Here is a 288,358-nt window from a genome sequence, read left to right on the forward strand (position 1 = left end):
CTCCGCCATGGCCCATTCCAGCAGCGTGAAGGTCGAGTCCGTGGCGGCGGCCAGCATGTCCAGGATGATGCCCTTGATGCTGCCCGTGTCCAGCTCTTCCGCGTCCAGCATCAGGTCCACGAAGTCTCCCTCCTCCTCGGTGGCCGCTCCCGCGCGGCGGCGCTCGCGGTGGTCCGCGATGACCCGCTCCAGCAGCCCGTCCATCTCCTCGAAGACGCGCCTCGTCTTCTTCTCCAGCCCCGTCACGACGTCCACCCATCGCAGCCACGGCACCGTCTCTCCCATGGGCACCGTGCCCAGGAGCTCCTCGATCTCGGCGAACACCTTCCTCAACCTCGCGCCGCCGCCGCCGCCTCCTTCAACCCCGTAGTCCGTGTCCCCGAACGTGCATCGCGAGATGACCGTGTTAGAGTAAACGATGAGGTTGTCGCTGAGGTTCACGACGGCGCCGGCGTGTCGGCGGACCCGGTCGACGAGCGCGGCGGCCTCCTGCGCGCGGACGCGGCCCAGGGACGCGACGCGCCGCGCGTTGAGCATGTGGGTGACGCAGACGCGGCGCGCCTGGCGCCAGTGCTCGCCGTAGGGCGCGAAGCCGATGCCGCCGGTGCCGTAGTAGAAGCGGTCGACCATGAGGAGCCTGGGGCGGCTGGCGAAGTCGAGGTCGCGGGTCCTCATGGCCTCCTCCGCCGCGGCCGCGGAGCACGCCACCACGGTGGGCACGCACCCGAGCCGCAGGTGCATGACCGGGCCGTAGGTCGCGGCCAGAGCCCGGAGGCTCCGGTGCGGCAGGCTCCCGAGCAGGTGGAGGTGGCCGATGACCGGCCGGCTGGGCGGCGATGGAGGCAGCCGCAGCTCGCCCTGCCTGCCGGCACTGCGGCTGTGCTTCGAGGAGGAGACGAGGACGGTGACGGCGAGGAGGAAGGCGAGGGCGGTGAGGGCATAGGGGGAGTTGAACAGAGCAGAAACCATCTGTGCAGCCATTCTCGACGGCCGGCCGGCAAACTCGACGGAGGGGAGATTGATGGATTTGACTTGAACCACGGCGGCATCGAGATTGCTTATATAGAAGATCGAGAATGGAGAAGTAGTCTCCAAGTCTCTGTCGCAAGCTTAGGCCCTACGGTACGGTACGTGCATGCATGCAGCTAAGAAAGGCATGCAGTAACTCGCTCTCTCACTAAAAAGGAAAACATTAATGAGGCATGTATCAAGTCCATGCTTTTGGTTTTGAGGTGAAAACTTGATTTGGGTCGAATCGTACCGTGGTTCATTTTTTATTAGCATCCGTCATGTGATTAACGTTCATTTTTAGTGAATCCTCGGAGCTATCTCCAACCGGTGCACAAAAATTTCAACGTTTTAAAATAATTTTAGCGTGTCACTATAGCATTTTTAGAGCATCTCCAACAACCGCGCTAAATAAGCGCCGCGTCGCAAATTTGTTCTTTTTAGCACGCTTGCAATCGATGTAGGGGCTCCAGCGGATGCGCAATAAGCGCACGGCATATAGAGTTGGGCGCGCGGTCCGAATCACCATCGCGCGCTGTGTATTTGATACGCCCGCTTCCGCGCGCCGCACACTCGAGCGCTCGCGCCGCACTCTCTCCGCCACGGCACCTTCATCCCGCCCGTGCTGCCGCCAGCGAATTGACCCGATGAACGCCCGCGTCGGCACCCGCCTAACCCCTTCCTACACCCGCGACCCCTCCGCCGCCGCCGCAAACCCTTGCGCGGGCCGCTTTGGCTTCGCCTCTGCCGAATCTTCTACAAGCACCGGCATCGCGCGCGGCCTTTTCATGCCGCCACGAATGACCTCGGCGGCGGGTGGCGTCGCGCCGGCTGCTCACGTGCGCTGCATTTTAGCGCGTCTACTGGAGCTACGCGCACGCTAAAGTTTACAGCGGTCGCTGGAGCTAGCGCACCCCGTTGCTCCAAAACAGACAATCGACGCGCTGCAAACGCATTTTTAGCGCGCCACGCGTTGGGCGGCTGTTGGAGATGCTCTTAGTGTGCCGGACCCAAAAATGTGCGTCTAAAAGAACACGCAGTGTAAAATGTGAAGCGCGCGCAATTCGACGCCTCAAATTTGCAGCACGCTATAGTGTTTTTCAGCGCGCCCAACCTTTTTTTACATGCACACTGTTTTACAGCTTCTGCTGGAGCTGTCCGGCGCCCAAAAACCCAGAATTTTAGCGCGCGGCACAGTTTTTGGGCGCCTGTTGGAGATGCTCTCACGCTAATAGCGCCCATGCGAACTACTACTAGGGTTTTAGAGGTAGTTTGCGATGTTGCTATGGTTTTTGTTTGAAAGTTATCAAATTTGATCGTTCATCATATGAAGTGCTGAACTCATTCTTTCCAGTAAAATGAATTAGATAGCTCCCTGATTTCTGGGAACTTGTTAACTGAGTGTCATATTTGAATGTGTAAACTGAATTTGCTGCTGTTGTGACCTTCTTTAACTGAATGTCCTGCATCTTTTACACTGTCATAACTGAATTTGTGTTGCAGTTTTGTTAAAAGAATTATCTGAATTGTATGTACACTCAACCTTCTGAATTTTTTACACTGTCACAAGTCAGAACTGAATGTTCTGAATTTGTGGAAACGCAGGAACGCAGTGGTGTTCTGGGACGTGGTTCAGCCCCTGTCTGCTGTGAGAAAAGCGTGCCAGGACGACGCGGTCCTCTGGCGTAGTCGCTTCGGCCCCGACCAGCGCGGGCATGTCGACATTTGGTTGCCACCTGTCCCTGCTGCTGTATATGTCTCTCTCTCTCTAGTTCTATGTATATGCCCCTGTCCCTGCTGCTGTAACTGACGGCTAAACTCCGTTGTCACCTGATATTTCGTAATACAGATTCAGGTGAAAAATCAAAAAAAAAAATGTTCTGAATTTTTGGACACTACCACAACTGAATGTTCTGAGTTTTTGACACTCTCATAACTGAAGTGTATACTTAATGATCTTAGTTTTTTACACAGTGTTTTAACCGAAAGTACATAATTTGTTGGACAATTGAACTTAAAGCACTAGTTGTTGTGACCTAAAAATTCTGAATGGGGCTAGAACGAGACAAGCAACACAGTTCATTCCAGCAGAGGAAGTGCGTATTACCCAGAATGCACCTCAATTCAATGATTTTCCTGATGATTTCCTATTTCCGTGAATGAACTAGCTCAACATGCACCTTAGTTCATGAACGAACTCATGCTTTTGTTAAGCACAAAGGCCAAGTGTTGTTAAGAGTTAAGACAACTCATGTAGTGAACCTGTTTTCATTTGGTCTCTATACATGACCTGAACTACATGACCAAGTGATGTAGAGACAAGTCTGTAATGAACTAGATGATCATCTACTTACTTATCTCTTTTCTGTTTATTTTTAGTATCATTGCCCAGAGAAATCACTATGTCCTGCACTGAACATTTGTACGCTGGTCTGGCCATGCCTATCGCTGGTCCGGCCGCTGCGGCGCATGAGATGATCCTCTACTTACTTGCTCTTTTCTGTTTATTTTTGGTCTTATTATTACCCAGAGAAATCACTATGTCTTGCACTGAACACTTGTTATTATCGGCCACGCCCATCGCTGCTCTGGCCGCAGCGGCGCATGATGCAATAATAGAACAATTTTGTAGAGCAACAGCACTAATAGCTCATCATATTAGAACAATACGGTGGTTTGACCAGCGATGAACCGTACGCGCAAGTGTCTGGACCTAAAGTCTGTATTTTGCAACTTTGTGACTAATTTGAACATGACGCACAAGTTTATGAACTAATGGCGTATTTACCTCTAAAAAATTCGCCGCATGCCCCTTCGGTACCGCTTTCCTTTTAAAAAAATCGATCTTTTTCACAGGCTCGGTTACCATGTGTCAGCAGCTGTAGCAGAGTCATCCTTAAAAAAAATTTAATGATGACCAATAAACCTAAAACATTTTGACAGTTTCAAGACATACAAGTTTTACGATGGTTGGAAAAAATAGAGTAGTCCATCCAAAGCATGGTTGTAAAATAGGAGGTACCAACTAAAAATTACTGATAATTAGTATCAAAATAGATAGGGCCAGTACAGAAAACAGGTGAGACCAATACCCAATAATATACATTTTTCACTAAAATGTACTCCCTCTGACTCAAAATAAATGTCGTTGATTTAGTACATATTTGTACTAAAGTTGTACTCCCTATTTTAGAAAGTAGGGAGCGGAGTCATCCTTAAAAATATTTTAATGATGACCAATAAACATAAAACATTTTGACAGTTTCAAGACATACAAGTTTTACCATGTGTCAACCCTAAACCCAACCTGTTTAGCTTCACTTCCTTTTGATGTCGACACAAGTTCTTTTTTTTTTTGCGGGGGTTCCCAGATTAAATTTTTATGTTTATTGCTTTTACAATTTTATTACTACAGTTTAAGGCACAAATCAATCAAATATTGGGATAACCAATGAGATCATTAGAAATAAAAAAAGACGGATATAGACTTTTTCACATAAACTAAAAAAAATGGAAGTTTACTAACCCTTCCTTGCCGTGTTGTTGCTGATGTTGATACCTGTCGTTTTTGGCCGCCTGTTGTGATTCCTAGCATAGGGGTCGCCTACAGGAGCCATTATAGGGCCGGCCTAATAACCATGTGGCCACGTCATACTGATGTCACTCATGTTTTTTTCCTCCTTCCGTGTTTCTTCATATTTGTTTTACTATTTCTTATATTTAGAAATAACACTTTACAAGAATTTTTAAAAAATGTTAATCATGCATTTAAAAATGTTAAATGTGTGTAGAAAATTATTTCTTATGTTTATAAAAATGTACAACGTGAAGAAAAAAGTAGTAATGTTAATCATGCATACCCAAAATGTAGTCATGTATACGAAAAATATTAGTCATGTGTACGAAAATTTCTTGTGACATTTTTTGAATTCATGATTTTTTAAATGTGATTTTTTTCTGAATTTGTCATAGTTTTTATATTGACAATTTTCATTATTCATGAACAGTTTTTGGAATTTGAGAGTAATTTTTGAAAATCGTGAATAAGTTTTGTTACTCGTGAACAAGTGTTTAATTAATTTTTAAAAAACAAATCTGTGAACATTTTTTGTATTCATGAACAATTCTTGAATTCACAAGCATTTATTTGAAATCACAAGCATTTTTCGAATTCGTGAGAATTTTATAAATCATATTTTTTTTCTTTCCAAAAAAATAATGTATTCATGAATTTTTTGAATCCATGATTTTTTAATTTAGAAATAAGTTTTAATAAAAAACCGAAATTAAAGAACCTGCGGAGAAAACTGACATGCAAAGGCCTCACCAACTTTTTGGCATGCTGTGTTGGCAGGGCAAGCTCTGGCGAGAACCAAACAGGCCCTATGTTGGTCGTCGAATAGGGCGGAATCCTATTTAGCGCTTAACGTGCCAGTTTCTTGGTTGGGTGTATACCTTGTTGGGCCGGACTATATGCCCTCTGATAGTTCTGGTTTTACGAATCCAGTAGAAGCTTCCGGTTCATGTTATTGGTACAATTTTCTCCTGGAATTTTTCTACCTGTTTCCGTGTGATTTCCCCCTTTTTATTTTTCTTTTTCTTTCTCCTTTTATTTTTAAAAACAATATTTCCAAATTTGTGAATATTTCAAAATTCTTGACATATGTTTCAAATTCGCAAACATTTTAGAATCCGTGAACATTTTCTTCAGAATTCATGAACTTTTTTCAAACTACCTCAAAATGAGTGTTGTTTGAATTTATCAATCCTTTGTGTTCCCACCCATATCAGAAGAAAACTTTCCCATGGAGTCATGATCACTTTCTCTACTCATGTGTAATAGTTCCAATAGAACTACTTCCACATGCTCAGGATGTCAGGTTTCAATTTTCATTGGAGTACTAGATGATTCGCTTTTACTTGCTAAAAACATCTCCATCCTAGCATTTTCGCGAGAGAACAAGATTCAGATTATAATCCACCATATCAAGAGAAACTTCTAAACCCACCCCTATTAAACTTGCCATATCTAACAACTTAACATTGTCAGGATGTAAATCAAAAACCTCTGAAAACATACCTTTTGAGCATCCCAAGTTTTTTGGCTCTAACCATAGACATGGCCCTGTCCAACATAGGTATGGCATCCATGTTCTTGGACGCAATCCTTCCGCTATATCGTTGGCCACCCAAATCTCTCCTTTACTGTTATCTGCTTGAATACTAGTCATGTCATTCTGATCATCATAAGTTTAGCCCCCAAACTAAGAGTCTGAGATCCTTCTCCTTCATCCTCTGGATCAACTACAGAAATATATACTCCTTCATTGTTAATATTCCCAGAAGCCCCCCCCCCTCCATTAACAGAAAAAGAGTCAGATACATCATCCTTTACACTTTTTTGAGCTGCCAAGTTCTTTGATTTATACAAAAGCTGATATGCCTCATCTTGTTCTTTCAGGCATCAATTGTTTGCCCAAAGCCAACTTATTACTTGTACTAGCACAAATGTGGCTAGCTACCACCTTATCACAATTGGTTTTAGGTCTTTTTGGATCTCTGCCAGCCTCTTCCTCATGCTGAAAATCCATACAATCTTCATAACCTTGAGATAATTAATCCTCACTCTTAAAACATCCCTCATCAGCAACCATTTCAAGTTCAAAGAAAATTATAAACCAGAAGATTTAGAGTAGTAAGCTTAGTCCATCTTGGTATTTTCTGATGATCCACCACAGCCACCTTTAACCTGACCAAGCCAGATTCCTACATAGTCACCACATCCACTTCCTGTGTGTAACCAATCATAGAACAAATATCATTAAGTCCATGAATTGTTTTCATTGTCTTGTGCACTCCTTTAGCTTTTACCTATACCACAACTAGCTTCCCCATAGCCAATGAATCATGATTTCGCAACTTAACATTCACCATGCCATTCCCCCTTTCAAAGGAACCCAATCATACACAACATTCTCACTAAGCCTAGCAGCCGATGGAAAGTTGACCAAAAGGGTAACATCTAAGAGCTCCTTGGCCTTCCAATTCCATCTCTAGGGCTAGGCTTCTAACAAGCATGTCAGGATCACACTCCTCTGGCAGCCAGAGTATCTTCCTGACTCTTCATTGAAGGACTCAAGTCTATTGCATGTTATGCAACAAAACAACCCAAGACCTTCCCCTCCAAAACTAACTAGCGTGGCCACACTTTTTTGTGTGTAGTCAGGCACATAAATCATAAATATGTGTCTCTTTTATGTCATTCACACACTTCACTTTCACATCACAACCTTTTGGTCCATGGTCCTTAACCCCATTTATATGGAAGATAATTTTATCACTCACAGGTACCTTTCCTATAGACACCTAAGGAACCGCAGGACCTCCTACCGAGGTTGCGCCAACAGAATTTTCCTTTGAATATTGAGCATCCACATCACTAGTGCCTCCCCTTCCCTGTGTGTTGCTCCACTAGCCGTAGATAGCACTGAATTCACCACCCGTGTCTTCCGTTGATATGCTACAACTAAGGGAGGGAAATTATTGCTCTACATAGGGGGTATGTGCAGGTATTGGATCACCCCCGATTCCCACCATCAAAACTCCATTCACCGATATTAGCATCCCTGTGCAGGTACTAGTTAATCTGGTAGTTATTCCCTTGATAATTCCTGTGCGGATGCGTGAAAGAAAATTGATGATTCTGATCGAACTACCCCTGCTGGAAAATGCAATCAAAATTCAAATTCCCTTTCCCTTCACTCCCCCAATCACCTCAACCTCCACCCCAAGCCCAGAACCGAAATGATCTCCCATGGATACACCCGAACTACCGGGCCCCTAGTATCGGCAGTGGAACAACACTAGAGATGAGAGACGATAAAACCTAGTTGCGAACTAGGGTAGGGGTTGGTTAAATACTAGGCCTCCTAAACCCAAACCACCCAAAGGCCTCTTTGTCTCTTTCCAAAACAAGTCCCAACCTCCCCTTATCCCAGTGCGACTCAAAGTGCGAATTGAAACAAAAAGAAGTATCCCCCAAAAAAAACATCATCTCCTAAATCTCCAAAATTTTGTGTTGGCTATCGAGTGGCGAGTAGCGCCCCGTCCAGAACAGCAACTATCAGACGTCAAACTCGTCCATCCTGTCCCATGGGCAACCAAAGTGGATCAAGGCCAACACCAACTTCCACTCGTTTTCCTGAACAATTTAAAACCTTGGACTAGTGTTACTAACTGAATTAGAACAGGAAAATGAAACAGGAGCAGATTTGCAACTTGGAGCAGTGTTCACATACCTAAAATCCGGCGGCATCAACTTCGCGGGAATTTGAGCACCCTTGCGTTTCAGATAGCTCGCAAATAGCATCCAACTTCGATATCTGCTTCTTCACCTTGTTTTCCCCAGCTTGCTTTTGAGCACGATCCAACGCGCCCCCAAAGGTAACCAAAATAAGAGTTTCAACACTCCTAATCCTGGTCAACACCAAAGCAAACATCGTCTTCATCCAATTGCCGCGGCGCCCAAAATTAGCCACCTGGTCGAACAGCATCAAGGGATTCCGGTGCATCTCCACCTCCACACCCACAAAAACTTGCAAAATGCAGCACCCTAGTGCCCTTTTTCTGGGGAACATTAAAGGAAACACCTGGCTTCTTCCTGCGAGTAAATGGCGGGCCAACTCCGATGAGAGTTGAGATGTGAAATCGCCTCAATCCCTTGCTTGTTCTAGCAACCGATAAGTTAGGGGATCCACATGTTCTAGAAGAGACGGAACACTTGTTGGATACAACCCCATGATGCATTCTCATCTCGCTTTGTGATGCAGATCCTCCAATTTTGCCTCTGGCTCCGCCCAGAGAATTAAACCCACTGACAGCGAAGGAGGGTACCGCTCTCTGAATTTGTTCCCTCGAAGTAAATCCGCTTCGCCAGATTCTCTCGCTCTTAATTCGCTCGAGCTCGACAAACCTACCTCTCTCATCTGGATCTCAAGATTGGGTCTTCCCTCGTCGCCTGCAACACATCCTTCCACTCCGCACAAACTGGTCCACGAGAAGGCGTCATCGCGAAGTCTCGCAACCCTCTCCAACCACAACTGCTCTCTTGTCGCCTCCAACACCTCCTGCGACATTGAGGAAATCCGCCGCAACATCTCCGGGGATGCCATCGCGAGGCAGCGCTCCAACTCCTGCCAGGCGAGGCGGGAAATGTTCTACCATCGATCCGCGCTGGGACCTCATATGACCGCTCATACGACCGGGCATACTCGTGTGATAGGCTGTCTTTGGCTCTGGAGGCGCTGAAGGAGCTCCTACCTTGGTCCCTTTGCTTCATTCTTTTTTGATAGTTGATTACACTACAAGGATTCGGGTCTATTGCAATAAAATTGTTCGTTGCAATACATACTGATTTGTGGCGATAAGTACTTATTGCCACGAAACAGCATTTGTTGGCAGCCGTTGCGACTTGACGCATGGTAATAGGTTATTGCCACAAAAAAGCAACTGTGGCAATAAAGTATGCTATTGCAACAGCCATGTGGGGAGTCGCCACATGTTTTCCCGTGGCAACACTCATCTGATGCCACAATTTATTTTGTGGAGATAGCTTTAATGCAACATGTAATGAATCATGGCGACTAATAGCTCGTGGCGATAGACATTTGTGGCAACAACGACCCTCGTTTCGTGGTGCATACTGTTCTGTGGCAATAGTCAATTGTGGCAATAAACTATGGCAACAATCCTTGTTTTCATGGCATTAGGCATTTTGCCACGAACCGCTACACTTGTGGCATTAAATTATGGCAACAAATATTCCAGTCGTCGTAACAGGAAATTGCAACAAACTAGTTTTGGCGGTGATAAATAGGTATCACAACAGGTGAAATGTTTGTAGCGAGAAACTATTGCGACAATTTAAATTTTCGTGGAGCTAACAAGTGGCAACCGAAAGTGGGTTGCGGCAACAGCCTATTGCAACCTAAAAAAATACAAGCATTCAATTACAATATTCAAAATCATACATATAACATGTAGATTCATAAAATTCATAATTCTGATAGCAAATATCCATCAAAGGAAACTCAAATGTAATTTAGCCATCCTAATCAACTGCCAAGACTAAATTGTTCGTGCTCTAGAGTCCACTCGAGCTAGTTCTTTGGATCCTGCAATCAAGAAATTAAAAAATAGTTCTAGTTAATGAGTCCAACATAACATACGCCATACAATTATTCCAGCCCCATTGTTAAAAGGAACTGTCGCCAGACTAGGGGATCAAAACAGTTTTACAAGTGTAAATGTCTAAAGCATAAGCACAAGTACATGTACTAAAATCTTTCACTATTGATTTAAGTTGTGGCTCAATCTATAGTTTCAGTTAAGTTCATGTCCCTAGTTAGCACACTCATTTTTTTAAGTTGTGACTCGATGCAGCAACAATGCATGGTGAAAGAGAAGACGCAGCTAGCTAATTATGAAGGCCAATCACATGCTCACTTGAAAGTGGACCATGAGTTTCAGGTTCTTTGTTTTCAACATCTTAAACGTGCTTTGTCCTAAAAACGAAAAGAACAATTATAGGTGCGGTAACCACTGTCAATTGCTTTGGATTCATGCAAAAAAAGTCTGGGCAAACATAGAACCACGCCTCATGGTGAAAAGTAAACATATTGCATGTCAAAAGACAAAGTTGTACTAGAGGAGCGTCAATTAATTTGGATTGGAGGAGCAGATATAATGTTACCTTGAACTTATCTGCAGAACCAGCTTCTGCATAAGCCTCAGCAGCTTTGGAGGCAGGTTCTTGTAGACCAAGGACTGGGCAACGAGGGTCGTCAGCACCTGCATCGTAATCGATAAATGAAGCTCCAGCCGCAAGAAAAATGCTGAATTAACATTAATTTTTAAACGAAGGGTTAACAACGGTTCTGGCTCAACCATAAAATCATAAAACAAAAATATATACTGAAGACTGGAAGCCCAGCCCTGACAAGAGCTCATTGAACTCATAAAAGAGAAGTGAGATACTTTTTAATATGTTGGGTCGTGCAATAACTATTGGACGAAGCAGAAGCACTCAATAAGAAATATGATTGGTTTTACCATTTAGGAGGAGTGGACATGGTGCAATCAGAGGAACTAAGTAGGGAGCATCAAACTGTTAGCCATAGAAGGTGCTATCTTGTCCCAAACCTGGTAAAAATATGTCAATACACGATCGTCAAACATTTACAATGGAACAATCAGAAATAAATGTCAAATAAATCAGATAGTCACCTTTTTCACAACCTCTGCATCTATTTCACTCTTCCCTGAATCAATTCTTGCTTCTACAGGAAAGACAAAACAACATAGATACTTATATGTAAATGTTCTGAACTGATACAATATATTCAGCTGTGATCTATATTTTTCAATGGTGTGTGCCCAATCTTAAAGAGGATGCATGGTATCTAACCTTCAAATAAATGCTTAATGCTATCAACTCTAGCTTGCCACATGTCATTATCTACTGCCCATTGAAATTCCTGTAGCCACCACAAAGAGCAGTGCTTTACTTACATGGGACAAATCACAAAACTATGTGCACCCATAAATTACTGTTGTGTGTACCTGAACACCAATTATTGGAAGAACAACATTGTACCGTGTATCCACAAAAGCAGCAAAGCATGCATGCATTCCTGTATTCAGCTCCAAATAAAAAAGATAAATTTTCTAAAAGTGAAGTCTATGTATTAATTCAGTATCATGATGCAATCATGATCTATAATACCTCCGAGTGATTAACCAGCAATCCCTATCCTAGAGGTATCGACATCGTCCCTTGCACTAACATAATCTCCAAGCTTTATCAAGTCCCACACCTGCACATGTTCCTCACTCAGTATCGCAAAAAAAAACAGGCACAACATGTTTTGAAGTATGATATACCAGGTCATACCATAGAAGACAATCATAAGGAGAGAACCAGACCAAAAGAATAAATCCAGAATTCAACTGAAGTGCCAACCCAGATAGTGTAGTTATGGCACCAGTACAGCTGGACTAACACCAAAAACAATGGTAATCCAGAGCTAATACTTAATCAGAAATAATTCCAATGCAATCCCTTGTTAACCTTCCCAAGCTGCCTCCGCAAGGCCGCTCTGTAACTCATCAAGATATCACCACCACTATGTGCTAGCTTTGCTTCCTTTCGTAGGATTCAAGAATAGATTCACATACATCTCTCATCATTTTAAGTGCAGCTGGCTTATCAGTCACATTATTAAAGCCTAACTTCTCAATGAGCTGCTACAAAGACAACACGCCGGCAATAGCAGATATTCTTCATACCATTGTTGCTTCACAAATAAAATAAATATTGGTACTTTTTGGTTTGATTAGTACTCATACGCATACAGTTGCAGAATTATGTAGAGCAGACGTGAATACTAACATCTCATATTGAACTCCTCGTGGCCTTCTAGCTCTGGGTGTCACCATCACGATCACCCATCGTCTTCATCATCCGACATCTTCACAATAAAATCAGAGTAAGAAACATTGTAGTCATGAACTACATTATGCGAAATTATCAAAAACAAGAGATACTACATTAGCAGTGCATGGCTCCTCCATGGCCGCCCGGAGGAGGGGAGCCAGGCGACGCCCGCTGGCTCGACTTCGCCCAAACGTAGACGCCGCCAAGGGAGGGCGCACTGGCCGGGGTTCGCGGTAGGCAGCACGGGGAGCGGGGCGCTGCCGAGGGATGTCGCCCTGTGACGCAGTGGACGAGGCGAGCGGGCGGCGCGCTCGCGAGTATCCCGCAACGGACGAGGGGCGGCGGCCGTGGGCCGGGGTCTCCGGCAGCGGGCGAGGGCGACGGCCTCTGACAGCGGGCGGGGTCGCGCGGGTGTCGGGCAGCCGACGGGGCGTGCGGCGGAGAGCGGGCATGGCCGAGGACACGGAGACGCGGCCCGCATCGGAGGGTCCGGAGGAGAGGGAGGAGGGCGAGATCAAGGACGACGACTCCTCGTCGGCGGCACCGCGCGGCTCGCTGGGCAAACGCCGCATCCGCTGGACGACGCTAGGATTTCTGGACGTTCTAGGATGGGAGGAGATCGGGAGAAAGAACAACCTGAACCAGGGACGAGAGCTCCAGATCTAATCGCCGGTGAAGACGCGTGTGATTTGGTTTAGAATAGTAATCGTGGGTCGTTAGGAAGGGTCTTTAGCGGCAAGATAAATACTCTAATTTTTTGGTGGGAACACAAAATATTGGCGCAAACTACAGTAAACCAAAATTATGTGGTGGGAAAATAATTTTTTTGGAGGGAATGTTTAGAATAATGAAATAAGTTGGAAAAAATAATATTTCAAAGCAATATGAGATATATATATGTTGCTAAATCGTCTCACGATCGTCATCTTCCCTCCGAACTAGATCACGAGATTCCTGATGAAATCATCCCACGTCCGTCATCTTCCCTAAGTCCGGCGGTAGGCGGCATGCGGGAAGCCCGCATCCATGGCCGATGGAGAGGCTTGAGCTCGTGGGCGAAGGTCGGGTAGAGGGACAACGGAACTGCTTGGTCAGCACCGAGGATGGAGGAAGCGGGCGACGGGAGCCATGGCCGACCAGGAGCGGCGTGCAAGGTCAGAGGGGCGGCTCGCCAACCGGGGCTTGCCGCCCGGGTCAGGACGGCACGAGCTGCAGCCTGGTAGGGGTGGCCATCGCGCGAAAGTAGGGTCGCGACCGGTGCTAGCGCGTTGTCGCTGGACAACCCGGTTGTAGGTACAACCAGGTTTGCACTACAATTTCAAGAATCATCAGCAAAAACTTGGCTAGTTTTGAACTACAACTCACAGAAACCTCATGTGGCCCTCGCTTTAAAACTACTAGGTAATACTCTTTCCTTGGAACACAAGTACAAATGGGATGGGTTGGTGAGACGGTCGATCTATATCAGTCTCGATCTCACATTTTGATCTTGAGATGGGGTGATCTCAACATCTTTCATCTTACCGAATAGTCCATGGAGGGTTCCTCCGCGCCAGAGTAGGTCCAACATAATCATATCATTTTTGTTTCAACGAAAAACATAAAAATTCAACTATGTATATTAACAACCAATCCAATTTCGTTTTGAGATCTGTTGTGTTAGCAACGTGTTGTTTCATCATGGATCTACAATTGTGTATCTTTGTTTACTCCCTAGTTGCCATGACAAAATTGAAACTTGGGATATATGTCAAATATTTGTGCCCTTGCCCGTCAGATCCGTCCTGCATCGGATACACGCACGAGGGGGTGAAGGGGCCTTGGCGACGCTGCCGCTGGCCCGGCTTCACCCGGTCACGCCCTCTGGCAGCGATAGGGGAGGGGAGGAGCAGACGGCAGGGCGCTGGGAGGTCTCTAGGGATCCCTCTCGTCGTCGTCCGCAGCTCACGCCACCTGGTGCTTGGGACCACGGATCCGGTGAGATAGCCACCGCTACCAAGACCCAGCACACCCCACCACCGGAGGCCACATCCGTGTCATCCACCTCCCAACGTAGCCGCTAGGAAGCCAGATCGCGCTGTCGCGACCCACCGCATCGCGACGCCCTTACCCGTCAGATCCGTCCGGCATCGGATCCATCCACGAGGGGGTGAAGGAGCCCTGCCGCCGACGTCCTTGTTGGAATATCATGGTTTAGTTGCTATATCCACTTCTACTCGTATAATTGATGCTACTGTTGTAGTTTAATTTAAAAAAAAATCATCAAATTTGAAAAGAGTTCTTCAAATTTTTAAAAAAATTAATCAATTTAAAAAAGTTCATTTATTTCGAAAAAATTTCATTCGTTTTTGAAAAAAGTTCATCAAATTTTTAAAAAGGTTCATTTTTTTAAAAGTTCACAAATTAGAAAAAAAATCATCAATTCTGAAAAAATCTTCACGAATTTGAGTAAAAGTTGATGGATTTCAAAAAAAAAGATTCATCAGTTTTAAAAAAAGTTCATAAATTTGAAAGGAATCCGCACATTTAGGAAAAATGATAAAGAAAGAAAAAAACAGAAATACAGAATAAAAACGGCAGGAGAAAAAACACGAAATAACAGAACAAATAAAAGAAGTAAAAAAAAGCATGTATATCACAACCGATGGGATAGCCTAGTGGTTTGTGTTCTTTTCTTTTGTACGGAGATATCATCGGATCGATCTTGTCAGCTGCACTTTTTCGTGAGTTTGACGAAAAGAAATACAAAATTATACAACTATGACCGGATTGATCCTGTCAGCTGCACTTTTTTTGTGATTTTGATGAAAAGAAATACAAACTTATACAAAATTATAATACAAAAAAAACAGATACAAAAAAACGCAGCGGACCAAAGTATACAAACATATACGTCTGCTATTTCAAACAAACGACGCAATGGAGCAAAGGCAAGTTGAGGAACGGGCGCACTCTGCGCTTCTGCGCTGGGCCGGCCCATGTAAGGTGAGCCCTTCCTCGAGCGCAGTTAACTGCTCGGTCGGTCCCCCCTCGACGGTTGACTTTTCCAAAAAAAGAAAAAAAGAGAGAAAAAACCGGAAAAAGATAAAAAATAGTGATTTTAAAAAGTTCACGGTTTTTTTAAAAAAAATGTTCACGAAACTGAAAAAAAGTTCACCAATTTTGAAAAATGTTCATCGAAATAGAAAAAATTTATCAAATTTGAAAAAAATGTCATCTAATTTTTTTAAAAAAAATCAATTATTTCCAAAAAAAGTTCATTGAATTTTAAATAAAGTTCATCAATTTGGAAAAAAGTTCACAGAAAATGAAAAAAGTTCATTATGTTTAAGAAATGTTCGTTCTTTTTTGGAAAAATAAACAACAATATGAAATAAAAGAAAAAGGAAATAAAAACCAAACTAAACTAAACCAGAAAGAATTAAAAAAACCCGGCTTCAGCGAACTGAATAAAGAATAAGACGTCCAAAACGGGGAATACGGCGCACAAGCAGTGAAGTACTCCAATTGGTTGCGCAGGTAGTGGCGGAAGAAAGAGAAGTCTCGAGTTCGAATCTTCATGTCGTACCTTTTTGGAAATTAACTGAAAATGACATAAACATGTAAAAATGGGCTGGCCCATGAAGGAGCGACGGGTGTGCGCCTATGACTGTAATGGGCGACGTTTAGGGAATGCCGGTTCTTGCGCGTTTTTCAATCCCTTTTATTTTACCGAAGTTTTGCAATTAACTTATGGTATAAAAGAATATATATGCCTTCCGTAAGTACTAAGAACTAACTCATGTAGTGGCGTAGTGGTCAGAGTGCTTGAGCAGTAAGCGGCCTCTCCAGGTTCAAATCCCGGCAGGAGCACTTGCCTTCGTTTTTTGTAAATTTTCTTCTTTGGGAAGACTCCTTTTTGGCAAATAGGGGATATACATGTTATTAAATAGTAAAAACTAAGGTTTTTTTTCCATAAAAGAACATGCCATGTTAGCACCTAACAGGCGGGCCCCAATGGTCAGATACATCATCAATACGCTGTTATACGCAGTTTGGATCATTTCGTAACAGACTGCCCCAGACATGATACTGATATGTAAAAATTACAAAAAGTGGTACCAATTTGCACGTACTGCCCCAGTTGTGATACTTCCATGCAATTAACTCATTTTCGATTTCCATATGACAAGTCCCTGTTTTGGCAGAAAACACTCTAGTTTTAAAATGGCAACAACTTGACCATTTCAAATCCAAATTTAACAAATTAAATATATATTCCTATCAAGAAAGTGTGTCCTATCCATTCATAAACTTTTTCCGTTGTTTTGATTAATTGAAATTGGTGCGATTAAAATAATTACTCCTTAAAGCTTGCAAAAATCATAGCTTAATATCTATAAATTTGAATAATATATGTTTTCACTGTTTTACTTGTAACTAATGCAACGGCACACTGATGTTGCAATATATTTCCGAATATTACCAAAAATAGTTATTCTGTTGAAATACCTGGTCTCCATTACACCAAATTTTCTTCTTTGGGAAGACTCTTTTTTGGCAAATAGGGGATATACATGTTATTAAATAGTAAAAACTAAGGGTTTTTTTTCGTAAAAGAACATGCCATGTTAGCACCTAACAAGCGGGCCCCAATGGTCAGATACATCATCAATACGCTGTTATACACAGTTTAGATCATTTCGTAACAGACTGCCCCAGACATGATACTGATACGTAAAAATTACAAAAAGTGGTACCAATCTGCACGTACTGCCCAGTTGTGATACTTCCATGCAATTAACTCACTAAGAACTAACTCATGTAGTGATGCAGCGGTCAGAGTGCTTGAGCCGTAAGCGACCTCTCCAGGTTCGAATCTCGGCAGGAGCACTTGCGTTTGGTTTTTGTAAATTTTCTTCTTTGGGAAGACTCTTTTTTGGCAAATAGGGGATATACATGTTATTAAATAGTAAAAACTAAGGTTTTTTTTGTAAAAGAACATGCCATGTTAGCACCTAACAAGCGGGCCCCAATGGTCAGATACATCATCAATACGCTGTTATACGCAGTTTAGATCATTTCGTAACAGACTGCCCCAGACATGATACTGACACATAAAAATTACAAAAAGTGGTACCAATCTGCATGTACTGCCCCAGTTGTGATACTTCCATTCAATTAACTCACTAAGAACTAACTCATGTAGTGGCGCAGCGGTCAGAGTGCTTGAGCCGTAAGCGGCCTCTCCAGGTTCAAATCCCGGCAGGAGTACTTGCGTTTGGTTTTTGTAAATTTTCTTCTTTGGGAAGACTCTTTTTTGACAAATAGGGGATATACATATTATTAAATAGTAAAAACTAAGGTTTTTTTTTCCGTAAAAGAACATGCCATGTTAGCACCTAACAGGCGGGCCCCAATGGTCAGATACATCACCAATACGCTGTTATACGCAATTTAGATCATTTCATAACAGACTGCCCCAAACATGATACTGACACGTAAAAATTACAAAAAATGGTACCAATCTGCACGTACTGCCCCAGTTGTGATACTTCCATGCAATTAACTCATTTTCGATTTCCATATGACAAGTCCCTGTTTCGGCAGAAAACACCCTAGTTTTAAAATGGCAACAACTTGACCATTTCAAATCCAAATTTAACAAATTAAATATATATTCCTATCAAGAAGGTGTGTCCTATCCATTCATAAACTTTTTCCATTGTTTTGATTAATTGAAATTGGTGCAATTAAAATAATTACTCCTTAAAGCTTGCAAAAATCATAGCTTAATATCTATAAATTTGAATAATATATTTTCACTGTTTTACTTGTAACTAATGCAACGGCACACTGATGTTGCAATATATTTCTGAATATTACCACAAATAGTTATTCTGTTGAAATACCTCGTCTCCATTACACCAAATTTTTTTCTTTGGAAAGACTCTTTTGGCAAATAGGGGATATACATGTTATCAAATAGTAAAAACTAAGGGGTTTTTTCGTAAAAGAACATGCCATGTTAGCACCTAATAGGCGGGCCCCTGTGGTCAGATACATCATCAATACGCTGTTATACACAGTTTAGATCATTTCGTAACAGACTGCCCCAGACATGATACTGACACGTAAAAATTACAAAAAGTAGTACCAATCTGCACGTACTGCCCCAGTTGTGATACTTTCATGCAATTAACTCACTAAGAACTAACTCATGTAGTGGCGCAGCGGTTAGAGTGCTTGAGCCGTAAGCGGCCTCTCCAGGTTCAAATCCCGGCAGGAGTACTTGCGTTTGGTTTTTGTAAATTTTCTTCTTTGGGAAAACTCTTTTTTGGCAAATAGGGGATATACATGTTATTAAATAGTAAAAACTAAGGGTTTTTTTCGTAAAAGAACATGCCATGTTAGCACCTAACAGGCGGGCCCCAATGGTCAGATACATCATCAATACGCTGTTATACGCAGTTTAGATCATTTCGTAACAGAGTGCCCCAAACATGATACTGACACGTAAAAATTACAAAAAGTGGTACCAATCTGCACGTACTGCCCCAGTTGTTATACTTCCATGCAATTAACTCATTTTCGATTTCCATATGACAAGTCCCTGTTTTGGTAGAAAACACCCTAGTTTTAAAATGGCAACAACTTGGCCATTTCAAATCCAAATTTAACAAATTAAATATATATTCCTATCAAGAAAGAGTCTCCTATCCATTTATAAACTTTTTCCATTGTTTTGATTAATTGAAATTGATGCAATTAAAATAATTACTCCTTAAAGGTTGCAAAAATCATAACTTATTATCTATAAATTTGAATAATATATTCTTTCACTGTTTTACTTGTAACTAATGCAATGGCACACTGATGTTGCAATATATTTCCGAATATTACCACAAATAGTTATTCTGTTGAAATACCTGGTCTCCATTACAACAAATTGGCTGCCTCGCGCAACGGAATTTGTTTGTCGCAATATCTCTACCATATTGCAATGCCGATGTAGTTTGTTGCAATAGTTAGCCACTTTTTGCAACAATATTTGTAACTAATGCAACTTTACACCGATGTTGCAATATCTTTTCGAATATTGCCACAAATAGTTATTCTGTTGAAATACCTAGTCTCTATTACAACAAAATGACTGCCCTCACGCAACGAAATTTGTTTGTCGCAATACCGCTACCATATTGCAACGCCGATACAGTTTGTTGCAATATGAGGCTAGTATTGCAACAAAGTTACTATTTATCGCGACGAAACTAAGTTACGGCAATATGTGCCGCCTATTACCACAACCGGAGAACTTGTGGTAATATTGCGCTTCATTGCAACAAAACATAGTTGTAGCAATAAATTTTGTTGCAATAGACTGGAATCCTTGTAGTGTTATCACATTAAATAACATGATTCCACCACCATTTTCTGGGATTCCTTACATAAAACTTTATTTGCTCCAAAAGACATCACGTGCGGAATACGGACAAAAAGTAATGCACGAACATGGTAAAATTCCACAAAGCCGAGCATGTAGGCATAAAACAACTATCAAAATCAGCACATAAATTGGAATCATCGGACTCAAAAGTGCGAATTGAAATGAAAAGATTAAAAAACAACATCTCCCGAATCTCCATCTTTTCGTGTCAGCGAATGAGTGGCGAGCGGTGGCCCGTCCAGTCCGACCACTGTCGGACGTCGAACTCGTCCATCTTGTCCCATGGCAACCAAATTGGATTAGGGCCAACCCCTACTTCCACTAGTTTTCCTCGAAGAATTTGAAACCATGCACTAGTGTTACTGACTGAATTAGAGTAGGGCAACGAAATAGGGGCAGATCCGTGACCTGGAGCAACGCTCACATACCTAAAATCCAGTGGCATCAACTTCGCAGGAATTTGAGCACGTTTGCATCTCAGATAGCTCACAACAACATCCAGCTTTGATCTCTGTCTCTTCACCTTGTTTTTCCCAGCTTGCTTTTGAGCACGATCCAATGCATCCCCAAAGGTAACCAAAAAAGGGGTTTAACACTCCTGATCCTCCTCACCATTAGAACAAACATCATCTTCATCCAATTGCTGCGGCACCCAAAATCAGCCACCTGGTCAAACAACATCAAGGGATTCCAGTGCATCTCCACCTCCACGCCCACCAAGACTTGAAATGGAGGAATCCAGCACCCTAGCTTTGCGATGCGGATCCTCTGATTTCGCCCTCCTTGCTCCGCCCAAAGGATGAAACCTACAAGCGGTGAAGGAGGGGACGGCAGCATCCTTGCACTCTCTCATTCCGTGCCCTCGAAGTAGATCCGCCTCGCCAGATTCTCTTGCTCTCGATATGCTTGTGTGCAACAGAGCTGTGCATACCTATCCCATCCAGATCTCGAGATCCGGTCTTCCTCTGTCGCCTGCAGCGCGGCCTTCCACTCTCGCACGCACAGGTCCACGAGAAGGCGTCATCGCGAAGTCGCACATCCCTCTCCAACCACCGTCGCTCTCTCGTCGCCTCCAACACCTCCTGCGGCATCGAGCAAATCGGCCGCAGCATCTCCGGGAACGCCTCGTAGACGAAGGGGAGCGGCGTCTCGAGGCGCCTCCAACTCCTGTCGCGCGAGGGGGGGATGTTGGACCCACGGATCCATGCCGGCGAGGAAGCATATCGGTGGAGGAAGCGGCGGCGGGAGCGGCGATGATGCGGGGATGGGAGGTCGCGGGAGCATTGGTAGACCCGACTGACTAGAAGCCCGAAACACAAACCGGCAAGTTAGGCAAATTATAAGATTTATTTATACTAATTTCAGAAAATAGAAGGATGTCAATATTCATGCACAAGCTCATTCCACCCACATATAGCAAGGTGAAAACACTCTGCATGCTTCCTGCGCATCTGACCAGGGCACGCCCACACGTCACCTAGACCACCCGATGACCAAATCGGACGGCTTGGCAGGGTGGGTACGTAGTAAGAGTGAATCTGGGAATATGGTATAACCGCGGACGTGTTGTTTAGCAACTAGTAATGCCCTTGCCAATATTCTTAATGACCGTCCCACTGTATCCATGCTAGCTTTTCTTGCCAACGCAGCTTTTATGCATGCATGCTGGCGTGCTTTAATTTGGCCCCTGTTTTAGCCCTCGTTGATCATCATCCGTTCATGCTATTAGTAACCAATAATGTTCCTGCCAAATGGTGCTGGATGACAACCGGAGCCATTGTTATCTCGTGTTAATGTGCATCCTCTTTTAGCCCGTCGATCGCCCGTGGAACCAAGAAATACGAGTGCACTTTCGTCTCGATTACCTCCACGTGATCCATTCGTTGTGCTGCTGCAGGAGAAAGAGTGACAGAGAATCCGAACCATCTCTTGTGAATCGCTGGCCGGTCGGTAGCATGACTTCGCCGCCGGCGCCTGGGAGGTCGGAGCACGCCGGCGGTGGCGGCCAGTTCCACGTGCTCAACTCCAGCAGCGGCGGCGGCTCTGACGCTGGGCAGCCCAACGGCGCGGCGTATCGGCAGCAGCTGCCTTCTCCACGGGCCGCTGCACCCGCCAACGGCGCGGCGTACCGGCAGCTGCCGTCTCCACGAGCCGCCTCTCCTGCCAACGCCGTCGCGCAAGGTAACGGCGTGACGGCGTATCGGCAGCTCCCGTCTCCGCGAGCCGCCGCTCCAGTGAACGGCACGACGGCGTTTCGGCAGCTTCCGTCTCCGCGAGCCGCCGCTCCGGCGAAAGGCGTCGCACAAGCGAACGGCGCGGCGGTGCATCGGCAGGTTCCGTCTCTGCGAGCCGCCGCTCCGGCGAAAGGCGTCGCGCAAGCCAGCGGCCGGCAGCTTCCGTCTCCGCGAGCCGCCGCTCCAGCGAACGGCGCCGCACAAGCAAACGGCGCGACGGCGTATCGGCAGCTTCCGTCCCCGCGAGCCACCGCTCCAGCGAACGGCGTCGCGCAAGGGAACGGCATGGCGGCGTATCGGCAGCTGCCGTCTCCGCGAGCGACCGCCCCGACGAACAGCGCGACGGCGTATCGGCAGGTGCCGTCTCCGCGGGCCGACGCCTCGGCATTGTGGCGTTCGACGCCGGTGCGCGCCATGACCACCTACGGCCCTCCGGCCACCGGTGCCGCCCCGCCGGTGCCCATAGCCATGCGGGCTCCGTCCACGCAGTCGATGCCGTCGCCGCACCTGCTGCAGCAGCTCATGGTCTTGGCGGGGTGGGGCGCTTCTTCCAGACCGCCGTGGCTGCAGAGCTACGTGCAGGGCACGCCGCCGCCGTTCTCCACCTCAGGGAGAGGCCGTGGGATGCAACAACCTTTTGCGTCTTCACGGATACCACGGATACCGGGGGCTAGCGCCAGCGGCACCGCCGTAACCGTGCAGAGAGACGCCGGCGGCGATCATCTTCCCAAGGATACTGGCGCTGGCCGCGGCAAACCCGCGAGCGAGAGGTCGCTCCAGATCGTCCCTGCTGACGATGGTGCCGGGCCCAGCAAGAACGTGACGCCGGTCGCCGGCGGCAACGGCGATACCGCCGTGGCGCTTCTGGGCCCTGTGCTTGCTATTCCGTCCACCGGCGTCGTCCGCAAAGGGAAGGCCGCCGCTAAATCGCCGAACGGACGCCTACGGAAGCCGCGCGCGCCCAAGGGGAGCAGCACTCTGGCGGGACCCAAGAAGGTCCCCGGCAGGAAACCCGCCGCCGACAAACCGGCGCCCACGAACCCCGGCGCCCAAGGCAACGACCAGCCCAAGACCGTCTCGCCTCCAAGCAGCGGCAGGAAGAGGAGGAACGCCGCCCCGGCCGCGGCCTCGCCATCGCCGACGCCGAGCAGCGCCACACGGTGCAGCCTCGTCGCCAGGATGAACGACAGCAACAGCACGCCCGGCACGACGGCGGCGGCGCCAGAAAAGAAGCACACAGTCCTGACATGGCTGATCGACGCCGGCGTGCTTCAGGAGAAAGAGCAGATCTTCTACGTGCCGGGGCCGGAGGACAAGGCGAGCATCAACGCGAAGGTCGTGTCCGGCGCGGTGACCAGAACGGGTATCAAGTGCAGCTGCTGCGACGGCGCGGCGGCGATGGCGCTGCCGGCCTTCGCGTCGCACGCCGGCTCCGCGGACGGGCCCGCGGCGCCGTGGGAGAGGCTGCTGCTGATGTCCGGCAAGCCGCTGCTGCTGTGCTTGCGGGAGGCGTGGGATCTGGAGCGCGTGAAGATCTTCCGCGCCGAGGAGGAGGCGCGGGCGGCGCTGGAGCAGGACCGGGAGCGGAGCGCGCAGGCGAAGAAGCGGTCGCTGCTGCAGCTCTCCAAGCAGGGGAGGAAGGGAGGAGCCCGCGCCCTCGCCGTCGACGGCGGCGGCGACCGGAGCGACGACGCGTGCGGCGTGTGCGCGGACGGCGGGCAGCTGCTGTGCTGCGACAGCTGCCCGTCCACCTTCCACCCGGAGTGCGTCGGCGTGCAGGTCCCCGACGGCTCCTGGGCCTGCCACTACTGCCGCTGCTTCCTCTGCTCCGCCAGCGACGGCGCCCCGTCCACCTGCCACCAGTGCGCCCGCAAGTGTAAGCAGTCCGCCATGGTCACCGCCATGATCATCTCTCATACTGACGAAAATTGCTGACTGACAACGCCGCTGCATGCACGCATGCAGATCACAACCACTGCCGCACGTCGCTGTTCGCCGGGCACGAGATCGGGCCCTTCTGCAGCGAATCCTGCAACAAGGTGGAAACAGCCGCTGAAACATACACTTTTGCTTTCAGCAATACTCTTATAGTACCACTACTACTGCCACAGTGAGTGACATTGACAGAGAGTGTGGGCTTTATGATTTCAGATTGCCGCGAAGCTGACCGAGATGGCGGGGGTGACGAACACCGCCGATGAAGACGGTTACTCCTGGTCCCTGTTGAAGATCCAGAAGGACACCGGGGACTCCGCCGACGTTCTCGAGTGCAACGCGAAGTTGGCTGTGGCTCTCGGCGTGTTGGATGAGTGCTTCAACCCTGTCAAGGACCGGCGCACCGGCATCGACATGCTGCACCAGGCCGTCTACAGCCTCGGGTAAGCTCAAGCTCTCTCTCTCTCACAGTGTCACTCCAGGCAGGCAAATGAATATTCATCCGGGGGTGGCACTGCTGTCTGAAGAAAACTTAGATTGGTTGCTTCAGAGTGGCCTGTTATCTGAAGATCAGACTCAACTCTGATCTGTTTCTGATGATGATGGTGTTTGTTGGGCATGTAGGTCCGAGTTCAAGCGCCTGAGCTATGAAGGTTTCTACACCATGGTGCTGGAGAAGGACACAGAAATAATCTCGGTGGCCCTCTTAAGGTATCCTTCGCTGCACCTATGTACATTAGAGATTTTTTTGAGGCAAAAAAAAGATACAGTGATTGTAAGTAGTTTATAGATATAATTTATGATTTCAAGATGTGTACTATACATTTTTCCGAAAGAACAAAAGATGAAAATATATTAAAGATTTTTTTTTGGAGGCAAAAAAGTAAACAGATACAATTTCTTAAAATGTTACAAACATATTTTATATTTTATGAATTGTACGATTTTTAAATTACACAAACTTTTTTTACCTGGTATAATATTTTTCAAAAATGTCACATACTTTTTGTTAAACGCATGAACCAATTTTTTAATGCTATACTTTTTTTAAAAATCACAGTACAAAAAATGAACACCACATATTTTTAAATTCTCAGTGAACCATTTTCTGGAAATTATGTATATTAAGTTATTTATAAATGTTATATGTATTCACTTTTTTTGGAAAATATATTAAAAAGATCAAAAGCAGTACATTTAGGGCATCCTTGAGGCGAGGCTCGCTTGTGTCTCAACACAGCTGCGCACGCACATGTATGGTGATGTCCACATAGTGTTGGGCTTTTGCGTGTAAGCAAGGGTGGGTGTTTGTTCCCAACTGATGATGGAGGCAAATGTGTGGTTTGTACAAGTGTCCAATAAGAGAACGGTGCATAGCTCAGTTGGTAAGGCGCGGGAGTTCGCAGCCAGCCCATCAGTGTTCGAGTGTCGGCTCATGTGCTTGGTGCTCACGGAGTTTTCCTCTATGAGAAAATGCCAACATGCTAGTCTAGACCGGGTTGGTCTTGTTTTTTTTTAACAAGTGTCCAATAATCCTGCAATTCAACATAAAATAAAAAAATAGCTGGAGTATTTTTTAGCCTGCATGACATAAATAGAAATGACCACACACAAATATATGTGTAAGCAATATTTTGGTCATATCCAAGGTAGCCATGTCCACATCACCAACCAACCTTTTTCCTTCCATTTTTCAATTTTTTATAACGTATTCCCCAACCAAATCTATAATTTCCCATAAAACAAAATGTAGAAAACATTTGGCTAGCCAAATGAGTGTCAAGTAGATGACAAGACAATGATACTACTCTTAATTTGCTTGAGCGTGTTAGCTGCATGTACTGCAACTTTGGAGGCTGATGGAATTTGATGTGAATAGTGTATATATATTTATGAAGCAGGAATGAGACATTAGGTTTCTGTGATATCCTAGCCTTTTTAAGCTTCCAATCTAGTACTACATAGCATCCAAAACCAAAAAATCTATGCATCCAAAACCAATAAGTTTGTCTCTTAATTTACTTTGCAGATTCCATGGCAACAAACTCGTAGAGATGCCGTTCGCGGGCACGCTGCCGCACTACCGGAGGCAGGGGATGATGGGCCGCCTCGTCAAGGCCGTCGAGCAGGTGGTTCACAGATCAACAATTGTTTCTCCAGCGGGGATCTTGTAAATTTTGATCTGACGCATGCGCATCACTTGTGTTGCCAGGTGCTGGCGACGGTGCAGGTGGAGAAGCTGGTGATTCCGGCGGTGACCGAGGTGGTCGAGACATGGAAGAGGTCCTTCGGTTTCGCGCCCATGGAGCCGCGGCTGAGGGAGGAGACCAAGAGGCTCAGCATGGTCGTCGTCACCGGAACCGTCATGCTGCAGAAGCACATTGCCAGGCAGCAGACTGCACACGGCGACGAGGAGAACCAGGCGCCGCCGATGACCGAGGACGAGCTGGCGTTCCTGGAGATGAGCTGGCCGCTCTCCAGTTTCACCGACCTCGTGGCCGGGATTGCGTTCCCGCCGCCGTCTGGTGTCGACCCGCTGGCCACCGCCGTGAGGGGGCTAGGTATGGGTGCCCCGGGGACGGGCGGCCGGCGGTCCTGCGGCGGCGAGGCAGTGGGCTCGAGCGTGTTCCAGATGCCTAGCTATGCGCCTGCTGCGCACGGCGCCAGTCTACGCCTCGGCATGAACAAATAATCATGCCGGTGTTCGTGCAATGACGAGGAGACTTCTGAAGATTCTTTGCGCCTTTCTTTATTTGATTTGAGTATTGAAATTTATAGCTACATGTTGTTTGTTTCGAAAAGGCGAAAATTTTACCGATTACTCTGAAATTTGGGCATTTGGACTGACCACCCTTGAAGTTTTGACATTTGGAACTTATTTACATCAATATATGCTTATCTTGGACATGGTTTGGGAATTCCAGTTTATGTTATAAGGGGATATATATTGCTTTTCTTTTTAACAGCACGGCTTGTGGAATTTTTTCTGGGGAACTTCTGAATCTTTGTCGTACGTCATTTACAGTATAGTAGTTTCCAGATGATGCATAATAAGGCTCCTAGGCTAGATGGATTTCCCTTCTAACTTTGCCAACAGTATTGGCATTTATTACCTCTGGACGCTGGGGGTTCAGTAACGGAGTATGTAATAACTGATAAAGTCGTTGCATCAGTTCAAACTGCATTTACTAAAGGTAGGTTTTGCTAAGGCATCCTTCGTTGCACTATTTTGTTGTACATTTTCCAATAAAAAGTGCATTGTATATTTTTTCTAAAGAATGTGCTTTGCCTTTCCTGTAGGGGCCTGAAAACTTAGTTATCTTGTGGGTGTTCGAAACTTTTAGTTGCATCATTTGTAATAATTCTGCTGCGGCTACTTCTGACTGGAGCCAAGAGCTGTAAATTGTATGCTTTGGTTGCCTTTGCTTTTTCAATAAAAAGTTGGGGCAGGGGGGCAACTCCTTTCGTTTCAAAAAAAAAGTGCTGTACACATTATTTTTGAGGAAAAACAATACTGTCCACATACAGTAACTTCAAGTTGAGATGGGCCTCGTGGTTTAGCTGAGTTTCCTTCCTGTGTACAGGATTTGGGTTGTGCATCTTTGGCTACGTGACTTCCATTAGCAGAGATTAGTATAGTACTCTCTGTCTCAAATTACTTGTCACTCAAATTATAGTTCTACATACATACATACATTTCTATTCATTTTCGCAACAAGTAATTTGGTACGGTGGGAGTAGTTTCCATATGAACCGTAATGGGGCTGCTAGGCTAGATGGCTTTTTCGTAGAATTTTAGAAACTCTATTGGCATTTTGTTGGTGATGATATCTTATTCATGTTTAATGAATTTTATCACGAGAGGAAATAATCGACTACAATAACCGTCCGATCCTGAAAAGGCACTCACGTCACTCTCTACGGAGGGCGGCACAAACGGCCCCAACCACTGTTGCCCAGTCCATTCCCTCCTCTCACCGGACATGGCCGCTGCCAGATGAAGACATCGGGCGAAGCCTGCCTCGGCGAACGGCGGTGGTAGAGCAACCCCCTTCTCGTGTGGCCTGTCGCCCTCGCCGACATAGCATACTCACAAAACGATAGCTAAAGCCGGGGCGACGGATCTAGTGGCGACCTTCCTCGGCGGCAGGCGAGGAGGTTCAGCGTGATAGTTCAAGGGGCGGCCCGACATGCGAGAAATTTGAGCTCGGTGCCCGGTTCTGGTGGTCATGTCGGCAGCTCGTCATGCTCAGAGCACGGTTAATAATATAGCCGGCCGGTGGCTATAACATGTTGCCATGTCATCTATATATAGTCAAGGTAATAGTCAACATGTATAGTAGTGAGCTACAAGAAAGTACTACTTTTTTATCATATGATCCACCATACACTCTCACATAGCTTCTTGGAACCCGTGCTACAGCCGACTGTAAATCTATAACCCGCTTATCTTCTCTCACCCAACTCAACAAAGATATAGTATTTTAAGTCTTACAGCCCGCCTACATCACCTTATTATACTTGCTCTCATGAGACGACATCCATCTGATGTGGCGGCAGACGCTTGGCTGCTTGGCTGTAGCGCTCGGAATTGGGGCGGCGGCCCCTGTTTGCATCCCGGGACATGAGGCGCGCTAGGCTCTCTGCTCGGAGGTGAACCACGGCGGTGAGGTGTTGGACTTCCGCGAGCGCGGTGGCCGGCCAGCAGCGCTACGGTGCACGGCTTGCTGGTGGTGATCCAGATCCGGCCAGCCAAGTCGGGAGTAATGCACGCTATGCTCCAGCGACCTCCTATGGCCCCACGATGGTGGTGGTCACCACAAGATCTTCAGGAGTGTTCATCTCTCAAGATCTAGTGGTTGACTTCAGCGGTGAGATGCAAATTATGGTCGGCGACTTGACGCGGAGGAATGGTTGTGCAACGACGACGGTTGCATTGCATGTAGATGTTGGGATCATAGAAGTGGTGGCAGCAACACTTGAGTGAGTTCGATGGTAATGCTACTCGAGCACCCGATCACGAGCTCCGGTGTGGAAGTCTAGGCCTAACCCGAGCTGGTTATACTTCGTAATGGCAATGTTTTTTTAAATCGTTATTTTATTGAAGGCATTGCTCGGATACACTCGAATTGATTCTTCAGGGTGAAAACCAAGATTCTGGCTTAATGGTTGGATCCGGTGATGATGGCGTTTGAGTGTCACTTCCTTATTGAAGCAATTGCTATTAAAAGAACCTCCTCGTATGTGCGGTTTCATGAGATGGTTTGTGGGGATATGATCATTGTTGTAGTTTCCCGATCGCGGATCTAATCGCTTTGGATTTTTCTTCTTTTCTCACCTACTCATAGCTTTCGTCTTATATGACCTTTTCATTTGCCGGCATGCCTTTTATGTTCATGCATTGGTGTTGGCTGTGTGCATTCTAACTATTCGGAGATTGTGTGTGCTCTTTGGGTTGTATCCTCTCGATGCTCTTTTTTAGACAATAAAACTCACCCTTTGTCCTAAAACTGGGATTTCTCACTGTAATTATGGTGTTTTAACTTTGTAACCCTTTTTTGCAAGCATTTTAACATTCAAACTCATGATCATACTACTACCACTGACATTGGCGCTGACAGTTTGGACTTGCTTATTTTAGATTATAGCGAAGCCGTCAGAGATGGCGGGAGAGATGAACAGTGTCGCCAAATACAACTATTCATGTCCTATGCTTAAGGTTGAGGACACCAGGAACCCTGTAGAGGTGTTAGAGTGCAATACGAAGCTGGCGGTGGCACTGGGCGTGCTGGATGAGTGTTTCAACCCTGTCAAGGACCTGAGCATAGGCATCGACATGCTCCACCGGGTCGTTTACGGGCCTCGGGTATGTTAAGCCAAAGCACTCTCTGTCAGGCAAAGGAACAAGCCTCAGAGTAACACTGCAATCTAAAGATCAGGATCAATCTATATTGTTTTCAACTTTCTATGTGTTTAGCATGATGTTGTTGATAAGATCGGAGTTCAAGCGGCTGAGCTACGAAGGGTTCTACACCATGGTGTTGGAGGACCCGGAGATCATCTCGGTGTCCCTGCTAAGGTATCCTTTGCTGCACTACTGTATTGTATATTTCCCCATAAAGTGTGATATACATTTCGTAGAAAAAGAGGGAAGCACATTACAATTACAACGATTTCAAGTCGAGATGGGCCTCATTTGTGGTTTAGTTGGGGCTCAGAGTGACACTGCTATCTCTACATCAGAATCAATTTCTATTGTTTTCGACAAATTTATTTTGTGATCAGTTGTGTTGGAAGCTAACTAGGAATAAAGAATTTACGGTCAAATCCATGTATTTGAATGTTATTAATTCTAGCTCTATTCCTAATTCGAAACATGTTTGGCACGTCAAAGTACCCTTGAGAGTTAAAGTGTTTATGTGGTTTGTACACAAACAAGTCATTTTAACTAAGGATAACTTGATAAAGCGCAATTGACAGGGTTCCACTCGATGTAGTTTTTGTGATCGGGATGAAACCATCAAACACCTCTTTCATCATTGTCCCTTGGCAAAAATACTTTGGCAGTCAGTTCATATACTCCTCCGAATAATATTAACATGTTATTTGGGACGTGGCTTGATGGGGTTGAGCCCCAAACAGCGAGACACATTCGTGTAGGAGTTTGTGCTTTATTATGGGCTATCTGGAATTGCAGAAATGATTTGGTTTTTAACAGAACAACAAATACTCATTTTTTACAGGTTATCTTCCGAGCCACTGCGTTTAACCGTATGTGGTCGCTACTCACTCTGATGGAGGCCAGGGAGCGTTTGGTTACTGGATCTGGTAGCACAGGTTATTTTCAACCGGTTTGGATGGCGGTCATGTAATAGAATAGGCAATTAGTTTTCCTATCTTTGTTCTGCTAGCCGGTTGTGGCTTCATCTTTTGTTTTTTAGCTCTGTGTGAACACATTTTGTTTTTCCTTTTTTGAGACTTTGAGACCTCTGTCAAACTTTTTGCTTGATAATAAAGGTGGCTGTATGCATCGCTCTGATGCAGAGGCCAGAGATATCCCCTTTTGAGAAGAAAATGATGTTGAGAAGATAGAAGTTCAAGCGGCTGAGCTACGAAGGATTCTACACCAAGGTGTTGGAGGACCGGGAGATCGTCTCTGTGTCCCTGCTAAGGTATCCTTCACTGCACTAGGTTTTTTAGAAATGGAGGAGGGCCCCTGGCCTTTGCATTTGGACAATGCATGCAACCACTTTATTAATTATTTACACAAGACTTTACAAAGTCATACAACAGTAAGACTAAAGCTACTGTTTATGCAACATCTGTCGCTACTCCTATCCAGTTAATGTAGGGATGCTGATAGTCTGGGCCTAATACCAAACAGACCTTACAGCCAAACCTAACATCTAAGACCTGAGGTCCCAATCAGGACGCCTGCCGCCTGCCGGGTATGGGGCATCCACCAGTCCGGTGCACTCCTCAACCAAGACGCCTGCCGTGTATAAGGCCGCCGCAGCCACCTGCCACCAATCCATCTTCAGTGTCGTATTGTTGCATCTACCTTGTCCGGTCTAGCTGCCGTCGACGCCACCACGACGCCAGACATCGCCACCATCCTGCGCTCGTCCATCATCACACGCCCACCGGCGAGACCCCGCTGCTCCATGCCGCTGAGACCCGGCCGTTGTCGACGTGCCAGATGCCACGCCGCTCCTCCGATGCGGAACACCATCTTCTGCCACTGGTCCCACCCCCTCCGCCTGCAGTTCCTCAAACGGAGCACCCCAAACACCCCAGGCGCCGCCTCCAAGAAGGGTATGACACACGCAGTGCCGCCGCCCAATCTAAGGAGATTTAGGGTTTTCGCCCGGGCATGGGGTCGGGGCGGAGGGCAGGGACCTCGACTGCGCCTGCAAGTAGGAGAACGGCGACCCTGGTCGTCTCCACCGTCGGGATGAACGAGTCATCCAGAGTTTCCTCCGGTCCGATGTCACCTCTACCAGTCCCCGCGAACGCACGGAGACCGACGACCGCGATCGTAAGCCACCAAGTGCAGCGGGAGAGAGCCTGCAGCGCGGAGGAGATCCACCGGCGACTCACCGCCCATGCAGTCAAGACGCTGTCCATCCACCACCCCGCGAACGTCGCCAGCCGAGGGCGCCATCGCCATGCCTAACGGGGTCGCCGCCCCCGATCCAGGTTCCTCCACAAAGGCCGGAGTGGTGAGATCTGCCGTGAGCGACGAGATCCGGCACCGCGGCGCCGACGCCATCGCCCAAGCCCGCCGTTGACTTATCCCGCCGCTGCCGGGAGCCCGCACGCTGCGGGAGTCCCACACCCATGGATTTGGGCACCCATGCTCCGCCGCTAGTCCGCCGCCTCCGGGATCCGCCACACCGTCGGGAGGGCCGCACCCCGCAGACCAGGACGCCCGCGCCGCCACGGATCCGGGAATGGGAGGAGAGACCCTGCCGCTGCCGTTGCACGCACTGGCTTTGCCCAGCACCGACCATCGGCAGCGGCAGAAGGGAAGAAGGGCGTTAGAGGGACTAGGCGGCGGCGGCGGAGCCCTCCCGAGTCACCCGCGCGGGCTAGTGTATTGTACATTTCCGCATAAAAAGTGTACTACACATTTCTTAGTAAAAGTGGGAAGCACAGTATAAGTACAGTGATTTCAAGTCAAGATGGGCCCCGTTTGTGGTCTAGCTGGGGCTCAGAGTGACACTGCTATCTGAAGATCAAAATCAATTTCTATTTTTTTGACCAATTTATTACGTATTTAGTATGATATTGTTGAGAAGATAGGAGTTCAAGCGGCTGAGCTATGAAGGGTTCTACACCATGGTGCTGGAGAAGGACCCTGAAGATGGTCTCGGTGGCCCTGCTAAGGTATTGTACATTTCCTCATAAAAAAAGTGTATTATGCATTTCTTAGAAAAAGAGGAAAGCACAGTACAAGTATAGTGATTTCAAGTCGAGATGGGCCTCGTTTGTGTTTTAGCTGGGGCTCAGAGTGACTCTGTAATCTAAAGATCAGAATCAATTTCTATTTTTTTCGACAAATTTCCGATGTGTTTTGTCTGTTGTTCTTGAGAAGAACGAAGTTCAAGCGGCTGAGGTACGAAGGGTTCTACAACATGCTGATGGAGAAGGACCCGAAGATCGTCTCGGTGTCAGGCCCGGCCCTGAGGGGGGGGGGGGAGGGGGGGGGGGGGCGGGGCAGGGGGGCGACCGCCCTGGGCCCCCCAAATCCAGGGGGCCCCTCCGATCAGGACGCAGTTCAGATCTGTGCATGTAGCAACGAACTGACGACGCAGCCTCCCAGGTAGCCAACGAAGACTACGCGATTATTACGTCGTTCTATTTACTTCCTTGCGATCACAGGGGCCAAGTAGCGAACAGAACCCACGCTGAGTTATTGGGCCTGGCCCGGCGCGTGGTGAAGGTAGCGCACAATGCCCTAGTCGATCTAAAAAAGCGCCCTAGTCCCCTTTTTCAATCGTCGTGGATGCCCACCGCCGACACCAAACTTCAGTCCGCAATCGTGGGAGAGCCATCGCCGCCGATGCCACGACGCACGGTGATGTAGGAGGACCACGCCGGTTTACTCGTCATCCTGCTTTGGTAAGGATCGTTTTCCATGCTTTTATCGAATCTTGTGCGGTTTGTATGGATTATAAGATTGCTCCCTTTCGTTGCTCCAGATGGAAAAATAGTCACCATGAGTAGGATTTTCTTTTGGCATTCAAACTTAGGAATTATGTGGAAAATTAGGACCATGGAATGATGTCTACTGAAGCGGGATTAACCACTGAAGGTGCGTCCGAATCTTTATCAACTCATCTACCTGTTTTATTAAATCGGTGAACAATGTATAGTTTTGTAGTGATGCCGCAAAAGCTTTATCTCAAAGGCATTCCGGTGGTTCCTAACCTGTAGAAGATTTGGACTTTTATCTCGAGAATCAAAGTTCACAGAATATATTGCTTTTGGATCTGCAGATGATATCAAGTAATATACTAGATCTTCTGTTAAACTGTCTTCTCACATAGTTTATGAAACTTAACTCATTATTTGTATTATCTCTAGGGCTTAGAAGATGGTTCTAATGCTTCATCAACGAACAAAAATCTTATGAAGGAGGACATATATACGGAGATTTGGATGTGATGAACTGATGATGATGACCGAGGTATGATGCATTATGCGATAAATATTGTCCTACTGGAAGTAGCATGTGCATCTTTCAAATAGCTATATATTTAGGAAAACCATGTGTGATTTCTAAATGTCCCAAGAGAAGTTAAATGGTTTGGTGACGTTATGCATTTGGAAAAAAAAAATTAATGACACTGATACTGATACCTTCATCGACCAATTCATCTAGGAATGTAAGAAATTTCTTTAAGGTAAAATATTAATTATTTGATTTTGAATAGATTTTAAGTGTTTAGTGATAGCATTTCACATATACATATGTTGAATATTGTTTTGATGTTTATATCAAGGGGCCCCAGTTTCTAGTCTTGCCCCGGGCCACGGAAATCTCAGGACTGGCCCTGTCTCGGTGGCCCTGCTAATTAAGGTATCCTTCGCTGCACTAGTGTATTGTACATTTCCCCATAAAAAGTGCACTATAGATTTCTTACAAAAAGAGGGAAGCACAGTTCACATGATTTCAAGTCAATATGGGCCTCGTTTGTGGTTTAGTTGGGTTTCCTTTCTATACAAAAATGGGTATGGGTGGGCCTCGCATTTATATGATAATGTCCACCTGAGTGTATTTAATTACTTATTCCCAAACAACCTTCTTTCCTCCCTTTTTATTTACTAGCAAAAGAGCCCGTGCGTTGCAATGGGAGAGAAAACATAACACACGCTCTTAACTCAACAACCATCACTCAAGACCACAATAGGTCCATCTCCTTTATTTTTGTGAGGCATCATATTTGTGTTGCCGCTTATCCTCCTTCTCACCCTCGCCGGCGATGGCCTCGGTGTTCATACAAAACAACAAAAAAATGTGTGTTGAATATGGTTAATCCTAAAGCGTCTCTCTCTCCCTCTCTCCTTCCCCCCCCTCTCTCTCTGTGTCTCTCTCTCTCTCGCTTTCTCTCACTCCCGCGATGAGAAATCTGTTGTTTTCCCCTGCGAAATCATGTGTAGTTATCCGTGTTTTCTTTTCCCTATATGATTATAGTGGGGTGTTTATTTGCAATCTGGATCACCGCCGGTATGAAAAAAACAAATCTTGCGCTATAAATTATAAGTTTGCTTCTATAAAAATATTTTAAAAATATTTAACAAGTAAAATTAACATCATATTTAGATTCCACACATTTTTCTAATAAAATTTCATATATAATATGTCGAAATCGAAGTTACGATTTAAAAGATACAGATAATTTAGAAAATCATTTCGTTTGACTCAAATATATTCCAAAATAATATTTAAAAATACTTAACAGGTAAAAATAATCTCATATTCATATTCTATATATTTTTCTATTCAAATTTCATATATAACATGTTCATATCGGAGTTACGGTTTAAAAGATATGGATGATTTTAAAAAGCATTTGTTTGACTTAAATATGATCCGCGGATGATTTGCCTAAAACATCAGGGGGGCTTTCGAAAAATGTAAAATAACGGTTCGGGTGCGACTTAAATCCGGACGACGGGTTGATTTCAAGAAAAGATAGGGACTTTTATGTAAAATACGAAAATAACGATTCTTTTTAACTTAAAACAGGACCGCGGGTTGAATTCTCTGAAATAAAGGGACTTTTCTGGAAAATGCCATGACAGACGAAAGAAACCCAATTTGCTTTATTATTATAGGTAAAGATTAATAATCTATTCCCCAACCAAATCTTAAACTTCCATTTTTTAAATTTTGAGGTAAATGTGGAAAACATTTGGATAGCCAATAGGGTCTCAGAGTTGATAATAAGACAGTGATACTATTAATTGGCTCATGCATTTTTCAGTACTTTTTTTGTTGTATTTTAGCAGTACTTATTGCAATTTTGGAGGGGGCGTGCATGAGAGATTCTGTTTTGACATTTAATATCCTTAAGTATTTAGGCTTGCAAACTAATATCGAGCATACAAAAGAAACAATATATACAAATGAATAGGCTAAAACACATATGTCTTTGATTTATGTTAAAAGGTTCCATGCCAACAAACTAGCGGAGATGCCATTCGCGGGCACAATGCCGCTCTACCAGAGGCATCGGATGATGGGCCGCCTCATCAAGGACATTGAGCAGGGAGTTCAGAGATTGAGAGAACAACAATTCTTTCCAATGCGGGTATAGAGATCGCTTGTAAACATGCGCATCACTTGTGTTGCCAGGTGTTAACGTTGATGCAGGTGGAGAAGCTGGTGATCCCGGCGGTGGCCGAGGTGGTCGACACATGGAAGAGGTCCTTTGGCATCACGCCCATGGAGCCACAATTGAGGGAGGAGCCCAAGAGGATCAACATGGTTGTCGTCACTGGCACCATCCTACTACAGAAACACATCACCGAGCAACAGAGCGCACGCGGAGAAGAGGAGAGTCAGGCGTCGCCGACGACCGAGGACGAGCTGGCATTCTTGTAAATGAGTTGGTCGTTCACCTGTTTCACCGACCTCATGGTAGGGATCATGTTCCCAAGGCTGTTTGGTGTTGACCCAATGGTTGCCGCCGTGAGGGGGTCCAGGTGTCAATATCCCAGGGACTAGTGGTATGAGGTACTGCGGCGGCGAGATGCGGGCTTGAGCGTGTTCCAGATCACTAGCTACGCTATAGCCGCACATGATGGCAACCTCCGGCTCGGCCTTAACAAATGATCATGTTGGTGTTGCACCAACGACGACGTGATTTCTTGGGATTGTTTTGTGCATTTCTTTATTTGAGTATCAAAATAGCTCCATGTTGTTCATATAAAAATGCAGATAATGGATCAATTACTCTAAAAAATTCACATTTTGGGCTAATCACTCTTAAAAAAATTGACACTTGAAACTTGTTTACATCAATACGGCCATGGTTTCCAATTTATGTTATCCGGGGGTCTATAGGCCTTTTTGAATGAGAAGAAATCGATTGTTTGTGCTTAGTGACTCTTGGCATGGTAGGAACCTTGCATGTACTTTTTTTAACATGATGGGCTTTTAAATCATTGGCGTACGCAATTTACATTAGAGGAGATTAGTAATGTAGTTACCAGATGAAGCATAATAAAGCTCCTAGGATAGATTAATAGATGGCCTTCCCACAGAGTTTTACCAACACTATTGGCATTTAGTTGGTGATAATCTTGTATTCATGATTTTTATCATGCTAGACCGGGCCTGCTCGTTTTAATTATGGTGTTTTAACTTTGTTACCCCTTTTTGCAGGATTTTTTGTTACTCAAAAGTGTTGGTGTTGGTACCATTCAATTGTATATGCTTATTTGTTTTTAACGTATTATTTACCTTTTTATGAAATTCGCTAATAATAGAAAAGTGCACTTCCTTCGCCGCACTAGTGTAGTGTACATTTCCCCATTAAAAAGTGCACTATACATTTCTTAGAAAAAGAGGGAAGTACGGTTCAAGTACAGTGATTTCAAGTCAATATGGGCCTCATTTGTGGTTTAGTTGGGTTTCCTTCCTATACAAGACCGGGTGGGCCTGGCATTTATATGATGATAACCACTTGAGTGTATCTGTTCCCAAGCGGCCTTCTTTCCCAACATTTTTATTTATTAATAACCTATTCCCTGGCCAAATCTTCAATTTACATTTCTTTAAATTTTGAGGTAAAATGTGGAAAACATTTGGCTAGCCAATAGGGTCTCATTTAGTGGATAACAAGACAGTGGTACTATTAATTGGCTCAAGCATTTTAGCAGTACTTTTTTGTAATTGTATTTTGGTAGTACTTATTGCAATTTTGGAGGGGGCGTGCATGAGACATTCGGTTTCAACATTTAATATCCTAGAGTTTTTAGGCTTGCAAACTAATATCGGGCATACAGAACAAAACAATGTATACAAATGAATAGGCTCAAACACATGTCTTTGATTTATGTTAAAGGTTCCACGACAACAAAAGGGCGTAGATGCCATTCAGGGGCATAATGCCGCAATACCAAAGGCAGCAGATGATGTGCCGCCTCGTCAAGGACGTCGAGCAGGTAGTTTAGAGATTGAGAGAACAATAATTTCTTTCCAATGCGGGTCTATAGATCGCTTGTAAACATGAGCATCACTTGCGTTGCCAGGTGTTAGTGTTGATGCAGGTGGAGAAGCTGGTGATCTCGGCGGTGGCCGAGGTGGTCGACACGTGCAAGAGGCCCTTTGGCTTTACCCCCATGGAGTCGCAACTTAGGGAGGAGCCCAAGTGGATCAACATGGTAGTCGTCACCGACACCATCCTACTAGAAACACATTGTCGAGCAGTAGAGTGCACGTGGAGAAGAGGAGAGTTAGGCGCCGTCGATGACCGAGGACGAGCTGGCATTCTTGTAAATGAGTCGGTCGTTCACCAGTTTCACCGACCTCGTGGTTGGGATCACGTTCCTAAGGCTGTTTGGTGCTGACCCGATGGCTGCTGTCATGAGGGGTCTGGGTATCAGGGAATGTATCTGGCGCACCAGGGCAATTGATGCTACCGGTGCACCGGACTCCATTGCACACTCAAAAATGTTCGAAAAAATTCGGACCAAAATTTAGTGCATTGACACAATATCAGTGTAAGTTGTCACAAAAATTCAAATCAAAATTCAAAACATTGCCCGAGATACAAAAATGACAAATTTGACACTGAATAGTACATAACACAAGTTGGGCTTTAGTTTTGGCCCATTAGCACATTGATGTAAAATTTGTCATTTTTGTATCTCGAGCAATGTTTCGAATTTTGATTTGAATTTTTGTGACAACTTATACTGATGTTGTGTCAATGCACTAAATTTTGGTCCGGATTTTTTTCGAACATTTTTGAGTGTGCAATGGAGTCCGGTGCACCGGTAGCATCAATTGCCCCGGTGCACCAGATACGTTCCCCTGGGTGTCAATATCCCAGGGACTAGCGGTCCAAGGTACTGCATTAATTAAAAAATCCAGACTTTAACTTATGGTGAAGTATTTATCTCTACTATTAAAGGGGAGTTGGTACATAGTTTTGTATCCTCCTCGATTACCTTCGATCCCTCGTCCCAGCTCCAACTGTCATCATTTTTTTCCATCACCTTCGCTTCGTAAATCCTTACCTACTTCAGTTGTATTCTCTTGGACCGATTTTTCTGATGTATGTGCTCCTCCTGCATGATGAAGCATTTTCGCCAACTCACTCATTTTCATGCACACGCCCATCAGGTCCACGGTGTGGTTAGGAGGGGAATATACTATTAAAGGGGAGTTGGTACATCATTCCGTACTCTTCCGAGTTGCCTTAGATCCCTTGTCCAACCTACTCTCTTCACCTATTTTTTCCATCACCTCCGCTTCATACATCCTCCCCTCCTTCTGGTTTTTCCTCCCGAACTGATTTTTTCTAATGTACTCAACATATCACTCACTGGATGATCTTGCAATCAGAAGGAGGGACACTTGGGCACAAATTCTATCTGAAACTAAACTAAAAATCTCTTTAAATTTTATGAATAAATGAATTGCTGGATTGGGACCATAATGCTTACAATGTTAAATCTTTTTAGAACAGTATTTGCTATGTTCCAAATTCTTTACAGGAGTGAGAGTTTTAGAGCTCGGACATCAGTGATCTCTTAATCACGTTCACACATTGGGGCATTGTGATATGGACCATAACTACTTTGAGGGAAACACAAACGTATAGATATACCATATACAAACAATTATAGGGCGGTGTGGCCATACCATTTAATGACTAAACCGCATGTGAGCCTCTTTTGTTCTACCTGCTCTGTCCTCCCTCCCTCTCCCCCAATGCTCGGCTATTTTGTGCTTCAACGGCAGCCGACGTCTTGCACGTGTGCACAACACTGCGAGCAGCTAGCCGTTTATGTGTTGATCCATGTTCTTTGTGAGACCGCATGTTCATGTTCTGTAATAGGGGATGTTCTTGTTCACCTGAGAAAAAACTATAATTTGTGAGACCGCAAATTATAGCCGTTTATTTTCCTCATTGGATAAGGAAAATCAAGAGAAAAATCGAATTCACAGCGCATGCACATATGTTTATCTGTTCATGCAACAAGATCATTCATGAGCCAAAATTTAGTTAAATTTGAAGTGGTAGAATCTGTGTGAGGATTGTGGGGCCAATATTTATATTACGTTTGCTAGGAAAAAACTATCCAAATTGTGATTTTTCTTCATATGATCATATTGAAAATCTGACAATAAGTGTTGAAATGATCCATCTGGAAAAATTTCTAAATTATTAATGTTTTATTTTTTGCTTCTTGATGTTGAAAATAATGGGCAAAACTATGAAGATAGTTGTAGTAGACCTGTATCAGCCCATTCTAGAAAAATCACAGCCCGTTGGTTAACTAATTTAGGAAGACACTCACACTAATTGTAAATATTCAAGCATTCTAAGTAAGAGAGTTATGTTTGTTAATTGCAATACTAGTTTGTCTATACAAACATTTCGTATCTTAGCACCAACTGGTGTTGTGGTGTGCAAAATCAATCTTGGAATTTCTAAATCGCCGGCTTAGACCCAAACTCTAAAAATGGGAAGAATTTATGCATGTCAACATTTAATCACCAGGTGTGTGCAGGGGCCTACCCAGGAAGCCTATGGATAATAAATGCACTGACAAGCTATGGCAACTCACTAAAAGGTAATCAAAACTACGAATCATAATACACCAAAGAATATTTTTCTAAGTAGGACATCTAAATGCTAAGGTGTGGCCCGATAAATAGCACACTAGTGTTCGAGCTCCAAAAGGAGTTTTCCATATTTACAATGTCTTACAAATAGGTATAAGACTTTCATCTTTCCTCTTTTAAGAAGCAGAGACTCGTGAGATTTTTATTTAGACTAAAATTTTCTACTTGTTTATAATTAAAATGTATCATTTTGATATATAACCGTAACCTTTATAGTTTTATACTATACTTAACAACTAAACAATGGTACGACTAATATATTAAAATTCGATTTTATTATACAATTTTAACTTTGACAATGGAAACTGTAATTTTACGAAATTTGAAATATCTAGTACAAGGAGTATGAATTTGTTGTTTTATTTCTGAGATATTTCCTATTTTCTGGTTTAATAAATATTTTATAAATTAGAGCCAAATGGAGAAGAACAAAAGTCAAAGTCTTCATGCATTAGTTCATGTCACTTCGATGAGTTACAAATACATGTTGGTGTTTGTGTCTATTTTAGTTTCCTTAAATATCATGGCATAGAGCTGCAATATTAAATGAGTTTTTTGGAATGCAGTCTTGACTTCCTTATGTGCAAATAAATAAAAGGGGCAATTATCTACAAACTAAATAGAAAATTCTAGAATATGAATAATATTTATGAGTGGCTTGTCCTGAAATTGGTGCATTACTTGTTTATTGTGTCTTGCATGCGAAATACATATTTGGACCAACACTCAACTAACATTTCTGCATACTTTGCACTTGGTATTGAATGAGCATTATTCATCTCACTCACCGCAAATGCTTCTAATTTTTCTTCGTTTGGTGTGTAGCCTGCATAAAAAAGCATTTGAACTTCAATTCGAACACCATTTGAACTTCATTTCGAACACCATTTGAACTTAATTAAACATAATTAAACATAAACTCAATGACTAAATTCCAAGTTCATCAGCACATTGCTAAACATAATTAAGCATACCACTAAACATGACATTAATTTTTCACTACTTTATCGTGTACTTTTTATGGAACTCGAAATAGTCGAACAACCATTTGTGCTCTTCCATAGGGCTTATGTTGATCGTCCCTGGTACCGGTTGCCTGCCTTTGAAACCAGAGGATCTTGTACATATAATTTGGCTCATTGTGACCGTTGAAAACTTGTGCCCGATGGGGCCCGATTGGGTTGTGATGGCCTGACTTATTAGGGATGATAGACTACTCATATCAATAAGGAATTCCTTCTTTTCCGGTAGCTCATTCGGACAGAACTCCAAAGTTAAGCGTGTTCAGCTTGGAGTAGTGTCAGGATGGGTAACCGACCGGGAAGTTGCTCCCAGGTGCGCATGAGTGAGGACAAAGTGCGCAGAAAAGATTAGTATTGATCTGTGGGGCCAGTCTAGATCCCGCCAGGAGTAACGATTTATCCCAAAAATGATGAATAGAGGCTTCCTCTGCTATGTCTTGGGTAAACGTATGAAATCTTGGCGGTGCAGTACATCGTGGTTGTGTCGTACTCATCCGGAGCACGTCAATCACTGTGTCCCTAGGGTGTAGTCAACAAATTTTTTGTGATGCAAGATTGATTGGCATTATGCAACTCCCGTCGATGAGTCAGGTCCAAGGTAGCGCAGCCATCGGTATCGTATACGTATTAGTCGATCCAAGATACAGAAAGTAGACGGACTGTATAGGGGTAGGAGGTCGCCACACCCGATGTGGGCCTGGTTTCCCAACAAATCGCACATGAGAGCAGCATCCGGGGATCGATCCCGGATTATCTTCGTGGTTGGTAGCGTCATTAACCACTCTGCCGCGATTAGTTCATGGTCAACTAGGACGCACAATCTAATTGAGGGAAAACGGCTGATCTTTTTACTGGAATCTTCCAGGGATGAAAAATGGTTTCCTTCCCAGGTGATTTTCTACTATTTGCATTACTTTGTTCTTCTTTTTTTCCTTCGCCAATTGTACTTTTATCTTTTTACTTTTTAATTCTGGTTTTCCGGTATTCTGACTGATCTTTTCCTTTTTCTGTTCTTTTTATTTATTTATTTTTTATAAAATGTTCAGGTTGCATTTTAAAAATGGTTAGTTTGTATTATATTTTAAAAAGTTCACCATACATTGAAAAAAATTCAATGTACAAGAAAACTGTTCATCATACTTAAAAAATTGTTCGGTGTGTGTATTTGAGAAAACATTCATCGTATATTAAAAACTGTTCATTGTTATTTGAAAAGTTGTTCACTTTGTATATTTGAAAAATGTTCACTGTACATAGAAAAAGGTTCATTGTATATTAAAAAGTTTATCATATATAAGAACTGTGTAGTTGAAAATATGTTCACCATCTTTTAAGAAAATTTCCAGTGTTTATTCAAAATAATATTCACCGTATATAAAAAGTGCCCTTGAAAATTGTTCATTAAAAAGAAAAGGTTTAAAAGAACTATTTAATAGGAAAATCAGAAGAAAAAAACCTGAAGGATAAAAAGAAAATAAATTAGAAAACAAGAAAGAAAAGGAAAAAAACATGAATAGTAATAGGCTACAGGAGGTAGCGAGTCTAGCGACCGCTGTCGTACATTTGCGAGCCATGGCAGCACGCTGTAGGCGACCCTCCTTTTAGCACTCGCAATAAGCGGTGTATAGCAGCATTTAAGATGCTGATCCTGGACGGTATGGATCATGTTGGTGCTTCTTTTGGGCCCATATCAATGGTCATGTTGATGACCTGTGATGAGAGCAACTAATTGAGAAGTACTCCTTCGGGAGCCTCCGTAAGCGTCACTTGCGGTGGGTTAGAAACGCGTCACTTGGCGCATTCTCAGCCACCGCGTGTCGCGCTCTAAGCCCTTCCTTTGGATTTATTTTTTATTTTTCAGTATGCGTTTTGGGCATTTAGATGATTTGTCTTGGGTCTTTTCGGTTTTTCTGTTTTTCCCCGATTTTTCTTAGGATTTGGAGGAAACAAATTTTGGAAAAACGATTTTTTTCCCGAGAAGACGCGTTGTTTCCTTCCGTGAGAGACCCATATATACTTCTCATGGAGGTACGGACTTGTTTCCGCGAGAGCGAGAGACACTGTCGTGCCTCTTTGAAAGGGAAAAACACGATTTTTTTGTCTCACCCGAAAGGCACAAATTTACTTCTTGTGGAAGACTCTCGGAAAGGAGAAAAACGAGTTTTCTTTTTTTCGTTTCGTGACAAGCACCAATTTACATCTTGTGGAGGCACGAATTTGTATCCGCGAGAGGCACGGTCAAAGGGAAAAGGCACTTTTTTTGTTCCACGAGAGGCACAGATTTACTTCTTGTGGAGGCACATATTTGCTTCAGTGAGAGGCATGGTCATGCCTCTCGAAAAGGAAAAAAAATGCATTTTTGTTTTTTTTCTTCGGCAAGAGGCACAAGTTTAATTCTCGTTGAGGCGCGGATTTTCTCCGCGAGAGGCACGGTCATGCCTATCGAAATGAAAAAAAAATGTGTTTTATTTTTTTGTTTCACGAGAGGTACGGATTTACTTCTCGTGGAAGTACGAATTTGCTTCCGCGAGAGCCATGGTCGTGCCTCTTAAAAAGAGAAAAAACATAATTTTTTTTCATTTCATGAGAGGCAAGGATTTACTTGTCGTGGAGGCACGAATTTGTTTTGGCGAGAGGCACTGTGCCTCTCAAAAAGGGAAAAGCACATGCATCTTCAGAAAGGAAAAAACCGTGTGCCCAGTTTAGGTTTTTTTTGTCCAATTTTTTTCTTAAAAAATAAGTTCATGGAAACCGGAGTAGGATTTATATCATAGCTTGCCATAGAACTAGTTAAGGTTTTCGACGATGTAAAAGTTCTCAAAAATACTGAGAACAACACATCTATAATATAACATCATCTAATAGAGCGACTAAAAAAATAGTATTATATGTGTCCTAGGATTAAAACAAATGGTTCAGTATATATTTTATGTTGTAGTGAGCTGAAAATATTGTCTTTTTACCGAGGACACATAAATGCATATTTTCACAATCTCTTCGTAGGGTCATCCTATTACATTAGAGTGATGCTCCACTATTTATTTCACATTTTTTTATAACTTTTAAACCAGTTAAAGCTTAGCGAGTCTAAACAAATTATGTGGTAAGCTATGATAGACATATTTTTACCTGTGGAAACCTATTAACATGTGATCTAGTTTTAAATATCTCGGCGCGAGAGATCCAACGATGAAAACGGTTTGAGATTTATACGGACGTCTTAAGAAATAAAAACGTTTTGAATAAACGAATCTAGGAAAAGGGAGAAAACTCACATGTTGCGACAAGTGATGCGCATGCAGAGCGCCACTTGACACAACCTAGCGAGGTGGGAGTGATCTTTGAAGGAGTATTCCTGAATTAATGATTTCGGCATGTGTAACGCATTTGGTGACCAGTCATGGCCCACAAATATCAACTCAACATGTACCCTTCCCGTGCGCATGTCCTTTGTATACGTCGGGCCATACTGTTTTTTCCCATAGGTTTTGGGAAAGTTCTACAACCTTTCCTAAAATGGTTTTTTTTGGTTTTTTCTATGTTTTCTCTTTTGGTTTTTTCTTTCTTTTGGCTTTTTCTTTTTGTTTTTCTTTTCAGTTTCATTTATTTTACATTTTCTTCTCATTTTATTATTCTTTTATTTTATATTTTCCTTTTTCCTTTTTTTTGATTTTTTGGACATCTTTCAAATCATGAATATTGTTTGCAATGATGAACATTTTACAAATAAGCAAAAAAAATTGAAAATTGAGAACTTTTTTAATATTCTCGAACATTTTCCAAATTAATGAACATTTCTAAATATCCACTATTGGTTTTACGTCAAGCAATACGTATTACATGACGGAGAATTCCATTCTCGTCATGATCGATCCACATCCTACCATAGTGCCCAGAGAACCTGCTTCTAGATGATTCTATAGTGATCCACCGGAATAGGCCTCGGGTGACGCCTCCCTAGTCACAAAGAGTTGTCTCAAAAAAAAACAAAGAGTTGTCTTAATATTGTGAACATTTTTCTAAATTTTGGAAAATTTTGTTTTTACTCACATTTTTTACTCTTAAAGAATTATTATTGAATGCACGTAAATTTTTTAAATTCATTAACATTTTTCAAATCGGTGAAGATTTTTTAACATCATGAATTTTATTTGAAATTTGGGAACAATGTTGGAAATTCAAGATCATTTTTTATTGTGTTAAAATATTTTAAAAAATTCATGAAACTTTTTATGAATGAACATTTAAAAAAAATAAAAGTTTTTTAATCTGCGACATTTCTGCAAAATCATGAACAGTTTTTTGAACTTCCTGACCATTTTTGCTTTGTTAATTTTTTAAATTTTTGCTCATTTTTCTGTATTTGTGGACATTTTATGATTTCTTGAACATTTTTATATGAATCTGCAATTTTTTAAATTTAGAATTTTTTAAGAAGGAAAACAGAAATGAAAAAAAGGGGGAAATGAAATGAAAATTTTAGTGGACGTCCCACCCTGCACATGCGCCGGCCCAAATGGGCGTGCAGGGGGGACGGAGTGCGCGCTAACTCATTCGCCAGTGCCTAGCACGCCAAATAGGAGGTCCATTTTGACCCGTGCGATGCAGTTTTGATCCGTTTGTTTGCCTGCCATGCATCAAAATCTTGGCCCAAGCGTTTAAAACACCTTCAGGGCTGGCTAAGAAGGAACGTTTTGAGTCGAGCGATTCAGCCTGAGCAATGCAATCGAGCTAACATGGATGGGTCCCCTGGTGCCTTTATGTGCGAGCTTGTGCAGACTAGGTGCAGCCTATAATTCAGTTTGTAGGTGTTCTGCTCTAATCTCCTCCTTAATATCTTTCATCTTTTTTTGAAGCACTAATTGTAGAACAATTGTTCTACGGTAATTTTCATTAATTAAAAATATTTACAAAGGATACAAGAGATGCTCCTAAGGAGCTCAACCTACTCCAAATTTTTCTAACATTAAGACAAAAATAAACAACTGTTCAGGGTGTCATTCTAGATGATCCCTAACCCACTTTTGCAAAGTGCCCAAATGCTTTGCTTTTATTCTGTCAGCCACCAGTAGCAAATCCTCTTTTAGCCTGAATTTCCAGCACCGCACACTGTGCGCTTCTTTCCTGAATATTTCCCCATTCCTTTGACACCATGTGGCCCAACATGCTTGAATAATGATCTCCATTGCAATACTTTTTGGAAGTAATTGATAAAGGAGTTGGATATCATCTGAAGTAGATATTCCTAATTGCTTCCTTGGTAACACACTATGCCAACAGCTCTGAGAAAATTCACAATCCCAAAATAGGTGTCTGAGGGTCTCTTCGGTTTTATCATTGCATAAAACACATTCATAGCATTCCAGATGAAAGCTCTTTCTATTGATCAAATTTCTTGTGTTAACTCTGTCATGAAGCAACAGCCAAAAGAAGATTTTGTGCCTGAGTCTACATGCATTCTTCCATAGCCATTTATATATCTCCTGCTTGTCAGATTTTGGTATCAGACTGTGGTACATTGAAATGGAAGAGTATTTGTCCTTCTGGCCTTTACCCAACCATCGATCATTGACTTGGTTGTGTGCATTAATTTGGATGATATCCTGTAGAGTTGTGAATTGATCATAGGCATGTGAGGACATTGGTGTGTAGAACCAATCTGAAGGATCCCGTTGATGTGTCCAATCGGCAACTGTAATATGTTCCTTCAAAGCATAGGAGTGTAGCTCAGGGAATTTTTCTTTTAGAGGTTGATCTAACCATTTGTCAGTCCATAAAAGCACCGAGCTTCCATTCCCGATTTTGCAAATAGCATTTTATTTGTATTCCTGTAGAAGTTTGAGATGACACTTCCACCAGTATGAGCCCTCTAATTTGTCTCTTGGGGCTGAGTCTGAGTAATAAGTTTCCCAAATCAGGTTTACCCAAGGTAAAGGCTGCTTATTTAGGAATTTTTGAATGTTCTTCATAATCAGAGCTTTGTTGTGTGTTGTCACATCCAAAATACCTAGTCCACCTTGACTTTTTGGCCTACAAACTTTGTCCCATGCTATCAAAGCAGGTCCTGCAATTATTTGTCCAAACTTTCTCCACAAAAATGCCCTCAGGTACTTGTTGATATGAGAGGAAATAGAAGCAAGCAGTGGCAGTGTACTCATAAAGAAGATTGGCAAGGCAGAGAATATTGACTTGATAAGCAAGAGCTTCCCATCATAAGAAATCATGGTTGAGCATCCAATCAGTCTCCTCTCTATTTGTTGGCATATGGGTGTGAAATCCTCAGCCCTCAACCTGTTTGCACTAAGAGGTAGCCCTAGGTATGTGAAAGGAAAGCTTCCTTGTTTGCAGCCTATTTTGTTCAGTATAAGTTGAACCAGAGATGTCTCCACATTGATAGGGATCATGACTGACTTATGGAAGTTGATTTTTAGGCCTGTGTGAGCTGAGAAATGTTTTAGAAGATTGCCCACTTGCTGAATTTGTTTGAGATTTGCTGGTAGCATCAGAATTGTATCATCTGCATACTAAATTACTGGAAAATCTTGATTGGGGTATGAAGGCAGTGGGTGTTGAATGAGACCTTCTGCCATTGCTTTATTTAATATAGTTTGTAGGAAGTCAGCAGCTAGAACAAATAGAAGAGGGGAATATGGATCTCCCTGTCTCACACCCCTCTTGCAGTGAAATTGCTTCCCAGGCACCCCATTTAGCATAACTGAGGAGTAACCTGAGCTGAGTATCATCTTGGTCCACTTTATCCACTTTTGTCCAAATCCTCTAGCTTTCAAGATGTCCATCATTGTCTCATGTTCAATCATGTCAAAAGCCTTCTCAAAATCAAGTTTTAGAAGGATCATTGGCTTCTTAGATTGCTGGCATTGGTGAATGAATTCAAAGGCCGAGGCAAGACAATCTTGAATAGACCTGTTTTTGATGAAACCATATTGGTTTGTACGAACTAGCTGCAGAATGATTTTTTGAAGACTGTTGGCCATCAATTTTGTAATGATTTTAATTGAGAAATTAAGCAAGGAAATTAGCCTGAAGTCTCCTGGTGTCCGAGGATTGTTTTTTTTGGAACCAGAGTGATTTAGGATCCATTGATGGGCTGGAGATCTATAGCTCCTAAGTAGAAATCATTGATTAGCTCATAGAAATCCTCAGCAATAGAGCTCCAACATGCTTTTATAAATGCCCCATTAAATCCATCAGGTCTTGGTACTTTGCCAGTAGGGAATTCATTGATCACTTCATCAATTTCTTTTTTTTTGTGAATGGAGCTTCCAGAGCTTCCAGATTTAGATTGTTTGGCAGTAACTCCTCTAAGTTAAAGAAACTACTGACAGGGTTGGAAGTTCCCATTCTGTTTTTGAAAGCTCTCCATAAAATAGCTTCTTTGGCCTGATGTCAGTGTGCTCTGCTTGGTTTTCATCCAAGAGGGATTTGATGCTATTATTTCTGTACTTAATGGTGGCCTTGGCTTGGAAAAAGTCTGTGTTCTCATCTCCAAATTCGATCCATCTAATTGTTGCTCTTTGTTTCCAGTAAGTGTTCTGGTAAGACAATAAGTTTTTCAAGTGCTGCTTAATAATATTTCTCCCATTCATTTCTTCAGTGGATAAAGCCCTAAATTCTTCCAGAATGTCAAAGAGTAGAATTAGCTGGTTGGAGTTTTTAACCAGCAGGGCTAATTGTGAAATGCTTTTTGACCAAATCTTTAATCCCTTCCTCAGCCTCTTGAATTTAGCAGTAATCTTCTTAGCACTTGTGCTAGCCTGAACTGGTTGTTCCCAAATATTCTTGACTGTTTCTTGGAAACCTGGGACTTTTAACTAGAAATTTTCAAATCTGGAAATAGTTGCTTTGGGGATACTTGTTCCAATTTGGATAACACATGGGACATGATCAGAAATTGGTTTAGCCAAACTATAGGCACTGGTATTTGGGTAGTTGAGAGTCCAAGATTCTGAAGAAAAGCACCAGTCCATTTTTTTCCAAGAGGGGGGCTTGTTGCATATTGCTCCAAGCAGAGCTCCTACCTTTAAGTGGGATTTCCACCAGTCCCAGATTATTGATTGCATCATGGAAGTTCACCATATCTTGAATATCTCCCCTGGTCTACTTCTATTATTGGGATATCTAATGTAGTTAAAATCCCCAACCACCAACCAGTCCCAGTCAGAGGGCATATCAATATTTTGAAACCACTCAAGGAATTCAGTTCTTTTCTCAGTGTGACATTGGTAGGACTAGGGTTCCTACCAGGCCTTCAGCGTAGGTTATATGGACAAGGAGGAGGGCGGCGAGGGCTGGAGCAGGCGCCGTCGCGGCTAGGGTTGGGTGCGGCGGCGGCTAGGGTTCCGGCTCCTTGGGGAGCCGGGCAACAGAAGATTATGATATCTTTATTGCTTAATATCAAACGGTGTCTTACAACTAGTATTTATAACTTTAGCCTAAGATAACTTGTGGGCCAAGCCCCTAATACTAATGTCCGGTGGGCCTCTTCCTGGTATAGACCAAACCGGTCATAACATCTCTCCCCGCCTGCGCAAACAGCTCGTCCTCGAGCTGAAAGTCTGGATAGTATTGGCGGAATTCCCCACGCTGCTACCAAGTAGCCTCCTCCTCCGGAAGGCTCGCCCACTAAACAAGGACGAACCACACGCCACGACGGAGCTGTGCCTGCAACACCTTTGCCGGCTCTGGAAGAATGCGACCATCGGCAGTTGGAGGAAGCGCCGGAGGAGCCGCCGGTGGCTCACCACGGAAAGGCTTAAGCAGCCCCACATGGAAGACGTCGTGGATGCGAGCGCGGGCTGGAAGCTGAAGACGATAGGCCACCTTCCCAATGCGCTCCAAGATAGGGAAGGGCCCGGCATAGTGAGGGCCGAGCTTGCGCTTCGCGCGCGGGTCAAGTGACCGTGTAGAGCGGTGGAGAAGACGCAGCCACACCCAGTCACCCACCGCGAACTCCGCCTCGCGATGATGATCATTGTAGTAGTGCTTGGCCAGCTGCTCGGCCTGAAGGAGACGCTGACGGACCTCAGCAAGCATCTCGTCACGGGTGCGGATAAGGTCACCCACAACCTCCGTCCGAGCCGTCTCCGGGTCCACCGGTAGTATAGGCGGGGGTGGTCGACCATAGACCACCTCAAACGGCGTAGCGCGCAGGGCAGAGTGATAGGAGGTGTTGTAGCAGTACTCCGCCCAAGAGAGCCAGTCCACCCAAGCGCGAGGCCGATCACCTGTCACACAACACAAATACATGGCAATGACCTTGTTAACCACCTCGGACTGACCGTCCGTCTGAGGATGGAACGCCGTACTCAGGCGGAGCTGGACACCCGCCATCCTGAAGAGGTCACGCCAGACATGGCCCGTGAACACTGGGTCCCGATCACTGACGATCGAAGCAGGGAACCCGTGTAGGCGGACAATGTCGTCGAAGAAGGCCCGGGCCACGGATGCCGCCGTGTACGGATAGCCGAGCGCGATGAAGTGGGCGTACTTGGAGAAGCGGTCGACCACCGTGAGGATGACCGACTTGCCGCCCACCTTGGGAAGGCCCTCGATGAATTCCATGGATATATCCGCCCAGACCTGAGATGACACCTCCAAGGGCTGAAGTAACCTAGCCGGCCTCAGGGTCTCTGTCTTGTTGCGCTGGCATGTCTGAGAAGACCGAACCCAGTCACGGACCAGGGCGCGATCGCCAGGGATGTAGAAGTCGGCGCGAAGACGATGGAGGGTTTTCTGCACACCCTCATGACCCGCCGAGTGGGCGAGCTGTAACACCTGGTGACGGAGATCATCATGCGCCGGAACAAAGATCCGACGCCCATGGAGAAGTAGTCCGCCAGAGAAGCGCCAAGGCTCCTCCAGGTCGCCGGCCGTGAGCTGCTGTTGAAGAAGGACGGCGTCGTCGGCCATCGCAGTTGCGCGGCAAATGTCGGCGAAGAGACTGAATGTCGGCCCGGAGCGGATGCACAGGACCGCCCCGGCGGACTCGTCGGCGGAGGGAGCGAGGTCGGAGTCGCGACGGGACAGCGCGTCGGCCATGGTGTTAAGGCGGCCCGGACGATACTCGACGGAGAAGTCAAAGCCGAAGAGCTTGCTGATCCACTAGTGCTGTGGCACAGTCGACAGCCGTTGGTCCAGCAAGAACTTCAGGCTGTAGTGGTCCGTGCAAATGCGGAAGGACCATCCCCACAAGTACGGCCGCCAATGACGAATGGCCTGTACAAGGCCAATGAGCTCCCGCTCGTATGCCGCCAGCTTAAGATGGCGTGGAGCGAAAGGCCGGCTGAAGAAGGCGAGGGGCCCATCGCCCTGATGAAGCACGACACCGAAACCGGCGCCCGAGGCGTCACAGCCCACCACGAACGGGCGGTCGAAGTCGGGCATCTGGAGGACGGGGCCCGTTGTGAGGGCCCGCTTGAGGGCCTCGAACGCCGTCGTCGCCTCGTCGTCCCAGGCGAAAGCGTCACGGCAAAGCAACCGCGTGAGGGGCGCCGCGATGAGCCCGAACCCCCGGATAAATTTCTGGTAGTAGCCAACGAGGCCGAGGAACCCGCGGAGAGCCCGCGGCGAGTGAGGCGTCGGCCATGCGGAGACGGCCGCCACCTTGTCGGCGTCCATAGCCACCCCGTCAGCCGAGATGACATGGCCGAGGTAGGCGACGGTAGGTGTCCCGAACGAGCACTTCGAATCTTAAGGTGGAGGTGGTGCGCCCGAAGCTCGTTGAAGACGATGGCGACGTGCTGGAGGTGCTCGGCCCAGGTGGCGCTGTAGATAAGAATGTCATCAAAGAAAACAAGTACAAACCGCCGTAAGTAGGGCCGGAGGACGTCGTTCATCAGGGCCTGGAAAGTCGCTGGGGCGTTGGCGAGGCCGAAGGGCATCACCAAGAACTCGAAGTGGCCATGGTGGGTGCGAAACGCCGTCTTGGCAATGTCGTCTGGATGCATGGTGAAGAAGCGCGCCCCATGGAGCTAATCCAAGAGCTCGTCGACCACCGAGATAGGGAACTTGCCCTTGAGCGTGAGCGTGTTCAGGGCGCGGTAGTCGATGCAGAAACGCCATGTGTCGTCCGACTTGTGGACAAGAAGCACCGGTGCGGTGAAGGGTGACGTGGAGATCCGGATGATGCACGCGGCGAGCATAAGGGCACACTGTCGCTCCAACTCATCCTTCTGCAGCTGAGGGTAGCGGTAGGGCCGAACCGCCACGGGAGGGGTGCCCGGCATGAGGTGAATATGATGGTCGTACTCCCGGGCGGGCGGAAGACCCCGTGGCTCATCAAAGAGGTCAGAAGGGAATCCAGCAGGGGTTGCTCGGCCTCCGAGGACGCGGCGACCAGCTGGAGGTGTGGCACGGCCGGCGCAGCGCCTCCAAGGCCGTCCCACCGGATGCGGCGGCCCAGCCGCTAGAACGTCATCGTGAGCGTGTCGAAGTCCCACAGGATGGGACCGAGGGTCCGGAGAAAATCCACCCCGAGGATGAAGTCGAAGCAGCCGAGGTCGATCCCTGCACAGGTAATGGAGAAGTGTTCGCCACCGATGGAGATGGGAACGTCGCGGGCGAGCCCATGACACCGGAGGCGATCGCCGTTCGCCACCGTGATCCGCATGCGCTCCCTGCCCGTCGTCGGAAGGGCTAGCCGACGCATGGTCGCCTCGGGCAGGAAGTTATGGGTGGAGCCAGTATCCAGCAGGGCCACTAGCCACTCGCCATGGATCGTCACCGGCAGCAGCAAGGTCCGCTCGCCACGGATGCCGGCGAGGGCATGGAGGGAGACGACGCACGCCGTCGCCGTGGAATCCGCGGGCGTGTCCGCGACCGCCTCGGGTGGTGGTGGCGCGTCGGTCGAGTCATCCGCCTCGGTGTAGTCGACCGTCTCCAAGTAAAATAGGCGGGGGCAGACATGGGTCGATGTGTAGGGCTCATCGCAGTTGAAGCAGAGGCCCTAACGGCGCAGCTCCTGCTGCTCGGCCGGTGACAACCGACGGAAGGTCCGTGTGGTGGCTGATGTCTACTACACAACCTTCTTCTTGTAGACGTTGTTGGGCCTCCAGGTGCAGAGGTTTGTAGGACAGTAGCAAATTTCCCTCAAGTGGATGACCTAAGGTTTATCAATCCGTAGGAGGCGTAGGATGAAGATGGTCTCTCTAAAGCAACCCTGCAACCAAATAACAAAGAGTCTCTTGTGTCCCCAACACACCCAATAGAATGGTAAGTTGTATAGGTGCACTAGTTCGGCGAAGAGATGGTGATACAAGTGCAATATGGATAGTAGATAATAGTTTTTGTAATCTGAAATTATAAAAACAGCAAGGTAGCAAGTGATAAAAGTGAGGGTAAACGGTATTGCAATGCGTGGAAACAAGGCCTAGGTTCATACTTTCACTAGTGTAAGTCCTCTCAACAATACTAACATAATTGGATCACATAACTATCCCTCAACATGCAACAAAAAGTCACTCCAAAGTCACTAATAGCGGAGAACGAACGAAGAGATTATGGTAGGGTACGAAACCACCTCAAAGTAATTCTTTCCAATCAATCCGTTGGGCTATTCCTATAGGTGTCACAAACAGCCCTAGAGTTCGTACTAGAATAACACCTTAAGACACAAATCAACCAAAACCCTAATGTCACCTAGATACTCCAATGTCACCTCAAGTATCCGTGGGTATGATTATACGATATGCATCACACAATCTCAATTCATCTATTCAACCAACACATAGAACCTCATAGAGTGCCCCAAAGATCTACCGGAGAATCACGACGAAAACGTGTGCCAACCCCTATGCATAGGTTCATGAACCCCACAAGTTGGTCACCTTAACATACATCAAGTGGCACGCGGTATCCCATTGTCACCACAGATATCCACGGCAAGACATACATCAAGTCTTCTCAAGTCTTTAAAGACTCAATCCGATAAGATTACTTCAAAGGGGAAACTCGATCCATTACAAGAGAGTAGGGGGAAGAAACATCATAGGATCCAAATATAATAGCAAAGCTCGCGATACATCAAGATCGTATCATCTCAAGAACATGAGAGAGAGAGATCAAACACATAGCTACTGGTGCATACCCTTAGCCCCGAGGGAGAACTACTCCCTCCTCGTCATGGACAGCGCCGGGATGATGAAGATGGCCACCGGTGAGGGATCCCCTCTCCGGCAGGGTGCCGGAACAGGGTCCCGATTGACTTTTGGTGGCTACGGAGGCTTCTGGCGGCGGAACTCCCGATCTATCTTGTGTTCTGGAAGTTTTAGGTCACGTAGGTATATATGGGTGCAGGAGGTACGTCAGGGGAGCCACGAGGGCCCCACAAGACAAGGGGGCGCGCCCTAGGGGGGGCGCCCCCCACCCTCGTGAGCACTTCGTTCCTTCCTTGACGTGGGGTCCAAGTCCAGCAGGTGTGTTTCCTTCCAAAAATAACTTCTCTAGTTGATTTCGTTCCGTTTCGACTCCGTCTGATATTCCTTTTCTTCGAAACACTGAAATAGGCATAAAACAGCAAATCTGGGCTGGGCCTCCGGTTAATAGGTTAGTCCCAAAAATAATATAAAAGTGGATATTAAAGCCCAATATTGCCAAAACAGTAGATAATATAGCATGGAGCAATCAAAAATTATAGATATGTTGGAGACGTATTAAGCATCCCCAAGCTTAATTCCTGCTCGTCCTCGAGTAGGTAAACGATAAAAAAGATAATTTTTGATGTGGAATGCTAGTTGGCATAATTTCAATGTAATTCTTCTTACTTGTGATATGAATATTCAGATCCATAAGATTCAAGACAAAAGTTTAGTATTGACATAAAAATAATAATACTTCAAGCATACTAATAAAGCAATTATGTCTTCTCAAAATATCATGGCCAAAGAAAGTTATCCCTACAAAATCATATAGTCTGGCTATGCTCCATCTTCACCACACAACATATTTAAATCATGCACAACCCCGATGACAAGCCAAGCAATTGTTTCATACTTTTAATGTTCTCAAACTTTTTCAAACTTCACGCAATACATGAGTGTGAGCCATGGACATAGCACTATAGGTGGAATCGAATGGTGGTTGTGGAGAAGACAAAAAGGGAGAAGATAGTCTCACATCAACTAGGCGTATCAACGGGCTATGGAGATGCCCATCAATAGATATCAATGTGAGTGAGTAGGGATTGCCATGCAACAGATGCACTAGAGCTATAAGTATATGAAAGCTCAACAAAAGAAACTAGTGGGTGTGCATCCAACTTGCTCACTCACGAAGACCTAGGGCATTTTGAGGAAGCCCATCATTGGAATATACAAGCCAAGTTCTATAATGGAAGATTCCCACTAGTATATGAAAGTGACAACATAGGAGACTCTCTATCATGAAGATCATGGTGCTACTTTGAAGCACAAGTGTGGTAAAAGGATAGTAGCATTGCCCCTTCTCTCTTTTTCTCTCGTTTTTTATTTTTATTTTTTTATTTGGGCCTTCTCTTTTTTTATGGCCTCTTTTCTCTTTTTTTATTTGGGCTTCTTTGGCCTCTTTTATTTATTTATTTATTTATTTATTTTCGTCCGGAGTCTCATCCCGACTTGTGGGGGAATCATAGTATCCATCATCCTTTCCTCACTGGGACAATGCTCTAATAATGATGATCATCACACTTTTATTTACTTACAACTCAAGAATTACAACTCGATACTTAGAACAAGATATGACTCTATATGAATGCCTCCGGCGGTGTACCGGGATATGCAATGACTCATGAGTGACATGTATGAAAGAATTATGAATTGTGGCTTTGCCACAAATACGATGTGAACTACATGATCATGCTAAGCAATATGACAATGATGAAGCGTGTCATAATAATGGAACGGTGGAAAGTTGCATGGCAATATATCTCGGAATGGCTATGGAAATGCCATAATAGGTAGGTATGGTGGCTATTTTGAGGAAGGTATATGGTGGGTGTATGATACCGGCGAAAGGTGCGCGGTATTAGAGAGGCTAGCAATGGTGGAAGGGTGAGAGTGCGTATAATCCATGGACTCAACACTAGTCATAAAGAACTCACATACTTATTGCAAAAATCTATTAGTTATCAAAACAAAGTACTACGCGCATGCTCCTAGGGGGATAGATTGGTAGGAAAATACCATCGCTCGTCCCCGACCGCCACACATAAGGAAGGCAACCAATAAATAAATCATGCTTCGACTTCATCACATAACGGTTCACCATACGTGCATGCTACGGGAATCACCAACTTTAACACAAGTATTTCTCAAATTCACAACTACTCAACTAGCATGACTCTAATATCACCATCTCCAAATCTCAGAACAATCATCAAGTATCAGACTTCTCTTAGTATTCAACACACTCATAAGAGAATTTTATTATTAATCTTGTATACCTAGCATATTAGGATTTTAAGAAAATTACCATGCTATTTAAGACTCTCAAAATAATCTAAGTGAAGCATGACAGTTCATCTATTTCTTCAAAATAAAACTATGACCATGCTCTAAAAGATATAAGTGAAGCACTAGAGCAAATGACAAACTACTCCGAAAGATATAAGTGAAGATCAATGAGTAGTCGAATAATTATGCAACTATGTGAAGGCTCTCTAACATTTAATAATTTCAGATCTTGGTATTTTATTCAAATAGCAAGCAAAGCAAAATAAAATGACATTATAAGAATAGCAAACATCATGTGAAGAAGCAAAAACTTAGGATCAACCGATACTAACCGATAGTTGTTGAAGAAGAAAGGTGGGATGCCAACCGAGGCATCCCCAAGCTTAGATGCTTGAGACTTCTTGAAATACTATCTTGGGATGCCTTGGGCATCCCCAAGCTTGAGCTTTTGTGTCTCCTTAATTCCTCTCATATCACGGTCTCCCTAAATCACAAAAGTTTCATCCACACAAAACTCAACAAGGACTAGTGAGATAAGTTAGTATAAACCATTGCAAAAACCTTATCATACTCTACTGTAGCAAATCACTAAAATTATTATTCAACATAGCATACTAAATGCCTCTGCATATTTGATACGTCTCCAACGTATCTATAATTTTTGATTGCTCCATGCTATATTATCTACTGTTTTGGACAATATTGGGCTTTATTATCCACTTTTATATTACTTTTGGGACTAACCTATTAACCGGAGGCCCAGCCCAGATTTGTTGTTTTATGCCTATTTCAGTGTTTTGAAGAAAAGGAATATCAGACGGAGTCGAAACGAACGAAATCAACTGGAGAAGTTATTTTTGGAAGGAAACACACCTGATGGACTTGGACCCCACGTCAGAAGATACGGGAGCTGCCCACGAGGGTGGGGGCGCGCCCACCCCCCTAGGGCGCGCCCCCTGCCTCGTGGGCCCCCCGTGGCTCCCCTGACGTGCTTCTTGTGCCTATATAACTCCATATACCCTAAAACTTCCAAAACGCAAGATAGATCGGGAGTTCCGCCGCCAGAAGCCTCCGTAGCCACCAAAAACCAATCTAGACCCGTTACGGCACCCTGCCGGAGGGGGCAATCCTTCTCCGGTGGCCATCTTCATCATCCCGGCGCTCTCCATGACGAGGAGGGAGTAGTTCTCCCTCGGGGCTGAGGGTATGTACCGGTAGCTATGTGTTTAATCTCTCTCTCTCTCTCTCTCTCTCGTGTTCTTGAGATGATACGATCTTGATGTTTCTTCCCCCCTCTTCTCTCTTGTAATGAATCGAGTTTCCCCTTTTGAAGTAATCTTATCAGATTGAGTCTTTAAAGACTTGAGAACACTTGATGTATGTCTTGCCGTGGATATCTGTGGTGACAATGGGATACCACGTGCCACTTGATGTATGTTAAGGTGACCAACTTGCGGGTTCCGCCCATGAACCTATGCATAGGGGTTGGCACACGTTTTCATCGTGATTCTCCGGTAGATCGTTGGGGCACTCTTTGAGGTCCTTTGTGTTGGTTGAATAGATGAATCTGAGATTGTGTGATGCATATCGTATAATCATACCCACGGATACTTGAGGTGACATTGGAGTATCTAGGTGACATTAGGGTTTTGGTTGATTTGTATCTTAAGGTGTTATTCTAGTACGAACTCTAGGGCTGTTTGTGACACTTATAGGAATAGCCCACCGGATTGATTGGAAATAATAACTTTGAGGTGGTTTCGTACCCTACCATAATCTCTTCGTTTGTTCTCCGCTATTAGTGACTTTGGAGTGACTCTTAGTTGCATGTTGAGGGATAGTTATGTGATCCAATTATGTTAGTATTGTTGAGGGAACTTACACTAGTGAAAGTATGAACCCTAGGCCTTGTTTCAACACATTGCAATACCGTTTACGCTCACTTTTATCACTTGCTACCTTGCTGTTTTTATTATTTCAGATTACAAAAACTATTATCTACTATCCATATTGCACTTGTATCACCATCTCTTCGCCGAACTAGTGCACCTATACAATTTACCATTGTATTGGGTGTGTTGGGGACACAAGAGACTCTTTGTTATTTGGTTGCAGGGTTGCTTGAGAGAGACCATCTTCATCCTACGCCTCCTACGGATTGATAAACCTTAGGTCATCCACTTGAGGGAAATTTGCTATTGTCCTACAAACCTCTGCACTTGGAGGCCCAACAACGTCTACAAGAAGAAGGTTGTGTAGTAGACATCAAGCTCTTTTCTGGCGCCGTTGCCGGGGAGGTGAGTGCTTGAAGGTATATCTTTAGATCTTGCAATCGAGTCTTTTTGTTTCTTGTTTTATCACTAGTTTAGTTTATAAAAGAAAATTACAAAAAATGGAATTAAGTTTGTCTCATACGCTTCACCTTTTTAATATCTTTCGTGAGTATGATGGAAAGGATAATTGTGCTCAAGTGCTAGAAGAAGAAATCTATAAAATGTTTGGCACTAAATATTTGAATAATGAGCATGATTGCAATGTTGTTAGTACGAATTCTTTGAATATCCATGATGCTAATGATGATTGCACTAGTTGTGATGAAAATGCCTCCTATAAACATGCCAATTTTTGCGGAGTAGATTGGGTTTGTAAGTACACACCAAATAGGGAAGATAGATATTGCAAGAGGCATAAATGTTTAGAAACTAAATTGTTGCAAGAAAGTCTTGATGAGAGTGCTGAAAATTTAAAATATCTTTACCGTACTTGTGAACTTTGTAATGAATATGGTCATTTAAATATCAAATGCAAATTGTTTCATGACCGAATCGTGTCCAAAAATTGTGATGACTTGATTTCCCTTGCGCATTATAATGAACTAAGTTTGCTTTTGGGTTATGAAGAATTGAAACGTCAAACTAAGCATATTCCAGAATATAACCTTGAGAAATTCCTTGATATTGATCTAGAGAAGGTTTATATGTATTGTGCGGTGAATTGCATTGAAAATCCTTATATTGCAAATTACATAAATAAAAGAAAACAAATAGAGGATGAAGAGAATACTAACGAAAGGGAAGAGAATTCTCAATATCCTCCTATTATTTCTTATGATGAATCAGGTAACGAGGAGGAGCCTCCTATTCAACCAATCTCATTAATAAGGAGCTCCAAAAAGAGAATTGAATCCACGTATGATGTGGTGAGGAAGAAGAAAAGAAAAAGGAAGAGAGGTAAAAAGATATCTCTCCCAAATAATGCTGCTCCTATCACTATTGTGCCTCATGAAAATATAATTGTGGAAGATAATGATACTTCTTATGATCTTGAAAATCTTTTTGGCACTTGCTTGGAAGAATATAATAATTGCTATACTATTGGTGCTATCCATGCTATTAATGATGAGAGTGATTATGCTTATGATACGAAAAGGCCCAAGCTTGGGGAAGCTATGTTTGATGAGGATGACATATTTGAGAATATATTTTCTGCAATTAATGTTTGTCCCAAGCTTGGGGCTGCTACGCTTAATGAAGATTATATTTTTAGTCTACCAAATTTTGATATGCAAACTCATAATGATAATAACATGCCTCCTACTTATGATAATTATTGTGATGATACATATGCTATAAAAAGTAGTGAGGATTATATTTATAAAACTTGTCATGATTATGGTTATCCCTTTTCTGAACATTACTCTTTTAATGTGGAAACAATTTATAATATTCAAGTCTCTTATGATACTCCCACTATCCGGAAAGAGAAGAATTTTGCTTATGTGGAGAGTAATAAATTTTCTATGCTTGTCGATCATGAAAAGAATGCTTTAGGTGCTGGTTATATTGTTTAATTCATTCATGATGCTACTGAAAATTATTATGAGGGAGGAATATATGCTTGTAGGAATTGCAATAATATCAAGTTTCCTCTCTATGTGCTTAAAGTTTTGAAGTTATGCTTGTTTTACCTTCCTATGCAAGTTTATTCTTGTTCCCACAAGTTGTTTTCTCACAAAACCCCTATGCATAGGAAGTGGTTAGACTTAAATTTTCTAGTCATATTCTTCATGATGCTCTCTTTATGTTTCGATTCTTATCCTTTATGTGAGCATCATTGAAATCATCATGCCTAGCTAGGGGCGTTAAACGATAGCGCTTGTTGGGAGGCAACCCAATTTTATTCTTGTTCCTTGCTCTTTGTTCCTGTTTATTAATTAATAATTCATCTAGACTCTGTTTAGATGTGGTTATATGCTTTTAATTAGTGTTTGTGCCAAGTAGAACCTTTGGGAAGACTTGGGGATAGTCTTGTTGATCATGCTGTAAAAAACAGAAACTTTAGCGCTCACGAGAACTGCTGCCATTTTTATTTGGAAAGTGATATTTAGTTAATTATTTTTTCAGATGATTAATAGATAAATTCCTCAGGTCCAGAAATTTATTTGAGAATTTTATGAGTTCCAGAAGTATACGTTTGATCCAGATTACTATAGACTATTCTGTTTTTGACAGATTCTATTTTTCATGTGTTGTTTACTTATTTTGATGAATCTATGGATAGTAAAATAGTTTATAAACCATAGATAAGTTGGAATACAGTAGGTTTAACACCAATATAAATAAATAATGAATTCATTACAGTACCTTGAAGTGGTGATTTATTTTCTTATACTAATGGAGCTTACGAGTTTTCTGTTAAGTTTTGTGTTGTGAAGTTTTCAAGTTTTGGGTAAGGATTCGATGGACCATGGAATAAGGAGTGGCAAGAGCCTAAGATTGGGGATGCCCAAGGCACCCAAGTTAATATTCAAGGATATCCAAGAGCCTAAGCTTGGGGATGCCCCGGAAGGCATCCCCTCTTTCGTCTTCGTTCATTGGTAACTTTACTTGGAGCTATATTTTTATTCGCCACATGATATGTGTTTTGCTTGGAGCGTCAATTTATTTTGTTAGGATTTGCTTTCTGTTATTTAGAACAATGTTTTGCATCTTTTATTTCAATAAAAGTGGCATTGATAGTCTTTACTATGCCTATGTTACAAGTATACATGTCGCTGTTTGAAAACAGAAAGTTTACCGCTGTTGCAATAATTCCCTAGAAAAGTCAGAATGTGATAAAATTTTGAAACCTTTTGCATATTAAGATCTGATAAATTTACTACAGTGGGAATTTTCTTTCATAATTTTTGGCGCTAGGGAAGTATGGATGTTGCAGCATTCTTTACAAACTATCCTGTTTAGGCAGATTGCTGTTATGTTTGCATTGTTTGCATATGTTTGCTTCTTTAATGATTCTATTTGAGGATATTACTATTAAATATGCAGAGGCATTTAGTATTCAATGTTGAATAATAATTTTAGGGATTTGCTACAGTAGAGTATGATAAGGTTTTGGCAATGGTTTATACTAACTTATCTCACGAGTCCTTGTTGAGTTTTGTGTGGATGAAACTTCTGAGATTTAAGGACACCGTGATATGAGAGGAATTAAGGAGACACAAAAGCTCAAGCTTGGGGATGCCCAAGGCACCCCAAGATAATATTTCAAGAAGTCTCAAGCGTCTAAGCTTGGGGATGCCCCTATTGGCATCCCACCTTTCTTCTTCAACAACTATCAGTTAGTACCGGTTGATCCTAAGTTTTTGCTTCTTCACATGATGTTTGCTATTCTTAGAATGTCATTTTCTTTTGCTTTGCTTGATGTTTGAATAAAATACCAAGATCTGAAATTATTAAATGTTAGAGAGTCTTCACATAGTTGCATAATTATTCGACTACTCATTGATCTTCACTTATATCTTTCGGAGTAGTTTGTCATTTGCTCTAGTGCTTCACTTATATCTTTTAGAGCATGGTGGTAGTTTTATTTTGAAGAAATAGATGAACTCTCGTGCTTCACTTAGATTATTTTGAGAGTCTTAAATAGCATGGTAATTTTCTTAAAATCCTAATATGCTAGGTATTCAAGAATAATAAAATTCTCTTATGAGTGTGTTGAATACTATGAGAAGTTTGATACTTGATAATTGTTTTGAGATATGGAGATGGTGATATTAGAGTCATGCTAGTTGAGTGGTTATGAATTTGAGAAATACTTGTGTTGAAGTTTGTGATTCCCGTAGCATGCACGTATGGTGAACCGTTATGTAATGAAGTCGGAGCATGATTTATTTATTGATTATCTTCCTTATGAGTGGCGGTCGGGGACGAGCGATGGTATTTTCCTACCAATCTATCCCCCTAGGAGCATGCGCGTAGTACTTTGTTTCGATAACTAATAGATTTTTGCAATAAGTATGTGGGTTCTTTATGACTAATGTTGAGTCCATGGATTATACGCACTCTCACCGTTCCACCATTGCTAGCCTCTCTAGTACCGCGCAACTTTCCCCGGTACTATAAACCCACCATATACCATCCTCAAAACAGCCACCATCCTACCTATTATGGCATTTCCATAGCCATTCCGAGATATATTGCCATGCAACTTTCCACCGTTCCAGTAATTATGACACACTCCATCATTGTCATATTGCTTAGCATGATCATGTAGTTGACATTGTATTTGTGGCAAAGCCACCCTTCATAATTCTTTCATACTTGTCACTCTTGATTCATTGCACATCCCGGTACACCGCCAGAGGCATTCATATAGAGTCATATCTTTGTTCTTGTATCGAGTTGTATCATTGAGTTGTAAATAAATAGAAGTGTGATGATCATCATTCAATAGAGCATTGTCCCAAAAAAGAAAAAAGAGAAAGGCCATAAAAAAGAAAGGTCAAATAAAAATATATAAAAAGGGGCAATGCTACTATCCTTTTTCCACACTTGTGCTTCAAAGTAGCACCATGTTCTTCATATAGCGAGTCTCATATATTGTGCTTCAAAGTAGCACCATGTTCTTCATATAGAGTCTCTTGTTTTGTCATTTTCATATACTAGTGGGAATCTTTCATTATAGAACCTGGCTTGTATATTCCAATGATGGGCTTCCTCAAAATGCCCTAGGTCTTCGTGAGCAAGCGAGTTGGATGCACACCCACTAGTTTCTTTTGTTGAGCTTTCATATACTTATAGCTCTAGTGCATCCGTTGCCTGGCAATCCCTACTCACTCACATTGATATCTATTGATGGGCATCTCCATAGCCCGTTGATACGCCTAGTTTATGTGAGACTATCTTTTCCCTCTTTGTCTTGTCCACAACCACCATTCTATTCCACCTATAGTGCTATGTCCATGGCTCACGCTCATGTATTGCGTGAAGATTGAAAAAGTTTGAGAACATCAAGAGTATGAAACAATTGCTTGGCTTGTCATCGGGGTTGTGCATGATTTAAATATTTTGTGTGGTGAAGATGGAGCATAGCCAGACTATATGATTTTGTAGGGATAGCTCTCTTTGGCCATGTTATTTTGAGAAGACATAATTGCTTAGTTAGTATGCTTGAAGTATTATTATTTCTATGTCAATATGAACTTTTGTCTTGAATCTTATGGATCTGAATATTCTTGCCACAATTAAGAAGAATCACATTGAAATTATGCCAACTAGCATTCCACATCAAAAATTATCTTTTTATCATTTACCTACTCGAGGACGAGCAGGAATTAAGCTTGGGGATGCTTGATACGTCTCCAACGTATCTATAATTTTTGATTGCTCCATGCTATATTATCTACTGTTTTGGGCAATATTGGGCTTTATTATCCACTTTTATATTACTTTTGGGACTAACCTATTAACCGGAGGCCCAGCCCAGATTTGCTGTTTATGCCTATTTCAGTGTTTTGAAGAAAAGGAATATCAGACGGAGTCGAAACGGAATGAAATCAACTGGAGAAGTTATTTTTGGAAGGAAACGCACTTGATGGACTTGGACCTCACGTTAGAAGATACGGGAGCTGCCCACAAGGGTGGGGGGCGCGCCCACTCCCCTAGGGCGCGCCCCCTGCCTTGTGGGGCCCCCGTGGCTCCCCTGATGTGTTTCTTGTGCCTATATAACTCCATATACCCTAAAACTTCCAAAACGCAAGATAGATCGGGAGTTCCGCCGCCAGAAGCCTCCGTAGCCACCAAAAACCAATCTAGACCCGTTCCGGCACCCTGCCGGAGGGGGCAATCCTTCTCCGGTGGCCATCTTCATCATCCCGGCACTCTCCATGACGAGGAGGGAGTAGTTCTCGCTCGGGGCTGAGGGTATGTACCAGTAGCTATGTGTTTGATCTCTCTCTCTCTCGTGTTCTTGAGATGATACGATCTTGATGTATCACGAGCTTTGCTATTATATTTGGATCCTATGATGTTTCTTCCCCCCTCTTCTCTCTTGTAATGAATCGAGTTTCCCCTTTTGAAGTAATCTTATCGGATTGAGTCTTTAAAGACTTGAGAACACTTGATGTATGTCTTGCCGTGGATATCTGTTGTGACAATGGGATACCACGTGCCACTTGATGTATGTTAAGGTGACCAACTTGCGGGTTCCGCCCATGAACCTATGCATAGGGGTTGGCACACGTTTCCGTCGTGATTCTCCGGTAGATCTTTGGGGCACTCTTTGAGGTCCTTTGTGTTGGTTGAATAGATGAATCTGAGATTGTGTGATGCATATCGTATAATCATACCCATGGATACTTGAGGTGACATTGGAGTATCTAGGTGACATTAGGGTTTTGGTTGATTTGTATCTTAAGGTGTTATTCTAGTACGAACTCTAGGGCTGTTTGTGACACTTATAGGAATAGCCCACCGGATTGATTGGAAAAAATAACTTTGAGCTGGTTTCGTACCCTACCATAATCTCTTCATTTGTTCTCCGCTATTAGTGACTTTGGAGTGACTCTTTGTTGCATGTTGAGGGATAGTTATGTGATCCAATTATGTTAATATTGTTGAGGAAACTTACACTAGTGAAAGTATGAACCCTAGGCCTTGTTTCAACACATCGCAATACCGTTTACGCTCACTTTTATCACTTGCTACCTTGCTGTTTTTATTATTTCAGATTACAAAAACTATTATCTACTATCCATATTGCACTTGTATCACCATCTCTTCGCCGAACTAGTGCACCTATACAATTTACCATTGTATTGGGTGTGTTGGGGACACAAGAGACTCTTTGTTATTTGGTTGCAGGGTTGCTTGAGAGAGACCATCTTCATCCTACACCTCCTACGGATTGATAAACCTTAGGTCATCCACTTGAGGGAAATTTGCTACTGTCCTACAAACCTCTGCATTTGGAGGCCCAACAACGTCTACAAGAAGAAGGTTGTTTAGTAGACATTAATATTTAATAGTCCTATCCTCAAATAGAATCATTAAAGAAGCAAACATATGCAAACAATGCAAACATAACAGTAATCTGCCTAAACAGGATAGTCTGTAAAGAATGCTGCAACATCCATACTTCCCTAGCTCCAAAAATTATGAAAGAAAATTCCCACTGTAGTAAATTTATCAGAGCTTAATATGCAAAAGGTTTCAACATTTTATCATATTCTGACTTTTCTAGGGAATTATTGCAACAGCGGTAAACTTTCTGTTTTCAAACAGCAACATGTATACTTGTAACATAGGCATAGTAAAGGCTATCAATGCCACTTTTATTGAAATAAAAGATGCAAAACATTATTCTAAATAACAGCAAGCAAATCCTAACAAAACAAATTGACGCTCCAAGCAAAACACATATCATGTGGTGAATAAAAATATAGCTCCAAGTAAAGTTACCGATGAACGAAGACGAAAGAGGGGATGCCTTCCGGGGCATCCCCAAGCTTAGGCTCTTGGTTGTCCTTGACTATTACCTTGGGGTGCCTTGGTAATACCCAAGCTTAGGCTCTTGCGACTCCTTATTCCATAATCCATCGAATCCTTACCCAAAACTTGAAAATTTCACAACACAAAACTTAACAGAAAACTCGTAAGCTCCGTTAGTATAAGAAAGTAAATCACCACTTCGAGGTACTGTATGAAATAATTCTTTATTTATATTGGTGTTAAACCTACTGTATTCCAACTTCTATATGGTTTATAAACTATTTTACTAGCCATAGATTCATCAAAATAAGTAAACAACACATGAAAAACAGAATCTGTCAAAAACAGAACAGTCTGTAGTAATCTGAATCAAACGTATCCTTCTGGAACTCATAAAATTCTCAAATAAATTGCTGGACATGAGGATTTTGTCTATTAATCATCTGCAAAAATAATTAACTAAATAGCACTCTCCAAATAAAAATGGAAGCAATTCTCGTGAGCGCTAAAGTTTCTGTTTTTGACAGCATGATCAACAAGACTTTCCCCAAGTCTTCCCAAAGGTTCTACTTGGTACAAACACTAATTAAAAGCATAAAACCACATCTAAACAGAGGCTAGATGAATTATTTATTACTAAACAGGAACAAAAAGCAAGGTACAAAAATAAAATTGGGTTGCCTCCCAACAAGCGCTATCGTTTAACGCCCCTAGCTAGGCATGATGATTTCAATGATGCTCACAGAAAAGATAAGAATTGTAACATAAAGAGAGCATCATGAAGAATATGACTAGCACTTTTAAGTCTAACATGCTTCCTATGCATAGGGATTTTGTGAGCAAACAACTTATGGGAGCAATAATCAACTAGCATAGGAAAGGAAAACAAGCATAACTTTAAAACTTTAAGCACATAGAGAGGAAACTTGATATTATTGCAATTCCTACAAGCATATGTTCCTCCCTCATAATAATTTTCAGTAGCATCATGAATGAATTCAACAATATAACTATCACATAAAGCATTCTTTTCATGATCTACAAGCATAGAAATTTTACTACTCTCCACATAAGCAAATTTCTTCTCATGAATAATAGTGGGAGCAAACTCAACAAAATAACTATCATGAGATTGAAAATTAAGATCAAGATGACAAGTTTCATGGTTATCATTATTCTTTAAAGCATACGTGTCATCACAATAATCATCATAGATAGGAGGCATGCTTGAAGGAAATATGCCCTAGAGTCAATAATAAAGTTATTATTTATTTCCTTATATCATGATAAATGTTTATTATTCATGCTAGAATTGTATTAACTGGAAACATAATACATGTGTGAATACATAGACAAACAGAGTGTCACTAGTATGCCTCTACTTGACTAGCTCGTTAATCAAAGATGGTTATGTTTCCTAACCATGGACAAAGAGTTGTTATTTGATTAATGGGATCACATCATTAGATGAATGATCTGATTGACATGACCCATTCCATTAGCTTAGCACCCAATCGTTTAGTATGTTGCTATTGCTTTCTTCATGACTTATACATGTTCCTATAACTATGAGATTATGCAACTCCCGTTTACCGGAGGAACACTTTGGGTACTACCAAACGTCACAACGTAACTGGGTGATTATAAAGGAGTACTAAAGGTGTCTCCAAAGGTACATGTTGGGTTGGCGTATTTCGAGATTAGAATTTGTCACTCCGATTGTCGGAGAGGTATCTCTGGGCCCTCTCGGTAATGCACATCACTTAAGCCTTGCAAGCATTGCAACTAATGAGTTAGTTGCGGGATGATGTATTACGGAACGAGTAAAGAGACTTGCCGGTAACGAGATTGAACTAGGTATTGGATACCGACGATCGAATCTCAGGCAAGTAACATACCGATGACAAAGGGAACAACGTATGTTATTATGCGGTCTGACCGATAAAGATCTTCGTAGAATATGTAGGAGCCAATATGGGCATCCAGGTCCCGCTATTGGTTAGTGACCGCAGACGTGTCTCGGTCATGTCTACATTGTTCTCGAACCGTAGGGTCCGCACGCTTAAGGTTTCGATGACAGTTATATTATGAGTTTATGAGTTTTGATGTACCGAAGGAGTTTGGAGTCCCGGATGAGATCGGGGACATGACGAGGAGTCTCGAAATGGTCGAGACGTAAAGATCGATATATTGGACGACTATATTCGGACATCGGAAAGGTTCCGAGTGATTCGGGTATTTTTTGGAGTACCGGGTAGTTACGGGAGAAGTAATGGGCCTTGATGGGCTTTAGTGGGAAGAGGAAAAAGGCTGCTGCGCCCCCCTCCCCTCTAGTCCGAATTGGACTAGGGAAAAGGGGGCCGGCCACCTTTCCTACTCCTCCACTTCCTTCTCCCTTCCTCCCCTCTTGGTGGACTCCTACTAGGACTTACACCTGGCGCGCCTCTCCTAGGGCCGGCCTCCTCCCCCTAGCTCCTTTATATACGGAGGCAGGGGGCACCTCTAGACACACAAGTTGATCCACGTGATCGTTCCTTAGCCGTGTGTGGTGCCCCCTGCCACCATATTCCACCTCGGTCATATTGTAGTGGTGCTTAGGCGAAGCCCTGCGACAGTAGAACATCAAGATCGCCACCATGCCGTCGTGCTGGCGGAACTCCTCCCCGAAGCTTTGCTGGATCAGAGCCCGGGGATCGTCATCGAGCTGTACGTGTGCTAAGAACTCGGAGGTGCCGGAGTAACGGTGCTTGGATCGGTCGGATCGGGAAGACGTACGACTACTTCCTCTACGTTGTGTGATCGCTTCCGCAGTCGGTCTGCGTGGGTACGTAGACAACACTCTCCCCTCTCGTTGCTGTGCATCACCATGATCTTGCGTGTGCGTAGGAATTTTTTTGAAATTACTACGTTCCTCAACAATGCTTTCATCATAATAAAATTGCTCATCAAAGCTCGGGGGACAAAAGATATCACCTTCATCAAACATAGCTTCCCCAAGCTTGTGGCTTTGCATATCATTAGCATCATGGATATTCAAGGAATTCATACTAACAACATTGCAATCATGCTCATCATTCAAATATTTAGTGCCAAACATTTTGTAGATTTCTTCTTCTAGCACTTGAGCACAATTATCCTTTCCATCATACTCACGAAAGATATTAAAAAGGTGAAGCGTATGAGACAAACTCAATTCCATTTTTTATAGTTTTCTTTTATAAACTAAACTAGTGATAAAACAAGAAACTAAAAGACTCGATTGCAAGATCTAAAGATATACCTTCAAGCACTCACCTCCCGGCAACGGTGCCAGAAAAGAGCTTGATGTCTACTACACAACCTTCTTCTTGTAGACGTTGTTGGGCCTCCAAGTGCAGAGGTTTGTAGGACAGTAGCAAATTTCCCTCAAGTGGATGACCTAAGGTTTATCAATCCGCAGGAGGCGTAGGATGAAGATGGTCTCTCTCAAGCAGCCCTGCAACCAAATAACAAAGAGTCTCTTGTGTCCCCAACACACCCAATACAATGGTAAGTTGTATAGTTGCACTAGTTTGGCGAAGAGATGGTGATACAAGTGCAATATGGATAGTAGATAATAGTTTTTGTAATCTGAAATTATAAAAACATCAAGGTAGCAAGTGATAAAAGTGAGCGTAAACGGTATTGCAATGCGTGGAAACAAGGCCTAGGGTTCATACTTTCACTAGTGTAAGTCCTCTCAACAATACTAACATAATTGGATCACATAACTATCCCTCAACATGCAACAAAGAGTCACTCCAAAGTCACTAATAGCAGAGAACGAATGAAGAGATCATGGTAGGGTACGAAACCACCTCAAAGTTATTCTTTCCAATCAATCCGTTGGGCTATTCCTATAGGTGTCACAAACAGCCCTAGAGTTCGTACTAGAATAACATTAAGACACAAATCAACCAAAACCCTAATGTCACCTAGATACTCCAATGTCACCTCAAGTATCCGTGGGTATGATTATACGATATGCATGAAACAATCTCAATTCATCTATTCAACCAACACATAGAACCTCATAGAGTGCCCCAAAGATCTACCGGAGAATCACGACGAAAACGTGTGCCAACCCCTATGCATAGGTTCATGAACCCGCAAGTTGGTCACCTTAACATACATCAAGTGGCACGCGGTATCCCATTGTCACCACAGATATCCACGACAAGACATACATCAAGTGTTCTCAAGTCTTTAAAGACTCAATCCGATAAGATTACTTCAAAGGGGAAACTCGATTCATTACAAGAGAGTAGAGGGGGGAAGAAACATCATAGGATCCAAATATAATAGCAAAGCTCGCGATACATCAAGATCGTATCATCTCAAGAACACGAGAGAGAGAGAGATCAAACACATAGCTACTGGTACATACCCTCAGCCCCGAGGGAGAACTACTCCCTCCTCGTCATGGAGAGCGCCGGGATGATAAAGATGGCCACCGGCGAGGGATCCCCCCTCCGGCAGGGTGCCGGAACAGGGTCCCGGTTGACTTTTGGTGGCTACGAAGGCTTCTGGCGGTGGAACTCCTGATCTATCTTGCGTTCTGGAAGTTTTAGGTCATGTAGGTATATATGGGTGCAGGAGGTACATCAGGGGAGCCACGAGGGGCCCATGAGACAGGGGGACGCGCCCTAGGGGGGCGCGCCCCCCACCCTCGTGAGCACCTCGTTCCTTCCTTGACGTGGGGTCCAAGTCCATCAGGTGTGTTTCCTTCCAAAAATAACTTCTCCAGTTGATTTCGTTCCGTTTCGACTCCGTGTGATATTCCTTTTCTTCGAAACACTGAAATATGCATAAAACAGCAAATCTGGGCTGGGCCTCCGGTTAATAGGTTAGTCCCAAAAATAATATAAAAGTGGATATTAAAGCCCAATATTGCCCAAAACAGTAGATAATATAGCATGGAGCAATCAAAAATTATAGATACGTTGGAGACGTATCAGTGGCCGGGGGTGCGGCCGGCGCGGCTGGAGGAGGCCGGCCCGGTGCTGGAGGAGTCGGCGCTAGTCGACTGGGTTGGCCGCCGCCCCGTCTGGATGGTTGCTGTAGTGCCTGGGCCCGCTGCTCGAAAGCCCGGGCGTAGTACATGGCCGTCTGGAGGTCGGGGGGATCCCGAAGCTCGACGTCCACGCGAATATGGTCCGGCAGACCGCCCACAAATAACTCGGCGCGCTGAATCCTGGAGACGTTCGGTGCGTGGCACGCCAGGGCCTGGAAGCGGTCGGCGTAGTCCTGCACCATGGATGTGAAAGGTAAGCGGTCGAGGGCCGCCAGTCGGCTCCCGCGGATAGGAGGCCCGAATCGGAGGAGATAGAGCTCCCGGAAGCGCTCCCATGGTGGCATGCCGCCCTCGTCCTGCTCGAGGGCGTAGTACCAGGTCTGCGCCGCGCCTCGGAGATGATAGGACGCGAGCCAGGTACGGTCCGAAGCGAGCGTCCGCTGCCCATGAAAGTACTGCTCGTACTGGTTGAGCCAGTTGAGAGGGTCCTCCGTGCCCTCGTAAGTGGCGAAGTCCAGTTTGGCGAACCGAGGGGGTGTCGGACCGCCGTGCCCGGGGGCTGCTGCAGTCGGCGGCAACGTGTGTGCTGGGTCGGGGATCTCCGGGCCGTAGTTCACCGAGCCGGAGGGATGGTCAAACAAAAGGGAGGACGTCGGGTGTTCCGGCGCCGTGGTGTACACCGGGCCCGGAGACGAGCCGACCGCCCATGCAGGAATTGGCGATGGCGATGGCGGAAACTGCACCTGATGCAGGGGCCGACCAGTGGGCCTAGGCGCGGGTGGTGGTGCTGTTGGCGGTGGCGGCGCCTGGTGGTGCTGTGGTTCCGCAGCCAGCGTCGAGGTGGCCGGCGGGGGCGCCTGTAGAAACTGATGGGGAGGGCCCCCCAACGGTGCGGTGGTGGCCGGCCACGCTGGCCAAGGGGACCCCGTGGACGGGTAGTGCTGCAGCAGCAGCGGCGGCGGGGGCGCCCCTTCGTAGGGCGGCTGGAAGGCCGGGGCGGGCCACTAGAGCGGCGGCGGCCCGTAGGTGGCGGTGGCGGCGCTCGGCGGCGGGGGCTGGTTCCCGGCGAGATAGAGGTTGATGCCCTTGACCGCCTGGATGAGCTCCCGAAGGGTGCCCGACACCTCCTCGGTGGTGGTCGGCGCTGGCGGGTGGCGGTCCCGGACGTGATCGCCAGCATCGGCGCGGAAGGGGCTGGCGGTAGCGTAGGTGGGGCGGTGGTGTTTGGCAGCGGCGGCGGTGATGGAGGAAGCGACATGATCGGTCTGGTGTCTCTGGATACCAAATTGGTAGGACTAGGGTTCCTACCAGGCCTTCGGCGTAGGTTATATGGACAAGGAGGAGGGGGACGAGGGCTGGAGCGGGCGCGCCGGCAAGCGGGCGTCGTCGCGGCTAGGGTTGGGTGCGGCGGCGGCTAGGGTTCCGGCTCCTTGGGGAGCCGGGCAACAGAAGATTATGATATCTTTATTGCTTAATCTCAAACGGTGTCTTACAACTAGTATTTATAACTTTAGCCTAAGATAACTTGCCTAAGATAACTTGTGGGCCAAGCCCCTAATACTAATGCCCGGTGGGCCTCTTCCTGGTATAGACCAAACCGGTCATAACAGACATGGTCCATAAATGTTGGTTAGGATCCATTTGTTCCCATTACAGTTTGTGGAAAATTCAATTGACAGTGCAAAGGAATTCTGTAACATCATATGCCCTTCAAAAAAATTGTCATTCCAAGCCACCAATAAACCACCTAATGCTCCCACAGAAGGCAAATATTCGAATTTATTTAATCTTTTGGGCATTGCATTTCTAAGAAAAGCCGAGTCTATTGTTTGTCTCTTTGTCTCTTGTAGACAGACAATGTCACATTGTGACTCTTCAATCTTGTTATTAAGCGCTAACCATTTATGTTTATCTCCCATCCCTCTGATATTCCAATTCAGGATTTTCCATTGTCTATTCATTGCATACATTGAGTTAACCATAATACTTGGCTGATTGTGGCCTTACTTGCTTGGAAATATGACAACATAGTACCCACATTAAGGTAGCAATCAGTTTTACATGCCAAAGGACCATACCCAAAAGAAAATTGATACTTAATAGATTCACATTTCCCATTACCACCAGAAAGGTCTAAACTTATTATCTTCCACCCAAGAGACCCAAAATATTACAGTTGCATTTGACTAGCTGTTCCATAGCCTTCGAGTTCACTTCTTCCCTCCTTCAGCTTCCTTCTCCTTGCTAGCCTCCTTGGACTCCTTTCTTTTATTGGGCTTGCTCTTCAGGATCTCTTCAGTGGTGTCCTTCTGTGGCACCTTGCAGAAGGACATGTTTATATTCTTGACAATTTTCCCATCAATAACAGGAGGATCAACATTACATGATATGCAATTTTTATTTACACATGTGCCTCTCTTAAATCCTTTTTGCAGATCATAAATTCTTAAGCTCCTCCTTACCTCTGTTTCACCAGTGGCCCTTTTCCCTTCCTCTTCTTGTTCACATGTAGAGCATTGGTTGTGGATGCCAGGTTTCCTCCCTCCTCCTGTTCACAATGAGTCATGCAGTTACTCTAAGGAGTAGAGAAATTCACAATGCCATTATGTGAGGAATTTTCTTGTAGGGCAGTGTTGATAAGACAACTCGGCATAGAAATTGAAGTACATTTCTCAGGAACAACAAAAGGTATTAAAACTTTATTTTATGTCCCCATAACTATGATATTCCACATTTGTGAAGAGAGGAAATCCTTGGCCCAATCAAATCTCTCTGGAGATAATAATGCCATTATGATAAAATTCACCCAATCAAAGGGCACATTTGTTACCTTGCAATTGGGTTCTGAAGGTGCAAAGTGTGACTTCCACAAACTCAATCCTTGCGAACCCAGAGCTTCCATGTCCTCAGTCCCAAGAGTTAGGTCTCCTGAAACCATTAGTTGCAGGACAGGATCATTAACTTCATGAGAGGAAGAAATTTGCGGATCTAGTATTTCCCTTTTCCCTCAAAACTAGGGGGGAGGGAGCTAGAGGAAGATTCAGAGATGTAAGAGGAGCTTTGTGCTGAACCTGAATCCCTATGTGGTGAAGCCGCTTGCACATTTGCCAGTTGTGCATCAGAGTAGAGCAAAAGCTCCTTTTCCAGAACAGAGGCCTCATTGAGAGCCCTAAACTCTCCAGATTGAGAGACAATCATAGTACCCTCCTCCACCACTTTCTCTTTAGTAGGTAGAGCCACAGAGATAGCCATACCAGTCTGAGTATTTGCTAGTGATTCCTTCATAGACTATGAAGCTGGGAGGAGAAGCTCGGCTGACATGAGACTTAAGTTGAAAAAGTTTCTGTCCACCTCTTCCTGGGAGAGCTAACATTTTTAAAAAGAGCAGTATCCAAGGCTCTATCAGGACTGGGAATGGCAGCAACCATCTCATGAAGTTCATGGACTGTAAATCTTTAATTTCACGATAATATTTGGAGATTTTTTGGACGAATTTCGGCAAAATCTTTACACCCGACCGACAATTTGAAATTTTCTTTCACGACTAGCTTCATCTCACCGTTTTCACGTGACTTCGTATTGCACTTTCTTCGTTTGTCGGTCGTAGACAAGTAGATCTACATTTCTCTAGTGGACTATACCAAATACATATGTGTGGTGTTCTTTTAATGACACTCCTTAATCTTCTTCACCTAGACCCTTCTAACCTACACTGCGGTGCTTCGATTCAACATAAGTTGCACACAAAAAAGATGTGCAACGACATTGTGGCTTCATTCAGACGATCAGTTTGTAGGTTCGTTGACTATATATGTTCAAATTCATGTTCGTGTTTGGAGTTATTTTGGATGAATTTTGTCAAACTCGTCGTGCACGGTCAATCATTTGAAATTTCTTTTGATCAGTAGCTTCATCTCATTGTTTCACACGACTCTTGTATTGTACGTTTTCTATTTCGATGGTTGTAGACGAGTATATGTATATCTCCCTATTGTGTTGTAATAAGGTATTCATCTGATGGTTTAGACGAAATCCGGAGTGGACTCTTTCCATTCGTACTGATCATCGTCAACCTTGCAACATGGACGGCATGTCATGCCCGGCACCACCGCCGGCTTTGTTCCCCTCGGCCTCCTCGCATGCGGCCTACTTCACTAATGCCACCATCGCACACAAACTGCACTTCTCCTCCTTGCCCTCTGCCTTGGCGCCCTCCTCCCCATCCCTTCTCGCGGACTTCCCCATAATGGCAGCACTAGGAACTAGTTCCCCGTGCCTATGACTCCATGCTCATCATGTCTAATACGGCGCCGCGACCATCGTTCACCCCAGTTGTCGAGGCACTCTAATGTAACTCTATGTGTCATGTATAACCGTTAACTCTTAATCATATTCACTTTATGCAACCAAAGACCATGTAGCGCATTAACCCAGCCAACACAAGCCACCAAAAGCCAGTTTATAAATTGCTTCTCTAAGGCCTTGTACAATGCTAGGTGCTTACAAAAATAAACTGGGTTTTTTCTGAAGCACCATTGCCTATTTTTACATAAGAGACACATAATTAAGTATCTACACTTTACAAATAAGCACGGGTGCTTGAAGAAATATCGGTTTATTTCTCTAAGCACCCCGCCTAAGCGTCTTGCATTGTACGAGGCCTAATGTAGCCAAACTGTATGTGGTCTACCAAACTGCATGCAAAACGTGATTTTTACCATGTATTTACTCAGTAAGGCCTAACTAAGTCACAGACACAAAGAGGAAAAAAGGGTAAAACCTACCAAACATGACCCTGTAGAAGTAGTACCTCCATCCGGTTTATTGATCTCATTTGTATTTTTTGTTCAATTTTGACCATCGATTTGACTAACTATATATATGTTATGTCACAAAACTTGTATTGTTAGATTCAATTAGAAAAGGTCCCCGATGATGCTATTTTGTGGTATGTATCTTATTTTTTGTTAGTTATTAAATCAAATGCCAAAGGTTAACAAAAAAACAAGAGAAACCAGTAAAGCCACTATCTGCATGTCGTGGTTTTGCACCGTGAAACAACAGTTGCGCCATCATCCGCATCTATCTGCATGTGTCCCATCCCCTCTCCGGGCCGGGCGGTGCATATATCCGGCCAGCTGCTGCTGGGTGCCCCTGCTTTGTCCACCACGAGACGCCACTGCGCACATACGCGTTCTGTGGGAAAGGATGGTTCGCCTTGAGCCAGGCAGCCAGCCAGCGTCACACCCCTTTCCATCCATGGAGAGATATCCGAGTGGAGAAGATGCTTGCTCCACCACGCGCCCACAGCTTGGCTGATGGCACATGGATCCCTCGGAAAATCAAGGTGGGCGCACGGGTTCCACTTGTTTCTCTTCAGCCTCTCTGTATGTAATACCACGTTAGCTTGAAAGAGTACAGTTCAATATTGACACCGTTTTTTTAGTACTTCCTTCGTTTCAAAATAAGTGTTTTAACCTAATATAACTTTGTTAATAGTGCGATAAAATTGAGACACTTATTTTGGGACTTGGCGAGTCTGTGTTTTGCGAGGAATGGGACGCATTGCACAAAGGAAAAAAGAAGACTGTCGGCAGCGACGCCACTCAAAGTTGACATGCATGCACGGATAGAGCAGAGGGAGTGGAGTAACTCCACTCCGCATGCAGCGGCTAGCCACGCGCTAGCTGTGAAATTAAAGTCCGCCAAAGAATTGGAGCCCCGTAATTACTCGCCGTCCCGTTCCTGCTCCGTAAAAAAAGGAAAGATGAACTGTCTGTATGTAGTATTAATCTGCATGCATGTCCATCCATCCACTCCTGCCTCCGGAAACAAGGAGGGGAAAGAAAGAATTAGTACTGACTAGCCAATCCTATCATGCACGCCTTGCTTCAACAGCCGCTGCTTTCTGCTGCTGCTGATGCGCGAAAGAACCCAAAGAAAATTGTCGAATCTATGACACACAGGGAACGAGCGGCGCATCGCCGGCTAACTAACTGGCCTCGCCGTGCTCCGGCTGGTCTGCTTGCTCTCCATCGTGCGGCGGCGAGGCCGGCGGCGTGTAGAACGGCGTCTCGGGCTCGGCGCCGTACTGGCTCTCCACGTCGCCCTCCGTCTCCGACGCCTCCTCGATGGTGTAGAGCGCGCGCGACCCGGGGCCGCCGAACCAGCGCTCGCGCCACGCCGCCACACCCTCCTCCTCGTGCCCCGCCTGCTCCGCCGCCGCCGCCGGGACCGCGAACTGTTCCAGCTGAACCTCTCCCTCCGCCTGGGCGGCGTCGTCCGTTGACGGGGACGGAGACGCGGACGCGGAGGCCGCCGGCTCGACGCGGGAGCGGCGGCACCAGACGCGCAGGGCGTGGAGCGCCCGCCGCAGCCGCTCGACGCGGCGCTCCTTCCTGCTGGCGTTGGCACCGGCGCCGGGCTGCTCCGAGACGGGCAGCGGCCGCGTGGCGCCGCCGCTCCAGCGCCGGCAGCAGATCACGACGGGGAGCAGGAGCGCCGCGGCGAGGAGGACCACGAGCTCCGCGAACACGAGGCGCCTCATGGATCAGCCCACAGCCAGCCTCTTGCTGGTGGTACCAGGACTAGGAGTGGAGTGAACTGCTGGGGGTTCTGCTGGTACTAGACGGCAATGGAGTATGTGAGCCAGGGAAAGAAAGTTTTTGTCTTTTGTCTTTGAGAGCGGCCTCGCTTCGCTTTGACTGGACTGGACTGGACTGCACTGGGGAGGAAGAGAGAGAAGAGGTTTGGCTTTGGGTGGTGGAGGCTTTGGCTTTGGGTGGGGGCTTTAAAGGCTTTGGCTTTAAGTCGAATGTTCACCGGCGGTGGTTGGTCAGGTGGAGTCACTGCTGCTTTTGCCGTGCTGCTTTCAGGTGGCCACCCCTGAACCCCAGGGGCATTCTGGGGATTTCCTTCAACTGCTTTCTTTTGTGATTTTTCTTTTATGGACTATGAGCTGGAGCCTATGAGGCTACATCAACAAGTAGCAAAAAAGCGTAAATACACCCGTATGCATCGAATGCAAACAATCTTACATAGAAGACCCCCATAAAACAAAATAAAGTAAACATAAGGGTCTACAGAGGTTGTGTGTATCATGGTTACCACATATCATTGTGACTAGAGATGGACGACAAGGCACAAATGACCATTTTCCCGAGAACTCGAAATTCCTCATCACCCAAAGACTTTATGAGGTGCAGTAGCCACACACCTATTTTGGAGGACATACTCATATACCAGATCTAACCCGCCATCGAAATAACACAGCCTAGGGGGCGTCTCGTGCTTCTCTAGCCCTGGATTTGAGACTGTTAATAGACACCACTGTCGAGGACAACACCTAGTTCTTCCCAACATACACACACGTGTAAATACCACAAATCAGTCCAGAGATCATCTAAACGGCATCACGTCGTGATACCATTAACGTTTACTTGAGGGGCAATTTTGGTTTTTCCACTTGCTGCTTTCTTTGGCAATTCTTTACGAAGTACGAGCTGGAGCATACGAGGCTACATAAAGGAGTAGCGGAAGTGCGTAAATACGCCTACATGCGTCCGTTACAGACAATCTTACACAAAAGTCCTCAAAAAAAATAAGCATAAGGGTCTACAGTGATCTCTGTGTCTACCACGATTACTGTGCCGTCGTCACGCCTAAAGATGGATGACACGACACGGATGGACATCTTCCTGATAACTCGAAAAGCCTAGTCACCCAATGGCTTTATCACGTGGACTAGCCACACACCCATCTTGCGGGGCATACTCATATACAAGATTGAAGTGATCATCGAAATAATACACCCCAGCAACGCCTCATGCTTCTCTAGCCCTGGATACGGAACTGAAACATACACTCACATCTAAACATCGCAAACCACTCCTCCGGAACTGAAACATACACTCACATCTAAACATCGCAAACCACTCCTCTAGAGCTCTTCTAAAGGTCACCACATCACAAGCGCTCCTCCATTATACCGTTAACGTTAACTCGCTGGCAGTTTTTGGTTCTGCACCTACTGCTTTCTTTGAAATTCTTTCATCGGGTATGAGCTAGAGGGTAAGAGGCTACATCAAGATGTAGCAGAAGAGTGTGTAAATATGTGTGTATACAGCCGGTAGAAACAACCTTTAGACAAGCAACCGTTGTACATGCTAGGCTTACCAGGTTTAGGGTGTTTCGTGATGTGACAAGCAACCATTGTAAATTGCCAAAATCGTGTACGAATTCGAGCTCTTGCACCGACGAGATGAACCTAGTCATGCCCTTCGCACCGCCTAGGACCCACTAGTGTGTCGAATCCATCGAACTCGAAGGCCAGCGCCGCCATCCCCATATTCTCTGTCAAAACCCCTGCGAGCCATTTAAACCCTAGATCCATCGTCATCTAGTCTAGATCCAACAACTATGATCATATCACTTACTCACTGAATCACTATACACGTGGGTCGTTGATCTCAGATATGACGATCCACAACAAACCACTTAAACGAATTGGTAACGACCAATCAGAAGCCACCACGTGTCCCCCATTTTAACTTAAATTCTTATAGCCGATTTAATCTTTGTAACATTTGCTAAAAAGCCCCTCGAACTTTTAACCTTTATAAATTTTTATCCATAACTCCAATTGAGTTGATTCTTTTTGCATACTGATCTCTTCATGGGGAGCACTATTCACCATAGCCACTTATTTTACTTTTGCACATAAGTCTACATGAAAGTGGATCTTCTTGCATGTTAATCCTTATGATGCAATCTTCCAAATAGGACCTTTAGTTCCACAAATATAACATTTAAAATTTTATTTAACCAAAATTTGGCTGCATATCATAAACTACTGCCATGGCAGTCTTTTTGAATCACTCATTCAAATGAGTATATTATATTTTGCTTTCAGTTCCAAAGGACCACAAGAATCTATTAGAACCTTATCACCTAAGTTTGAAACTTTTCGAATACAAATTCGAACCTTATTGGACCTAGAATCCAAACCATAATTCCAAATCAGATTAATATTTTTTTAATTGGTTCATATAATGACCTCAACCTATTTGAACCATCTCGAAGCCAAACCTAACATATCATCTTTAAATATTTCAAATTTGAATCCAAACCTTGTTTGAATTACAAATTTCAAACCCAATTGAATATCAATTGAATATAAATTTCAAATCCTTTTCTATAGTGATTCATTTGTGAAACCCAAACCATTCAAACCTTTTGAATTTGGTAAGGTCATTCAAAATCAAATTTGAATACGAACTTGGTGGATCATAGTTCATAAACCACACACCGGGTTGCAATGATTCCTTTTGCATATTAAATCCATTGCAAATGAAAACCCAAACTCTATGAATCCAATAATTAAACCCTACCTACACAAAGGCCTAAGCGTTGACCTAATGACATTGACATTGACATTGAATTGAATTCAATCCTCAATCCACTACAACTTGAAATGCAGTTTTCCTACCAAACGATCCTATTTGCATGCGAACTCTTAAGTGATATGCAAACCATTGATCAACTTGTATGGTGTTTCTGAAACAACGTTCACCCTATTCCACACCAAAGTGAAAAGCTTGTGAAGCCATAGTTTTTCTCTATTGACTTTTAGGAGTTGGTTCTTACACCTATCACCTCATAACCCTATGAAGAGCTAAACCACACACCCAACTTAGTTATGTCATTTGATTATTTGTATGGTATGTTGTTTTATGTGAACTCTTTTTATGATAGATTGTTCGAACACCAGAAAGTAGCAATACCAGGAATGCAGAACCTTTGATCATATCAACTACTATTTTCTTGCATGTAGGAATTTTGATAGGAGTACATGTCAGAAATATTTATTGTACTATGCTAATTAAAACCCATAGAATAGCCATATGATCTTACCTTGCTCCTTGCCGCCAACATGAAGACTTTGCTTAGCTTGTTATGAAACAACGGGGTGGGAACACACAAGTTATCAGAGGTTGATATGTATTGATTACTACTTAATGCCAACTTAATTAATGACTCAACTGAGCCGATTGGCATCGATTGGGACTACGATAGTTTGTAGGCTAGGACCGCCACCCAGAGCAAACAGATTGCACAGGTTTCAGTTAAGTAGCTTCCATGTGTAACCACGTCTTATTATGGGCTCTGTCTTGACTAAGTAAGTTGCGGGGAACCTCGTCCGGGTAGAGCAGCTGATTTAGTAGTTGGCAAGTTGGTACTTGTTTGCGAAGTTGGCATAGGCTACTGCCTCTGAAAGTTCTCGTCGTGGTCTGCATGGCTACTCTACATTTGAGTACAGTGGAAAAAGGTTTTGATTGGGTCTTGTGGGTAAAGTACACAAACTTATTGAGACTGAAAAAATCGATCTTGATTAGCCGTGTCCATGGTTATGAATAATTTTGAGCAACTTGGTCACGAGCTGCCTAGAAGATCTCCTCGGCTTAAATTTCTCAACTAACTTTTTGGGTTCAACATGGGAACATGACCTCTCTTGGTGCATTAGTGGGAGGACCTCATTGAGATTGTGCTTTCAGGTCTAGGGTTGTTGATGCAATATGCCCAGTATAATTGAGTAGATCCACCTATTACAAAGATAGGATAAAATCTATAGTGCCTTCCACAAAGAACTCAAGCCTCCACTTATCCCAAAAGCATGAATAGTATATTGTACTTACTGGTGAAACTTGCCAATACATTCAATGTATTGCCCCTTGTGACCGCAATGTATCATATTGCAGGACTTATGCATGATGAGTAAGGATTATGAATTAGGGATACAATGACATGTGACATCATGAACTGTGGGTGCTAGCAATTGACTCATGGGCTGGCATAGAAAGCACATAGATTCAAGTCTTTATCAGGGACCGGGTTGTCACAATGACGGACAATGCATACGGCCATTTTCTCAGGAACTCCTTTTTTTATGAGTAATATTTTTTTCTCAAGAACTCGAAACCATTGTTTCCCAAAGGCTTTAGGAGGTGCTGTAGTGATGCATCCATTTTGAAGGACATACTCGGGGAATTCTTAATTAGATAGTAGAGTACTCCCGCCGTTGCCAGTATAGGTGAGGCGCTGAGCTGAGTGCAGAACTGGAGATATTATTGTACGTAGTCCTTCCCACTTCCCGGCCAGCTTTAACGAAATCTACGGTGCAAGCAAAGCAAAAGGAAGGACCCGTCTTTAAACAACGGCCGGCGTTGAGGGGCAGTACGGTCATCTAAGCGGGCATAGGTGTTCCCTGTCGCTGGCGAACCCTGGCCCACCGGACATGGCCCCGGCTGTCACTGTAGAGTGGTAGATGAGATTGTACGCTCGTATATATGTACTGTACGTATTGGTACGCCGGAGGAGGTTGATATGGCGCACGCGGTAAAGTCTTTTGTGACCCATGTGTGACTGCCTGCCTGCCTCGAGATCCGGCGACGGCGCAAAGGCATCTCCGTGGATGCCCGATAATTCTACACTTATGGGCAAGCTGACACGGAAAGCACCTACGGACTACTTCTCACCAATCTTTTTCTCCCCTTGATTTCCAGCACGGGTCCCACCCCCTCCTTATTTCCAATCAAGGTTTCACACTTCAGTCCGTAACTTCAATCTGTAAAAATCCATCCGTAAGTGTAGCATTTCTTGTGCATGCCACTGCCAGAGAGTGAGCTTCACTTCCGTTACTACTACTCCAGTCCGGCAATGGCACATGCACATCTCCGTGCATGCATGCACGTCGCATATAATTTTTGCGTCGTGTAACAGAGAGAAAAAGCATGAATCTGGGGCTGTTGTGCGCTGGTAAGTGGTACTTTGATGCTCTTCATCCCCTTGTTAGAACCACATGCATGCATGGCCGTGGCATGTTAATTCGATGCTGCCTTATTGGCACCGCCTGACCCAGTACGCACCATTAGGAAGAGGCTGAACTAACTTCCACAGTACTTAGATCCAGCTCAACGTACTGCCAGTACTGCTAAAGCTCCCTCATGCATTGCATTGCATGCATCTCTTGGGTTTGATTGCCGTGTGATATCCAGCTCTTCAATAAAACACACAGTTCGGTACAAGGAAAGTACACAAGCCTGCCTCCTGGTTACATGAACACGAGTACAACTCATGATAGCAATAAAATCATTTCGAATTGTCCCTCCCTTATAAAACACGTTGAAAGCTTTGTTGGGGCTGGCTAGGCGACCACATCGCAGCCAATCCTCCATTACACCGTTAACGTTAATTAGGGGGCAGTACCTTTTGGTTTTTCCACCAGCTGCTTTTTCAGGCAATTCTTTTAGGGCTCATTTGGTTAGGGCATCTCCAGCCGTTCGGCCCCCAGGGCGCCTAAATAGAGTGGCCTGGGGGCATGCCGGCGCTAGTTCGGCCCCTGAGGGCGACCTAGCTCCCAGTCACGCCCCCAAGCGCCGGTCCCAGGATGCGGGAAATTTAAACTTGGTCGTTCCCGTTCTCAAAAGACGCCAAAAATCCGGCGATCGGACGTACTCTGGCGTTATAAAAAACAGAGCGCCGCACGCCGCAAGTTCGCGTGCGCAATGATTCACTCGGCGGGTTCGGCTCCAGGCGTTGGCGGAGTCGGCGTGCGCGGGCTCGGCAGTGTCGGAGCTGCTTCGGTGCTGGGCTGTGTCGGCGCGGCTTCGGCACTGCTGGGCGGCGATGTAGAGGCGTCGTTCGGGCTGGCGTCCGTGTGGTCGTGGGCGCGGGAGCTTGCTTCGTCGGCGTCGTCGGCGTTGCCGTCTACATCTGGTTCAGGATGAGGCCGCGCTCCGCCATGTACCACGCCCTGAGCTGCTCGTCGTTGCTCTGGAGCATGTCCGCCCCGCCCATCAGAAAAGCCATATCGGTGTTCCTCTTCTTCGCGGCGACGTTCGTCCGGAGCAGGTCGAGCTTGATGGCGCTGTTCTTCATCAGCGACGACCACCGCGCCTCGATCTTCTCTTCACGTAGGACGACCCGGGCCTGGGCGTCGGCGAGGCAATGCTCGATGGACTCCTGCACTCGCGCGGTTGCCGTGTCGGCGTTTTTCCCCTTCTTTGCCAATTTGTGGCCGTCCGGCCGCCCCTCTGACGCGTCCGGAGTCGTCGCGTCCAGCTTGTATGTCTCCTTGGCCTTATCGAGGGTACGTCGGACTTCCGCCCACTTCTCGCACTTGTCAATGCGCTTGTAGACGTGGAGGTGCTTGAAGTCGGCGTTTTGGTTGTCGCGCCGATACGTGATGAACATACGCAGCAGCTGCGCGGAGGAACAAACAGCGGCGGGCGTTGACGACAAAGAGATGCGGGCGAACGGCGTGCGTACCTGATCCTCAACGCTGGCGCCGCTCTCCGGGCGAGCCGCGACCTCCTCGACGATTCCATGCCATTTGTTGCACGCCAACTGGATACGCCCCCAATGGTTCGCCATCGCCTTGGAGCCGCGCTGCATGTAGACGCCTTTGAAGTACGGGTCGACGAGCTTCCGCTCGTCGAACTCGGCCTTGATGCGGTCCCAGTACGTCTCGAAGCTCTGTTTCATGCCGGTGGTCGGGTCGAGGCAGACGACTTTCCATGCTTCGGCGAGGCATTCCTCCTCCTTGGATGTCCACTTGATGCGCGCTTCGCCTGTCCTAGCCGCCCGCTTCTTCTTCTGGCGCCCCTTCGTCGGATCAGGAGCTGGCTCCTCCTCCTCCTCGTCCTCGTCCTCGTCCTCCTCCTCGGATTCCTGCGCTTCGTGCGCGTCCTCGCCGTAGACGTAGCCGAGTTCGGCCTCCATGTCGCCGCTGAGATCCACTACCTCGTCCTGGGTTGCGAACCCGGGAGACGCGGCGGCCGCGGTCGATCCTGTCGCGATGATGTCGTCCATGTCGGCTCCTGTGTCGTCCGTGTCGCCGAGGTGCGAGAAGGGCAGCGGCCCACGGCGGAGATGGGGCGTCGGTGTGGTCGCGTAGGCGGCGGGCGGCGAGTAGTTGTATGAAGGGTACTGCACGCCGACGAAGGCGGGCGAGGGTGTGCGCGTCGCGGGGTGGCCATGGGGGAAGGTCACGTTTGGGTTGAACCCCCCGTGTGCGTCGCCGTCGGCGTAGCCGGGCGACGACGATCCCCATGGAGATCCGACACCTTGCTGTCCCCAGGGCGCGTACTGGGCGTGGCTGACGACGGGTGGATTCATCATCCCCGCGTGGTCGACCGATGAGGAAGACGCCGCCGCACGCGCCGTGTTGTCGCGGGCCTTCTTGGCAATGGCCCTGTTCCGCCGGTCGGTGGTGACTGCGTCGTGTCGCTGAACTTCCACCCTCCACTCGGCGTTCGACATGCCCGGTGACTTCGATGGTGGCGCCCTCGGCTTCCTCTGCTTCGGCTGGGCCATGGTGCCAGTCGTGGTTGCCGCCGCGCGCGGCATGTCGTACTTCTTCGGCGGCATGGCGGCGACTGGAAGGCGAGGTGGAGGGGGTTTGGCGGGAGAAAGGGAGGGAATGGCGGGAAGAAGGCGAGCGAGCGGAGGAGATGCGAGGGAAAAGCGTCAAGAAGCGGCGGGAAAAGGCCCTCGGGTCGCCGCCAGGGCGGGCCCACGCGCCTTTTTCGCTTGTGCCGGCTCCCCAAGCGCCCCCAGGACGCCGGGTTCGGTCTGGATCCGCCGGCACCAGTTTTGACCTGAACCGACGAAAAACGGGTTTCTGAGAGTACGATTGAACCGTTTTTTTTACGCCGGCGCGACAAAATCACCTAAGAAGAACCTGTTGGGGACGCGGCTGAAGATGCCCTTACAGGGGATCCTCATAGGATCCATGCCTCTTCCCTGGGTGGAGAAGCCACGGGCTTAATCAATCCTGAAAAGCCCACCGCTGTATTTGGGGACCCACAAAATCGGGCCACCCCCCGCCTTCCACTGTCTTTCCTCGGGCGAGACTTCCATGCCTCGAGAGGCTGGGGAGGAAACACCCGCTTGCTCCAGCAAAAAAAGTGGCGATGGAGCTGGAAGCCACTCCCCATCCATCCTCCCTCCAGCGCTTCACATCTACGCTTCGTCCCTCCGGCGGCTGTGATAGAATTTTTCCGGGGAATCTCATGTGCACGTGAAAATTATCTCTAGGGGCTTATGGCCCTGGGCTTTCTTCCCCTTGCTACCAAACAATGCCTTATGGAGTATGAACTGAAGCGTATGAGGCTACATCAAGTAGTAGTGGAAGAGTGTAAATACAGGCGTATACATCCGATACAGACAATATAATATAGAAGACCTCGGAACACGAAATAAGATAAGCATACATGTCTACAACAACCTTTGTGTATATCATAGTTATGGGCCATCACACATAGAAATGGACGACATGACTTAGATGGCCATCTTCTTGAGAACTCAGAAGGCCTCGTCCCCGAAGGCCTTAGGAGGTTTAGTAGACACACTTATTTTCGAGAACATACTCATATACTAGATTAAGGTCGTCGCCGAAATAACATCTCATGCTTCTCTAGCCCTTGATCTGAGACCGCCGATAGGCGTCATCACCAAGAAATACACACAGGCTCAACTGACGCACATGTAAACACTGCAAACCACTCATAGAGATCCTCTAAAGGACACCAGCATGTGGCAACCACTCCTCCATTATACTATTTGTTATAATAAATCCGAGGTGCTTCATCAGTTTACCGAAGACCGAACAATCACACGAAACACGACACCAAGATTTGTTAACAAAGTTCACCATCATGACTGCATTCCCAGGCCTGACTACGGGCGCTCCTCCCCATGATACGGCTACAATACCGCACCCCGGCCATCTGGGCGCCGGCAAACTCCGCCGGCTCCCCCGCGTTCCCGTGCTATTATGTTGGCATAGGTTACATCGTGTGTCTACCCCGATATATATGAGAGGCCTGTGATATAAGTATCCTATTAGGACATAACTTCTACCTTGTCTACACACAATCCAAAACCAAGTTCAACTGTAACCTACCTTGTACAATAATATTCGACACTACTCTAACAAACTCCACCTTGGCGAATATTCTTCTCCATCTTGAATTCATCCATGCGTCGAACCTCCATATACATTAGACTTGAGATACACTATGAGCACCGCCGCTACTCTCAGACTCCATGTGACTCCACCTGCAACTATACTCCCTTCTCGTCTTCTTAGCAGTCAACGCTCGAGCAAAATTAAGTTCCTCGTTACTCTACCTTGTGCTCCCAACTTTCGAAGTATCCGTCCAACGCCATCACACACCGATCGCTCTCTGTGTGAAAGTGAACAACTCACATATTGGACGCCACATATAAGAGTTACCCGAACTCCACGTCATCGCTCTCCTTGACACTTTGTCTGAAACTTGAAGGAATTTCACCGCCGCCCTGTGTCACCCTGAGTCAAATTCGCAGTTGTCTCATCCTTTTTCCCGGATAGTCTTTGATATGTCCCATAGCTATAGCACTCCGCCTCCTTCTATACTTGTCATCCGCACTTTGCCATGTGTACTGAACACCACAGAATATACGACCATGTACTCTCTCAGCTTTTGACAATTTTATATTTTCCGCCACTTTCTCAGATTCTTCATGATCAACTCCTGTCCATCAACCGCACCGATAATCCCAGTCACCAACTTGAATCTGGTACTCGTAAACACTGCTTCAGCACCCCCTGCACACTTTGTCTAACAACATATCTGACCACCGGTGCCCTGGCCTGTCGCTGTGTCCCATGCTTACCACACGCCTCGCCGCTATCACCGCGTCGAGCCTCTGCTGTCCTAGTCGAGTCTCCCGGGTAGCTAGCCCCCACTGCCTCAACCCCCACTGCAGAGAACCACCGATCATCATCGACCGATGTCGAGTATCACGCCTCCATCAGACCACTGGTGCCCAGTCCGAGCCACGCGTCTCTCGCTATCTCGCTGAAATAGGCTTCGACTCTCTGTTAACTTACGCCGTAGCCCCTCCATCAGCTCAGAGTGAAATCATCCATCAGACTCCAACTTCACCTTCAACCTGACTCCATGGTGGTTGTACGTGCCACCCCTGCGCCCTGTCGACTCCAAACTTTCATGTGCACTGTCTTGAATCAACCCTGCACAATAGTCTGTCGAAGCCGCACAAGCCCTCAGGCCTGCACCACGCGTTTCCATGCCCCAGAAGTCGGCCACCATCAGCATCACGCTCCTATGTCGTCGTCGCTGAAATCACCACCGTCTTCTGCTTTTGACCAACATCCATGTCGATCCATCAGACTGTCCAGTCCGACCCAGCCGAATTATCTGACTGCAACCATGCTTCACCCTGGATCGTGTTCGTCTCGCACAACTATGCATTGCCTTGACGCCCTGTGTCTGCATGATCCTGTCACGGCATGCTCCAGACTCCTCAGTGCCTTATTCGCACATCGCCAACCTCGCCACCTGCACCATAGATCCTCACGCTACCATCCATATACACAACCTGTGTACAAAGAAATAAAGCCCAAAAATCCACCACATGAGCCTTCCTGTATACACTTATCCGTGAAGATCAATAAAATAAACTCCCAACTCCACGTGTGTTCCTGTAGGCTGTAGGTCTAGCTTTTCTCTTCTTCCGATGGATAGCACCAGTCTCCGTTGCGTAGCTCTTTTTCAAACAAATCACATGTCGTTGCATCCTTCGGCTCAATAGTAACCACACCGTAGCACCGATCCGCTTCTGCCGCAACCTTGCCTGCACACGCCCGTGCCTGAGCCGCACCAGGCGTTTGCCTTGCACCCAAGCATCCGTGGCACCAGCACAGCCTGCTGCCTTGTACTCAGCCTGATCGGTCTCCACGCAATTGGCAGCCACCGCGCCATCCGCAACTCTCCAGCAGCACACCAGCCCGGCTGGGCCTTGCCACCCTCCTAGGCCGCACCAGGCCACCACGCCGTGATCCAATCTCGATCCAACTCGTCGAGTCCTCTAGAACACGCCGCCGCCACTAGTTACCAAATCTTGATCCAATTTCGCTCCTGGCAGATTGATAACAGACAACATTATTTGTGCCTATGAGTGTCTTCACTTTATGAAGAGGAGTAAATCAAAATCCAACAACTATTGTGCTCTAAAGCTAGACATGATGAAGGCTTATGACAGACTCGAGTGGCCTTATCTTCGAGCTATTATGTTAAAGTTGGGTTTCAGCCGGCAATGGGTAGACACAGTGATGAGCATGATCAGTTCAGTTTCTTTCTCCGTACAGTTCAATGGTGAGAAGCTTGAGAGTTTTATACCATCTCGGGGTATTCGACAGGGAGATCCAATCTCCCACTATCTTTTCTTGATTGCAGCAGAGGGCCTTTCGTGCCTCCTAAAAACCAGTTCTCAATCGTCAGCACTTGGCGGGATCAAGGTGGCTCCAACAGCTCCGGTTGTAAACCACCTCCTGTTTGCGGACGATAGCCTGTTGCTCTTCAAGTCAAGTGTGGAGGGGGCAGTGGCAGTATCAAACCTGTTGGAAACGTACTCCAATGCCTCGGGGCAGCGAGTTAACCGTGAGAAATCCTCCATTTACTTCAGCAAGGGCTGCCCTCAAGTATTAAGAGATAACATCAAAAACCCTCCCCCTATTCGACAGTTCTGGTGGGGAAGTAAGAGGGGAAAGAGAAAGCCAAGCTGGGTTGGGTGGGATGTCATGACAAGACCAAAACATATGGGCGGACTCGGCTTCCGTGATATGGAGATTTTTAACTTGGCTTTATTGGCAAGACAGGCCTGGAGAGTAATGGACAACCCTAACTCCCTCAGTGCTAGAATTCTGAAAGCGGTGTATTTCCCTAATGCTACACTGTTGGAGGCTGAACTAGGAGGTCGACCGTCTCAGATTTGGAGGGCAGTGTTAGATGGGAGAGATATGCTCAGACTGGGAATCATCCGGCGAATTGGGAACGGAAAGACAACTGAGATATGGCAACATAATTGGCTCCCAAGGCAGGGGATGATGCGACCTATCACTTCCTTGATGCAGAACCCTCCCAGATTTGTCTCGCAGCTTATTACACCGGCTACGGCCGCTTGGAACGAACCTTTGGTTCGGTCAGTCTTCTTGCCAATTGATGCAGAGGCAATTTTGCGTATCCCGTTATGCACAAGAAATATCAATGATTTCTGGGCGTGGAGCGGAGAGACAAGGGGCATATTTTCTGTCAAGTCAGCATATAGAATTATACTAAACACCAAGCTTACCAGAGAAGGCTGGATTGAAGAGACGGCGGGTACTTCGGGATCGGAACGGAATAGTAACGATTGGGCTACCTTATGGAAGGCAGATATTCCTCCGAAAATTAAGCAATTCCTATGGAGGCTAGCGAGGAGTTCAATACCCACTGCAGATGTTCTCGAGCACCGGCACATGTTTGATTCTGATGCATGCAGGGTATGTGGGTCTCATGACTCCTGGCGACATACCATGCTGGATTGAACAATGGCCCGCTGTGTTTGGTCTCTAGCTGATGAGGAACTAGTCCAGGTGATGAGCCAACACATCATCAGTAATCCGCGGGACTGGTTGTTTGCTATGAATGAAGCGCTGTCGGCGGATATGTTTATGCGCATGGCTGTAACAATCTGGGCCATATGGAGCGCAAAGAGGAAAGTTGTGTACGAGGACATCCATCAGAGCCTGCTGTCCACCCACTTATTCATACAATCATACCTGGCAGATCTGCAGACTTTGAGGAAGCCAATGCGGGTGGGAGGCAGCACTAATGTACAACGACCAAGTCACTGGATCGCCCCCCGGGCTAACATGATGAAAATCAACGTAGATGCGGCTGTGGCCGGGAGACTGGGAGTGGGAGCAGTCAGAGCCATTGCCAGAGATGAGGGGGGAGCTTTTCTGGGCGCCTCAACGTTTGGCTTCAAATCTATCTCTGATCCTACCACTCTCGAAGCACTTGCGGTTCAAGAATCTTTGGACTTGGTAGATGACCTGCATCTCCGCTCTATTCAGGTGGCAACGGATTGCAGGACCGTGGCTGATGATATCGAGCATCAAAGTGGAGGGGTTTATGGCGCAATTATTCATGAAATACTAGAACACTCTCGTAGTTTTTCTTTTTGTGTTTTCTCTCATGAGTATAGGAGCTCGAATGTCGAGGCTCACAATTTAGCGAAGCATGCTTTAAAGCTCGGAGAGGGCCGCCATGTTTGGTTAGGCCACCCCGGAAACCTCTCTTTCGTCCCTGTAACTTTGGTGACGGATCAATAAAAGCTTCGTGAATTGTCTCAAAAAAAAAGTTACCAAACCGAGTCGACCGATCCGATCGGCTCCGATGCGCTGGCTCCACGTATGTTACGCCGCCTCTGTAAACTGATCTTAATCCTTGCCTGCTTCTGATTGCTTCTGACACGAGCAGAACTCCCGTCGTTCCATCGATCTTTCCCGGTCGCACTGCTCGACCACCGATCAATTCAGCGAATTCTGCTCCACCTCTCGATCAACAATCCACAGCCTCCTCGTAACTTTGCTCATGATACCACTTGTTAGAATAAATTCGAGGCACTCTGTCGATCTACCAAGGACCAAACAATCACACGAGGCACAACACCGAGATTTGTTAACGAGATTTACCATCATGGCTACATCTCCGGGGCCTGACTACGGGCGCTCCTCCCCATGATACGGCTACAATACCGCACCCCGGCCGCCCGGGCGCCGGCACACGCCGCCGGCTCCCCCGCGTGCCCGTGCTATTATGTTGGCATATGTTACATCGTGTGTCTACCCCTGATATATATGAGAGGCCTGGGATACAAGTGTCCTATTAGGACACAACTCCTACCCTGTTTACACACAATCCAAAACCAAGTTCAACTGTAACCTACCTTGTACAATAATATTCGACACAACTCTAACACTATTAACGTTAACTCGACGGCTAGTTTTTGGTTTTCCACCTATCGCTTTTTTTGGCAATTCTTTCATGGAGTATGAGCTGAAACTTACGAAGCTACATCAAGATGTGACAAAAGAGTGTGTAAATACGTGTGTGTACGTACATCTGCTACAAACAACCTTAGACAAAAGGCCATTGTACTTGCTAGGCTCACCAGGTGTCGCCGTGCGAGAGAAAATTCCTAGAGATGATGAACGATGCATACGAGCATTTTCTTGAGAACTCGAACCCATTGACGCCCAAAGGCTTTACGAGGTGCTTTAGACACACAACCATTTTGGAGGACACACTTATGTACAAGATGGAAGTCGTCATTGAAAGAGTACGCGCTAGCAAATCGTCATAGTCAGGGATTGGAAGACACACACACACAATGCTTCCAGCACCAGAGCGAGCCCATCAAAACAAAGTCAGTGTGAAAATAGCTGGAAGCGCATGCTCAATGCAGGGGCGCGTTGCGTGTTAATAAAGGGCCAAGAGGCCGGCGGCTTACAGGAGGTTAGGGTTTAGGTTAGGTGTGGATTGATCTCCAAGCTAACTACAGGATCATATCTCAACAACCTAACCTATCCTAACAGATTACAACACACACGCCACGCCCTAGCTAATAGAACAATTACAATATTTAACACTCCCCCTCAATCACAACTATCTAAGTTGAGATTGCGTCTAAAAACCTCCAGCTGCCGCAATGATAGTGGTTTAGTGAAAACATCCGCTACTTGATCACCAGTGGGAACAAACCGAATGTCCAGAAGCTTATTGGCAACCCTCTCACGAACAAAGTGATAATCAATCTCAATGTGCTTTGTCCTAGCATGAAAAACTGGGTTGGCAGAGAGATAAGTAGCACCAAGATTATCACACCAAAGAGAAGCTGCAGATGGGTGACAAATGCCTAACTCTGTTAACAGATTCTGTACCCAAATGATCTCAGCAGTAGCATTTGCTAAGGCCTTGTACTCAGCTTCAGTACTTGATCTAGACACAGTAGCTTGCTTGCGTGCACTCCAGGAAATCAAGTTACCACCAAAAAACACTGCAAAGCCTCCGGTAGATCTCCGGTCATCAGGACAACCTGCCCAGTCTGCATCTGAAAAGGCACTAACAAGCGTAGAATTTGACTTAGCAAGTTTGAGACCATGACTCTTGGTTGCCTGGAGGTACCTCGGAATTCTTTTTACATCTGTCCAATGAGTACTAGTGGGAGCATGCAGGAACTGACAAACTTTGTTAACTGAGAGAAAAATATCTGGCCTAGTTAAAGTTAAGTACTGCAAAGCTCCTACAACACTCCTGTACCTGGTGGAGTCCTCAGCTCCAAGCTTCGAACCATCATAAAGAGACAACTTCTCTGAGGTAGACAAAGGAGTTGGAGAAGGCTTGTAGCCTTTCATGCCCACTCGCTTAAGGATATCTTGGACATATTTTTCTTGAGACAGAACAATTCCACTAGCAACACGCTTTACCTCAATCCCAAGGAAAAAATGAAGACTGCCCAAATCCTTGAGCGCAAAATCCATGCGCAGATCCTTAAGGAGTGCATCGACTGCTCTAGTGGAGGAGCTGGTGACAATAATATCATCGACGTAAATAAGCATAAAGATAGTTATTCCATGTCGATGGTAAAAGAACAGTGAAGTGTCTCCCTTGGAGGCAGAAAACCCAAGAGACTGCAACTTGGAATACAAACGATAGTACCAAGCTCGAGGTGCTTGTTTCAAGCCATAAATTGCTTTATCAAGCTTGCAGACATGTCGTGGCAAAACGGAACTTTCATACCCAGGAGGCTGCTTCATAAACACTTCTTCTTTCAGAACACCATGCAAAAATGCGTTCTTAACATCTAGTTGTCGCATGCACCAATTTTGAGATACTGCAACTGAAAGAATTAACCTGATAGTAGCAGCTTTGACCACGGGGCTAAAGGTGTCCTCATAATCAATTCCGTACCTTTGCTTGAAACCTTTGACAACAAGACGTGCCTTATACCTGTCAATGGTGCCATCAGATTTCCGCTTGACCTTGTACACCCATTTGCAGTCAATGACATTCCTCCCCCTAACTAGAGGCACCAGGCGCCACATGTTATTCTCAATAAGAGCAGAAAATTCTTCATCCATGGCTTGTCTCCACTTGGGATCTCCCAGAGCATCTTGCAACATCTTCGATTCTCCTGTGGCACAGAAAGAGCCCCAACGAACACACCCATCATTATAAACCTTGGGTTTAGCAATACCACTTTGCGGCCGAGTACGGGGACAGGCGGGAGGAGGTGGAGTTGGCCGAGCGTGCTGGAGCTGAAGACGGTTGGGCGTAGATGAGACAGCTGAGTCGGAAGAGGCAGACACGGGCGCAGAAGATCCTGAATCCGCTGCCTGTAGAGAAGCAGACGGATCCGGTGTGGCAGCCGATGACGAACTGCCACTTGGCAGTTCCGGAGTGGGCGCTGGGCGGGAGGGAATCCGCGCCGCACCGGTTTCTGGGCTTCCAGCCCCACCGCCACCACGTGGGCCTCGTCCAGCCGACCCGCCGGGAGACTGCGCGTCGTCCCACGTGAGAGACAGCGCGGGGGTCGGCCCGCCAGGGGACAACGCCTCGGTGCGCCCGCCTGGTCCGCCTGGCCGCCCGCCTGGCCCGCCTGACCGCGCAGATCCCGGTGCGGATTCGCCTGCCGCGTCAGAGGGAGCTGATCCCGCGGTGGATTCACCTGGAATCGCTGCGGCAACAGATCCTGAGAGATCCTGTGGATCTTCTGTGGAGCTTCCTGTTGGCTGCATAAAATCATACGAGTTTTCACCAAAAAATGCAATATTTTCTTGCTCTGTTTCCTGCACACTTTCAGCTGGGTTAGTGGCATTAGGCATAGGCATATGATCAGCAGTAAAATCAACTCCCCCTTGACCAAAGCCAGGAGACGGTAAGAGGTGAGATGGCAAGAGTAGTAACTCCTTGCGAAGTTGGGCGCCGGCGTTGGAGTGGAGTTTGGCGAAAGGGAAAACTTGCTCATCAAAGACAACATCACGGGAAACATAGACACGGCCAGAAGCAATATCGAGGCACTTATAACCCTTGTGAAGAGTACTGTATCCTAAAAACGCACATTGCTTGGACCGAAACTCGAGTTTGTGTTTATTGAAAGGACGCAAGTTAGGCCACACAGCACAACCAAAGATGCGGAGAAAAGAATAGTTGGGTTTAGTGCCGAATAATTTTTCTAGTGGAGATTGGTTCTTGATAACTCTACTAGGTATGCGATTAATGAGATAGACTGCCGTGAGGAACGCTTCATCCCAAAATTTGAGCGGCATGAAAGCATGAGCAAGTAGAGAGAGACCAACTTCCACTATGTGTCTATGTTTTCGCTCCGCGGAGCCATTCTGTTGATGAGCATGTGGGCAAGAAACATGGTGTGTGATGCCAATGCGTTCAAAAAAGGAGTTCAACCGTTGGTACTCCCCACCCCAATCGGTTTGCATGGCAATAATCTTGCGACCAAAGAGACGTTCAACATGAGTTTGGAAGAGACGAAATTTCTCAAAGACATCAGATTTATTTTTGAGCAAATATATCCAGCTAAACTTGCTGAAATCATAAATAAAACTGACATGGTATTTCTGTCTTCCTACAGAGACGGGTCCAGGACCCCAAACATCTGAAAAAACAAGCTCTAAAGGAGCTGTAGACTCACTAGTTGAACGAGAATACGGTAGCTGATGGCTCTTGGCCATCTGACATGCATCACACACCAGAAGATGATCTTGTTTATTGGAGACAGGAAGATTGAAGTCACGGAGAATCTTTTGGACTACCGGAAGAGCGGGATGCCCTAGGCGCTTGTGCCACCGTGAGGTGGATGGCTTGACGGCAGCAAGGACTTGACGTTGAGGGGCACTTTGCCGTCCGGTCACGGAGAATAAACCCCATCTATTCTTGTTTTGCAGAATTGTTTTCCGGGTAGCCTGATCCTTAACAAGAAAGAATTCCGGGTGAAGTTCAATAAAGACATCATTATCACGCATAAGATTATAGGCAGAAAGAAGGCTTTGATCGACACTAGGAGCATGGAGAATATTTTTCAAGTGCAAGGAACCGGAGGGAGTAGATAGTACTGAATGACCGATATGCTCTATATCCATACCTTGACCACTAGCCGTGTGGATTTGGTCGGTGCCAGTGTAGCTGGACAGCTAGCTTCTCTAGTTCGCCTGTGACATGGTCTGTGGCACCAGTATCCAGATACCAGTTAGTATCCACGCCATAGGAGTGGGCAGAATGAGCAGCGCGAGAGTTGCCGCCCCCGCCGCCGCCACCGCGCCCACCATTGCCGCGTCCACCACCACCGCCACTGCCAGCAGGGTTGCGGACATTGTTGTTGAAGCTTTTGTCGAACCATTTCTTGCAGCGCCACGCACCGTGGCCCTCTTCCTTGCAGATTTGGCAGCGTTCACGGTCACCGCGATCACCTCCCTGTTGATGCGGCGCACCACCTCCGCCACCATGCCCTGAGTTGTCGGAGTAGTTGCCGCCACCGTAACCACCGCATCCGCCGCCCTGACCGCCGCGTCCGCCGCCATAACCGCCCCGACCACCCTTTGCAGCTAGGTTGGCAGAGTGATGAGCGGTGTAGGCAGCGTGCTGGGCAGCGATCCGGGCCTCCGCAGACAGCAGGAGCGAAAAGAGTTCGCTGAGACCGATCGGCCGATCGGTGGCAGCGCGCGTGGAGATGGAGGTGACAAAACCGTTGTAGTCGGGCTCGTGCATGAGTCCCTCGAGGATGTGCGAGACGACGTCGTCCTCGTCCAGGGGCTTTCCTGCAGCAGCGAGTTCGTCCGCCAGTCCCTTCATCTTCGTGAAGTAAGCGGAAGCAGAGAGATCACCCTTGCGGGCGTTGCCGATGGCCAAGCGGAGCTGGATCTGGCGCGCCCTGGACTGCGCGGAGAAGCTTTCTACCAGAGCTTGCCAGACGCCCGCGGCCGTGGTGTGGTTGGACACCTGCATGAGCACTTCGCGAGACAACGATGCAAGCAGAAAAGTAAGCACCTGTTGGTCTTAAGTCACCCAGATCGCATGCTCTGGATTGGGTATCTCAATGGTCTCCTTCTTCCCGTTGGTTTCCTTCTCGGTGACGATGACGGCAGCGGGTTCCTTGGTCGAGCCATCAAGGTAACCCATCATCGCCGCGTCCTTGACGTGCGGGAGGACTTGAACCTTCCACACCAGGAAGTTGTCGCGCGTCAGCTTCTCGGTGATGGTGTGGCCGAGCGAAGCAAGCGAAGGCATGGCCATGGTGAGGGAGGAGGAGGAAGATGACATAACCTAGATGAGATGGAAGAACTAGGCTCTGTATACCATGTGAAAATAGCTGGAAGCGCATGCTCAATGCAGGGGCGCGTTGCGTGTTAATAAAGGGCCAAGAGGCCGGCGGCTTACAGAGGGTTAGGATTTAGGTTAGGTGTGGATTGATCTCCAAGCTAACTATAGGATCATATCTCAACAACTTAACCTATCCTAACAGATTACAACATACACGCCACGCTCTAGCTAACAGAACAATTACAATGTTTAACAGTCAGAGTAGCCAGAAGGACTTATTATGACGCTCTAACATCTTTGCTTCCTTGCTATCCTCATTGACAGCTTGACCCCGCCTGTCAGCGTGGATCCATGGTCAGCCACACCTCGAGAGCCCGTGGACGAAGCACCTAAGGTGGACTTGCACGACGCTGTGTAGGATGGCATGTCCTGGCATGGCGTTGAAATCGTCTATGCGTTGCCATCACCTACTAGCTACTCACTCCATATCACATATAATCTTCAGTTTGGATATTGACACGGTCTTCAAGATTTACCTTCGACCACAAGTTTTAATCTAGAATGTACTTATAGCTAGTTCAAGAAATTTACTGTGCCGTGGATATACTTTTTGAGACAGCTTTAAGCATATAATTTACTAATTGTCAATCTAAATGTTTCAGAGAATATTTATAGTTCACATTTTAAAGTTCAACATAAAAATATTCTAAATGACATAGGTTTGTGGTAAGTATGTGTGATGTGAAACCAACCTATGGTTGGTTGGTTGTACCCCAGCCCACCAGGGATTAAACCGCAGGTTGACACTTTTTTTTGAGTAAACCTCAGGTTTGACAATTGTGTGTCAAATAAATGCGGAATGTTCTTTTAGCGGGGAGCGGGCAAGCGGCATTCTGTCTATGGTCAGGTGACTCGCCGGTTTAGCCATTCAAAGGTGCTCATAAAAATAAAATGTTCATGCATGCATTTATCAGGATGAGTGTATGTGTGTGAATATGAATGCCTACATTTATATTGTGGTACTAAAAATAATAGAGGAAGGAACTATCATCCTTGGACCCCACAAAAAAGAATAACCAATTGAGCACGGTCTTAAATAACTCCTTCTGTTTCATATTCAACACCACTTTCTATTTGTATGTCTAACTTTGATCATTAATATTGTCTATAAAATATGAGTTATGTGCCACAAAAGTATGTCATTGGATGCACTTTTTTAAAAAACTTTCTGATGATATAGTTTTGATGACATATAACCCATATTTTGTTGACCAAAATTATAAATCAAAGCTTGACACAAAAAATAAAGTGAGCCTATATACAAAAACGGAGGGAGTATGAGGTATCATCGCACGTGGTGCATGGAGTTCTTCATCCACCAGCCATGGGGATTAACTGGACAAAAAGTTGTTTTTGCAACAGCATCACAGTCGATCGTTGGCATGACCGTGGTGCGAAAAGCATTGATATCTAACTAGAGTGATAGCTACTTTCTCTGTTTCAAAATAAGTGTCGTGAACTAAAATCACAACAATTATTTTGAAATAGTGGAGTGCATTGTTGGTCTCTAAACTATTTCACGGGTGCCATGTAGGTCCTCAAGCTATGAAAATCAGCATCTAGGACCTCGAATTGCAGTAAGTGTGTCATTCAGGTCAAAAATATGTCCGCCCTCGCCTGACGAGCCAGCTAACGCCTTTGATCCGTGACACGTCGGATAAGGGCCCCGCAAGGTAACGGCCGGTGACAGAAATATGCACATGAATTCAAATAAATTCCAGGGAATGATAAATGCACTTCAGTCCAAATAAATTCAAATTCTTGTTTTCAAAAAATGTTTTTGACAAAGGAAAAAATGTTCAAGACTTTAAAAAAATGTTTGCGAATGATAATTTTGAAAATGTGTTCACAAACCACAAATTAAGGAACATTTAAAGTCGCGAACGATAAATTTGAAAACGTTACTAATATTTTTAAAGTTGTGAACAATTTTCACTATTCACAAACATTTTTTGAGATATTGAACTTTAAATTAATGAACATTTTGTAATTCATAAACATATTATCAAATTCATGAACATTCTTTTAACTCCAAACGTTTTTGGAAAACTGTGAACATTTTAAAATTCATGATAAATTAAAAAATCACAATTTTAAAAAAATTAATGAACATTTATGAAATTTGTGTATTTTTTTTCAAATTCATAATCCACGAACATTTGTTTTTTCATATTTGCAAAGATTTTTTGTGGTTCGTGAACATATTTTGAAATTAACATTCGTGAATAATATTGGTGGTTTGCAAACATATAAATTATTTTCTTTTAACATTTATCGTTCGCAAAGGGAAGGACCCATCTTTAACAAAAGGGGAAGCACAGTTTGTGTCCTCAATTCTTGCTATCTCTTGCAAGAGTGACACTCCATGGCCCGGAGCGAGGGGTCGCCTCAACGGCAAGTCGACCCCATTCGGAGATGGTTCAATGTCTTTGATGCTACGAGGTCCGATGGTTTCTCGAGGAGGCGTGGTTTCAGTCTTGTTGAGTAGTTTAAGTCATCTATTTTTAAGTGCATTGTCTCCTATTTTCATGCATGGTGTTGGGCTAGTGGCATCTATGACACTGGCTTGAGTGCCTTTTGTTTTACCTGCTTGTCTGAAGATTTTCTCACCACTTTTTTATGCGACGTTACAAATTAATATAATCCACCTTTTATGAAAAAAAAACAGAATGTCGGGCCATTCATTTATTCAGCCCAAGGTAAGGACTAACGTCAAAGAAAAAGAAAGGCCCATCATCTAAAAAGAGTAAAAGAAAGGCCCAAGATAAGGAGTAGCCCATCCACCCACCTCCTGGTGGTCGCCCGTCCCATTGGCGCATCTCGCCCCCGTTCGGCGGCGGCGGCGGCGGCGTAGATCCGGCGTGGCGTTGCGCCCCCGTTCCTCGCCCCTCGTCGCTCCGCAGCGCCCGCGCTCCCCAAGGCCGCAGCACGCGAGCGGCGCGGCCTTCGTTGGTTATTGAAGAAACAACACTCCGTAAGTTATTTTGGCTTCCCGTTTCATGAGATTTGTTCGCACAGATTGTTCAATTCTGTCGGCTATCAGATTGCCCCATGTATCGTGATTGTACCGTTCAATTCTGTATAAGTTACTGAAGAACCAGTATCGTGATTTGTATAGTTCAATTCTGTCGGCTATCAGATTGCCCCAGAGCCCCGTGAGGACTAATGGGATTTTTTTGTGACAATAGGAGATTATAATACTGTATGTTCTACAGAGTACTCTGTAGTTGTAGTTAATCTTAATGCTGTTCGCCTGCTTTTTACATCCAGTTGCTTAACTGAATCCAGTTTAGTAGTACTACTCTGTTATTCTCTAGCTCTGCAGCGCTAATTTCGCAGAATTAATCTTTTCCTAGCTACCATGTTGACCAAAGTCTTGTACTTTTTTTTTGAAACTGTCACTGGGGGAGACTCCCCACCTGAATATATTTCGAAAAGTAATAGTTCAGACAAGATGAGAGGTGAAAAAATCCCGCCACAATCCGGCGTGGATTTTTTGATCCGCCTTTTTAAGGCGGTGAGACCATAGAGTGAGGTCAGAGATAATAGCCCTAATTACATCATATGGAGAAGGGGACAAGTCCCTAAAGGTTTTGGTGTTGCGAGCATCCCAAATTTTCCATAATATGAGTAGCAGTATAAAAGGCCAGACTGACTGAGGTAGGCCGTGCTGAACCGGCGCATTCCACAAGTCAGACAGGGAGTGACGGGGCAGCAGCCCAATGGCAGCCCAAATGGAGGCAGCCATCGGACATGTGAAGAAGTGGTGAGCACGGTCTTCTGGCGCGGCGTTACAACACGGGCACGACGGAGAGTCGATGATGGTCTTGCGATGTAGATTTGCCCGCGTGTTTAACCTGTCCAGATAGAATAGCCAGCCAAACACCCGAACCCTAGTAGGATCACGAGAGTCCGAGATGTGGGTAAGAGATGGATCCGATAGCTAGGACTCAAGAGCAGCGTAGGCGCCATTAGTGGAAAAAGCGGCGCCGTTAAGCAAGGACCTGTCGTCGGGTACTCCTGTAACGCACACTCCCTGCAACAAAGATCTCAAGGAAGCAAGTTCATTGGTAGCGGTTAAGGTTAGCATTGTAGTTAATTTTGGAACTAGAATGACATAACTGCTAAATCTGCATTTTGTGCTTGCAGCATGGGACATGGTTGCTCTTTGAGATCACAAATTAGGGTATTGTAACACATGTCAAATGATAATCAAGCCTTTCAGCTTACCAACTCAGTAGTCAAGTTTAGTTCTTTCTGTTCATACAAACATACCGGACTTGCTTCGCTAAACTGATATCTCTTGCTGATTTCTTATTTATTTTTTGTTATGAAGAAGCAACTTAGGGCGCTGTTTAATTTTTGCATGTATTGTAGTTTCAGTGATATGTGGTAGACTACACGCTAATTTAGGCTCCCTGTCTTCTGGAATTGCTAGGCCGTTCTGAAGAAATGAGTGCGTGTAAGAAGGCCAGGGCGGAAGCTACATATGTTGTGAGTTCAGACAGACTTAGCAGTCTACCTCCAGAGTTAAAGGGCGACATCCTTTCCCGTCTGAATGTCAAAGAAGCGGTTAAGACTAGCACCTTATCAAGTACTTGGAGGGATGCATGGACTAATATGCCAAAAATATTTCTGCGCGATGGAAATTTTGCAAGAACCAAGTTCGTCACATTAGTTGATATGGTGCTATCACTCCACAACGGAACTGTAGATATGTTTGACATTTCAGGTAGCAAAACTTACCATGATGAGTTCGGTAGGTGGATGCGCATGCTTTCTAGGAGATCACCAAGATCAGTTACAATCAGGTTGAACTCAGGGCCAGGGTATAGGATTCCTTCATGTCTATTTTCTATCGGCGATTTGAGGGTTCTGCACCTGCAAAACTGCGTCATCAGCTTGCCCCGGGTATTCCAAGGTTTCAAGAGATTAACTCACCTGGACTTGAAAAATTTCTCCTCCACAGACATGGACATCCAAAATCTGGTCTCCTTCTGCCCCGTACTGAGTTGTTTGAAACTAGCTTCTTTTGAGGGCATCAACTATCTAAACGTTCAAGCTCCTAAACTGAAACGTCTTCATGTTTTTGGGGACTTTGAAGACATTAATTTAGATGCCCCTAATTTGGAGGTGGCCATTCTCTCTCTTGCTCATGAAGCTAAAGCACATCAATCTGTTCCAATTGCGCATGACATGGAAAGCCATGTCAAGAAGTCATTGGGAGACCTAAGTGGCATCAAAACACTTGGAATTAGTGGCATTTTCATGAAGGTAAGCTATTATTAGCTCCACCATTGCTATGGCCTTCTTCTGCATCCCGAGTTCCTGACTAATCTCTGTTGCCACTTCTTTAATTTATTGTTGCAGTATATATCAAAATGGTGCATACTTACAAAGTTCCCTGCCGTATTTCATCGCCTCGAGCATATTTATCTTGTGATATGCTTTTGGGACCAGAGGCAAGTCTTGGCCACTTGTTCGCTGTTTCAGAATGCCCCTAACTTAAAGAAGCTTGACATGTGGGTAAGTCTGCCTCCAGTAAATCCTCTCCCTCCCTCAGTTATCCAATCCATGTTCATTCTTGTATTTATGTCACCTAATAACTTGTGAAAAAAAAATTCAGGATCACTCTTCGAGCACATTGGATCAGGATCAGGCGAGCATTCAAGAGCTTACCATGCAAGTGCAACTGGATCATCTCGTAACAGCCAGTGTGAAAGATTTCAGGGGCCTGGACTGCGAAGTCAATTTCCTGGCAAAGCTACTGAGTTGGGCGCCGGCTCTGGAAGAAGTGAAGATAGAATGGACGGGCAAAACAGAGTGCAGCATGGTTCTTGCCAAGCTATTAGCTCTGCCAAGGGTGTCTCCCAGGGCCAAGGTCATTGTTACTTTTTTATAAGCATGCATCCCTGCAGTCTACAGAGCATCCCCCATCACTTTGCCGGTTTAATTTGCAGCCAAGTAGAACTATTTCAGCTTTTTTTATGCCAAGACTAGATGGTGGTTATTTATGTGTGCATTTGACACAATTCATCAGGCAGAGGGAGTACTTAATGTGCTACTATTAGCAAATGTTTTCCTTTCTTGAGCCGGAGACACACAAGCCGCTGTTGCCCTTCCTCAACTGCGCCAGTTCAGCTAGTCCTTTTTTGTCCCTTTGTTCTGCGTATCGTAAATTCCTGCTTATAGCAAATGAGACAAATATATCTTTCCAATTCCGGGGTGCTCCGCATTGCGTGTACCAATTCATGAAACCCCCCAGCCCCTGAAAATTGAATGTCCATTGGTAGTCCAATTCATGAGTATTCAGTATTTGCCGAAAGATTATGTGCGTATTTTTTTGAGGGGTTTATTTTTTTTGAGGAGTTTATGTGCGTATATCTTTTAGGAGATTATGTGCGATATATGGTATATAACATGAGAAAAAGGAAAAGCGGCCGCTATTTATTCAGCATTCAGCCCAATATAACCCACCTACCCTGACACCACATGGCCGAGTGGCCCAATGTGTCCCCAGGGTTTCCAAGCGCGGCGGCTCAAGCATCCGGCGTGGCGTCACGGCGGCATCTGCGCTCCGGCTCGGTCTGCAGGCCGTGTTGGGCAGCGCCCGCCCGCAAGCCCAAGCCTGCAACTCCATAGCGTCGCCTTCCCGTTCTTTGTCGCTCCTGCAGCAACTCCGTATGCTCGGTTTGCTGCCAGTTTATAGTATTACTGTAACTGCATAACCTGATATGGTTAAGTTCATGAGCCCCGTGAGGATTAATTAATGACTAGCAACCGAGGCTTGTTTCGATTCTTGTTGATCTTACTGCTGTTCACATACTTGTTTAGATTCAGTTGCTTAACTGAATCCAGTTTAGTACTACTCTGTTACCTACTCCCTTAGTCCTGAATTACTTGTCTTATACGGATGCCGTATCTAAACACGTTTTAGTATTTTTTATTCTCTAGCACTGCAGTGCTAATTTCTCAGAATTAACATTTTCCTAACTAGCACGTTGATTTGGCACACATAAAGTTTGTTAACTGTCGGTTGAAATCTAATCTTGTAATTATTATTGCCACACATAATCGTTGATTCAACTAGTGGCATGATTTTAAGCTAGTACATGTCAATCATGCTTATAGTTAATGTTGGAATAATCAAGCTTTTCAGTTCACCAACTCCAGTAGTTGAGTTCAGTTCTGTGAATGGAAACACACTAGACTTGTCTCCCTAAACTCCCATCTCTCAGTTGTAGTTTATTTTGTTTTTCTATGAACAAGCAACTTAGCAAACCATTTACTTTTTGCATGTATTGTATTTTCAGTAATATGTGGTAGAATCGATGTTTTGGAAATGAATTAATTCCATTTTTACCCCCATGATTCACCCTTTTGACAGATTTTACCCATTTTTGAGAAAATCCTCAATTTATACCCCCATTTATCACCTTTGTGGCACATTTTACCCCCTTGTGACAGAATTGACCCCCAATTTGTTGCTGATTTGACATGCCACGTAGGCGGTTCAGTACCGTCATGCTACGATTGCCAATACCATTATGCTCGCTCAGGTTAAGTACTTCATTAAATCACCACGTGCAATCCAGGGCAGGTTGCTTGTAGCAGCAATACCCTTAATAGTATCCCATGTTTTGTACCTTTCTGGAATTTGTTCCTCACCATAAACAAGAGTTACACACCACAGTTCAGGACCAACACCATCTATCTTAGCATCTATGTGATACTGGGAATAACTTAAAACTTTGAGCTTTATTAGATTGTTCCAAAAGAGACCAAGTCCACGACTCCTACCAGAGCTACTAACTGCAAAACTGCAATGAAAATCAAAAGAAGGCTGGCTATTCAAGCATTCAGTCAGACTAGCCTACCACGCCTCCCTACTCATACATGGCCCAGTGGCCCAGTCTCTCCTCAAGCCCAATTCTGAAGCCACTACGAAATTGGAACCCTATCCTTTAAAAGGAAAAAAGAGAGGAAATTGGAACCCTAACCACGGCACGGCAGCAGGGCCCGGCCGGCGGCGCTCCTGCGTACGCATCCGGCCTGGCGTCGCGGCGACGTCCTCGCCCTTCTGTCCTCAGCGCTCCATCTTGGCGGTAGGCCGTGCTTGGCGGTGTCCAAGGCCCCACCAGGCGAGCGGCGTCATCTCCTCCCGTTATTCAGCGCTCCTGCAGCAACTGAGCGCGAGCGTCGTTGAGCCACATCGAACACCAAGAAGAGACATTGGAGTAAGTTGATTTGGCTTCCTATTTCATGAGTCGAACAATTTCAAGTTTTTTTATCAGTTGTATGAATCTATGCCCAAACCTGTGCTACATCTGTTGTACAATTAGTTGTACTGCATATGGTGTTATAATGTTGTTCAGATGCTTGTTTAGATTTGTTGCTTAACTTAATCCAGTTTATTACTACTATATTATTTACATTGTATTTTTCTATCTCTAACATCTAAAGTGACAATCTCGTTGGATTAATCTTTTCCTAGCTAGCATGTTGATTTGGTAAGAAAATTAGTTAATTGTCGGTTGGACCTTAGTATAGTGCATAGTATGCCAGACATAATCGTTGATCAAATTAGGACAGTCGTGACTGAGTAACCATGACTATAAGCTATTGCATCCCGATCATACTTATATTTAATGTTGGAATAATCAAGTTTTTCAGCCTACCTACACCAGTAGTCGAGTTCAGTTCTGTTAATAGAAACATGCCGGCTTGACTTGTTTCAAGAAACTCCCATCTTTTGACTGTTGCTTATTTTTTGTTTTGCCTTGAATAGGCAACTTACGCAGTGCACCATTTAATATTTGTATGTAGTGATATGTGGTAGAATCCTCGCTTATTTAGGCACCCCGTCTTTTGGAAATGCTACAACAGTTTTATCTGGATTCTGAAGCAATGAGTACCTGCAAAAAGACCAGGGCAGAAGCTACATCTGTTGTGAGTTCAGACAGACTGAGCAGTCTACCTCCAAAGATAAAGGGCAACGTCCTCTCCCATTTGGATGTCAGAGAAGCGGTTGGCACTAGCACCTTATCAAGTACTTGGAGGGATGCATGGACAGATATGCCAAAAATATCTTTGCGCGATAGAAATTTTATGCGAACCAGGTTCGTTACGTTGGTCGATATGGTGCTAGCACTCCAAAAGGGAACCATAGAAGAGTTTGATATATCAGGTAAAAAAAGTTACCATGATGAGCTCGCTAGGTGGATGCTCATGCTGTCAAGGAGATCACCAAGGTCAGTTACAATCAAGTTGAACTCAGGACCAAGGTATAAGATTTCCTCATGCCTCTTTTCTATCGGTGATTTGAAGTTTCTGCAACTGGAAAACTGCATCATCAGCTTGCCCCGAGCATTCCAAGGTTTCAAGAGCCTAACTTACCTGAGCCTAAACATTTTTTCATCCACAGACAGGGATATCCAAAATCTGATCTCGTTCTGCCCCGTCTTGACTGATTTGATATTAACTTCTTTTGTGGGCATCAACCGACTAAACATTCAAGCTCCTAAGCTAGAATATCTTAATGTATATGGGGACTTTGAAGACATTAATTTGGAGGCCCCTAATCTGAAGGTGGCCATTCTCTATCTAGGTCACCAAGCTAAACTATATCAGTCTGTTCCAATTGGGTATGACAAGGAAAACCATGTCAAGAAGTCATTGGGAAGCCTAAGTGAGATCAAGACACTTGGAATTACTGGCAGTTTCATGAAGGTGAGCTATTATTAGCTCCAGCATTGCTATGGTATTCTTCTGCCTTCTGACTAATCTGTGTTGACATTGTTTTCTTGTTCCAGTATCTATCAAAAGGGTGCATACTCACGAAGCTCCCAGTTGTGTTTACTCGCCTTGAGGATATTTATCTTACGATATGCTTTTGGGACCAGAGGCAAGTCTTGACCGCTTATTCATTATTTCAGAATGCTCCTAACTTGAAGAAGCTTGCGGTGTGGGTACGTATGCCAGCAAATCCTCTCCCTCCCTCACTCACCCAATCCATGTTTGTTGTGTTTGCGGCCCCTAATGAGTCATGTTTTTTTTTTTTTTGCAGAGTTACGCTTCGAGCACATGCGATCAGGATCAGGCGAGGATTCTAGAGCATACCCTGCAAATGCAAATGGACCATCTCGTAATGGCCTGTGTTGAATGTTTCCGGGGTCTTGACTACAAAGTCGATTTCGTGGCAAAGCTACCGAGTTGGGCACCTGATCTTGAAGAAGTGAAGATAGAATGGAAGGGTCAAACAGATTGCAGCATTGTTCTTGCCAAGCTATTAGCTCTGCCGAGGGTGTCTCCCAGGGCCAAGGTCATTGTTACATTTTGTTAAGAATGCTCCCCCATCGCTTTGCCGATGTAATTTGCTGCTGAGTTCATGTGAATGTACCAGCTTCGGCTAGTTGGTGGTTATATGTGTGCATCTAATGCAAATCATCAGGTAGAGGTTGTGTGTGTTGTCGAGGACATTGTGTGGGAGTATTTAATGTGCCACCAGCATGTGTTTTCCATATGAAACATTTGAGGAAGTTTTCCATATAAAACACTATCGTCTTGTGTTTTTGCAAGCAGTATTTACATGTTTACCAATGCAATCCCCGTGGTACAAATATGTGGTTATAGCGAAACAAATCATGTGATCAGGTGAAAAAACATCTGTGCCTGCTTGCCAGACAAAGCACCCAGATCAAAGGAGCAGCGGATTCTATCTACAGCCAGTCACCGAACATCAGTTGAGGTACGCTGTGACTATACCATGAATTTTGCTCTTGATTCCCCATGGGAGTAGTTAGATTGGGTACATCTGGTTGTAATATTTATACAGTCATAAATCAGAGATCTGGACATACTCTGCTCTTGGTTGCAGCAGCTTGTACTTGGCTCCAGTGATCTTAACATGCTCACGAGGCAACATCTACACTGAAATTCTGAGGCTCCAGCACCCAGATCTGATGGAAGGAATTATGGTGGCCACTGCCACTGGGGTGCTGAATTCCCTCCTCAGGAAGCTCGCGGAACTGATGAGTGACGAGTACAAGCTGCAGAAAGCTGTGAGGAGCAAAATCAGCTCACTGAAACTCGGCTGAGCAGCATCAATGCTTTTCTCAGGAAGTTGTCTGACAGGGAGGAATGGAGAGACCAGGTGAGAGAGATGCCCTATGAAATCGAGGACTGCATCGATAACTAGTTAACTACATGGACAAGCTCGACCATGAGCTGGATAAAGTAGGGTGGTATCATGGGCTTCATCCCCAAGAGCATCGGCAAGGTGAAAAATATTGGAGCTATCCATGGGATCTCTGGTCAGCTTGAGCAACTCAAACTCAAGTCGTGGAGACAAGCGAGCGATAGAAGAGGCTGTTGTGGGATGATGCGGCCAATTCTGGTGTCTCAAGAAAACAATTGACCCTAGAATGCCCACTCTGTATGCCGAGGCTACTGATCTTGTTGGTATTGTTGGTAGAAGGGATGAGCTCATTTAGTTGGTGGCTGACCTAGAGGAGAAACAGGTTCGAGAGAGAAGTCTCTAATGAAAACTATGGCCTCCAGGTCTTACTTTTATATCATATATAAAAATCAAAAATACCTTGCTGCAATTTATTTACTTTTTATTTGTTTTGCAATTTATTTATCTACCACTACAAGATTTGATCCTTACAGGTAACGAGTTCAAGGGGATTGACATCCTTGTTGCTCGCGTTGGGTGCAACTAATTGATTTTGTGTGTGCAGGTACTGTTCACAAGGCTTTGCGTGATTATCCTACTGAATTAATACCTTAGTTTTATTGAGCGGAATATTTATCTTTACTATGCTGCATCTCTTCTCATCTTCGGAAAAATCCCAATGCAGCTCACAAGTAGCACGTATCATCAAAGTTTGAATTCACTCGTCCGGATCTAAAACTTCATCAACACATATGGATGGAGGAAATATGAAACTCTAACTTGGGTATTTCGTATACCCCAGGCAAGGCTAATGTAATGGCCTATGCCTTGAGTCTCAAAGTCACATTGCAGCAACCTCATGGTACAACAAGGACAACCCCTTCTTCATTAAGAACTATGGAAGTTGAACCTCCATATTGTTGTCCGAGTTTCTCTCAATACCCTGGTTGTTGAACCAAATCTCGTGGGCGACATAAAGAGAATTCAGAAGTTTGACTCTGAAGTCTCTAAGATTAAGCGCTATCTCACAGGAGAAAAGCCCTCATTCTTCATCATTAATGATGATGAAACCTTGTACTTCAAAGGTCGCTTAGTGGTTCCCAGAGGAGATAACCTTGACATGAACCAGGATGTCATGAAAGAAGCTCATGACACACCTCTGTCTATTCATGCGGGTAGTACCAAGATGTACCAAGACATTCACCAGAGATTCTGGTGGTCCAACATGAAGCAAGACATTGCTCGCTATGTTGCTGAATGTGACGTTTGCCGTCGTGTCAAAGCAGAACATCAACAACCTGCTGGAACTCTGCAACCTCTTGCTATTCCTGAATGGAAATGGGACAATGTTGAGATGGACTTCATCACTAGATTTCCCAAATTGCAGAAGGGTCATGATGTTATTATTGTCGTCATTGATCGACTTTCCAAGGTTGCTCACTTTCTAGCCGTCAAGAAAATCATCACTGGTAGTCAGCTGGCAATTCTATATGTTTTCATAATTGTTTCACTCCACGGTATTCTGTTGGTAATCAGTTCATACCGTGGCAGCCTTTTCACTTCAAGAATCTTGTGAAGTTTCCAGGAAGCTATGAGAACTCATCTGACCTTTAGCACTGCTTTCACCCTCAGTCCTAGGGTTAAGTTGAACGAGTCAACCAAATTCTTGAGGACATGCTTCGAGCTTGTGTCATTTCCTTTGGCAAGAAATGTGAGGAATCTCTCCCCTATGCTGAATTCTCATACAAAATAGCTATCAAGCTAGTCTGTAGATGGCACCCTTCAAAGTATTGTATGGACAAAAGTATCGAACTCCTCTGAATTGGTCAAAAACTAGGGAGTGGCCACTCTTCGGTCCGGATATTATCCAACATGACGAAGAACAAGTCCGCGTTATTCGCAAGAATCCAAAGACTGCTCAGTATCGTCAAAAGAGTCCGTACGACCATCATCACCAAGAAATGGTCTATCAATCTAGTGAAAAGACTTATCTTTGGGTCACACCGATGACAGGTGCTCACTGTTTTGGAATCAAGGGCAAGCTAGCTCCTCGCTACATTGGTCCTTTCCCAATTCTCGGAAGATGTGGAAAAGTGGCATATCAATTGGAACAGTCGTTGAACCTTTCTCAGGTTCATGATGTCTTCCATGTGTCACAGCTCCGCCGCTGCTTGAAGGATCCTACCTGAGTAGTGGATAATGAAGTACTTGAATTGTAAATAGACCTCTCTTATAAAGAGCATCCGGTCTGCATTCTTGATCAAGTTGAATGTCACACCCGTCAAAAGGCAATCAAGTTCCTAAAAGTTCAGTGGTCTAACCATTTTGTAGATGAAGCCACTTGGGAATGCGAGGATGAAAGTGCAACTATCCCTGGGTGGTTTTGGTAATTCCTAACAACATATAGCTCATTGAGCTAACATTATTCCAAGATTAATATTTCAGGAAAAGCTCAATGAATGGCATGGCATGGATGAGGAAAGTGGATCCCTCAAAATTCTAAGGACAAAAAGTTTGGCTCAAGCTTGAAGCTCAAGACTCTACATTTTATATTTTAGTGATCCAAGATCACATTGAGTCTATAGGAAAAGCCAATACTATCAAGGAGGGATGAGGTGTTGCTTAATGGCTTGCTTGCTCAAAATGCTTAGTGATATGCTCCAAAACCCTCAACTACCTTCCCACATCCATATATGACCTAAACCAAAAGTCAAAATCGGCCCCACCGATTCTTTCTATCCGGCGCCACCGAGTTTCAAATGTCATAGCCACTGCCACAAACCCTAGGCAAATCGGTCTCACCGATAGGGATCTCGGTCTCACCGAGATGGGATTGTAATCTCTCTGTTTCCCTTCGTAACGTTTTGGTCTTATCGAGATGAGCGATCGGTCCCACCGAGATTGCAACGTAAACTCCCTGTTTCCCTTTTGTAACATTTCGGTCTCATCAAGATGAGCGAATCGGTCCCACCGAGTTTACCTGACCAACTCTCTGGTTAGCTTATTACCAAAATCGGTCCCACCAATTTTGTGTAATCGGTCACACCGAGATTACGTTATGCCCTAACCCTAACCATATCGGTCCTACCGAGTTGCATCTCAGTCCCACCGAAAATCCTAACGGTCACTAGGTTTGCTGAATCGGTCCCACCGAGTTTGGCAAATTGTGTGTAACGGTTAGATTTTGTGTGGAGGCTATATATACCCCTCCACCCACTCTTCATTCGTGGAGAGAGCCATCAGAACATACCTACACTTCCAATACACATTTTTTGAGAGAGAACCACCTACACTTGTGTTGAGGTCAAGATATTCCATTCCAACCATATGAATCTTGATCTCTAGCCTTCCCAAGTTGCTTTCCACTCAAATCTTCTTTCCACCAAATCCAAATCCTGTGAGAGAGAGTTGAGTGTTGGGGAGACTATCATTTGAAGCACAAGACCAAGGAGTTCATCATCAACACACCATTTGTTACTTCTTGGAGAGTGGTGTCTCCTAGATTGGCTAGGTGTCACTTGGGAGCCTCCGACAAGATTGTGGAGTTGAACCAAGGAGTTTGTAAGGGCAAGGAGATCGCCTACTTCGTGAAGATCTACCGCTAGTGAGGCAAGTCCTTCGTGGGCGACGACCGTGATGGAATAGACAAGGTTGCTTCTTCATGGAGCCTTCGTGGGTGGAGCCCTCCGTGGACTTGCGCAACCGTTACCCTCCGTGGGTTGAAGTCTCCATCAACGTGGATGTACGATAGCACCACCTATCGGAACCACGACAAAAACATCCGTGTCTCCAATTGCGTTTGATTCCTCCAAACCCTTCCCTTTACATTCTTGCAAGTTGCATGCTTTACTTTCCGCTGCTCATATACTCTTTTGCATGCTTGCTTGAATTATATGGAGATTGCTTGACTTGTGCTAAGATAGCTAAAATCTGCCAAGAACTAAAATTGGGAAAAGGCTAGATTTTTATTTGGTCAAGTAGTCTAATCACCCCCCTCTAGACATACTTTCGATCCTACAAGTGGTATCAAAGCTTTGGTCTCCATTTGCTTTGATTTCCATAGCTTTTGGTGGTCATAGCCTTGGTTTCACAACCTAGGAGAGTATGGCGTCTAGCGAGGGAAATTATCACCGTAGAGGTCCTTACTTTGATGGTACTAATTTTGCTAGTTGGAAGCATAAGATGAAAATGCATATTCTTGGACATAACCCCGCCGTTTGGGCTATTGTGTGTGTTGGCTTGCAAGGTGAATTCTTTGATGGGAGAGAACCGAATCATGAAGCTACCGCGGATGAGTTGAAAATGCTACAATACAACGCTCAACCTTGTGATATCCTCTTCAACGGATTGTGCCCCGAAGAATTCAACAAAATCAGCCGTCTTGAGAATGCAAAGGAAATTTGGGATACTTTGATTGATATGCACGAAGGTACCGACTCCGTCAAGGAATCCAAATTTGATGTGATTCAAAGTCAAATTGACAAGTTCAAAATGAAGGATGGTGAAGGTGTCGCTGAAATGTACTCTAGGCTTGCTCTTATCACAAATGAGATTGCCGGCTTAGGGAGTGAAGAGATGACAGATAGATTCATCATCAAGAAGATCCTAAGAGCCTTGGATGGATAATATGATACCGTGTGCACATTGATCCAAATGATGCCCAATTACAAAGATCTCAAGCCAACGGAAGTCATCGGAAGAATTGTTGCTCATGAGATGTCACTCAAGGATAAAGAGGAACTTCACAACAAATCAAGTGGTGCTTACAAAGCCTCATGTGAAGCCCCCACATCATCGAGTGAGAAACAAACCTTCAATGAAGAATTGAGCTTAATGGTGAAGAACTTCAACAAGTTCTACAAGAGTAGAAGCAAAGAGAGAAGCTCCAAATCAAGGTCCTACAATGACAAAAGATCTTCTAGTCGAGAGCGAAACTGCTACAATTGTGGAAGGCCCGGACACTATTCTAATGAGTGTACGACCCCCTACAAGAGAAGAGAAGATTCTCCGAAGAGAAGAAGTAGAAGAGAAGAATCACCATCTAGAGAAAGAAGGAGTAGAGATGATCGTTATGAACGAAGACCCTCACGGAGAAGCAAGGATTCGGAAAGAAAGGACAAGTCATCAAGGAGCTACACAAAACGAAGACATCAAGCTCATGTTGGTGAATGGGTATCCGGCTCCAACTCCGACAACCACTCCGAGAGAAGCTATCACTCCGACTCCGGATATACTCAAGATGAAGGTGTTGCCGGTCTAGCACTTGTGACAACCAACTCCTACGACATATTTGACTCACCAAATGAAGGAGTTGGAACATGCTTCATGGCTAAAGGCCCAAAGGTATCACACCCCGAGTATGTTGATTTCAATAGTGATGAAGATGACTTGTTAGGTGATGATGATTTACTTGTTGACAACTCTAGTGATGAATACTATGATGAAACATCAATTAATCATGCCAATCAAGATAAAACGAATGACAATGATAAGGAGAAGATTGAGTCTCTAACTAAAGAACTAAACACTCTTAAGTTAGCTCATGAAACTATCTTAGGAGATCATCGAGAACTTTTAAGGACTCATGAGAAATTGCGCTTTGAAAAGCTCAACCTTGAGCAAGAGCATGAGTTCTTAAAAGCAATCAATGATGATCTTCGTAAGAAAAGTTATTCTTACATTGCCAAGCGTTTACTCTTATCCACTTACATGACTCAAGTCAAGTCTAGTAACAAGAACAAGAAAGATTCTTCCTCTAGTAGTAACAATAATCATGCTAAATCCAATATTGTTGCTTCTAGTAGTTCTCTTGATTCCACTAATGATTCTCTTAGCCAAGTTACACTTGAGCAAGAAAATAGCTTATTGAAGGGAATTATAGAGAAAGGTGTTTACAAGAGCCTTGCCGGAAGTAAGCAATTCAAGGAAATTGTACGCAAGCAAGGAAGGCACCGGAAGAATCAAGGTGTTGGTTTTGAACGAAAGTTCAATGCCAATAGAGTTGAGTGGGAAGAAGATCAATACCCCAAGATGAAGTTTGTTCCTCAACAAGAGAAGTATGATCCTACTTCTCTCAAAGGGACACAAGCTCAAGATGATCTTCCACCACAAGACCACACGCAAAAAGGCAAGGACAAGCTTCAAGAGGAAATTGATGCATTTGAAGAAGCTCCTAAGGCCTTGGTCAAGTGGGTTCCCAAGACTACTTCAAGTTCCACTTCATCAAGTACAACTACAACACCGAGGATTCCCATCAAGATGGCGTGGATCCCGAAGAAGAAGAGCTAGAGAGTTCTTGAGGGTGACTCCGCCAACATACTTCACTCTTATCATCTTGGCAAGAACAAGTGCAATCAACTTCCACATCTTGCACTAGTTCAAGGAGTCACAAACCCTCTTGTTTGTAAGACAAGGGACAAGGTAACCTAAAAGCTTTCATAGACATCATCTTATGTGTGCATCACTCTATGTCTATGGATATCCTTGTTTGTTCCTTGTGGGACTAACCCGTGTAGGTATTGAAAGTGCAACTCACTCCAATGGATAGCTCCAAATGATCTACATCAACATTGAGCATCCACATCTTCAACATCTACATGAAGTCATCATCGACAAAACCCAAGGTTAGTTCATCCCTCTTAGGGGGGATCTCACATCTAGGGGGAGCTTTACTCTAATAATTGAGCTAAAGCAACTCTAATGGTGTGAACACAACAATGCTTTATGTAAAAGTGGTAACCCCACTTGTGCTTAAACGATGAGTATGACCTATGATCAAATGTTCTCATTTGACTCCTAAGTCAATATACTCATATATAGATGACCTAGTCATCGCAAATTGTTTGATAGATGCTAGAATTGGTTGTGCATGCTTTGCCACATATTTCAATTGCCATTTAATTGTGTGAGCATGTTGATCGCATATTTTACTCATTCGAGGACATCCACTTGTTGTTTTGATTGATTGTTTTTCTTTTCTTTTGCCAAGTGGATGGACAAGAATGCCTAAGAACCCTCTCTAGCTATCTATGCTTTTCTCGTCTCAAACTCTATTCATGCTACATCACAAAATTTGATCAAGTCAGATTTGAACCACTCTTTGTGAGGAGCACTCGGAGTCCCCGATTTGTCATAGACTTAAACTTCCAAAACTTCTTTGTGCTTTTCGGTCTGACCGATTCCTCCATTTCGGTCATACCGAGATCACTAAGTCGATCTAGGTTTTCAATCTCGGTGCAACCGATTTGAACCTTTCGGTCACACCGAGTTTCAGTAACTGCTTGCAGTTATGAATCTCGGTGCCACCGAGTTGTTCCACTCGGTCACACCGACAGGGTCGGGTTATATATACTCACGGGCAAAATTTTGGAAATTTCTATGAAACCCCTTCGCCCGCGCATAGCTCGCTCTGCCTCCTGGGTCTCCGGATCGTCCTCCTCGTCGCGAGCTGCCTCCTGTCGCTGGTCTCCGCCGCCGTCAACGGAATTCTTCCCCGCCGTTGCCGCCGTAGCGAGTTCATCGCCGAACTAGGGTATGGACTCGATCACAGTGCTATCCCCGTCCGATTCCTAGCACATTGTGTTCATTATGATTCTTACCACGATTAAAACGATCTTATCCAGTCAAAACACTCCATAGATTAGAGTTGATTTGAAAATTTAGGGTTAGGTTTCTGCCGAAACCATCTCGGACCATCCAAGTTGTGGAACTCGGTACCACCGATTCGGCTCAGGCCATTGCACATGTAATTTTCGGTCTGACCGAGAATTGCAAATTGGTGTGACCGAGTTCAAGACTTTGTGAAACCCTAGCAGTCTCGGTGCCACCGAACTGTGACTCGGTCTGACCGAGTTCACTAGTTTAGGTTCCAACAGCTGGTTCGGTATCACCAAGTTTACAAATTGGTTGATCCGAAATGCTTTCTGTGGAAAACTAAAACTAAGTTTTTGACTTATTCTTTTAGAAAAACCTCTCCATTTTGTGATGCTCATCCACTCTATCTCATCTATATCTATTCACAGGGTCTGCTGTCAGTGTTTGCAATATGTCTGATCAGAGTGATAGCCAGAACAGGTCAGAGGAGCAGGTTCACCTGAGTGAGGGCACTAGTCCCTCTAGCAGTTCAGATGATGGTAGCAGGTGCACCCCAAGCAACTTGCCCAAAGCTGCCACCAGAACAAGGAAGAAGAAAACTTCAGAGTCTGAGGATGGAGACTATGTGGCCACTGAGGATGATGCCACATCAAAGAAGAAAGTGGTTAAGAAGGAATATAGCACTGCTGCTGCCACCAAGCCAGGCATGAAGCAAAAGGTTCCTGCAAAGAGAATTCCAATGTCTAAGGCCAGAGCATCTACTCAAGTCCCTTTGGGATCTGAACCCAAAGAGGCTGCTGCAGAAGGGAAGAAGAGGAAGGAGAGAATCAAAAACACCACTGCTAGAGTGCTTGGGAGATCCTCAATCATGAGAGATTCTAAAGAGGAAGAGGAAGAAGAGGTTGCTGCACCAGCACCCAAGGCACAAAAGCTTATGGGTGATGCTATCAAGTCAGGGGCTGCTTCATCAAAGCCCAAAGAAGCACCCAAATCAGCCTCCAAGCCCAAGAGTGCACCTAAGAGGAATACCAGGAGTATACCAGCTGCTGAGAAGAACAAGGCCCCAGTGCCTGAAGTTGCTGCTGATGAAGATGATGAAGGACAAGTCCCGAGGAAGCTCAAACCCAAGATTCCAGACCACAATGATGCTCATCCTGTGGCTGAGAACATGAAGATCAGGAGAGACTCATGACTGAGGAAATGGAGAGAGACAGACCCATATGCTACAAGAAGAAGAACTGCTGTTGATTACAGGTTCCATACAAAGGAACAACAGGACTTCTATGAGACAGTGTTGTTGGACAAGAAGCCTATAGTATGTGAAATGAGGTGGGTCGACTGGAAGTATATCAAGGAAAATGAGGAACACTATCCTGGTGTGTTTGACAGCTTCAGTGCTTGTGGAGTTGCAGACTTTGTTGGGCAGAAGCTCACAAAGTGGAATGAGGAGCTCATAATGCAATTCTACTCCACAACACACTTCTATCCAGATGGCAGGATAGTATGGATGTCTGAAGGTACAAGGTACCACTCAACTATTGAGGAATGGGCAAATCTGATCAATGCTCCTAAGGAAGAAGAAGAAGACTTGGATGTCTATGCCAAGAAGAAGATGTATCACAACTCTATGGCAAACATGTACAAGGAGATTCCTGAAGAAGATCTTGAGACTCACCAGTTTGGGTCAGTAAAATACTTGCTGTCAGGGCTGCCTACAATCAATTGGATCCTTAGGCACACTCTCTTGCCCAAGTCTGGTGATCACAGAATGATCAGAGGCCATGCAATTAACTTGCTACATATATTTGATGTGCCACAGAAGTTCAAGGTCATGAGCCTTATAGTTGAGACTATCAAGAGGACTGCAGCTGACCAGAAAAGAAGTTGTGGATATGCCCCACAGATCCAGGAGTTGATAAACTCAAAGATGGGCACAGGCACATACTTGTTGGATAAGGAACACTTGCCTATCTATCCTGACTTTGAGGACAATCAAGTTGTGATGAATGAGAATGAACCATCATCAGTACGAGCTCAAGAGAAGAAGGAGAAAGCAAGGAAAGAGAAGGCTGCCAAGATGCCAACTCAAGAGGAGGCATCTGAGTACTTTTTGAAAAGCAAGCAGGACAAGCTTGGTTATTTGGTAGCATCAACTCTGAGGATTGAGAAGGGACTGGCCACCCTGACTCAAAACCAGGAAAGCTTGGAAAGAATCGTGGAACAAAAATTCTATGATTTAGATGTCAAAGTAACTGAGATTCAGTCAGTTGTGGAGCAGCTACAAGATGATATGCAGTAGAGGAAGGGCAAGACAACCAATGACGCATTTGCCAGAGTGCCTCGAGCTCAGAGGTCTGCTGCAGTGCCCATACCAGACACTGGAGCCACTTCATCTGCACCAGCTATAGCTCCAGCGCAACCAGCTCCAGCACCAACTCCATCAGCTCCATCTACTTCGACTGAAGCCTTCGTCCTTGGCGTTCTCCGGACACCACCACCTGAAGACCAAGCCCGAGAGACGTTTTAGTGCTATGCATTTTCTATGAACTTTTTGGTAACTTGTTTCCAAAGGGGGAGAAAAATGTATAGATCATAGGCTTCGAGAGAGAGCGTTGCTTTTTATTCTCTCTTGCTTTGGTGGTTGAACTTTGTTTGTCTTTTGATTGCTTGAGATACTATGCTATTATCTGTGAGACATTGATGATCATGTGGTTGATCATAAGCTACACATATGCTTGTTAGATGATATTATCTTACTTATCCTTATATGATCATTCACTTTGCTTGGTGATGAGTGCATGTATTTAATTCTTATCATTTTGAGCGCTCCGCCAAGATGTATGTGACATGGAAGAGTAACCCATGATCCTAACTCATTGTGCATTTGCAGTCCAAAGCAGATCTTAAGATATGCACAAATTTAGGGGGAGCTCTTGCTTTTCACATACTTCTCAAAGCGACAATATCTTTCACTCTTATTATCATTTGTCGAAGCTTTGATCTATATGTTGTCATCAACTACCAAAAAGGGGGAGATTGAAAGTGCAACCATCCCTGGGTGGTTTTGGTAATTCCTAACAACATATAGCTCATTGAGCTAACATTATTCCAAGATTAATATTTCAGGAAAAGCTCAATGAATGGCATGGCATGGATGAGGAAAGTGGATCCCTCAAAATTCTAAGGACAAAAAGTTTGGCTCAAGCTTGAAGCTCAAGACTCTACATTTTATATTTTAGTGATCCAAGATCACATTGAGTCTATAGGAAAAGCCAATACTATCAAGGAGGGATGAGGTGTTGCTTAATGGCTTGCTTGCTCAAAATGCTTAGTGATATGCTCCAAAACCCTCAACTACCTTCCCACATCCACATATGACCTACACCAAAAGTCAAACTCGGCCCCACCGATTCTTTCTATCCGGCGCCACCGAGTTTCAAATGTCATAGCCACTGCCACAAACCCTAGGCAAATTGGTCTCACCGATAGGGATCTCGGTCTCACCGAGATGGGATTGTAATCTCTCTGTTTCCCTTCGTAACGTTTTGGTCTTACCAAGATGAGCGATCGGTCCCACCGAGATTGCAATGTAAACTCTCTGTTTCCCTTTTGTAACATTTCGGTCTCACCGAGATGAGCGAATCGGTCCCACCGAGTTTACCTGACCAACTCTCTGGTTAGCTTATTACCAAAATCAGTCCCACCAATTTTGTGTAATCGGTCACACCAAGATTACGTTATGCCCTAACCCTAACCCTAACCATATCGGTCCTACCGAGTTGCATCTCAGTCCCACCGAAAATCCTAACGGTCACTAGGTTTGCTGAATTGGTCCGACCGAGTTTAACCATTCGGTCCCACCGAGTTTGGCAAATGGTGTGTAACGGTTAGATTTTGTGTGGAGGCTATATATACCCCTCCACCCACTCTTCATTCATGGAGAGAGCCATCAGAACATACCTACACTTCCAATACACATTTTTTGAGAGAGAACCACCTACACTTGTGTTGAGGTCAAGATATTCCATTCCAACCATATGAATCTTGATCTCTAGCCTTCCCAAGTTGCTTTCCACTCAAATCTTCTTTCCACCAAATCCAAATCCTGTGAGAGAGAGTTGAGTGTTGGGGAGACTATCATTTGAAGCAGAAGAGCAAGAAGTTCATCATCAACACACCATTTGTTACTTCTTGGAGAGTGGTGTCTCCTAGATTGGCTAGGTGTCACTTGGGAGCCTCCGACAAGATTGTGGAGTTGAACCAAGGAGTTTGTAAGGGCAAGGAGATCGCCTACTTCGTGAAGATCTACCGCTAGTGAGGCAAGTCCTTCGTGGGCGACGACCGTGATGGAATAGACAAGGTTGCTTCTTCGTGGAGCCTTCGTGGGTGGAGCCCTCCGTGGACTTGCGCAACCGTTACCCTCCGTGGGTTGAAGTCTCCATCAACGTGGATGTACGATAGCACCACCTATCGGAACCACGACAAAAACATCCGTGTCTCCAATTGCGTTTGATTCCTCCAAACCCTTCCCTTTACATTCTTACAAGTTGCATGCTTTACTTTCCGCTGCTCATATACTCTTTTGCATGCTTGCTTGAATTATATGGAGATTGCTTGACTTGTGCTAAGATAGCTAAAATCTGCCAAGAACTAAAATTGGGAAAAGGCTAGATTTTTATTTGGTCAAGTAGTCTAATCACCCCCCTCTAGACATACTTTCGATCCTACAAGTGGTATCAGAGCTTTGGTCTCCATTTGCTTTGATTTCCATAGCTTTTGGTGGTCATAGCCTTGGTTTCACAACCTAGGAGAGTATGGCGTCTAGCGAGGGAAATTATCACCGTAGAGGTCCTTACTTTGATGGTACTAATTTTGCTAGTTGGAAGCATAAGATGAAAATGCATATTCTTGGACATAACCCCGCCGTTTGGGCTATTGTGTGTGTTGGCTTGCAAGGTGAATTCTTTGATGGGAGAGAACCGAATCATGAAGCTACCGCGGATGAGTTGAAAATGCTACAATACAACGCTCAACCTTGTGATATCCTCTTCAACGGATTGTGCCCCGAAGAATTCAACAAAATCAGCCGTCTTGAGAATGCAAAGGAAATTTGGGATACTTTGATTGATATGCACGAAGGTACCGACTCCGTCAAGGAATCCAAATTTGATGTGATTCAAAGTCAACTTGACAAGTTCAAAATGAAGGATGGTGAAGGTGTCGCTGAAATATACTCTAGGCTTGCTCTTATCACAAATGAGATTGCCGGCTTAGGGAGTGAAGAGATGACAGATAGATTCATCATCAAGAAGATCCTAAGAGCCTTGGATGGAAAATATGATACCATGTGCACATTGATCCAAATGATGCCCAATTACAAAGATCTCAAGCCAACGGAAGTCATCGGAAGAATTGTTGCTCATGAGATGTCACTCAAGGATAAAGAGGAACTTCACAACAAATCAAGTGGTGCTTACAAAGCCTCATGTGAAGCCCCCACATCATCGAGTGAGAAACAAACCTTCAATGAAGAATTGAGCTTAATGGTGAAGAACTTCAACAAGTTCTACAAGAGTAGAAGCAAAGAGAGAAGCTCCAAATCAAGGTCCTACAATGACAAAAGATCTTCTAGTCGAGAGCGAAACTGCTACAATTGTGGAAGGCCCGGACACTATTCTAATGAGTGTACGACCCCCTACAAGAGAAGAGAAGATTCTCTGAAGAGAAGAAGTAGAAGAGAAGAATCACCATCTAGAGAAAGAAGGAGTAGAGATGATCGTTATGAACGAAGACCCTCACGGAGAAGCAAGGATTCGGAAAGAAAGGACAAGTCATCAAGGAGCTACACAAAACGAAGACATCAAGCTCATGTTGGTGAATGGGTATCCGGCTCCAACTCCGACAACCACTCCGAGAGAAGCTATCACTCCGACTCCGGATATACTCAAGATGAAGGTGTTGCCGGTCTAGCACTTGTGACAACCAACTCCTACGACATATTTGACTCACCAAATGAAGGAGTTGGAACATGCTTCATGGCTAAAGGCCCAAAGGTATCACACCCCGAGTATGTTGATTTCAATAGTGATGAAGATGACTTGTTAGGTGATGATGATTTACTTGTTGACAACTCTAGTGATGAATACTATGATGAAACATCAATTAATCATGCTAATCAAGATAAAACGAATGACAATGATAAGGAGAAGATTGAGTCTCTAACTAAAGAACTAAACACTCTTAAGTTAGCTCATGAAACTATCTTAGGAGATCATCGAGAACTTTTAAGGACTCATGAGAAATTGCGCCTTGAAAAGCTCAACCTTGAGCAAGAGCATGAGTTCTTAAAAGCAATCAATGATGATCTTCGTAAGAAAAGTTATTCTTACATTGCCAAGCGTTTACTCTTATCCACTTACATGACTCAAGTCAAGTCTAGTAACAAGAACAAGAAAGATTCTTCCTCTAGTAGTAACAATAATCATACTAAATCCAATATTGTTGCTTCTAGTAGTTCTCTTGATTCCACTAATGATTCTCTTAGCCAAGTTACACTTGAGCAAGAAAATAGCTTATTGAAGGGAATTATAGAGAAAGGTGTTTACAAGAGCCTTGCCGGAAGTAAGCAATTCAAGGAAATTGTACGCAAGCAAGGAAGGCACCGGAAGAATCAAGGTGTTGGTTTTGAACGAAAGTTCAATGCCAATAGAGTTGAGTGGGAAGAAGATCAATACCCCAAGACGAAGTTTGTTCCTCAACAAGAGAAGTATGATCCTACTTCTCTCAAAGGGACACAAGCTCAAGATGATCTTCCACCACAAGACCACACGCAAAAAGGCAAGGACAAGCTTCAAGAGGAAATTGATGCATTTGAAGAAGCTCCTAAGGCCTTGGTCAAGTGGGTTCCCAAGACTACTTCAAGTTCCACTTCATCAAGTACAACTACAACACCGAGGATTCCCATCAAGATGGCGTGGATCCCGAAGAAGAAGGGCTAGAGAGTTCTTGAGGGTGACTCCGCCAACATACTTCACTCTTATCATCTTGGCAAGAACAAGTGCAATCAACTTCCACATCTTGCACTAGTTCAAGGAGTCACAAACCCTCTTGTTTGTAAGACAAGGGACAAGGTAACCTAAAAGCTTTCATAGACATCATCTTATGTGTGCATCACTCTATGTCTATGGATATCCTTGTTTGTTCCTTGTGGGACTAACCTGTGTAGGTATTGAAAGTGCAACTCACTCCAATGGATAGCTCCAAATGATCTACATCAACATTGAGCATCCACATCTTCAACATCTACATGAAGTCATTATCGACAAAACCCAAGGTTAGTTTATCCCTCTTAGGGGGGATATCACATCTAGGGGGAGCTTTACTCTAATAATTGAGCTAAAGCAACTCTAATGGTGTGAACACAACAATGCTTTATGTAAAAGTGCTAACCCCACTTGTGCTTAAACGATGAGTATGACCTATGATCAAATGTTCTCATTTGACTCCTAAGTCAATATACTCATATATAGATGACCTAGTCATCGCAAATTGTTTGATAGATGCTAGTATTGGTTGTGCATGCTTTGCCACATATTTCAATTGCCATTTAATTGTGTGAGCATGTTGATCGCATATTTTACTCATTCGAGGACATCCACTTGTTGTTTTGATTGATTGTTTTTCTTTTCTTTTGCCAAGTGGATGGACAAGAATGCCTAAGAACCCTCTCTAGCTATCTATGCTTTTCTCGTCTCAAACTCTATTCATGCTACATCACAAAATTTGATCAAGTCAGATTCGAACCACTCTGTGTGAGGAGCACTCGGAGTCCCCGATTTGTCATAGACTTAAACTTCAAACTTCTTTGTGCTTTTCGGTCTGACCGATTCCTCCATTTCGGTCATGCCGAGATCACTAAGTCGGTCTAGGTTTTCAATCTCGGTGCAACCGATTTGAACCTTTCGGTCACACCGAGTTTCAGTAACTGCTTGCAGTTATGAATCTCGGTGCCACCGAGTTGTTCCACTCGGTCACACCGACAGGGTCGGGTTATATATACTCACGGGCAAAATTTTGGAAATTTCTACGAAACCCCTTCGCCCGCGCATAGCTCGCTCTGCCTCCTGGGTCTCCGGATCGTCCTCCTCGTCGCCAGCTGCCTCCTGTCGCTGGTCTCTGCCGCCGTCAACGGAATTCTTCCCCGCCGTTGCCGCCGTAGCGAGTTCATCACCGAACTAGGGTATGGACTCGATCACAGTGCTATCCCCGTCCGATTCCTAGCACATTGTGTTCATTATGATTCTTACCACGATTAAAACGATCTTATCCAGTCAAAACACTCCGTAGATTAGAGTTGATTTGAAAATTTAGGGTTAGGTTTCCGCCGAAACCATCTCGGACCATCCGAGTTGTGGAACTCGGTACCACCGATTCGGCTCAGGCCATTGCACATGTAATTTTCGGTCTGATCGAGAATTGCAAATCGGTGTGACCGAGTTCAAGACTTTGTGAAACCCTAGCAGTCTCGGTGCCACCGAACTGTGACTCGGTCTGACCGAGTTCACTAGTTTAGGTTCCAACAGCTGGTTCGGTATCACCCAGTTTACAAATCGGTTGATCCGAAATGCTTTCTGTGGAAAACTAAAACTAAGTTTTTGACTCATTCTTTTGCAAAAACCTCTCCATTTTGTGATGCTCATCCACTCTATCTCATCTATATCTATTCACAGGGTCTGCTGTCAGTGTTTGCAATATGTCTGATCAGAGTGATAGCCAGAACAGGTCAGAGGAGCAGGTTCACCTGAGTGAGGGCACTAGTCCCTCTAGCAGTTCAGATGATGGTAGCAGGAGCACCCCAAGCAACTTGCCCAAAGCTGCCACCAGAACAAGGAAGAAGAAAACTTCAGAGTCTGAGGATGAAGACTATGTGGCCACTGAGGATGATGCCACATCAAAGAAGAAAGTGGTTAAGAAGGAATATAGCACTGCTGCTGCCACCAAGCCAGGCATGAAGCAAAAGGTTCCTGCAAAGAGAATTCCAATGTCTAAGGCCAGAGCATCTACTCAAGTCCCTTTGGGATCTGAACCCAAAGAGGCTGCTGCAGAAGGGAAGAAGAGGAAGGAGAGAATCAAAAACACCACTGCTAGAGTGCTTGGGAGATCCTCAATCATGAGAGATTCTGAAGAGGAAGAGGAAGAAGAGGTTGCTGCACCAGCACCCAAGGCACAAAAGCTTATGGGTGATGCTATCAAGTCAGGGGCTGCTTCATCAAAGCCCAAAGAAGCACCCAAAGCAGCCTCCAAGCCCAAGAGTGCACCTAAGAGGAATACCAGGAGTATACCAGCTGCTGAGAAGAACAAGGCCCCAGTGCCTGAAGTTGCTGCTGATGAAGATGATGAAGGACAAGTCCCGAGGAAGCTCAAACCCAAGATTCCAGACCACAATGATGCTCATCCTGTGGCTGAGAACATGAAGATCAGGAGAGACTCATGACTGAGGAAATGGAGAGAGACAGACCCATATGCTACAAGAAGAAGAACTGCTGTTGATTACAGGTTCCATACAAAGGAACAACAGGACTTCTATGAGACAGTGTTGTTGGAAAAGAAGCCTATAGTATGTGAAATGAGGTGGGTCGACTGGAAGTATATCAAGGAAAATGAGGAACACTATCCTGGTGTGTTTGACAGCTTCAGTGCTTGTGGAGTTGCAGACTTTGTTGGGCAGAAGCTCACAAAGTGGAATGAGGAGCTCATAATGCAATTCTACTCCACAACACACTTCTATCCAGATGGCAGGATAGTATGGATGTCTGAAGGTACAAGGTACCACTCAACTATTGAGGAATGGGCAAATCTGATCAATGCTCCTACGGAAGAAGAAGAAGAAGACTTGGATGTCTATGCCAAGAAGAAGATGGATCACAACTCTATGGCAAACATGTACAAGGAGATTCCTGAAGAAGATCTTGAGACTCACCAGTTTGGGTCAGTAAAATACTTGCTGTCAGGGCTGCCTACAATCAATTGGATCCTTAGGCACACTCTCTTGCCCAAGTATGGTGATCACAGAATGATCAGAGGCCATGCAATTAACTTGCTACATATATTTGATGTGCCACAGAAGTTCAAGGTCATGAGCCTTATAGTTGAGACTATCAAGAGGACTACAGCTGACCAGAAAAGAAGTTGTGGATATGCCCCACAGATCTAGGAGTTGATAAACTCAAAGATGGGCACAGGCACATACTTGTTGGATAAGGAACACTTGCCTATCTATCCTGACTTTGAGGACAATCAAGTTGTGATGAATGAGAATGAACCATCATCAGTACGAGCTCAAGAGAAGAAGGAGAAAGCAAGGAAAGAGAAGGCTGCCAAGATGCCAACTCAAGAGGAGGCATCTGAGTACTTTTTGAAAAGCAAGTAGGACAAGCTTGGTTATTTGATAGCATCAACTCCTGCGCTGTAGACCGCTGCCCCCCTTTGGTGTCTAAGCCGTAGACCGCTGCCCTGTGCTTCAGTTGCCGTGGCTAGAGCTCGCTCCTGAGTGCGCCCACCCGCGCCGTGCTGTGCTTTTGACGTGCCCTCTCTCCGTACCGCACGCGCTCGCTCCTGCTACTGGCATGCCACGCCCTGCCGTTTCCCCATGCCGTGCGCACCCTTGGTGGCCGCCGTCGGCTCCCGTGTGGGCTCCTGGACGTGAGCACATGCACACTATGGTGGTCTTGTGCCACTACCCACGGGCCCTGCCCGGTTTAATTAGGCCTAAAACCGGTTATTGTCAACCCCCCTGTTCAATAACCCTTTAAATAAATCATGTGCCTATGACATGCGCCCCCCTTCTAATTAGCCTAATTTAATTAATCGGCTAAACTAACAGTCAATGACATGTGGGACCCATTGAATAGTAACCACTATTGACCGATTAACTATTGATTCGGTCATCTGGGCCCTTTGGACCTACCTGTCATCCATCGTGGCTAGTCCGTGGTGGCTACACATAGAAATTATTGTTTTAATTCGAATTAATAATAATTTTGGAAATGCAATAAACTTTAGAAATTCATAGAAAATAAACCGTAACCCGGATGAAAATAATTTATATATGAAAAATGATCAGAAAAGTATAACAAATGTGAGTATGCCATTCACATATCTGTCACACCCATATAACATACAAAAATTGAACTTTTGCATCCAAGTCAATACAGACAATGATACTTGAGTTCCGACATCTCCCGATGTTAAAGACAGGTCAGCCCCAAGGGTACGCGCGAGTGATCCTCTTAGTCGGATAGGCAGGGTAGGAAGAGACCATCCAGTGAGAGGCGGGCCTGGCCCCTAGTTGGTTGAGTCCGCGAGCTAGTAATAATACACTAACGGATTTGGGTATTTGATCTGAGTTGGCCACTGGCTTATACACACTAACCACCATGTGGGATAATGGCTTATGGGGCCCACGGCGTCGTACATTCTCCAGAAAGCTCTTTTAGATGTCCAATTCAGAGATGCAATGCGGAGACCAACAGATATCCTCCGATCAGGTGAAGTTGGACCACCCTCGCGACGTGTTGGAGTACTTAGGGCTGAGCGCCAGAACTACCCCTTTGCGCTTAGGATTAAGACCGGCGGGGACCTCTTTGCACTATTAGGGAAAAGCCTAGCAGTAGCGCGAGGGGCCGCGCTACTGATACAACGCTACAGCTAACAGATAGCAGTAGCACGGGTCAACCCTCGCTACTGCTAATAGTTGTAGCGCATAACCTTAGGTAGCACTACTGCTAAGTGCACACTGCTGCTATGTACATGCCCCTCGCTACTGCTAATATTTTTTTTCTTCTTCTACATTTTTCTTTTGTATTTGTACATGTTTTATACAATCTCTAGCATATCATACACATACAAAATCTAATCACATCATACACATATAAATAGTCTCATCAAATCATGTCATCATCATAATCATCGTCCAACACAAAAGGATGTCTCTCGCCATCATCTCGAAATAGCGATACAAGTCTTGAATACTCGCAACTACATCGTCATCCATCTAAACAATGATATATAAGAGAAGAGCTATCATTATGACTGAGAGAGGAACTATGCAGTACATGAGGCGGCTGTTATGATTCCTCTCTTGCGCTAACATGAACTCAAGTAACTCGCTTCTGCTTCATGTCTGCTATCGAACCCTTTATGGCTGGCGCACGCGAACCGCTCGAGTTGGGCCTGATGATACGTCTCCAACGTATATATAATTTTTGATTGCTCCATGCTATATTATCTACTGTTTTGGACAATATTGGGCTTTATTATCCACTTTTATATTATTTTTGGGACTAACCTATTAACCGGAGGCCCAACCCAGAATTGCTGTTTTTTGCCTATTTTAGTGTTTCAAAGAAAAGGAATATCAAACGGAGTCGAAACGGAATGAAACCAACTAGAGAAGTTATTTTTGGAAGGAAAGCTACCGGAAAAACTTGGAGTGCACGTCAGGAAAGGAACGACGGACCCACGAGGCAGGGGGGCGTGCCCACCCCCCCTAGGGCGCGCCCTCCACCCTCGTGGGCCCCTCGTGGCTCCCCTGACGTACTTCTTCCTCCCATATATACCCATATACCCTAAAAACTTCGGGGAGCACATTAGATCGGTAGTTCCGCCGCCAGAAGCCTCCGTTGCCACCGAAAGCCAATCTAGACCCGTTCCGGCACCCTGCCGGAGGGGGAAACCCCTCTCCGGTGGCCATCTTCATCATCCCGGTGCTCTCCATGACAAGGAGGGAGTAGTTCTCCCTCGGGGCTGAGGGTATGTACCCGTAGCTATGTGTTTGATCTCTCTCTCTCTCTCTCTCGTGTTCTTGAGTTGGTACGATCTTGATGTATCGCGAGCTTTGCTATTATAGTTGGATCTTATGATGTTTTCTTCCCCCTCTACTCTCTTGTAATGAATTGAGTTTCCCCTTTGAAGTTATCTTATCGGATCGAGTCTTTAAAGATTTGAGAATACTTGATGTATGTCTTGCCATGCGTATCTGTGGTGACAATGGGATACCACGTGATTCACTTGATGTATGTTTTGGTGATCAACTTGCGGGTTCCACCCATGAACCTATGCATAGGGGTTGGCACACGTTTTCGTCGTGATTCTCCGGTAGAAACTTTGTGGAACTCTTTGAGGTTCTATGTGTTGGTTGAATAGATGAATCTAAGATTGTGTGATGCATATCGTATAATCATACCCACGGATACTTGAGGTGACATTGGAGTATCTAGGTGACATTAGGGTTTTGGTTGATTTGTGTCTTAAGGTGTTATTCTAGTACGAACTCTAGGGCTGTTTGTGACACTTATAGGAATAGCCCAACAGATTGATTGGAAAGAATAACTTTGAGGTGGTTTCATACCCTACCATAATCTCTTCGTTTGTTCTCCGCTATTAGTGACTTTGGAGTGACTCTTTGTTGCATGTTGAGGGATAGTTATGTGATCCAATTATGTTATTATTGTTGAGAGGACTTGCACTAGTGAAAGTATGAACCCTAGGCCTTGTTTCAACACATTGCAATACCGTTTACGCTCACTTTTATCATTAGTTACCTTGCTGTTTTTATATTTTCAGATTACAAAAGCTTTATCTAGTATCCATATACCACTTGTATCACCATCTCTTTGCCGAACTAGTGCACCTATACAATTTACCATTGTATTGGGTGTGTTGGGGACATAAGAGACTATTTGTTATTTGGTTGCAGGGTTGCTTGAGAGAGACCATCTTCATCCTACGCCTCCTACGGATTGATAAACCTTAGGTCATCCACTTGAGGGAAATTTGCTACTGTCCTACAAACCTCTGCACTTGGAGGCCCAACAACGTCTACAAGAAGAAGGTTGTGTAGTAGACATCAAGCTCTTTTCTGGCGCCGTTGCCGGGGAGGTGAGTGCTTGAAGGTATATCTTTAGATCTTGCAATCGAGTCTTTTAGTTTCTTGTTTTATCACTAGTTTAGTTTATAAAAGAAAACTAAAAAATGGAATTGAGTTTTTCTCATACGCTTCACCTTTTTAATATCTTTCGTAAGTATGATGGAAAGGATAATTGTGCTCAAGTGCTAGAAGAAGAAATCTATAAGATGTTTGGCACTAAATATGTGAATGATGAGCATGATTGCAATGTTCTTAGTATGAATTATTTGAATATCCATAATACTAATGATGATTGCACTAGTTATGATGAAAATGTCTCCTATAAATATGTCAATTTTTGTGGAGTGCATTGGGTTTGTAAGTACACACCAAATAGGGAAGATAGATATTGCAAGAGGCATAAGTACTTAGAAACTGAATTGTTGCAAGAAAGTCTTGATGATTGTGCTGAAAAATTCAATATTTTCCGCGCCCTTTGTGATCTTTGCAATGAACATGGTCATTTAAATCTCCAATGAAAATTTTTTCATGACCGAATCGTATCCAAAAATTGTGATAATTTGATTACCTTGAGCATCATAAAGAGCTTAGTCTTCTTTTGGGGTATGAGGAAATGAAACGTATAACTAGGGTATTCCAAAGTTTAATCTTGATAGATTTCTTGATTTTGATCTAGAGAAAATTTATATGTATTGTGCGGTGAATTGTATTGAAAATCCTTATATTGCCAATTACATAAAGAAAAGAAAGCAAATAGAAGATGAAGAGAATACTAATGAAAGGGAAGAGACTTCCCAATATCCTTCTATTATTTCTTATGATGAATCAGGTAATGAGGAGGAGCCTCCTATTCAACCAATCTCATTAATAAGGAGCTCCAAAAAGAGGATTGAACCCACACATGATGTGTTGAAGAAGAAGAAAAGAAAAAGGAAGAGAGGTAAAAAGATATCTCCCCCAAATAATGCTGCTCGTATTACTATTGTGCCTCATGAAAATATAATTGTGGAAGATAATGATACTTGTTATGATCTTGAAAATCTTTTTGGCACTTGCTTGGAAGAATATGATAATTGCTATACTATTGGTGCTATCCATACTTGCTTGGAAGAATATGATAATTGCTATACTATTGGTGCTATCCATACTATGGATGATGAAAGTGATTATGCTTATGATACGAAAAGGCCCAAGCTTGGGGATGCTATGTTTGATGAGGATGACATATTTGAAAATATATTTGCTGAAATTAATGTTTGTCCCAAGCTTGGGGATGCTACATTTAATGAAGATGATATTTTTAGTCTCCCAAGTTTTGATATGCAAATTTATAATGATGATAGCATGCCTCCTACTTATGATGATTATTGTGATGATAATTATGCTATAAAGAGTAGTGATTATATTTATAAAACTTGCCGTGATTATGGTTACCCCTTTTATGAATAGTACTCTTTTAATGTGGAAACAATTTATAGTATTCAAGTCTCTTATGATACTCCCACTATCCCGAATGAGAAGAATTTTGCTTATGTGGAGAGTAATAAAATTTCTATGCTTGTAGATCATGAAAATAATGCTTTAGGTGCTGGTTATATTGTTGAATTCATTCATGATACTACTGAAAATTATTCTGAGGGAGGAACATATTCTTGTAGGAATTGCAATAATATCAAGTTTCCTCTCTATGTGCTTAAAATTTTGAAGTTATCCTTGTTTTACCTTCCTATGCAAGTTGATTCTTGTTCCCACAAGTTGTTTGCTCACAAAATCCCTATGCATAGGAAGTATGTTAGACTTAAATGTGCTAGTCATATTCTTCATGATGCTCTCTTTATGTTTCAATTCTTATCCTTTATATGAGCATCATTGAAATCATCATGCCTAGCTAGGGGCGTTAAACGATAGCGCTTGTTGGGAGGCAACCCAATTTTATTCTTGTTCCTTGCTTTTTGTTCCTGTTTAGTAATAAATAATTCAACTAGCCTCTGTTTAGATGTGGTTTTATGCTTTTAATTAGTGTTTGTGCCAAGTAGAACCTTTGGGAAGACTTGGGGGAAGTCTTGTTGATCATGCTGTAAAAAACAGAAACTTTAGCGCTCACGAGAATTGCTGCCATTTTTATTTGGAGAGTGATATTTAGTTAATTTTTTTAGATGATTAACAGATAAATTCCCCAGGTCCATCAATTTATTTGAGAATTTTATGAGTTCCAGAAGTATACGTTTGATTCACATTACTACAGACTGTTCTGTTTTTGACAGATTCTGTTTTTCATGTGTTGTTTACTTATTTTGATGAATCTATGGCTAGTAAAATAGTTTATAAACCATAGAGAAGTTGGAATACAGTAGTTTTAACACCAATATAAATAAATAATAATTTAATTACAGTACATTGAAGTGGTGATTTAATTTCTTATACTAACGGAGCTTACGAGTTCTCTGTTAAGTTTTGTGTTGTGAAGTTTTCAAGTTTTGGGTAAAGATTCGATGGACTATGGAATAAGGAGTGGGAAGAGCCTAAGATTGGGGATGCCCAAGGAACCCTAAGGCAATATTCAAGGAAAACCAAAAGCCTAAGCTTGGGGATGCCCCGGAAGGCATCCCCTCTTTCGTCTTCATTCATCGGTAACTTTACTTGGAGCTATATTTTTATTCGCCACATGATATGTGTTTTGCTTGGAGCATCATTTTATTTCATTATGTTTTGCTTTCTATTTGAATAAAATACCAAGAGCTGAAAATCTTAAATGTTAGAGTGTCTTCACATAGTTGCATAATTATTTGACTACTCATTGATCTTCACTTATATCTTTCAGAGTAGTTTGTTGGTTGCTCTAGTGCTTCACTTATATCTTTTTAGAGCACGGTGGTGGTATTATAGAAATAGATGAACTCTCATGCTTCACTTATATCATTTCGAGAGTTTTAAATAGCATGGTAATTTGCTTAAATAATCCTAATATGCTAGGCATCCAAGAATAGTAAAAACTTTCATATAGAGTATTGAATACTAGGAGAAGTTTGATGCTTGATGATTGTTTTGAGATATGGAGATGGTGATATTAGAGTCATGCTAGTTGAGTAGTTGTGAATTTCAGAAATACTTGTGTTGAAGTTTGTGATTCCCGTAGCATGCACGTATGGTGAACCGTTATGTGATGAAGTCGGAGCATGATTTATTTATTGATTGTCCTCCTTATGAGTGGCGGTCAGGGACGAGCGATGGTCTTTTCCTACCAATCTATCCCCCTAGGAGCATGCGCGTAGTACTTTGTTTCGATAACTAATAGATTTTTGCAATAAGTATGTGAGTTCTTTATGACTAATGTTGAGTCCATGGATTATACGTACTCTCACCCTTCCACCATTGCTAGCCTCTCCAGTACTGTGCAACTTTCGCCGGTACCATAAACCCACCATATACCTTCCTCAAAACAGCCACCATACCTACCTACTATGGCACTTCCATAGCCATTCCGAGATATATTGCCATGCAACTTTCCACCGTTCCATTATTATGACACCCTTCATCATTGTCATATTGCTTTGCATGATCTTGTAGTTGACATCGTATTTGTGGCAAAGCCACCGTTCATAATTCTTCCATACATGTCACTCTTGAGTCATTGCACATCCCGGTACACCACCGGAGGCATTCATATAGAGTCATATTTTGTTCTGAGAATCGAGTTGTAATTCATGAGTTGTAAGTAAATAAAAGTGTGATGATCATCATTATTAGAGCATTGTCCCAGTGAGGAAAGGATGATGGAGACTATGATTCCCCCATAAGTCAGGATGAGACTCCGGACGAAAAAAAAGAGAAAAAAAAGAGGCCATAAAAAAAGAGAAAAGGCCCAAATAAAAATAATAATAAAAAAATGAAAATGAGAGAAGAAGAGATAAGGGGAAATGCTACTATCCTTTTACCACACTTGTGCTTCAAAGTAGCACCATGATCTTCATGATAGAGAGTCTCCTATGTTGTCACTTTCATATACTAGTGGGAATCTTTCATTATAGAACTTGGCTTGTATATTCCACTGATGGGCTTCCTCAAAATGCCCTAGGTCTTCGTGAGCAAGCGAGTTGGATGCACACCCACTAGTTTCTTTTGTTGAGCTTTTATACACTTATAGCTCTAGTGCATCCGTTGCATGGCAATCCCTACTCACTCACATTGATATCTATTGATGGGCATTTCCATAGCCCGTTGATACGCCTAGTTGATGTGAGACTATCTTCTCCTTTTTGTCTTCTCCACAACCACCATTCTATTCCACCTATAGTGCTATGTCCATGGCTCACGCTCATGTATTGCGTGAAGATTGAAAAAGTTTGAGAACATTAAAAGTATGAAACAATTGCTTGGCTTGTCATCGGGGTTGTGCATGATTTAAATATCTTGTGTGGTGAAGATGGAGCATAGCCAGACTATATGATTTTGTAGGGATAGCTTTCTTTGGCCATGTTATTTTAAGAAGACATGATTGCTTTGTTAGTATGCTTGAAGTATTATTATTTTTATGTCAATATGGACTTTTATCTTGAATCTTATGGATCTGAATATTCATGCCACAATTAAGAAGAATTACATTGAAATTATGCCAAGTAGCACTCCGCATCAAAAATTCTGTTTTTATCATTTACCTACCCGAGGACGAGCAAGAATTAAGCTTGGGGATGCTTGATACGTCTCCAACGTATCTATAATTTTTGATTGCTCCATGCTATATTATCTACTGTTCTGGACAATATTGGGCTTTATTATCCACTTTTATATTATTTTTGGGACTAACCTATTAACCAGAGGCCCAGCCCAGAATTGCTGTTTTTTTGCCTATTTCAGTGTTTCGAAGAAAAGAAATATCAAACGGAGTCGAAACAGAATGGAACCAACTGGAGAAGTTATTTTTGGACGGAAAGCTACCGGAAAAACTTGGAGTGCACGTCAGGAAAGGAACAAGGGAGCCATGAGGCAGGGGGGCGCGCCCACCCCCTAGGGCGCGCCCTCCACCCTCGTGGGCCCCTCGTGGCTCCCCTAACGTACTTCTTCCTCTCATATATACCCATATACCCTAAAAACTTCGGGGAGCACAATAGATCGGGAGTTCCACCGCCAGAAGCCTCCGTAGCCACCGAAAGCCAATCTAGACCTGTTCCAGCACCCTGCCGGAGGGGGCAACCCCTCTCCGGTGGCCATCTTCATCATCCCAGTGCTCTCCATGACGAGGAGGGAGTAGTTCTCCCTCGGGGCTGAGGGTATGTACCCGTAGCTATGTGTTTGATCTCTCTCTATCTCTCTCTCGTGTTCTTGAGGTGGTACGATCTTGATGTATCACGAGCTTTGCTATTATAGTTGGATCTTATGATGTTTTCTTCCCCCTCTACTCTCTTGTAATGAATTGAGTTTCCCCTTTGAAGTTATCTTATCGGATTGAGTCTTTAAAGATTTGAGAATACTTGATGTATGTCTTGCCATGCGTATCTGTGGTGACAATGGGATACCACGTGATTCACTTGATGTATGTTTTGGTGATCAACTTGCGGGTTCCGCCCATGAACCTATGCATAGGGGTTGGCACACGTTTTCGTCGTGATTCCCCGGTAGAAACTTTGGGGCACTCTTTGAGGTTCTATGTGTTGGTTGAATAGATGAATCTGAGATTGTGTGATGCATATCGTATAATCATACCCACGGATACTTGAGGTGACATTGGAGTATCTAGGTGACATTAGGGTTTTGGTTGATTTGTGTCTTAAGGTGTTATTCTAGTATGAACTCTAGGGCTGTTTGTGACACTTATAGGAATAGCCCAACTGATTGATTGGAAAGAATAACTTTGAGGTGGTTTCATACCCTACCATAATCTCTTCGTTTGTTCTCCGCTATTAGTGACTTTGGAGTGACTCTTTGTTGCATGTTGAGGGATAGTTATGTGATCCAATTATGTTATTATTGTTGAGAGGACTTGCACTAGTGAAAGTATGAACCCTAGGCCTTGTTTCAACACATTGCAATACCGTTTACGCTCACTTTTATCATTAGTTACCTTGCTGTTTTTATATTTTCAGATTACAAAAACCTTTATCTACTATCCATATACCACTTGTATCACCATCTCTTCGCCGAACTAGTGCACCTATACAATTTACCATTGTATTGGGTGTGTTGGGGACACAAGAGACTCTTTGTTATTTGGTTGCAGGGTTGCTTGAGAGAGATCATCCTACGCCTCCTACGGATTGATAAACCTTAGGTCATCCACTTGAGGGAAATTTGCTACTGTCCTACAAACCTCTGCACTTGGAGGCCCAACAATGTCTACAAGAAGAAGGTTGTGTAGTAGACATCACATGACACTCGGGACACTTGTCATACACTCCCGGAACTTTCCCTATGTACACGACATAGCACTTCTTCGCCATGAAGGATCTATGTATCTGTTAGAGATGTATATCACATGTACCTTTAGAAAAGGATAGAACTTGAAGAAAAATATAGAATTTGCATATCACATGTCCTTTTCTGTTTGAAACCTAGCTAGGGTTCATACTAACTAGTGTTAATCAGTTCTATTTTATATTTAAATAGCAACAATTGCTTTAACTAAAAAAAATTAAATACCTAGAATTCATTTAACAGAAACACCTAAACCCTATAATTAACATAACTAAACACCTAAAATACATAATCCTAGAATTCAGTTAACTAAACACCTAAACTACAGTTAACTAAAACACCTAAACCCTAAAATTAACTTAACTAATATTACACTAAAACACCTAAACACCTAAACTATAGTTAATTACAGTTAACACCTAAACTACAGTTAACTAGAACAACTAATTGAACTATAGTCAACTAAAATGCCTAAACTCCTAAACTACACTTAACCCTAGAGAGGAGAGGCAGGGGCTTACAGCGGGGAGGTGGAGGTCGGGGGAGACGACAACGGGGAGATAGGTCGGTGCAGATGGCGACGAGGCGGTGACGAGGCACCGGAGGGCGGGGCGATGTCGAGGAGGGTAGGGGCTCCGACGGACAGGAGGCTGTGGCGAGAGGGCAGGGGCTCCAGCGAGCACAGGGCTCCGGCTCCGGCGGGGGCAGGGCTCCGGCGACGCTCGAGGCTGGGGCGTGGCGAGGGCAGGGCGATGCAGGGCGACGGTGTGGCGTCAGAGGAGAGGGAGAATGGAGAATAGGGAATGGGATGGAGGAAGAAAAGGATAAAGTATGCGCGGGGTTATGTCAAAATAGCAGTAGCGTGGTTCTGTAACTGGCGCTATAGATATCTTAGGGAGAGAGGATGTGGGAGCTAGGGGAAAGTGAAAGGAAGAGAGGATGGGGCAGGGGGAGGGAGAGGGGGAGGAAAGGTGGTGGGTGCGCTTTAGCAGTAGTGTGGGAATGGAAAATGCGTTGCTGCTAAAAAAGTAGCAGTAGCGTGTTCCTAGAAGACGCGCTACTGCTAAGTGGGGCCCGCCATGTGGCAAAGTTCAAACTTAGCAGTAGCGCCCTACCCTAAAAACTCGCTACTACTATATACTTAGGAGCAGCACGTGTTTTGGAAGCGCACTACTACTATACCTAGCCTGTCGGCAATGGTGTAGCAATTATAGTAGTAGCGCGTTTTACTTTAGCCGCAGTACTGCTATGTGGATAGCAGTAGCACCCTTGATGACCACGCGCTACTGTTAATTTGCAGTAGCATCTAGTTTTAACCAGCGCTATTGATAAGATTCTATGTATAAGGTTTTCCCTAGTAGTGTTCGAGAGCCTGGGTAGGACTACGGCGTTTCGATTATCCGAGGCCTGGCGTTATCCGGAAGAGTGTGTCCGGATAGGGTAATCGAGCATGTTGGGCTATGTGGTGCACCCCTGCAGGGAATAAAAATCTATTCGGATAGCCGTGTCCATGGTAACATGCCGCTTGGATATATGAGAGTATCCCGATCTTATACAACTTGATCCAGTTACTTGATGAAATACTTTACTTAATAAATATGGGATGCCCGCGGGTCTTTTCTCGCAGGGAGACGAGGAAGGATCTCAGGCCATTGTCTTCTTGTGTTCATTACTAGTTGGTATCGTATACGCTCATACTCCTTCCTTTGCCACAAGATGATATGCCTATCTTCTTTTGCTACAAGATTATGGCACTTGTGTATACACAGAGATTTCTCCCTCCAGTTCTGACATTTTTGCAGTATAGTCCATCAAGATAACCCCCTTCTTTGATACCGATGCATACTTAGCATAGTTCTTATGTAAGTCTTACGAGTACTTCGGATAGGTACTCACCATTGCTTTGTACCCCTTTTCTTCTACCTGGTTGCTGCAATAAGGCGATGGAGCCCAGGAGCCAGTGGATTACGAGCTTGGCAACTATGTGGAGTTCGACATCGAGGAGTAGTTCAGAGGTCACAGGGAGGAGGCCTGCGCCTTTTGAATATAGTATCGTCTCTTAGCCTTCTTGAGGCACCCTTGTAATTTTCTGTAGTCATACTTAACTCTTGATGTAATATCAGGTCTTATGTGTCTTGTAAAATAAAGATTTATGTTTAAATTTGAGTCATAAGGTTGTGTTGTGGTATTATACCGTGAGTCACTGATCTTGCTCGTGCATGCACTACTAGGGAAAAGCCTAGCAGCAGCGCGGGTTTTCGGCCGTTTAGTAGCGCGGGGGCCGGCGCTACTAATAAGGCGCTACGGCTAACGTATAGCAGTAACGCTGGTCCACCCGCACTACTGCTACACAAGTGTTGCAGCAGCGCGCTTAAAGGAACCTCACTGCTGCTAATAGCTATAGCGCGCTTCCCCTATGCGCGCTACTGCTACAACCACGCTGCCGCTAACTTTTCTCCACTCGCTACTGCTAATTTTAGTAGTTTTTTGTTTTTTCGGCATATTTGTTTTGTATTTGAACAGGCTTTATAGAAGAATCTTTAGCACATACAAATGTCATCATGATACACATACAAATGCCTGCGAGACCACAAATGTAATCATAGCATATACATACAAATAGTCTCGTCATAATCATCATCCAACACAAAGTGGTATCTTGTCATCATCTCAAAAATAGCGATACATGCAAGTCTCGAATACTTGCAACTACAACGTCATCCATCTAAACAAAGGTATACGCAAGAAGAGCTATCACTATGAGTGAGAGCGGAAATATGCAGTACATGAGATGGCGGTTACGAGTCCTCTCTCTGAAGGAAATATGCCCTAGAGGCAATAATAAAGTTATTATTTATTTACTTATTCCATGATAAATGTTTATTATTCATGCTAGAATTGTATTAACCGGAAACATAATACATGTGTGAATACATAGACAAACAGAGTGTCACTAGTATGCCTCTACTTGACTAGCTCGTTAATCAAAGATGGTTATGTTTCCTAACCATGAACAAAGAGTTGTTATTTGATTAACGAGGTCACATCATTAGTTGAATGATCTGATTGACATGACCCATTCCATTAGCTTAGCACCCGATCGTTTAGTATGTTGCTATTGCTTTCTTCATGACTTATACATGTTCCTATAACTATGAGATTATGCAACTCCCGTTTACCGGAGGAACACTTTGGGTACTACCAAACGTCACAACGTAACTGCGTGATTATAAAGGAGTACTACAGGTGTCTCCAAAGGTACATGTTGGGTTCGCGTATTTCGAGATTAGGTTTTGTCACTCCGATTGTCGGAGAGGTATCTCTGGGCCCTCTCGGTAATGCACATCACTTAAGCCTTGCAAGCATTGTAACTAAATGAGCTAGTTGCGGGATGATGTATTACAGAACGAGTAAAGAGACTTGCCGGTAATAAGATTGAACTAGGTATTGGATACCGACGATCGAATCTCGGGCAAGTAACATACCGATGACAAAGGGAACAACGTATGTTGTTATGCGGTCTGACCGATAAAGATCTTCGTAGAATATGTAGGAGCCAATATGGGCATCCAGGTCCCGCTATTGGTTATTGACCGGAGACATGTCTCGGTCATGTCTACATTGTTCTCGAACCCGTAGGGTCCGTACGCTTAAGGTTACGATGACAGTTATATTATGAGTTTATGCATTTTGATGTGCCGAAGTTAGTTCGGAGTCCCGGATGTGATCACGGACATGACGAGGAGTCTCGAAATGGTCGAGACATAAAGATTGATATATTGGAAGCCTATGTTTGGATATCGGAAGTGTTCCGGGTGAAATCGGGATTTTACCGGAGTACCGGGAGGTTACCGGAACCCCCCGGGAACCATATGGGCCTTAGTGGAAAGGAGAAAGGGGCAGCCCAAGGTGGGCTGCGCACCTCCCCCCTCCCCTAGTCCTATTAGGACTCGGAGAGGTGGCCGGCCCCCTCTCTCTCTTCCCCCCCGAGGAATCCTATTCCAACTAGGATTGGGGGGGGGGAATCCTACTCCCGGAGGGAGTAGGACTCTCCTGGCGCGCCCCTTGTGGCCGGCCATCCTCCCCCCTTTGGTCCTTTATATACTAAGGTAGAGGCACCCTAGAACACACAAGTTGATCCACGTGATCTATTCCTTAGCCGTGTGCGGCGCCCCCAGCCACCATAGTTCTTGATAATACTGTAGCGGAGTTTAGGCGAAGCCCTGCTGCTGTAGTACATCAAGATCGTCACCACGCCGTCGTGCTGACGGAACTCTTCCCCGACACTTTGCTGGATCGGAGTCCGGGGATTGTCATCGAGCTGAACGTGTGCTCGAACTCGGAGGTGCCGTAGTTTCGGTGCTTGATCGGTTGGATCGTGAAGACGTACGACTACTTCCTCTACGTTGTGTCAATGCTTCCGCAGTCGGTCTGCGTGGGTACGTAGACAACACTCACCCCTCTCGTTGCTATGCATCACCATGATCTTGCGTGTGCGTAGGAAATTTGTGAAATTACTACGAAACCCAACAGTGGCATCCGAGCCTAGGTTTTATGGTTTGATGTTATATGCACGAGTAGAACACAAGTGAGTTGTGGGCGATATAAGTCATACTGCCTACCAGCATGTCATACTTTGGTTCGGCGGTATTGTTGGATGAAGCGGCCCGGACCGACAATACGTGTACGCTTACGCGACACCGGTTTCCCCAACGTGCTTTGCACATAGGTGACTTGCGAGTGACAGTTTCTCCAACTTTAGTTGAACCAAGTGTGGCTACGCCCGGCCCTTGCGAAGGTTAAAACGGAGTCTATTTGACAAACTATCGTTGTGGTTTTGATGCGTAGGTAAGATTGGTTCTTGCTTAAGCCCGTAGCAGCCACGTAAAACTTGCAACAACAAAGTAGAGGACGTCTAACTTGTTTTTGCAGGGCATGTTGTGATGTGATATGGTCAAAACATGATGAGATATAAGTTGTTGTATGAGATGATCATGTTTTGTTGAAGTTATAGGCAACTGGCAAAAGCCTTATGGTTGTCTCTTTATTGCATAAGATGCAAGCGCCAAATAATTGCTTGACTTTATCGCTATGCGATAGCAATAGTTGCAAGAGCAATAGTTGGCGAGACGACCATGTGACGACATATTGATATAGATCAAGATGATGGAGATCATGGTGTCATGCCGGTGACGATATAGATCATGACAGTACTTTGGAGATGGAGATCAAAGAAGCAAGATGATGATGGCCATATCATGTCACATATTTTGATTGCATGTGATGTTTATCTTTTTATACATCTTATCTTGCTTTGATTGACGGTAGCATTATAAGATGATCTCTCACAAAATTATCAAGAAGTGTTCTCCCTGAGTATGCACCGTTGCCAAAGTTCGTCGTGCCCAGACACCACGTGATGATCGGGTGTGATAAGCTCTATGTCCATCTACAACGGGTGCAAGCCAGTTTTGCACACGCAGAATACTCAGGTTAAACTTGACGAGGCTAGCATATGCAGATATGGCCTCGGAACACGGAGACCGAAAGGTCGAGCGTGAATCATATAGTAGATATGATCAACATAATGATGTTCACCATTGAAAACTACTCCATCTCACTTGATGATCGGTTATGGTTTAGTTGATTTGGATCATGTAATCACTTAGAGGATTAGAGGGATGTCTATCTAAGTGGGAGTTCTTAAGTAATATGATTAATTGAACTTAAATTTATCATGAACTTAGTCCTGGTAGTATTTTGCAAATTATGTTGTAGATCAATAGCTCGCGTTGTTGTTTCCCTGTGTTTATTTTGATATGTTCCTAGAGAAAATTGTGTTGAAAGATGTTAGTAGCAATGATGCGGATTGGATCCGTGATCTGAGGTTTATCCTCATTGCTGCACAGAATAATTATGTCCTTGATGCACCGCTAGGTGAAGGACCTATTGCAGGAGCAGATGCAGACGTTATGAACGTTTGGCTAGCTCAACATGATGACTACTTGATAGTTTAGTGCACCATGCTTAATGGCTTAGAATCGGGACTTCAAAGACGTTTTGAACGTCATGGAGCATATGAGATGTTCCAGGAATTGAAGTTAATATTTCAAGGAAATACCCGAGCTGAGAGATATGAAGTCTCCAACAAGTTCTATAGCTAAAAGATGGAGGAGAATCGCTCAACTAGTGAGCATGTGCTCAGATTGTCTGAGTACTACAATCGCTTGAATCAAGTGGGAGTTAATCTTCCAGATAAGATAGTGATTGACAGAATTCTCTAGTCACCATCACCAAGTTAGTAGAACTTCGTGGTGAACTATAGTATGCAAGGGATGACGAAAATGAATCCCGAGCTTTTCATGATGATGAAATCGATGAAAATAGAAATCAAGAAAGAGCATCAAGTGTTGATGGTTGACAAGATCACTAGTTTCAAGAAAATGGGAAAGGGACGAAGGGGAACTTCAAGAAGAACGGCAAGCAAGTTGCTGCTCAAGTGAAGAAACCCAAGTCTGATCCTAAGCCTGAGACTAAGTGCTTCTACTGCAAAAGGGACTGGTCACTGGAAGCGGAACTACCCCAAGTGATTGGCAGATAAGAAGGATGGCAAAGTAAACATAAGTATATTTGATATACATGTTATTGATGTGTACTTTACTAGTGTTTATAGCAACCCCTCAGTATTTGATACTAGTTCAGTTGCTAAGATTAGTAACTCGAAACGGGAGTTGCAGAATAAACAGAGACTAGTTAAGGGTGAAGTGACGATGTGTGTTGGAAGTGGTTCCAAGATTGATATGATCATCATCGCACACTCCCTATAAATTCGGGATTAGTGTTGAACCTAAATAAGTGTTATTTGGTGTTTACGTTGAGCATGAATATGATTTGATCATGTTTATTGTAATACGGTTATTCATTTAAGTAAGAGAATAAATTGTTGTTCTGCTGACATGAATAAAACCTTATATGGTTACACACCCAATGAAAATAGTTCGTTGGATCTCGATCGTAGTGATACACATAATCATAATATTGAAACCAAAAGATGCAAAGTTAATAATGATAGTGCAACTTATTTGTGGCACTGCCGTTTAGGTCATATTGGTGTAAAGCGCATGAAGAAACTCCATGCTGATGGGTTTTGGAATCACTTGATTATGAAACAGTTGATGCTTGCGAACCATGCCTCATGGGCAAGATGACTAAGACTCTGTTCTTCAGAACAATGGAGCAAGCAACAGATTTGTTGGAAATCATACATACTGATGTATGTGGTCCGATGAATATTGAGGCTCGCGACAGGTATCATTATTTTCTTATCTTCACAGATGATTTGAGCAGGTATGAGTATATCTACTTGATGAAACATAAGTCTGAAACATTTGAAAAGTTCAAAGAATTTCAGAGTGAAGTGAAAAATCATCGTAACAAAAAAAAAGTTTCTACGATTTGATCGTAGAGAAGAGTATTTGAGTTACGAGTTTGGCCTTCAGTTAAAAACAATGTGAAATAGTTTCACAAATTCATGCCACCTGGAACACTACAGCATAATGGTGTGTCCGAACGTCATAACCGTACTTTATTGGATATAGTGCAATCTATGATGTTTCTTACTGATTTACCACTATCGTTTTGGGGTTATGCATTAAAGACAGCTGCATTCACGTTTAAAAGGGCACCATCTAAGTCCGTTGAGACGACACCATCTGAACTGTGGTTTGGCAAGAAACCAAAGTTGTCGTTTCTTAAAGTTTGGGATTGTGATGCTTATATGAAAAGGTTTCATCCTGATAAGCTCAAAACCAAATCGGAGAAATATGTCTTCATAGGATACCCAAAGGAAACAGTTGGGTACACCTTCTATCACAGATCCGAAGGCAAGACATTCGTTGCTAAGAATGGATCCTTTCTAGAGAAGGAGTTTCTCTCGAAAGAAGTGATTGGGAGGAAAGTAGAACTTGATAAGGTAATTGTACCTTCTCCCTTATTGTAAAGTAGTTCATCACAGAAATCTGTTCCTGTGACACCTACACCAGTTAGTGAGGAAGCTAATGATGATGATCATGAAACTTCAGAACAAGATACTACTGAACCTCGTAGATCAACCAGAGTAAGATCCGCGCCAGAGTGGTACGGTAATCCTGTTCTGGAAGTCATGCTACTAGATCATGATGAACCTACGAACTATGAAGAAGCGATGGTGAGCCCAGATTCCGCAAAGTGGCTTGAAGCCATGAAATCTGAGATATGATCCATGTATGAGAACAAAGTATGGACTTTGGTTGACTTGCCCGATGATCGGCAAGCCATAGAAAATAAATGGATCTTCAAGAGGAAGACGGCCGCTGATAGTAGTGTTACTATCTACAAAGCTAGAATTGTCACAAAAGTTTTTCGACAAGTTCAAGGTGTTGACTACGATGAGAAATTCTCACTCGTATCTATGCTTAAGTCTGTCCGAATCATGTTAGCAATTGCCGCATTTTATGAAATCAGGCAAATGGATAAACAAAACTGCATTCCTTAATAGATTTATTAAAGAAGAGTTGTATATGATACAACCAGAAGGTTTTGTCAATCCTAAAGGTGCTAACAAAATATGCAAGCTCCAGCGATCCATCTATGGACTGGTGCAAGCATCTCGGAGTTGGAATATACACTTTGATAAGATGATCAAAGCATATAGTTTTATACAGACTTGCGATGAAGCCTGTATTTACAAGAAAGTGAGTGGGAGCACTACAACATTTCTGATAAATATATGTGAATGACATATTGTTGATCGGAAATAATGTAGAATTATTCTGTAAAGCATAAAGGAGTGTTTGAAAGGAGTTTTTCAAAGAAAGACTTCGGTGAAGCTGCTTACATATTGAGCATCAAGATCTATAGAGATAGATCAAGACGCTTAATAAGTTTTTTCAATAAGTACATACCTTGACAGGATTTTGAAGTAGTTCAAAATGGAGCAGTCAAAGAAAGAGTTCTTGCCTGTATTACAAGGTGTGAAGTTGAGTAAGACTCAAAGCCCGACCACGGCAGAAGATAGAAAGAGAATGAAAGTCATTCCATATGCCTCAGCCATAGGTTCTATAAAGTATGCCATGCTGTGTACCAGATCTATTGTATACCCTACACTGTGTTAAGCAAGGGAGTACAATAGTGATCTAAGAGTAGATCACCGGACAGCAGTCAAAATTATCCTTAGTGGAATAAGGAAATATTTCTCAATTATGGAGGTGAACAAAAAGGGTTCGTCGTAAAAGGTTACGTCGATGCAAGTTTTGACACAGATCTGGATGACTCTAAGTCTCGATCTAGATACATATTGAAAGTGGGAGCAATGAGCTAGAGTAGCTTCGTGCAGAGCATTGTTGACATAGAAATTCACAAAATACTTACGGATCTGAATGTGACAGACCCGTTGACTAAAATTATCTCACAAGCAAAACATGATCACACCTTAGTACTCTTTGGGTGTTAATCACATAGCGATGTGAACTAGATTACTGACTCTAGTAAACCCTTTGGGTGTTGATCACATATCGATGTGAACTATGGGTGTTAATCACATGGTGATGTGAACTATTGCTGTTAAATCACATGGCGATGTGAACTAGATTATTGACTCTAGTGCAAGTGGGAGACTGAAGGAAATATGCCCTAGAGGCAATAATAAAGTTATTATTTATTTCCTTATTCCATGATAAATGTTTATTATTCATGCTAGAATTGTATTAACCGGAAACATAATACATGTGTGAATACATAGACAAACAGAGTGTCACTAGTATGCCTCTACTTGACTAGCTCGTTAATCAAAGATGGTTATGTTTCCTAACCATGAACAAAGAGTTTTTATTTGATTAACGAGGTCACATCATTAGTTGAATGATCTGATTGTCATGACCCATTCCATTAGCTTAGCACCCGATCGTTTAGTATGTTGCTATTGCTTTCTTCATGACTTATACATGTTCCTATAACTATGAGATTATGCAACTCCCGTTTACCGGAGGAACACTTTGGGTACTACCAAACGTCACAACGTAACTGGGTGATTATAAAGGAGTACTACAGGTGTCTCCAAAGGTACATGTTGGGTTGGCGTATTTCAAGATTAGGTTTTGTCACTCCGATTGTCGGAGAGGTATCTCTGGGCCCTCTCGGTAATGCACATCACTTAAGCCTTGCAAGCATTGTAACTAAATGAGTTAGTTGCAGGATGATGTATTACAGAACGAGTAAAGAGACTTGCCGGTAACGAGATTGAACTAGGTATTGGATACCGACGATCGAATCTCGGGCAAGTAACATACCGATGACAAAGGGAACAACGTATGTTGTTATGCGGTCTGACCGATAAAGATCTTCGTAGAATATGTAGGAGCCAATATGGGCATCCAGGTCCCGCTATTGGTTATTGACCGGAGACATGTCTCGGTCATGTCTACATTGTTCTCGAACCCGTAGGGTCCGCACGCTTAAGGTTACGATGACAGTTATATTATGAGTTTATGCATTTTGATGTACCGAAGTTAGTTCGGAGTCCCAGATGTGATCACGGACATGACGAGGAGTCTCGAAATGGTCGAGACATAAAGATTGATATATTGGAAGCCTATGTTTGGATATCGGAAGTGTTCCGGGTGAAATCGGGATTTTACCGGAGTACCGGGAGGTTACCGGAACCCCCCGGGAACCATATGGGCCTTAGTGGGCTTTAGTGGAAAGGAGAAAGGGGCAGCCCAAGGTGGGCTGCGCACCTCCCCCCTCCCCTAGTCCTATTAGGACTAGGAGAGGTGGCCGGCCCCCTCTCTCTCTTCCCCCCGAGGAATCCTATTCCAACTAGGATTGGGGGGGGGAATCCTACTCCCGGAGGGAGTAGGACTCTCCTGGCGCGCCCCTTGTGGCCAGCCAGCCTCCCCCCTTTGGTCCTTTATATACTAAGGTAGAGGCACCCTAGAACACACAAGTTGATCCACGTGATCTATTCCTTAGCCGTGTGCGGCGCCCCCAGCCACCATAGTCCTCGATAATACTGTAGCGGAGTTTAGGCGAAGCCCTGCTGCTGTAGTACATCAAGATCGTCACCACGCCGTCGTGCTGACGGAACTCTTCCCCGACACTTTGCTGGATCGGAGTCCGGGGATTGTCATCAAGCTGAACGTGTGCTCGAACTCGGAGGTGCCGTAGTTTCGGTGCTTGATCGGTTAGATCGTGAAGACGTACGACTACTTCCTCTACGTTGTGTCAACGCTTCCGCAGTCGGTCTGCGTGGGTACGTAGACAACACTCACCCCTCTCGTTGCTATGCATCACCATGATCTTGCGTGTGCGTAGGAAATTTTTGAAATTACTACGAAACCCAACAGTGGCATCCGAGCCTAGGTTTTATGGTTTGATGTTATATGCACGAGTAGAACACAAGTGAGTTGTGTGCGATATAAGTCATACTGCCTACCAGCATGTCATACTTTGGTTCGGCGGTATTGTTGGATGAAGCGGCCCGGACCGACAATACGTGTACGCTTACGCGAGACCGGTTTCCCCGACGTGCTTTTCACATAGGTGACTTATGGGTGACAGTTTCTCCAACTTTAGTTGAACCAAGTGTGGCTACGCCCGGTCCTTGCGAAGGTTAAAACGGAGTCTATTTGACAAACTATCGTTGTGGTTTTGATGCGTAGGTAAGATTGGTTCTTGCTTAAGCCCGTAGCAGCCACGTAAAACTTGCAACAACAAAGTAGAGGACGTCTAACTTGTTTTTGCAGGGCATGTTGTGATGTGATATGGTCAAAACGTGATGAGATATAAGTTGTTGTATGAGATGATCATGTTTTGTTGAAGTTATCGGCAACTGGCAAAAGCCTTATGGTTGTCTCTTTATTGCATAAGATGCAAGCGCCAAATAATTGCTTGACTTTATCGCTATGCGATAGCAATAGTTGCAAGAGCAATAGTTGGCGAGACGACCATGTGACGACATATTGATATAGATCAAGATGATGGAGATCATGGTGTCATGCCGGTGACGATATAGATCATGACAGTACTTTGGAGATGGAGATCAAAGAAGCAAGATGATGATGGCCATATCATGTCACATATTTTGATTGCATGTGATGTTTATCTTTTTATACATCTTATCTTGCTTTGATTGATGGTAGCATTATAAGATGATCTCTCACAAAATTATCAAGAAGTGTTCTCCCTGAGTATGCACCGTTGCCAAAGTTCGTCGTGCCCAGACACCACGTGATGATCGGATGTGATAAGCTCTACGTCCATCTACAACGGGTGCAAGCCAGTTTTGCACACGCAGAATACTCAGGTTAAACTTGACGAGCCTAGCATATGCAGATATGGCCTCGGAACACGGAGACCGAAAGGTCGAGCGTGAATCATATAGTAGATATGATCAACATAATGATGTTCACCATTGAAAACTACTCCATCTCACTTGATGATCGGTTATGGTTTAGTTGATTTGGATCACGTAATCACTTAGAGGATTAGAGGGATGTCTATCTAAGTGGGAGTTCTTAAGTAATATGATTAATTGAACTTAAATTTATCATGAACTTAGTCCTGGTAGTATTTTGCAAATTATGTTGTAGATCAATAGCTCGCGTTGTTGTTTCCCTGTGTTTATTTTGATATGTTCCTAGAGAAAATTGTGTTGAAAGATGTTAGTAGCAATGATGCGGATTGGATCCGTGATCTGAGGTTTATCCTCATTGCTGCACAGAATAATTATGTCCTTGATGCACCGCTAGGTGAAGGACCTATTGCAGGAGCAGATGCAGACGTTATGAACGTTTGGCTAGCTCAACATGATGACTACTTGATAGTTTAGTGCACCATGCTTAATGGCTTAGAATCGGGACTTCAAAGACGTTTTGAACGTCATGGAGCATATGAGATGTTCCAGGAATTGAAGTTAATATTTCAAGGAAATACCCGAGCTGAGAGATATGAAGTCTCCAACAATTTCTATAGCTAAAAGATGGAGGAGAATCGCTCAACTAGTGAGCATGTGCTCAGATTGTCTGAGTACTACAATCGCTTGAATCAAGTGGGAGTTAATCTTCCAGATAAGATAGTGATTGACAGAATTCTCTAGTCACCATCACCAAGTTAGTAGAACTTCGTGGTGAACTATAGTATGCAAGGGATGACGAAAACGAATCCCGAGCTTTTCATGATGATGAAATCGATGAAAATAGAAATCAAGAAAGAGCATCAAGTGTTGATGGTTGACAAGATCACTAGTTTCAAGAAAATGGCAAAGGGACGAAGGGGAACTTCAAGAAGAACGGCAAGCAAGTTGCTGCTCAAGTGAAGAAACCCAAGTCTGATCCTAAGCCTGAGACTAAGTGCTTCTACTGCAAAAGGGACTGGTCACTGGAAGCGGAACTACCCCAAGTGATTGGCAGATAAGAAGGATGGCAAAGTAAACATAAGTATATTTGATATACATGTTATTGATGTGTACTTTACTAGTGTTTATAGCAACCCCTCAGTATTTGATACTAGTTCAGTTGCTAAGATTAGTAACTCGAAACGGGAGTTGCAGAATAAACAGAGACTAGTTAAGGGTGAAGTGACGATGTGTGTTGGAAGTGGTTCCAAGATTGATATGATCATCATCGCACACTCCCTATAAATTCGGGATTAGTGTTGAACCTAAATAAGTGTTATTTGGTGTTTACGTTGAGCATGAATATGATTTGATCATGTTTATTGTAATACGGTTATTCATTTAAGTAAGAGAATAAATTGTTGTTCTGCTGACATGAATAAAACCTTATATGGTTACACACCCAATGAAAATAGTTCGTTGGATCTCGATCGTAGTGATACACATAATCATAATATTGAAACCAAAAGATGCAAAGTTAATAATGATAGTGCAACTTATTTGTGGCACTGCCGTTTAGGTCGTATTGGTGTAAAGCGCATGAAGAAACTCCATGCTGATGGGTTTTGGAATCACTTGATTATGAAACAGTTGATGCTTGCGAACCATGCCTCATGGGCAAGATGACTAAGACTCTGTTCTTCAGAACAATGGAGCAAGCAACAGATTTGTTGGAAATCATACATACTGATGTATGTGGTCCGATGAATATTGAGGCTCGCGACAGGTATCATTATTTTCTTATCTTCACAGATGATTTGAGCAGGTATGAGTATATCTACTTGATGAAACATAAGTCTGAAACATTTGAAAAGTTCAAAGAATTTCAGAGTGAAGTGAAAAATCATCGTAACAAAAAAAAAGTTTCTACGATTTGATCGTAGAGAAGAGTATTTGAGTTACGAGTTTGGCCTTCAGTTAAAAACAATGTGAAATAGTTTCACAAATTCATGCCACCTGGAACACTACAGCATAATGGTGTGTCCGAACGTCATAACCGTACTTTATTGGATATAGTGCAATCTATGATGTTTCTTACTGATTTACCACTATCGTTTTGGGGTTATGCATTAAAGACAGCTGCATTCACGTTTAAAAGGGCACCATCTAAGTCCGTTGAGACGACACCATCTGAACTGTGGTTTGGCAAGAAACCAAAGTTGTCGTTTCTTAAAGTTTGGGATTGTGATGCTTATATGAAAAGGTTTCATCCTGATAAGCTCAAAACCAAATCGGAGAAATATGTCTTCATAGGATACCCAAAGGAAACAGTTGGGTACACCTTCTATCACAGATCCGAAGGCAAGACATTCGTTGCTAAGAATGGATCCTTTCTAGAGAAGGAGTTTCTCTCGAAAGAAGTGATTGGGAGGAAAGTAGAACTTGATAAGGTAATTGTACCTTCTCCCTTATTGTAAAGTAGTTCATCACAGAAATCTGTTCCTGTGACACCTACACCAGTTAGTGAGGAAGCTAATGATGATGATCATGAAACTTCAGAACAAGATACTACTGAACCTCGTAGATCAACCAGAGTAAGATCCGCGCCAGAGTGGTACGGTAATCCTGTTCTGGAAGTCATGCTACTAGATCATGATGAACCTACGAACTATGAAGAAGCGATGGTGAGCCCAGATTCCGCAAAGTGGCTTGAAGCCATGAAATCTGAGATATGATCCATGTATGAGAACAAAGTATGGACTTTGGTTGACTTGCCCGATGATCGGCAAGCCATAGAAAATAAATGGATCTTCAAGAGGAAGACGGCCGCTGATAGTAGTGTTACTATCTACAAAGCTAGAATTGTCACAAAAGTTTTTCGACAAGTTCAAGGTGTTGACTACGATGAGAAATTCTCACTCGTATCTATGCTTAAGTCTGTCCGAATCATGTTAGCAATTGCCGCATTTTATGAAATCAGGCAAATGGATAAACAAAACTGCATTCCTTAATAGATTTATTAAAGAAGAGTTGTATATGATACAACCAGAAGGTTTTGTCAATCCTAAAGGTGCTAACAAAATATGCAAGCTCCAGCGATCCATCTATGGACTGGTGCAAGCATCTCGGAGTTGGAATATACACTTTGATAAGATGATCAAAGCATATAGTTTTATACAGACTTGCGATGAAGCCTGTATTTACAAGAAAGTGAGTGGGAGCACTACAACATTTCTGATAAATATATGTGAATGACATATTGTTGATCGGAAATAATGTAGAATTATTCTGTAAAGCATAAAGGAGTGTTTGAAAGGAGTTTTTCAAAGAAAGACTTCGGTGAAGCTGCTTACATATTGAGCATCAAGATCTATAGAGATAGATCAAGACGCTTAATAAGTTTTTTCAATAAGTACATACCTTGACAGGATTTTGAAGTAGTTCAAAATGGAGCAGTCAAAGAAAGAGTTCTTGCCTGTATTACAAGGTGTGAAGTTGAGTAAGACTCAAAGCCCGACCACGGCAGAAGATAGAAAGAGAATGAAAGTCATTCCATATGCCTCAGCCATAGGTTCTATAAAGTATGCCATGCTGTGTACCAGATCTATTGTATACCCTACACTGTGTTAAGCAAGGGAGTACAATAGTGATCTAAGAGTAGATCACCGGACAGCAGTCAAAATTATCCTTAGTGGAATAAGGAAATATTTCTCAATTATGGAGGTGAACAAAAAGGGTTCGTCGTAAAAGGTTACGTCGATGCAAGTTTTGACACAGATCTGGATGACTCTAAGTCTCGATCTAGATACATATTGAAAGTGGGAGCAATGAGCTAGAGTAGCTTCGTGCAGAGCATTGTTGACATAGAAATTCACAAAATACTTACGGATCTGAATGTGACAGACCCGTTGACTAAAATTATCTCACAAGCAAAACATGATCACACCTTAGTACTCTTTGGGTGTTAATCACATAGCGATGTGAACTAGATTACTGACTCTAGTAAACCCTTTGGGTGTTGATCACATATCGATGTGAACTATGGGTGTTAATCACATGGTGATGTGAACTATTGCTGTTAAATCACATGGCGATGTGAACTAGATTATTGACTCTAGTGCAAGTGGGAGACTGAAGGAAATATGCCCTAGAGGCAATAATAAAGTTATTATTTATTTCCTTATTCCATGATAAATGTTTATTATTCATGCTAGAATTGTATTAACCGGAAACATAATACATGTGTGAATACATAGACAAACAGAGTGTCACTAGTATGCCTCTACTTGACTAGCTCGTTAATCAAAGATGGTTATGTTTCCTAACCATGAACAAAGAGTTTTTATTTGATTAACGAGGTCACATCATTAGTTGAATGATCTGATTGTCATGACCCATTCCATTAGCTTAGCACCCGATCGTTTAGTATGTTGCTATTGCTTTCTTCATGACTTATACATGTTCCTATAACTATGAGATTATGCAACTCCCGTTTACCGGAGGAACACTTTGGGTACTACCAAACGTCACAACGTAACTGGGTGATTATAAAGGAGTACTACAGGTGTCTCCAAAGGTACATGTTGGGTTGGCGTATTTCAAGATTAGGTTTTGTCACTCCGATTGTCGGAGAGGTATCTCTGGGCCCTCTCGGTAATGCACATCACTTAAGCCTTGCAAGCATTGTAACTAAATGAGTTAGTTGCAGGATGATGTATTACAGAACGAGTAAAGAGACTTGCCGGTAACGAGATTGAACTAGGTATTGGATACCGACGATCGAATCTCGGGCAAGTAACATACCGATGACAAAGGGAACAACGTATGTTGTTATGCGGTCTGACCGATAAAGATCTTCGTAGAATATGTAGGAGCCAATATGGGCATCCAGGTCCCGCTATTGGTTATTAACCGGAGACATGTCTCGGTCATGTCTACATTGTTCTCGAACCCGTAGGGTCCGCACGCTTAAGGTTACGATGACAGTTATATTATGAGTTTATGCATTTTGATGTACCGAAGTTAGTTCGGAGTCCCAGATGTGATCACGGACATGACGAGGAGTCTCGAAATGGTCGAGACATAAAGATTGATATATTGGAAGCCTATGTTTGGATATCGGAAGTGTTCCGGGTGAAATCGGGATTTTACCGGAGTACCGGGAGGTTACCGGAACCCCCCGGGAACCATATGGGCCTTAGTGGGCTTTAGTGGAAAGGAGAAAGGGGCAGCCCAAGGTGGGCTGCGCACCTCCCCCCTCCCCTAGTCCTATTAGGACTAGGAGAGGTGGCCGGCCCCCTCTCTCTCTTCCCCCCGAGGAATCCTATTCCAACTAGGATTGGGGGGGGGGGGAATCCTACTCCCGGAGGGAGTAGGACTCTCCTCGCGCGCCCCTTGTGGCCAGCCAGCCTCCCCCCTTTGGTCCTTTATATACTAAGGTAGAGGCACCCTAGAACACACAAGTTGATCCACGTGATCTATTCCTTAGCCGTGTGCGGCGCCCCCAGCCACCATAGTCCTCGATAATACTGTAGCGGAGTTTAGGCGAAGCCCTGCTGCTGTAGTACATCAAGATCGTCACCACGCCGTCGTGCTGACGGAACTCTTCCCCGACACTTTGCTGGATCGGAGTCCGGGGATTGTCATCAAGCTGAACGTGTGCTCGAACTCGGAGGTGCCGTAGTTTCGGTGCTTGATCGGTTAGATCGTGAAGACGTACGACTACTTCCTCTACGTTGTGTCAACGCTTCCGCAGTCGGTCTGCGTGGGTACGTAGACAACACTCACCCCTCTCGTTGCTATGCATCACCATGATCTTGCGTGTGCGTAGGAAATTTTTGAAATTACTACGAAACCCAACAGTGGCATCCGAGCCTAGGTTTTATGGTTTGATGTTATATGCACGAGTAGAACACAAGTGAGTTGTGTGCGATATAAGTCATACTGCCTACCAGCATGTCATACTTTGGTTCGGCGGTATTGTTGGATGAAGCGGCCCGGACCGACAATACGTGTACGCTTACGCGAGACCGGTTTCCCCGACGTGCTTTTCACATAGGTGACTTATGGGTGACAGTTTCTCCAACTTTAGTTGAACCAAGTGTGGCTACGCCCGGTCCTTGCGAAGGTTAAAACGGAGTCTATTTGACAAACTATCGTTGTGGTTTTGATGCGTAGGTAAGATTGGTTCTTGCTTAAGCCCGTAGCAGCCACGTAAAACTTGCAACAACAAAGTAGAGGACGTCTAACTTGTTTTTGCAGGGCATGTTGTGATGTGATATGGTCAAAACGTGATGAGATATAAGTTGTTGTATGAGATGATCATGTTTTGTTGAAGTTATCGGCAACTGGCAAAAGCCTTATGGTTGTCTCTTTATTGCATAAGATGCAAGCGCCAAATAATTGCTTGACTTTATCGCTATGCGATAGCAATAGTTGCAAGAGCAATAGTTGGCGAGACGACCATGTGACGACATATTGATATAGATCAAGATGATGGAGATCATGGTGTCATGCCGGTGACGATATAGATCATGACAGTACTTTGGAGATGGAGATCAAAGAAGCAAGATGATGATGGCCATATCATGTCACATATTTTGATTGCATGTGATGTTTATCTTTTTATACATCTTATCTTGCTTTGATTGATGGTAGCATTATAAGATGATCTCTCACAAAATTATCAAGAAGTGTTCTCCCTGAGTATGCACCGTTGCCAAAGTTCGTCGTGCCCAGACACCACGTGATGATCGGATGTGATAAGCTCTACGTCCATCTACAACGGGTGCAAGCCAGTTTTGCACACGCAGAATACTCAGGTTAAACTTGACGAGCCTAGCATATGCAGATATGGCCTCGGAACACGGAGACCGAAAGGTCGAGCGTGAATCATATAGTAGATATGATCAACATAATGATGTTCACCATTGAAAACTACTCCATCTCACTTGATGATCGGTTATGGTTTAGTTGATTTGGATCACGTAATCACTTAGAGGATTAGAGGGATGTCTATCTAAGTGGGAGTTCTTAAGTAATATGATTAATTGAACTTAAATTTATCATGAACTTAGTCCTGGTAGTATTTTGCAAATTATGTTGTAGATCAATAGCTCGCGTTGTTGTTTCCCTGTGTTTATTTTGATATGTTCCTAGAGAAAATTGTGTTGAAAGATGTTAGTAGCAATGATGCGGATTGGATCCGTGATCTGAGGTTTATCCTCATTGCTGCACAGAATAATTATGTCCTTGATGCACCGCTAGGTGAAGGACCTATTGCAGGAGCAGATGCAGACGTTATGAACGTTTGGCTAGCTCAACATGATGACTACTTGATAGTTTAGTGCACCATGCTTAATGGCTTAGAATCGGGACTTCAAAGACGTTTTGAACGTCATGGAGCATATGAGATGTTCCAGGAATTGAAGTTAATATTTCAAGGAAATACCCGAGCTGAGAGATATGAAGTCTCCAACAATTTCTATAGCTAAAAGATGGAGGAGAATCGCTCAACTAGTGAGCATGTGCTCAGATTGTCTGAGTACTACAATCGCTTGAATCAAGTGGGAGTTAATCTTCCAGATAAGATAGTGATTGACAGAATTCTCTAGTCACCATCACCAAGTTAGTAGAACTTCGTGGTGAACTATAGTATGCAAGGGATGACGAAAACGAATCCCGAGCTTTTCATGATGATGAAATCGATGAAAATAGAAATCAAGAAAGAGCATCAAGTGTTGATGGTTGACAAGATCACTAGTTTCAAGAAAATGGCAAAGGGACGAAGGGGAACTTCAAGAAGAACGGCAAGCAAGTTGCTGCTCAAGTGAAGAAACCCAAGTCTGATCCTAAGCCTGAGACTAAGTGCTTCTACTGCAAAAGGGACTGGTCACTGGAAGCGGAACTACCCCAAGTGATTGGCAGATAAGAAGGATGGCAAAGTAAACATAAGTATATTTGATATACATGTTATTGATGTGTACTTTACTAGTGTTTATAGCAACCCCTCAGTATTTGATACTAGTTCAGTTGCTAAGATTAGTAACTCGAAACGGGAGTTGCAGAATAAACAGAGACTAGTTAAGGGTGAAGTGACGATGTGTGTTGGAAGTGGTTCCAAGATTGATATGATCATCATCGCACACTCCCTATAAATTCGGGATTAGTGTTGAACCTAAATAAGTGTTATTTGGTGTTTACGTTGAGCATGAATATGATTTGATCATGTTTATTGTAATACGGTTATTCATTTAAGTAAGAGAATAAATTGTTGTTCTGCTGACATGAATAAAACCTTATATGGTTACACACCCAATGAAAATAGTTCGTTGGATCTCGATCGTAGTGATACACATAATCATAATATTGAAACCAAAAGATGCAAAGTTAATAATGATAGTGCAACTTATTTGTGGCACTGCCGTTTAGGTCGTATTGGTGTAAAGCGCATGAAGAAACTCCATGCTGATGGGTTTTGGAATCACTTGATTATGAAACAGTTGATGCTTGCGAACCATGCCTCATGGGCAAGATGACTAAGACTCTGTTCTTCAGAACAATGGAGCAAGCAACAGATTTGTTGGAAATCATACATACTGATGTATGTGGTCCGATGAATATTGAGGCTCGCGACAGGTATCATTATTTTCTTATCTTCACAGATGATTTGAGCAGGTATGAGTATATCTACTTGATGAAACATAAGTCTGAAACATTTGAAAAGTTCAAAGAATTTCAGAGTGAAGTGAAAAATCATCGTAACAAAAAAAAAGTTTCTACGATTTGATCGTAGAGAAGAGTATTTGAGTTACGAGTTTGGCCTTCAGTTAAAAACAATGTGAAATAGTTTCACAAATTCATGCCACCTGGAACACTACAGCATAATGGTGTGTCCGAACGTCATAACCGTACTTTATTGGATATAGTGCAATCTATGATGTTTCTTACTGATTTACCACTATCGTTTTGGGGTTATGCATTAAAGACAGCTGCATTCACGTTTAAAAGGGCACCATCTAAGTCCGTTGAGACGACACCATCTGAACTGTGGTTTGGCAAGAAACCAAAGTTGTCGTTTCTTAAAGTTTGGGATTGTGATGCTTATATGAAAAGGTTTCATCCTGATAAGCTCAAAACCAAATCGGAGAAATATGTCTTCATAGGATACCCAAAGGAAACAGTTGGGTACACCTTCTATCACAGATCCGAAGGCAAGACATTCGTTGCTAAGAATGGATCCTTTCTAGAGAAGGAGTTTCTCTCGAAAGAAGTGATTGGGAGGAAAGTAGAACTTGATAAGGTAATTGTACCTTCTCCCTTATTGTAAAGTAGTTCATCACAGAAATCTGTTCCTGTGACACCTACACCAGTTAGTGAGGAAGCTAATGATGATGATCATGAAACTTCAGAACAAGATACTACTGAACCTCGTAGATCAACCAGAGTAAGATCCGCGCCAGAGTGGTACGGTAATCCTGTTCTGGAAGTCATGCTACTAGATCATGATGAACCTACGAACTATGAAGAAGCGATGGTGAGCCCAGATTCCGCAAAGTGGCTTGAAGCCATGAAATCTGAGATATGATCCATGTATGAGAACAAAGTATGGACTTTGGTTGACTTGCCCGATGATCGGCAAGCCATAGAAAATAAATGGATCTTCAAGAGGAAGACGGCCGCTGATAGTAGTGTTACTATCTACAAAGCTAGAATTGTCACAAAAGTTTTTCGACAAGTTCAAGGTGTTGACTACGATGAGAAATTCTCACTCGTATCTATGCTTAAGTCTGTCCGAATCATGTTAGCAATTGCCGCATTTTATGAAATCAGGCAAATGGATAAACAAAACTGCATTCCTTAATAGATTTATTAAAGAAGAGTTGTATATGATACAACCAGAAGGTTTTGTCAATCCTAAAGGTGCTAACAAAATATGCAAGCTCCAGCGATCCATCTATGGACTGGTGCAAGCATCTCGGAGTTGGAATATACACTTTGATAAGATGATCAAAGCATATAGTTTTATACAGACTTGCGATGAAGCCTGTATTTACAAGAAAGTGAGTGGGAGCACTACAACATTTCTGATAAATATATGTGAATGACATATTGTTGATCGGAAATAATGTAGAATTATTCTGTAAAGCATAAAGGAGTGTTTGAAAGGAGTTTTTCAAAGAAAGACTTCGGTGAAGCTGCTTACATATTGAGCATCAAGATCTATAGAGATAGATCAAGACGCTTAATAAGTTTTTTCAATAAGTACATACCTTGACAGGATTTTGAAGTAGTTCAAAATGGAGCAGTCAAAGAAAGAGTTCTTGCCTGTATTACAAGGTGTGAAGTTGAGTAAGACTCAAAGCCCGACCACGGCAGAAGATAGAAAGAGAATGAAAGTCATTCCATATGCCTCAGCCATAGGTTCTATAAAGTATGCCATGCTGTGTACCAGATCTATTGTATACCCTACACTGTGTTAAGCAAGGGAGTACAATAGTGATCTAAGAGTAGATCACCGGACAGCAGTCAAAATTATCCTTAGTGGAATAAGGAAATATTTCTCAATTATGGAGGTGAACAAAAAGGGTTCGTCGTAAAAGGTTACGTCGATGCAAGTTTTGACACAGATCTGGATGACTCTAAGTCTCGATCTAGATACATATTGAAAGTGGGAGCAATGAGCTAGAGTAGCTTCGTGCAGAGCATTGTTGACATAGAAATTCACAAAATACTTACGGATCTGAATGTGACAGACCCGTTGACTAAAATTATCTCACAAGCAAAACATGATCACACCTTAGTACTCTTTGGGTGTTAATCACATAGCGATGTGAACTAGATTACTGACTCTAGTAAACCCTTTGGGTGTTGATCACATATCGATGTGAACTATGGGTGTTAATCACATGGTGATGTGAACTATTGCTGTTAAATCACATGGCGATGTGAACTAGATTATTGACTCTAGTGCAAGTGGGAGACTGAAGGAAATATGCCCTAGAGGCAATAATAAAGTTATTATTTATTTCCTTATTCCATGATAAATGTTTATTATTCATGCTAGAATTGTATTAACCGGAAACATAATACATGTGTGAATACATAGACAAACAGAGTGTCACTAGTATGCCTCTACTTGACTAGCTCGTTAATCAAAGATGGTTATGTTTCCTAACCATGAACAAAGAGTTTTTATTTGATTAACGAGGTCACATCATTAGTTGAATGATCTGATTGTCATGACCCATTCCATTAGCTTAGCACCCGATCGTTTAGTATGTTGCTATTGCTTTCTTCATGACTTATACATGTTCCTATAACTATGAGATTATGCAACTCCCGTTTACCGGAGGAACACTTTGGGTACTACCAAACGTCACAACGTAACTGGGTGATTATAAAGGAGTACTACAGGTGTCTCCAAAGGTACATGTTGGGTTGGCGTATTTCAAGATTAGGTTTTGTCACTCCGATTGTCGGAGAGGTATCTCTGGGCCCTCTCGGTAATGCACATCACTTAAGCCTTGCAAGCATTGTAACTAAATGAGTTAGTTGCAGGATGATGTATTACAGAACGAGTAAAGAGACTTGCTGGTAACGAGATTGAACCCGGTATTGGATACCGACGATCGAATCTCGGGCAAGTAACATACCGATGACAAAGGGAACAACGTATGTTGTTATGCGGTCTGACCGATAAAGATCTTCGTAGAATATGTAGGAGCCAATATGGGCATCCAGGTCCCGCTATTGGTTATTGACCGGAGACATGTCTCGGTCATGTCTACATTGTTCTTGAACCCGTAGGGTCCGCACGCTTAAGGTTACGATGACAGTTATATTATGAGTTTATGCATTTTGATGTACCGAAGTTAGTTCGGAGTCCCAGATGTGATCATGGACATGACGAGGAGTCTCGAAATGGTCGAGACATAAAGATTGATATATTGGAAGCCTATGTTTGGATATCAGAAGTGTTTCGGGTGAAATCGGGATTTTACCGGAGTACCGGGAGGTTACCGGAACCCCCCGGGAACCATATGGGCCTTAGTGGGCTTTAGTGGAAAGGAGAAAGGGGCAGCCCAAGGTGGGCTGCGCACCTCCCCCCTCCCCTAGTCCTATTAGGACTAGGAGAGGTGGCCGGCCCCCTCTCTCTCTTCCCCCCGAGGAATCCTATTCCAACTAGGATTGGGGGGGGGGAATCCTACTCCCGGAGGGAGTAGGACTCTCCTGGCGCGCCCCTTGTGGCCAGCCAGCCTCCCCCCTTTGGTCCTTTATATACTAAGGTAGAGGCACCCTAGAACACACAAGTTGATCCACGTGATCTATTCCTTAGCCGTGTGCGGCGCCCCCAGCCACCATAGTCCTCGATAATACTGTAGCGGAGTTTAGGCGAAGCCCTGCTGCTGTAGTACATCAAGATCGTCACCACGCCGTCGTGCTGACGGAACTCTTCCCCGACACTTTGCTGGATCGGAGTCCGGGGATTGTCATCGAGCTGAACGTGTGCTCGAACTCGGAGGTGCCGTAGTTTCGGTGATTGATCGGTTGGATCGTGAAGACGTACGACTACTTCCTCTACGTTGTGTCAATGCTTCCGCAGTCGGTCTGCGTGGGTACGTAGAAAACACTCACCCCTCTCGTTTCTATGCATCACCATGATCTTGCGTGTGCGTAGGAAATTTTTGAAATTACTACGAAACCCAACACTCTCGCGCTAGCGTGAACCTCAAGTAACTAGCCTCTCCTTTTTGTCTGCTTTTGAAGCCTTTATGGCTGGCGTCCGATAACCCATTCACTTGCGCCTGACACTCATGCCACTCGTTGTACACCCCCGAAACCTTCCCTTTGTACACGACATAGCAGTTCCATCTCGCCATCAAGAAACTAGGTACCTGTTAGAGATGCATGTTCATGAAGAGGATGTACAATCATATATATGCAACAAAATATACTAGAGAACACCAAAAAATAAATGGTTAGCAACTAGATGCAACATACAGTACGCAAATTAATTAACTATAGGTACGCAGGTCATCGTACGAAAACTAACAAAGTAGCATTACACAAGTTTGGCAGGGATCGTGGACATCACAAAGTTGCATCGCTACAAATAGTATACAAGTTCAACCGACACATATCATCATCATCGGCATCATAAATCACTAGAAGTTCCATCCTTCCATATCATCGAGGATGGACCCTAGCTTCTTGAACGGCGTGAGGTCTAGACGTTGCATGCCTATGCGAGTTCGGACGTCAGCTCGCGATATAGGGCCGTGGTGGAACATCCCCTTCTCATCGACGACTTCTTTCACGATGATCGTCGCAATGTCGCTTTGGATGCAAAAGAAGTCATCTCTAAGTTTATAATCCGCTTCTCCATGAGATTCTAGCCACTTGTGGATATGATCATCATTTCTGCTTCTCATGCGAAGCTTTTGGTGATCCGTGTTGAACTGAATCATGAGATGGAGGATGTACAATCCATCCTTCTTGCTTGGTTTTGGGACTTGGATGCAGGAGAAGTTAGTTTTATGCGCGAAACCCATCTTCTTGTTCCTTTGTTTCCTGATCTGCATGTGGCCACCTCTAAAGCTGAAGCCTTGGAGAGCATCATCTAGAATATTCATTATGTGGGTGTAGTCTTTTTTATCGTAGTCTCTGGAAGGGTCAAAATACACGGCGTGGGAGACTTGCGGATAAAGAATGATAAGGACGGCACGCCCGTTGCTGCGGGGAAAAGACACCTCAAATTATTCCCCATAGAGAGAGAGATGGAATGATTAAAATGTATGGAAGGGTTGTTCAAAACTGACTTACTTTGGATGATAAGGCACGAGGACAATTTCCCGGTCCTTATTCTGTACCATGAAGTTTTGGAGGTAGTCCCTAGCAGTTTCACGCTCAAAGTCGCCGAGACTCAAGAAAGACTCGTGCATGTAGTACGGATCCGCCACACAGATTTGCGAGACTTCTTCACTGTTCATGACAGAGCTCATATGTAGCGCAAAAAGGTGGACGATTGTAAAATCGAGCCGCCTTGTCAGAAACATCTCAAAGATATGGTCAAACCGCAGGAAGAACACCTCCGCAGGCCGTGTCTCGACGTAGCACTTCCCCTCAGGCACACAAGCCGCGTATGTTGGATATCCTGGATCCTTTGAGGCTAGTAGGCTTTTCTCAGTCGACAACACATGGTCTTGCAGTCTCCTGAGATCTCCTGATAGTGCCTCCAGCAGTTTCGGCGGTAGCATCGGCTCGCCCGTGAGATGGAACATGGCCGCACCTTTCATGGGTACACGCTCTTCAGAATGCATCGTTTGGCTGCTATGTGCTCTGGCTTGTTTGGAGGCAGCTATCTTCCCCGATCTCTTTCTCTCCTTTTTCTTGGGCACACCTTCTAGACCCTTCCTTAACCCCTGCCTTTTACCGAGGTAGCCACGACTTCTGAGGCGATGATTCCCCGTGTTCCTTTGCTGAAGGCTCTTGAATTTCGCAGCCTTAGCCTTGGCGTCCTTGGTAGTGCAAGTGTCCTTGAACTTTTCCAACTCCTCTTCCGTAAGTGTCGGATTTTCCTCCAGAATCATGGACAGGGGTTCCTCAGCCTCAATAGCTTGTTTCACCCTCGATTTCCAGGAGGCCAAATCATTGCTGAACATGCCCATGGTGTGATTGTTAATCTTTTTCATCTTCGGATCATCCCACGGTTGTTCTATGTTATCATCCCGATCGGGGAACTTGAATCTCTTGTGCAACTTCGTTAGGAGCAACTGCGTCAAATGTTCTTTACTCCTTAAGTCATCGTCATTGATGCTCGCGCATTCCCGTGGGATGCATCCTACTTGGTTCCCATAGCACTTGCGAGGTTCTTCCGGCTCTAACGGCTCAAACTTGCCAGGTGCCATCTTTGTGATCACAAGTCGTCCAATCCCTAGTTTGTTAGGTTTTCGTATCCTCTGCTTCTTATGCCTCTTTTAGGTACCGGCATCGGCGCCGGTATCTTCCCCGGCGATACCTTCCCCACCGGTCTCAGCGCCGCCATCGGTGCCGGCGCCGTCGGTGTCGGTGTCGGCGTCAGTACCATCATTGAGGAGGACCTGCAAACCTTGCTTAGCAGTCAAAAAGTCGAGGTAGTCTTGTTCACCCTCATAATCCATCTCGTCTGCATCTTGGTCAGAAGGCCCAGTTTCTTCGTTGTTCGACATGTTTCCTATGATTAACTGTCCTCATTTATTTCTAAAAGTATGAATAAATGTGAAATGAGATAAAAAAGAAATCTATGTGCCAGCACTTGATATGCCAACTATGTAGCACAAATCATGCCTTTATTCACGGGAAATTTCGGCATGACCTTTGCTAAAAAATGGACATATCGAGCGCCTGAAATTCACCGGAACGGAAATGAATCAACATTCCAGCGTAACATAGGCAACTCAGATCATTTACCAAAACATGACATGTCCGAGGTGATGCTTCCCCGTGTTCCTTTGCTGAAGGCTCTTGAATTTCGCAGCCTTAGCCTTGGCGTCCTCGGTAGCGCAAGTGTCCTTGGACTTTTCGAACTCCTCTTCCGTAAGTGTCGGATTTTCCTCCAGAATCTTGGACAGGGGTTCCTCAGCCTCAATAGCTCGTTTCACCCTTGATTTCCAGGAGGCCAAATCATTGATGAACATGCCCATGGCGTGATTGTTAATCTTTTTCATCTTCAGATCATCCCACGGTTGTTCTATGTTATCATCCCGATCGGGGAACTTGAATCTCTTGTGCAACTTTGTTAGGAGCAACTGCGTCAAATGTTCTTTACTCCTTAAGTCATCGTCATTGATGCTCGCGCATTCCCGTAGGATGCATCCTACTTGGTTCCCATAGCACTTGCGAGGTTCTTCCAGCTCTAACGGCTCAAACTTGCCAGGTGCCATCTTTGTGATCACAAGTCATCCAATCCCTAGTTTGTTAGGTTTTCGTATCCTCTGCTTCTTATGCCTCTTTTCGGTACCGGCATCGGCGCCGGTATCTTCCCCGGCGGTACCTTCCCCACCGGTCACGGCGCCGCCATCGGTGCCGGCGCCGTCAGTGTCGGTGTCGGCATCAGTACCATCATCGAGGCAGACCTGCAAACCTTGCTTAGCAGTCAAAAAGTCGAGGTAGTCTTGTTCACCCTCATAATCCATCTCGTCTGCATCTTGGTCAGAAGGCCCAGTTTCTTCATTGTTCGACATGTTTCCTATGATTAAGTGTCCTCATTTATTTCTAAAAGTATGAATAAATGAGAAATGAGATAAAAAAGAAATCTATGTGCCAGCACTCGATATGCCAACTATGTAGCACAAATCATGCCTTTATTCACGGGAAATTTCGGCATGACCTTTGCTAAAAAATGGACATATCGAGCGCCTGAAATTCACCGGAACGGAAATGAATCAGCATTCCAGTGTAACATAGGCAACTCGGATCATTTACCAAAACATGACATGTCCAAAACATGACATATGCACATATCACATATCCAGTTCAAATTTGCATATAAATTCAGCAAATTTTGAAACCTATCTAAATTCATAACTAAATAGATAACCTAATTAACATAACTAAAACCTAAGTAAATTAACCCTAGCTAGCAGAGAGAGAGAGGGGGGGGGTGGTTTACAAAGGGTGCAGGGCGAGGAGGCAGGCCCGACGACCACCGAGGTTGGGAGGGAAGGAAGTAGAGGAGGGAGGCGAGGGCCGACGGGTCGGGGGCGAGAACCGGCGCCGGGGGCGAGCGCGCCGGGGTCGGGGGCGGTGGGGTCGGGGGCGAGCGCGCCAGGGTCGGGGGCGAGCGCGCCGAGGTCGGGGGCGGGCGCGGCGGTGCGACGGGGCCGGGGAAGAGAGAGTTGGGATTTGGGGGAAAAGAGGCGGGATGAAGCAGCGAGAGGGAGAATTTTGGGTTAAGTGGACGTAGCAGTAGCGCGTTTACATGAAACGCGCTACTAATATTACGAGCAGCTATAGCGATTTTCTGCAGAAACCGCTACTGCTACCTTGACTAGCTGTAGCTCTTTTTCACTAAAGCGCTACTGCTATAACCAGTTTCCCTTTTTTATTTTCCTTAGCATAATAGGAACATATATATTACATCATTGGACCCTTGCATAATAATGGCTAAGTGTGTATACAAAATAGGAATATATATATATATATTACATCATTGGACCCATGCATAATAATGGCTAATTAAGTGTGTATACAAAATAGGAACATATATTTCCATTTTGCAAAAGCATGAAATATTAATCGCACCTCTATCTCGAGATCGAGCACACGGTGGAGATGATGATGTAGGGAGGTCAAAAGTGCACAAAGCTCTTCTTGACAAAGAAAGATCTAGTTAGGGGGCAAATAGGTCACTTAACTAAATGCTACATCTACCTAGCTAGCTAATTTGGGAGGAGACAACTTCAACTAGTGGAGGGGGGAGGAAAAAGAGAAAGGAGATGAATTAATGGAGGTGGTGTAGTTATAGCTAGGAGTAATGAAGAGAGAGAAAGGTAGGTAGAAGAGGGAGAGTAATGGGGGGAGAAGTATTGAGGAAGAAGAAGAGTGAGAGAGGGAGGATGTGGGAGGTTGGGGAAAGGGAGGAGAGGAGATGGGGAGGGGAGGTGGAAAAGGTGGTGGGTGCTGCGTCTTAGCAGTAGCGCGGGAGAGAAAGCGCGCTGCTGCTAAGAGCGTAGCAACAGCGCGCTTTCCTGTCATGCGCTACTGCTAAACGGGCCAACCCCGTGCACAATTTCAAAATTAGCAGCAGCGAGGTGACAAAAAAGCGCGCAACTACTATGGCATTAGTAGCAGCGCTCTCCCTGGCGCCGCGCTACTGGTAAACTTATGTCATTGTGTACTGTCGGTGGATTTTTGTAGCAGCGCGGTTTAAGCGTCACGCGCTACTGCTAAGTTTGCACCAGTAGTGAGCTTTCCATAGCCGCGCTGCTACTACTTAGCAGCAGCACCTGTTTTCATGCCGCGCTGCTGCTAAGATTGTGTGTATAAGGTTTTCCCTAGTAGTGATGCTGCGTGGATGTTTAGTGCACGGTTGACTTTGGGGGCGTCACAGTCGACCATATTGCCCAACCCAAGTCTCGGGGGGTAGTGCATTGATGATTCAATGCAGAAAACCAAAGTGCAATATGGTTTCTAAGGAGATTATGATCCTAAAGTCGGTTGGCCGCACCCGACCCGAGTCTTGGGGGATACTACACACTGCGTTTCTATTCCTAATGTATGCTGCCGAGCAAGGACTTGATCCTTAGGCCAATTTCGTGAATCGACCTGAGTCTCAGGAGCTACCGGGATCAACAGTTTTATTCCATCCTTCATCTGCATGCCGGACTTTAGGACTCCACACACCTTACAGGCTAGTGGCTATACATCTCGACAGAAAATAAATTGCACAAACCGGAAAAAATTCCACGAAAAAGTAGCCCAAGACTGAGGTGGTGCAACACTTTGGGAACAATCCGACGTGGAGGCCGGCTGCGAGTGGCTGGCTACCCAGGATACTTTTCCGACGTTAAGCTAGGCTAAACTTCTCTAGCATTTTTAAGACCGAGGTGAACTATGACACCTCGAATGCAGTCCAGTGTTGGACCCCGGCTGTGAGAGTCACCACTGCATGGGGAATTTTTTAAAACTCGAGGTGTGGCGTGAAAATAACAAGACATTTGTTAAGGACCGAGAACTTAAAGGGGATCCTCGGATGACCGATGTGTATAGTCCTCAAACGTACTTCGGCGATTCACAAGGGCGAAGATGGGAGGATTTGTTGAAATAGTTTTCTAGACCGAGAATCGAAGACGAGGAGGAGTTCGAAAGAATCGAGGAGTGTCACCGACTTGAAGAACGATTCAAGGGCTACTGATGGAGTCCCGAACTAGGGGGTACCTACCATGTCGACTCCTGGCTAGGTGGGCTAGGACGAGGACCTCCTTTGCCGGTTCCATCATGGGACCCATGACACATATAAGGAATATTCCACAAGGTTGGATGCACAAGAGGAGGATCCTAGGGCATTGATACATTATATAAACCAAGACTAGGCTAGTCAATATATCATATTCTAGACATCCTAGAGACTCATTCACATCCAATCTCATGGTAGATCACATGTACTTTGTACCCCATCCACAATCGATACAACAAAGCATGACGTAGTGTTTTACCTCTTTGAGAGGGCCCAAACCTAGGTAAACATCGTGTCCCCTGTGTCCTTCTTACCATCTAGGCAAGACTACCAGATCAGGACCCTTACCCGAGATCCGCCGGATTTAGCTCCGACATAGTGCAAGTATAATATAATGTCATCACCACCTTGACATTTGAGTTACATTGTAAAAACAAAAATTACCTTACCTTTACTACATCAATTGAGGTTGTGTAATCTACTGCAACAAAGACAAAAATATAGACCTCCTCCGATAACATAATAAACCTTCATGCAACACAACTAGAATAGTTTGACATAACTAACCACACCTTTAATATGTGTATACCCTAGTGAGACAACATTACAATAGTTCGACTAAACTCTAAACATATAACAGTCTATAAACATTAGCGATGCACAATATAAAGGTAACAAGTTCCATGATCGGTCTAGTGGCCATGAAACACCATTAGAATATTTCACTTAACTCAAAATCCTTAATAGCTATATTATTAAAAAATGGTGCTCACCACCATCACAAACACCAGGATCAAAGAATGAGGCAACACATGTCGGGTCTAAAACAGCGCACGAGGGCGCAGGAGACCCGGCCTGCCATGAAATGGAAACACAAACTACCGGATGGAATTGACATCGTGGGATCATCTTAGTTGGTCATGGCGTGCGAGCAGCCGAGTCAGGTGGTCACGGAGGCGTCCAAACGATGTGATCGACTGGGCCGTGCCGGCGGGTGGTCGTGGTGGCATCAGAGGCACCATCTCCACGGATCAATGGCGGGATGGAATGGAGGGTATGATGTAGGCAAGTGACGGTGTGCAACCGAAGAGAGTGAAAACTAAATTAAGGGAGAGGGGTTTGGTGGCGACAACGAGTGTTTGGACTGAAGATGACCAATACTTCGATAATAAACAGGCCGCGTACACAACAACACTGACCGACGGGAAATTAAAGGGTGGGATTTAAATGGTTGAGGTCAAAGAGAAGTTTCCCTTCATTTTAGTCATGGGAGGGAACAATCATTGACCGGTCATTTTTGGACCGGTCTGTGATAACCATTCATCCAAGCCCAAATCACCTAAGCACTAACACACCTATCATGTTGTGTTCATTACTGCTAAGGCTCATCACTAAGGCGTGTACTGTGTCATGTTTGTGATGAGGGGTCGGGGCCGTTTCCCTTTTTTTCTTTTGACTTGCTTGTTTGAGGATTTCTCACTACTTTGCATCTTTCTAGACGTTTGTACCTTTATTCAAAAAGGGGACCAAAGTATGCAAAATTCCATATATTATTGCTAATTACCTGATATCAGTTTAATGTTTACTCAATCATTAGGGGGTCTAGGCTCCTGCATGTCCCCCTTTGGCTTCACCATTGTCGATCTGATGATAGGGGTATTCCGTGGTGTTCCCTTCTTGGATGCCTCGTCATTGAAGCACTTGTTTCACAGTCGGGGGTGTTGTCATCAATGATGATTGATGTTAATGTTTGCTACTTCATGCTTGAGTTTGCTTCAATAGGACTTTTAGAAGTAATGTTTGTGTGCGTTGATGTTGGCTATGGGCATCTTAGTCGTGCAGAGACTTGGTGTGTAATACTTATACTTTTTTCTTGCGACATTCTAAATTAATAAACGAGATATGTATCTGGCAACCAAAATCGTTTTTACAGAAGTGCCGTACGCATCTGGTGCCGTACAATTTAGATCATGTGCTATTGTCCGGCGTCCAAGCGCGTGGGCTGCTGCTGCACAGCATTTGCGGCCCTCTCTCCACCATTCTCGTCCCCAACCTCCCGAGCCCCACCTCACCAACACAGCGCGCCTCCCGCCACCGCGGCCGACCCCCAACCGTTGTACCTCCACCTGCCAGCGCACTTCCTACCGCCGATGACCAACTTCACGCCGGCCATGGATGACATGGCCTGACCACCACCTGCCATCGGAGCACTTCGCGCGGTCGATTGCGCGGCGAAGCTGGCCGCCCGAAGCCACCTCGCGCGCCACCACACAACACACCAGCAGTGGCCACCACATTTTTTCCCAGGCAAATATCTCCCATGCGCCGTCGTTGGTGTGAATTGTCTCTCATGCGACGTCGTTGGTTGTAATAGCTCTCATGCGACTTCCGCGTTGGAAAAAATAGCTCCCATGCGACACTGCTGCCTAATCCAAAGACACATGTTTAAAACTCGAATCAGGTGAGCGGGACCCATAGTGTGGGACCCACTAACTTATCCAACTCAGCATTGGTCAGGTGAACGAGACCCACAGCATGGGACCCACTAACTTATCCAGGTCAGCATTGGTACAAGAGGACACCGAGCCTTGCCCCGAGCCGTGCAGCACCTGAGCCCATCCTCCCCCCTCCCCCCTCCCCAACTGTTGTTGTTCTTCTTCTCCGGCGACGACGCGCAGCAACGCCGTTCCGGGCCGCGACCTAGTAATGTCGAGCTCCGCTTCAGCGTCCCGCCGCTCATGGCCGCGCTATGGCGCAGTGCCCATGACAAGGTGCCCTGCATGCCCACGTATCGCACCCCTGAAGCGGCTAGTCACAACGACCGACAAGAATGGCAACCTTGGGCGGGAATTCGTGAAATGCGAGAGCAAACCAGAGCAGGGAAAGGTGAGATTTTACTTCTAAATATGCCAAATTTGGTTTTTGTCTCCCAATTTCATATTTGCCCAATTTTTCATCGGATTTGGGATTTAGGGTTCATCTTTCCAACTTCAGAAATTGAAGCAATGCACCCATTTTGAGTGGCTAGATGAGTACATAGAGCGGATTCAACTGGAGGGTGCATCAAGGGAGCTCGGTTTACCGTTGGAGGCAGAGAAGTTGGGCAAGTTTGGATCGGGCGCGTCTAGATCTGGGGCCCCTGGATCTGCCCATTCCATTGGGGCTACTGTGGGGGATGCAGGAGTGACGGCAGAGCTGAAGAAGCTGAACAAGCAGATGAAGAAACTCATCGAATTGCAGAAGCATGGCAATTTGATGGGGCTGATGGCCGGACTTTTTTATGTTTGTGTAATTGCTCTCGCATTTGTTTATGTGATGATAATTAGTCATAAGTGAATAGATTGGGCATCATTTGTAGTCGTAATGATATGTATATTTGAATAAAAGTGTTGCGTTGTACGAATTCGGCATGTCTTCTCCACTCTGTTTTGGCCCCATTTTTTTCGGTTCTTCAGTTCGTCATCAGTTTCAGTGGTAGAGGGAGAAAAGGAAAAAAAGGTTCGTCCACTGTTGCCCGAAAAGGCCAGGCCCATATAGAAGTTAGGCAGGGCCGAATAGAACATATCCAGGCCCATTGATAAAAGAAGTGTAGCTAGTGCAAAAAAGTGCACAAGGTCATTGACATCGATATATCCTTCGGCTTTAGTTTATTTCACAAATTTTAAGTTTCCTGCAGTCACCTTTTTTGAGCTAACTCATCTGATAATTATTTGAGCTATTTTTATGCATAAGCTATCGTGTCCGATGGTAGGGTCTCGTGTTGTTTCGGCTAAAACAAAAGGTTGGTTCTAGTTAGCAGTCTAACTTGCAGTCTTTGTGAACCACAAAAGTTGCAATTGTTTGGTTCTAGTTTATTTCAACCAAGCACCATTTTTAATTTTTTTGATTTGTGCTATGGTGTTTTCAAAGTTTTTACTCGTGTGTTTCAACCGAAAAAGGTTGTGCCCCTCTCAAAAAAAGAAGACATCTAGTGTGCCCCTAGTAGCATCTCCTTACAACATAGAGGGGCATCCCCTTACAACATATAGTGCATAAAACATAAAAGGAAGATAATTAACTAGACACGTGCTAACAACAACTTATATGATTGGATCATGTTTTAGTGCATTTTTAGTACACATGGCCACATAAATAAAATGCAATGGAGAAACTTTAGGCCCGAAAAAACATTAATATATAGCACGATAGAGGGGCATCGGGTACCCTAGTAGCATAGATAGATAGAACATATAGAGGGGCATCCCCTTACAACATATAGTTCATAAAACATGAAAGGAAAATAATTAAAACTAGATAGATAGAAGACACGGGCACACACGCCCGAACCAACACAAACACAAGCTAGATAGATAGAAAGACTCGCACTCGAACAACTCCTTGGCCCCTCCTCCTTAGCCGGCACCCCTCACTCGTCGTTCTCTGGCATCTGGTAGGGGAGGGTGTGCATGCCATTGGGGTGAGGGAAGATGTGGTGGAAGTTGGTGAAGATGTTGTAGGTCGTGAACGTGATAAACTCGCATCCACACGAGAACACCTGGCCGAGGAAGTAGTGAGCGTCGTAGGGGTTGGTGAAGGTGATGTAGAGGCCAATGACGAAGCCGTTGGCGTTGCCATCGTACTGCTCGTGGAGGTGGAACATGGGCGGAGTGCCCGGAGAGAGGTGGCGGTAGCCGTCTTGGAGGAAGAAGCCAACCAACTCTCTAGGGCCCCTCCACCTTGAGATGGCCCACACCCTCAGGCTATTCTCGACGATGACTCCGGTCGGGTACTCCCTCTCCGGCACGGTGCGAGGGCGACGGTAGGTAGGGCCGTTGAACTGCATGGTGGCTCGAGTGGTGGATTTGGCTCAAAAAGAAGAAGGGGAGGAGGCTTGAGAGATGAGTGTGAGAGGGATGAGGAAATGGTGCCCTTTTATAGCCGCGTTGCAGCCGTGGTCAATGTGTACACGGTGCCTTCTCGATCATTTTCTCTTCTTCGTTCGTACTGGCATAAGTAATTGCGGGCATTAATTCAAAAACGGCGGGCAGAGCATCCAAAGAGGCATGGGCGGCACAGGAGAGATGCATCGTTTCGTGCACTTGCATCGGCGGTGACGCCGCGTGTGAAACACGCCCGTTCATCCGCGCGTGACACTGAAAAAGGAGCTGCACCACCGACGCGTCCGTCCCGTTCAAACATGCATTTGTTAAAATAGCTTAGATGCGACGTACGTATACGCTGCGCCCACTACTAGGGAAAACCTTATACACACAATCTTAGCAGCAGCACGGCATAAAAACAGGCGCTGCTGCTAAGTAGTAGCAGCACGGCTATGAAAAGCTCGCTACTGGTGCAAACTTAGCAGTAGCGCGTGATGCTTAAACCGCGCTGCTACAAAAATCCACCGACAGTACACAACGACATAAGTTTACCAGTAGCGCGGCGCCATGGAGCGCGCTGCTGCTAATGCCATAGTAGCAGCGCACTTTTTTGTCACCTCGCTGCTGCTAATTTTGAAATTGTGCACAGGGTTGGCCCGTTTAGCAGTAGCGCGTGACAGGAAAGCGCGCTGTTGCTACGCTCTTAGCAGCAGCGTGCTTTCTCTCCCGCGCTACTGCTAAGACGCAACACCCACCACCTTTTCCACCTCCCCTCCCCATCTCCTCTCCTCCCTTTCCCCTACCTCCCACATCCTCCCTCTCTCACTCTTCTTCTTCCTCAATACTTCTCCCTCCATTACTCTCCCTCTTCTACCTACCTTTCTCTCTCTTCATTACTCCTAGCTATAACTACACCACCTCCATTAATTCATCTCCTTTCTCTTTTTCCTCCCCCCTCCACTAGTTGAAGTTGTCTCCTCCCAAATTAGCTATCTAGGTAGATGTAGCATTTAGTTAAGTGACCTATTTGCCCCCTAACTAGATCTTTCTTTGTCAAGAAGAGCTTTGTGCACTTTTGACCTCCCTACATCATCATCTCCACCGTGTGCTCGATCTCGAGATAGAGGTGTGATTAATATTTCATGCTTTTGCAAATTGGAAATATATGTTCCTATTTTGTATACACACTTAATTAGTCATTATTATGCATGGGTCCAATGATGTAATATATATATGTTCCTATTTTGTATACACACTTAGCCATTATTATGCAAGGGTCCAATGATGTAATATATATGTTCCTATTATGCTGAGGAAAAGAAAAAAGGGAAATTGGTTATAGCAGTAGCGCTTTAGTGAAAAAGAGCTACAGCTAGTCAAGGTAGCAGTAGCAGTTTCTGCAGAAAATCGCTATAGCTACTCGTAATAGTAGTAGCGCGTTTCGTGTAAACGCGCTACTGCTACGTCCACTTAACCCAAAATTCTCCCTCTCCCTGCTTCATCCCGCCTCTTTTCCCCCAAATCCCCACTCTCTCTTCCCCGGCCACGTCGCACCGCCGCGCCCGCCCCCGACCTCGGCGCGCTCGCCCCTGACCCCGCCGCGCCTGACCCCTACGTGCTCGCCCCCGACCCTGCCGCCCCCGACCCAGGCGCGCTCGCCCCCGGCGCCGGCGCTTGCCCCCGACCCGTCGGCCCTTGCCTCCCTCCTCTGCTTCCTCCCCTCCCAACCTCGGCCGTCGTCGGGCCTGCCTCCTCGCCCTGCACCCTTTGTAAACCACCCCCCTCTCTCTCTCTGCTAGCTAGGGTTAATTTACTTAGGTTTTAGTTATGTTAATTAGGTTATCTATTTAGTTATGAATTTAGATAGGTTTCAAAATTTGCTGAATTTATATGCAAATTTGAACTGTACATGTGATATGTGGATATGTCATGTTTTGGACATGTCATGTTTTGGTAAATGATCCGAGTTGCCTATGTTACGCCGGAATGTTGATTCATTTCCGTTCCGGTGAATTTCAGGTGCTCGATATGTCCATTTTTCAGCAAAGGTCATGCCGAAATTTCCCGTGAATAAAGCATGATTTGTGCTACATAGTTGGCATATCGAGTGCTGGCACATATATTTCTTTTTTTTATCTCATTTCTCATTTATTCATACTTTTAGAAATAAATGAGGACACTTAATCATAGGAAACATGTCGAACAACGAAGAAACTGGGCCTTCTGACCAAGATGCAGACGAGATGGATTATGAGGGTGAACAAGACTACCTCGACTTTTTGACTGCTAAGCAAGGTTTGCAGGTCCGCCTCGATGATGGTACTGATGCCGACACCGACACTGACGGCGCCGGCACCGATGGCGGCGCCGTGACCGGTGGGGAAGGTACCGCTGGGGAAGATACTGGCGCCGATGCCGGTACCGAAAAGAGGCATAAGAAGCAGAGGATACGAAAACATAACAAACTAGGGATTGGATGACTTGTGATCACAAAGATGGCACCTGGCAAGTTTGAGCCGTTAGAGCCAGAAGAACCTCGCAAGTGCTATGGGAACCAAGTAGGATGCATCCTACGGGAATGCGCAAGCATCAATGACGATGACTTAAGGAGTAAAGAACATTTGACGCAGTTGCTCCTAACAAAGTTGCACAAGAGATTCAAGTTCCCCGATCGGGATGATAACATAGAACAACCCTGGGATGATCTGAAGATGAAAAAGATTAACAATCACGCCATGGGCATGTTCATCAATGATTTGGCCTCCTGGAAATCGAGGGTGAAACGAGCTATTGAGGCTGAGGAACCCCTGTCCAAGATTCTGGAGGAAAATCCGACACTTACGGAAGAGGAGTTCGAAAAGTCCAAGGACACTTGCGCTACCGAGGACGCCAAGGCTAAGGCTGCGAAATTCAAGAGCCTTCAGCAAAGGAACACGGGGAAGCATCACCTCGGAAGCCATGGCTACCTCGGTAAAAGGCCCATATGGGATAAGGAGGACGCGGAACGTGAAGCCGCGGGTCTCCCAGACCCCTTCGCGAAGTTCACCAACCCCTTGGAGCATGACTTCATCAGGGCCCGCTACAAGTGGGATAAGGAGAAAAAGGTTTTTTACATGGACAAGATCACGAGGAAATTGATTAGACTACTGGAGAAGCAACACCAGCTTGTAGCCGAAAACCCTACTTCTCCGATGAGGCCCAAGTGGGACACCCCTCTCAACCGGGACTTGAACGAACTTAAGGGACTCCCTTTGGGCCAGCGGCCGCAATATGGTCGTGTGCACGGCGCTGGAGATGGCGCCACGTGGAAGGTGTTTTACAACGAGGGCCCGGAGGCCAAGAAGCAGAAAAAGAAGTTTAGTCAGGCGGACATCGATGCGAAGGTGAAGCTTGTGGTCGAGAAAAAAGCAGCTGAGGACGCGAAAAAAGCAGCCGAGGACAAATATGAGTTGCTACAGCAGGCAATCAATGCAGCTGTAACTGCCTGCAGAAACGATTTTGCTACTAACTTGGTTCCAGTTATCATCAACTGGACGAAGGAAAATCCAGACAAGACGGTACATGATTTCCCGTTGCCCAGTTTCGTCGGGAGCAACTCCATGAACAACAATACCATCGCACCATCACTTGCTCACGCAACTGGGCCTCCTCTCGCAACCGCTCCCGCTCATAGCAGCCCGTCCTAAGTCTCTGGCGTGCTTGGTGGGCCTTCGTCTTTGGTTGAGCTCGACGCCGTCATGGTAATTACATGTCGCACCAACATATATATATATATAATATTCCATTTTTGTTGCCTTTCGGATGTTTTACGCCACAGACATATGTGTCTGCAGGCGAAAGAAACCCCGTGCACCATACTCTACTTGATCAAAGGCCAGAAGGTGCACGTGGGAAAGGGGATGATAATGGACCCCTTGCAACCCACGTTCCACAACCAGCCGATCCCTGCTGGGCACTTCAGGGTTAGCTTGTCCAGTGTGAAATCGGGGCACGAGGATTTGCCTCCTCCAGAACAGCATGTGGGAGCGGACGATGAGACCCCGCCGCGGATTGGAAGCTGCAAGGGTTGGGTGCTGCTATGGCAAAAGAATCTTATTCGTCTGGAGCCGGCCGAGAGCACACCAATAACCACACATCAACAAGCTTGTGCGGAGACCACCACCCCGCCTACGCAATTACCAGCTCCTGTAGTGCCGGGTGAGAGCGGCGGACGACATGATCAAGGGGGTGCAATAGTGCTGGCTGATGTAATTTGTCCTGTAGAACAGAGAATGGATGATGAGACGGAGGTCGACCCTATGGATTTCCTCAATACAAACGCGTATGACTGTGACATAGAATTGATGAGTCAACCATATGAAGAATCGGGCTATCAGCTTGCTAATGAGGATATGGATGATATGCCCGGGCAGGAAGGTCGTAGCAGGGATTGCAAAAAGTCTCTCTTCATGAAATCCTCACAGGACACGCCTGAAGATGCCGCTTCAACACAGGCTCAACTATCCCAGCGCGAGGGTCGTACAGTACTTAGCCTGGGAACACCGGGGCAGGGGTTAAGGAAGGGTCTAGAAGGTGTGTCCAAGAAAAAGGAGAGAAAGAGATCGGGGAAGATAGCTGCCTCCAAACAAGCCAGAGCACATAGCAGCCAAACGATGCATTTTGAAGAGCGTGTACCCGTGAAAGGTGCGGCCATGTTCCATGTCACGGGCGAGCCGATGCTACCGCCGAAACCGCTGGAGGCACTATCAGGGGATCTCAGGAGACTGCACGACCATGTGTTGTCGACTGAGAAAAGCCTACTAGCCTCAAAGGATCCAGGATATCCGACATACGCGGCTCGTGTGCCTGAGGGGAAGTGCTACATCGAGACACGGCCCGCGGAGGTGTTGTTCCTACGGTTTGACCATATCTTTGAGATGTTTCTGACAAGGCGGCTCGATTTTACAATCGTCTGCCTTTTTGCGCTACATATGAGCTCTGTCATGAACAGTGAAGAAGTCTCGCAAATCTGTGTGGCGGATCCGTACTACATGCACGAGTCTTTCTTGAGTCTCGGCGACTTTGAGCGTGAAACTGCTAGGGACTACCTCCAAAACTTCATGGTACAGAATAAGGACCGGGAAATTGTCCTCGTGCCTTATAATCCAAAGTAAGTCAGTTTTGAACAACCCTTTCATACATTTCAATCATTCCTTCTCTCTCTATGGGGAATAATTTAAGGTGTCTTTTCCCCGCAGCAACGGGCGCGCCGTCCTTATCGTTCTTTATCCGCAAGTCTCCCACGCCGTGTATTTTGACCCTTCCAGAGACTACAAGAAAAAAGACTACACCCACATAATGAATATTCTAGATGATGCTCTCCAAGGCTTCAGCTTTAGAGGTGGCCACATGCAGATCAGGAAACAAAGGAACAAGAAGATGGGTTTCACGCATAAAACTAACTTTTCCTGCATCCAAGTCCCAAAACCAAGCAAGAAGGATGGATTGTACATCCTCCATCTCATGATTCAGTTCAACACGGATCACCAAAAGCTTCGCATGAGAAGCAGAAATGATGATCATATCCACAAGTGGCTAGAATCTCATGGAGAAGCGGATTATAAACTTAGAGATGACTTCTTTCGCATCCAAAGCGACATTGCGACGATCATCATGAAAGAAGTCGTCGATGAGAAGGGGATGTTCCACCACGGCCCTATATTGCGAGCTGACGTCCGAACTCGCATAGGCATGCAACTTCTAGACCTCACGCCGTTCAAGAAGCTAGGGTCCATCCTCGATGATATGGAAGGATGGAACTTCTAGTGATTTATGATGCCGATGATGATGATATGTGTCGGTTGAACTTGTATACTATTTGTAGTGATGCAACTTTGTGATGTCCATGATCCCTGCCGAACTTGTGTAACGCTACTTTGTTAGTTTGCGTACGTTGACCTGCGTACCTCTAGTTAATTAATTTGCGTACTGTATGTTGCATCTAGTTGCTAACCCTTTCTTTTTCGGTGTTCTCTAGTATATTTTGTTGCATATATATGATTGTACATCCTCTTCATGAACATGCATCTCTAACAGGTACCTAGTTTCTTGATGGCGAGATGGAACTGCTATGTCGTGTACAAAGGGAAGGTTCCGGGGGTGTACAACGAGTGGCATGAGTGTCAGGCGCAAGTGAATGGGTTCTCGGACGCCAGCCATAAAGGCTTCAAAAGCAGACAAGAAGGAGAAGCTAGTTACTTGAGGTTCACGCTAGCGCGAGGGAGGACTCGTAACCGCCATCTCATGTACTGCATAGTTCCGCTCTCACTCATAGTGATAGCTCTTCTCGCGTATACCTTTGTTTAGATGGATGAAGTTGAAGTTGCAAGTATTCGAGACTTGCATGTATCGCTATTTTCGAGATGATGACAAGATACCACTTTGTGTTGGATGATGATTACGATGAGACTATTTGTATGTATATGCTATGATTACATTTGTGGTCTCGCAGGCATTTGTATGTGTATCATGATGACATTTGTATGTGCTAAAGATTCTTCTATAAAGACTGTTCAAATACAAAACAAATATGCCGAAAAAAAACTACTAAAATTAGCAGTAGCGAGTGGAGAAAAGTTAGCAGCAGCGCGCACAGGGGAAGCGCGCTATAGCTATTAGCAGCAGCAAGGTTCCTTTAAGCGCGCTGCTGCAACACTTGTGTAGCAGTAGCGCGGGTGGACCGGTGCTACTGCTATACGTTAGCTGTAGCATCTTATTAGTAGCGCCGGCCCCCGCGCTACTAAAAGGCCGAAAACCCGCGCTGCTCCTAGGCTTTTCCCTAGCAGTGGCCCCTGCCGTGCTTTACTGCGTCGATGCGTGCATGCAAGCCCGCATGCAAATGGCTAGGCTGTGTCACAGCGTTCACGAGCACATAATAGCTAGGCTGCGATGTTGCATGGCATGCATGGGACAGGGATGGCCCACATGTCATTGAACCTCTCGCATGCAGCCCATCCCCCCTCTCGACGGCCGTGCGCATGCACGCTAGGCTCTACCGGGCCCGATCCGCTCGGCCCAACGGTCACTGAGATGCTCCCCCGCTCAACGTTATCTGTTCGTCAGAGACCAAAAACGGTGGCCAATCAGACTGGAGAATCAGGGCTCCCACGGATCGCCCCCGCGGAATCCTTCTAGAAGGCATATCTGACGGCCGCAGTTTGGCGTTAGGGTTAGATCGACGGTGGACGTTTGGCGCTAGGGTTACATTGGTTTTGGAGGCAGTCAACGGGGTTTTGAAAGGTTTGACCGAACATTCAAATGTGTATAACTAATTCAAAAAAAATCTAAAAAATGAAAAACCTGCGCATATTCTTTTTATGTTACATAGTTATGATATAAAATGATAAACTTGATCTAATGATCTTTTCATGAAAAAACCTTCACAAATTGGACTATCTCGACTGAGGTTGCATAGAGTTCAAAGGAGTGAGAAGAGGGTTTGAGGTTTCAAAAATGCAAAAAAATCAAAAACATCATCTTAGCTTCATTTTGGAGTGACTAAGGAGGATGTGAAGTTATTTTTCCATTTAAAATTTTTAAACTTGTTTTATTGCTGACTTTGTATTAAAGGGTGTTTTTCAAAAATAAATTAAATAATATGAATACTTATTAAAAAAAGGTGAGACTTCGTATTGATCCTATATAGGTATAATATAAGCTAAGAAAATCTTTTTTGGGTGATTTTGAGAAGGTTGAAAAAAACTTGCTTAGAAATGGGGCCGTTTTCCCTTACTTTGGAGCCTGTTTGGACAACATTTTCAGTGACTATGAGTTGGACTTCACAAAAAGGGTTGGATTTATGAACTAAAGTGCATAGTAGTACATCAAACAATGCAACATCACAAAACAAACAAATGAACTCCAAAAATATTGGAGATAGGTTGAAATTTGAATGTCGGTTCAAATTTGAATTTTATTTCAAGTCAAATGAACATCATAGCACATAAGTTTTCACATGAAAGAACATAAGTTTTCACATCAAATGACAACAAACTTAAGTTTTCACATCAAATTTGAATGATTTCGACTCTATTTCTTTTGCTTCTTTCTACCACTCGATTTCTTCTCCTTTTTTCCACCGTTTGGTTCCACGGCGCATAGTTTGTTGATGCTGATGCTCTTGCTTTTTGGCCCCTTGGTTTTGTTGCCAACTCCACTAGGCCCCCTCAACTTTTGCACCTGACCATGTCCCACTTCTTCAGTTTGCACTTCTGCAGATTGAGTAGATGGCACACATTGTTCAACTACTTCAGTTTGCAACTCAACGCTTGGCAGCACAACCTCCAAACATGGCAACATAGCTGTCAAAGAAGATTCGCATGGCAGCACAACAATTGCTTCATCTGCAACAGTTTCAGATTGCCCTAGCGCCTGCAAAACAGATTGAGTATGCATCACATCATCCAAAACACAAACACTTAGCTCATGTTCAGCAGTAACAGTTTCAGTTTGCTCCATATCTTTATCACCAAACATTATCTGCTTAGTGCTCTTCCTTCTAAAGCCATTGAGTCTTGCTTTTTTCACTGGCCAACATTGTTCAACAACAAGAGGTGGGGCTTTTTCTGCACGCTTCCTCCTAAAAAATAAAGCATTTGACTTGGTTAGATACTAGAACAAGTAGCAAAATCAAAAACTTGCAAAAACAGTAACATAAACATACTTTGGCCTCTGAGGAGTGTAGATGCACTTGGATGAACCAATTTTGTGCCCAAGTACCTCACACAACTTGCACCTATTTTTGTTACCTTTTTGATCCCTTTTGGGCTTATCATTCTTTTCCTTTTCCTTTTTCCCCTTCTTACTACAACCACCTTTCTCAAACCAAGCTTTAAATCTGCTCTGTTTAGGCCTCCCAGCCTTTCTTCTAGTGACAGGGGGACACAAGGTAAATTCTATTTCCACCTCAGGCCACTGAGATTGGTTAGTCAGTGCAGGAATTGGACATGCATATGCAGCTTTGAATTTTTGTACTGAATAATACTCATGCAAATATGGGTGCATATTTAACCTGGGTTTAGATGCCAAAAAAGTATGGAATGCTCACATGGTTTTCCAGTGTGTTGCCACTCTTGGCAAGTGCACTCATGCAACTCAGTATTTACCACATGCCTCTTGCCACTCTTTGTATCTCTAACTTCAGCACCCCACAAGGAAGATTTCTCAACAGATAGATGTGAAAGATTTCTACTCCTGTTGACCACCTATTGTACCACTGCTGGAAGCTTGTCCCCTTCCAAAATATTAGCAATTTTTCCTCTCAACTCCCACAACCGCATGATCATGATCCTTATTTGGTCCACCATGTCATGCACAGGCAAGTCTTTCAAATCCTTCACTTTGTTGTTAAAACTTTCTGCCAAGTTGTTATTGATATGATCACATTTTATGGCAGTATTAAAACCTGATCTATACCACAACAGAGAATGGTGGGTGTTCAACCATGAAGCAAATTCATTATCACTACATGATGCCAATATCTTACCAAGGTGATAGGAATGTGTCTGTCTGGTGTAGGATCTTGCTGCTGGCCACATGCGCCCAAATTCATATCCTTTGAATTTTTTTATCAGATTCATCCACATATGTCCAAAGCACTCCCTCTGCTCAGCATGGAGTAAAACATTTTTTACTGCATTTTCCATCCCTTTACATGCATCTGTGTGGATGGCCAAAGGAGAAACTGGCCCTATGCATCTTTTCAGTTGCATCATGAACCATATCCATGATGCCTCTGTCTTTGATTGAAACATTCCTATTGCAATTGGGAACATCCAGTTGTGTCCATCTAGAGCATTGCATGCAGTCAACTGACAATTCCACTTTCCAGTCAAAAAAGATGAGTCTATGCTCAAATATGGACGACAACCTGCTTTGAATCCATCTATGCAAGGCTTCAAACACATAAAAAACTTGCTGAATAAAACCTTGCCATCCTCTGTTACCTCTGTATCTATCTCCACCACACTCCCAGGTGACCTCTTCTCCACCTCTACTTTAAAACTATACAACATCCTAAATGTATTTGCCCAGTCACCATACACTGATTTCATGGCCCTTTGTTTTGCTTTCCACACTGGTATATTGCAGCTGGATGGGGTACAACTTCTCCAAGTCAACTTTAAGCCTCTTTGCAGTAGTGTTTGGAGTCTTGGCTAAAATAGGAGTAATCTTCTCTGTAACCCAAAGCTGTGATGTCATCTTTGAAACTCTCTGTGAAGTGGTCATACATGTATGCTGGTGTGGTATTTGATTTACCCTTACTGTACTTCCATCAGGTTGTAGTCTGGCAGACAAGTACCATTTGCAAGGATGGCCACCACCATCATAACCTTTGCACCGAGAATAAAATTTCTTTCGATCAGTCCACATAGTCTTGGCATCAAACTCTTTTTTCACTGCATAGGTCCTGAAAGACATCCTAAACTCCTTCATGCTTGGCCACAACTTTCCCACCTTAATAACTGGGTTCTCTTTGTCATACAAACAAACCAGCTCATTATCATCTGCATCATCCACATCATCTACAGCCTCTCTCATTAGCTATTCTTCATCCTCATTTGAATTTCTAGGGCTTGTGTTACCATCAGCAGGCAAAGAACTGTCATCCTTCTCCTTATCTTTGTCATCAACTTGAATGCCAAACATTTCGGCCATATCAATGTCAGATATTGGTGTAATGACCAAATCTGTTTTTTCATTCAACTCTACTACATTCCAGTCAACAACAATCTTCCTAGCACCATGGGTTCCCTCCTCTCCATCTGCATCAATCCCTGTATCTTCAGCTACTACAGTCGGTTGAGTCAACAATGCCAACATCTTCTTTTGTGAAACCCACTCATTATCTTCCACCTGTGCAACCATCTTTGATGGCACATAACCAACACTGGAATGAGTTTGCAGATCAATTAGCTCTGCATAAAATGTTACTTGTTTGCTTGCCCACCCTTCCTGCTGATCAATTTCAGCAACCATGGATTCTCCATTTTCAATTCTCACATATTCACCATTATAGTTATCGAAATGTTGCAGAGATACCTCTTGTTCTGGACCCCAAATAATACTCTCCCCCAATTCTCTCCACCAAATTGCCCACGGCCTTCTCCTTCATGCTCTCCAATTCCTGGGGATCAACATCTGCAAATTCGACATCCAACCTCACGGTGGTATCTCTATCAATGTCTTGGACACTTCCATCATTGAGCTTGGCTTTATAGGGAAAAAATTCCACTATAATTGCGAATGTGGTGGCAGAACCTGAACCTCCCCTGTTTTGTCAATGGCAGGCAGTGGCGGTGGTGTAAGCGACAGTCACCACCAAATCGAGTTCGATTCTAAATCGCCAAGAAAAGTGGGTGGCATTACCGATTTGAAGCACTATCTCCTCGCTCCATCTCATCCAGCCCTTGCTCCATCTCCTATCCAATCGAGATTCTAAAATGCCAAGAAAAAGGGGCAGCATGAGGCCACAGATTTATCCAAGATTCAGTGGAATGGGAGTAGTGTTTGGAAAATACTCACTCGCAATAGCCGCTGCAGAGAAAGGCGCTCCACCACCGGGCCGCGGAGAAGAAACAGCCCCCGGATCCAATAGAGCCCGATTCTAAGTCGCCAAGAAACAGAGGGCAGCATGAGGCCACATATCCCCCAAAATTCTGGGGAGTGGGACTAGGGTTTCGGTATCACCTCGCAATAGCTCTGCCGCTGCCGAGAAATGCGCTCCACCACCGCAGAGAAGAAACCGCTGCCGGAGAAGATGCTTACGGCGGCGCCGCTCGCCCCGTCTAGCACGGGCGAGTCGACCACGGTCACACAGTCACCGGTCGAGTTGTGGACGGTTGACTCTTGATTACGTGGCCCTAGGTGGACCCCACCATTTAGAGCACATAACCCCCAGTATCCTAACCAAACCTCAGCCTAACTAACAGCCAACTAGCCGCGTAAATGGGTTGTCTTGCTTGAGCTATTTATGCGTTGGGAGACGTTGCATGAGAGCTATTACAACCAACAACGTCGCATGAGAGACAATTCACACCAATGACGGCTCATGGGAGCTATTTGCCCTTTTTTCCCTGCTGTCACCGCGTTCCCAGCCGATGCGCCGCACCGCTGCACGCCCTTTCTGGCTTGCTCACCACCTTCTTTCCCCGCAGGGGCGTCACAAGAAAGCTTGTAACAGAGAGACGCTGCGTTGCAACACCAACTCGCCATACCAAATCCACTTGCTGCCATTCGTGTTCTCTGCTGCGCTTGAGCTCCACGAGCAGGTCGTGGTTGCTGCTTCTCTCTCTGTGTATCTTCTTGTTGCTGCTCATCTTTATCTCACACAAGCTACTACTGCCACCTTCTCCCAATCACATCGCTGCTACTCGTATCTCTCTCTCATGAGTTGTCCTCTCTCTGACTCTGTACAAGCTGCACTTCTTTCTCTTCCTCACGATTTGCTTATCCTCCTCTCTCTTAGCTAGAGTATGACCTCCCTATGAATTAGCACATCAATTGCAAATCTAAAAAAAAAGGTCGTTTCTTATGGCGAGTTTAATGCAGAAAAAATATGTTTGTTTTGCTGTTTATATTTGGTGCACTTTCCTGTTTGTTGTTATGCCTACAGGAAATGAACATTTTCTTTTGCATTTCATTATTGCTGAATGAAGCTGAACTTTTTAGGATATGTGCGTGGAGTGTGACATTCATATCATGATCTAGAGCACATGAGTACTATTTGGATATGTGCGGTTCTAGAAAGTACATGAGTACTAAGTATTTAGCAAGTTCTATTGCTTTCTGAAAACTGAAACTGTCAGCGTGTACTGCTGCATTTTCAAATTCAAGGGTAAAAACATTTGTTAGGTTTTTTGTGCAAGCGTTATTGATCTGGAGTTGTATAACTATGCGGAAGATGCACTTTCATTGTTTTTTCTGTAAAAGATAAGATGACTTTTTTATACGCACAGAAACTTATGTGTAATAGCATGATAATATATGCATCACAGACATGATAACTTCTGCGTTAACTTTTGAACCCGGTAAAAAAGTTGTTGAAAAATTACCCTGGTAACTTTTGGGTAAAAGCATGATAAATTAAGAACGGGAGACCTCATAACTTACGCAAAACAGTGCGGTAACTTCGACCCAAGGGGGTGGATTATTGAAAACATACCCTCGGTAATTTCTATGTAAACAACATGATAATATACGCACCATTGACCTGATAACTTATGTACGAATACCACTTGACAAGAGTGGTAAGCTATATAAAAAACATTGAACTTTTGATCCCGGTAAAAAAAGTTGTTGAAAAATTTACCCCAATAACTTTTGTGTAAATAGTATGATAATTTACACACACCAGAGGTGACAACGCACATATAAATACCACGGTAACTTTTGACATGGGGGAATAATTTAAATAACCTGATAATACACGAACCGCTGAGGTGATAACTTATGCCCAACCACCGTGGTATCTTTTGACCCGATAAAAAATTGTTAAAAAACATACTTCCCATAACTTCTATGTAAATAGTATGGTAATTTACGCATAACAAGGATGATAACTCACATCAAACGCTATGGTAACTTTTGACCCTTGGGAAAAAAGTTGTTGAAAAACATTCTTCGGTAACTTCTATGTTGTTAAAATATCACACCGAATACGTGATATGTTCAAACATCACAGTAACTTCGGTCAAAGGGGAAATAGTTGCTAATATACCTCCGGCGTATTCGATCATTTATGAACAAAACACCACGGTAACATTAACCAAGGGATGAAGAAGTTGTTCAAAAATATACTTGCAATAACTTTCGGGAAAATATAAGGCTAATATACGAACCGTTCACCTGATAACTTGTGTATAAACAACGCGGTAAATTTGACGAAGGGGGGAACCGTTTTTGAAAAACATACCCTGGTAATTTTTATGTAAATAGCATGATAATATTAGAATTTCACACTGATAACTTAAGTACAAACACCGCCGTGACATATTTGACCAAGGATGAAAAAGTTGATAAAAAATATAGCACGGTAACTTCTATGTAAATAGCATGGTAATATAAGAATTCCATATCTGATAACTGAAGTACAAACACCGCGGTAACATTTTTCACCAATGAGGAAAAGTTGCTGAAAAGTATAGCACGGTAATTTCTATGTAAATTGCATGGTACTATAAGAATTTCATACCCGATAACTTAAGTACAAACACCGCGATAACATTTTTGACTAAGGAAGGAAAAGTCGCTGAAAAATATAGCACGTTAACTTAAGTACAAACAGCGCGGTAACATTTTTGAACAAGGAGAAAAAAGTTCTGGGAAAATAGAGCATGGTAATTTGTATGTAAATAGCACGGTAATATACGAACCTCATACCTGATAAATCAAGTACAAACGCCGCGGTAACATTTGGCCAGGAGGGAAAAAATTATTGAAATACATACTCGACAACTACTATGTAAACAGTATGGTAATATACGAACCTCATGTCAGATAAATTAAGTCCTAACACTATGGTGATTTGCATTTGAAAAAGGAGGGAAGGGGACGCCCGAGTTTGTGAACCATCTGAACCGGTGTAAAATGTCCAGAAAAATGTTCCAAATCCTGGACAAGTGAGTCTGTCGGTTTGAATTTTCAGTTTCATTTGATCTCATCTCAGGAAGGTAGAAGTAGTGTGAAAGTTGAAAATAATCAATAATGTGGCGTAGCCTAGTTGGTTGTTGTTGCTAAATTAGTTGTGGTAGTTTGTGGGTTCGATTCCCCTTCCATTGCATTTTTTTTCTCTATTTTCAAACTGCTACCATGTGTGTGCAGAATCGGGGGCCAGCGGGGCGATTCGGGTGGCCCACAAATCAGGAGAAGGGATGGGTTCGTGCGGGTGGGTCGGGATGGCCCAGAAAATCGGAAGAAGAAGGGATGAGTTTCGTGCGGCACGAGGGTTATTATGGTTTTTGCAGTCTGGCACACGATTTGCCAGCTATCACGGTCCATTAATAAAATCCACCCTCTATGAAAAAAATCGAAAATTGCAGGCCATTCTTTTTTTTTGAGCAACTGCAGGCCATTCAACCATTCAGCCCAAGGTAAGGACCAACGTCAAGGCCCATCGAGCGACTGCCTGGCCCAGTCTCTCCTCAAGTCCAATTCGGGAATACCAGTGCTTAGAGCATCTCCAGCCGCCCCCCCGACAGCCCCCCAGGAGCACTTTTTTAGCGCCGGTTGTAAAAAAACATCCCAGCCATGCAGCCAGGACCTCGTTTTTCGCCGGATTTAGCGAATGTTACGGCCGGCGCGCCCACCCCACACCCAGCTCCCTGCGGGGCAGCTGGGAATGCTGGCGCTCGCCTTTTGCATGCGCAGGCCCACCTGCAGCCCATCTCTCCTCTCTCCTCTCCTTTCCCTCTTCCTTCCACCGCCCCGCATCTCCCCTCGCCGGACTTGCTCCTCTCCTCGCCGGCCCCCGCCCCGCATCTCCCCGCTCGCCGCCTTGCTCCTCTCCTTGCCTCTCCCTACCTGCTCGCCGCCGTGCTGCGTACGGCTCCACCCGACCAAAGACAGAGGAGCAGAGGGGAGAGGCGAAGCCGGCGACGGGCCGGCCGGCTCCTACCATCTCCGGCCGAGCCGAGCACACCAGCGGCCGCGGAGGGGCCCGCCGCACCCGTTCCCGGCCAGAGGAAGGCACGGGAAGGCGCGGCGACGCGGCAACGGGCGGCGCCAGAGGAGAAACAGAGGCGGGCGGGCGACGGTGGTCTTCGACGGTGCGGGCAACTCCGACGGGCTCCGGCTGATATAAGGACACCGGCGGGACCGGGGCGACGAGGCGCACCCGTTCAGAGGCCAAGGGGGCAGGGAGGAGGGATGGAATGGAGGGGAGGCCGCGGCGACAGGAGGTTACAGAGGCGGCGACGGTGGTGATGGTTTTCGGTGGAACAGCCAGCTCCGGCGAGGGCAAGTGGGTGGGGTGAGCTGCGGGAGTGAGGGGGAGCTTGTGGACAGGTTGGGAGGAGGGGAGAGGGGCTAGGCACGTCGGGGTGGACCGAACTCCGGCGATGGCCACGGTGGTCCAGGAAGAAATGACGACCTGGGGAGCACAACGGCTGGAAATTTTTTGCACCCAAAGACTAAATTAGCGCCGGGGCCACCCCAGGGGGCCGAAAAAATGGCTCACGAGGGGCACAACGGCTGGAGATGCTCTCAGTGAGTTGGCGACCACAATTCGGCGTTTCCACCGCTGGCGCAACCCTCCGGCGGCGTAGGCATCCGGTGTGGGGTCGTGCCTCCGATCCGCGCCCCTCGGCGCTCCGGCTTGGCAACAGGCCGCAGCAGCCGAGCGGCGCCGCCTTCGTTGATTATTGAAGAAAGAATACTCCGCCCTAAGTTATTTTGGCTTCCTAGATGAGATTTGTTCGCGGTGAATTCTGAGTTATTGAAGAACCAGCATCATGACTTCATGTGGCCTGCAGCGCTAAGTTCTTTTGGCTATCAGATTGCCCCGTGAGGATTAGTCAGATTGTTCTAGTTAATCTTAATGTTGTTCGCTTGTTTTTTTAGATTTAGTTGATTAACTGAATCCAGTTTAGTTCCCTGCTATTTACATTGCCTTTTCTTATTATTCTCTAGATCCTACAGTACTAATCTCATAGAATTAATCTTTTCCATGAGTAGTCTTGTACTTCCTCTGACCCGGGATATAAGATGTTATTACATCCAATACATAACTACTAGCAAAATTACCTTGCATTGCAACGGGTGAAAAAAAAATACTCATATGCCTCTAGCCTGTAATACATAAATGGTGAAACATTTGGTGGTTAGTTAAGACATAACATGTAAAGACAAAGAAGCAAACGAAGTAAGCAGAGCAACATATCAATTATTCGAGATTCACTTTGGCCGGGTTGAGGGAGATCCATTCTTGGTTTGACAACACAAGGCAGATGAGCTGGACGGCAATGGCCACTCTCAAGAATTTGATGAAGAAGGAGAGGGCAAAGCTTTGCCCCCCGCCCGCACAACCGATTCACAAGATAGAGATCCTCCTCTGGGCGACGGAGCAGGCCAATTCATCCAGCGAGTGGACCAGGCGGAGGTGGTGGGCGTTCAGATCCAGGGTAGAGCATCCAGTAGATCAGGAACCCACCATGCACGAGGTATCGTTGCAGATTGTGCAGCCTCCAACCGAGTCACCGGAGACTCCGAAGCGCAAGATGAGGAGGACAGTGGTCGCGACCTCGCTTCCCCGCCGTTCTCCACGCTTCCCTCGCCGCTCTCCTGTCTGAATGGCGGCGGTAGCTATGTTTAGAGTAAGCTTCCCCACTCCTCATCTTCCTACTGCTCGTGCTTACATCATGGTGATACTGATCGTAATAGCTCAGAGAGGGAATGCTAGATGGCATTTTAATCTCAATGAATTGCATGAACATTTGAGTACATGGATTTGGAGGACGGATTATGATGTATGTGAACCCTAGGCATCATATGAACCCTAGGAAAAATTAGTAATGTTCTAGTGGTAGACACTGAAATATTTCGGTATACACTGGTAGGCACTGAAATATTTCGGAACTGACCTAGGCAAAATTTGTAATGTTGTAGTGGTGGACACTGAAATATTTCGGTACACATCGGTAGGCACTGAAATATTTCGGTACTGCCCTAGGAAAAATTTGTAGTGTTGTAGTGGTAGACACTGAAATATTTTGGTACACACCGGTAGGCACTGAAATATTTCGTTACTACAATTTAAGTACACACCGATGCACACTGAATTATTTCACTACTGCAGTTTCAGTACACACCGGTACACACTAAAATATTTCAGTACTGCAAATTCTATACAAAGTTGGCATTTTGTCATTTATGTGTGAATTAATCCATGCATCATATGGCCTAACTTTGTACATGAGTTTGTGTCAATTTCATGTCTATTTATTGTTAAAATTATTGTCATGCCATGAAACACAAGACAAGTCACTGACCCAAGCTTGCAAAGATGCCATATCAATGTTGCTGATATGAATATGCATGTTTTCACCAAGTCTTGTGTCTGAATTAAAACTGAGCATTTTTTCTTGATGGTATCCATGGATCTAGAACTCCTATGAATTTGCTCATGTTGGATGTTTTGTTCTCCATCATTTGTACTAGCATTCCGTGCGATTAGATGCCATGAAAAGACCCCTGGTGTCGTGGTTTTGTCACGGCAGATGTCCTAGAGAAAGGACTTAGTCGTGGAGCCATCGCGACGGGCTAGCTTGAAGGGGTTAAAGCGGACACAAGGACGCAAGAGAGTTTATAATAGTTCGGCCCCCTTCGATGAAGGTAAAAGCCTACGTCTAGTTGTGATGGAATTGATGGGTGTTTCGATGACTAGGGAGCAAACAAGCTTCGCCTATGTCTCGAGTTGTTGTCTGTTGTCCTTGAACCGCCGCCGGGTCGTCCCCTTATATACATGGGTGACGCCCGTCGGTTTACAGAGTCCCAACACCGGCTCATAGATGTGTCCGGTTTGGTCTCTATTTATTCCTAACTTACGATACAAGTTACATATTGACACCGGTTTACGGCTACAGGCTCTCAACCGATTATGGGTCTTGAGCCCTCATCTACCTTCATGGGCTTTAACATACTTAACTACTGATGAAGTTAATCCGGCCCACATAGGCCGGATTACGCCCAGTAGTAATATCCCCAACATTAGGCCCCAAATTGATTTGAATAGGTTCATGTCAATCCTTAGCAAAAACTTCATCTTCAACATCTTCTTGTAGTTTGGTGAACCGCCGTGATGTCATCTTCTCTGATTGCTGTAAACCGGCGTGATGTCATCTGTCATAAAGAAACTATCCATGATACCTTCTTGTTTAATAGATCTACGATAATCGAGGCGACAGCTCTGTTTCCAAACTTGCGGCCCCTTGATTTTCGCGCCTGACCCATGTCCCTTGCTTTATAAATATGACCGAAGGGTCATTTCTTTTTCCCCTTCGTGCCCTTCTGCTTCATCTTCCTCGCGTCGCCCAGCTTCAGAGCTCAGCCGCCGCCATCGACCTCTGCACCAACTTTGGCCGCTGCATCACCCTGAGCGTACCAGAGCACCGCTGCGACCTTCCGCTTCTTCCTCAGCTCCAGTAAGTCTTCTATCCTTTTCATCATAGATCTGTTCTAGGGTTTCCATATTCTCTAGCGTTCATCGCTTGCTTCTTGTTCATATGATAGATCCTTAGACGAGTCTGTGAATCTTCGCTCTGTGTAGCAGTAGTTTTTATCCTCCATTTTCACTTTCGCATATTAAGACCATAGATCTTATCCGTACCTTCGCTTATTGATTCGGTACTGCTCCTTTTGGGCCTTGAATATTTATCTCCTTTATAAACATGTTCCAGATCCAAAGCTGTAGTATAATCTTGTGAAATCTGTTTTTGTGTACTTACTCATCTGCAGTCTTGACAGTTCAATGCTTAGACCAGGCGGTTTAACTTTGTAGAAAAGTTTGACAAACCGGTATATACCATTAGTCCCCTTGTTGAACCGCCAGATGTTTGTTGCTTCATGAAACTCCGGTTCAGATAGTTCTGTCTCCGGTTTAACAGTGCCCATACCAACGTACCTTGATCAAATGCATTTTTGAACCGGGATCTTCTACCTTGTAGATTCCATCATGGCCAAGCAAGTATATGAGTGCAATTGGGTTCCTTCTCGTGTCACAGAGGATCAACTGGACGATTTAGTCCTGATTGGCGCCTTAGGCAGCAAAGATACCATCCATTGGAGGGCTCCTGGCAAAGAATGCCCTCCCACACCTCGAGAAGGAGAGGTTGTTGTTTTCGTAGATCACTTAGCCCAAGGCTTTAAGCCGCCCGGTTCTAAATTTTACCGGGATGTTTTAGCCGATTTCCAACTCCATCCGCAAGACACTAGCCCCAACTCTGTTACAAATATGTGCCACTTCCAAGTGCTCTGTGAAGTGTTCTTTCAAGAGGAGCCCACAGTGGAATTGTTCAGAGATCTTTTCCATCTAAACCGCCGTACTGAGTTTACTGATGGCTCTAATACGGAGTTGGGTGGCATGGCGATTCAGAAAAGGAAAGAGGTCACATACCCTCACGCCAAGCTGCACAGTCACCCCAAGGAGTGGAATCAGACATGGTTCTACTGCAAAGACACCTCCCCTGCTGGTGAGAATCCCTTGCCTGGCTTTCGTCCGGAGCGGCTCAACAATACACACCCTTTTCCTCAAAGATTGACTGCCCAGGAGAGAAGCAAATATGCTCCCCAGCTGTCAAAGCTCAGAGCCTTTATGGCCAATGGTTTAACAGGGGTTGATCTCGCTCGCTGTTGGATATCATGAAGCATACTGCCCCTTAGTCAGCGCTCCGGTTTGATGTGCGAGTATACTGATAGTGTTGATGACCCACTACGACATTCAAAACTCCAGCTCTCCGGTGAAGAAATCACAGAGGCTGTGCGTAAGATACTGAATGAACCGGAACACGTCTGCGCTAGAACCGGCCTGCTTCCCTTCTGTGCCACCAACAAACCGCCAGCTGTAAGACTTTGATTTTTCTCTTTGCTAAATCTGTTATTGATATGTCTGGTCATTGTTTTTAATACCAGTGTCTGCATAATTAGGGCGATGATCCGTTTTGGAGCAAAAAACTGCCGCAGGAGAAACCAGAAAAACCAGAAAAACCGGAAAGAGCAACCCGACAAAAGACTAAAGCTGTGAAGAAGACTGCCCACAGGAAAAGAACCACTACATCTTCTAATCCGGCCCCTGATGATGAGGTGGATAATCCGGACTTTGAGGTAGAGCTTGACTCACTTGGTTTATTTTTCATGCGTCTTATTGATGATGATATTTGTCAGGATGATGCCGAAGCCAGCCACACGGATGTTGCAGAGGTAATTATTCTCTCTTCCGATTCAAAAACTTTGCCTTCACAAAAAATCCGTCAGGCAAACTGGAAAGTTAAATTTTCTCATCCTCTTGCTTATTTGGATCCTAAACTTCTTATGAAAACTCAACAACACGAAGCTCGCCGCACCACCCGGCACAGCGGCCAGGTAGTTACCTCCGCTGGTTTACCGAACAGTCTGGTTCGGAAACGCCATTCCGAGGTCTCTAATTTGCTTGTCAGTGCTTGTCCTAAAGCGGGCTGCTTTCGTCAACCTCTTAATCCATCTGACTCCGATTACCAGGTTACTTCCCACTCATCTTCTGGCGAGTCATTGGCTACTCAGCTCCCACCGCTCAAAACGGTGCTTGGGTAAGCTATACTTATTGTGATGTTTGCAGTACATTGCCTTAGAACATATGCTGTATTTAATTTTGTTATTCTTCTCAGGGCCAAACCTAGGCCAAGCAAGAAGGCCCGCCTGGACAAAGCGGCCGAAGAAGATGTCATTCTTGAACCAGGCAAGACACCCAATCTTGAAGCGGCTATTCCTGAGGATATTCCCAACGATCCACCGCAGCCAGATGATGATCTTATTGCTGAAGAGAGACCTACTGATACCTCAGGTCCTATCCATCAGCCCACAGGTTCCATCCGGATTGAAAGCTCCACCGGTCCAGCAAAACCTACTGACAAGCCAACAGCTCCAGTGCAAACCGACGGTACCAAGGATGATGAGGTTGTCATTACTGGCACTGGCCATACTAAGCCAAGCAATCCTGTCGCTTTATCCAAACATTCTGCCAAGGAAGAATTTTTTGCTTTTGGCAAAGGCAAGTGGAACGCTGATCTAACGACTTAAACTGCTCTGAACGCCCAAGATATCCATTCCGGCTATCTGAACCGGCTGTATACCAGCCGTGACTACGAAGCCGGTCTGGTTAATATGATGAAAGATAAATATGAGGTAACTTCCATATGCTCCTTCCTGCTTGTATGCTTCCATTCTTGCTAACTCTCCTAGCCCCCAAGGGCCGGTTTGAAATATTCTTTCAAACCGGGACTTTAATAATATAAATCTTGATGCTTTGAAATTTGCTAATGTAGCCCCCAAGGGCCGGTTCAACTTAGCATAGTTAAACCGGTACTTTAAGTAATTGAAACTGCCGCATCAGAATACATATGATCAAATAGCCATTAGCCCCCAAGTGCCAAGTTGAATGCTTGTATTGATCTTGGGACTTTGTAAACAATTGAAAGATGAAGATCGAATATGCATTAGCCCCCAAGTGCTAAGCGCATAACTTGTTATGTGGTTGGTACTTGAATCCTTCTACCGATTTGTTGAAACATATATCTGTATGCCTGCAGGCGGAGCTGAAGACAAAAGAAAACCAACTCATCGATCTTCAAGAAAACCTGAAAACTCAACAGGCTGAAACCTCCAAAGCAAAAGAGGAATTGGCCAGTGCTTTAAGCGCCATGGAACAACTTAAGGAGACCTTCAAGAAGAAACGGGCGGATTGGGCCACTGAAAAGTCCGCTTTGATCAAACGAGCAGAGGATGCCGAGGCTGCACTAAAACCAGTGACGGATGAACTGACCAGCATAAAGCGGCACCTTCATGCCATGACCACTGCTATCTTTGGTACGCCAGCTTGCCTTCTGAATTGGCTCTGCCTTCTTACAGAGTCGCCGGTTTATTAACCCTTTATGGTATTTCAGGGACACGCATTGGTCACTTGGGGTCAGATGTGCGGAAGAAATTGAAAGCCGCCTATACATTGGTTGAACAATTGTATACTGGTGCCCAGCGGATCATCTGTACCGCGTCTCATAACAAACCGGCGCCCACTTTGATTCAAGATACTCTGCTGAAACTGTCAGTGCTTCCTGCCCGGGTTGAAGAGCTGAAGAAATCTGCTGCTCGAACCGGTGCAATCAATGCCTTAATCCGGGCAAAGGCCTAGGTGCCGGATTTTGATCCTATTGAAGCGGCTCAGGGCTATCCCAGCTTGAAGGAAGACGGGTCAGAATTTGGTGAAGCGGATTTGCGAGCAATAAACCGGGAGGTACGTCCGCTAGCTTGTCAACTGGCTGAGGAAGCAGACTTGTCTCATTATGAAGCCCAATATGATAGTCAGAACAAGCGAATAGCTGCACCAATCCATGAATCGGAAAATCTGATCCCTCCAATCCGTAAGCATACTTACGCTCCCGATATTGACCCGTCATTGCTGATCCATGATGAAGCTGTTTTTCAAGCATTAATGGGAATCAACTGGACAACTGTGGATTTCCAGCCACTGGGTAGAGAAACGGAAGCTGAAGCAGCGCAGGATGACCCACAACCATCAGGCCAGGATGGTGGCCAAGCTTAAACCGGAAGCCGGTTTTTAAACTGCCTCTCCTTTGTGAAAAACAATTATGTTATTATGGGCACCATGTTGCCTTGTAATAGGCTAGCTGATACCTAGGCTAGCTGATACCTTTGATGTTGATATGCCTTCGTGCATAACTTGTTATTCCTGTGGTAATGAACTTTCCAAAACACTTTTTGAAATAAGAAATTCGTCAAGTGCCACCGCGATTGTACCGTCAGGCGGAATATGATGTCTGTATATATGAAATCAAAACATCCAAAACAAAAATTTTAAGTATATGATCAAATTTTTAAAATTTTTGAGATACATAATACCTGCCATCGTTGAGTGTGAAGTTGGCTTGGCCAACCTTGAAGCGGAGTTTTGCAAACCCACACTGTTGGAGGAAATAGCAGCTCCTGTATATATATATGATGTTGGTTACCATGTAAACCGTGCCGGGTTATAATAAACACCGTGTTACTCCATAAGAGGATGTTAACAACAAGGATCAAACCGGACAAATAGTCTCCGGATTGACGTGAACTGTGTTCCGTCAATTGATTGGTTAAAAAACTTTGTCGGTTAAAAAACACAATGAAAAAACCCCCCTTCAAAGAAAAGTGTGAAGCAAAAGCAACGACAAAAACGTTTGCCAAAAAAGATTTATTTAAGCTGATCAAATGGTGTTACCATGGCCAAACACGACCAAGCTCCTGTTAGGTGTAACTATGGTTCTAGTCAGCCAGGTCCCCAAGTGATTCTGTGGCATTTATGCCGACCAAATGGCGTGGTCATGGTTCGGGTTCGACCAAGCCCCCAAGTGATTATGTGGCCTTAGGACGATCAAGAGGCATGACTGGTTCAGACATGACCAAGTCCCCAAGTGATCTGGTGGCTCTCGCCTATCAAGAGGCATGGTATTGGTTCGGACACGACCAATCCTCCAAGTGATATAACACGATGCTTTTAGCAAAGCGAACTCAAGGGGTAAACCGGAGGCCGCTTTAGAGCAACTCCGTGTAACCTCACATGATGTAAAAGAACAGATACCCCGCTTTAGCTGAGGTTCTGGTTTATTATATTTAATCATAATATATACATTGTCGTAATATGTACATAAGTATAGCCAATGGCTCAGGTATAGTAAGGTCGAAGATGAGCTATATTCCATGGCCTGTTAGTCTCCTCCTCTGATGTACGTGAGTCCTTATGCTCTCGAATATCGATCAGATAGTACGACCCGTTGTGCAGATTCTTGCTGACCACGAAAGGTCCCTCCCAAGGTGGGGATAGCTTATGCATATCAGTCTAATCTTGGATGAGCTGAAGCACCAAATCTCCTTCCTGAAAGGCTCTGGTTCTTACCCGGCGACTGTGATAACGACGAAGATCCTGCTGGTAAATTGCCGATCGGGCGGCTGCGATGTCACGCTCTTCATCCAACCAGTCCAAAGCATCTTGCCGTGCTGTCTCGTTGTCCGCTTCAATATAAGCCGTGACACGAGGTGAATCATGACGGATATCACTGGGGAGAATTGCCTCCGCTCCATAAACCATGAAGAACGGTGTGTATCCTATTGATCTGTTGGGTGTTGTATTGATGCTCCATAACACAGATGGTAATTCTTCTACCCAACAAACCGGCGTTCTCTGCAAAGGAACCATGAGCCGGGGCTTGATGCCTCTCAAGATCTCTTGATTAGCTCTTTCTGCTTGACCATTGGACTGTGGATGTGCCACTGATGAAACATCGAGCCGGATGTGCTCCCGTTCGCAGAACTCCTTCATAGCACCTCTGGACAAATTGGTACCATTATCTGTGATAATACTGTGCGGAAAGCCAAACCGGAAAATCACCTTTTTGATGAACTGAACCGCCGTGGCCGCATCACACTTGCTAACAGGTTCTGCCTCCACCCACTTTGTAAACTTGTCAACCGCCACCAGGAGGTGGGTCTTCTTATCTTTGGACCTTTTGAAAGGCCCAACCATATCCAGCCCCCAAGTCGCAAACGGCCAAGTAATTGGAATCATTCTCAATTCTTGAGCTCGTACATGAGCACGCCTTGAAAACCTTTGGCAACCATCACATCGTCTGACCAGATCCTCCGCATCAGCATGAGCAGTTAACCAATAGAAGCCATGGCGAAACGCTTTAGCCACCAGAGACTTTGAACCGGTGTGGTGACCACAATCTCCTTCGTGGATCTCACGCAAAATTTCACGGCCTTCTTCAGGAGACACGCAACGTTGAAAAGCTCCTGATACACTGCAATGATGCAATTCACCGTTGATGATAGCCATGGACTTGGATCGCCGGATTATCTGCCGGGCCAGAATCTCATCCTCTGGCAACTTGCCCCGGTTCTTGTACGCCAGGTAAGGAAGCGTCCAATCCGGAATAACGAAGCACTGCCACCAATTGAGCCTCCGGATCAGGAATAGCCAAATCCTCTTCACCAGGGATCTTCACCGACGGGTTGTGCAGCACATCCAGAAAAACATTGGGCAGGACCGGTTTGCGCTGAGAGCCCAACCGGCTTAAAGCGTCCGCCGCTTCATTTTTCCGCCGGTCCACGTGGTCCACCTGATAGCCTCTGAAATAACCTGCAACAATATCCACCTCACGACGATATGCTGCCATGAGTAGGTCCTTGGAGTCCCAAGTACCAGACACTTGCTGAGCCACAAGGTCCGAGTCACCGAAGCACTTAACTCGACTTAGATTCATCTCCTTAGCCATCCGGAGACCATGGAGCAAGACTTCATACTCAGCTGCATTGTTAGTACAAGGGAACATTAAACGGAGAACATAACAAAACTTATCACCTCGTGGGGAAGTTAATACGACTCCAGACCCCGAGCCTTCCAACTGCCTGGATCCGTCAAAATGGATGGTCCAATACGTATGATCTGGCTTTTCTTCAGGTGCTTGCATTTCTGTCCAATCATTGATGAAATCAACAAGTGCTTGAGACTTAACCGCTATCCGAGGCACATACTTCAAACCGTACGGCCCCAGCTCTATGGCCCACTTTGCAATCCAGCCAGTTGCTTCCCGGTTCTAGATGATATCTCCCAAAGGAGCAGAACTGACTATCGTAATTGAGTGCCCTTGGAAATATTGTTTAAGCTTCCGGCTTGCCATAAAAACTCCATACACCAGCTTCTACCAATGCAGATACCTTTGCTTGGACTCAATGAGCACCTTGCTGATATAATAGACCGGACGTTGAACCGGATGCTCCTTACCTGCCTCTTTTCGTTCCACCACAATAGCTACGCTGACCGCCCGAACATTAGCAGCAACATATAGCAGTAACGGTTCCTTGTCAACGGGAGCGGCGAGCACAGGCGGATTGGCCAATTGCCGCTTTAAGTCCTCAAATGCTTCATCAGCAGCAGAACTCCAGATAAATTGATCCGTCTTTTTCAACATCTGATACAAAGGGATTGCCTTCTCACCCAGGCGACTGATAAACCGGCTTAGCGCAGCAATCCGGCCTGCCAGGCGTTGAACATCGTTGATACACTTCGGTTTAGCCAGGGAGGTGATAGCCGTGATTTTCTCCGGATTAGCCTCAATTCCCCTGTTGGACACTAGAAAACCCAATAGCTTGTCTGCCGGTACACCAAAGACACACTTGTCCGGATTAAGCATCATCTTGTATGTTCTCAGGTTATCAAAGGTTTCCTTCAAATCATCAATCAGAGTCTCCTTCTCCCTGGATTTAACCACGATATCATCCACGTAAGCATGTATATTACGGCCAATCTGCTTGTGAAGACAATTTTGTACACACCGTTGGTAAGTTGCCTGGGCACTCTTGAGCCCGAAGGGCATAGACACATAGCAGAAGGCTCCAAAGGGAGTTATAAATGATGTCTTCTCCTGATCCTTAACTGCCATTTTGATCTGATGATAGCCAGAATACGCATCCAAAAAACTTAAACGCTCACAACCCGCCGTGGCATCAATAATTTGATTAATACAGGGGAGGGCAAAAGGATCTGCTGGACAAGCTTTATTAAGATCTGTGTAATCCACACACATGGCCAGGTGCCGTTTTTCTTGAGGACCACCACCGGATTGGCAAGCCACTCGGGGTGAAAAACTTCAACAATAAAGCCAGCTGCTAAGAGCCTGGCTACCTCTTCTCCAATCGCCTTGCGTCTTTCTTCGTTAAACCGACGAAGGAACTGTTTCACCGGTTTATATTTAGGATCCACATTAAGTGTGTGCTCAGCGAGTTGCCTCGGTACACCTGGCATGTCGGAGGGCTTCCATGCAAAAATGTCCCGATTCTCACAGATGAACTCGATGAGCGCGCTTTCCTATTTCGGATCCAAGTTGGCACTGATGCTGAACTGCTTGGACGAATCGCCAGGTACGAAGTCAACAAGCTTAGTTTCTGCTGCTGATTTGAACTTCAGGGCCGGATCATGCTCCGTAGTTGGCTTCTTCAATGGAGTCATGTCCGCCGGATCAACATTGTCTTTATAGTACTTCAACTCCTCGGTGGCACAAACCGACTCTGCATAAGCCGCATCTCCTTCCTCGCATTCCAAAGTGATTTTGCGGCTTCCGTGAACCGTTATTGTCCCCTTGTGACCCGGCATCTTGAGCTGCAAATACACATAACAGGGCCGAGCCATAAACTTGGCGTATGCCGGTCGCCCAAACAGGGCATGATATGGAATTTGGATTTTCACCACTTCAAACGTCAATGTCTCCGACCTAGAATCATGATCATCCCCAAAGGCCACTTCGAGAGCTATCTTACCAACGGGATATGCTGATCTGCCAGGCACTACACCGTGGAATACCGTATTAGATGGTTTGAGATTCTTATCTGTTAGTCCCATACGACGGAAGGTCTCATAGTACAGGATGTTAATGCTGCTCCCTCCATCCATGAGAACCTTGGTGAACTTATAACCTCCCACCTGAGGCACCACCACCAGAGCCAACTGACCCGGATTATCGACCTGGGGTGGGTGATCCTCTCTGCTCCATATGATTGGCTGTTCAGACCAACGTAGATAACGGGGTATGGCCGGTTCAACAGAGTTGACTGCCCGCCTCTGAACCTTCCGGTCTCGCTTGTCCAAGCTAGTGGTAAAGACATGGTACTGCCCACTACTCAATTGCTTTGGGTTGCTCTGGTAACCTGACTGTTGCTGCTGTTGGTTGTAACCACCCTGGTTGTTCTGACTATTTTGACCATTATGTCCGCCCGGATTACCATTAGATCCTGAACCGGAACTTCCTCCACTGTAAGCCGGCCCGGACCCTGAGCCACCGCCAGATCCGTGGTCATGTCGGAAATTATTAGAATTCTTGAACTCCTGCATAATAAAGCAATCTTTCCAAAGGTGGTTTTCTGGCTCCTCCTTCGTCCCATGTCTTGGACAGGGCTGGCTTAGCAGATAGTTTAGGCGGTTTGGGTTAGGGTTGGGTGCTCCACTACGATTTTTCGGCCTACCCTTGCGTCGCTGGCCATTGTCCTGTGCGTTGGTATTAGCCACAAAATCCATGTTACCATCCGCTTTACGCTTGCCTCCTCCGCCATTGCCTACCCAGTGATGCTGCTGACCTTTGGAGCTGCTGTTCTTCTTCCCTTTCCATGTCTTGTCATCATCAGATTTGGGATCCTTGGTACTATCAGAATCAGCATATTTCACCAAAGCGGCCATGAGGGTCCCCATGTCGGTGCAATGACGCTTCATCCGTCCCAATTTCAACTTCAGGGGCCCAAACCGGCAGTTGCCTTCTAGGGTGAATACTGCGGTGTCAGCGTTGATGCGGTCTGAGGAGTGCAACACTTGTGAAACCCGGCGCACCCAATGGGTCGTTGATTCTCCTTCCTCCTGGATGCTTGCAGCTAAGTCCACTATCGACATAGGCTGTTTACAGGTATCCTTGAAATTGCTGATAAACCGGGCTCGTAATTGGGCCCATGAACTGATAGAATTAGCTGGCAAGCTTTTTAACCAAGTACGGGCCGTTCCTTCAAGCATCATGGTGAAGTATTTCGCACACGCCATGTCATCCACATCAAGCATCTCCATGGCCATCTCATAGCTCTCCACCCATGTCTCTGGAGGTTGATCCGCCGTGTAATTTGGTACCTTGCGCGGGCCTTTGAAATCCTTGGGCAGGCGCACGTTGCGTAAAGCGGGGATAAGGCAAGGCACCCCCAAAGAACTAGAAGTAACACCAGGTTTGATCGAGATGGTTGGACGAACCGGCGTGAGCTGCCGAGCCTGATGCTGTGCGGCTAACTCGGCCTTCCTGCGCGCTCGGGCCCGGTTCACCACTTCCTGAGCGTCATCAGCACCACCCGTCGGGTTGTTGCCACAGGGTGCTCCACGTCGTTCATTACTCGACATTGCTGGTTCATCCATATGTCTGCTATAGCTCCGGCTTGGACGGGGGGTCGAGTGGATCCGGTCGCGGCTGTACGAGTACGCTTCCTGTTGGGCCAAAGCTGTCCTCAGAAGTTCCTTGACCCGTGCGTCTCTACTGCCTGCGGCGAGTCACCTTCAATTGGAATGGCCTCCAGCCGTGCAGCAGTGGCAACAAGATTGTCCATTGGGTTGGAGTAGTGACCCGGAGGTGTTAAAGCATCCTGAGGTATAACGGTGTTTTGATGAGGCGGGTCCATCTGACGAGGCTGAACCGGTGCACCGGTCCCAGGGGCTTCTGCCCGGTTCGCCTCCAGCGGATTGCCGGCTCTTGGTCCTGGAGTGTTGAAAAGATCTCTGGCCTCGAAGACCGGAGGTAAGCGGGATCGGTGCTTCCTCCTCATGACTTCATGCGACGCGCTCTGGTCCAACATAAGCCTGTAGGCCTGTGCGTCTAAAGCGGCCCGCTCTGCGACCATCCTGGTGTCCTCAGCCGCTAGATCCGTCTTGGCCTGGGTGATTTATTCCTTTACCTTTGCAATCTCCGTGTTGTGAACATCCTGATCTGGCGGATTAACTTCCGCCATAAGCACAGCCAACGCATCAAATAGTTCTGATAGAACCTGAGCTGGCGGGCGCACAGGGCCTCCTCCCCGGCAGCCATCGCCGCTGCTGAACCGGAGATCGTTGCTGCGGCTGTCGAAGAATGAAGCGCTGCTTGTGTTCCGGTCATGAATATTCCAACCCGGTTGGGCAGATCAGAGGGGTCCAGAATACTGTCGCCATCGGAACAGCTCTCAATCCGGCCATCTTGTAGCTGATAAAGAGATTCGGTTTCTCCGGTCGAAAATTCGTCACCGCAACAAACGACAGTCGCCCTGCAAAACTCCGATCCGTCCTCATAACTTCCTCCATGGATCACTCCCACGAAGGCACGCTTCATGGCCGGTTTAACCCGGGCGGATTGCGCACGCTGAGCCATCTCGACGAGGTCGGTGCAGATGTCCGGCTCAGGGGCCGGTTCACTGATCTTGCCAATGAAAACGTGAATGCTACCAAAGGGGACCCGATACCCGTACTCAATTGAGCCGGCCTCGGGGCCCCAGCCTGCGTCGTCGATGTAGAGCTTGCCGCGACGACTCTTAGTCATCCGGCCTACAGCGTAGCCCTGGAGTCCTTCAAAGCGGCCCTCCAAGAACCGGAAACCATCATGCGATAGCCCCACGGTGGGCGCCAACCGTCGTGGTTTTGTCACGGCAGATGTCCTAGAGAAAGGACTTAGTCGTGGAGCCATCGCGATGGGTTAGCTTGAAGGGGTTAAAGCGGATAAAAGGACGCAAGCGAGTTTATACTAGTTCGGCCCCTTCGATGAAGGTAAAAGCCTACGTCTAGTTGTGATGGAATTGATGGGTGTTTCGATGACTAGGGAGCAAACAAGCTTCGCCTATGTCTCGAGTTGTTGTCTGTTGTCCTTGAACCGCCACCGGGTCGTCCCCTTATATACATGGGTGACGCTCGTTAGTTTACAGAGTCCCAACACCGGCTCATAGATGTGTCCGGTTTGGTCTCTATTTATTCCTAACTTACGATACAAGTTACATATTGACGCCGGTTTACGGCTACAGGCTCTCAACCGATTATGGGTCTTGAGCCCTCATCTACCTTCATGGGCTTTAACGTACTTAACTACTGATGAAGTTAACCCGGCCCAGATAGGCCGGTTTACGCCCAGTAGTAATATCCCCAACACCTGGCATATTTATTTTCTTGCCTCCAACATCACATGTGTGTTTTCCAGGAAAAAACTTGGAGTTCACCAGGCTAGCTGAAGTTGTGAGGCTGGGAGGCTGATGGTGCTGCGACTGGCTGATCCTTCTTCTTTCAATTTTTGTTCGTCATTTCTCAAGCCGTTGGACCAGGGCTACTTCCCTATGTGCTATTAATGTATTAAGTAGTTCATTCGAATTTGTAGTATTAGTTAGTTTGAATGTGGAAGTACCTTAATTTTTAGAAACGAGATGTTGCTATGTATGACCAAGGGTTTCATACCTTAATCTTTGGATAATTAATTATGTGAATTTTTGGATGTGGCGCACAACGAAACGCCTCTACCATTGATACTAGTTCAACATGTCGGTCCAATTAGAAACCAGCCACTTGAAGGAAATATGCCCTAGAGGCAATAATAAAGTTATTATTTTATTTCCTTATATCATGATAAATGTTTATTGTTCATGCTAGAATTGTATTATCCGGAAACATAATACTTGTGTGAATACATAGACAAACTAAACGTCACTAGTATGCCTCTACTTGACTAGCTCGTTAATCAAAGATATGGTTATGTTTCCTAACCATAGACATGTGTTGTCATTTCATTAACGGGATCAAATTATTAGGAGAATAGTGTGATTGACCTGACCCATTCCATTAGCTTAGCACCCGATCGTTTAGTATGTTGCTATTGCTTTCTTCATGACTTATACATGTTCCTATGACTATGAGATTATGCAACTCCCGTTTGCCGGAGGAACACTTTGTGTGCTACCAAACGTCACAACATAACTGGGTGATTATAAAGGAGCTCTACAGGTGTCTCCAAAGGTACATGTTGGGTTGGCGTATTTTGAGATTAGGATTTGTCACTCCGATTGTCGGAGAGGTATCTCTGGGCCCTCTCGGTAATGCACATCACATAAGCCTTGCAAGCATTGCAACTAATGAGTTAGTTGTGAGATGATGTATTACGAAACGAGTAAATAGACTTTCCGGTAACGAGATTGAACTAGGTATTAAGATACCGACGATCGAATCTCGGGCAAGTAACATACCGATGACAAAGGGAACAACGTATGTTGTTCTGCGGTCTGACCGATAAAAGATCTTCGTAGAATATGTGGGAGCCAATATGAGCATCCAAGTTCCGCTATTGGTTATTGACCGGAGACATGTCTCGGTCATATCTACATTGTTCTCGAACCCGTAGGGTCCGCACGCTTAACGTTACGATGATAGTTTCATTATGAGTTTATATATTTTGATGTACCAAAGTTAGTTCGGAGTCCCGGATGTGATCACGGACATGACGAGGAGTCTCAAAATGGTCGAGACATAAATATTGATATATTGGAAGCCTATGTTTGGACATCGGAAGTGTTCCGGGTGAAATCGGCATTTTACCGGAGTACCGGGAGGTTACCGGAACCCCCCGGTAACCTACTGGGCCTTAATGGGCCTAGTGGAGGAAGGGGAGAGGAGGCCTAGGGGCTGCCGTGCTCCCCTCCCCCCAAGTACGAATTGGACAAGCAGGGAGGGCGGCGCCCCCCTTTCCTTTCTTCCCTCTCCTCCTTCCCCCCAAGTCCTAATCCAACTAGGGAAAAGGGAGGGGAGTCCTACTCCCGGTAGGAGTAGGACTCCTCCTGCGCGCCTCCTCCTAGGGCCGTCCGCACCCCCACTTGGCTCTTTTATATACGGGGGCAGGGGGCACCCCTAGACACACAAGTTGATCTCTAAGATCGTTCTCTTATCCGTGTGCGGTGCCCCCTTCCACCATAGTCCTCGATAATATTGTAGTGGTGCTTAGGCGAAGCCCTGCGACAGTAGAACATCAAGATCGTCACCACGCCGTTGTGCTGACGGAACTCTTCCCCGACACTTTGCTGGATCGGAGTCCGGGGATCGTCATCGAGCTGAACGTGTGCTAGAACTCGGAGGTGCCGTAGTTTCGGTGCTTGATCGGTCAGGCCGTGAAGACGTATGACTACATTAACCGCGTTGTCATAACGCTTCCGCTGTCGGTCTACGAGGGTACGTAGATCACACTCTCCCCTCTCGTTGCTATGCATCACCATGATCTTGCGTGTACGTAGGAAAATTTTGAAATTACTACGTTCCCTAATAGTGGCATCCGAGCCTAGGTTTTATGCGTTGATGTTATATGCACGAGTAGAACAGAAGTGAGTTGTGGGCGATATAAGTCATACTGCTTACCAGCATGTCATACTTTGGTTCGGCGGTATTGTTGGACGAAGCGGCCCAGACCGACATTACGCGTACGCTTACGCGAGACCGGTTCTCCCGACGTGGTTTTCACAAAGGTGGCTAGCGGGTGTCAGTTTCTCCAACTTTAGTTGAACTAAGTGTGGCTACGCCCGGTCCTTGCGAAGGTTAAAACAACACCAACTTGACAAACTATCGTTTTGGTTTTGATGCGTAGGTAAGAACGGTTCTTGCTAAGCCCGTAGCAGCCACGTAAAACTTGCAACAACAAAGTAGAGGACGTCTAACTTGTTTTTGCAGGGCATGTTGTGATGTGATATGGTCAAGACATGATGCTAAATTTTATTATATGAGATGATCATGTTTTGTAACTGAGTTATCGGCAACTGGCATGAGCCATATGGTTGTCGCTTTATTGTATGCAATGCATTGTGCTGTAATGCTTTACTTTATCACTAAGCGGTAGCGATAGTCGTGGAAGCATAAGATTGGCGAGATGACAATGATGCTATGATGATGATCAAGGCGTCGCGCCAGTGTCGATGGTGATCATGACGGTGCTTCGAAGATGGAGATCACAAGCACAAGATGATGGCCATATCATATCACTTATATTGATTGCATGTGATGTTAACTTTTATACATCTTATCTTGCTTTGTTTGACGGTAGCATTTTAAGATGATCTCTCACCAATTATCAAGAAGTGTTCTCCCTGAGTATGCACCGTTGCGAAAGTTCTTCGTGCTGAGACACCACGTGATGATCGGGTGTGATAGGCTCTATGTTCAAATACAACGGGTGCAAAACAGTTGCACACGCGGAATACTCAGGTTATACTTGATGAGCCAAGCATATACAGATATGGCCTCGGAACACGGATACCGAAAGGTCGAGCGTGAATCATATAGTAGATATGATCAACATAGTGATGTTCACCAATGAAACTACTCCATCTCACGTGATGATTGGACATGGTTTAGTTAATTTGGATCACATGATCACTTAGAGGATTAGAGGGATGTCTATCTAAGTGGGAGTTCTTTAGTAATATGATTAATTGAACTTAAATTTATCATGAACTTAGTACCTGATAGTATCTTGCTTGTTTATGTTTGATTGTAGATAGATGGCCCGTGCTGTTGTTCCGTTGAATTTTCATGCGTTCCTTGAGAAAGCAAAGTTGAAAGATGATGGTAGCAATTACACGGACTGGGTCCGTAACTTGAGGATTGTCCTCATTGCTGCACAGAAGAATTACGTCCTGGAAGCACTGCTAGGTGCCAGGCCTGCTGCTGGAGCAACACCAGATGTTATGAACGTCTGGCAGAGCAAAGCTGATGACTACTCGATAGTTCAGTGTGCCATGCTTTATGGCTTAGAATCGGGACTTCAACAACGTTTTGAACGTCATGGAGCATATGAGATGTTCTAGGAGTTGAAGTTAATATTTCAAGCAAATGCCCGGATTGAGAGATATGAAGTCTCCAATAAGTTCTATAGCTGCAAGATGGAGGAGAACAGTTCTGTCAGTGAGCGTATACTCAAAATGTCTGGGTATAATAATCACTTGATTCAATTGGGAGTTAATCTTCCAGATGATTGCGTCATTGACAGAATTCTCCAATCACTGCCACCTAGCTACAAGAGCTTCGTGATGAACTATAATATGCAAGGGATGAATAAGACTATTCCCGAGCTCTTCGCAATGCTGAAAGCTGCGGAGGTAGAAATCAAGAAGGATAATCAAGTGTTGATGGTCAACAAGACCACTAGTTTAAAGAAAAAGGGCAAAGGGAAGAAGAAGGGGAACTTCAAAAAGAACAGCAAGCAAGTTGCTGCTCAAGAGAAGAAACCAAAATCTGGACCTAAGCCTGAAACTGAGTGCTTCTACTACAAGCAGACTAGTCACTGGAAGTGGAACTGCCCCAAGTATTTGGCGGATAAGAAGGATGGCAAGGTGAACAAAGGTATATGCGATATACATGTTATTGATGTGTAACTTACTAATGCTCGCAGTAGCACCTGGGTATTTGATACTGGTTCTGTTGCTAACATTTGCAACTCGAAACAGGGACTACGGATTAAGCGAAGATTGGCTAAGGACGAGGTGACGATGCGCGTGGGAAATGGTTCCAAAGTCGATGTGATCGCGGTTGGCACGCTACCTCTACATCTACCTTCGGGATTAATATTAGACCTAAATAATTGTTATTTGGTGCCAGCGTTGAGCATGAACATTATATCTGGATCTTGTTTGATGCGAGACGGTTATTCATTTAAATCAGAGAATAATGGTTGTTCTATTTATATGAGTAAAATCTTTTATGGTCATGCACCCATGAAGAATGGTCTATTCTTATTAAATCTCGATAGTAGTGACACACATGTTCATAATGTTGAAGCCAAAAGATGCAGAGTTGATAATGATAGTGCAACTTATTTGTGGCACTGCCGTTTAGGTCATATCAGTGTAAAGCGCATGAAGAAACTCCATACTGATGGACTTTTGGAACCTCTTGATTATGAATCACTTGGTACTTGCGAACCGTGCCTTATGGGTAAGATGACAAAAACACCATTCTTTGGTACTATGGAGAGAGCAACGGATTTGTTGGGAATTATACATACAGATGTATGTGTTCGACGAATGTTGAGGCTCGTGGCGGATATCGTTATTTTCTCACCTTCACAGATGACTTAAGCAGATATGGGTATATCTACTTAATGAAACATAAGTCTGAAACATTTGAATAGTTCAAAGAATTTCAGAGTGAAGTTGAAAATCATCGTAACAAGAAAATAAAATTCCTACGATCTGATCGTGGAGGAGAATATTTGAGTTACGAGTTTGGTGTACATTTGAAACAATGCGGAATAGTTTCGCAACTCATGCCACCCGGAACACCACAGCGTAATGGTGTGTCCGAACGTCGTAATCGTACTTTACTAGATATGGTGCGATCTATGATGTCTCTTACAGATTTACCTCTATCATTTTGGGGTTATGCTTTAGAGACGGCCGCATTCACGTTAAATAGGGCACCATCAAAATCCGTTGAGACGACGCCTTATGAATTGTGGTTTGGCAAGAAACCAAAGTTGTCGTTTCTGAAAGTTTGGGGCTGCGATGCTTATGTGAAAAAGCTTCAACCTGATAAGCTCGAACCCAAATCAGAGAAATGTGTCTTCATAGGATATCGAAAGGAAACTATTGGATACACCTTCTATCACAGATCCGAAGGCAAGACTTTTGTTGCTAAATTCAGAAACTTTCTAGAGAAAGAGTTTCTCTCGAAAGAAGTGAGTGGGAGGAAAGTAGAACTTGATGAGGTAACTGTACCTGCTCCCTTATTGGAAAGTAGTACATCACAGAAACCGGTTTCTATGACACCTACACCAATTAGTGAGGAAGCTAATGATGATGATCATGAAACTTCAGAACAAGATACTACTGAACCTCGTAGATCAACCAGAGTAAGATCCGCACCAGAGTGGTACGGTAATCCTGTTCTGGAAGTCATGCTACTAGATCATGATGAACCTACGAACTATGGAGAAGCGATGGTGAGCCCAGCTTCCGCAAAATGGCTTGAAGCCATGAAATCTGAGATGGGATCCATGTATGAGAACAAAGTATGGACTTTGGTTGACTTGCCCAAAGATCGGCATGCAATTGAGAATAAATGGATCTTCAAGAAGAAGACTGACGCTGACGGTAATGTTACTGTCTACAAAGCTCGACTTGTCGCAAAAGGTTTTTGACAAGTTCAAGGGATTGACTATGATGAGACCTTCTCACCCGTAGCGATGCTTAAGTCTGTTCGAATCATGTTAGCAATTGCCGCATTTTATGATTATGAAAATTGGCAGATGGATGTCAAAACTGCATTCCTGAATGGATTTCTGGAAGAAGAGTTGTATATGATGCAGCCAGAAGGTTTTGTCGATCCAAAGGGAGCTAACAAAGTGTGCAAGCTCGAGCGATCCATTTATGGACTGGTGCAAGCCTCTCAGAGTTGGAATAAACGCTTTGATAGTGTGATCAAAGCATTTGGTTTTGTACAGGCTTTTGGAGAAGCCTGTAGTTACAAGAAAGTGAGTGGGAGCTCTGTAGCGTTTCTGATATTATATGTAGATGACATATTACTAATCGGAAACGATATAGAATTTCTGGATAGGATAAAGGGATACTTGAATAAGAGTTTTTCAATGAAAGACCTCGGTGAAGCTGCTTACATATTGGGCATTAAGATCTATAGAGATAGATCAAGACGCTTAATTGGGCTTTCACAAAGCACATACCTTGACAAAGTTTTGAAGAAGTTCAAAATGGATCAAGCAAAGAAAGGATTCTTGCCTGTGTTACAAGGTGTAAAATTGAGTAAGACTCAATGCCCGACCAATGCAGAAGATAGAGAGAAAATGGAAGATGTTCCCTATGCTTCAGCCATAGGCTCTATCATGTATGCAATGCTGTGTACCAGACCTGATGTGTGTCTTGCAATAAGTCTAGCAGGGTGGTACCAAAGTAATCCAGGAGTGGATCACTGGACAATAGTCAAGAACATCCTGAAATACCTTAAAAGGACTAAGGATATGTTTCTCATATATGGAGGTGACAAAGAGCTCATCATCAATGGTTATGTTGATGCAAGCTTTGACACTGATCCGGACGATTCTAAATCGCAAACCGGATACGTGTTTACATTAAACGGTGGAGCTGTCAGTTGGTGCAGTTCTAAACAAAGCGTTGTGGCGGGATCTACATGTGAAGCGGAGTACATAGCTGCTTCGGAAGTAGCAAACGAAGGAGTCTGGATGAAGGAGTTCATATCCGATCTAGGTGTCATACCTAGTGCATCCGGTCCAATGAAAATCTTTTGTGACAATACTAAAGTTATTATTTTACTTCCTTATATCATGATAAATGTTTATTGTTCATGCTAGAATTGTATTATCCGGAAACATAATACTTGTGTGAATACATAGACAAACTAAATGTCACTAGTATGCCTCTACTTGACTAGCTCGTTAATCAAAGATGGTTATGTTTCCTAACCATAGACATGTGTTGTCATTTGATTAACGGGATCACATTATTAGGAGAATAATGTGATTGACATGACCCATTCCATTAGCTTAGCACCCGATCGTTTAGTATGTTGCTATTGCTTTCTTCATGACTTATACATGTTCCTATGACTATGAGATTATGCAACTCCCGTTTGCCGGAGGAACACTTTGTGTGCTACCAAACGTCACAACGTAACTGGGTGATTATAAAGGAGCTCTACAGGTGTCTCCAAAGGTACATGTTGGGTTGGCATATTTCGAGATTAGGATTTGTCACTCCGATTGTCGGAGAGGTATCTCTGGGCCCTCTCGGTAATGCACATCACATAAGCCTTGCAAGCATTGCAACTAATGAGTTAGTTGTGAGATGATGTATTACGAAACGAGTAAAGAGACTTGCCGGTAACGAGATTGAACTAGGTATTAAGATACCGACGATCGAATCTCGGGCAAGTAACATACCGATGACAAAGGGAACAAAGTATGTTGTTATGCGGTCTGACCGATAAAAGATCTTCGTAGAATATGTGGGAGCCAATATGAGCATCCAGGTTCTGCTATTGGTTATTGACCGGAGACATGTCTCGGTCATGTCTACATTGTTCTCGAACCCGTAGGGTCCGCACGCTTAACATTACGATGACAGTTTCATTATGAGTTTATATATTTTGATGTACCAAAGTTAGTTCGGAGTCCCGGATGTGATCACGGACATGACAAGGAGTCTCGAAATGGTCGAGGCATAAAGATTGATATATTGGAAGCCTATGTTTGGACATCGGAAGTGTTCCGGGTGAAATCGGCATTTTACCAGAGTACCGGGAGGTTACCGGAACCCCCCGGTAACCTAATGGGCCTTAATGGGCCTAGTGGAGGAAGAGGAGAGGAGGCCTAGGGGCTGCCGCGCGCCCCTCCCCCCCCAAGTCCGAATTGGATAAGGAGGGGGGGCAGCGCCCCCCCTTTCCTTTCTTCCCTCTCCTCCTCCCCCCCATGTCCTAATCCAACTAGGGAAAAGGGAGGGGAGTACTACTCCCGGTAGGAGTAGGACTCCTCCTGTGCGCCTCCTCCTAGGGCCGGCCGCACCCCCCCTTGGCTCCTTTATATACGGGGGCAGGGGGCACCCCTAGACACACAAGTTGATCTCCAAGATCGTTCTCTTAGCCGTGTGCGGTGCCCCCTTCCACCATAGTCCTCGATAATATTGTAGTGGTGCTTAGGAGAAGCCCCGCGACAGTAGAACATAGAGATCGTGACCACGCCGTCGTGCTGACGGAACTCTTCCCCGACACTTTGCTGGATCGGAGTCCAGGGATCGTCATCGAGCTGAACGTGTGCTAGAACTCGGAGGTGCCGTAGTTTCGGTGCTTGATCGGTCAGGCCGTGAAGACGTACGACTACATCAACCGCGTTGTCATAACACTTCCGTTGTCGGTCTACGAGGGTACGTAGATCACACTCTCCCCTCTCATTGCTATGCATCACCATGATCTTGCGTGTACGTAGGAAAATTTTGAAATTACTACGTTCCCCAACACCACTACCATATAGAACAGTTAGCATTTCATACTACAACCTGGCACGTACAAAACATCACACAGTGGAAGCACATCCCTAAGCAACTTGCATTGTACAAGGTCTTAGAGACAAGCCTCTACCATATATAACAGTTACCATGTCACACTACAGCCTATAAAACATCACATAGTGGAATAATCATAGCTAGTAGAGCATTAGTTACCAGTTAATAATAGTTGCAATCCATCACAAGCAATAGTACCTAGATATGAGTAGATATAGGTACGGTAATACATGACAAGTACTCGCAAACAAGAGCTAACATAACAAGTTCTTTTCACATTGATACATGGCCCACCCCAGTTCTAAATGAGGTGGATGGTGATCATCATCCTCAATTCATGGCGACGGGTGTTCGCAACAGTGAGTAGGATGGCCTGTCCTACCCGAAGATTCTTGGCACGAAGGAACTTCTTCCACCCTGCCCTGCTCAAGACAGTGCGACCGTCCATGTCCACTGCATAGGCACAGCTGGTGATGGAGCCCGTTCTGGTAAGGCGTAGTCTAGCAGCCATGCCTTCTTCGTCCGGGTCGATGCCACAACTATCAAGTAACCTCTTAGGTAATTTCTGAAAACAGTCGACATGATATATGATCATGTCACGTGCAATTATCAACAAAGCATACACTTCAAGACACATATATCATTGGATTCAACACTGAGCATATATATCATCACATCACTACACTATACGCCAAGAATCAAATTACTACAGTAATCAGGCATATCATTAGATTACTGCGTACACTAAGCATATCATCGCATATTACTACACTACATGCATGTCATAAAATTCTTCACTAAATGAATTCTAAACTAGGCCTCTCATCACAGTACTACAACATGCATATCATATGAACTACTACACTAACTAAGCATGCATATCATGTAATTACCACACTAAGTAACATACCATGATATGCCGTTTAACATTCGTCCTTGTGAGGCGGGTCACGAATGGCTTCCCTAGGTAGTCTTCACGTAGCGGAAGCATGTCCCAGAGGTTGCTGATTTCCTCGTCGCCCAGTCTGAGTCCTTGGGCATATAGGTATTCAACAAGTGGGTTCTCATCATCATCTGAATCGTCATCATCTGAATCAGCACCATCTTCCTCCTCATGAACTTCATCCTCACTATCTAGAATCAAATTTAGATAGATAACAGAAATCCTGGGCCTATCTCTTCTGAAGGAGAAGCTGATCAATTCACCCCCACTAAGACGCATGCGGGCGATGAAATGATCCCAATCATCTCCTCCTATCTGGGTTATCTTTCGCCCCTTCTCGACCTGCGTAGTGTATGGGCCCCCAAGAGCGTCGAAGGTCACGGTGTCTGCGACAAGCTCATTGAATGCCTATCCCACATTGCATGGTACAATCTGTGTAAGATCAAAACAAATAACAGACACAATACATTAGTGGAAATAGCAAAAAAACAAAAAGAATGTACTATCAGAAGGTTCATATAAATTGTTACCGCTGCAAAAACAAAAGAAGGCTGGAAGTAGATGCCGAACAGTGTGGCAGTAGAAAGGCTAGTCCGGCACCGTGAGTTGCAGCGTCCACATTGTGCTTCCTCCATTCTACACAGAACATGTTGAACTCTAAGTTGAATTGTACATAGTACAATACAAAGATCATACATATAATAAATCATAGAGATAACGTATACTGGCAATGGCCAATCAATCTATTTTCTATCATCTACGTAATAAAGCAATGCCAATGACAATGGCAATGCCCATCTCATCTAAACCTGGGAATAGTTTGGCATCCAAACTAAAAACAGTCCAATCCACGGCACACATCAAAACCAAACCAATCCAGATATTTTCATTTAGAATCTAGACCAAACCGAACTATACATGCTCGTCATCCAACCCAGTCCAAACCATTTTCAACTTTTGGATTGAATCCAAAGATTCAAACCGTGGAAAAAGCCATATGCGAGGGCACGTCATGAATCTAGATCAGACATGGCGTCAAAGCTCGAGAGAGCCGATGAGCTGTGGCCGACAACAGCGGCTCTTGGATTTGAAGCAGTAGTAGGTGGTAGTGGCGGCTCAAAGTAATTGATTGATTTGGTCTCAAACCATAGAAACCAAATCAAGATCCAATCCAAAAACTAAGTTTCAGTCCAAACCAATCGGCTCAGATCCGCCTCCGTAGGGAGACGCGGTTGGGGAAGGGAAGAAGAGGGGAGATCTCACGTACTTGCCGGAGTTGGCGGCGGCCGCGCACCGGCAGCGAAGAGAGGGGTCATCAGGAGATGGCGGCGGCGGCGCTGGTCGAGAAGGGGAGAAAGAAAGATGTGGAGTGGTCGAGACGGGGAGAAAGAAAAATGTGGTACATGTGGTGGCTCGGTTGTGTGGATGACAAGGGGACCCACTTGTGAGACCGATAGCAATTGATGGCAAACCGCAGGAGGTGCATGACCGCGTGCATGACCGCCACGTCCCCACATGGAATGGGGACGGCCGGGTGGGTGTGTCAAGTCAAATCGGCACCCGCGGCTTCTCGGTAACTCCAAGAGGCAGGAGCAGTGCATTTCTTCCCCAAATCGGGTAGAAAACCCTCGTCCTCTCCCCACCCTCTCTTCCTTCCTCACCACCTCACCACCCTCTCCTCCTTCCTCACCACCCTCCTCCCTTCCTACGCCTCCCACCTCCTGTCTTCGACCGACGATGAAGCGCGGGCATGAAGATGCGGCGGATGAGCCGGAGGCAACCATCGGAGCAGAGTAGTCTGCAGCCGTAGGTGGAGCGGCTGAGTCCGCCGTAGCGGCGGAAGCTGGCGGTGCAGCGACCGTTGTGCCTGCTCCCGCTACCATCGTAGCCATCGAGGCACCCGTCGGTGAGCACAAGGTCGGGGAAAATCTGGAGGAGGAGGAGATGAGAAGGCGTAAGCGCAAGGTGCATGACGAAATAGAAGAGCTCTTCGAGGAGAATGCCATAAAGGAGTTCGACGTAGATTGCAGGAAGGACAACGACTTCGACGAGGATGCCATCGACGAGCTATCTGAGGTAGTACTCTGTTTTTTGCTCTGTTTTTTTCATGACATTGGGGTTTTTCTTGTTAACTAGATGAGCATCAATTTCACTTGGGCGTGCTAGTTCTACGTATGTAGGATTGTAGGGATCTAGCATAGATCTTCATGTTGGATGTGGATTTTTAAATCTGGTTCACATTCTGATTCCAGTAGATACTCTATTTTTTTCATGGCATTGGGGTTTGTCTTGTTAACTAGATGAGCATAAGTTTCACAAGGGATACATAAATGAAAGAAGTGGGGTAATGAACCCAAATACAAGAAAATGTTCATGGCAGGGATACATTAATGAAAAAAGGGGGTTAAACAATGGATATATGACAGGATTCTCCATTGGCTTCCCATGGACAGTGACAAAATGCTGCAGTTCCTAATTCATTTTAGTTTATGTAGATGAATTAATTTGCACACATGTTCATAGATGATTAGTTTGCACACATGTTCATAGATGATCCATTTGCAAATTCTATACAGATTTCCATTTTGCAATAGAAGTGATCGCTCCCTTAATAATTATGGGCTGACAGTACATATCCACTGGATACCAAAAAATCAAAACATTTCATCTAGCCAATTTTCCACAGTATGTTATCTAGATGATCACAGCCACATCTCTCATCAATATGAGCAGTGAGACACCCCATAGCTCCTTTACCAATTTCCTTCTCAAACTTATCAGGGTCTAACAATGTTGGAGAAGCAGTATTGCCGCTGTCAGAAAGAATAATGGTTTCTTCATTCCAGTAGATAGAACAAACCCCCCTTGTGTGAAACATGGAGGAGTATAATGAAGCCATTTTTCTGATTCCAATAAGAATTACACCTGTAACAAGTATCAAATATCATTAAACCAAGCCACTTCATGAAGTCTTTCATGTGTTAATTATGTACTACTTGTGCACTAATCTATAAATGCAACTATTCCACCGTCCATATTTATGCATGTCAATTTCTTTGGCTCAATTATGTATGTGCACATACGCCTTGTTTCTAGCAAATAGATAGTTGCCATGTTACACATGTGTACTTTCAAAACATTGTAATTAAAGTCAATGTACCATAATAGATTAGCTGAGTTCTTCTATGTGTACTAATTCACTAATTCACAGGAGGATGACGACGACGTGAACTACAGCATGGACAGCAGGCACATCAAGAGCCGGTACACCCTGAGGCATCTGATTGCTGGGAAGATCAAGTACCGTTTCTTTGGCAAGATTGGGTGCCCTTTCTGTTGCGAGGTGATCTGTGGCGGCATAGATGGCATGATCCAGCATGCCTTCAGCACTGGCAATGGACATGGTAAGAAGCATTAAGCCAGTACTCTAGCTAAACATGCTGCCTACGCACGCTTCCTCGAGATTGTCAAAGTCAATGAGCCCTACAACATGCATTGAAGAAGGGAGAGAAGTGATGTGCTGCTAGAGTGCTGCTGCTGCCCCAGGACCGCCGTGTCCTCTTATGTTATCTATGTTTCTTTGTTGTTCGAGTCTAAAACTGATGTCCTATGGTGTGTCTGAACCTATGCTGAGCGGTGGTTGATCTGCCGTTTATGTTAAGAGTTTGCTGCTACTCTGGTTTAGTGTTCCTAGTTGTTAATACTATTTTGGTGATGCATGTTTAAGCCTTGTACAATGCTAGATGCTTAGGGTGGTGAAAAATAAACAGGGTTTTTCTGAAGACCGGTGCCTATTTCTACAGGAGAGACGCCTAGTTATGTGTCTACCCTGTACAAATAAGCACATGTGCTTAAGAAATCCTGGTTTATTTCTATAAGCAACTCCCCTAAGAACCTTGCATTGTACAAGGCCTTAGCAACTCAAGTATCGTACGGTGGTCTATGTTATGGTTGCTGTGTTATTCTGCCGTACGGTGATGCATGCTAGGAACTCTAATAATATGACTATGGTAGTTATAGCTTGGCATGACTATGTTTAGTGTATAACTCAGCATGTTCCTGCCATATCTATGAGCAGTTACAACTGAACTATGCATTAATTTTTGACAAAATTAAAGCATGCAAATGATTGCCAATTCCACCTATTGCCAAATCAAGCTTTGTACTGATGGTGCATTAGATATTGCAATAAGTAGAGGATGCTCATGATTACCAAAAGTACCTATTTCCACTTTCTGATAAGAACTAAACGTGTATCAAATGATGCTAAAAGTAGAGCATGAGCATGAGAATGTATCAATGCATTAGATATTGCAATAAGTAGAGGATGCTCATGATTGCCAAAAGTACATATTTCCACTTTATGATAAGAACTAAACGTGTATCAAATGATGCTAAAAGTAGAGCATGACCATGAGAATGTATCAATGCATTAGATATTACAATAAGTAGAGGGTGCTCATGATTGCCAAAAGTACCTATTTCCACTTTCTGATAAGAACAAAACGTGTATTAAATGATGCTAAAAGTAGAGCATGAGCATGAGCATGTATCAATTGATGCTACCTTTTTGTGTTTGAATGGGCTCAATAAAGCTGGTGCTGGTTTATGCTCTCCGCGTGACCATGATGGTAACGAAGACACTTGGTTGGCTATGGTCTTGCTGTCAAATTTAAGTTTCAGTTCTTTAAGACTCTTTGTTTTTGCTGCTTCCTCGGGATCGACTAGCTTTCTCGGGCGTCCACGTGCTCTCTTCCTTTTGGGGGAGTTGGGTGCACCATTTTTGGGGGAGTTGGGAGCACCAGTATCCTTCTAGGAGTTGGATGTGTCAGGTTCGTTGGAACCATCAGGATTGTTGACTAATTGTACGTCCTCTTCTGAAGCATCAGGTAGAACTGCTTGCTGGGCATCATACACCTCCTTCTGTATAAGAGAGAGTGCTGCGTTAGTTCTAATCATGAGACTTATGAAATAAATGATATATTCTTGATGTAGCGCTAACCGTTATGGGGAACTTATATGATTAGAGACGAAGGGCATTGCAATTTGAATGCAGTAAGGCTATACATATTTTCCACCTGAAAATATCTATCCTTGCCTATATTGGATAACCGACACTGACGTCAGCATAGCTTTCAAGCTAAACAAAGTACAAATTTAAATTAGGCATTCAATTACCTGGTTCAAAATATTGGTCATTTCATCCCCGTTCCATGACAACATGTACTGCAGTGTCCAAACCGCACAGGAAGTCCTGCGATGTTTAGTTAAAGATCAGTAATCTTATTCGTGTATGCAAATAATAATTTATGAGGCCATGCGTACCCATCGATCTGTTGTGGTATGTTCTCATAGAGTTTTTTGGTCCATTCAGCAAAATTGATGTTCTTAGCTGGTGATATCAACCCTTTCTTGACAGCTTCGTCAATGCAGAACTGAATCGAGTCCACCTAGGGTACGACGAGTTATACATAGGGTTACGGTACTTTGGGAGCTCATGTACCATGCGGATCAAAAGAGGCAGCAAGAGAACACTTACAAGAGAATCTTCCTTGGTCTTGTCGCAATGATAATTCATGGAGTTCAGAGTCTGAATTTCTTTTTTGTCAAAATTAAACATCATTAGCATCCAATGGTTTTGGTGTACATTCAGTGGGACATGCACCTGCAGTAAAATTTTGGTTGGGTTGAGAACCGAAATTTCTCGTGTACAGTGTGTACATAAACTATGAAAGTGTGGAAAACGTGTACCTTTCGGCGCCCTACAAATTTTCCTGCTACACGAGCTAACCATGAGGCTGCACGTCCAACAGGAACCACCCCCTTCATTTGTAACAGCTTTTGGGTTTCTTGAGGGGATATGATTGAGGTAGTATCATTCTCAATTTGGCTAATGCGAGCATATGCCATAATAACTTGCCAAATTTTCAATCATACAATAATAAGACAGTTGTTGCAGTAATGATGTAGAATAGAGTATAATGGGCTTACATCACCATAAATGTATTTGTCGTCCAAATTTCGCTTCAGATTTTCTGCTGTGAGGGTAATGTCTCCGATTCTATCTATTTCAACAGGGTCGTAAGTTCCGCGGATGTAAACGGCTGTCTCTATGTCCTCATCCATGAACTTGTAATCATTACCACAGACAGGCTTCATCGGAGTTAATTGTGGTTCCTCATTGTTTTCCGTCACATGTCTTGCACTTGGTGTACTCGAAGTCCCTGTCATGAATTGGCTAGCCCTATGAGTTCCTATCAGGGATGAATTGCACACATTGACTTGATCCTACAATGAACAAAGGTAGTTCATCATTAGGTTGTTACTTTTAGGTATTAACGTGTTGGGCCATATTGATCACCTGCACGCCTCCTTTCTGTGACACTCATTGTCGGTCGCTTGTAAATTCGTATTTTAATTCCTGTAACAATGCAAATAATAATGAACATGAAGCAACATATTCATAAAAAATACAAAATTCACAGTATGACATACATGGAGTTCCCTCCTTAAGTCTTTAATTTCGTCCTCGGCCTTCGACAACCTAGGATTAGTGCCAGTTTTAGTCTTCATGTCGTCAAGTCTTCACCTAGAGTCTGGTATTTGACATCAAATCTGTGCTCAATTTCCATTAACTTCCTGCCTACCTTCTTTTCATGATCAGCAATGCGTGCACTCATGACTTCAACTACCATTTCAATCTGTGTAAACAAAATAAAACCCCGTTGATAACAATAGCTAAATGAATGAGGTTCCATGACACCTATTTGTGATATTGCAAAAACAAATAGTCTTTGGAGTACATACTTGCTGGCTACTAAATTGTTGTCCTTGTGATGGTGCTCGATACGAATCATGTTGATGCACATGTTCATCTTTTTTTCTTGGAAAATTATTAGAATTCTCGGACGGTCGTTGAGGAGCACAAATTTCCATGACAACCTATTTTTATAAAATATAATGAACCATTAGTACCAAATAAAAAATCGGATATAGAAAGTTCAATTGTAGATAGGTACCAGCTCATTATGAAGACCTCCTTTCTCGTAAGCATCGCTTCTTAAAGTAGCCATCATTTCGTCCCATCGTGCGATCAATGGAGGTGGTCTAGAAGCATACATTAATCGGCCACTACGCACGTGCTCCCAGTACCAATACTACACAATAAATTAGTTCATCACCATACAAATATGCAACAGAACAATAATTAAAGGACATTAAGTAGTGATCTAGCACTAACCTGGAGCAGAATTAGATTTCCTTGTAGATTTACGTGATCTCAATTTCTAAACTTGTGGACGGACTTGAAGAAGTGATTAAGTGTGAAACATCCCCAGTTAAATTTCCTAAGGTTTTCAAGATCTGTAACAAGGATGAGAAATTTCGAGTCCACATAATGTTGTGCTGTTGGTGCTAGAACAGTACCAATTGCGTACAGAATGAACCATCTCAGGAAATCGCCGTCTGGGGCTTTGGAAGCTTGGATCGCCGTTTCAAGGTCAAAAATCAAAATTTGCCCATTGTTTGCATAGGCGGTAAACAATTCTGTGTCGGTTTGCATTTCCAGATGTGGCTCTATATGCTCCCCTTCTATCGGAATGCCAAATATACCTTGCATGTCCTCTTTTGTTATAGGAATTGGCGTTTTACCGATGGTAATGGATTGCGTGTCCATATCTATGCTCTTGGCTAGTCTAATCAACATTATGCGCCGTAGAGTCACTTCATGCATCTGGGTTAGACCGCCAAGACTGGTTTCTGATATGATGTACTTTTTGTGGTCTTGTGACAACAGTTTCATGGTTTTTCCAAACCTTGTCTGTGAGCATACTAACTTCATATGACCATGCTTTTCGGCGAGTTCCTGTTTCATGCCATTAAATTATACTGAGTACACATGAATTATGTGTACGAAACGATTGTACACAAACAGTCAATTACTTACCGCATCTGTAATTTCGGAGATGGGCTTTTCTCCATTATGAAGGTTCATATCTGAAACTGACATTGCTGGCTCGTATGCAATGATAAAATCCGGCTCAATTAATCTGAACAAAATTGGAAAATGTATAAGAAAATTAGCAGAGAATTAATTTTCAAAAAATTAACTGGGTCATTTAACATATGATCCACTTATGGGTTTAAGCACAGAACCTATTTGGGTGCAAAACCTATGAGGGTTCAACAACTAAAGGAGCGGCGGACAACGATTATAAAGAGTTACGATCAGGTAATACCTTATCTCGGAGACGGTGCCACCGAGTAGATGGCGGCGGTTAGTGCGTGGGAAACTATAAGTGCCGGTATAGCGCGGATGACGGCGCAAAGGAAAAACGGCGCGTTCACGCGAGGTGGAGGTGGCGAGAAGAACACTTACGTCCGAGCCCTCAGATCACGTTGGCGGTGGGCAGCAAATGGTGGCCGCCGACTCCTGTATTCCATGGGCGATCGGCGTCTCCGATCTGATCTTGAAGCGGTCGTGGGAGGTGCGGACGGCCCGGGTGGTTAGAATGCGGAGCTGTAATCGCGGGATTTAGGGAGGGGTGAGCCGCGTGAGTTATGTGAGATTTGGATAAATGATATATTGAAATAAGAAAATCTTGTCAACTCGTTTAGGGGTTTAGGGGTTTAGGGTTTAGGGGTTTAGGGTTATTAGGGTTTAGGGGTTTAGGGGTTCAGTGTTTAGGGTTTAGTGGGGTGGTTAGGGTTATCGGGTTCAGGGTTTAGGGTTTAGTGGGAGGGTGGGTTAGGGTTATCAGTGTTTAGGGTTGAGTGTTGACATGCAAGCCCGGAAATGCGTGTGTCAGAGATCGTACTTGCATGTATATGTACTAATGATCCCAAACTTTCTTAATGGCATCCCATGACCACATAGAGAATGCATGCATAATGGTTTCCATGTGGGGCAAAATTTTGAATGTTTTTACGATTTAGGGGCGGTTAGGGTTATCAGGGTTTAGGGTTTAAGGGTTTTAGGGTTGACGGAACTATGTTTTCTTACGGTGGACGTAGCACACAAACCGGACATTGGTGGAGCGTTGGTCTACAATGGATTCCCTTCGGTAGCATCGATCCGTTCCGTTGAATGGCTCGGTCGACAAACTTCATGCCACATAGAGCATGCATCCATCCACTGGACCGGATCAATGTTGGATTGGTTTCGTACAGGTGAGGAACCCAGCTAGTGCTTTTGGGGTGTTGACATGCTAGGCCAGAAATGCGCGTGTCAGAGATCGTACTTGCATGTATAATCCCAAACTTTTTTCATGGCATCCCATGACCCCATAGAGAATGCATGCATAATGGTTTCCATGTGGGGCAAAATTTTGAATGTTTTTACGGTTTAGTGGGGGGGGGGGTTAGGGTTATCAGGGTTTTAGGGTTGACGGAACTATGTTTTTCTTACGGTGGACGTAGCACACACACCGGACATTGATGGAGCGTTGGTCTACAATGGATTCCCTCCGGTAGCATCGATCCAGTCCGTTGACTGGCTCGGCCGACAAACTTCGTGCCACATAGAGCATGCATCCATCCACTGGACCGGATCGATGTTGGGTTGGTTTCATACAGGTGCGGAACCCAGCTAGTGCTTTTGGGGTGTTGACATGCTAGGCCAGAAATGCGCGTGTCAGAGATCATACTTGCGTGTATAATCCCAAACTTTCTTCATGGCATCCCATGACCCCATAGAGAATGCATGCATAATGGTTTCCATGTGGGGCAAAATTTTGAATGTTTTTATGGTTTAGTGGGGGGGGGGGTTAGGTTTATCACTGTTTAGGGTTTTAGGGTTGACGGAACTATGTTTGTCTTAGAGTGGACCTATCACACACACCGGACATAGGTCGAGCGTTGGTCTACAATGGAATCCCTCCGGTAGCATCGATCTGGTCCGTCGACTGGCTCGGCCGACATACTTCGTGCCACATAGAGCATGCATCCATCCACTGAACCGGATCGATGTTGGGTTGGTTTACATGTACATGTACAGGGACTGGAAATGCGCGTGTCAGAGATCGTACTTGCGTGTACATGTACTAATGATCCCTAACTTTCTTCATGGCATCCCATGACCCCATAGAGAATTCATGCATAATGGTTTCCACGTGGGGCAAAATTTTGAATGTTTTTACGGTTTCGTGTGTGTGTGTGGGTGGGGGGTTAGGGTTATCAGGGTTTAGGGTTCAGGTTTTTTTTGGTTTTTTGGGTTTAGGGTTTAAGGTTGGTTTACAATGGATTCCATCCGGTACCATCGATCCGTTCCATCCATTGGCTGGGCCGACAACCTTTGTGCCACATTGCTCACATTGTCCAATTAACACTTTGTATAGATTTTTTGGGTAAAAAATGAATGAAATAATGCAACTAATCTGAACGTAACGTTTGGCATGTATCAAACCAAGTAGCCACTATTCCTCAAAAAAACCAGTTAGACACTAATTGCGCTAAACATATCTCATAATTACCAACGAAAATGGGTTGACAATTATTTCTAGAAATTCTTGGAATGAATTTATTGCTCTTCCTTTTTTAGAGAAGAATAAGTTACAAATTTGCTAACATAACAAATGTGTTGTTCAAACAGAAACTGCCTCATCGTGTTGTGCCCCAAGACATGGCAGAATATGGTGCCATAACCATTGTTTTCCATCCTAACTCTTGATGATGCTGCTGTACCTGGGAAATCAAGGGGTTTATCTGTTTGTTTCCCATGTTCCACATGTGCCTCTGGAGTTGTTACATCACAACATAGTAAAATAATTTGCGTTCTTTATAAATCCTTGATGTAATGTGGTACTTTACAAATCATCATTATCGTACTATTTGTGTTAGATCAACTATATTAATGTTCGTGGTACTATGTTATGTTCGGGCTACTATGTTCTGTTCGAGCTATTTCCTCTTTGCTAAATTTTATTTTGGAAACAAGAAATTAGTTTTCAATTTTATTTGTCCTTTCCAATAGATTTCAAATGAGATTTTCCTTGGTCTGGTCATACAAGGCATTAAGCACAAATGCCATTGCTTATACAGAAGCTGACTGAAATAATTTGTTAACAACTTCTAATGAGTGATGATTAACAAGTAAACAAATCCCACAACAATTATTGAAAAATAAAATCCCGCAGCCATCAGATTTGCGTGCTTATTCAGATCGATCAACTGCCTTAAGTTCTTGTTCATCTTCTTCAATTCCACCTTGAGTTCCGCATCCGCCACCATGAGAGGAACATTGGCATAGCCCTTATTATCCATCGCCGATGGCAGATCTGCCTCTAGGGTTGCCCCGTGCCTCAAATCAATGGGCAAAGCAATTAAGCCATCCGTTTGAAGCCTCTCAACATATTCATCCAGCCACTCAAAATGCTTGCATGTTTTCAGCTTCTGAAATAGGGAAGGGAAACCCTAAATCCCAATTCCGAGGAAATAAATATAAATCTGGGGTCAGAATTGATAGCAAAAAGACACAACATAACATAGATTTAACCTTCCCCGCTTCTGGTTTGCTCTCGCATTTCACAAATTCCCGCCCATGGTTTCCATTCTTCTCCGATATGGTTGTCAAATGATTCAGTGGCACGATGCGTGGGCAGTCGGGGCATCTGGTCATCGGCAGTGAACCATACCGCGGCCATGATGACGGAGAGGCTGAACTGTACATGGACATCTCTCGTCTCTCACCGTCCGCCGGTGATGGCAGGCTTCGTCGCCGGAGAAGAATAACAATTTGGTGGGGCAAGGGAAAGGGTGGCAATGGTGGGCGGCGGCTTGCCACGGGCACGGCGATGGCTCGGGCTTCTGTGATATGTAGTTGGACCCGCGGTCAGTGCACATGTTTTGGAAGCCCCGAAAAGATCACGCTCGTTAAAAAAATACTTGCATCGAAGCGCATTACTTCAAAATAACTAATTAACCCTACAATCATGGATACATACCTTCCCATTATACCACATATCTACCCTATCCTAACCACCCCCATCTACCTTGTTTCTCCTCACATAGCCATCGTCGGGATCGCGCCATCGCTTCTCAAGCGACCACGCCGACGCCGGATTAAAAAGGCCCCCTCCACGGCTCCTCCCATCTTTGATTACAGTGCTGATTATTTTTTCCATTGATTCGACCAAGAAGTCATTTCCGAAGATATTAGAAAATCTAGGTTTTGCCATAGTTGAGTAGTTCTGGTGTAATTGGAGTACAGGATGTCATGCAAGAGCTTTTTGATTGATAGTTTGTAGTAGTTGATCGTACGAACTGGTTCTGAATATTTTTTCATGGTCGTATTGTTTCGAATTAGTTGGATGAGGTTGTGGATACAGTTTTCATACTATGGGTATATGTGTTGCTGTAGGGACCATGGTCTCAGAGGCGCATAACAACCGTGCGGAGTACGACAAGTCTTTGCATGAAGCGCGCCGGGAGATCGGCTTGAAGGTGCAAAAGGATCGCGATGAGGTAGATAAGAAACTGAAAAAAGAACGTTCATATGTGGACAGGATGATAAAGGAGGAGTGTGAGATGGCGAAGATGCGTCTTGAGTTTTCCCGTAAGATGGCCAAGATGTGTCTTGAGATTGAAGAGAAGTATGAGGGACTGTGAGTACATGGAAAAAAAGTTTGTCCTTGGCTACAAGGAAATGCATCAAACGTTGCAGAAGGACCGGAAGCTTGTGGACAGTATTATACAGACAGAGCGAGTCAGGATGGATGCGTATGTGTTGCAGGCACTTGCGGATATGGACAGTAAGCTGCTACAGGAGCGGTCGGACATGGATTATAAGGCCATGCTGGAGAAGGTCCGCTTGGAAGGACATATGTTAGAAGACCATGCGATCTCACGGCCACCCCGACAACATGTCTTCAATTATTCTCCCCCTGTAAGTATCTTGCACCGATTCTATATATTAAGGACCTACGTATTCTATGATACAAACATCTTCAATTTGTGGCAACCTTATGTCGGAGATTGTATGTAGGCTAAGCATCGTGAGACGGCACAGTCGCCATTCACTCGAGACATTGCGATAGAGTCACCCGTTCAATGCCACATAAGTCCACCCCAACAACATATCGTCAATTCTCCCCTTGTAAGTACCTCGCAATGATGCATACCCAAGATATGGTATGACCTTTCAAAACTTGTGTGTAAACCCACTGTCGACGTTTCATACACAGGATAAGAAACCTGTGATGGTAGAGTCCCCAGTCACACCACATGAAGGATACATTCCACATAACAAGGTGAGAAGGTTTGAGATGGCACAATCCCCAGTCACTCCACATGAAGGATACATTCCACAAAAGCAGGTAACGACGCCGCAATGTTTCTATGCACATAAAAAATTATGTTTGCCCCTTTACTCATTGAATGTATTAACTCTAATGTGAGATACTAGGTGCTGGTCATGGATTTTTTTGTTAGTAGGGATGATGAGATGTCACATGTCCCGAGAGCATACTTTGATGAACACCCGGCCGAAGTCTGAATTTTTGAACCCGCCAAAGTGACCTACGATCTCATTATGAGTGAAATGAGAGATACTTTTGGTTGCAAACTGGGAGCAGAACTGTACTACTTCTTACCCGGGTCTGCGTGGAAGCTGCCAGAAGGAATGTTCTTGATTGCAGGACCAGATGATGTACAAAAAATGCTTTCTGATCTGAATGGCAGCAAGACATGTCACCTGTACATTGTGTACAATAGAACTACAGGTTGTTTTCCCGAGGATGACATTGATTCAGAGGTTCAAATTTTACATGTTACATGCATCTAGTTTATGGCTACGTCTTTTTTGAGTTCTTCCTAATACAATTCCTATGGTTTTCTACAGGAAGTGAGAATCCAAGAAATGGAGGGTCTTGCTAGAGAGTTGGCAGAGAAAGACCAAGAACAACTTAAGTTGTATGGTTACATTGATGTTAAAGAGAAAAAGATTGAAGCACATGGGCCGTCGCCAAGACCGACGCAATCTCCAATGACGCAACGCAAGAGGTCACTGGATTTTGGCAGTGCAGAAGACAATATGGAGTAGGCTCAATTGTTTTTCAACCAGTTTAAGTTTCAATCCAGGATTATTTTGTTGCAAACAAACATTTTTTTTTCTGTTTCACACTATGTTCGCAATTATGGTACAATGTATTCATGAGACAGTTCTTTGAACAACAATGCATGTGTTTTATGATCAATCATACAGTTGTTTCTGAGTTGTTTGTGAGATGGAATTGCATCTAAAAAAGTTTCCATCTATAAATCTTGGCACGCAGTCGCATCGGAATCGCGTATCACGCGAGAGGCGTGCGTCGCACGGGAGCGCGTCGCACGGGAGCTTGTTTTCGGGTAGAAATCATAACATAGTTCGGATAGATAAAGTTCACGTCCGCCACCCGCGCATGCAAACCCACGTCGCCGCCATTCCCATGCATGCATGCCTCAGGCGCAGACAACGAGATGGCCCAACGGTCCATCCAGCGATCCAGCGGGTGAGGCTGGCGTGGGACAGCCCATCCGAATTAGGCCCAAGCGAGCGTCGCGCCGGGCACATCCCAGGGGTGCAGGGATTTTAGTCCCACCTCGTCGAGCGAGTGGAGCTAGCACCGGTTTATATAGCGAGCTGAGCTTTCCCTCTCAAGTTCCTTTCTAAAGCGGGCAGCACATTGCCTAACCGTCTCCGTCCCTGCCCTATGGGGCCTACTTGCTACCTGTAATCACAATCTGACGGGCCTCTGCATCCTGGCCCAATAAATGATTGGGTTACTAGTCATATGCAGGTCGTTGAATTGTGAACTTTAAGCGGCAAGTAGGCGGGCTTTTTTTGTCATATTTCATTTTTTGCATTTTTCACCATTATTTCCATTGCAGCCAGTCCATCATGCTGCATTTTGCACTACTAGGAAAAAGGTTATAGATGGAATGGACACTAATGGCGCACCTGTCATGTGGTACGCCACTACTATATAGCAGTAGCATCACATCACAACCATAAGTGTTCTGCACCAGCATCATAACAATCACATAACTACATAACAAAAGCAAACTTGTTCATCATTACAAAAGCAAAGTTGTTCAACATAACAAAAGCAAACTTGTTCATCATTACAAAAGCAAAGTTGTTCAACATAACAAAAGCGAACTTGTTCAACCACATAACTACAAACTGAGACACATAATACAACAAACAACTCAATATCCCCAGTAGTAGGGGTCATCCCAATGATCCTCCGCCTCTTGACATTGCTTCAAACCTTCTTTGATGGTTTCGATTTTCTTCCATGCCTCGTAGGTGACGTACGCATCTTTCGCTGCGTACTCGATGAGGTTGTTTGGCAGTGGGCTGTCCCCCCATCGTTTGTGGTAGCAATTTCTTGTTGATCTTCTCATTCATTTCCTTGTAGGATGGGTGGATGAGGCTGGCTGCAAACTCAACCAAAGACTGCCACTTCTTTCCATTGTTTGGAACTCTCCATTTGCGCTGCATGTCGACGTACTTGTCGGGGTTGATCTCCAAACCAGACAACTTCAGCTTCTCCTTGTCACCTCCAATGGAGAAGCCAACAAAGGTGTACAGCTTCTTCTCCTGCAGGAGCGGGCGGAGTTCCTTGGGCCTGCATCAAATTAATCTGGTGCATCAAATTCATCTACTTCAAAAACTTCATAAACTACTAATTAGACATAAACTTCAGAACTAGTATTGCATCTACTTCAGAACTTCAGAACTAGTATTGCATCTACTTCAGAACTTCAGAACTATTGCATCTACTTCAGAAACTTCAGAAACTTCAGAAACTACTAATTAGACAGAAACTTCAGAACTTCAGAACTAGTATTGCATCTACTTCAGAACTTCTGAACTATTGCATCTACTTCAGAAACTTTAGAAACTTCAGAAACTACTAATTAGACAGAAATTTCAGAACTTCAGAACTAGTATTGCATCTACTTCAGAACTTCAGAACTATTGCATCTACTTCAGAAACTACTAATTAGACAGAAACTTCAGAACTTCAGAAACTTCAGAACTGGATGTTTTTACCATTTGGTTGCCGCGGTGATGTGGTATACCAGGACGAGATCCTCCACGCATAACTGCAGAACTGCAGCCATTTGCGGAGGTTCGCCTTTTCTGGTATACTCGCCATCAACGCCGATCGACCGAGAAACCATGCCGCCGAGCCTCCTCCTCATGTCGCGGATCCTCTTGTCGGCTTCGTCTGGATTGCTGGTGCATACGACATCCAGCTTCTCCTTCAGGTGAATATCAACCATGAGCGGCACGGTGTAGTCCTGCTTCTGCCCGGGGACCGGAACATCGTCGTCAACCACCAGTGGATCCTTGCCAGACGCCTCACCACGGTGATGCTTGGCAGACGGAGGGGAGTTGCTCCACGATGCCTCTGCCATTCTCTTGGCAGACGGAGGGGAGTTGCTCCACAATTCCTCCGCCATTGCCCTCCTGGCCAGTGATGGTGGAGGCAGAGGGGAGTTGCTTGATGGTGGAGGCAGAGGGAGACAGAGGGAGGAAGATGGAGCGGCAATGGAATAGGAGGGGAGTTACCTGCGTCGTGGTCATGGGGAGTTGCCAGTGGAGGGGAGATGTGGGGAGTTGCCAGTGGAGGGGAGATGTGGGGAGTTGCCAGTGGAGGGGAGACGTGGGGAGTTTCCTCGAAAACTCAAATGTCCTGCCCTTTGGCCCTCGAAAACTCTGGAGGGGAGACGTGGGCCCTTTGGTTTCTCCTGTTTCTGAAACAAAACAAAAAAAATAACAACCATATTTTTCTCTAAAATTAATGATCACTGCAACCATATTAGGAGATCAAAAATGGCACCAAAACAGTCACTGCAGCCATCCAAAATGGCACCAAAACAGCACCAAAACAACATCAGCCAAATCAACATCCAGTGGCGCACCAGTAGTGCGCCATTAGAAGGCAAAATCGGTGCGCCACTAGCATGCCTTTTCCTAGTAGTGTTTGCAAGAACAAGCTAGAGTTGTACACACCCTGATTTAATGCTGCATTTTCCAAGTTTTTGTATTTTTTTGAATTTATAATGCCCTCTAAACTGACTGCTGAAAACATCGGTCTATGCCTCAAGGGGGCATTGTAAAATTATTTTTTTCAAAATTTTCTTTCATAGACATGTTTGGCACATGTGGTTCACCATGTACAAGAAAATTTGGGTGATTTGGAGGTGGTGGAAAAATTCACCTTTTTTTCAAAAACTGGCTTAAGTTAAGACCAAATGGTCCCTCCGGAATGCGGGCATTTTTTTGACCACCTCCAAATCACCTCAATTTTGGCACAGATGATCTCTTCCACAAACAAAACTAGGTTTCCAAGTTTTTGTATTTTTTTGAATTTATAATGCCCTCTAGACTAACTGCTGAAAACATCGGTCTATGCCTCAAGGGGGCATTGTAAAATAATTTTTTTCAAAATTTTCTTTCATAGACATGTTTGGCACATGTGGGTCACCATGTACAAGAAAATTTGGGTGATTTGGAGGTGGTGGAAAAATTCACCTTTTTCAAAAACTGGCTTAAGTTAGACAAAATGGTCCCTCCGGAATGCCGGCATTTTTTCGACCACCTCCAAATCACCTCAATTTTGGCACACATGATCTCTTCCACAAACAAAACTAGGTTTCCAAGTTTTTGTATTTTTTTGAATTTTTTTGAATTTATAATGCCCTCTAGACTGACTGCTGAAAACATCGGTCTATGCCTCAAGGGGGCATTGTAAAATAATTTTTTTCAAAATTTTCTTTCATAGACATGTTTGGCACATGTGGGTCACCATGTACAAGATAATTTGGGACCTGCATGCAAGAGTCGGGGACCTGCATGTGAATAGTGATTCATCAAGGCCTTGACAGCTACTGGCACAGCGGCTGCCGCCCGATTTGCATGCAGCGAAGATGAACGTGCATGGAGGTTTCTCAAAGATTTCCAAGCACACCCCAGTGGGGCCCGCTTATTTAAAAAATACGTCAGTCATTATTGCTCTGTAAATGAAGAATATGCGTGACAACCATAGTAAGGGTGAAGAATCATATTCATCCTACAATGCAGACCAACGGTTGCTTAAATCACCTCGATGAAGGTATTTAAGCAGGTAAAGGAGCTGGTCGAGGGGCGAGGTGGGACTATTTTTAGTTAGACGAGAACAACGCGCGAGATCGTACGCGACGTGGGCCGTTCGGAGCTGCAACCTCGGATGGGCCAGTGTTTGGGTCGACGTAGGAAAACGGCCTGCCATGCATGCATGGCGTCGGTAGTCTCGCCTAAACGATGGACACGCACCGAGCCAGTCATGCAGACCGTGGGATCGCGTGGGAGATCCGTCTGGCGGCCGTGTGTGCGTGCAGAAATACATCACAATAATTATTCTACTCGACAATAATAAGTGCTCCATGCTAGCCCTTATTCCTGTTCGAAATACATCATCATTCTTAAAGTTGGACATCAAATGATAAACATAGAAAATGGAAACGAAAGATGTCGAACTAATACAGTAACATGGCAGTACAACCGCACTTCACTAAATTACTGTCAGGATGAAATAGAATGTAAAGACCACGTCACACAAAGCTAAATGGCACACGACGTTCTCTGGCTCATCGTCGGTTCATGCTGTATGTAGATATCACAGTTCAGCCTCGAGACCCTACAGAGAAGAATACAATAAATCACATGGACATCAATTATGAGTAAAATACATGCAAAAAATAAATATGAACATATTTCGTACCTCTAGCAATTTAGCGCATTTACGTCGATTGTGACCTACTTTCTTGCAATAGCCACAGATATTCTGTGATCTTGACTTCTTTGTCTTTGCCTGCAGCCTTTTCTTCGGTGCACCTTGTCCTGGCACATGCACGGGATCTAGAACCTTATCAACTTTCTCCGAGTGCGGCATCAATGGGCCAAACCTAATGCTGTTATGCTGAGCATTAGTTGACTCCTTGCTGTCAGCTTGTTCAAAACTTGATTGCTTGCCATGATGTTGTGCTTGCAAAAGCATCTTTAGATGGTGATAGTCCTCATCAGAGTAGCATGCCTTGAAACTTGCGGCGTGACTACAATTCCGCAACTCGCCGTACCTCTGCAGGCTTACCGAATAGTCATACATCTGGTTTTTTCTGGTAGGTGTGTATGCACATTTTGCATTCATAGTCCACCTAGTGGGAATGCAACAACCGGGCAGAATTGTTTGTTTTAAAATCCCCAATATGTAAAAAATGTGGGAACATGGTGTGCCTGCGCATTCCAGCTTACGGTAAGAACAACTTACCCTGTGCAAAAGACCTCCTTGCTCTTCAATGCGCACTCCAAACTTTTTATCCATTCTTTCCTGCTTGGACACAACATAAGTGGAATCTTTTGATCCATCTAGTATCTCTCTGATCTGACATTTGCTGACAGCATCTATGCTCCATAAGACCATCTTAAAGACACTAGGTGTGAAAACTGTTGCGGCGTGTTTCTCAAGTGGCGAAGCATTTTCCTCTGTAAATGGAATGGAATGCAAGGCTTCGACGTCATGGAGAGCTTCGTTAATCCGTCGTGACGCAAGGCAACACTCATAGTGCTCTAGCATTTCAAACAACGACATCTTACCCTCAAGATGCGTATGTAGCACAGAGTTCAAGCTCTCACTCCTCTGATTGCTGCTCAATCCTAGGAAACAACGCCCCTCAAGATATGGAGCACACCACAACTTTCTCATCTGATACATCTGATGCAGCCAAGACTCCTCACTGGTTACTTTATTCCGTTGTAAGAATTGTATCCATTTTATCTCATGCTCTTCAATGGAAGAAGTATCATAAATGAAAGATCTGAATTCCTCCTTTACGTCGTCATCATGCAGATGGCGTACAATGTTCTGCTGAATGTGCCATATACATAGTCTATGGTTTGAGTCTGGCCAGACCACCCTTATTGCTCTCTGCATTGCAAGGTCCCCATCTGTGATCACAGATATCGGATGCTTCTGTGCCATGCAATCAGAAAAGGTCCGCAACATCCACTCGTATGCCGGGCTTGTTTCATGAGAAATTATACCACAGCCAAAAATAACAGTGCTGCGGTGGTGATTCAACCCGACAAACGGCACGAATGGCAGATTGTATTTGTTGGTTCTGTATGTGCTATCGAAAACAATGACGTCTCCGAAAGCCTCATAGTCAAGTCACGACTGACTATCAGCTCAGAACAGTCCCTTCAGATGGCCATGCTCGTCTACCAAGTACTTGAAGAAAAAATCCACATCTCGCTCTCGCCTCGCCATCATGTGCATGATCACCGTATTAGCAGCACCGGCACTGATTGTCTCCTGCTTATTAGCATGGCAGAAACGTCCCACTTTATGCATCCAACCTTATCAAATCCACCATATTGAAAGCAAAAAATATCCATAATACGGTATTTGCGGATCCCACATTTTTCCATGTCCGCAATGTCCGCTTTCTGCTCATCGCTAATTCGTTTGTGCGAACGCAGCAGACAAGAAAGATCCCGTGGGGCTAGAGGATGGCTGTGCTCATCGATGAAATCCTTGACAAACCACCGACTGGTTTCCTCCTGTCTCGTAATGACCAATTTAGCATTACACCCAACACGAGTTAAACTTCGTGGCCTCCTCTTTCTATCTTCCATCTTTCTTTTCATGTGCTTCTCTTCGTGAAACCCTTGACGACTACACACAATTTTCCTTAAAATTATGTATTTGTTGGATCCATCCCACTCAACGTAGCTTTTCCTCACACTAAAACCTTTTTCAAGAGCATATTTGTTGTAGAATTCATAGCCTTCAGCCTCACTATCAAACATCTTGCTGACAACATTTAGATGCTCGAACATACTCTCATCACTTGCATACGCCTTGTCTTCCTGCATATGACATGTGAGGGAAACAAATCATCGACATCTTTCTGTTTATCAATGTTGCAGGTCTAAAATAGCTCATAGGCAAAGACAAGTGCATGGAAAAGACTTTGCTTGTTTGACATGTGAGGGAAACCAATCATCAACGTCCAACAAGTAGTATCTCATCTTCCTTTAAACTATATTTCATGCACTATGCAAACCTAAAGTGATGATGACTTTAATAAACTAAATTAAGTGAACTATGGAACCAGTATCTCATCTTCCTTTAGTATATCTCATCTCAAACGTCAAGTAAGTCACTTTTTTTCTGCGGTACCAAAGGAAGTAAGCAATGCCCTCAACATCTTACTTAAACAAACATGATGCGATTAGCTCAAGAGAATCTATGCCACGATGAAGCTTTCCATTCGTTGTTCTAGTCCATACCCGGATCTTGTGGGATTGAGGTTGTACTGCATGCACGGTGGAGGGGCGCAACGGCCAAGAGAACGAGCAAAACGCCAAGCCGAATTCATACCTTAAGGATGGTACGCGCGAAGAGATGGGATCGCCCGCCGCGGTCGCCGCCGATTCAGCCGGCGCAGTTCCGGCCTTCTTCTTCTTCGGTGACGGCGTGGGGGCTGGGGTTGGGTGGGTGGAGGACGAGGACGATGAATTTATTCCTCTCGCCGGGCAGGTCGAGGACGGAGAAGGTCAGGAGCGGCGAGCGGCGACGAATAGATCGGAGGAGGATTCTGAACTGGATCGAGTAGACATGGATCTGGTCCTCAGGTGATCGGTTCAAGAAAAGATATTTCCCCCTGGACCATTATGCCCTTATCGCAATTAACATATTAAATTTAATCAATTAAAATTCCCCGCAAGATCTGACGGCTAATAAAAATTAGACGTGATCAGACATGTAAGTACTGCTAAGTACTCCGAGTACTAACCCAATCACCGTAAAACAGCTCATAGGAAAAATGTAGGAATACAGTGTCATGTCCTCTTGTATCCTATGGGATTTGGAGAAGTGTTTGATAGCACAAGAAAAGCAAAGGAATTCTACAAAAAAGTTTGAGTGGATGAAAAGTTTCCTCCAAAATGTAGTATAAATGAATCCTAGGAAAAAAATCCTAAGGATTTCAATCCTACAAATCAAACGACCATCACAGGAAAAAATCCTAAGGATCCAAATCCTGTAAAAATCCTATGCATTTCCTTTGTATCAAAGGAGCCCTTAATCTGGATTCTGAAGCAATGAGTACCTGTAAAAAGGCCATGTCTGAATCTACATCTGTTGCGAGTTCAGACAGACTGAGCAGTTTGCCTCCAGAGATAAAGGGCGACATCCTCTCCCGTTTGAATGTGGAAGAAGCGGTTAGGACTAGCACATTGTCAAGTACTTTGGAGGGATGCATGGACTAATATGCAAAACCCAAGTTTGTCACATTGGTCGATATGATGCTATCACTCCACAAGGGAACTGTAGAGAAGTTCGATATTTCCGGTAGCAAAACTTACCATGACGAGTTCGGCAGGTCGATGCTAATGCTTTCTAGGAGATCACCAAGATCAGTTAGAATCGAGTTGAACTCAGGGCCAAGGTATAGGATTCCCTCATGTCTATTTTCTATGGGCGATTTGAAGCTTCTCTACCTGCAAAACTGCATCATCAGCTTGCCCCAGGTATTCCAAGGTTTCAAGAGATTAACTCACCTCAACCTGAAAAAATTCTCCTCCACAGACTTGGACATCCAAACTCTGGTCTCGTTTTGCCCCGTACTGAATTATCTGAAACTTGCTTATTTTGAGGGCATCTACCATCTAAACGTTCAAGCTCCTAAACTGAAACATCTTTATGTTGTTGGGGACTTTGAAGACATTATTTTTTATGCCCCCAATTTGGAGGGGGCCGTTCTCTTTCCTGATCACAAAGGTAAAGCATGTCATTCGCATCCAATTGCGCTTCACAAGGAAAGGTATGTCAAGCAGTTATTGGGAAGCCTAAGTGACATCAAAAGCCTTGCAATTAGCGGTTTTTTACTGAGGGTGGGATATTATTAGCTCCAGCTTTACTATGGCCTTCTTTTGGCTCCTGACTAATCAGTGTTGCCATTTCCTTTTTCTTTTTGTGTTCATGTTGCAGTATCTATCAAAAGGTTTAATACTTACGAACCACCCTGCCGTGTTTACTCGCCTAGAGAATATTTATCTTGCAATATGCTTTGGGAACCAGCGGCAACTCTTGGCCGTTTGTTCATTGTTTCAGAATGCCCCTAACTTAAAGAAGCTTGACATATGGGTATGTATGCCTCCAGTAAATCCTCTCCCTCCCTCAGTCATCCAATCAATGTTCATTCTTGTATTTATGGCACCTAATGAGTTGCGAAAAAAATGCAGAGTCCCTCTTTTAGCACATGGGATCAGGATCAGCATCAAGATCAGGCGAGCATTCCAGATCTTACCATGCAAGTGCAATTGGATCATCTCGTAACAGCCAACCTGAAGGGTTTCATGTGTGTGAGATGCGAAGTTGGTTTCGTGGAAAAGCTACTGAGCTGGGCACCAGCTCTGGAAGAAGTGAAGATAGAATGGAAGGGCAAAATAGATTGCAGCATGGTTCTTGCCAAGCTATTAGCTCTGCCGAGGGTGTCTCCCAGGGCCAAGGTCATTGTTACATTTTGATAAGCATGCATCCCTACAGTCTACAGAGCACCCCCCATCACTGCCGGTTTAATTTGCAGCCAAGTAGAACTATTTCAGGCTTTTTTATGCCAAGACTAGATGGTGGTTATATATGTGTGCATTTGACGCAATTCGTCAGGCAGAGGCAGTACTTAATGTGCTACTATTAGCAATTGTTTTCCTTTCTTGAGCCGGGGACACATAAGCCGCTGTTGCACTTCCTCAACCGCGTCAGTTCAGCTCATCCTGTTTTGTCCCTTTGTTCTGCGTATCGTAAATTCCTGCTTCCAGCAAATATATCTTTCCATAAGAAGTAATCAAATATATGAGGACACCATCGTCTTGTATCAACAAGAATGAAGATATGAATCGAAGGGACGAAACTGTACCTTCTGCATGTGTAGACATATGAAGCCTGAAGTCATGAGATCGAAGCAGCTCATGCCTGAATCAGTCTACTTTTTGGAAATCAAAACATTTATCAGATTGGTTTCAGATTTGAATGAGTCTTTCCTTACATCTCCTATTTTATTTTTGGTTGATAAGTGAAATATTCCTTCATATATCACTGTCGCCTTTAATATTCATCTATTGTTTGCTTCAGTACTATTCACTGGTTTTCAGGTATTAATTAAATCCCACTCTTGGAATGCCTGGATTATGTTTCTATATATTTGTCACTGTTCAAAAAATCTTCCGAATCAGTGATTAATCTTCCGATTTATCGCTACTCGGGGGGTGACCGATAAGATTATGCCTTATTTTCACTGTTTATCTTTTGGGCCGATTTATCGCTATGGCAAGTGATTTATCAGGAATCTACCGATAAATCAGACCTATTCATAACACTATGTTTGCAAAAACTATGTTTATTTCTGTTTTGTGGACCTTGTTATGCAATATGTATCGTTGTCCTATTTTTTTTTCATTGTACGAGGATTCAAATGCTAGGAATCATGGTAACACTTCTGTCCACTATTTTTTTGGTGTTGCATATAGCGTATTTTAGTGTTGAGAACCTGGGATTTACAAAAATATATCCAATTAATAGCCGACCGATAAAATCGATTAGTCGGCTGATTTCCGATTAATCTCTAATCCCAAACTGATCGAGACGATAAAGATAAGCGATATCCTCAACATTGATATTTATGAGTATATAAATAGGAGCACCCTTGAAGGACTGAACGAGCTTCCCTCAAGGCTCCAGAGGGAAAATTCGTGACATGCTATCTTGTGTTATGAAAAAAATACCATATCCAAACAAACAAACCCTAGGACGAGTCATTACAGTAAATATACCATTTTTGCTAGTGGTTTAAGCACCATGTCATTATCCTTGTCCTTCTCCACATTCTCCTGACTAGTCGCCTCATATTTGTCGTCGTTGTTCCACACAATGGAATCATCAGTTGCCTCATCATCTTTGTCATCACTCACATTGAAATCATCATTAGCTGCCTCCTCATCGTCGTCATCACCCATTGAATGTTGAATGATGCGCTTGTTATTGGTGACTATAGGTACCACATTGCCATCAAAGTCACCTCCAAGGGAGATGACGTCCTGATTCCATACACTATATCTCCAAGGAATGCAATGTCCACCATACACTATATAGCTGAAGCAACCAAACACCCTTTCCCCCGGATGGACAAAAATGATGGGGTAGTTCACATTGTTGGTCATGAAGATGGCAAGGCCATCCGGAGTCGACTGCACGAGCACCTTACGAATCTCAAACCACTCTATAGGGCATTCCCGATGATGGCGTCAACCTCAAGGAGTGGCACGGTCGCTCTGAAGATTACCACACACCCCTTGGCTTGGAGTCGACCGTAAATGTTTACAATCACATTTATGATGTAACTTTGATGTTTTACATCATGTGCTTATGAAGTCCTATAGCAGCGCACGGGGCATCATCTAGTATACCTAAGAACAGCGGCGAACCCAGAAAGAAAATGGAGAGGGGGCTCAAAGTTAATGATGAGTAAATTAAACACCTTTTAGAAGAAAAAAGTAATTTTCTCCTAATCCTTTTGTGCAAATAAGCTCAAACTTTACCAGATTGCTACTGGTCATATGTAGTATTTACTAGAGTTTTTTTTTGGAATTTTTGACAACTATCAAATATTCAACCAAAATTAGGATCATTTGAGCAAAATAGCTGTTATCTCCTAATCATATTGTCAAAATAAGCTTACAGTTTCCTAGATTACTACTGTAAGCATGTAGTACTTACTTGATTTTTTTATTTTTATATGACAATTTATGAACCAAATTTTGGACATTTTGTCAAAAATAGCTATTATATACCAATCCCTTTGTCCAAAGATGCTCAAACTTTCCCAGATTCATACTAGTCACATCTAGTATTTACAAGAGTTTTCTCAGATTTTTTGGAAGTAGTCAAATTTTGAGGTAAAAATTGGTATTGTCAATTTAAACAGCCAATACGTGTCAAATATGAGGCGTCGAGACGTGTTGCAGGCAGCAGCCCGCTGGAATTGGTGCTCGAGACCAGCGTTTACAGGGGCTGAGCAGATGGCCTGTGTTTTCTGGACTAGGCTGGGCTGCACTGATGACTTGATGAGTAGTAGTAAAAAAATTTGTTCGATTTTGGAGGGCAGGCTTGAGCCCATCCAAGCCTACCCCTTGGATTCGCCGTTGCCTAAGAGGGTCATCTTACTACTTCCAATTGTCTCCACATGCGTGCTTCCACATCATCAAAATTGAAGTGGTTGTTAGATTTACTAGCTCTATCCACCACCACCCGTCCAATATATGCATGAGAATCCTACACCGGGAGTGGCTTCTCCAAAAGGAACCCGGCGGTCAACCTAGCGGTTGGCCTCTCAGGCCCACCAAGAAGATAAGGATAGGAGGAGTGCCCAGGGCGACCTATAGGTGGTCCAAGGACCGTCGTGGACTCCAAGCCAAGAGGGCGGCTGGAGTAGATCGCATCAGCCTCATGTAAATCCTAACTCCCATCGTCCATATAAAAGGAGCTAGAGGACCTTAAACACATATACTCTCCTGTAGGATAACTCTCGGTAGCAATCCCATCTACACCATTATAAATACATGTATGTGTGTCTATATGGGTGTATGCATCTGTATAGTGATTCTATAATAGAGGGAGTAACCATCACCCTTTGTCCCCACAAAAAAGAATCACCGAAATTGTGTGGCGTGCTACCTAACTCTTATAATTGTCATTGGGTTAAATTGTTCTGCATTCATTAAGTCTCTACATGGTCGTGGTGGCGGTCCTATTTCACTACTACGATCAGAATAGCATTGGCCGTCAAATCATATCATCACTGATGCGCGAGCTGCCTGTCGGTTCCTCGGGGTCAGTGATAACTTGGCAGTTACAAATGGGCCAGTAGGCCTGTGAGTGATATCAACGCATCACAAATGCCAACTTGTCTGTGATAATAATTCCATTATCCGTTTATTGCCTAAGCTTTACATATGTTTTTTTCACAGCCAAGCAAATGAATTTGACGAAACAACAAAACAGAATATGCACTCATCGATATTGCACAATAACTTTACTTTTCATAAGACAGAAACATATAATTGGGTTTTAAAGCATTCATGTACATTGAACATACTTCATAGACAATATATGAAATATTCTTGTATAACCCAGGAAGATAAATCTAGTGTGATGTCCTAGTACTATATCATCGTTGTCGGTGTCAAAACCGGCGATCTCGGGTAGGGGGTCCCGAACTGTGCGTCTAAGGCGAATGGTAACATGAGGCAGGGGACACGATGTTTTATCCAGGTTCGGGCCCTCTTGATGGAGGTAAAACTCTACGTCCTGCTTGATTAATATTGATGATATGGGTAGTACAAGATTAGATCTACCACGAGATCAGAGAAGCTAAACCCTAGAAGCTAGCCTATGGTATGATTGTATGTTGTCCTACGGATTAAACCCTCCGGTTTATATAGACACAGGAGGGGGCTAGGGTTACATAAGGTCGGTTACAAAGAAGGAGATATACATATCCGTATTGCCTAGCTTGCCTTCCATGCCAAGTAGAGTCCCATCCGGACACGAGATGAAGCCTTCAATCTTGTATCTTCATAGTCCAACAGTCCGGCCAAAGGATATAATTCGGCTGTCCGGATACCCCCTAATCCAGGACTCCCTCAGTAGCCCCCGAACCAGGCTTCAATGACGATGAGTCCGGCGCGCAGTATTGTCTTCGGCATTGCAAGGCGGGTTCTTCTCCATCTTCCGAACGTTTGTAAAGCAGTGTCCGGTCCCATAAATGTTTGGACCTCTTGGCTTCTGTGCCCAATAAGGGCTTTCTCCCACGCTTCGAATGAATACAAGGCGCCAGGGCGTTTTTACATTCGCCCCCCTAGGCAGATAAATAAATTGTCTATTAAAGGGATGGGGATCCTTAGATCCGATCCATGATGACCCACAAGTATTCGGGATCTATCTTAGTCCTTTCGATAAGTAAGAGTATCGAACCCAACGAGGAGCAGAAGGAAATGATAAGGGGTTTTCAGCAAGGTATTCTCTGCAAGTATTGAAATACGTGGTAACAAATAGTTTTGTAATAAGGTAAACTGTAACGAGCAACAAGTAACAAAAGTAAATAAGGTGCAGCAAGGTGGCCCAATCCTTTTTGTAGCAAAGGACAAGCCGGAACAAACTCTTATAATAGGAAAAGCCCTCCCGTGGACACATGGGAATATCGTCAAGCTAGTTTTCATCACGTTCATATGATTCACGTTCGATACTTTGATAATTTGATATGTGGGTGGACCGGTGCTTAGGTGCTGTTCTTACTTGAACAAGCATCCCACTTATGATTAACCTCTATTGCAAGCATCCGCAACTACAACAAAAGTATTAAGGTAAACCTAACCATAGCATGAAACATATGGATCCAAATCAGCCCCTTACGAAGCAACGCATAAACTAGGGTTGAAACTTCTATCACTCTAGCAACCCATCATCTACTTATTACTTCCCAATGCCTTCCTCTAGGCCCAAATAATGGTGAAGTGTTATGTAGTCGACGTTCACATAACACCACTAGAGGCTAGACAACATACATCTTATCAAAATGTCAAACGAATACCAAATTCACATGACTACTAATAGCAAGACTTCTCCCTTGTCCTCGGGAACAAACGTAATTACTCACAAAGCATATTCATGTTCATAATCAGAGGGGTAATAATATGCATAAAGGATCTGAACATATGATCTTCCACCAAATAAACCAACTAGCATCAACTACAAGGAGTAATCAACACTACTAGCAACCTACTAGCACCAATCCCGGACTTTGAGACAAGAATTGGATACAAGAGATGAACTAGGGTTTGGAGATGAGATGGTGCTGATGAAGATGTTGATGGAGATTGCCCTCTCCCGATGAGAGGAGCGTTGGTGATGATGATGGTGATGATTTCCCCCTCCCGGAGGGAAGTTTCCCCGGCAGAACAGCTCTGCCGGAGCTCTAGATTGGTTCCGCCTCGGTTCCGCCTCGTGGCGGCGGAGTCTCGTCCCAAAAGGTTGCTTATGATTTTTTTCTCATCGAAAGACTTCATATAGGACAAGATGGACGTCGGAGAGCCACCAGGGGGCCCACGAGGTAGGGAGCGCGCCCTAGGGGGGCGCCCCCACCCTCATGAGAAGGGTGTGGGCCCCCCTGGCCTTCATCTTTGGCGAGGATTTTTGTTTATTTCTTTTAAGATGACCCGTGAAGTTTCAGGACTTTTGGAGTTGTGCGGAATAGGCCTCCAATATTTGCTCCTTTTTCAGCCCAGAATTCCAGCTGCCGGCATTCTCCCTCTTTATGTAAACCTTGTAAAATAAGAGAGAATAGCCATAAGTATTGTGACATAAAGTGAAATAACAGTCCATAATGCAATGAATATCAATATGAAAGCATGATGCAAAATGGACGTATCAACTCCCCCAAGCTTAGGCCTCGCTTGTCCTCAAGCGAAAAGCCGATAACAATAAATATGTCCTCATGTTTAGAGGTAGAGGCGTCGATAAAAATAAAATATGGACATGAAGGCATCATGATTATTCTCATAACAGCAACATATATAGATTTTGTCATATGATTACTTATGTTCGAGTGATGATCTATTCACAATGCAAAAGTATAAATCATAAACCTTATTGGGCTCCGACAAACTATAATCTCAGTCATTGAAGCAATTGCAATTTATCATAACATCGGAAAGAGTCTATGTCAGAGCTAAAAAGCAAGTCCACATACTCAACTATCATTTAGTCCTCCATAATTGCTAACACTCACGCGATACTTGTGGTTACGGAGTTTTAATCAAACACAGAGAAAGATAGGGGCTTATAGTTTTGCCCCACAACCTTTTACCTCAAGGGTAATGTCAACAATAATGGTTCATGCTCCCCTACATCCAATTAGATATATATATATATATATATATATATATATATATATATATATATATATATATATATATATCATGTTCTTTCCAACATGCTGAGCTTGCCCAAGGATAAAATGAAAAAAGGAAAGGTGAAGATCACCATGTCTCTTGCATAAGGTAGAAGATAATAATAAAGGATAGACCCTTCGCAGAGGAAGCAGAGGTTGCCATGCACTTTTATGGTTGGATGCACAAAATCTCAATGCGAAAGAACGTCACTTTATATTGCCCCTTGTGATATGAACCTTTATTATGCAGTCCGTCGCTTTTATTACTTCCACATCACAAGATCGTATAAAGCTTATTTCTCCCACACCAATCAATCATACATATTTAGAGCAATTTTTATTGCTTTGCATCGATGACAACTTACTTGAAGGATCTTACTTAATCCATAGGTAGATATGGTGGACTCTCATGGCAAAACTGGTTTAAGGGTATTTGGAAGCACAAGTAGTATTTCTACTTGGTGCTGAGAATTTGGCTAGCATGAGGGGGAAAGGCAAGCTCAACAAGTTAGAGGAACCATGACAACATACTTTATCTCAGATATAAGAAAGACATAACTCATTACGTTGTCTTCCTTGTCCAATATCAACTCTTTAGCATGTCATATTTTGATGAGTGCTTACAATCATAAAAGATGTCAATGATAATATATCTATATGTGAAACCTCTCTTTCCTTATTACTTCCTATTAATTGCAACAATGACTAAAGCTATGTCTGCCAATTCCCAACAACTTTTAACCATCATACTCTTTCTATGTGAAGTCATTACTCTCAATAAGATCAATATGAACTTGTTGTTTCTTTTTATTCTTTTTCTCTTTTCTTTTATTCACCCAAGATCATGGCAAAATAATCAGGCCCTTGACTCAACACTAATCTTTATTATATATAACTCACGGACTCGATTACATAGAGAGGTCATAAAACAAAACTCAAAACTAGATCATGCCATAAACTTTATTCTACTAGATCAAGATACTACTAATAGGATCGAACTAAGAAAAATGGTAAAGATAGGAGATGTGATTGTGATACGATACCGGGGCACCCCCCCAAGCTTGGCAGTTGCCAAGGGGAGTGCCCATACCCAGATACTCAATTCTTCTTTGTTAGAGGAGGGGGACGACATGATGCCTGGCCTTGAAAACCCTGACAGAAAACAGCTTGAAACAAGAACATAGGAGATTTGCGTGATACGGGAGTCAAAGCCTTCGGGAGAATATATAATGAATTTTTACCAACAAAAATACGTAACGTGCAAGAAAATGGAGTCTGGAAGGCACACGAGGCGCTCACGAGGTAGGGGGGCACGCCCAGGGGGTAGGGCGCGCCCACCACCCTCATGGGGCCCTCGTGTCCTTCCCGGACTGCTACTTATTTTTCTAATTTTCTAAATATTCCAAAACAGAGAAATATTGCCTTAAAAATTGTTTTGGAGTCAGTTTACTTACCGTACCACATACCTATTCCTTTTCGGAGTCTGAAACGTTCCGGAAAGTGTCCCTTATGTATTCCTCCGGGGTTATGGTTTCAATAATATTGGTTTCAACATTTATGGGATTACCTGAGATATAATGTTTGATTCTTTGACCGTTTACCACCTTCGGATTTGTGCCTTCGAAGTTGTTGATTTTTATTGCACCGGAACGATAGACCTCCTCGATAACATAGGGGCCTTCCCATTTAGAGAGAAGTTTTCCTGCAAAAAATCTTAAACGAGAGTTGTATAGCAATACATAATCACCTACATTAAACTCACGCTTTTGTATCCTTTTGTCATGCCATCTTTTAACTTTTTCTTTAAATAACTTGGCATTTTCATATGCTTGGGTTCTCCATTCATCAAGTGAGCTAATATCAAATAACCTCTTCTCACCGGCAAGTTTGAAATCATAGTTGAGCTCCTTAATAGCCCAATATGCCTTATGTTCTAGTTCGAGAGGTAAGTGACATGCTTTTCCATATACCATTTTATATGGAGACATACCCATAGGATTTTTGTACGCAGTTCTATATGCCCATAATGCATCATCAAGTTTCTTAGACCAATTCTTTCTAGACCTATTAACAGTCTTTTGCAAAATTAATTTGAGCTCTCTATTGCTCAACTCTACTTGACCACTAGACTGTGGGTGATAAGGAGATGCAATTCTATGATTAACATCATATTTAGCAAGCATTTTATGGAAAGCACCATGAATAAAGTGTGAACCACCATCAGTCATTAAATATCTAGGGACACCAAACCTTGGCAAAATAACTTCCTTAAGCATTTTGATAGAAGTGTTATGATCAACACTACTAGTTGGAATAGCTTCTACCCACTTAGTAACGTAATCAACAGCAACTAAAATATGTGTATATCCATTAGAGGCAGGAAAAGGTCCCATAAAATCAAAGCCCCAAACATCAAACGGTTCAATTACAAGAGAATAATTCATAGGCATTTCTTGACGTCTACTAATATTACCAATTCTTTGACATTCATCACATGACAAGACAAACTTACGGGCATCCTTGAAGAGAGTAGGCCCATAAAAACCAGATTGCAATACCTTATGTGCAGTTCTATCTCCAGCGTGGTGTCCTCCATAAGACTCGGAATGACACTTGCGTCGGATCTGTTCCTGTTCATGCTCAGGTACACAAAGTCTAATAACACCATCTACTCCTTCTTTATAAAGATGTGGGTCATCCCAAAAGTAATGTCTCAAGTCATAGAAGAATTTTTTTCTTTTGCTGGTATGTGAAGTTAGGTGGTATAAACTTAGCAACAATATAATTAGCATAATCAGCATACCATGGAGTACTACGAGAAGTACTTATAACATTTAATTGTTCATCAGGAAAGTCATCATTAATAGGTAGTGGGTCATCAAGAATATTTTCTAACCTAGATAAGTTGTCTGCAACGGGGTTCTTAGCTCCCTTTCTATCAACAATATGCAAATCAAATTCTTGTAGCAAGAGAATCCATCTAATAAGTCTAGGTTTAGCATCTTTCTTTTCCATAAGGTATTTAATAGCAGCATGATCAGTGTGAATAGTTACTTTAGAATCAACAATATAAGGTCTGAACTTATCACAAGAAAATACAACTGCTAAAAACTCTTTTTCAGTAGTAGTATAATTTCTTTGAGCATTGTCTAGAGTCTTACTAGCATAATGAATAACATTTAATTTCTTATCAACTCTTTTCCCTAGAACAGCACCTACAACATAATCACTAGCATCGCACATAATTTCAAAGGGTAAATTCCAATCAGGTGGCTGAACAACAGGTGCAGAGACTAATGCTTTCTTAAGTATTTCAAATGCTTCTACACAATCATCATCAAAGACAAATGGTATATCTTTTTGCAATAAATTAGTTAGAGGCTGAGAAATTTTTGAGAAGTCCTTAATGAACCTCCTATAAAATCCAGCGTGACCAAGGAAACTTCTTATACCTTTGACGTCCTTGGGACATGGCATCTTTTCAATAGCATCAACCTTGGCTTTATCAACTTCAATACCTCTTTCAGAAACTTTGTGCCCCAAGACAATACCTTCATTAACCATAAAGTGGCACTTTTCCCAATTCAAGAAAAGATTAGTTTCTTCACATCTCTGCAAAACTCGATCAAGATTGCTCAAGCAATCGTCAAAAGAAGAACCATAGACCGAAAAGTCGTCCATGAAAACCTCACAAATCTTTTCACAAAAGTCAGAGAATATAGCCATCATGCATCTTTGAAAGGTAGCAGGTGCATTACATAAACCAAAAGGCATACGTCTATAAGCAAAAGTACCAAAAGGGCATGTAAAAGTAGTCTTTGATTGATCTCTAACCGACACAGGTATTTGAGAGAAACCAGAATAACCATCTAGAAAGCAATAATGTTTATGTTTGCATAATCTTTCTAGCATTTGATCAATAAAAGGTAAGGGGTAATGATCTTTCTTAGTAGCTTTATTTAATTTGCGGAAATCAATTACCATCCTATAGCATGTGATAATTCTTTGTGGAATCAATTCATCTTTATCATTAGGAACAATAGTAATACCTCCCTTATTAGGGACACAATGGACAGGACTTACCCACTCACTATGAGCAACGGGATAAATTATACCTGCCTCCAGAAGCTTAAATATTTCTTTTCTTACCACTTCTTTCATTTTAGGATTTAGACGTCGTTGAGGATCACGAACTGGTTTGGCATCTGCATCCAAATTTATTTTATGTTGACATAGAGTGGGACTAATGCCCTTAAGATCATCAAGAGTATATCCAATAGCAGCACGATGCTTCTTTAGAGTTTTCAATAATCTTTCTTCTTCATGCTCTGAAAGGTTAACACTAATAATAATAGGATATATCTTCTTTTCATCAAGATAAGCATATTTAAGATTATCAGGCAACGGTTTAAGCTCAAACACAGGATCACCCTTGGGTGGAGGAGGATCTCCTAAAATTTCAACAGGCAAGTTGTGTTGCAGAATAGGTTCCTGTTTAAAGAATACTTCATCTATTTCCCTTCTTTCATTCATGAACATATCATTTTCATGGTCTAGCAAATAGTGTTCTAAAGGATCACTAGGAGGTACGACAATAGAAGCAAGACCAATAATTTCATCCTTACTAGGTAATTCTTCCCCACGATGTTGTTTACTAAATTTAGAGAAATTAAACTCATGAACCATATCATCCAAACCAACAGTAACAATATTCTTAGTGCAGTCTATGGTAGCATTGACAATATTTAAGAAGGGTCTACCAAATATAATGGGATAAAAGCTATCTTGTGGAGAAGTAAGAACAAGCAAATCAGGAGGATATTTAGTTTTCCCACACAAGACTTCAACATCTCTAACAATTCCAATTGGTGCAATAGTATCTCAATTAGCAAGTTTAATAGTAACATCAATATCTTCTAACTCAACAGGTGCAATTTCATTCTTAATTTCTTTGTATAAGTCATGAGGTATAACACTAGCACTAGCACCCATATCACATAAGCCATGATAACAATGATCTCCTATTTTAACAGAAATAACAGGCATGCCTACCACCGGTCTATGTTTATCCTTATCACACGGTTTAGCAATTCTAGCAGTTTCACCTTCAAACTAAATAACATGCCCATCAATATGATCAGACAAGAGATCTTTAACAATAGCAATATTAGGTCCTACTTTAACTTGCTCAGGAGGTTTATAAGTTCTAATATTGCTTTTACGAACAATAGTTGAAGCTTTGGCATGATCCTTTATTCTAACAGGGAAAGGTGGTTTCTCAATATAAGAAGTAGGAACAATAGGATCATTATAAGTGACAGTCTTTTCTTCAACTTTAATAGGTGCAGCTACTTTTACTTCTATGGGAGGATGATATTTAAACCACTTCTCCTTAGGGAGATCAACATAAGTAGCAAAAGATTCACAGAAAGAAGCTACTATCTCAGAATCAAGTCCATATTTAGTGCTAAACTTACGGAAAATATCGGTATCCATAAAAGATTTAACACAATGAAACTTAGGTGTCATACCTGACTCCTTACCTTCGTCGAGGTCCCAATCTTCAGAGTTGCGTTTAATTCTATCCAATAAGTTCCATCTGAATTCAATAGTCTTCATCATAAAAGAGCCAGCACAAGAAGTATCAAGCATGGTTTGATTATTATGAGAAAGCCGAGCATAAAAACTTTGCATAATTATTTCTCTCGGGAGCTCATGATTGGGGCATGAATATAACATTGATTTAAGCCTCCCCCAAGCTTGAGTGATGCTTTCTCCTTCGCCAGGCCAGAAATTATATATATAATTGCGATCACGATGAACAAGATGCATAGGGTAATACTTTTGATGAAATTCCAATTTCAATCTTTTATAGTCCCACGATCTCGTATCACATAGCCTATACCATATCAATGCGTCTTCCTTCAAAGATAAAGGGAAGACCTTCTTCTTAGCAGCAGCATCGGATACACCTGCAAGCTTAAATAATCCACAAACTTCATCCACATATAATAAGTGCTCATCAGGATGCTTTGTTCCATCTCCTGTAAAAGGATTAGCGAGCAGTTTTTCCATTATACCCGAAGGAAATATAAAATGAGTTTCATTTTCAATAGGTCCAGTAGGTTGAGGAGCAACTCTTTGCTCTACTGGACGGGGTGAAGATACCCCGAACAAGCCCCTCAGAGAATTACTTTCCATAGTAACAAGTGACAGTAAATTTCAGCACACTATATAAATTTTTCCTTACCAAATTCCACCTACCAAAGGGCGCTACACTCCCCGGCAACAGCGCCAGAAAAGAGTCTTGATGACCCACAAGTATAGGGGATCTATCGTAGTCCTTTCGATAAGTAAGAGTGTCGAACCCAACGAGGAGCAGAAGGAAATGATAAGCGGTTTTCAGCAAGGTATTCTCTGCAAGTACTGAAATAAGTGGTAACAGATAGTTTTGTAATAAGGTAAATTGTAACGAGCAACAAGTAACAAAAGTAAATAAGGTGCAGCAAGGTGGCCCAATCCTTTTTGTAGCACAGCACAAGCCGGAACAAACTCTTATAATAGGAAAAGTGCTCCCGAGGACACATGGGAATATTGTCAAGCTAGTTTTCATCACGTTCATATGTGGGTGGACCGGTGCTTAGGTGTTGTTCTTACTTGAACAAGCATCCCACTTATGACTAACCTCTATTGCAAGCATCCTCAACTACAACAAAAGTATTAAGGTAAACCTAACCATAGCATGAAACATATGGATCCAAATCAGCCCCTTACGAAGCAACGCATAAACTAGGGTTGAAGCTTCTATCACTCTAGCAACCCATCATCTACTTATTACTTCCCAATGCCGTCCTCTAGGCCAAAATAATGGTGAAGTGTTATGTAGTCGACGTTCACATAACACCACTAGAGGCTAGACAACATACATCTCACTACAGGAATCAGCTATTTTGCCGTCTGCCACGGCGGACGGCAAAGGCATGAACGGCGGACGGCAAAGGCCTTTGCCGTCAGCCACGGACGGCAAAAGGCTCCGGCAAAGTAGGCTACGGTAAACAGCTACTTTGCCGTCTGCTTCCTGGCGGCTGACGGCAAAGGCCCTTTGCCGTCTGCGGCGGACGGCAAAGAGAGCAGACGGCAATAATTGTGTTGTCAGTCCGTTAAGTGGCTAACGGCAGGCCTTTGCCGTCCGCCGCTGACGGCAAAATTTCTAGTGTCTTTGTCGTCCGCCGTATGATGTCATCTACACGTCACTACATGGCAGGTTCTTTGCCGTCTGCCACTAATGGCAAAGTCTTTGCCGTCTGCCACTGTAGGCAAACTGACCAAATGGGTCAGCTCCCAGGAAGCACAGCTGGATGCCACGTGTCTTCTTTGCCGTCCGCGGCAGACGGCAAAGAGCCCGTTGCCATCGGTGGCAGACGGCAAAGAGCCTGCATATTGGCTCTTTTATCTGTTTTTTATTAAATCCAACAATTTTCATCACAAATATATATGACATATATAGATATATTTCAAAAGGCCATTACAGAGAAAACATATAAGATATCCAACACATAACTTCATCATCCAACCATATATATTACATGCATAGTTCCATCATACATAACAAGTTCAACATAGAGGCATCCAACCATATATATTACAATAGTTTCATCCAACGATACATGCATAGTTCAACGATACAAAAGAAACAGAGAAAGGGATAAGGAGCACTCCATCTATGCAAGCTTTCGTCAAGTGAATGAAATCTGCAAAATGAAAAATAAGAAAGTTAGAACAAGAAGAGTAGAACAAGAAGAAGAGTAGAACAAGAAGAAGACTAGAACAAGAAGAGTAGAACAAGAAGAAGACTAGAACAAGAAGAGTATGTCATTTATGAGCTAACTTACGTGAAATGGATCATATATGAGCTAACTAAGTTGAAATGGGTCGTTTATGAGCTAGCTAAGGTGAAATGGATCATTTATGAGCTAACTTAGTTGAAATGGGTCGTTTATGAGCTAACTAAGGTCAAATGGATCGTTTTTGAGGTAACTAAGGTGAAATGGATCGTTTTTTTAGCTAACTTAGTTGAAATGGATCATTTATGAGCTAACTTAGTTGAAATGGATCGTTTTTGAGCTAACTTAGGTGAAATGGATCATTTATGAGCTAATTTAGTTGAAATGGATCTTTTTGAGCTAACTTAGGTGAAATGGATCATTTAAGAGCTAATTTAGGTGAAATGGATTGTTTTTAGCTAACTTGGTGAAATGGATCGTTTATGAGCTAAATTAGTTGAAATGGATCGTTTATGAGATAACCTAGGTAAGATGGGTCATTTTGGAGTTAACCTAGGTGAAATGGGTCATTTTAAAGCTAACGTAGGTAAAATGGATCATTTAGGAGCTAATCTAGGTAAAATGGGTAATTTTGGAGCTAACTTGGATGAACTGGATCATTTATAAGCTAACCTAGGTAAAATGGGTCATTTTAGAGCTAACTTAGGTAAAATGGATCGTCTATGAGCTAACTAAGCTAATTATGCAATTTTTGACATAAGTAAGCTAAGTACAGATCGTTTTAGAGCATTCACTGCCCAAGTTGAACTGAGCCTTCAGAGCCATTACTTGTGAGATGGCATCCAACTGACAAAGCTCAGTGTGCTCAGTGACTCCAACATTTCATTGAAGGCCTTTGCAGATTCCTCCATCTCCTCGTCCGAATCCCGAGCATCATCATAGCCTTGCACCATGTTTTCCATCCCGGTACCATGCTCGTCGGTGCGACGACGATACCTCAGCTCGGTCACGTTGGGCAGACTCACCATGAAATGTCCACACCGTATAATCGGGCGTAAAACCACTCTTCTGCAGGTGTTTGCCCATTTCAGCCTCTGTCTTCTTTTCCCAATTGCCGCACCAGAAACAGGGGCACCAGGTTTTCTTTTGGCCATTTGCAAATGCGGCTTGCACAAACCCCTTAGTTTTTGTGAACCATTCAGCGCTCCATTTGTTCTGACCAGTGTGACCGGTATACATCCAAGCACGGTCACTCATCTTGACTTTCAGAGCTACTGGACACACAACAATTATATATGTAATTCACCATGTATATATTCATTAGTTGATCTACTTTGTCAATTTTATTACGTCCATGCAACCTACACTCTAATAGGTAATGATAGGTCCTAATCCCACCCGTGTATGTGTAGATTGGGTTCATTTTTCCATGCTATGCTCCGGATCCGACGCAAAATTTCGGCAGCACCTCCCCGCTGTTCTCCTGATACACGTCTCTGCAATAAACAGAGAGGATGTGTACCCGGAGAACAACAGGGGAGGCACTGACGAAATATATGCGTCGGATCCGGAGCAAAGCATATGGGAAAACGAACCCAATCTACACATACTCAGGCTGTCCATGGATAGCGTTGGACAATTCGAAAGAATCAAGGTTATAAATATGCAAATGCATGCATATTTATAACTATGACGCTTTCGAACGGGAGACACATATTGGTTACGCATACTGATGATTCAAGACACATATATAGCTAGCTATCAAGTTTCATCGGAATAGATCAAATAATTAATGGGGGGGGGAGGACTTGTCATTTGTGCTCACCCACGAACGAAGGGGCAGAGCTCGTCAAACGCACGGCGAGGTCATCGAACACCAAACCTCGCAGCGATGAAACAACTGCACATTTAAAACTACACGATCAACACAATTATATATGATGTTTTTCATAACAAAATCGAAAAATATATGACCTAACTAATAATTCATAAATATATGACCCCGTCGGCCTCTGGAAGGCCAAAGAACACCTTTTCGGGAGGTGTCGGTGGTCGGGGTGTCCTGTCGGTGTCGGGGTGCCGTGTCGGGGTCAGGGTGCTGTTTCGGGGTCGGGGGGTCGGGGTGTCGTGTCGATGTCGGGGTAGTGCCGTGTCGGTGTCGGGGTGTTGTTTCGGGGTCGGGGTGTGGTGTCGGGGTCAGGGTGTCGGGTCAGGCCCGGGGTCGGGGTGTCGAGGTAGGGGTCGGGGTCTCGGGGTCGGGGTGTCGGGTCGAGGTGCCGGGTCGGGGTCGGGGTGCCGTGTCGGTGTCGGGGTCGGGGTGTCGGGTCAGGCCCGGGGTCGGGGTCTCGGGGTCGGGGTGTCGGGTTGGGTGTCAGGTCGGGGTCGGGGTCTCGGGGTCGGGGTCTCGGGGTAGGGGTGTCGGGTCAGGCTCGGCGGGTCGGGGTGTCGGGGTCGGGGTCGGGGTGTCGGGTCAGGCCCGGGGTCGGGGTGTCGAGGTAGGGGTCGGGGTCTCGGGGTCGGGGTGTCGGGTCGAGGTGCCGGGTCGGGGTCGGGGTGCCGTGTCGGTGTCGGGGTCGGGGTGTCGGGTCAGGCCCGGGGTCGGGGTCTCGGGGTCGGGGTGTCGGGTTGGGTGTCAGGTCGGGGTCGGGGTCTCGGGGTCGGGGTCTCGGGGTAGGGGTGTCTGGTCGGGGTGCCGAGTCGGGGTCGGGGTGCCGTGTCGGTGTCGGGGTAAGGGTGGGTGTGGTGTCAGGGTGTCGGTGTTGGGGTGTCGTGTCGGTGTCGGGGTCGGGGTCTGGGGGTCGGGGTGTCGGGTCGGGGTCGGGGTGCCGTGTCGGTGTCGGGGTCGGGCTGTCGGGTCAGGGTGCCGGGTCGGGGTCGGGGTGTCGGGGTCGGGGTCGGGGTCGGGGTGTCGGGGTCGGGGTCGGGGTGTTGGGGTCGAGGTCGGGGTCGGGGTGTCAGGGTCGGGGTCTAGGGGTCGGGGTGTCGTGTCGGGGTGCCTGGTCGGGGTGTCGGGGTCGGGGTCTAGGGGTCGGGGTGTCGTGTCGGGGTGCCGGGTCGGGGTCGGGGTGCCGTGTCGGGTCGGGTTTTTTCCCTCTTTTTTCCTTTTCTTCTTCTTCCTATTCTTCCTTTTCTTCCTTTTTTCCTTCTTCTTCTTCTTCTTCTTCTTCTTCTTCCTCCTTTCCTTTTTCCTCTTCTTCTTCTCCTCCTCTCCTCTTTTTTCTTCTTCTTCTTCCTCTTCTTCTTTTTTCTTCTCCTCCTCCTCCTCTTCTTCTTCCTTTCCTTTTTCCTCTTCTTCTTCTTCTTCTCCTCCTCTCCTCTTTTTCTCTTCTTCTTCTTCCTCAAACTAAACAAAACCTAAAACTAAACCTAAAACTAAAACTAAAACTAAATCTAAACTAAACATAAACCTAAAACTAATAAAACAGAAAAAAGGAAAAAACTAAATCTAAACCTAAAACTAAACTAAAACTAAACCTAAAACTAGAACTAAAACTATATCTAAACTAAAACTAAAAAGGAAAAAAACAGAAAAAAAAACAGAAAAAAAGGAGGGGGGCTCACCTCGGGCAGGGCCGGTGGAGGAGGGGGGCAGGGCCGGTGGAGGAGGGGGCGGGGCGGTGGAGGAGGCCCCCGGTGGAGGAGCTGGCCGGGGCGTGGGGGCGGCCTGGGGCGGCGGGGGGCCATGGCGGGGGGGGGGGGGCGACGGGGCGGTTGGGCGGCGGGGGGCCGGGGCGGTGGGGCGACGGGACGGCGGGGGCGACGAGTGGTGGGGCGACGGCGCCGGGCGGCAGTGGCGACGGGGCGGGGGGCCGGTGGGGCGGCGGCGAGTGGTGGGGCGGCGGCGGCGGCGGTGGGGTGGGAAGTGGTGGCGGGGCGTGTCGGCGAGGAGAGAACAGAGAATAACTGGCGGGGCGTACGGGCCGTTAGGTAGTGTCCTCTTTGCCGTCCGCCTCTCTTTGCCGTCCGCCCTTTTGCCTCTTTGCCGTCTGCTGGCAGACGGCAAAGAGGTGGGCCGTTAAGTTTTTTTCCAAACGGGCGGGGGGTGGGGGCCACCTCTCTCTTTAACGTCGGCCAGCGGACGGCAAAGAATCTTTGCCGTCTGCTGGCAAATGGCAAAGAGCTCGCGGACGGCAACGAGCTTCTTTGTCGTCTGCCATTTCTTTGCCGTCTGCTTTTGGGTAGCTGATGGCAAAGAGCTTCTTTGCCGTCCGCTAGCTGACGGCAAAGAGCTGGCAGATGGCAAATGAGCTGATTCCAGTAGTGTCTTATCAAAATATCAAACGAATACCAAATTCACATGACTACTAATAGCAAGACTTCTACCTTGTCCTCAGGAACAAACGTAATTACTCACAAAGCATATTCATGTTCATAATCAAAGGGTTAATAATATGCATAAAGGATTTGAACATATGATCTTCCACCAAATAAACCAACTAGCATCAACTACAAGGAGTAATCAACACTACTAGCAATCTACTAGCACCAATCCCGGACTTTGAGACAAGAATTGGATACAAGAGATGAACTAGGGTTTCAAGATGAGATGGTGCTGATGAAGATGTTGATGGAGATTGCCCTCTCCCGATGAGAGGAGCGTTGGAGATGACGATGGTGATGATTTCCCCCTCCCGGAGGGAAGTTTCCCCGGCAGAACAACTCTGCCGGAGCTCTAGATTGGTTCCGCCTCGGTTCCGCTTCGTGGCGGCGGAGTCTCGTCCCAAAAGGTTGCTTATGATTTTTTTCTCATCGAAAGACTTCATATAGGACAAGATGGACGTCGGAGAGCCACCAGGGGGCCCATGAGATAGGGAGCGCGCCCTAGGGGGGCGCCCCCACCCTCATGAGAAGGGTGTGGGCCCCCCTGGCCTTCATCTTTGGCGAGGATTTTTGTTTATTTCTTTTAAGATGACCCGTGAAGTTTCAGGACTTTTGGAGTTGTGCGGAATAGGCCTCTAATATTTGCTCCTTTTTCAGCCCAGAATTCCAGCTGCCGGCATTCTCCCTCTTTATGTAAACCTTGTAAAATAAGAGAGAATAGCCATAAGTATTGTGACATAAAGTGAAATAACAGTCCATAATGCAATAAATATCAATATAAAAGCATGATGCAAAATGGGCGTATCAATCCATACCATCCTCCCCCAGCGAGAGTCCATCAGAGCGCGTTCCGGAAAGATCCATTCCAGCATGGCCAACCTCCGCAGCTCCTCCTTCCGCCCCCGAAGCCCTAAGCCCGGTGATTGGGAGAGGTGTTCACTCCCACACAGTCGTTTAGTCGAACTGCAGACTAAGGGATTTCTCCCTCCGGCGTACATGGTGCCCGTTCGAGCCGGGCTCGCCACCTATAATGGCGGGGAGCAAGCGGAGAGCTTTCCCTGTCCCTCTATGGGGGAACGGGTCTGCCTTGTTCCTTATTTACTAAGGGGACTCGGATTTCCAATTCTTCCGTTCCTCCGCGGGCTCCTGGAGTTCTACGGCCTCCAATGACACAATTTCACCCCTGCCTCCCTTCTACACATCGCCAGCTATGTTGCTCTCTGCGAGTTGTTTCTAGGCTACAAGGCTCACTTCGAGCTGTGGAAAAGGCTATTTTGCCTCGTCCCTCGCACACAAAGGGGGTCACTTTATCAAGTGGGTGGAGCCGAAATATGGCGCATCGCCGATACCGGATACCTGTCCGGTACCCCAAAGAAGTCATCCGAAGACTGGCCTTCAGAATGGTTTTATATGGAGGACGTCCCCCTTCCGGACCCTGTTCGGCGGGGTCTTCCTGAGTTCAACGCTGCTCCTCTGAAGAAACGCCGAAGTTGGCGCCCACAGAGCCCCCAGACAGAAGACAATGGAGAAGTCCTCTATCTGATGAATCGGATTAAAGCACTTTCTCGATGCAGACTGACATTAATCGAAGTTATGTCAATTTGCATAATATGGGGAGTGTAGCCACTTCAATATCGTGGGCACCCCTTGTGGTGTTATAACGGGGCGGATGACGCCACCCGCTGCAGGCGTAAGGGTCCAGACAATGCTGCCGCTCTAGCGAAAATTCTGTCCGAACTGTTTAAGGGTGAGGAAGAGGAGTTCACCCGCATCAAGCCATGGGATGGATTCTCCATGTACAATCCTCCAAGATGGGTAAGTTATATCTCCCTACTCCCATTTTTCCCGCATTCTTTGTTGTAAGTATTCACCTTGCCACTTTGCTGCAGGAACTGCGAAAAGCCATATAGGAGGTCAGCAGCCCTTCTCCACAACCAGAGGACCCTGACCGGGCCCTCGACTCCGGACTTGAAGAAGATTCAGTCATATTCGTGGAGCTGATAGACCGGCAGTTCTATCAGTTAAGCTGGGACAATGCCATGGTGGCCATTACGGCCGACTATCCCGAGCTGCTCCCTGCATCGCAAGTAAGAAAACCAAAAATCCCAACTCCAAAACTAGGATCCCCTTTTATGCACTTCACCCACCATATACACATGGCATTTTTATTGGGAAGGCATTCGGGACGCCCTGCCGAACCCGCAGCAACGCGCCAACAGGAGGCACTGAGGTCGGGTAGGCCAAAAAGGAAGGCGGTCAGGACGGAGACGCCGGCACAAAGGTATAACAAACCCCGCTCCGTGGTTGTCGTCTTTCTCGAAATGTAATGACGCCCGTGTTTCTTTAACAGAAAAAACGCTCGCTGGAATATGTCCGGCGATGTTGCCAATCATGCTTCCACCAATCAGGCGCCATGACCGGACATGGAGGCAGAAGCCGATATGGGGCAGGCGCTAGATAATCCCCCTACAAAGGATGTGGATAGATTATCCGCTACAAACTCAGAAGTGGAAAGCGCCATGAATCATAGGCGCCGCCGGGCCGTACTCCGTGACGCTTGTTTCTCACCAGAGGCGTTTGATGCCTTCAATTCTGGAGAGGCCTACCTCCGTGCTGCTCAAGATGGTCTAGCCAGAGCCACAGATCAGTATGTAAAGGACGTACGGGTGAGTAAATCTGGTGATTTATATGTATCAGTAGCCCATGAGACTTGAAACAGTTAGCAGAACTGATTTAAGGATCATCTTTATTATGCAGGTTCTTACAGAGAAGAATACTAGGCTGTCACAGGAGCTGGAGGAATGCAAGACCCAACTGCGGGCTGCTGTGGCCGCATTGCAGGAACCGAGAAAGTCACCTGCTGGTAACATTTACTTTAAAAAATGATGGTTTACCATATAACGTGCGGCATGGCTGCAGATCTAACAACAGATGTTGCAGATGAATCCAGAGGACCAGCATGTTATGCGACAGCTAGAGGCTGGCAAACGCGTGCTGACTGAGGTTAGGCAGGAGAAAAACAATCTCCAAGATGCCAATATTAAGCTGAGCGTGGACCTAAAAGACACTCGGGGCCAGCTTGCAGACTCCGAGAAGGAGAATAAGCGGCTTCGGCGTGGCATTTTCAGTAAGTGCTTGAACGAATCCTTTTAAAGGAGTTCGGCGAAGAAGCCGACTAACAGCGTTATGTCTGTAGGTATGCTGACGGGTCGTCCTGCGGAGGAGATGCCCGGGTCTGTGGGTGATCTTCTGTCCGAGCTGTCACATCTGCACGAACAAGTTCGGCAGGTGATGCAGGGTGTTGCCCAGTCCTTATGGCCGTCCGTCTCCCTGCCAGAGGGCATTGCAGAGCTTGCGGAGAAGCTCAAGGGAGCACGGCAGCGCTTCCGATTATGGAAGATATCAACCTGCCGACAAGGTGCCAGAGAAGCCTGGGCCATGGTGAAGACGCGGTATACCAAGGCGGACCCAAATCACATGGCCGAGGTCGGACCTGTGGGGCCCGACGGAAAAGAGATCCCCGTTAGCTTAGTTTATGGGCAAGTAGAATTAGCCGCAAAGTATTCTCAACAGGATTGTAAGCTAGACCGCCTGTTGGATGGTATAGAGGAGGAATTTAGTCAGTCTGCATGACTATGTAATTAAAGTGACATGTATAGTGCCTTCTAGCCGGATTGTAGATCATTTGTCATTGCGGATCATTTCCCTTTAACCTCCGGGCCAATAGTCCGGAGTGTATCCGAATACCCGCTCAGTTATATAAGAACCGGGGTATGCATGGAGACCAGGCGTAGGGGTCATTAGTGCTTTATTAGACAAGTGCCCAACTAGTTATGTTATATTACATGGGTAGTAAGAAACACCTTCCAGGGAGAATAGTTCCGTTAAGGGTTCCTGTCGGTGTCAAAACCGGCGGATCTTGGGTAGGGGGTCCCGAACTGTGCGTCTAGGCCGGATGGTAACAGGAGGCAAGGAACACAAAGTTTTACCCAGGTTCGGGCCCTCTCGATGGAGGTAAAACCCTACGTCTTGCTTGATTAATATTGATGATATGGGTAGTACAAGAGTAGATCTAGCATGAGATCAGAGAGGCTAAACCCTAGAAGCTAGCCTATGGTATGATTGTTGTTATCTATGTTGTCCTACGGACTAAAACCCTCCGGTTTATATAGACACCGGAGAGGGTTAGGGTTACACAAAGTCGGTTACAATGGTAGGAGATCTACATATCCGTATCGCCAAGCTTGCCTTCCACGCCAAGGAAAGTCCCTCCCGGACACAGGACGAAGTCTTTAATCTTGTATCTTCGTAGTCCAGGAGTCCGGCTGAAGGTATAGCACGTCTTGTTAAAGCAGAGATCGTGTCCCCTTATTCTGGGATTCTCATCAATACGGGCGTGGGTAACCCAACCGCTTCTAGGAATCCTAGATTATAGGCAAGTCCAAAGGACACGGAGAGGACGCTTGATATTCACCCTCTTTATAAAGGGACAAGGCTTTTATTTTTCCCTCCCGTGCTCAATCGAATCCTTCCCCCGCCTCAAGCTCAAACGCCCAAAGTTCAGGTCAGGTGCTCCGAACCTTCAGTCATGTCCGGATCTAGCCTTCAAGGCCGATGGGTGCCTTCCTCCGTCACGGAATAAGACATCAAAAAGTTGAGGGAGGCCAGATATCTGACCGCCAAGATTTTGCATCGGCTGCCTCCCCGGGGACAGGCCGTCCCCTCCCCCGAACCCAACGAGAGCGTCGTGTTCGCCTCCCACTTCCTCCGAGGTCTAGGCCTTGCTCTGGATCCTTTCCTCAGGGGCTTGATGTTTTACTACGGGCTAGATTTCCATGACCTAACTCCAGACTCCTTTCTTCATATCATGACATTTATTGTCGTGTGCGAGGCCTTCCTCCAGGTTACCCCTCACTTTGGCCTATGGCTCAAGACCTTTGAAGTAAAGTCGAAGATGATCGAGGGGCAACATGCGGCGTGTGGAGGTGCCTCAATACGCAAGATGACGGGAGCTTCATGGCCCAAAGGTTCCATTCCAGAGGTGTCTGAATTGTGGCAATAGGAGTGGTTCTACATCACGGCTCCTAGAAGTGCCAAGTGGGCGGCCGCCCCCGTTTTCCGCTTGGGCCCTCCACCACAACTGATGTCATGGATTAGCAGAGGACTGAGCTGGGGTCCAGCCAAGGACGTGCCTATACTGCAAAGCCGCATTCGAGATCTCTTTAATGGAGATTTCAGTTTGGTTGCGGTAATACAAGTTATGCTGGTCCGTCAAGTCCAGCCTTGCAAACGCCGGCCCCTTCGCTTGTGGGAGTTCAATCCCAAGGGACCGCATGTCATTCAAAATTTCCTCGGCCTGACGCACGAGGAGATGTACAAGTCATTCTTCGGACCTCAGGTAGAGTGTCCGGAAATAACCGAGGACGTGGGCCTGAGCAGTAACCACGCCGCCGAACAGGTAAGGAATCTTCCGGTCGAATATACTATCTCTCATTTGTTACGAAGTTATCTCTGAGAGTTTGCTTTTTGACCAGGACTGGCTAACAAAGGCGAAATTGATTCGGTGTTCGGCCCCCCTCCCTGAGGGTTTGGAAAATCCGGTACTGGAAAAGATGCTCCAGGTCGCACCTGCCCGGAGCCCTTGAAGGAAGATACCGGGGAGGATAATACGGGTGGACGCGGGCCCCCAACGCTGCCCATTCTAACCGAGGGAGCGATCTCTCCATGAAGGAAGACGACCGGAGGAGGAAAAGGACTGCGCCCGGGGGTTCGGAAGCCGAAGCTTCCAAACGGGAGAAAAAGTCTCCCACAGAGGGTCCTACCTTGGGGGGTGCTTTTTCCGCACAAAGTCCACGGGGGAATCAATTCTCCAGCGAGTCGTAAGTGACCCGAAATACTGTAATAGCACAGGTATGCCATCTTTTCTTCTGAGGAAATAACCACCGCATATATCTTTTGCAGTTCGGGCCTTTGGCCCTCTCAAATGAGCTCGTCTTCGGGGGATCTTCTTCTAGAGATGATGGAGAGCGAAACGCCTCCTCCGGACTCCTCCGCTCCGGAAGCGGGCGACCCCGAAGTGTGATCACGGAGGGCCTCTACCAATCCGGTGAGGCCAGAAGATAATCCCATTGACCCCCGGAGCTCCCAATGTCTGGATCCCGAAGAGAGCTGACAAAAGAGTCTATCACCGTCTAGTGTGCGATCGGATGTTCTGAGGGAGTTGGTGGGGTGAGCGGCCATCTCAGATGAACACCCTATGCTGATGAATACGGTGGTGGAGAGAATCGCGTCCGCCGAAAGCGGATTGCATGAAGCTTTTATGAGTCTACTGACAAGCTTTGAGGTACGTAAAATAATGTTTGATAGTCCTGCACATGCTAGGTGTGCCCTGTGTAGATAGTAGGCCCTGAGACTCTGGTTGTCGTCGGAAACGACGACGAACAGAGGATCATATTCCCAGGAAATAAACATACTGCCTCTATGTGCAGGTGATGGAAGCTCCGGTGGCTAGCCGGACTAGCGAGTTTGCCCATTTAGGATGGCAGTTGGATGCGGCGGACGCCGACATCGAGCTTGTTAACAAAAGGCTTGACGAGTCACAAGGTAAGTGTAATTATCTGGTAAACACCACATAGGAAGAGCAGCATGATGCCAGTATCATTAATATGTTGTGACTGCAGATGGAGCTGCCACTGTTGAAGCCTTGCGGGCAGAACTTGCCCGAGCCAAGGAACAAGCGAGGTTGGGTAGTGTGGCTACTTTGAAGGCGGCCGAAGAGTTGCAAGCCGAGAAGGCCGCGCATGGCGAGAGCCGAGATAAGATGGCCAAGATGGCCATAGAATTAAAAGCCGCCGCCGACCGTTGCCGGGTTCTTGAAAAGGAAAACCAAGCGAAGGCATCGGACCTTGAGAAGGCTGCTGCGACGAGAAAAGACCTCCGCTCTGCTATGAGGGCAAAGAAGGAGGAGCTGCGGGAAGCCGGGGATATTGTAGCTGGGAAATCCTTTATGTTGTGGAGGAAGTTCGGAGATCCACGGTATGCCCCTCTGGATCGGCTATGGAGTTCGGAGGATGTGTATATGGATTTGGCAGCGAGCGCTGCCGATGCGGCCAAGTACTTCCAGGGTTAGAGGGACCATGAAGTAGACCAGCTGTTTTGGAGACAATTCCATTCTCCCGAGCGTCCGCTTTCATTGACTGACCAATTAGCCGAATGGGCCGAACTAAATAGGTTGCCCAGACTCTCCATGAGGTCTGTTGTGGATCAACTATGGCCGGAAAGGTCAAAACCGAATAGCTATTTCAGCTTGGTGCAGCAGTTCCTTGACGTGGTGCCGTGCATTAATGTGATGAAGAGGTCGGCGTGCATAGAGGGCGCACGAATGGCCTTTGCCCGTGTTAAAGCATATTGGGCGGAGATGGATGCTACCACTGTTGCAGCGCGGGATTCGGCCATAGGTCGAAGGGCTGCTGAGCACTACTTTGAAGAAGTTCTTGAGGGTGCTCATTTGATAGAGACCCAGTGCTCAAAAAATATTATGTTTGAGTGATATGTAATCTCATTATAAGCGACATGCTTTTATAGATTTTTATAAGGCTATTTTTATACTTTTGCCTGCAAGTAGTATGATGCCTCCTGGGCAGCCGTTTATGTATACATGTGTATAACCTGAAAGATTGCAGTCGTCGGCTTCAACCCCCACGCATACAATGTGGAGGTGCTTGCAAAAACACGCGTTCACACTTAACCCAACGTCTTGGTCCTATGAAGGAGGTGATAGCGGAGCGAGCAAGGCAACCGGACTATAATGCTTTAGCACTTTCACTTAGCCATAGGAGTTTGACAGTGGGGCTACTAGATAGCCCCTGGTGGCTCCGCGCTCTCTCGATCCCGGGGTGAGTACATGCCTGGCTGGAAAACGGCCCTTCGTTAAGGCGGAGGAATTCTAACATTCCAACAGGTCATCGAGTGGTTGACCAGTCTCACCCTATATCATGACAGTCAGTTTTCGGCTTTCTCTACTGAGGTGCTCGTCCGGAAGAACCAGGGCACAATCGCAGTAGTTCTACCGGTGCTACCTTAGCCGGAAAGCGAAACGTAAGGCACCAAAACACAGGAGCCGGGCAAACCCAACATTTGACCAAAGACAATGATTCGGAGCTGATGCATATAAGGCCAAACTCGCGACGCCGAACACTCCCCAAGGTATTCGGTCTTAGTGGTATAAACCGGGCCTAAATAATGGCCTTTGTAAGAAGCCCCTTCTGTCTAGGTACGTGCATTGTTCTGGCATGGCCACATGCCAAGACGTCAGCATCCTCTTCAACGGTGGATATGTATCAACAAGAGACAGTAAAAAAGGTTTACGCAGGGTCTTAATCTAAAAAGAATCCTTGGAACGGGTCCCTGCTGCACGTCTGCGCCTGTGTCTCCGTTGTGTCATATCCTGGACAGGTGTAGCACGATGATCGTCTGTAAAAGAGAGGAATTTAGGTGAAAAAGTTGTCGTGCAAAAAGATAGTTTTTTATAGAAACCATGTATAATTCAAGATGAGAAGAAACTGCCACTTGTCTGCACATGTTGAGCCCCATGTATTGACAAATAGGGGTGTGACCATTTATTCGGCATAAGTAGCGGCGCCGGACTTGATTAGTTGTGTCTGAGGTCTTGACGACCTACTGGATGCTTTCGCTGGTCCGGGCCCCTTTAGTGTGCGGCTGCCAAGGCAGCCTCACTCTCTTCGGCGCGCAGGGATCGCTTGATATTTCCATGCTCTGAAATGATGCCACGTGGACCGGGCATCTTAAGTGTGAGGGAGGCGTAGTGTGGTATTGCATTGAAGCGAGCGAAAGCTTCGCGTCCGAGCAGTGCTTGATAGCCACTTTGAAATGGAGTGATGTGGAAAGTTAAATGCTCGCGACGGAAGTTATTGGGGGAGCCGAATATTACTTGTAGTAGGAGGGAGCCCGTACAACGAGCCCCTGGGCCTGGCGTTACTCCTTTAAAGGTAGTATTGCTATGGCGAATTTGTGTTGGGTCTAACCCCATCCCGCGGATTGTATCCTGATATATTAGGTTTAGGCTACTGCCGTCGTCCATCAAGACTCGTGTGAAGTGATATCCACCAATTACTGGGTCTAATACCAGGGCAGCCCAACCTGCGTGTCGGATACTTGCTGAGTAATCGTGATGGTCGAAAGTGATCGGTTGAGACGACCAGTGGCAGGACTTCGTGGTGACTGGCACTTGGGTATATTTACGTGGGAGTGCCGCGTTGTTTTTTCCCTTGATCACGTGTAACACGTTTACTGTTTTGACTTCTGGTGGAAATTTCTTTTGTTCCCCCGTGTCTTGCTTGGGAGGCTCGTCCTCATCTTCATTTGGCGTATCCTCCCCCTTGTGTACGGCGTTGAGCTTGCCGGACTGCTTGAAGACCCAACATTCTCTGTGCGTATGATTAGCAGGTTTACCAGGGGTACTATGGATCTGACATACTTGGTCCAGAATTTTGGTGAGGCTGGACAGTTCATCCCTGGTGCCTTTAGGGGGCGGCTTTTGACCTGGTCGAGAGCTTTTGAATCTGGTATTTACTGTCGTGCCCTTCGTGTTGTCTTCTTTATTCCGGCGTTTGTTATTGCTGTTGCGCCATGATTTCCCGTTTCCATTTCTAACTTCAGATGTACTAGGGTTGCTGGTGCTGCATCTGGCTAGCCAGCTGTCCTCACCCGCGCAAAAGCGGGTCATGAGGTTTGTTAATGCGGCCATCGTTCTCGGCTTATTTTGGCTGAGGTGTCTGGCGAGCCATTCGTCACGGATGCTATGCTTGAAAGCTGCCAAGGCTTCGGCATCCAGACAGTCGACAATTTGGTTCTTTTTAGTAAGAAACCTGTTCCAAAGCTTTCGAGCTGACTCTCCGGGCTGTTGAGTTATATGACTCAAATCGTCCGCATCCGGAGGTCGGACATAAGTCCCTTGAAAATTTGCCCGAAAGGCGTCTTCGAGCTCTTCCCAACTTCCAGTGGAGCTTTTGGGGAGGCCTTTGAGCCAGTGACGAGCTGGCCCATTGAGCTTGAGGGCTAAGTACTTGATGGCGTGGAGATCGTCTCCTCGAGCCATATGGATATGAAGGATGTAGTCCTTAATCCAGACCCCAGGGTCTGTTGTTCCGTCGTATGCCTCTATGTTTACGGGCTTGAATCCCTCTGGAAATTCATGGTCCAACACCTCATCAGTGAAACATATGGGGTGTGCGGCACCCCTGTAGCTGGGTGTGCCGCGTTGTTCGGATGTTTGTTGTGTTGCATTGTATGCTGGGGCGCGCTTGCGTGGTCCATAGATGGATCTTGTTGCGCCGTCCTTTGGGTGCGAGCCCTCGCATGGGTCGCGTGTTGTATTGTGAGCGGCGTTGTATGCCGCTCTGTGTTGGTAGAGGGGTCGTCTATCCGACCAGGTGGCTGCTTTGATATTTGGTTGTGGGGGGTCTGAGTCCTCCTCATCGAATTCGGGTAGCAGCTTCCGCTTTGGGTAGCTCTTGGAGGGGCGATTGTCGCCGTATCTCGCTGCAATGTTGAGCATTTTACTCCATCTGATTTGGAGTGTGTCTTGCGCGGCCTTGAGCCTTTGCTTCTGCTTTTTAAGACTCCTCGCGGTGGCAACAAGCCTTTTACGGGCATTCTGCTGCTCCGGGTGCCTGTCCGGCGTTGTGTCGTCCGGACCATTATCCTTGATAGAATTTGTTTGTTTGGTTTGATTATCCGGATTGCCGTTGTCCGGCAGCGGTTCGCCCTGCTCCAGCGCTGGGTCTGTGTGATCGCTATTTCTGTCGAGGCAGGAATTGGGGCGGCGCTTGCGTTGCCGCTTTGACTGCTTTTCGAGGGAACAAGCTTTCGGTGCGTCCTTCCGCTCCTCGTCGTCATCTTTTGGTGCGTCCACCATGTATACGTCATATGACGAGGTGGCATTCCAGGGCCCAATAGGCGCTGGTTCTTCATCGTCTCCTTCATCGGTGTCCATACCGTCGATGTCTTCGGAGTCAAATTCAGCTTGTCGGTTAAATCGTCAACAGTGGCTACAAAGTGCGTGGTGGGTGGGCTTTGAATTTCTTCATCGTCCGTATCCCAATCTTGCTGACCGTAGTCCGGCCAGGGCTCTCCTGATAAAGAGAGAGACTTTAGTGATTTCATAATATCGCCGAAGGGCGAGTGCTGAAAGATGTCCGCGGCAGTAAACTCCATGATCGGCGCCCAATCGGATTTGATCGGCGGAGGCGCGAATGGTTCAGAGTCCGGAGAGGAGTCCGTCTCCTCGGAATCACGAGTCTCGCGGAGTGCGGGGCTGGTGTTCGGCTTGATCGCCGTTGGGATCGCAGCCCCCGAGGCGGCGTCCAACCGCCCATCCTCGATCGGCGCAGTTAGCTCCGAATTAAGGGTCGAAGCCGATGCGGGTGCGGCCTCCAGGGCACTGTTCGGCGGCAGAGCTAGATCATGCTCGTCGGGACAGTGCGGCGCGCTCGGCAGTGGCTCGAATCCGTCGAAGATCAAGTCCCCGCGGATGTCAGCCGTGTAGTTTAAACTTCCAAATCTGACCTGACGGCCAGGGGCGTAGCTTTTGATCTGCTCCAGATGGCCAAGTGAATTGGCCCGCAGTGCGAAGCCGCCGAAGACGAAGATATGTCCGGGGAGGAAGGTCTCACCCTGGACTGCATCGCTATTGATAATCGTAGGAGCCATCGAGCCTGACGGCGACGACACAGAGGAACTCTCAATGAAAGCACCAATGTCGGTGTCAAAACCAGCGGATCTCGGGTAGGGGGTCCCGAACTATGCGTCTAGGCCGGATGGTAACAGGAGGCAAGGAACACGAAGTTTTACGCAGGTTCGGGCCCTCTCGATGGAGATAAAACCCTACGTCCTGCTTGATTAATATTGATGATATGGGTAGTACAAGAGTAGATCTACCACGAGATCAGAGAGGCTAAACCCTAGAAGCTAGCCTATGGTATGATTGTTGTTATCTATGTTTTCCTACGGACTAAAACCCTCCGGTTTATATAGACACCGGAGAGGGTTAGGGTTACACAAAGTCAGTTACAATGGTAGGAGATCTACATATCCGTATCGCCAAGCTTCCCTTCCACGCCAAGGAAAGTCCCTCCTGGACACAGGACGAAGTCTTCAATCTTGTATCTTCGTAGTCCAGGAGCCCGGTTGAAGGTATAGTCCGGCCATCCGGACACCCCCTAATCCAGGACTCCCTCAGTTCCTTTCCCTGGGTAAGCATGTCCGGACTGCGATAGGAAACGCAGGAAAAACATCTAGGGGCAGATATGGACAATAAATAAAAATCATCTTTTGTTCACCGATCGAATATTCCCTTAAGAACGCTAGCTTTTGGCTTCACCCAGTCTGAGGTACACATCCGGTTGACCCGGCAGTAACAATTGCAGAGGTGCTCCCCTTATGCCCTAGCCGAATTAACGAGAACGTAGGGCATAAATACAAGAGCCAGGCAACCCAGCTTGGCCAAAACTTAAGTCATATCGATGCATATAATGGTGAAAAAAGGTACATGCAGAAGTATAACACGTGTGTTGAGCATGAGGCCTAGATAAATAATTTAAGCTTCTGTGAAAGAAGCCCCTAGGTATGAAGAGTGCGGCTAGCGCATCTGTAATGTGCCAGCGAGGCACAAGGTGACCCTTGAAGGTCTAGAGAAATAATAAAAGAAAGAAAGAAAGAAACAAGACAGATGATGTATATGCAAAAAATGGACAAAGGGAGGGGACTAACATAGAGTCCAGTGCTAGGCGTAGAATCTTCGGAGCCTGGCCGTGTTCCATGGGTTCGTCTCGAGTCGACTAGTCGATGCATCCCGCAGTCGGTACGCTCCACCGGTCGGAACTTGGTCAATAATGAAGGGACCTTCCCATTTGGGCTCGAGCTTGTTCTTTTTCATATCCGGCAGGCATAGAACTAGTTCGCCAATGTTATAAGTTTTGGCCCGTACTTCTCTGCTTTCGTATCTGCGAGCCTATTGCTGATAAAATGCGGAACGGGCTTTGGCTACGTCGCGCTCCTCCTCCAGGGTGTCCAGACTGTCCTGCCGATCGAGCTCGGCTTCTCTTTCTTCGTACATGCGCACTCGAGGTGAGTCATGAATTATGTCACAGGGCAAGACTGCCTCTGCGTCGTACACCGTAAAGAAGGGTGTATATCCGGTACTATGATTCGGCATGGTCCGCAGCCCCCAGAGTACGGAGTCGAGCTCCTCTACCCAGTGCGTGTTAGACTCCATTAAGGAACGCACTAATCTGGGTTTAATGCCGCTCATTATAAGACCGTTTGCTCGCTCGACTTGACCATTGGTTTGTGGGTGATAGGCTGAAGCATAATCGAGTTTGATGCCCATTTTGCTGCACCAGAGTTTTACCTCGTTGGCCGTGAAGTTCGTGCCATTGTCAGTGATGATGCTATGGGGGACGCCATAACGGTGTACAACCCCGGATATGAAGTCTATCACCGGTCCGGATTCGGCTATTTTAACAGGTTTGGCCTCTATCCATTTGGTGAATTTATCCACCATGACCAGTAAGTATTTTTTCTTGTGGGATCCCCCTTTAAGGGGTCCAACCATGTCAAGCCCCCAGACCGCAAAGGGCCATGTAATGGGGATTGTTTGGAGGGCGGTGGGTGGCATGTGGCTTTGATTTGCAAAGAGCTGGCAACCGGCGCAACGTTGGACCAAGTCCTGTGGGTCTGCCTGGGCCGTTAGCCAATAGAATCCTATACGGAAGGCCTTGCTTACAAGGGCCCGGGCTGCGGCGTGATGACCGCCGAGTCCGACGTAAATTTCTGCCAAAAGATTCCGCCCTTCCTCTTCGGAGATGCACCTTTGAAGGACTTCGGTAGTGCTGTTTTTGTACAATTCTCCCTCATGGACCCTGTAGGCCTTGGATCGCCGCACTATGCAGCGTGCCTCATTTTGGTCCTCTGGAAGTTCCTGTCTAGTTAGGTAGGCCAGGAATGGTTCTATCCACGGGGCAATAATTGAAGGAAATATGCCCTAGAGGCAATAATAAAAGTTATTATTTATTTCCATATATCATGATAAATGTTTATTATTCATGCTAGAATTGTATTAACCGGAAACATAATACATGTGTGAATACATAGACAAACAGAGTGTCACTAGTATGCCTCTACTTGACTAGCTCGTTGATCGAAGATGGTTATGTTTCCTAACCATAGACATGAGTTGTCATTTGATTAACGGGATCACATCATTAGGAGAATGATGTGATTGACTTGACCCATTCCGTTAGCTTAGCACTTGATCGTTTAGCTTGTTGCTATTGCTTTCTTCATAACTTATACATGTTCCTATGACTATGAGATTATGCAACTCTCGTTTACCGGAGGAACACTTTGTGTGCTACCAAACGTCACAACATAACTGGGTGATTATAAAGGTGCTCTACAGGTGTCTCCGAAGGTATTTGTTGGGTTGGCATATTTCGAGATTAGGATTTGTCACTCCGATTGTCGGAGAGGTATCTCAGGGCCCTCTCGGTAATGCACATCACTCAAGCCTTGCAAGCATTGCAACTAATAAGTTAGTTGCGGGATGATGTATTACAGAACGAGTAAAGAGACTTGCTGGTAACGAGATTGAACTAGGTATTGAGATACCGACGATCGAATCTCGGGCAAGTAACATACCGATGACAAAAGGAACAACGTATGTTGTTATGCGGTCTGACCGATAAAGATCTTTGTAGAAAACATAGGATCCAATATGAGCATCCAGGTTCCGCTATTGGTTATTGACCGGAGACGTGTCTCGGTCATGTCCACATAGTTCTCAAACCCATAGGGTCCGCATGCTTAAAGTTCGGTGACGATCGTAATTAGGGTTTTTGTCTTTTGATGTACCGAAGGTTGTTCGGAGTCCCGGGTGTGATCAGGACATGACGAGGAGTCTCGAAATGGTCGAGACATAAAGATTGATATATTGGAAGCCTATATTTGGATATTGGAAACATTCCGGGTGAAATCGGGATTTTACCGGAGTACCTCGGGGTTACCGGAACCCCCACCCCCCCAGGGGGGTTAATGGGCCTACATGGGCCCTAAGGGAGAAGAGGAGGGCCGGCCAGGGCAGGCCGCGCGCCCCCTCCCCCCTAGTACGAATAGGACAAGGAAGGGGGGCGGCGCCCCCTTTCCTCTTTCCCCTTCCCCTTTCCTTCTCCAACAAGGCAACCGGGAGTAGGACTCCTCCAGGCGCACCCCTAGGGCCGGCCGCACCTCCCCCTCTCCCTCCTTTATATACGGGGGCAAGGGGACACCCCATGACACACAAGTTGATCTTCGTGATCGTTCCTTAGCCGTGTGCGGTGCCCCCTTCAACCATATTCCACCTCGGTCATATCGTAGTGGTGCTTAGGCGAAGCCCTGCGTCGGTAGAACATCATCACCGTCATCACGTCATCGTTCTGACGAAACTCTCCCTCAACACTCGGCTGGATCGGAGCTCGAGGGACGTCGCCGAGTTGAACATGTGCAGAACTCGGAGGTGTCGTACGTTCGGTACTTGGATCGGTCGGATCAGGAAGACGTACGACTACTTCCTCTACGTTGTGTCAATGCTTCCGTTGCCGGTCTACGAGGGTACGTAGACAACACTCTCCCCTCTCGTTGCTATGCATCACCATGATCTTGCATGTGTGTAGGAATTTTTTTGAAATTACTACGTTACCCAGCAATAATGGCCATTATTACGTAGGCTGAAGGTGTTATTTCGATGGCAGAGCCTCCGATTGTGTCAGAGTATTCGGTATCGGGCATTTTGGCCGGGTCCGGACTATTGTTACCGGTGTCCCCTTCCCATACTACAGATGGCTTAAAGAGCCTTTCCAGAATATGTTGGGGGGGACCGCATCGCGTTTTGCGCCGATGCGGGCGAGGATATCCGCATCGCGTTTTATGACTTATGATGTACTGAAGTTAGTTCGGAGTCTCGGATGTGATCACGGACATGACGAGGAGTCTCGAAATGGTCGAGACATAAAGATTGATATATTGGACGGCTATATTCGGACACCGGAAGTGTTCCGGGTGATTTCGGAGAAAACTGGAGAGCCGGAGGGTTACCGAAACCCCCCCGGGAGAAGTAATGGGCCATATGGGCCTTAGTGGAGAGAGAGAGGGGAAGCCAAAGGTGGGTCGCGCGCCTCCTCCCCCCTGGTCCGAATTGGACTAGGAGAGGGGGCGGCGCCCCCCTTTCCTTCTCCCTCCCCACTTCTTTCCCCCTCCTAGTAGTCCTACTCCTACTAGGAGGAGGACTCCTCCTTGGCGCACCATAGGGGCCGGCCGGCCTCCTCCCCTTGATCCTTTATATACGGGGGCAGGGGGCACCCCTAGACACACAAGTTGATCCATGTGATCATATTCTTAGCCGTGTGCGGTGCCCCCTTCCACCATAATCCTCGATAATATTGTAGCGGTGCTTAGGCGAAGCCCTGCGACGGTAGTACATCAAGATCGTCACCACGCCGTCGTGCTGATGGAACTCTTCCCCGACACTTTGCTGGATTGGAGTCCGGGGATCGTCATCGAGCTGAACGTGTGCTAGAACTCGGAGGTGCCGTAGTTTCGGTGCTTGATCGGTCGGGCCGTGAAGACGTACGACTACATCAACCGCGTTGTCATAACGCTTCCGCTGTCGGTCTACAAGGGTACGTAGATCACACTCTTCCCTCGTTGCTATGCATCACCATGATCTTGCGTGTGCGTAGGAAATTTTTTGAAATTACTACGTTCCCCAACAGTGGTATCAGAGCCTAGGTTTTATGTGTTGATGTTATATGCACGAGTAGAACACAAGTGAGTTGTGGGCGATATAAGTCATACTGCTTACCAGCATGTCATATTTTGGTTCGGCGGTATTGTTGGACGAAGCGGCCCGGACCGACATTACGCGTACGCTTACGCGAGACCGGTTCTCCCGACGTGCTTTGCACAAAGGTGGCTAGCGGGTGTCAGTTTCTCCAACTTTAGTTGAACCGAGTGTGGCTACGCCCGGTCCTTGCGAAGGTTGAAACAGCACCAACTTGACAAACTATCGTTGTAGTTTTGATGCGTAGGTAAGATTGGTTCTTGCTTAAGCCCGTAGCAGCCACGTAAAACTTGCAACAACAAAGTAGAGGACGTCTAACTTGTTTTTGCAGGGCATGTTGTGATGTGATATGGTCAAGACATGATGCTGAATTTTATTGCATGAGATGGTCATGTTTTGTAACCAAGTTATCGGCAACTGGCAGGAGCCACATGGTTGTCGCTTTATTGTATGCAATGCAATTGCGCTGTAATGCTTTACTTTATCACTAAACGGTAGCGATAGTCGTGGAAGCATAAAATTGGCGAGACGACAACGATGCGACGATGGTGATCAAGGTGTCGCGCCGGTGACGATGGTGATCACGACGGTGCTTCGAAGATGGAGATCACAAGCACAAGATGATGATGGCCATATCATATCACTTATATTGATTGCATGTGATGTTTATCTTTTATGCATCTTATCTTGCTTTGATTGACGGTAGCATTTTAAGATGATCTCTCACTAATTATCAAGAAGTGTTCTCCCTGAGTATGCACCGTTGTGAAAGTTCTTCGTGCTGAGACACCACGTGATGATCGGGTGTGATAGGCTCTACGTTCAAATACAACGGGTGCAAAACAGTTGCACACGCGGAATACTCAGGTTATACTTGATGAGCCAAGCATATACAGATATGGCCTTGGAACACGGAGACCAAAAGGTCGAGCGTGAATCATATAGTAGATATGATCAACATAGTGATGTTCACCAATGAAACTACTCCATCTCACGTGATGATCGGACATGGTTTAGTTAATTTGGATCACATGATCACTTAGAGGATTAGAGGGATGTCTATCTAAGTGGGAGTTCTTTAGTAATATGATCAATTGAACTTAAATTTATCATGAACTTAGTACAAGATAGTATCTTGCTTATTTATGTTTGATTGTAGATAGATGGCCCGTGCTGTTGTTCCGTTGAATTTTCATGCGTTCCTTGAGAAAGCAAAGTTGAAAGATGATGGTAGCAATTACACGGACTGGATCCGTAACTTGAGGATTGTCCTCATTGCTGCATAGAAGAATTACGTCCTAGAAGCACTGCTGGGTGCCAGGCCTGCTGCTAGAGCAACACCAGATGTTATGAACGTTTGACTAGCTAAATATGATGACTACTTGATAGTTTAGTGCACCATGCTTAACGGCTTAGAATCGGGACTTCAAAGACGTTTTGAACGTCATGGAGCATATGAGATGTTCCAGGAGTTGAAGTTAATATTTCAAGCAAATGCCCGGATTGAGAGATATGAAGTCTCCAATAAGTTCTATAGCTGCAGGATGGAGGAGAATAGTTCTGTCAGTGAGCATATACTCAAAATGTCTGGGTATAATAATCACTTGATTCAATTAGGAGTTAATCTTCCAGATAAAATAGTGATTGACAGAATTCTCTAGTCACCATCACCAAGTTAGTAGAACTTCGTGATGAACTATAATATGCAAGGGATAACGGAAACGATTCCCAAGCTCTTCGTAATGCTAAAATTGACGAAGGTAGAAATCGAGAAAAACATCAAGTGTTGATGGTAAACAAGACCACTAGTTTCAAGAAAAGGGCAGAGGGAAGAAGGGGAACTTCAAGAAGAACATCAAGCAAGTTGCTGCTCAAGTGAAGAAGGCCAAGTCTGGTCCTAAGCCTGAGACTAAGTGCTTCTACTGCAAAGGGACTGGTCACCGGAAGCGGAACTACCCCAAGTGATTGGCGGATAAGAAGGATGGCAAAGTGAACATAAGTATATTTGATATACATGTTATTGATGTGTACTTTACTAGTGTTTATAGCAACCCCTCAGTATTTGATAATAGTTCAGTTGCTAAGATTAGTAACTCGAAACAGGAGTTGCAGAATAAACAGAGACTAGTTAAGGGTGAAGTGACAATGTGTGTTGGAAGTGGTTCCAAAATTGATATGATCATCATCGCACACTCCCTATACTTTAGGGATTAGTGTTAAACCTAAATAAGTGTTATTTGGTGTTTGCGTTGAGCATGAATATGATTTGATCATGTTTATTGTAATACGGTTATTCATTTAAGTAAGAGAATAAATTGTTGTTCTGTTTACATGAATAAAACCTTATATGGTTACACACCCAATGAAAATAGTTCGTTGGATCTCGATCGTAGTGATACACATAAACATAATATTGAAACCAAAAGATGCAAAGTTAATAATGATGGTCCAAACTTATTTGTGGCACTGCTGTTTAGGTCATATTGGTGTAAAGCGCATGAAGAAACTCCATGCTGATGGGCTTTTGGAATCACTTGGTAGTGAATCAGTTGATGCTTGCGAACCATGCCTCATGGGCAAGATGACTAAGACTTCGTTCTTCGGAACAATGGAGCGAGCAACAGATTTGTTGGAAATCATACATACTGATGTATGTGGTCCGATGAATATTGAGGCTCGCGACAGGTATCATTATTTTCTGTTCTTCACAGATAATTTGAGCAGATATGAGTATATCTACTTGATGAAACATAAGTCTGAAACATTTGAAAAGTTCAAAGAATTTCAGAGTGAAGTGGAAAATCATCGTAACAAGAAAATAAATTTTCTACGATCTGATCGTGGAGAAGAGAATTTGAGTTATGAGTTTGGTCTTCAGTTAAAACAATGTGAAATAGTTTCACTACTCATGCCACCTGGAACACCACAGTGTAATGGTGTGTCCGAACGCCGTAATCGTACTTTACTTGATATGGTGCGATCTATGATGTCTCTTACAGATTTACCGCTATCGTTTTGGGGTTATGCATTAGAGACAGCTGCATTCCCGTTAAATAGGGCATCATCTAAATCCGTTGAAACGACACCGTATGAACTATGGTTTGGCAAGAAACCTAAGCTGTCGTTTCTTAAAGTTTGAGGTTGCAATGCTTATGTGAAAAAGTTTCAACCTGATAAGCTCAAACCCAAATCGGAGAAGTGCGTCTTCATAGGATACCCAAAAGAAAATGTTGGGTACACCTTCTATCACATATTCGAAGGCAAGATATTCGTTGCTTTGAATGGATCCTTTCTAGAGAAGGAATTTCTCTCGAAAGAAGTGAGTGGGAGGAAAGTAGAACTTGATGAGGTAACTGTACCTGCTCCCTTATTGGAAAGTAGTCCATCACAGAAATATGTTCTTGTGACTACTACACCAATTAGTAAGGAAGCTAATGATGATGATCATGTAACTTCAGATCAAGCTACTACCGAATCTCGTAGGTAAACCAGAGTGAGATCCACACCAGAGTGGTACGGTAATCCTGTTCTGGAAGTCTTGTTACTAGACCATGACGAACTTGCGAACTATGAGGAAGCGATGATGAGCCCAGATTCCGTGAAATGGTTTGAGGCCATGAAATCTGAGGTATGATCCATGTATGAGAACAAAGTATGGACTTTGATGGATTTGCCCGATGATCGGCAAGCCATAGAAAATAAATGGATCTTCAAGAGGAAGACGGACGCTGATAGTAGTGTTGCTATCTACAAAGCTAGAATTGTCGCAAAAGGTTTTTGACAAGTTCAAGGTGTTGACTATGATGAGAGTTTCTCACTCGTATCTATGCTTAAGTCTGTCCGAATCATGTTAGCAATTGCCGCATTTTATGAAATCTGGCAAATGGATAAACAAAACTGAATTCCTTAATGGATTTATTAAAGAAGAGTTGTATACGATGCAACTAGAAGGTTTTGTCGATCCTAAAGGTGTTAACTAAATATGCAAGCTCCAGCGATCCATCTATGGACTGGTGCAAGCATCTCGGAGTTGGAATATACGCTTTGATAAGTTGATCAAAGCATATAGTTTTATACAGACTTGCGGTGAAGCCTGTATTTACAAGAAAGTGAGTGGGAGCACTACAGCATTTCTGACAAGTATATGTGAATGACATATTATTGATCGGAAATAATGTAGAATTATTCTGCAAAGCATAAAGGAGTGTTTGAAAGAAGTTTTTCAAAGAAAGACCTCGGTGAAGCTGCTTACATATTGAGCATCAAGATCTATAGAGATAGATCAAGACGCTTGATAAGTTTTTTCAATGAGTACATACCTTGACAAGATTTTGAAGTAGTTCAAAATGGAACAGTCAAAGAAAGAGTTCTTGCCTGTGTTACAAGGAGTGAAATTGAGTAAGACTCAAAGCCTGACCACGGCAGAAGATAGAAAGAGAATGAAAGTCATTCCCTATGCCTCAGCCATAGGTTCTATAAGGTATGCCATGCTATGTACCAGATCTATTGTATACCCTACACTGATTTTGGCAAGGGAGTACAATAGTGATCTAGGAGTAGATCACTGGACATCGGTCAAAATTATCCTTAGTGGAATAAGGATATGTTTCTCGATTATGGAGCTGACAAAAGGTTCGTCGTAAAAGGATTACGTCGATACAAGTTTTTGGCACTGATCCAGATGACTCTAAGTCTTCATCTGGATACATATTGAAAGTAGGAGCGATTAGCTAAAGTAGCTCCATGCAGAGCATTGTAGACATAGAAATTTGCAAAATACATACGGATCTGAATTTTGGCAGACTCGTTGACTAAGCTTCTCTCACAAGCAAAACATTATCACACCTTAGTACTCTTTGGGTATTAATCACATACAGATGTGAACTAGATTACTGACTCTAGTAAACCCTTTGAGTGTTGGTCACATGCCGATGTGAACTATGGGTGTTAATCTCATGGTAATGTGAACTATTAGTGTTGAATCACATGGCGATGTGATCTAGATTATTGACTCTAGTGCAAGTGGGAGACTGAAGGAAATATGCCCTAGAGGCAATAATAAAGTTATTATTTATTTCCTTATATCATGATAAAAGTTTATTATTCATGCTAGAATTGTATTATCCGGAAACATAATACTTGTGTGAATACATAGACAAACCAAATGTCACAAGTATGCCTCTACTTGACTACCTCGTCAATCAAAGATGGTTATGTTTCCTAACCATAGACATGTGTTGTCATTTGATAAATGGGATCACATCATTAGGAGAATGATGTGATTGACATGACCCATTCAATTAGCTTAGCACCCAATCGTTTAGTATGTTGCTATTACTTTCTTCATGACTTATACATGTTCCTATGACTATGAGATTATGCAACTCCCGTTTACCGGAGGAACACTTTGTGTGCTACCAAACGTCACAACGTAACTGGGTGATTATAAAGGAGCTCTACAGGTGTCTCCAAAGGTACATGTTGGGTTGGCGTATTTCGAGATTAGGATTTGTCACTCCGATTGTCGGAGAGGTATCTCTGGGCCCTCTCGGTAATGCACATCACATAAGCCTTGCAAGCATTAGAACTAATGAGTTAGTTGCAAGATGATGTATTACAAAACGAGTAAAGAGACTTGCCGGTAAAGAGAGTGAACTAGGTATTGAGATACCGATGATCGAATCTCGGGCAAGTAACATACCGATGACAAAGGGAACAACGTATGTTGTTATGCGGTTTGACCGATAAAGATCTTCGTAGAATATGTAGGAACCAATATGAGCATCCAGGTTCCGCTATTGGTTATTGACCGGAGACGTGTCTCGGTCATGTCTACATTGCTCTCGAACCCGTAGGGTCCGCACGCTTAAGGTTTTGATGACAGTTATATTATGAGTTTATGATTTTTGATGTACCGAAGTTAGTACGGAGTCCCAGATGTGATCACGGACATGACGAGGAGTCTCGAAATGGTCGAGACATAAAGATTGATATATTGGACGGCTATATTCAGACACTGGAAGTGTTCCGGGTGATTTCGGAGAAAACCGGAGAGCCGGAGGGTTACCGGAACCCCCCCGGGAGAAGTAATGGGACATCTGGGCCTTAGTGGAGAGAGAGAGGGGCAGCCAAAGGTGGGCCACGCGCCTCCTCCCCCCCTGGTCCGAATTGGACTAGGAGAGGGGGGGCGGCGCCCCCCTTTCCTTCTCCCTCCCCACTTCTTTCCCCCTCCTAGTAGTCCTACTCCTACTTGGAGGAGGACTCCTCCTTGGCGCACCATAGGGGCCGGCCGGCCTCCTCCCCTTGATCCTTTATATACGGGGGCAGGGGGCACCCCTAGACACACAAGTTGATCCACGTGATCATATTCTTAGCCGTGTGCGGTGCCCCCTTCCACCATAATCCTCGATAATATTGTAGCGGTGCTTAGGCGAAGCCCTGCGATGGTAGTACATCAAGATCGTCACCACGCCGTCGTGCTGACGGAACTCTTCCCCGACACTTTGCTGGATCGGAGTTCAGGGATCGTCATCGAGCTGAACGTGTGCTAGAACTCGGAGGTGCCGTAGTTTCGGTGCTTGATCGGTCGGGCCGTGAAGACGTACGACTACATCAACCACGTTGTCATAACGCTTCCTCTGTCGGTCTACAAGGGTACGTAGATCACACTCTTCCCTCGTTGCTATGCATCACCATGATCTTGCGTGTGTGTAGGAAATTTTTTGAAATTACTACGTTCCCCAACACCAATAACTTGGCTAGTTCCTCTCCCATGGCCTGTCTCTTAGGTTCGGAGAAATGCCGAAGAGCTTGCTTGACCGGCTTGAATCCTTTTAGGATATTGAGGCTATGCTCGGCCAGCCTGCGTGGGATTCCTGGCATGTCTGAGGGATGCCAGGCGAATATGTCCCAGTTCTCGCGCAGGAACTCTCGTAGTGCGGCATCCACGGCGGGGTTTAACTGTGCCCCGATGGAGGCTGTTTTTGTAGTGTCCGTTGGGTGGACTTGGAATTTGACTATTTCATCCGCTGGTTTAAAAGAGGTGGACTTGGATCTCTTCTCGAGTATCACGTCGTCCCTGTCCACTGTGGAGCGTAGCGTGGTTAATTCCTCGGCCGAGAGGGCTTCGGATAATGCCTCGAGGACCAATGCGGCTGTTTTGTTTTCGGCGCGGAGTGCTGTGTCCGGATCGCTGGCGAGAGTGATGATTCCGTTGGGCCCGGGCATTTTGAGCTTCATGTACCCGTAATGGGGTATGGCTTGGAAGATTGTGAACGCCTCCCGTCCTAAAAGAGCGTGATAACCACTGCTGAACGAGGCCACTTGGAATGTAATTTCTTTGGACCTGTAATTATCCGGCGTGCCAAATACCACATCTAGTGTGATTTTCCCAGCACAGCGTTCTTCCCGACTGGGGATGATTCCTCTAAAGGTTGTGCTACTTTGCTCAATGCGGTTCCAGTCTATTTCCATCTTTTGAAGAGTTTCCTCATAGATGAGGTTTAATCCGCTGCCGCCGTCCATGAGTACTTTGGTGAGTCGAAAGTCGTCCACGATTTGACTGAGGACCAGTGCGGCTGGTGCTCGGGCTGTTCGGAATTTAGGTTTGTCACTGGCATTGAAGGTAATAGCCGTGTCACTCCATGGATTTATTGCTGCTACGTGGCAGATTTCGGCCATGCTGGGGAGTGTTCGCTTGCGCCTATTATTTGACGGGAAGGTCTCAAAGACCGTTAACAACGTATTGTTATCCACGGGATGGTGCTCTGTGGTATTTGGGAGAAGAAGATCATCACCGCTTTTTGCCACCTGCCGGAGTATCCAACATGCTCTAAGGCTGTGCGTTGGTATTGTATCCGTTGTACTATGAATTTTGTAGGGTCCGTTGAGCCATCCCTACAGTACGGTTCCTTGCCCTGTAGAGGATTTTTGCTTTTTGGTAGTTGACCCGGGTGTATTGTGATAATGCACCCTTTTATTTCGGACTGGGTTTGCACTCAGGGCCGGATTATCCCAAAAGTTTGTTTCGGTTTTCTAGGCACTTTCCATCGCACAGTACTTTCGTACTATGGACGCCAAGTCAGAGAAGTGTGTTATCTCACGGCGATTTATGGCGTTAAGGATTCCCTTGTCCATGCAATTATTGCAGAAAAACAGGGTTGCGTCTTCCTCGCGACAGTCCTTAACCTTGTTCATTGCAAGGAGGAATCTAGCCCAATAGTGATGTACTATTTTCTGGGGTTCTTGCCTGATGTGGGAAAAATCGCTTATGTTTGGGTGGGTGGGTGGAATTGAATCCGAACCCTTACCCGATCTGGGATCCAGGGGCTGAGGAGTTTCCAATTTTGGAAGTTCCAGTTCCGGGGTGCTACCCGATAATCCTGGCCCGCTGCCTGATTCTAGGTTCAGCGCTTGGGTAATGTCCTCTCATAAGCGGGTATCCGGCTCGGAGAGCTCAGGAATCCGGACATAGTTAGTCCTCAAAATAGAGCAAGAGTTGCCGCATTGTTCCTCCACCACCGCAACGTGATGGGTGACCGGTGGAGAGTTAATCTCCCTTTGATCGGGTTTAAGCCCAATCCGATCATAGTCCGTAGCGACTCCCAAACCATTCCGGAACTCATTGTGACGTCCGGGATCTCATCCGGGACTCCGAACAACTTTCGGGTTACCGTATACTAATATCTCAACAACCCTAGCATCACCAAACCTTAAGTGTGTAGACCCTATGGGTTCGGGAGACATGTAGACATGACCGAGACGACTCTCCGGTCAATAACCAACAGCGGGATATGGATACCCATGTTGGCTCCCACATGCTCCTCGATGATCTCATTGGATGAACCACGATGTCGAGGATTCAATCAATCCCCTATACAATTCCCTTTGTCAATCAGTACGTTACTTGCCCGAGACTCGATCGTCGGTATCCCAATACCTCGTTCAATCTCGTTGCTGGCAAGTCACTTTACTCGTACCGTAATGCATGATCCTATGATCAACCACTTGGTCACATTGAGCTCATTATGATGATGCATTACCGAGTGGGCCCAAAGATACCTCTCCGTCATACGGAGTGACAAATCCGAGTCTCGATTCGTGCCAACCCAACAGACACTTTCGGAGATACCTGTAGTGTACCTTTATAGTCACCCGGTTACGTTGTGACGTTTGGCACACCCAAAGCACTCCTACGGTATTCCGGAGTTGCACAATCTCATGGTCTAAGGAAATGATACTTGACATTCGGAAAAGCTATAGCAAACGAACTACATGATCTTTGAGCTATGCTTAGGATTGGGTCTTGTCCATCAGATCATTCTCCTAATGATGTGATCCCGTTATCAATGACATCCAATGTCCATAGTCAGGAAACCATGACTATCTTTTGATCAACGAGCTAGTCAACTAGAGGCTCACTAGGGACGTGTTGTGGTCTATGTATTCACACATGTATTACGATTTCCAGATAACACAATTATGGCATGAACAATAGACAATTATCATGAACAAGGAAATATAATAATAACCATTTTATTATTGCCTCTAGGGCATATTTCCAACAGTCTCCCACTTGCACTAGAGTCAATAATGTAGTTACATTGTGATGAATCGAACACCCATGCAGTTCTGGTGTTGATCATGTTTTGCTCTAGGGAGAGGTTTAGTCCATGGATCTGCCACATTCAGGTCCGTATGCATTTTACAAATATCTTTGTCTCCATTTTGAACACTTTCACGAATGGAGTTGAAGCGACGCTTGATATGCCTGGTCTTCCTGTGAAACCTGGGCTCCTTGGCAAGGGCAATAGCTCTAGTGTTGTCACAGAAGAGAGTCATCGGGCCCGACGCATTTGGTATGACTCCTAGGTCGATAATGAACTCCTTCGCCCATATTGCTTCTTGTGCTGCCTCCGAGGCTTCCATGTACTCCACTTCACATGTAGATCCCGCCACAACGCTTTTCTTGCAACTGCACCAGATTACTGCCCCACCATTCAAAATATACACGTATCCGGTTTGTGACTTAGAGTCATCCAGATCTGTGTCGAAGCTAGCATCGACGTAACCCTTTACGACGAGCTCTTCGTCACCTCCATAAATGAGAAACATATCCTTAGTCCTCTTCAGGTACTTTAGGATATTCTTGACCGCTGTCCAGTGTTCCATGCCGGGATTACTTTGGTACCTTCCTACCAAACTTACGGCAGGGTTTACATCAGGTCTGGTACACAGCATAGCATACATGATAGACCCTATGACCGAGGCATAGGGGACGACACTCATCTTTTCTCTATCTTCTGCCGTGGTTGGGCATTGAGCCGTGCTCAATCTCGTCCCTTGCAATACAGGCAAGAACCCCTTCTTTGAATGATCCATATTGAACTTCTTCAATATCTTGTCAAGGTACGTACTCTGTGAAAGACCAATGAGGCGTCTCGATTTATCTCTATAGATCTTGTTGCCTAATATGTAAGCAGCTTCTCCAAGATCCTTCATTGAAAAACACTTCTTCAAGTAGTCCTTTATGCTTTCCAAGAATTCTATATCATTTCCCATCAACAGTATGTCAGCCACATACAATATGAGAAATGCTACAGAGCTCACACTCACTTTCTTGTAAATGCAGGCTTCTCCATAAGTCTGCGTAAATCCAAACGCTTTGATCATCTCATCAAAACGAATGTTCCAACTCCGAGATGCTTGCACCAGCCCATAGATCGAGCATTGGAGCTTGCACACCTTGTCAGCATTCTTAGGATCGACAAAACCTTCCGGCTGCATCATATACAATTCTTCCTTAAGGAAACCATTAAGGAATGTCGTTTTGACGTCCATTTGCCATATCTCATAATCATAGAATGCGGCAATTGCTAACATGATTCAGACGGACTTCAGCTTCGCTACGGGTGAGAAAGTCTCATCGTAGTCAACCCCTTGAACTTGTCGATAACCCTTAGCGACAAGCCGAGCTTTATAGATGGTTACATTACCATACGCGTATGTCTTCTTCTTAAAGATCCATTTATTTTCTATGGCTCGCCGATCATCAGGCAAGTCAGTCAAAGTCCATACTTTGTTTTCATACATGGATCCTATCTCGGATTTCATGGATTCCAGCCATTTGTCGGAATCTGAGCCCGCCATCGCTTCTTCATAGTTCGAAGGTTCACCATTGTCTAACAACATGATTTCCAAGACAGGATTGCCGTACCATTCTGGTGCGGAACGTGTCCTTGTGGACCTACGAAGTTCAGTAGCAACTTGATCTGAAGTTTCATGATCAACATCATTAACTTCCTCTCTAGTCGGTGTAGGCACCTCAGGAACAATTTCCTGAGCTACGCCACTCTCCGGTTCAAGAGGCAATACTTCATCAAGTTCTACTTTCCTCCCACTTACTTCTTTCGAGAGAAACTCTTTCTATAGAAAGGATCCATTCTTGGCAACAAAGATCTTGCCTTCAGATCTGAGGTAGAAGGTATACCCAATAGTTTCTTTAGGGTATCCTATGAAGACGCACTTTTCCGATTTGGGTTCGAGATTTTCAGGTTGAAGTTTCTTGACATAAGCATCGCATCCCCAAACTTTTAGAAACGATAGCTTAGGTTTCTTGCCAAACCATAATTCATACGGTGTCGTCTCAACGGATTTCGACGGAGCCCTATTTAAAGTGAATGCGGCAGTCTCTAAAGCATAGCCCCAAACTGACAGCGGTAGATCGGTAAGAGACATCATAGATTGCACCATATCCAATAGAGTGTGATTACGACGTTCGGACACACCATTACGCTGAGGTGTTCTAGGCGACATGAGTTGTGAAACTATTCCACATTTCCTTAAGTGTGTGCCAAATTCGTGACTCAAGTATTCTCCCCCACGATCTGATCGCAAGAACTTGATTTTTCTGTCACGTTGATTCTCAACCTCACTCTGAAATTCCTTGAACTTTTCAAAGGTCTTAGACTTGTGTTTCATTAAGTAGACATACCCATATCTACTCAAGTCATCAGTGAGGGTGAGAACATAACGATAGCCACCGCGAGCCTCAACACTCATTGGACCGCACACATCAGTATGTATGATTTCCAATAAGTTGGTTGCTCGCTCCATTGTTCCTAAGAACGGAGTCTTGGTCATTTTACCCATGAGGCATGGTTCGCATGTGTCAAATGATTCGTAATCAAGAGACTCCAAAAGTCCATCTGCATGGAGCTTCTTCATGCGTTTGACACCTATGTGACCAAGGCGGCAGTGCCACAAGTATGTGGGACTACCATTATCAACCTTACATCTTTTGGTATTAACACTATGAATATGTGTAACATTACGCTCGAGATTCATTAAGAATAAACCATTCACCGGCGGAGCATGACCATAAAACATATCTCTCATATAAATAGAACAACCATTATTCTCGGATTTAAATGAGTAGCCATCTCGAATTAAACGAGATCCGGATACAATGTTCATGCTCAAAGCTGGCACTAAATAACAATTATTGAGGTTTAAAACTAATCCCGTAGGTAAATGTAGAGGTAGTGTGCCGACGGCAATCACATCGACCTTGGAACCATTCCCGACGCGCATCGTCACCTCGTCCTTCGCCAGTCTCCGCTTATTCCGTAGCTCCTGCTTTGAGTTACAAATGTGAGCAACCGCACCGGTATCAAATACCCAGGAACTACTACGAGTACTAGTAAGGTACACATCAATTACATGTATATCTCATATACCTTTAGTGTTGTCGGCCTTCTTGTCCGCTAAGTATTTGGGGCAGTTTCGCTTCCAGTGACCACTTCCCTTGCAATAAAAGCACTCAGTCTCAGGCTTGGGTCCATTCTTTGACTTCTTCCCGGCAGCTAGCTTACCGGGCGCAGCAACCCCCTTGCCGTCCTTCTTGAAGTTCTTTTTACCCTTGCCTTTCTTGAACTTAGTGGTTTTATTCACCATCAACACTTGATGTTCCTTTTTGATTTCCACCTCCGCTGATTTCAGCATTGAATATACTTCGGGAATGGTCTTTTCCATCCCCTGCATATTGAAGTTCATCACAAAGCTCTTGTAGCTCGGTGGAAGCGACTGAAGGATTCTGTCAATGACCGCGTCATCCGGGAGATTAACTCCCAGCTGAGTCAAGCGGTTATGCAACCCAGGCATTTTGAGTATGTGCTCACTGACAGAACTATTTTCCTCCATCTTACAACTCAAGAACTTGTCGGAGACTTCATATCTCTCGACCCAGGCATGAGCTTGGAAAACCATTTTCAGCTCTTCGAACATCTCATATGCTCCGTGTCGCTCAAAACGCTTTTGGAGTCCCGGTTCTAAGCTGTAAACAATCCACACTGAATGAGGGAGTAATCATCAGCACGTGACTGCCAAGCGTTCATAACATCTTAGTTCTCTGGGATGGGTGCGTCACCTAGCGGTGCTTCTAGGACATAATCTTTCTTGGCAGCTATGAGGATGATCCTCAGGTTCCGGACCCAGTCCGTATAGTTGTTGCCATCATCTTTCAGCTTGGTTTTCTCTAGGAACGCGTTGAAGTTGAGGGCAACATTAGCGTGGGCCATTTGATCTACAAGACATGGTGTAAAGATTTTAGACTAAGTTCATGATAATTAAGTTCATCTAATCAAATTATTCAATGAATCCCACTCAGATAGACATCCCTCTAGTCATCTAAGTGAAACATGATCCGAGTCAACTAGGCCGTGTCCGATCATCACGTGAGACGGACTAGTCAACATCGGTGAACATCTTCATGTTGATCGTATCTTCTATACGACTCATGCTCGACCTTTCGGTCTTCCGTGTTCCGAGGCCATGTCTGTACATGCTAGGCTCGTCAAGTCAACCTAAATGTATTGCGTGTGTAAATCTGGCTTACACCCGTTGTATTTGAACGTTAGAATCTATCACACCCGATCATCACGTGGTGCTTCGAAACAATGAACCTTCGCAACGGTGCACAGTTAGGGGGAACACTTTCTTGAAATTATCACGAGGGATCATCTTATTTAAGCTACCGTAGTTCTAAGCAAATAAGATGTAAAACATGATAAACATCACATGCAATCAAATAGTGACATGATATGGCCAATATCATTTGCTCCTTTTGATCTCCATCTTCGGGGCTCCATGATCATCGTTGTCACCGGCATGACACCATGATCTCCATCATCGTCTCTTCTTGAAGTTGTCTCATCATCTATTACTT

General features: G+C 44.9%; 5 protein-coding genes and 1 pseudogene across 8 annotated transcripts; 3 read left to right on the forward strand and 3 right to left on the reverse strand.

Annotated features, from left to right (window-relative positions):
• LOC125549446 ((+)-menthofuran synthase pseudogene) overlaps positions 1-1,026 on the reverse strand; it is a 2,555-nt pseudogene extending 1,529 nt beyond the window's left edge.
• A 20,692-nt stretch (positions 1,027-21,718) lies between these two features.
• LOC125547331 (uncharacterized) lies at positions 21,719-26,989 on the forward strand. The gene is made up of 6 exons (XM_087517305.1): positions 21,719-24,038; positions 24,128-24,201; positions 24,314-24,540; positions 24,722-24,808; positions 26,127-26,226; positions 26,310-26,989. Exons 1-6 carry the CDS (start codon positions 21,884-21,886, stop codon positions 26,787-26,789), a joined length of 3,123 nt encoding a protein of 1,040 aa, XP_087373431.1. The 5' UTR covers positions 21,719-21,883; the 3' UTR covers positions 26,790-26,989.
• Positions 26,990-77,990: 51,001 nt separating this feature from the next.
• On the reverse strand, positions 77,991-78,987 carry LOC125549449 (uncharacterized). The gene has a single exon (XM_048712858.2). The coding sequence runs from the start codon at positions 78,779-78,781 to the stop codon at positions 78,227-78,229; it is 555 nt and encodes a 184-aa protein (XP_048568815.1). The 5' UTR covers positions 78,782-78,987; the 3' UTR covers positions 77,991-78,226.
• Positions 78,988-101,294: 22,307 nt separating this feature from the next.
• On the forward strand, positions 101,295-238,617 carry LOC125546248 (F-box/FBD/LRR-repeat protein At1g13570). 4 transcript variants are annotated; one of them, XM_087514295.1, is made up of 7 exons: positions 101,295-101,493; positions 102,958-103,793; positions 103,890-104,045; positions 104,146-104,400; positions 107,376-108,248; positions 108,332-108,520; positions 238,545-238,617. In XM_087514295.1, the coding sequence occupies exons 2-7, from the start codon at positions 102,972-102,974 to the stop codon at positions 238,557-238,559; spliced, it is 2,310 nt and encodes a 769-aa protein (XP_087370421.1). In that variant the 5' UTR covers positions 101,295-101,493; positions 102,958-102,971; the 3' UTR covers positions 238,560-238,617. The 4 variants fall into 4 exon arrangements, with proteins under 4 accessions (XP_087370421.1, XP_048566417.2, XP_087370422.1 ...); XM_048710460.2 differs by lacking the exon at positions 238,545-238,617 and adding an exon at positions 108,586-109,102 and having other exon boundaries at positions 107,406-108,248; positions 108,332-108,487; XM_048710459.2 differs by lacking the exon at positions 238,545-238,617 and adding an exon at positions 108,586-109,102 and having other exon boundaries at positions 101,303-101,493; positions 108,332-108,487.
• LOC147982281 (uncharacterized) lies at positions 214,459-215,735 on the reverse strand. Its single transcript, XM_087545770.1, has 3 exons — positions 215,631-215,735; positions 215,068-215,508; positions 214,459-214,722 (listed from the first exon to the last, which is right to left on the reverse strand). The coding sequence occupies exons 1-3, from the start codon at positions 215,733-215,735 to the stop codon at positions 214,459-214,461; spliced, it is 810 nt and encodes a 269-aa protein (XP_087401896.1).
• Positions 237,419-238,660, forward strand: LOC125549450 (F-box/FBD/LRR-repeat protein At1g13570-like). Its single transcript, XM_087514319.1, has 3 exons — positions 237,419-238,024; positions 238,122-238,277; positions 238,376-238,660. The coding sequence occupies exons 1-3, from the start codon at positions 237,434-237,436 to the stop codon at positions 238,658-238,660; spliced, it is 1,032 nt and encodes a 343-aa protein (XP_087370445.1). The 5' UTR covers positions 237,419-237,433.
• Positions 238,661-288,358: the final 49,698 nt, after the last annotated feature.

The sequence above is a fragment of the Triticum urartu genome, chromosome 3A (assembly GCF_056163025.1).
Source record: "Triticum urartu cultivar PI428250 chromosome 3A, HENAU_Tu73, whole genome shotgun sequence".
NCBI classification, from domain to species: Eukaryota; Viridiplantae; Streptophyta; class Magnoliopsida; order Poales; family Poaceae; genus Triticum; species Triticum urartu.

Excerpts from the sequence above, each read along its gene's own strand:
- LOC125549450 (XM_087514319.1), top strand. The coding sequence starts at position 237,434 with ATGATGCTATCACTCCACAAGGGAACTGTAGAGAAGTTCGATATTTCC. Across the intron at positions 238,025-238,121 it reads TTAGCGGTTTTTTACTGAGG|TATCTATCAAAAGGTTTAAT; the intron begins GTGGGATATTAT and ends TTCATGTTGCAG. Across the intron at positions 238,278-238,375 it reads TAAAGAAGCTTGACATATGG|AGTCCCTCTTTTAGCACATG; the intron begins GTATGTATGCCT and ends AAAAAAATGCAG.
- LOC147982281 (XM_087545770.1), bottom strand. The coding sequence starts at position 215,735 with ATGGAGGAAGCACAATGTGGACGCTGCAACTCACGGTGCCGGACTAGC. Across the intron at positions 215,509-215,630 it reads CTTCTTTTGTTTTTGCAGCG|GCATTCAATGAGCTTGTCGC; the intron begins GTAACAATTTAT and ends AATGTGGGATAG. Across the intron at positions 214,723-215,067 it reads ATGTTAAACGGCATATCATG|AAATTACCTAAGAGGTTACT; the intron begins GTATGTTACTTA and ends GACTGTTTTCAG.
- LOC125547331 (XM_087517305.1), top strand. The coding sequence starts at position 21,884 with ATGACTTCGCCGCCGGCGCCTGGGAGGTCGGAGCACGCCGGCGGTGGC. Across the intron at positions 24,039-24,127 it reads CCACCAGTGCGCCCGCAAGT|ATCACAACCACTGCCGCACG; the intron begins GTAAGCAGTCCG and ends GCACGCATGCAG. Across the intron at positions 26,227-26,309 it reads TCGTCAAGGCCGTCGAGCAG|GTGCTGGCGACGGTGCAGGT; the intron begins GTGGTTCACAGA and ends TTGTGTTGCCAG.
- LOC125549449 (XM_048712858.2), bottom strand. The coding sequence starts at position 78,781 with ATGAGGCGCCTCGTGTTCGCGGAGCTCGTGGTCCTCCTCGCCGCGGCG.
- LOC125546248 (XM_048710459.2), top strand. The coding sequence starts at position 102,972 with ATGAGTGCGTGTAAGAAGGCCAGGGCGGAAGCTACATATGTTGTGAGT. Across the intron at positions 103,794-103,889 it reads TTAGTGGCATTTTCATGAAG|TATATATCAAAATGGTGCAT; the intron begins GTAAGCTATTAT and ends TTATTGTTGCAG. Across the intron at positions 104,401-107,375 it reads GGGTGTCTCCCAGGGCCAAG|GCACCCCGTCTTTTGGAAAT; the intron begins GTCATTGTTACT and ends TCGCTTATTTAG.